Source organism: Ovis aries, chromosome 14 (assembly GCF_016772045.2).
Source record: "Ovis aries strain OAR_USU_Benz2616 breed Rambouillet chromosome 14, ARS-UI_Ramb_v3.0, whole genome shotgun sequence".
In the NCBI taxonomy this organism is placed as follows: Eukaryota; Metazoa; Chordata; class Mammalia; order Artiodactyla; family Bovidae; genus Ovis; species Ovis aries.
In genome coordinates this window covers 64,793,329-65,081,686 of record NC_056067.1, presented here as the reverse complement: position 1 = coordinate 65,081,686, position 288,358 = coordinate 64,793,329, and the positions used below count along the sequence as shown (strand labels likewise).

The 288,358-nt window shown below is 50.9% G+C and overlaps 3 protein-coding genes and 2 pseudogenes across 7 annotated transcripts; 2 read left to right on the top strand and 3 right to left on the bottom strand.

Annotated features, from left to right (window-relative positions):
* Positions 1–20,341: 20,341 nt before the first annotated feature.
* Positions 20,342–23,917, bottom strand: LOC106990132 (ubiquitin carboxyl-terminal hydrolase 29-like; annotated as a pseudogene).
* Positions 20,342–38,064, bottom strand: LOC105602023 (ubiquitin carboxyl-terminal hydrolase 29-like). Its single transcript, XM_060399159.1, is given in 7 exon segments — positions 20,342–22,753; positions 22,756–22,840; positions 22,842–23,947; positions 24,078–25,099; positions 33,479–33,768; positions 34,553–34,645; positions 35,089–38,064. Coding segments are annotated over 3 exon segments (1,368 nt in total). The 5' UTR covers positions 23,280–23,947; positions 24,078–25,099; positions 33,479–33,768; positions 34,553–34,645; positions 35,089–38,064; the 3' UTR covers positions 20,342–21,908.
* Positions 38,065–59,425: 21,361 nt separating this feature from the next.
* Positions 59,426–228,528, bottom strand: LOC132657795 (uncharacterized). 5 transcript variants are annotated; one of them, XM_060399183.1, is made up of 7 exons: positions 228,244–228,524; positions 186,714–186,857; positions 185,552–185,770; positions 184,474–184,572; positions 72,869–72,950; positions 72,276–72,329; positions 70,342–71,977 (listed from the first exon to the last, which is right to left on the bottom strand). In XM_060399183.1, the coding sequence occupies exons 1-6, from the start codon at positions 228,322–228,324 to the stop codon at positions 72,322–72,324; spliced, it is 633 nt and encodes a 210-aa protein (XP_060255166.1). In that variant the 5' UTR covers positions 228,325–228,524; the 3' UTR covers positions 70,342–71,977; positions 72,276–72,321. The 5 variants fall into 5 exon arrangements, 3 of the variants coding, with proteins under 3 accessions (XP_060255165.1, XP_060255166.1, XP_060255167.1); XR_009596461.1 differs by lacking the exons at positions 70,342–71,977; positions 72,276–72,329; positions 228,244–228,524 and adding exons at positions 59,426–67,372; positions 67,970–68,074; positions 201,468–207,440 and having other exon boundaries at positions 185,552–186,857; XM_060399182.1 differs by lacking the exons at positions 70,342–71,977; positions 72,276–72,329 and adding an exon at positions 67,394–68,074 and having other exon boundaries at positions 228,244–228,528.
* Positions 71,763–71,860, top strand: LOC114118172 (U6 spliceosomal RNA; annotated as a pseudogene).
* A 36,501-nt stretch (positions 228,529–265,029) lies between the features above and the next one.
* Positions 265,030–287,944, top strand: PEG3 (paternally expressed 3). The gene is made up of 10 exons (XM_042231236.1): positions 265,030–265,204; positions 269,034–269,107; positions 271,062–271,135; positions 272,868–273,343; positions 273,620–273,709; positions 274,401–274,547; positions 274,626–274,726; positions 276,933–277,035; positions 277,518–277,610; positions 277,998–287,944. Exons 4-10 carry the CDS (start codon positions 272,953–272,955, stop codon positions 284,468–284,470), a joined length of 7,398 nt encoding a protein of 2,465 aa, XP_042087170.1. The 5' UTR covers positions 265,030–265,204; positions 269,034–269,107; positions 271,062–271,135; positions 272,868–272,952; the 3' UTR covers positions 284,471–287,944.
* The last annotated feature ends 414 nt before the right edge of the window (positions 287,945–288,358 follow it).

The following is a 288,358-nucleotide window of genomic DNA, read 5'->3' as shown; positions in this document are numbered from 1 at the left end:
AGTATTCTTGCCTGCGGAATCCCGTGGACAGAGGAGCCTGGCGGGCTACACTCATGGGATGGCAAAAGATGAGAGCGAGCACGCAGGAAACGGAGCGCAGCCCCTTGAGGCAGAGGGGCTTCTTCCTCTGTGAGAACAATTCCCTATCGGTGTAGTCAGCTGATTAAAGCAAGCCGTTTTCAGTTTGCTAGCTGTTTGCAACCAGAAACAAATTTATGAAGATAAAAAAGCATTTTTAACTTTTATTTTTACATCGAAGTTTCTGATAGTTTAATCCAAAAACATTCAACTTTCTTTTTTTTAAAACATTGAAAACCATTGTCGGGGAGCTCAAAGAATAAGCTAATAAGTAAAACGTTCTTGTTTAATTTATTTCATGGGGCTTTCATTCATTTGGATAAACATTCGTGTTTTTCTTTGTCTTTTCAATTTAGGACGAAAGATTTCACTTGAATGGGATTTTTAAACTTTCCATTGGAAATATACTGGCCTGTTTTAATAGAAAAGTTTTGTTGTTTAGTTGCTAAGTCATGTTCGACCCTTTGTGACCCCACGGACTGCAGCACACCAGCCTTCCCTGTCCTTCACTGTCTCCTGGAGCTTGCTCAGACCCAAGTCCACTGAGTCAGTGACGCCATCCAACCACCTCATCCTCTGTCATCCCCTTCTTCTCCTGCCTTTCACAACATTTATGCATGAGGTTTTATGGAAGTTGTAGCTGAAGATGTTTGATAGGATTAGAATAGGTGGGGCTTCCTGTTTCTGACCAGATAGTCTTTGTTTCCTGACTAGATTAGGATCTTAAGATGAGAGGGGTGGGGCTGATTACATTTATTTGCTGGTTCGTTTAGCTTTTAAATACACACATTTTTTCATTTCCAGTCCACCCAAGGAGAAGAAACAACCACAGGCGCTGGGAATCAACCTAGAGAGCTCATACCAGACTTTGCTGGAGGTAGGCTGTCCTTTCCCCTTCCTTGAAAGTCAAACATTGTACGTTTGTACGTAGGAGATCTGAATTTCCGTGTTAGAAAGTGGTGCTCCCAGGATGTCCGCAGTACTTTCAGTGGCCTTGAATCCTCAGCACCACGGCCCATGGTTCGGTTCTGACCTCACTGTTTTCTCTGCTCAGCTTGCTTGTCTGTTCTCTAGCAGAGCCCGTTTGGGCCCCACGGTCCTGGCACGGGCTCATTGCAAAAGTGCAGCTGAATTTCTGCTCCTTTTTCCCTCCGTTTAGCTCTGTGTTATATCCCAGTGTCATACCTGTACCCATTACCTTCATCTTGTTCCGTCGCTCAGTCGTGTCTGACTCTTTGCGACCCCGTGGACTGGGGCCCGCCAGGCTCCTCTGTCCCTGGGATTCTGTAGGCAAGAATACTGCAGTGGGTTGTCATTTCCTCCTCCTCCAGGGGATTCTCCCACCCCAGGGATCGAACCTGTGTCTCCTGCATTGGCAGGCAGATTCTTCACCGCTCAGCCACCAGAGAAGCCCCCAAGATTGTTTTTGATAATTTTGTTTTTAAATTTCTGGGGGGTAGAGGGTCTTTTGTTTCCTTTTTTTTTTTGGTCTGCACCATGAACACCACGTGGAATCTTAGCTCCCTGACCAGACTGAATCCTCACCCCCTCCACTGGGAGTATGGAGTCTTAACCCCTGAACTGTCAGAGGCGTCCTTGATGTTTTTTTAAGATTTTTTTTTTTTTTGGCTAGGGGGCATGCGGGATCTTAGTCCCCCAAAGTGAAAGAAGGTGAAGTCGCTCAGTCGTGTCCAACTCTTTGTGACCCCATGGACTGTAGCCCACCAAGCTCCTCCATCCAAGGAGTTTTCTAGGCAAGAGTACTGGAGTGGGCTGCCATTTCCTTCTCCAGGGGATCTTACCGACCCAAGGATCGCATCTGGGTCTCCCACACTGCAGGCAGACGCTTTACTGTCTGAGCCACCAGGGAAACAGTCCTCCAACCAGGCATCAAACCTGCACTCCTGCAGTGGAAGCATGGAGCTCTAACCACTGAACCAACAGGGAATTCCCAATGATTTAGTTTTTTTAGAGCAGTTTTAGTTTTATAATACTATGGAGAGGAAAGTACAGAAATTTCCCATATGCTTCCTACCTTATCCACGTATAGTCCCTCCCCATCAACATATATTAACCAATCATTACCAACGAAGTCCATGGTTTTCCTAAGGTCCACTCTTTTCTTGTGCGTTTGGGTTTTTTTCTCCCTTGTTACTTATTTTTAAGGGTTCACTCTTGTTATTGAACATTCTTCGGGTTTGAATACACGTGTAATGACATAAAACCATTAACATAGTATCATACAGAGTATTTTTCACTGCCATAAAGACCCTTTGTGCTCTCCTGCTCTGCCTGTTTATCTCTCCCTTCCCCCACCCCCTGGCAACTAATCTTTATTTATTCGGCTGAGCCAGGTCTGAGTTGCCGCTGAATCTTTAATTAAGGCACAGGAGACTTCTTGGTTGCAGCATAGGGGGTCTTAGTTCTCTGACCAGGGACTGAACCCAGGTCCCCAACATTGGGAGTGCGAATCACTGGATCACCGGGGAGTCCTGAAACTAGTCTCATTATTGTCCTCATAATTCCCCCTGTTCCAGAATGTCATGCAGTTGGAATCATGCAGTATGCAGCTTTTTCAGACTGGTCTCTTTCCTTAGTAATATGCATTTAATTTTCCTCCACAAGTCTTTCTATGATGATAGCTTACTTCTTTTTTGCTCTGAATAATATGCCATTGTCTGGATATATCAGTTTATTTACCCACTTACCTATTGAAGGACATCTTGGTTGCTTCCAAGTTTTTCAATTATGAATAAAGCTGCTATAAACGTCTGGTCCAAATGACAATGGTGCTGAGGTTGAGAAATCCTTGTTTATATGAAAAGGTAACATCTACTCTCCGTATCCCCAAATTATGAATTTGTCTCCTTTTTTGTTTCTGTTTAAAAAATGAATGAATGAGAATGTAGGGTTTTACTTCTTTATTCAGTTTAGAACAGATTTTTAGCAAAAAAATTTTTTTTAATTTTCTTGCATGACTTTTGCCCACTAGTAAAGAATATTCTAAAACACATACAATAGGGATTTTATACATTTTTGTTTTAAAAAGAGGAACATGTCAATGTTTAATTTTGAAACTACAAATTGTATAGAAACTGTATTCTTAAAAAATGTTTTCCCTCTTGTTTCTCTAATCCTTATAACCGATATATTATTTCTAATTGTCCTTCAAGAGAGCAAAGTTACCTAAAAAGGGAGCAATAAGGAAACACAAGCGTTAGAAAAACTGAAAAAGAGGTCAAAAGGCAATTATTACTTGTGATAAAAAAAATATCCATTGAGCAGAAGTTGTACAAATGACTCCAAAATCTGTGAAAGTAGGAAAATGTTCACTGGTAGCAACTCAGAAAAGATGGATAAATCAGTAACTTGGAAGAAAAAGTGAAGTTACAAAAAAGCCTTTGAACCATACTTTTGAGATATTAATTTTTTTTTTAAAAGATAAATAAACTGGGAGGGAATTCTTTGGTGGTCCAGTGGTTAGGATGCCGCATTTTCACTGCCATGGACCCAAGTTCAATCCCTAGTTGGGAAATCCCCTGCCATGTAATACGTTCTTTTTAAAAGTCAGAGAAGAATGAAAGATGAAACTAAGATGTCTTCACAAAGAAAGACAAATACTGTACAGTCTCGCTTACATGTGGAACCTAAAAATACAGCAAATTAGTGAATGTAGTGAAAAGAAGCAGACCCGCAGATACAGAGAGCACACTAGGGATTAACAGTGGGGGGAGGGAGGCAAGGGGGGCGAGATGAAGAGGGGCAAACGAGTAGGTGCGAGATAAGCTACAAAGACATACCGTGCCACGTGGAGAATGCGGCCGGTGCTTTCTAATGGCTATGATGGGGTGCAGCCTGTAAAACTCGCGGCTCACTATGCGGCACACCGGGACGGCTTCCCAGGCAGCGCTAGCGCCAGTGCAGGAGACATAAGAGGCCGGGGTTCCATCTCCGGACGGGGAAGACCCCGTGGAGGAGGGCGCAGCTACCCACTCCGGAATTCTTGCCTGGAGAATCCCATGCACAGAGGAGCCTGGCGGGCTACAGTCCCTGGGGCTGCGAAGAGTCGTTCACCACTGAAGCGCCTTAGCATGTACATATTATACACCTGTAACTGATGTAGTACTGTACAACTTTACTTCAATCTAAAAAATTGAAAATACGGGACTTCCCTGGTGGTTCTGTGGTTAGGACTCCATGTTTCCACTGCAGGGGGCTCAGGTTGGGTCCTGGGTTGGGGAACTAAGATCTTCAGGCATATACACACACGTATATTATTTTGTTATTATAAGATAATGACTATCGTTCCCTGTGGTATACAGTAAACCTCTGTTGCTTGTTGTGTATCTATGTTTTTAAAATTAGAAATCTAGCTTTCTATTCATACTAAGTCAAACAAGTGGAATCAAAATGTCTTAAATTTTTTAGCTAGGCAAATATGCCTACATTTTCTAAAATATATATATATTTTACTTACTATTTATATATATGTATATGAAAGCCTTTCCACTATACTTGACAGAAGCTTGAGAAAGAACATCAAATAAAAGAGATGCAGAAAAAGTGGCTATTATTAGAAAGAGAAAAGATGTCCTCAGAATTGAAACTACTAAGGCCAACCAGTCCATCCTAAAGGAAACCAGTCCTGAATGTTCATTGGAAGGACTGATGCTGAAGCTGAAACTCCAATACTTTGGCCACCTGATGCGAAGAGCTAACTCTTGAGAAGACCCTGATGCTGGGAAAGACTGAAGGTGGGAGAAGGGGACGACAGAGGATGAGATGGTTGGATGGCATCACCGACTCGATGGACATGAGTCTGAGTAAGCTCTGGGAGTTGGTGATGGACAGGGAGGCCTGGCGTGCTGCAGTCAACGGGGTCACAGAGAGTCGGACACGACTGAGCGACTGAACTGCGCTGAACTGAACTGAGGGCAAAGGGCGTGTACTGCTCCGCCCAGGCTGCTCCTGCCTGGATTCCGCCCTCCTGGGAAAGGGACCTGCTTGGGTCATGGGGCCTGTTTCCTGCCTTGCTTCCCCGTGAGAGGGAAGACTGCGGTTTGGAAGACTTCAGAGCAGTTCAAGGAAATAGAGGGACCCTGCCTTCTCTGATGAGGCAGAAAATCCAGAAAGACGCCTCTCAGGACCTTTTCCTGGTTTGCTCTGGGTCTCAGGCTGGGTTCTGAGAAAGGTGGCTGTCCTTTCCGCACCCGTTTGGCAAGTTTATGCCTGTGCACACCCGCTTAGTTGTGTCCTGTAGCCCGCCAGGCTCCCCTGTCCGTGGGATTTCCCAGGCAAGAAGACTGGAATGGGTTGCCATTTCCTCCTCCATGGGATCTTCCCCACCCAGGGATCGAACCCGTTTCCTGCATTGGAGGGGTGGGTTCTTTACCCCTGAGCCATCTGGCACGTTTATGGACCACTGCAAATCAGGCTGAACTGACTCAGAGACAACCGTGCCTTTGAAAACTCTCACGGGTGAGAGGCATGAAGGCGGGTTCCTGGAGGGGTGTGCAGGTGGCTGACCTGACGACTCTGCTAGTACACAATAGAGCCTGCACCGTTGGGTCCTTAAGAAACCTTTGACTGTAGCACCTGGGCTTGCTTGCCTGATGCCTTAGTGGTCAAGAATCCGTCCGCCAAAGCGGGAGACATGGGTTCGATCCCTGGTGCAGGAAGATCCCCCATGCCGAGGAGCAGCTAAGCTCCACACCTCCCTCCCTCCAACTAAGCACAACTACTGAGTCTGTGCTCGAGGGCCGGAAAACGCAGCTGCTGAAGTCCTCGAGCCCTCGAGCCCCAGCTCTACGAAACGAGAAGCCTCCACAATGAGAAGCTTGCTCACAACTAGAGAGCAGCCCCCGCTCCCCGCAAGCAGAGAAGAAGCCTATGCAGCTAGGAAGACCCGGCACAGCCAAAAATAAAGAAGTCAATAAAAGTATAATTTTTTAATTCTTAAAAAAAGAAAGAAAACTTTGCTTTCTGTACCTGCAAGTTGCTTCCACTCGTCCGATGAGGAAAATAAGCCGATGGTGAGATGTCTTGTCCTCGATCCTGTTTTTGCACTTTCGTAGTTATTTGCGCCATCCTAAGTCTCCTCTGTGGTATCTGACTCTCCGTGCACGTGAGGCTCCTTTGTTCAGGGGGTTATTCAGGCAAGAATATTGGAGTGGGTTGCCATGCCCTCCTCCAGGGGATCTTCTGACCCAGAGGTCAAAAATGCATCTCCTGCGAGACCTGCATTGTAGGCAGATTCTTTACCGCTGAGGGACCGGAAAAGGCCCCGTAGTTATCTACTTGAAGGCAGAGGATTACTAGTAGAATCACAGGATCCCGGAGATGTAAGTTGTGAGAGGTCAAGGGAATTCTATGGGTTGATGCCACCCGGCGGGGTCGCCCGACAGGGACCGTCGAGGACAGGCGAGGGCTTTTCTGAAGGGTCCGGGCAGTGCTGCCTGTACTGGAGGACTGGGCAGCTCCGGACATTCTGTTTTTCATGGCTTTTTTCTGTTTTCCCTCAGCTCTTCCTTCCCGAGACCGGCATGGCTCAAAAGGATCAGGAAATGAAAAATATCCAGGTGAGTGGTTTTTTTTAAAATCCAAATCATCTCAGACTAGCAAACATGCCATCTATATTCCCATTCCTCAGAATTAACCTCTGCTAGCCTCTTTGGCAGTTTTCCTCCGCTCCTCCATCCCCTCCCCCTCCCTCCTTCTTTGAAAGGCTCCACACTTCTCTGGGGCAGTGTCCTGTGTTTTCACACCCTGAATTCCCCTGGGTCTCACCAACTTCCCTTAATCGCTGATGCCTGTGACATCCTTTGCTCACTGATCTGGGAGACAGTATCTTATTTCTCGCATGTCTAAAGGAGGGGTGCCCTTTCCCCTTAGTAGCTCAGCTGGTAAAGAATCCGCCTGCAGTGCAGGAGACCTGGGTTCGATCCTTGCGTTGGGAAGATGCCCTGAAGAACGGAAAGGCTACCCATTCCAGTATTCTGGCCTGGAGAATTCCATGGACTGTATAGCCCATGGGGTCACAAAGAAACAGGCACGACTGAGCAACTGTCGCTTTTCACCATTTCCCCAAACCAAGGAAAGCCGCTAAACGGGGGTGTGTCACAATCCAATTTCCACGCCCTGTGAAAAACAGATTGGAAGGCGTCAGTTTAGGAGCAGTGAAGGAGTAAGGGTGTTGCTGTTTAGTCGTCAAGTCATGTCCAATCATTGGGACCCCATGGGCTACAGCACGCCAGGCTTCCCTGTTCTTCACTGTCTCCCGAAATTTGCTCAAACTCATATCCACTGACCCCGTTATGTCATCCAACCATCTCATCCTCCGTCGTCCCCTTTTCCTCCTAGAGTTAGGATGCTAATGCCTTGTTCTAAATAAAGGAACAGACTTATTTGAGTCAGTTCTAGTGAGGTGGGTGAGCCTAGAACCTGTTATACAGAGTGAAGTGAGTCAGAAGGAGAAGAAGAAATTTTGTATATAAATGCACATAAAAAGAAAATAAACGCACATACATGGAATCTAGAAAGACGGTACTGATGAACCTGTTTGCAGAGCAGAAATAGAGACGCAAACATAGAGGAGAGACTTGTGGACACAGCAGGGAGAAGCGAGGGTGGGATGAACTGAGAGGGTAGCATTGAAATATATACCCATTTTACCATATGAAAAACAGATAGTTGGTGGGAATTTGCTCTGTGCTCTGTGAAAACCTGGAGGGGTGGAAAGGGGGGCTTCTAGACGGAGGGGACACCTGTGGCTGTATACCCATCGCTGGTATATGTTGACGTTTGGCAGAAACTGACAAGATTGTAAAGCAATTGCCCTCTAATTTAAAAAAATTAAGAATGGTTAAAAAAAAAAAAAAGATCATAGGTACTTCTCTGGCGGCCCAGGGGTTAAGACTCCGAGCCTCCACTGCAGAGGGCACAGGTTCGATCTCTTATTGGTGAACTAAGACCCTATATGCCTTGTGGCACAGCCAAGAAAACTGCAAAGAGTTTAGCATGTAATAAATCATAATTATCTTTAAAAAAAAGATATTGTGGATCAGTGGGGGAAATGGAGACCACCAAATAGAGCTGAGAGAGGTTTAGAAAGTAAAATCGATGGAACTGGATAGGGTTTGTAGAAATGTAACCCTGAGGCTACGGCTCATTGGCAAGATATCTCAGGTACAATTAATTTTCTCCCAGACACAGCAGTCATAGAGAGGCTTCCCAGGTGGCTCTGTGGTGAAGAACCCATCTATTAATATAGGAGCTGTGGGTTCAACCTCTGGGTTCGGAAGATCCTGTGGAAAAAGAAATGGCAAGCCACTCCAGCATTTTCTCTTTTAGTCTGTTTTTTTATTGAGGGATAATTGCTTTACAACACTCTCAGCATCCTTGCCTCGGAAGCCCTCTGGACAGAGGAGCCTGGCAGGCTACAGTCCATGGGGCCGCGGAGAGGTGGACACAACTTAGTAAGTGGGCACACGTAACACTCGGTGAATAAGATGCGCAATTCCATCTTGGCTCAGTGGGAATAAATCCCTGTTCACCAGGCTTCTGGGGCTGGGAGTATTTTTCTGCAGGTCAGGAACTTGCTACAGGGAGGCGTGACGTTTGAGGATGTCGCCGTGGACTTCACACAGGAGGAGTGGCAGCAGCTGAGTCCTGAGCAGAGGGGCCTGTACAGGGATGTGACCTTGGAGAATTACAGGAACCTGGCCTCCATGGGTAAGCATGGCTCCTGGGGGAGTGTCACTCAAGACCTGAAGCCTGAACCTCGTGGCACTCACCCTGAGTAGTTTACCAATTTTGGCTGTTAGATGCTATTTGCTTTGGATATGTTCATGGCAGGACAGAGATTAGGGCATGTGAGGTGCACATGGGCTAAATTTAAGGAACCCTCCATCTCAGGTTGTGTGAGTACCCTGAGGATGAGGGCCTCTTTCAGTTTTGTGGGTGGGGGCCTCTCTCTCCACCCCAGTTCTGGACCTGATTTATGGGGAAACATCATCCTCCAAAAAAACCAGCATTTTAAAATTGTATTTGGATTGACAGCCCCCAGGCACTCCTAGCTGTATCTCCCCATCTGTTCCCTCCACCAAAGGTTGACACACAACACTCACACCAACACATACACACACAGACACGCACATTCCAACACGTTTGAACACCCTCAGACACATAGCACTCACACAAACACAGAAACGCACACCCAAGCACACAAACATTCCAACACAGATGAACGCCCTCAGGCATGGTACTCACACAAACACATATACAAGCACACAAACACTCCAACACATAGGAACACCCTCAGACACACGGAACTCACACAAACACACTCATGGAAAGACACACAAACACACACCACGTTCCCACAAAAACTCAGACACTCAACTTCAAACTCTGTATTTTCCATGGACAGGAGGAGAGGACTTCGCCAAACCGGAAGTGATCTTGCGGTTGGAAAATGGTGAGGAGCCGTGGATGGTAGAAACGCAGGTGCTGAGGAGTTGCGGTCCAGCAGGTACATAACCAGGAAAGGGAGGGCTAAAGTCACGTGGATGGAAGTCATCCTTTTTATTTTGGCCGCACCGCGCCCCTTGTGGGATCTTAGTTCCCTGATCAGGAATTGAACCCGTTCTCTCTGCACCGATTCCTAACCATAGGAAGGCCAGGGAATTCCCCCCACCCCACCTGACCTTTTAGAAAAATCACTAAGTCCTTTAGCCTGAGTGGACCAAAGTCACATGGAAGCTACTGACTTTTTTTTTGTAACGAGAGAATCTCCAGGTATTTTTCTCCACACAGCCATGTTCCTTAATTTTAACCTGAATTTTCCTTTCAGAGTAAATTCTGTTTCTCCTCTCTTTGGGCTCTTCTCTGCTCCCTGCGCTCAAATGTTTTCTTTAACACAAGGGCCTTCTCTTATAAGGGCATGATCACAGTACAGGGGTTGACATTGGGTACGCAGCACCGAAAGTAATGCTAGTATTTGTCTATAAACATCATTCAAATTTTATGACTTTTCCCAATAATTTGCTTCATAGCAAAAGAACTGAAAAAGTCAGATCCAAAATTCAGCTGCTTAACTTATATGGGAAAAGAATCTAGGTAAGAAATCTGTGTGTATACATATATACAGATGGACCTCCCTGGTGGCTCGGATGGTAAAGAATCTGCCTGCAATACAGAAGGCCCAGGTTTGATCTCTGGGTTGGGAAGACCTGCTTGAGAAGGAAATGGCTACCCACTCCAGTATTCTTGCCTGGAGAAGAAGAGCCTGGCGGGCTATAGTCCATGGGGTTGCAAAGAGTTGGACACAACTGAACAACTAACACTTTAACTTTCATATGTACAGATTGTGTACATATATACACATAGCGTATCTTCTTTTGTATATATATTCTGATATATTTTGAATATGTTCAGAATATTCAGACATATTCAGAATCTGAAAAAGAGTCACTTTGGTGTACCCCTGAAACTAACGCAACACTGAAAGCCAACTGTACTTCAACTTAAAAATTAATTAATCAAAGCAAACCACAAAGAGAACAAGATCCAGGACTTGCCTGGGGGTCCAGTGGCTGAGACTCTGACTTCCAGTATAGGGCGCGCGGCTTTATACCTGGTCAGGGAACTAAGATCCCACATGTTGCGGGGCAGTGGAGCCCACATGCCTCCACTGGGAAAGCCCAGGCCCTGCAGCGAAGGCCAAATGCAGCTCAAAATGGGAGAGAGCATGACGCAGTTACATGCACACAGCAATTCATAAGCATGGGGTTACCTAAGTCTATCGTAAAGCTTCCTGGTAGCTCAGCTGGTAAAGAATCTGCCAGCAATGCAGGAGACCCTGGTTTGATCCCTGGTGGGGAAGATCCTCTGGAGAAGGGAATGGGAACCCACTCCAGCATTCTTGCCTGGAGAATCCCTGTGGACAGAGGAGCCTGGCGGGCTGCAGTCCATGGGGTCGCAAAGAGTGAGACACGACTGAGCGACTAAGCACACACGTGTTTATTTAGGAAAAAATGAACCAGAACGCACACATTGCAGGCAACTTTGAGTATAAGTCTGTCCTGGATCTTAAGCTCTATTTATCTGAAACTGAAGACACAGTTGCTACACAACACGTGACCTTCAGTAAGCGGTCAGCAGGTATTCGGCTGTGGTCAGCTGTCACAGGAAGTCCTGTTTTTGATCATTCTTGATCAATTTCACCTGAGGTTATATCCACTCCTTTAGTGTTCCTCCATCAAGCTTCAATTAAGTTAGTTTCCCACAGACTTTACACCTGAAACCAGAGTGATCTCTTCAACAGAGAATTTACAGTATCTCATTTCAATCATGTGAGTGGGGAAATTCACACAGAGCATTTCTTTGTCTTCTTAAATCTATATATTTATTTGTTTGTTTGTTTTTGGCTGTGCTGGGTCTTCAGAGCTGCACAGGCTTTTCTGTAGTTGCAACCAGTGGGGGTTGCCCCTCGTTGCCGTGGCTTCTCTTGTGGGGCTCGGGCTCTAGAGCAGGCGGGTTTCGGCAGCTGAGCACCCACGGGCTTAGTTGCCCTGCTGCGTGTGCTATCTTCCCAGCCCAGGAGTCACACACGAGTCCCTGCATTGACAGGAGGGTTCTTATCCACTGTACCCCCAGGGAAGTCCGTTTCTTTCTATTCTGTTTTAGAAAAAGACTGGGCCATTGAAGAGCAGAGTTGGAGGTTCCAGGACATAGAGCAGAACCTCAAGACAGAAGTTGCATCCGGCAACCAGGAGACACTGACTGAGCACAAAGACCTTGAATATGACAAACCTAAAGACATCTTCCTACCACGCACAGACAGTGTTCCTTCGAGGCTCAGACTCCTTGACGGTGACTCATGCGGAAAACATTCGAAACATAGTTTAGATAAGAAAAGCTATGTAAAAAATAATATGTATAATATATACAAAAGAAGAATTGGCAATGATTCATCTAAACTTAAAGAAAACCAAGTTTTGTGGAATGCCCATCGAAAGTCACTCAGTTCAAAGTCATACCTTCAGAGTCCCCTAAGGACACAAGCCACTGAGGAATCCTTTGGACATAATAAACATAGACGGGCATTCAGCAAGAAGAGTAGGGTTGCTGAACATCAGAACGCTGATACAGGAGAAAAATGCTATGAATGTGACGAATGTGGGAAAGTCTACAAGCAAAAGCCCAACCTTGTCCAACACCAGAATACTCATGCGGAAAAGAAACCCTTTGAATGTCAAACATGCGGGAAAAGCTTTTCCTGGAAATCCTCCTGCATTAATCACGAGAAAATTCACAATGAAGAGAAAGCCTATGAATGTGATAAATGTGGGAAGTCATTTAAACAGGGCTCAACCCTCCTTCAACATAAAAAAATTCACACTGGACAAAAACCCTACAGCTGTAACCACTGTGCCAAAGCATTCATCTACAAGGCAGATCTTGTCAAACACCAGAGAACACACACAGGAGAGAGGCCTTATAAATGCAATGTATGTGGAAAGGCTTTTGCCCAGAAATGCAATGCCACTGACCATGAGAAAATCCACTCTAACGAGAGAGCCTACACCTGTGAGCTATGTGGCAATACCTTCATCCAGCAGAAAAATCTCATTCAACACAGAAAAATCCATACTGGAGAAAAATGCTACGAATGTGATAGGTGTGGGAAAGCTTTCTTTCAGAAGTCAAATCTTCACAGCCATCAGAGAATTCATAGCGGAGAGAAGACCTACCAATGTCAGGAATGCGGAAAATTCTTTACCTGGAAGTTAGGCCTCCGCCTGCATCAGAAAATCCACACTGGATAAAAACCTCATGCGTGTTCTGAATGTGGAAAAGTCTTCCTTGTCATGTCGTATCTTATCAAACACCAGAGAAGAATTCACAACAGATACACACCTCCTGCACATTAAAATAGGGGAATGCTCCCCTTAGAGGCTAGCCTAGAATAGTCCTTCAGGAGTTCCCACTGAATGATCGGTAAGAACACTTCATCGGAGGGCAGCCTGGGAGTGCTGTGTACCCTTTGAAGATTGATTTTGTTTATTGTTCAGCAAATATTAAGTACCTTTTGTATACCAGGGATACTTTTAAACACTGACAATGTGGCAATAAACCAAATTGACAAAAATGCTCATGGAGTTTTGTTCTAGTGACTACAATCTGTGGTTTCCATTTTTAAATTTTCCTTATTTATTATTATTATTTTTATACATCTCTTTATTATTTTTTTAAAAGATTTTTTAAAAGATGTACTTATTTATGTTTGGCTGTGGGGGGTCTTTGCTGCTGCACTTGGGCTTTCTCCAGTCGCAGTAAGCAGGGGCTACTGATTGCAGCTACTTCTCTGGTCTCGGACCACAGGTTCTAGGTGTGCCGGCTCAGTACTGTGGTGCTCAGGCTTAGTTGCCCTGAGGCATGCAGGATCTTCCCAGACCTGGGATCAAACTGGTGTCCCTTGCATTGCAAGGTGGATTCTTAACCACCAGACCACCAGGGAAGCCCTAAAGATTTTTCAGCCTGGACCATTTTTTTAAATCTTTATTGAATTTGTAATTAAATTTTTAATTTTATTTATTTTGGCTGCCCTGTGGGGCACACGGGATCTTAGTTCCCCAACCAGGGATCGAACTCATGCCCCCTATATTGGGAGTATAAAGTCTTAATCACTGGACTTCCAGGGATGTCCCATGTATTTTTTTTTAATATAAATACTATCACTAATTGGGGACAATAAACATAAAATGGAACAATACAGCTGCATCACTAAAATGCCCTGGATGGATTATATTAGTAGTAGTATTTATTTGTATTAGTATATACTGCTGCTGCTACTGCTAAGTCACCTCAGTCGTGTCCGACTCTGTGCAACCCCATAGACGGCAGCCCACCAGGCTCCTCCATCCCTGGGATTCTCCAGACAAGAACGCTGGAGTGGGTTGCCATTTCCTTCTCCAGTGCATGAAAGTAAAAAGTGAAAGTGAAGTCCGTTCAGTCATATCTGACTCTTAGAGACCCCATGGACTGTAGCCTACCAGGCTCCTCCGTCCATAGGATTTTCCAGGCAAGAGTACTGGAGTGAGGTGCCATTGCCTTCTCCGTTAGTATAGACTAGTATTTATTTATTTGGGAACACGATCTGTTAAGTCAATGAATTTAGCAACCCAGGAGAAATATACTGAAAGTACCTGGTAAGTCTTCAAAGTTGGGAAAGAAAGAGGGACAAATAGATGTTTCACACCACAAAAACCTCTGCCCTCCTCCCCACTTCACTTTGTTTTCCAAGAGAAAGGGGAGATAATTCATCTCTCTTGGTGAGCAGGAGGAAAAACCCCAGAATGGTTGACTCACCCATTGTGAGCACCTAGTTTCCTGTGTCGACCACAGATTGGTTCTCGCTGAGGGCATCTGCCATCTGCCTCTGCAGAGACTGAATTCTAGGCCTGAACGGAGTTCAGGGTAGAGAGAGGCACTTTGTGTGCCAGAGAAATTGATCGCACTGGTCTTTAGACAGCTGGATATTTTCAGGAACTGATTTCATGATCCCAGTCCTTGCATCTCCTGTATCTAGAAAAATCACTAAATCCCTTCATGGTGACATCAGCTCCTCATGAGTAGCAGAAAATGTTTTGTAAAGTAAGTGCTTGATTGCGTTGAACTCCCCCTTCGCCAAAATCTCACATATTGGCCTTTGGAGCAGTCTCTCAGAGCTATCTGAGACCCTGTCTCCCAGGCCATAGTCCTCATTTTGCCTCCAATAAAACAACTCATAGCTCTTACCTTGTACATCTTTTTCAGTTGATACCTGGAACCAGTCTGTCCATGAATTGCATGTATTTTTTTTCAGCATTTATTTGTTTGGGGCTTAGTTGTGGCATCTGGGGTCTAGTTCCCTGTCCAGGGGTCAACCCCGGGCCGCCTGCATTGGGAGTGTGGAGTCTTTGCCTCCAAACCATCGGGGAAGTCTGCACGCATTTTTGCTGCTCACTGCCAGGCAGTATGTTACTCCAAGTCTCACACATGTCTGCTTAGCAAAAGCAAGGGAGCCTGGAAAATAACATTTGTAGCTAATCAGACTTTGCAACGCAGGAAGGTAAGCTATAAGAGGATTAAAATGGGTGTTAGTTAGATTCACCCTCTGCCATGGACAGTCCACCCATGGAGATGGAGGTCTTCAGAAAGTTGAATTCCTCACGACAGCAGAAACATCTTCCTGCTTCACATAATACAACCATCCCTCATTTGAATGGGAACACACTCACCCTCTCTCCCTTGGGGAAGTAAGTCTTCCGAGTCATTCCTTTCCTCCCTAAATGACTCCAGGTTCAACCACTACATTGTCTTTATAGCTTGTAACCTGGAAAGTAAAGGAAAAATGAAAGTGAAGCCACTCAGTCGTGTCCGACTCTTTGCGACCCCGTGGACTGTAGCCTGCACCAGGCTCCTCCACGCATGGGATTGTCCAGGCAAGAGTACTGGAGTGGGTTGCCATTTCCTCCTCCAGGGGATCTTTCTGACCCAGGGATCGAACCCAGGTCTGCACTGCAGACAGACGCTTTATCCTCTGAGTCACCAGGGAAGCTCTTGTAACCTGGAAATTAATTTAAACGCTGACAGAACACAATAGATGTCACAGCAGGGGGAAGAGATAAGAATAAGGTGAAATCTTTTCACTTTTGGATTAGACAATAAATTGAGAAAATATTATATTACGGATGGTGACTGGAGTGCTCTTGGGGCAGGAGATGGCCCCAGGCTACGCATTAACAACTGACCTCCTGCTCACGCCTCCTGGGACCTTGCATTCATCCCCAGCCCCCATTTACATTTCCTGAAGCAAGAGACCAGGGGGCTCCGGGACTATACATTCATGACTGGACCCCCGTCTGTGTTTCAAGATCTACACCTTGGCATAAAAACCAGCAATGGGAATAGGGTAAATCACCAGACATTGGGCATTTTTACGGCAGGAACAGACTTGGACTAAACACTCTAAAAAGATCACGAGATCACTCACCTCCCATCCGTGGGGCAAGGGAGACAATGTTGTTCAGTTGCTGAGTTGTATCTGACTCTTTGCAACCCCGTGGGCTGCAGCATACCGGGCTCCTCTGTCCTCCTGAGTCTGCTCAAATTCATGTCCATTGAGTCGGTGATGCTATCTAACCGTCTCATCCTCTGCAACCCTTCTCCTTGTGCCCTCGATCTTTCCCAGCATGAGGGTTTTTCCGAATGAGTTGGCTCATCAGGTGGCCAACGTATTGGAGCTTCAGCTTCAGCATCAGCCCTTCTAATGATTTTCTTTAGGACTGAGTGGTTTGATCTCCATGTTGCCCAAGGGACTCTCAAGAGTCTTCTCCAGCACCACACACGCGCAAAAGCCTTCATGGGGTCAAAAAATCAGGATAATTCCAGGCCATAATGAGCTTTTGGCCACCTGGGATGAAGCACCAACTCTGGAAAAGACCCTGATGCTGGGAAAGATTGAGGGCAGGAGGAGAAGGGGACGGCAGAGGATGAAGTAGTTGGATGGCATCACCAACTCAATGGACATGGGTTTGAGCAAACTCTGGGAGATGGGGATGGAGAGGGAGGCCTGGCGTGCTGCAGCCCATGGGGTTGCAAAGACTTAGGACGTAGTGACTGAACACACACCATGTTGAATCATGGGTCTTGCTTCTCCCAGAAGCCTTCACTTGGAGATCCATCTCAGCTGAAGGGTGCGTGTGCACCCTGGGGGAGGGTCCTGGGGTAGGTCAAGTGTGGAAAGAGTCAGGTCATCGGGTAAAGGTACGCAAAGGCCCAGAAGACCTGTCCTACCTAAACGACTTGACTGCCTCTTGCTGCACTCCTCCTCTCGAGAACCCCGCATCCTTTCTCTGAGGGTGTGCATCTCTGCCTTGGTTCTGCCTTAACGACACGAGATGCTTCTCTGTGTCCTCTCCCACTGGTTGCTGCGCTAGGTCTCTAATAATAAACTGTGTACCTGCATTTACAGTTCTTGCCTTGGGGACTTCCCTGGTGGTCCAGCTTCCGCAGCAGGGGCCACAAGTTCGATCCCTGGTTGGGGAACTAATATCCCACCTGCCATGAGGGGTCTCCTAAAAAAAAAAAAGAAAAAAAACCTACAAATGACAAGCACTGAAAAGAGTGTGGAGAAGAGGAAACCCTCCTACACTGTGGGAATGTAAATTGGTACGGCCACCATACAAAACAGTATGGAGATTCCTCAAAAGATTAAACATAGAGCTGCCGTATGACCCAGCAATCCCGCTCCTGGGCATAGAGCCAGACAAAACCATAATTTGAAAAGATCCATGCACCGCTATGTTCACAACAGCACTGTTTACAACAGCCAGGACCTGGAAGCAAACTAGATGTCCATCACCAGGGACATGGAGAAAGACGGGGTACATAAATACTATGGAATATCCAGTTCAGTCGCTCTGTCGCGTCCGACTCTCTGTGACCCCAGCAAAGGGTGGACTGCAGCACGCCAGGCTTCCCTGTCCCTCGCCAACTCCCGGAGTTTACTCAGCCACACAAGAGAGTGAAATAATGCCATTTGCAGAGACCCAGACAGACCTAGAGATCATCACACAAAGTGAAGTGAGTCAGAGAAAGAAATGACCATGTGCCACTTGTGAAATCTGAAACACGACACGAGCGAACGTGTCTGTGAAACAAGAGCAGACTCACAGACAGAGGACAGACTTGCGGTTGCCACGGGGGATGAGGGGTGGGAGAGGGCAGACTGGGAGTTTCAGGTTAGCAGGTGCAAACGACTGGATATAGCATGGATAAACGACGACGTCCTACTGCAGAGCGCAGGGAACTATGTTCAGTACCCGGGATAAACCATCACGGAGAAGAACAGGAAAAAGGCTGCATGTACGTGTAACAATCCCTTCGCTCTAAAGCAGAAACGAACCCAACATGGTAAAGCAACGAATTAAATCAATAAAAGACGATTGCTCACCACGACTTTCTTTTTTGGATATTGAGCTTTCTTTACACTTGGCAGTGCCCTGGGGGAGGAGAAAAGAAATGCACAAGAAGGCGAAGGTAACTGGAGGCCAAGGAACAGAGGACGTGGATGCGGAGGGAAGATCCGGGAGGGAAGCTAGGAGACCTTGTGAAGTCACGGGTGAGGACAGGAGAGGGGAAATCGCGTTACACATGAAGGGGTTAAATGAAAGCCAAGCGTCCAGGGGATCGTCGGATGCTGCAGGTCTGTGGTACCCACGCAGCCTGGCAGTTTTCTCTAAACTCACTGCGCCAAGGCTGGCTCGTAAATCAGCCTGTGTGACTCCACGCTGGGTTCACCGGTCAGTGGTGCCATCATGGCGTGAAGGAGACTTTGACCTTGGAATTGATGGCCTTCCTTCTCGTGGCATCTGTAAACGCAATGGGTTTTAGAGTTACTGCTTTTATGTTTTCATTTTAATTCATCTGACCTTGTTATGACTTTGAAAGCAGAATGTGACTTGAGCCCTACATTTCCCTTCACAAAACTTGGCTGTTACTTTTTAAAGGGCTTTACACCACGCTGAAAGATTGTTGCTGAACGAAAAGGCACTGCACCGGGATTCTTGGCCTCCGGAGGAGAAGAATTCAATCCGGCGCTAGGGACAAGGCTTGATCGCTCAGAGCTTTTGTGTAATGAAGTTTTATTAAAGCATAAAGGAGATAGAGAAAGCTTTGGACATAGGCATCAGAAGGGGGCAGAATGAGTACCCCCCTGCCAGTCTTCAGCTGGATGTTATATAGTCACTAGCAGTCTGTTAATGAAAGAAAGCAATGTCTTAAAACTCAGGATGGCACCAGGCCCCCCATCCATAAAATGCATTTTGGGATAATCTTGGCACCAGATGATTCATCCCGGGCCGTAAATGATTGACTTGAATCTTGTAGGAGGGCAGACCACCATACAAATAGTTCCGCTTACATAGGTTAGGGGAACAATATCTGAGTATAACATACTGGTTTGTCAAGTAGGTTCTGAGCCACTAGGTGGAACCCACTTGAAGACAGAGTCAGGGGAAAATGCATAGTACATTAACATAGCTTAAGACAAACATTTCCATAAGAAAAATGCATTGGTTACTCAAGGTTTGAGAATAGTTAACTTCAGGTGAAACCAGGTGTCATTATGGCGACACAGTATTTCAAGAGAAACCTCCTTTTAAATTTATATATAGAAAAAAATATACCGCTAGTTGTTTCCTCCTGCCGCTTAAGTGAGAGGAAAATGTCTGACACTTGCAGCCTGTGTCCTCTGTTTGGAGACCCCTCGACTTCCTGCCTGTTACCCTCCCAATGCCTGGGTAGACTTATAGAGTTATTGCTCTGATTGCTTTCCCTGCCCTCCAGTGACGCCCAAGAAGGTCAAGCACACATGTGAGAAGTCGAGAGAGCAAAGCAGGTGAGGTAACACATGGACAAGCACATTATTGTGGACATTAAACTATGTGTAAACAAATTTGTATTTCATAGTTGTGTATGTAGGATTGGAAGAGAACACAAAAATACTAACAGTGGAATTACTGACATGTTTGTTTCTTTTTTTTAATTCCTTTATTTATTTTTAATTCTTTTTTTAAATTTAAAAAAAAGTTTCTTTTTTATACAGTACCGTCTTTCCCCCTTAAATGCTAAAAATAATACTTAAAAAAACTTGTGCATAGCTCTGTTTACTTCCTCCCACCTCCTCTTTCCTGCATCTAACTGTGTAAACATGTCCTGTATTTTATACATCACCAGGATTTTTTTTTCCTTTTTTTTGGTCTTAGTTCCCCAGCTAGGGACTGAACCTGGGCCCCTGGCAGTTAAAGCCCCAGGTCCTAACCACTGGAACCCCAGGGAATTTCCCACCAGGATTAGTTATTTTTTCCCTCACCAGGACTTTATCTCTCTGTACTCACAAAATCCTCTCATCTTTCATACCCTTACTCCTATGGCCTGCTGACACTCAGTACTGAAAGACTGTTAAAGCCTTGGCTACTAAGTTATGTTATACATGTATGAATATTTATAGTCTTATTCATGTTAATAACTTCAGCAACATTTTAAGATGCTTTTGAATTTTCAAAATCAACCTCATATAATTTTTTAATATACTCAATTTCCCATGTATTCTTTCCCTGCAATTCCTGGAAGAATGTAAAAATACAGTTGATTGTATTGTAAAATAGCAAATTTTACCAGTAATCAGTCACAAAACTTTGTGAAGCCCAGTCAATGGTACATGTATTGGTTGGGGTTTTATTTTAACAGATTTACATTGGAAAGGTATGCATGCCTGTGAGGAACTTGAAAACACACAATTAAAATCCTTTACATAAAACAAAAAAAAAATCCTTTACATAAAACAAACAACTCATATATACACTAGTGAAATGTACGAAGATACCCTTCACAAGAAAGCAGCGGCTCTTATATTTTCTGGAACACAAGATCTCCGTCAATTACTGAGTCGCGCCCGGTTTCTGATTCAGTTGGTCTGAAACAGGTTCCAGGCCGGTTCATTTCTAACCAGCCTCCGGCTACTGCTGCCACAGTGGGACCAACATTTTGAAAACCACCCCATTAATGCGAAAAGTGATTTTCCAATCTTACAGGCTAGGACGACCCATCTCAGTTTGAGCTTCGGGGTCTGCTGCAGAGTTAGCATGGTTATTTCCCATAAGAAGAGTTTCTGTTTGAACTCCACTCTCAAGCTCCTTGTCTTCTCATCTCTGGGTAGAGCTCAGAACCTTCCTTCCACGGAGGAAGAGGGACTGGGTGCAGCAGGCAAGCAGATTTGTGCAAAAGTCATCTCTTTCTTTCCTTTTCCTTTCTTTCCTTTTTTTTAAAAAGGATTTCTTTTTGAAATCTTTGTTTATTTTTACTTTTTGCTCGCCCTGGGTCTTCGGCGCGGTGAGCAGGCTTTCTCTCGTTGCGGTAAGCAGGGGCTCCTCTCTGGCTGCAGTGAGCGGGCTTCTCCCTGCGGTGCCGTCTCTAGCTGCGGAGCGTGGCCACTGGATGCTGGAGCGTCAGCAGCTGCGGCTCCCAGGCTCTAGAACATGGGCTCAGTCGTTGTGGCCCACGGGCGTAGTCGCTTCGCAGCATGTGGGATCTTCCGGACTAGGAATCAAACTTGGGTCCCCTGCATTGGCAGGCAGATTCTTATCCACTGAGCCTCCAGGGGAGTCCCGAGCCACCTTTTTCTTACGCCTCTTGAGGGAGCTCCCCTATCTGCACCCTAAGTGAGAATTCCTTGCCTTTCTCAACAGCGCCTGAGAGATCTCACCGTGCACATTAAAGAAGACACACCCGCTGTGAAGCCCAGCCTCCTGCATCACGGGCTCGGATTTCTGATTCCAGTAGGCCGTGGTATGTGAACCTGCTTCCGAAAGTCCTAAACATCGCTGATGTGATGGCCTGAATCTGGGGGCTCCCGAGATGGCTGGCGACACAGAGGGGCCGGCAGGCATTTCCTTTTACCCTTAGGCTTCAGCTCCTGCGTCCCCCCGTCTAAAATTCCAGGCTTCGCATCAGGACCCAAAGCACCGAGGGAGTCCCCGAGGTCTTTCTGATGATCCTGGAAGTCCCTTCCCGCGCATTCCTGGGCACCCAGCTCCTGACGCCTGGAGGCGATTCCCTTCAGGGCAGTTCCTGGATGATTCTTTTCCTATTGCACTTAGGCAGTTTTTCAGCCACGCCTTGAGATCTTTCTGGAATCCTGTTTTCATGAGCCTGGTAAAAGGCCTCAGTGGACTCCATGACACCGCCCGCATCTGCTCTACGAATGCCTTGCCTTCTCAGATCTCTTAAGGCCTGATCTTCAGGCGCCTCCTGGAGCTGAGCCTCTCTGAGACTTGGTGTGGGCTGCTGGTAAGTTCACGTGCATCTTCACAGATCGTAAGATATGTGTGTTCTTGACCCATCCCTGAGTCAGCTGCTGGGAGCTCCTTTCCTGCCATTCCTGAAGCTGCTTTATTCCATTCGGGACCATTTTCCAGGTCTCTCTGCTGCTGTTCTTGGCTTGACCCTCCAACGATCTTCTGGAACATTGGTTCAGCATTCTTTGCCAAGGAATCACTGGATTCTGAGATCAACTTCTTTGAAGGTGACGATGGGGCGAGGATCTCAGAAAACACCTCTGGAGAGACTTCTAGCATTTTGGAGTCCCCGGGAGGTGTGTTAGGGGCAGTAGGAAAAGCTAACTTGGTGCTCTCACTGCAATGAGAAGATGAGTTTAAAAATTTAGGAATAGCAACTGGCTGGTTATCCTTCACTAGCAACCAAGCATCATTAAAGCTATAGCATTTCAGATGGACGATGAGCACCCTGGGAAGCTTACTGACTTTGTGCATTGCAACAGATATCTCGTGGGTGCATTCATGACAGCTATACTCAAGGTCTTCTGCCCTAAAGAAAAGATCAAAAGAATTCTGAATGGAGGACGGTTGTAGTTTCATTTCTTGGGGAAGGTTGATACAAGGTAGGTAATGACTTGGCTCTGTCTTGAGAACGACCTGTCCACAGGCTTTCCAGATGATGGAGCACTGCAATTCAAACTCAAAGTTAGCCACAATGGGACAAACAAAGGTCTGGCAGGCAGCGCCATCCACTTACATCTGCAGCGATGAATTTCCACCCCCGTTTTCCTCTCAGTCTTCAAAGTGGTGGTTAACTTTTCCATGTCTTCTTTCAGCTGCTCCGAACAGCACCCTAAAAACTCATACGCATCACACTGCGTGCACACTGCCGGAGGAAGTCTCTGCGACGGCTGAAATAGCATTTTTAATATTGACAAGTAGCTCTTTCTTGCCCTCCGGGTTACAAATATCTTTTAAAGCAAGTAGCTGGGTCAGGCACGTAATAAAAGCAACAAAGGGCATCATGAGTAAGTCGTCAGCAAATGAGGGAATCACAGACAGTGACTGTAAAACTGCATTCATGTAACAGGTGTTCCCTAGGTCGGGGAACCCTTGCCAGAATTCTGGGTGAGTGTCAAGGTCATCCCATCTTAGGTCGTCATGGCTATATATTTGTTCTGATGGAAACTCCGAACCTGTTTTGCAAGAGAGAGCCTGGATTAAAACAACGGTCTGAGCTAGACTGCCATTTTCAGTAGAGATGGTCTTCACACGTTGAATTTCTAAGTTTTTCTTGACCTTCTGAGTGCAACAGTTCATCCCTGTTACTTTCTGTGTACTCAAAGGAATTGGTCTTCAATTTCTGTTTACTTCAGGGTTACTTTCTCTCAGGGACCCTTCATTCATCTCTCGACCAGGTGATAGCATTTTTTCCCTCTTTGTTCCTTGATTTTCTAAGAGTCCTGTTCTGGCAAGAGTTGGTGACTTGAACAACGTCATCTTTGGAGGGGAGAGAGTTTCATTTGCTTTTTCTGTATTAGAGGGTGCACCACAGGGCTTGTCACGGACTTGGTGAGATGGAGTTTTGTCCGTTTCCTTCTGTGTGTTCCTCCCACCAAAAACACCCCAATCACGGTTGTGTTTCATGGGTGGCTGGGATTTGTTTTGACAGACTGCGTCCAGGAAGGCCTTCAACTGTTCAGCATCCCTGTGGGATAATTTGTCAATGAACAAGCAGCTATTGTTTTGCAGAGTTAAATGCAGACAGCCTTGTCTCTTTCCACAGCGTGTAAGGACCACACTTGTAATATTGTTGCTGAGCTGAAAAACCCGGATAAATCCTTCAGCGTTGAAGACGCCTGCCAGGCTAATTTCCTTCTCTCCTTCCACTGTTTCCACAAGAGCTTCTCTCTCTTGCTCCAAATGTGAACAAAGCCGTGTATCTTTAGAGGATTCATCCTCTTCTTTGCAAGGAAAATTTATGTGACCTGAAGAAAAACAGTACACACATACACTTTAAGCTAGAAGGCATCATCAGTAGTGGAAAACCCTATGTAATAATATTCACTCCGTGTTCTCCTTAGGCTTAGCTAAAAGACACTTTGGGGGACTACTTACATGCTAAAGCTATGCAGTTCTTCCCTGACGGCTCAGTGGTAGAGAACCTGCCTGCGATGCAGAAGCTGAAGGAGACGTGGGTTCGATCCCTGGGTCGGGAATATCCCCTGGAGGGCATGGCAACCCACTCCAGTATTCTTGCCTGGGAAATCCCAAGGACAGAGGCGCCACAACAAGTTGGACGTGACTGAGCGAGTTGGCATGGAAGCGTGGCAGTTCTCCAGAAGACACAGATTCAGAATACAGTTTTGGATTTTCCTGGTGGTGCAGCGGACAAGAAGGCGCTTATCGGATACAGGTTTGATTCCCCATCTTGGAAGGTCTCACGTGCTGTGGAGCAGTTGAGTCTGTGCTCTAGAAGCCACCACGATGAGAAGCCCATACACTGCAATGAAGACCCAGCGTGGGCGAAAATAAACAAGCAAAAAATTTTAAAAGAAAACAGAACATTAAAAAAAATATAAGCTCTGTCGGGGGGCTGTTAGGAGGGGCGGGTGATGAAGGATGGCTTAAAAGGTGGATAACTAATGTTACCCAGTCATGCTGCTGAAGTTAGGTAAGCCAAGGGGGATTTCTATATCTGCTTCTGAGTTTTCTTTCCTGTGGCATTTAATTTTACTTATCAAGTCATGATCATGCAGAATGAAGTCAACTAACCAATTAAACCTGAGTTTTATAGCCAGGGAGAAGAGGAGGCCTAGGATCGGGTCTCTAAACATGTCCTTAGAGCAGTTATTTGCAGATCTAGACAACTTACCATTTGTAAGAGGCAGTTCTGAACGTTTACTGGAACAAAAATCTAGCCTCTTCGTTCAATGACTTCACAGTCTTGTCCCTGACTTTTCTCTTTTACATGCCAACGTTTTCTTCTTACCTTAATGATCTCTTTGTTCCAAGCACCACGGATTATTGGGCAAATCGGCTTACCAGCATTCTCCCATCTGGGCTTTTTCCTATCCTTCATATGAAGTGGAGGAGAACCCTATGGTTCTTGCCTCCCATGTCCTCAGCCTGCCTTTAGGCTGTGGAAAGATTTTAGCCAAAGAATAAGTTTAATCAGAGAAGTGAGAAAATGCAGAAGCAAAGGAAAACAGTCAAAGGAGATCAAATAGTAATAGTTTAGTCAATAAGCAGAGTCAAAGACCTTTAGTTCCGTCTCAGGGGCTATAGATAATATTCTGAGCCATATCCTGTGAGCTGTCTTGTAGGTACTGAAACCCCACCAGACGATGACCAAACTGTGGCCACGACATAAGCTGCCACAGTTCTGAGAACTGGCCTCAAAGAGATGGGAGCAAACCACGGAACCGAAGATGAACTGTACCTAAAGCAATGGAGACAACACGGGTCAGACCACTGATGACCAATTTCAAGGCGACCGTCAGAGCTGACTGTGCTGTTTCTGCATGGTCTGACTGTTTCTGCTCTTTCTCCCTCTGTCTATAAATGCCCTTGGCCTCTGATTGTCAGTGGGGGTAGGGTTGGGGTGGGCAGAGGGAGTTCAGCGCCCCCACCAGTTGCCAGCATCTAAAATAAAGCAAACTTTCCTTTCCATCAACCTGGCCTCTCTAGTGGCCTTTGAGTTTTGAGCAGCCGGAACCTACTTTCAGTTACAGATACAGTGATATGATATTTAATCAGTTCAGTTCAGTTCAGTCGCTCAATCGTGTCCAACTCTTTGCGACCCCATGAACTGCAGCACACCAGGCCTCCCTGTTCATCACCAACTCCCGGAGTTCACCTAAACTCATGTCCATCGAGTCAGTGATGCCATCCAGCCATCTCATCCTCTGTTGTCCCCTTCTCCTCCTGCCCCTAATCCCTCCCAGCATCAGAATCTTTTCCAATGAGTCAACTCTTTGCATGAGGTGGCCAAAGTATTAGAGTTTCAGCTTTAGCATCAGTCCTTCCGGTGAATATCCAGGACTGATCTACTTTAGGGTGGACTGGTTGGACATCCTTACAGTCCAAGGGACTCTCAAGAGTCTTCTCCAACACCACAGTTCAAAAGCATCAGTTCTTTGGTGCTCAGCTTTCTTCACAGTCCAACTCTCACGTCCATACATGACCACTGGAAAAACCATAGCCTTGACTAGGCGGGCTTTTGTTGGCAAAGTAATGTCTCTGCTTTTGAGTATGCTATCTAGATTGGTCACAACTTTCCTTCCAAGGAGTAAGCGTCTTTTAATTTCATGGCTGCAGTCACCATCTGCAGTGATTTTGGAGCCCCCAAAATAAAGTCAGCCACTGTTTCCACTGTTTCCCCATCTATTTCCCATGAAGTACTACCTGAAATTTCACTGTGTCAAGGGCTGGTCAATCCTAAAACAATTATCATTACCCTGCAACTGGGGATAAATCAGCATTCATTGTAATAGGAGGGCCGGATGGCAGAAGGGTTGTTACAAGGAAAATTGGGACAATTTTATTAGGAAGAATGGCTTCCCTGATAGCTCAGTTGGTAAAGAATCCACGTACAATGCAGGAGACCCCGGTTCAGTTCCTGGGTGGGGAAGATCCCTTGGAGAAGGGGTAGGCTACCCACTCCAGTGTTCTTGGGGTTCCCTTGTGGCTCAGCTGGTACAGGATCCGCCTGCAACGTGGGAGACTTGGGTTCAATCCCTGGGTTGGGAAGATGCCCTGGAGAAGGGAAAGGCTACCCACTCCAGTATTCTGGCCTGGAGAATCCCATGGACTGTATGGTCCATGGGGTCGCAAAGAGTCGACGTGGCTCAGTGATAAACGCCACATTAGGAAGAATTGGTTGGGAGAAAAATAAACGCTGGGTATACAACCGCCCATGTCAAATATACACAGAGGAGGGGAATGGGGAAGGTGATGAGCTGGTGTACCAGATAATTAGCGAAATTCAGAGAGAGAGATAGAGGGACAAGAGGGAGAGAGCCATACATCTCAAAACAGAAACACAGAAGGCTTCCCTGGTGGTTCAGTGCTAAAGAATCCACCTGGCAATACAGGGGACCCCAGTTCAATTCCCGGTCGGGGAAGAGGCCGTGTACTGTGGTGCAGCGGCGTCCGCGTGTCACGACTACCGAGCCCGAGCTCTAGGGCCTGCATGTTGCAACTTCTGAGCCCACGTGCCCAGAGCTGGGCTCCGCACCAAGAGAAGCAGCTCAGTGAGAAGCCTCTGCACTGCAGTGGAGAGCAGCCCCGCTCGCTGCAACTAGAGAAGCCCAGGCAGTGACTAAGACCCCGCACAGGCCAAATAAATACATTAAAGTGTATATACAGAGGAAGGGAATGGAGTGAGATGGTCAACTCTCATAGCAGATAATTATCAAAATTCAGAGAGAGAGAGACAGACATGAAGAGACATACATCTCAAAACAGAGATAGAGAGCTTTCAGAAACTTAAAAAAAACCCTCCTAATTTCCCTTCTTTTCCCCACTCATTTGCTCATCTCTTTTCAGGCCGTCAGGAATGGCAACTCCCCTCTGATATTTCAATTTTAGAAAAGAAGCATCAGAACCCCAATGAAACCAACATAAAAATTGCCCTTTGCCCAGCCACAGTTCATCCCCAAAAGACATGAGTCAGTCTGGAGAGCTGTCCTCGGTCACATCCGGGCAATGATTACTTATGAGGAAAAGATAACACGTTTTAAACTCATCTCTGTCCACAATCCTATAAATTAATCCACTCTCAAAAGCATTCCAAGCGCACCGCTCCCTAATCACCCGGATTATGTTAGTACTTCCACAAGCCTAACACTGACTAGCTGACTTGGAACTCTTTGCCACAACCAAGCCTAACAACTCATCTTGTTTCAGAAACCCTGTGCTTCATGCCTCTAGTCTAACTTAAAGGGTTGTTCTGACGTCTCACAGCCTAGAACTCTTAAGTGTCTGGGTTTTTGTTTGTTTGCTATGATGAGAAGGTTAGATAGCATCACCAATTCAATAGTTATGAGTTTGAGCAAACTCTGGGAGACAGAGGAGGACAGGAGCCTGGCGTGCTGTAGTCCATGGGGCCATGAAGAGTCGGACACGACTTAGCTATAGCAAAACAGCAGCATAGACTATATTAAACTACCAGGGCGCCTCATCTGGGGAGATCTGGGGTTCTGTTCCTGCAGGAAGCAGAATTCTGTGACTGGTATTCAGGTTTCTTGCAGATCAGTCTATTTGGTTCAAATTCCTCAATACAGTTTAATTTTGCAAGTGAGCATGCAATATTCAGCTTTATCGATATTTAACCAGTAGGGGACTTCCCTGGTGAACCTGGTAATTAAGAATCCTCCTGGCGATGCAGGGGACACGGGATAGATCCCTGATCCAGGAAGTTCCCACAAGTCGCAGAGCAGCTAAGCCCACACACCGCAACTACTGAGTCTGTGCTCTGGGGCCCGCGCTCCACGCCGGAGAAGCCCCCACGGTGAGCGGCCTTTGGACCACGATTAGAGAGCAGCCTCCATGCACCACAGGAGAGGGAGAAACGCCTGCACAGCAAGGAAGACCCAGCACAGCCCAAAAATGGAAAAAATGACCGGTAGGGAGACTGAGCTCCCAAAACATTAGATTAAGGGGCTTTTCTGAGTCACCCAACTAAGGCAACAGGGATGCATCATTGGAAATGACCGCAGGCAGTGAGTGACCCCCTTCCTTCACGGTCCGCCACTAACAGTGCTGAGCCCAGCACGCCGCAGGGGAAAGGAAAGATCTTCCATCATGATAATGAACGCGTCTTCAATTCCCTGAGCGGTCCTAACACAAGGCCTGGAGGGTGAAGAGAGGGCACGGGCGGGTGCCCCTGCCGCCCTCCCGCCACATTCCATGCCCTTGGTCACTTTGCTGGCAGGCCATGACTTCAGTGCCCCCTTCAGAGGAACCTGCCTTCACTGGACCTTAAAGTCCCCGAAAGGAGGAGTCATCGGGATTCGAGTTCACCAGTTGTTCCCCGAGGAGACATCAAGGGGCAGGCAGCTGTCATCATTCCAGCTTTGGATGAGCACTCCCTTCTGAAAATGCCAATATCCAAGGTCACAGAGAATGGAAAAAGCCCTCCCGAATCAACACGTTGAATCAGGCTTTCTTCATCTCCAACTCCGCTTCCCTCCTGGCTCAGTGGCAGAGTCTGCCTGCCAGTTCAGGAGACGCAGGAGATGTGGGTTCAATCCCTGGGTCGGGAAGGTTCTCTTGGAGAAGGAAATGGCAATCCTCCCCAGTATTCTTGCCTGGAGAATTCTGTGAACAGAGGAGCCTGGTGGGCTACAGTCCACGGGGCCGCAAAGAGTTGGACACGACTGAGCAACTTCACTTTCACCAATTTACATCACCCTGACAGTATCTGAGTATGTCTCTAGGCCTCCTTCATAGCTCAGTTGGAAAATAACCCGCCTGCAATGCAGGAGACTCCTGTTCGATTCTTGGGTTGGGAAGATCCCCTGGAGAAGGGATGGGCTACCCACTCCAGTATTCTTGGGCTTCCCTTGTGGCTCAGCTGGTAAAGAATCTGCCTGCAATGTGGGAGACCTGGGTTGGGAAGATCCTGGATTGGGAGAAGGGAAAGGCTACCTACTCCCGTATTCTGGCCTGGAGAAGGTCCATGGGGTTGCAAAGAGTCGGACACAACTGAGCAACTTTCACTTTTTCCATCACTGATGTATTACAATCATTTAATTTTTGTCAGTAGCTTAGCAGAAATGTATCTTCTTTGTAGTACAAAGTGTTTGTACATCTTTATCTATTTTTTGATTATGTATGTTTTCTCTTTGGCTGCTTACTAATGCTTTTGCTTATGTATCTCTTAAGTTAAAGGTGAGTTAACTTTTCCCCCATTAATTTATAAAAATCCTTTACAAATGAAGGCTATCAGTTATTCTTACCGACACAATGCAGTTTTCACCATTTGTGATTTAAGCTTACAATTTATAGACAGTTGATAGAGTTTTCATTGATACTGTGAAGTAGTTTTACAAGATATTTTAAACTTGCTTCTGTCAGTTTACAAGAAAGGTACTGATATACAAGATATATTTTTGAGTGAAAAACAAAATAAGACATGCAAAGTCTACTTTCCATAAATTTCACACATACATATATATATATATATATATATTTTTAAATTTTTATTTTTACTTTATTTTACTTTACAATACTGTACTGGTAGAAAATAAGATGTAAGAATAGATGTCAATCTAATGCTAATGCCAACAATCACCGAATAGTGTGGTTGACATTTTTCTTCCGGCTTTAATGTAGTTCCACCTTTTTCTCTAATTTGCATTCTTTGCGGAAACTCTGCAATGATTTTCACTTTTAGATTGCGGCAGGTTCAGGCTTTGAGTTTTTATTTTAAAATAATCGTATCTGTCACCCTGTGAAAAAGTGGCTTTACACACCCTCTCCCAGCGCCTCTCACACACACAGACACACCACACGCGCCCTTCCTGAGGCCCTTTCTGTGCTTCTTGTCTGCTCCCTTCTGCCTGTCTGCGTGCTCTGTTAAAGAGGCCGTCTTGCTCACAACAGTAGACAGTCAATAAGGATTCGATGAACCGGTGAATGCGGTCATGCTCACACACACACACAGATGCACACTCCAGGTTTTAATACAGTTTGTGCATTTACACACACATGCACACACAGATAGAGCTCCTAGTTCTTCAGTGTAACTCGTATAATAAGTGTGAATACGTCCCCAAAGCCCATTTTACAGATCCTGTGTTCCAAGGTGTACTATTTCTGACCAATTTAATTAAATGTTTTTATATATCAATTTCCCACAATCACCAGCCCATTATATGCTATCATAAGTAACACGATTTTTAAAAAATAATTAATTTTTTCTAAAACCAAAAATTATTTTAAGTGAGAACAGTTGCATTGTTTTACCGGTTTGCAGTCTATTTGTTGTCTGAGTTAACAGAAGACGGCTGAAACCTCCTACCTGCTTTTGCCCTCAATCTGCTGTGATATCACTTACTACGTAGCTGCTGGAAAATGCCATTGGACAATTATGAGAGAATGAGTGTTGAAAAGGCATAAAATATCATAGTGACACTATTTAAATAATTTTGGCCTTACAGATGTGAATTCTGTCAGAGAAGGTAGTGGAGAGCAACTCTGGTTTAAATGCTTATTCTCTATTTTTTTTAATGCTTATTCTGACTAGAGATTTTTAAGTTGTATATGATAAATGGTATTTATAAAAATTAAACTTAAGGGACTTCCCTGGTGGTCCCTTCCCAGCTGCCAATGCAGGGGGTGCAAGTTCAATCCCTGGTCAGGGACAAAGATCCCAAATGCCCTAACCCTATAAAAATTAAAAAAAAATACAATTAAGATGAATAGACATGTATATAAAAACATTGCATATAACTCCATCACCTTTATAGTTTTAAAGTATAGCTGTACATCCTCCAAGTAAGTTTCCTATGAACTCTGACTTTCACCCAACCTGTCTTCACAAGAAACTTTCATTCGTCCACTGGACAACAGCTGTTGGGTGCTCGCCACATACCAGGCACTGTTCCAGGTGCCGAAGATGCCTCAGTGAAGAGACAGCAAATGCTTCTCCCTCAGCGAAAGTCGCTCAGTCATGTCTGACTCTGTGACCCCATGGACTCTGGTCCATGGAATTCTCCAGGCCAGAATACTGGCCTGCGTACCCTTTCCCTTCTCCAGGGGATCTTCCCAACCCAGAGACTGAACCCAGGTCTCCACATTTCGGGAGGATTCTTTATCAGCTGAGCCACAGGGAAGCCCAAGAATGCTGGAGTGGGTAGACCATCCTTTCTCCAGAGGATCTTCCTGACCCAAGAAGCGAACCGGGGAGGTCACATTTTGTGGAAGAGGCGCATCACAGCCTAGTAATCAGGAAACTAAGCATTTCTCACAATTTCACATTCAGTAAGAAGTGTGTACAAGCTTTCGAAGGGCACTAGAGAAGATTCCTGAGTCCCTTGAACAGCAAGGAGATCAAACCAGTCCATCCTAAAGAAAATCAGCTCTGAATATTCACTGGAAGGGCTGATGCTGACGCTGAAGCTCCAATATTCTGGCCACCTGATGCCAAGAGCTGAGTCACTGGCTGACTCCCTGATGCTGGGAAAGACTGAAGGCAAGAAGAGAAGGGGACGACAGAGGATGAGAGGGTTGGATGGCATCACTGATTTGATGGGCATGAGTTTGGGCAATCTCTGGGAGTTAGTGATGGACAGGAAGCCTGGAGTGTCATAGTCCATAGGGTTGCAAAGAGTCCTGACTTAGCAACTGAACAACAGCAGAAACTCACACGACGCCGTAAAGCAGCCATACACCAATAAAACTGATTTTAAAAGAGTTATTCTCCTTAGATACCTCCTTTTCTTCTCCTTCCCTTCATCATCATATCTTGCAAATTCATTAGTTCCTTTTCCCTCCTCAACCACTGACTTCAGTCTCATAGCTCCCTGCATCTACCAAAAAGTCCATTTGAAAGTCACGGTTTTCTTTCTCCTGGCTAAGTTCTTCTTGACTTTATCAAACCCAGGGCTCACTTTTTATAACAGGTATTTTACTTTATACGTCCCCATGAACGATACTGAGATGAGACTCCTAGCTAATGCTGCCTTTCTGGGGACTCCCCCTCAGGTCTGGTGGTGAGGACTTGGCACTTTCCCTGCTGGGGCCCAAGCGCAATTCCTGGTCAGGAAACTAGTGTCATGGCCAAAAAACCCCCCAAAACCAACCCCTCCCAACCCTGCCTTTCTAGAGGCATCATATTAAAACATCAACATAATGTTTTAACAATAATATGATGGAAAAACAAAAGGAAAGTCATTTATAATAAAAAATAATAACATGTATTTCTAAGTGTTCTGGCATGATTTTGCTTGAAGTCAAACACAAGCTCCAATACTTTGGCCACCTGATACAAAGAGCCAATTCATTGGGAAAGACCCTGATGCCGGGAAGGATTGAGGGCAGGAGGAAAAGGGGACGACAGAGGATGAGCTGGTTGGACGGCATCACCGATTCAGTGGACGTGAATCTGAACAAACTAGGGAGACAGTGGAGAACAGAAGCCTGCCGTGCTGCAGCGCATGGGGTCGCAAAGGGTGGGACAGGACTTGGCGACTGAGCAACAACAAAACACAAGCAGTCAGATTATCTGCGCACCGGCTGAGTCGCCTTCACACAACCACCGACTCGGTGTATACTGACAGCTCAGATGGCCGGAAGGGCATTGCTCGGGGCACTGTGATTTTTGAAATGATGTTCCCCACCTGGCAAAATCTCAACTAAAACAATATTCCCTTCCGTTCTGGCCGTCACATTGCTTAGGAGTTTCAGCGTGAATTAAAACAGGCAACAAGGAAGAGTGGCTAGTGTTCGTATGCAAAACTGATGCTCAGGCTCAGTTAGTTATCAGCAAGACTTTCACCCGTCACGTTTACCTGCATGAATGTCCAGCAGAACTTCCAGAGTTGAAGCGCTCTTCCTTTTCTCTCCACCCGCACCTTTATCCCATCACTCCGCTCTCTCCACAGCTTCTTTTTCCTCTCGTTTCCCTGTCTGGGTCGCGCTTTGCACTTTGTGGGACCTTAGTCCCTCAACCTTGTGCTGGGGGTCAGAGTCTTGACCACTGAACCGCTGGAGAATTCCCGCCTCTCCCTTTCGTAGTTCTTTTGAGGACTCTGTTTATACTCACTGCCAAGTCTTCCATTGGAGTATTTAGGGTTCTTTTCTGGGAAAAAAGAGAGAGAGGTCTTTAAGAAGTAATGACAAAAATCAATAGTCACATGAATCGAGAGCAAGATAGTTACTCAGAGACTGTTGCCCGCCAGGCTTCCCGGTCCAGGGGATTCTCCAGGCAGGAATACTGGAGTGGTTGTCCTTCCCTTCTCCAGGGGATCTATCCTGACCCAGGGATCAGACCTTGGTCTCCCGCATTGCAGGCAGATTCTCTACCGTCTGAGGCAGCAGGGAAGAGTTGGGAGAGTAGCAGGAGACATACACGTTATCATGTGAGGGGCGGACACGAGCGGGAAGTCGTTGCGCAGCGCGGGGAGCTCACCCTGGTGCTCCCTGAGGACCGAGAGGGGCGGGATAAGAGCAAGGGGGCGTGCGTGCAGGTAAGTGATTCCCCTCGCGGTACCGCAGAGACTAACAACACTGTAAAGCAGTTATCCTCCAGTTAAAAATAAATGCTGTGGGCTCAGCTGCCATTGCCCACTCCTCCCAAAGGCTGAAACTCCAGGGGCCAGAGCGCCTGTGTTTGGAGCTGAGGCCTTGATGGAGGGAATTAAGCCTAAAGGAGATGACAAGGCTGGGGCTCTGATAGGATTAGTGTCCTGATTAGAGACTCCTCCTCTCCACTTTTCCCGCCCTCCGTTTTCCTCTCTCTTGCTATCATCTTGTATTTGTCGCAGCTGCTGCAGTTTTCTGTTGAAATTGATGTACTTTTTAAAATTTGTTTTTAAGGCAACTAGGCATGGTCATAGCAAGTAAGTCAGAAAGAGATCACTTACATGTGGAATCTGAAATATGACACAAAGGAGCCTTTCTGCCAAGCGGAGTCACGGACATAGAAAGCAGACTTGCGGTTGCGAAGGGGGAAGGGGCTGCGGGAGAAATGAGAGCGAATTTGGGGTTAGCAGGTGTAAGCTTTTACATCTAGAATGGAGTAACAAGACCCTGCTGTAAAGCACAGATTTTGTTCAAAATCCTGTGATAAACCATAGTGGAAAATAATGTTTTTAAAAAATAAAAAAAAAGAATGTATAAAAAAAAAGAAAAAAAAAAAAAAGAAAAAAAATAAAAAAGAATGTATATATCTGTTTATCTCAATTACTTTGCTATACAGCAGAAATTAACACAACGTTGTAATAAATCAACTATAATTAAAATAAAATAAGAAAATGAATAAAGTGTGCCTATTTCAAGAAAAACTGTTAAGAGTCGGATAATACGGAAAGCTGTGTTGGTGACGCTGAAGTGTCTCACTTGTGGGGCTTCTCAATTTAACCAGCTAACAACAGACACCTGTAAGGAGAGAGGAACGTACTTGTTTCAGACGGACAGAAAGGCTTTATCTCTTATCCTCTGGCTCCACCTCGTGGTAAAATAGAGAGTAGCAGTCTCGCTGGAGATGCCGCAAAAGGCTTTATTTCTTGTCTTCGGGCACCATCTAGTGGTAATATATAGCAACTGCCACCGAAATTCGCGGACATAATCACACGTACAAAGACAAAATAAAATAATAAAATAAAACAAATAATCCAAGGATCCATTTGTGTGCTCAGAAATACAGTCCGTTTTCTCTCAGAAACTGCACGTCTATTCAAGGCTCGGCAATACGCAGACGTCCCATTCGTTTTTCCCCCCAATCGTCCCACTCTTGACTAGCTACATGTTTTCATGATTTAAATACTTGGGTGGACAATGAAGCTTCCCTGGTGGCTCGGCTGGTAAAGAATCCGCCTGCGATGCAAGGGACTCCTGGTTCGATTCCTGGGTCAGGAAGTTCCCCTGGAGACGGGCTAGGCTACCCACCCCAGTATTCTTGAGCTTCCCTGGTGGCTTGGATGGTTAAAATATATATATATACATTGCAGGCGATATATATATATATATATCGCCTGCAATGTGGGAGACCTGGGTTCGATCCCTGGGCTTGGGAAGCTCCTTTGGAGGCATGCATGGCAATCCATTCCAGTATTCTTGTCTGGAAAATCTCACGGACAGAGGAGGCGTGGGGTCAGAAAGAGTGGCACAGGACGGGGTGACTAAGCACGGTCACTGGACAATCAATGAAAGGGAATTTGGATGGTTTCGAGCACGAACTTCTCAAGGTAACGCTCCTAGACCTCCGAAACCAAGATCTGCTTCGGGGGCTCAGCCCTGTTTACAGCGGGCTCTGCTGAGAGCACTGTTCCTCAACCAGGGGCGGTCTGCCTCCTGGCGGACACTTGGGGGATGTCTGGAGACGTTTCGGGTTTTCACAAGGGGCAGGAGATGGGGGGTGGGGGAGGCCAGGCCCCAGTTCTCCCGGGACTAAGAATGAGTCCCAGATTAGCATTAGACGCCAAAGGCCAGTAGTGCCAGGGTGAGAAGCAGCACCCAGGTACAGCGTTTCCTCCACGCGCCACCCGCCGCCTCAGCCTCCTCTCTGCCAACATCACACATCCGCCTGAGAGCCCTCGTGCTGACCCTGATGGGCAAGGAAGCCATTGCAAACGCCTGGCGCCTGGTCGAGCATTAACCCGCCCTCGTGGGCCCTGGCTAGCTGCTCGAGCCCCAGCTGCCCTGTGCTTTGCAGCCGCTCAGGAGTCCTGCCTGCGGGCATTTTCCTTTTCCACCTTTGCTTAATGGTAGGCATGTCTCAGATTTATAATTTAAGAGAACCAGGGTCACACCGCAACCGCAGCTGAGGCAACACAGGTAAATGATGGGGAGGAAGCCAAGACGAAGACAGGAGAAACGTTCACATACTGAGGGGTGGGGGAGCCGTTCTGGCTTATCCGGGATTCCATTTACCACCAGCCGGTGCGCAAAACGTTAGCTACGAACCACTGCCAGCTGCAACCTCACGGGCTCAAGGTCTCCCCTCGTAACTAAGCAACCATTTCAGACCCCAGCCAATCCTCGCTCTTCAAGCACATGTTCTGAACAGATTCAATGATAATTCTGGACAAACAATTTGTTACCTGTGGTTTTTGCCTTTATGACACTCTTCCATTTTGTAATCCAGCGGAAATAAAACTCTTTTCTATTCCTACCATAGATTTTTTTTTTTTTTTTTTTGGTCCACAGCATGCGGGCATGTGGGATCTTAGTTCCCTAATTAGGGATTGAACCCGTGTGCCTCTACAGTGGAAGCTTAGAGTCTTACCACTGGACCAGCAGGAAAGTGGTTTTTTTTTTTCTTTTTTTTTTATAGATTGTTTACTGATGGTTTCCACTGACAATGGTAACATCTACACCTGTGCACACTCAGCATCCACCCTTACATTGACTCTGCATTGGGTGTTCATGGAGGGCTTCTTGGAGGAGGTGACATTTGAACTGTGGCTTGAGTGATGAAAGGGAGTTAGGGTACGCCCCCCTCCCCCAGCAGGGACTGGAGAAGATGCCTGTTTCCCTTACCTGTCGAATGCCAATAATGGTGGTATCTACCTGCTAGAAATCAAAAATGGGCAAGATAATTTACAATTGCGATAAATATCCTGACTTGTGGTCCCCAAGCTTTTGGCGCCAGGGACCGGTTTTGCGGAAGACGATTTTTCCATGGATGGGGAGGTGGGGAGATGGCTTCAGGATGACTCAAGCCCACTGCATCTATTGTGCGCTTTATCTCCAATCCAAATGCTGCCACTGATCTGACAGGAGGTACCGATCTGAGGCCGGGAGGTTGGAGACTCCTGGGACAGACAAGTTGGTGAGGGAAAGTGCACGCCTAGCAAGGCTACTCTGCATGGGGCGTTCAAGGAGGGCTTCTCGGAGGAGGTGACTTTTGAGCTGCAGCTTGAATGATGAAAGGGAGCAAGGGGAATTCCCTGGCAGTTCAGTGGTTAAGACTCGAGCTTCCCCAGCAGGGGGCACGGGTTTGATCCCCGGTCTGGAAACTAAGATCTCACATGCCAGGTGGCATGGCCAATTAAAAAGGGAAATGAAGAAAAAGGGGGAGGTGGGGGAGTCAGGTTTGTGAGAACCTGCGGCAAGAATCTGCGTCATGAAAGAGCGACCCCAGCCGTCGCGAAGGGAGCAAATCCTGATGGGTCTCGCTCTCCCTGGGAGGCCCCGATCTCCTCGCTAATGGTTGCGCTGGGGGGCAACCCAGATCTGGCCGACGCGCCGGGAGGCTGTGTCTGCCGGGACGTTTTGCGAGCGATCCTTACCCCTGAGACGGCTTCCTTCACCTTCGGGGTTCCTGCAGCGGGGAGCGTTCCGAGCCCGCAGCTGCCGCCGCGCCGCCGGCCCGAGCCCGGGGTCTCAGGTCCCCGGGCGCCCGCGGTTCCCGGAAAGGCCCGCGCTGGCCTCTGGCCTCTGGCCTCTGACCTCGGCTGCCTCCCGGGCGAGAAGCCGGGCGGAGAGGGAGGGGGAGACAGACGGCGGGGAGGCCGCGGAACGCGAAGGGGAAAGCTCTGCCCTCTCGTTGGTTCTGGTCCTGTTTCCCCTCAAAACTGGGGGAGTGTGGACAGAAGCGGATGAATTAGGGCAAGAGGGGATCATTCGAAGAAAAGGAGAGGGCAGAGCAGGGCAGGTGACAAGGAGGCGCTATGAAGTATTGAGTGCCCTCCCCACCGCACACACACACACACTCACATACACACTCAGTCACATACACACACACGCACGCACACACACACACTCACACTCACACACACACTCAGTCACACACACGCACGCACTCTCACACACACTCACACACGCATACACACACTGACACACACATACACACACTGACACACACGCATACACACACTGTCACACACTCACTCACACTCACATACACACTCAGTCACACACACGCACGCACTCTCACACACACACGCATACACACACTGACACGCATACACACACTGTCACACACTCACTCACACTCATACACACTCAGTCACACACGCACACACTCACACACACGCATACACACACTGTCACACACACATACACACTCACAGTCACACACACACGCATACACACACGCACGCACACACACATTCTCACACATTGTCACACACACGCATATACACACACACTGACACACACTGTCACAGTGTCACACACATTCACACAGACACACTGTCACACAGTCACACACACATTCTCACAGTCACATACACTCACACGCATACACACACACGGTCACACATACACGCATAAATTCTCACACACTCACACACACATACACACTCACAGTCACACACACGCGCATACACACCCACACAGTCACACATACATGCATACACTCTCACACAGTCTCACAGTCACACACACACACACTCACACCCTGCACACGCGTTGAGGCATCTCGCCCCATTTGTGTCTCCTATAACATGAGCGCGCGTCTATCACAGCGCAGGGTTCACTTGTGCACGTGCGGGCCCACCGCCAGCAATCCCACTGGAGAAACGCAAGGGCCCTTCCGCAGCCCAGCCCCTCAGGAATGCAGGGCCTCGGGCGCTTGCATGCACTTACCCGTTTACTCCATATTTACCTTAAAAGTCGGTGTCCAGTTGCTTTTATCTGAGTGATTTCATGTGCCTCCGCTGCGAATGAAGGCTGAAGACCGGCTCTCTCAGCGAATGTCCCGCATATGACAGTGTCAGCGTCTGCAGCTGCCACGCTGTACACCGGAGCTCGGAATTTGTCTTAAAACTGAAAGCCTGTACACTTGGACCAGCATCTCCTATTCGCCCACCCTCACCCCAGCCCCTGGAAGCCACTGTTCTGCTCTGTGAATCTGATTTTTTCTTTTTTGCGAAGTTTCCACATATTTATAAGCGAGATCACAGTGTATTTGTCTCTTCTGCCTGGCTAATTTCACTTAGCATAATGCTCTGAGATCTAATCCATGTTGTCACAAATCACAGCTTTACTTTTAATTATTTAAATAACTATGCTTTAAGCTACTGGCACTTGCAGCCACTGCTGCCTAGAATCTGGGATTTCTTCAGCGTCCGCAAAAGACGACAAAACCTTTTAGTTTTTACCTGTATGGCTGTATGGCCCGCAGGATCCTAATTCCCTGAACATGGATTGAACGCGGGCCCTGGGCAGTGAAAGTACAGAACCCTAACCATTGCACCACCAGGGAATTTTCATTTTCTTTTTCATCCTTTTGTAAAGAATGCAAATGTTCATTTTAATAGGGACAAAAGCAGCTGTGACACACGTCCTGGGCAGCAGGAGGTCTCAGGCTTTCTCAGCCCTTCCTTTTCCAGCCACGCGGGCCTGGGGTCCCCCCGGCTGTGGACGGAATGCTTGCGTCGCACAAATGCGTCTGTCGGATCCTCACCACGCCGGTGTTGGTATCTGAAGGTGGGCCCTCCGGTGATTGATTAGGTCTCGAGGCTGGGGATTAATATCCCCAGAAAAGGGGCCCCAAGAGCTCCCTCTGGTGGACATAGCTAGAAGTGGCCCTCCACAGGGCTTCCCGGGTGGTCCGATGGTTAAGATTCCGCCTTCCAGGGCCGGGGTTGCAGGTTCCATCCTGCGGGAGGTAGATAAGAGTCCACGTGCCACGTGCCTAGAAAAAAAAAAAAAAAGAAGAAGCAGCAGCAAATGTAGCCATTTGCGAACCAGTAAGGGCTTCCCTGGTGGCTCAGATGGTAAAAAAAAAAAAAAAAAAAAAAAAAAAATCCGCCTGCCAGTGCAGGAGACCTGGGTTCGTTCCCTGGTTGGGAAGGTCCACTTGGAGAAGGGAAAGGCTACCGCTCCAGTGTTCCTGCCTAGAGAATCCCACGGACAGAGGAGCCTGGCAGGCTACAGTCCATGGGACCTCAAAGAGGCCGACGCGCCTGAGCCGCTGATACTTGCACTTTCCACAAGTGGGGTCCTCACCAGGCGCTTCATCTGCTGGAGCCTGGGTCTTGGACTTCCCGCCCAGACGTGTAAGAGAGAAACGTCTGTCGTTCACAGCCCACCGGACCTGTGGGGGTTCTGCTATAACAGCCCCAAGGACGAAGACAACCCCTCTACCCTCTTCAGGTCATAGAAATTCCCTCCCACCTGGTGTGAAGATAGAGGCTGTTGGCTACTGCCGTGGAAACCGAGGTGGGATGGGGGCCCAGAAGGAGGAGCTGGGGAAAGGACAGCAGGAGCCTCAGAGACCGAGAGGTCGTGGGCTTTGCAGACCACGTGGGACTCAAGTCCCTCCTGTCCACACAGGGGACGCACCCAAGGTATGAAGGCGCAGTGGAGGCCCTCAGGAACTGGGGCTTCCTTGCTGACCCAGTGGCTGAGAATCCGCCCAACAGTGAAGACGACATGGGTTCGAGCCCTGATCTGGGAAGATCCCACGTGCCACGGAGCAACTAAGCCCGGGAGCCACAACTCCTGAACCCACGTGCCCTAGGGCCGCTGCTCCGCAACAGAGAGCAACCCACGCTCCCCGCAGCTAGAAGCAACCGAGACCCGGCAGAGCCCAAAAGAAAGAAGGAAACTCAGCAGGTGGGTTTGCCTCTCGAAGCCCCAGTTTCCTCTTCTAGAACACAAACTACAAGCATTCCATGATCAAGAGGTCGCCGTGAGCGTAAAGCAGATGCATCTTACAAAGTCCTCAGCAGCAGATCTGACGCCATTCGCTGCAGAAACCAGTACTCGGGACACCAAGCACCGCACTCGCAGAGCTGGGGAACTCAGGGTTATCATGCCGGCGGGGTTAACCCTGCAAGCTCTGCGCTCCAAACAAAGGGGTTACTGAGGTTTTATACACGGACAGGCATGATTTGCGGGTTTGCAGCGGCTGGGTGGTTGCAAAGAGCAGGACAAGGGTGAGTGAGATAAACTCCGGTTCCTAGTTATTGTGAGTCCCCACTTTCTGAGACTGTGTGACCTAGACTTTGCAAGGAGCAAGCTGAGTTATAGAGGCGGAAAGAGCAGGAGGTTATGTGAAAATATTAACTTTTCCTTTTCACCTTTAGCCCAAGTTTCTCAAAGTGGAGCCAGAGACCACGTGCCTCGGGGCACTCGGGCAGAGGGGGGCTGCTGTTGCAAATGGAGAATCCTGGGGTCCCTAAAACTAACAAAGGAGGCAAAAGCTCTCCTCGTCAGAGTCTTGCTCTGAAATCGCACCCTGCTGGACTTCCTTGGCGGTCCAGTGGTTAGGACTCAGTGCTTCCAATGTAGGGGGGCTCGGGTTCGATCCCTGGTCAGGAACTAAGTCCTTGCTGTGTGGTGCTGCAAAAAGTGAAGCAAATAGATGAGGGGGGCTTTGAGGAATAAGCAGAAGTTCAGTGGATGGAAAACTTGGGAGAAGGCAACAAAATTGCTGAGACACGCGCACGCTGTACAGACTATTCACGTTGACCCGACGGGCAGGCCAGTCGAAGCTGGGAAGGTAGACGGTGTCTTGTGGTCGCCTGGCTAGGAACTGGCAAAAAACGGCACTGAAGCCCACAGCTCTCCACTTCTAGTCAGATTTTCTCCAGTATTGTCTTTCTCTCTGGCATTAAAAATTGAGCTCCCTTTGTGGCCCCTGGGGAAATAAATGAATGGGGGATTTCCTTGGTGCTCCAGTGGTGAAGAATCCTCCTGCCAATGGAGAGGACACGGGTTTGATCCCTGGTCTGGGAAGATCCCCCACGCCACTGGGCAACTAAGTCTGTGCACCGCAACTACTGAGCCCGAGCTTCATAACAAGAGAGTAGCCCTCCCCTCGCCGCAACTAGAGAAAGCCTGCACACAGCGAGGAAGACCCAGCGCAGCCATAATGAATCAGTAAACACAATTTAAAAATAAGTGAACAAATATATTAACTATCACCCTGCTCCCTTTCCTTCTGAGCACAAGTCCATATCCAAAGTGGGTTTTGAAAATCGGTTCATCTGCCAAGGGTCTGTCTTTCGGTGTGAACTCTGTGCAGCGCACAGCCTGTCTCGTTCTCGAGGGCACTCCACCCCGCAAGCCTCCCACCTCGAGTGGGTCTTACAGCTTAACTAACCTTGAATGTATTCTTATCTTTTTCCAGTGTCCATAAATAAAGTTTTACTGGAACATGGCCACACTAATTAATTTCCATATTGCCTGTGGCTGCTTTCCTATTACAACAGGGAGAGAACTCTGTGCTACAAAGCCTGAAAGATTTACAAGCTGGGGCATTCCCTGGCAGTCCAAAGGTTAGGCCTTGGCGCTCTTACTGCCAAGGGCTCAGGTTGGATCCCTGGTACAGAAACTACGATCCCACGAGCTGCACCATGAGGCCCCAAAACAAAACCAACAACCTGGCATTTTACAGAAAGTGTTTGCCGACTTGTAGCTCAGACGGTAAAGCGTCTGCCTGCAGTGCAGGAGACCTGGGTTCGATCCCTGGGTGGGGAAGATCCCCTGGAGAAGGAAATGGCAACCGACTCCAGGATTCTGGCCTGGAGAATCCCATGGACAGGGGAGCCTGGCGGGCTACAGTCCATGGGGTCACAGAGTCGGACACAACTGAGCAACTAAACACACCCAAAATAGAGGCTAAGTGAGGCAGACGTGATTTACAGGGGGCAACCTGGGAGGCCTTCTCGGTGGAGGTGATACTGCAGAACTGAGGAAGCCTGAGGCGTTTGGGAAAGTTTGAATACGGTTGAATCGATCAAACCAATGTTCACTGTCCTGAGTGTGAGTTTGAGTTCCCTGGAAACCGCATATAAGTGAAGTCATACAGTACTTGTCCTTTTGTGACTGGTTTATTCCACTTAACATAATGACCTCAAGGCTCCGGCACATTGAACAGACACCAAAAATCTTCCTTTTTGAGACTGGGTGGTATCCTATTATACGGACCCATCGCATTTTGTTTGCCCATCTATTCTTCAGTGGACCCTTGGACCACTTCCACAGTTCAGCGTTTGCGACTAACGGTATTATGAACACAGGTGTACGAATTTTCAACGTAATCTTGGTGAAAGGAGGGAAATGCCAGAGACGTATTCTGAAAGACATCAAGTCGACAGGAACCTAAAGTCACAGGGAAGAGTCCCTGCCCAAGGTAGAGAGGCAGACAGCCTGCGGAGCGGCTGGGAGGGCTCAGGTGAGAGAAGGCCTCCAGCCAAACCTGGACCAAGCACAGGAGGTGGGGAGGGGGCGGGAGGAGGGGCCCCCTGGTGGAATCACGGAGGTGTTCCCCGCTGCTTCTGAGCTGAGAGGCAGGGCCAGGACCCCAGGCGGGAAGGCAGGAACCAAACCTCTCGCTCCCGCTGGGGCCCACTTGCTTGGTGCCCACTTGCTTGGCGCCAGACCTTCTCCAAGGACTGAGGTCAGTTGTCAAAAAAGAGGGTGCTGCCCCCTACAACTCCCTCCGCTGGGTTTCAGCTTCCTCCTGGATGATTTCTTTACACAGATTCCTGAAGGACTTCCCTGGAAGTCCACCGGTTAAGAGTCAGCCTGCCAATGCAGGGGACCCGGGTTCAGCCCCTGGTCACGGAAGGAGATCCCACATACCCCTGCTAAGGGTTCTCACGCTGCAACTAAGACCTCCTTCAGCCTCCTTTATTTTTTAAATAAATAAATTAAATTAAAGGTGTTTTTTAAAAATTCGTGGAGCCCTAACTCTGCCAGTCATTGTCTTCAAAGAACTTATGTTCTAACGAAGAGACGGTGGATATGATAAAATGAGATCCATAGGCTGTTAGTGCTGGGTGTTAAGGGGAATTGACGCCCCAACGCAAAGACCTCCTGGAAGACATCTATGGTGAATTCCTTGGTTATGGTTCAAATGAGGGAGCAAAAGTGCAACAGGAAGCTGTGAGATGATATTGAAAATACCTATTATATTGAACAGGTGTTCGATGCACTATATGTATCCCTATTACAGGGCTCGGATTTGAGTCGGGGATTTTGAGGACAGCTTATGGAAGCTGGGTTATGTTCTGTAGATGAGCTGTGTCAGAAAGTGAGCTTCATTCTGTGACTGAGTTTCTTAGGAAATCTTATGGAGAAGGAGGGTCTTGACCAGAGAGCAAGGCTATAGTTGTAACTGGTTAGGAAGCAGCGTTAGCCAGGAGTGAGGACAGTTTGGTGAGATGTTTCATGAGATGGACGGTGTCCCCGTCTTGTCTGTGTTCAGACACCATTGCTGCTGCTGCTGCTGCTGCTGCTAAGTCGCTTCGGTCGTGTCCGACTCCGTGTGACCCCCATAGACGGGCAGCCCACCAGGCTCCCCCATCCCTGGGATTCTCCAGGCAAGAACACTGGAGTGGTCAGACACCATTACCGAGTGGCTGTTTTGCTTCGATCCATCACGGTTGCTGAGTGGCCTTTTCTGAGGCTGATGTGCTGTGAGAACACACTCTTTGTTGTTGTTTGGTTTAAATCTCAGTGTAGTTGACTTAAAATATCATGCTGGTTTCAGATGTACGGGCAGTTCTCTCCATATATTAGACACACACACACACACGCAAAGTGTTGAATACAGTCCCCTGTGCCAGACGGGCTTTCCAGGTGGCCCAGTGATAGAAACCCCTCCCGCCAATGCCAAAGGCCAGGGTTCCATCTCTGGGTCGAGAAGACCCCGTGGAGAAGGAAATGGCTACCCTCTCCAGTGCTCTTGCCTGGGAAGCCCGCGGACGGAGGAGCCGGCGGGATGCGGTCCACGGGGTCACCGAGAGTCCGACAGGCCTGAGCGGCTGAGCACGCACGCACCTCGTGCCTACAGTGAGTCACTGCTGTTTACTTTACATATGGTAGACGGCACCGGTTAATGCTCTACCCCTAATTTATGCCTCCACTCTCCCCCAGGGTAACCATAAGTCTGTTTTCTATGTCTGTCTCTGTTTTGGAAAGAAGCCCATTTGTATGTGCGAACACTGCTGATGGTTGATGTTTAACGGAGCCCGAGCCCCCAGACCGGGGGCCGCCCTCCTGCTCCTGGAGAGAAAGGAGCACGAGGCGGGGAGGGGGCCGGGCTGCCAGTCCGGGGGGCACCCCGGGCGCGGTGTCCTTGAGAGGGCGAGAGGGAGCCGGCTGTGCTGCCTCCCGAGTGGAGGCCGGGGCGGTGGAGGGCGGCCTGCGGGGGTCAGCGCGGCCGCAGCGGGGCGGGGGTCGGGGAGAGGCAGGAGGGCTGGAGAACAGACACACAGGGCTCTGCCCGCCACCTCTCTCTACCCCAGCAAGACGGGAGCCGGGGGAGGATTTCCAGGAGTCGAGGGCAGTTCCCTGGTGGCTCAGTGGTTAGGACCCCACCCTTTCACTGCTGAGGGCCTGGGTTTGATCCCAGCGGGCGGACTGTGACCCCACAAGCTGTCTTCTGCACACACGTGTACTTGGTCATGTCTGACTCCTTGTGACCCCATGGACTGTAGCCCACCAGGCTGCTCCATCCATGGAATTCTCCAGGCAAGAATACTGGAATGGGTTGCCATTTCCTCCTCCAGGAGATCTTCCCGAGCCAGAGATGGAACCCAGGTCTCCTGCAAGCCCCCCACAAGCTATGCAGCAGCCAAAAACAAAGTGAAAAAACAAAAAACAGAACAATTTTAAAATAAAGAGGATTTTAGGATAATGACAGTTATGCTGGGTTGAGAGTAGACCCAGGGGGAGGGTACGGATTTTGGGAAAACAGATCGTGGGTGCTGTGTTCTTGAAATCATTCAGCCAGGAGCTGAGGGTGTCATGGACCAGGGCAGTGATGACGGGGAAAGTGAGCTGTGGATGAATTTTTAGATATATTTTTGGATGAGTATTGGACCTGATTTTCTGATGGACTGGCCACAGGATGTGAGAAAAGGAATTGAAGATGAATCCGAGCTTCCCAGGTGGCTCAGTGGTAAAGCATCTGCCTGCAAATGCCAGAGACACGGGAGATGGAGGTTGGGTCCCTGGGTGGGAAGGTCCCCCAGAGGAGGAAATGGCACCCCACTCCAGAGTTCTTGCCTGGAGAATCCCATGGACAGAGGAGCCTGGCGGGCCACAGTCCACCAGGCTGCAAAGAGCTGGCCAGGACTTAGCGGCTACACAATTTAGTGGCAAAACGCCAGCAACAGTTACCCGGGAGTGAGGACTGTGTTCATTTCTGTGACGTGGACGATGTTCGTGTCTTGTCTGTGTTCAGACACGATTTCGGAGAACTGCGTTTTGTTTCAATCCATTACGGTTGCTGAGTGGCCTTTTCTGAGGCTGATGTGCTGTGAGAACACGCTGTTTTGTTTTGTTTTAAATTTAAGAGGAGTTGAATTTCAGGTGTACGGCGAGGTGGTTCGGTTGTGTATAGATAAAAAAGGTAGTGAATATAGTCCCCTGTGCCCCACGGCTTTCCAGATGGCTCAGGGGCAAACAGTCAGTACAGGAGGGCACAGTTTCCATCTCTGGGTCCAGAAGACCCCCTGGAGAAGGAAATGGCTACCCTCCCCAGTGCTCTTGCCTGGGAAGCCCGCAGACAGAGGAGCCGGCGGGATGCGGTCCACGGGGTCACCGAGAGTCCGACAGGCCTGAGCGGCTGAGCACGCACGCACCTCGTGCCTACAGTGAGTCACTGCTGTTTACTTTACATATGGTAGACGGCACCGGTTAATGCTCTACCCCTAATTTATGCCTCCACTCTCCCCCAGGGTAACCATAAGTCTGTTTTCTATGTCTGTCTCTGTTTTGGAAAGAAGCCCATTTGTATGTGCGAACACTGCTGATGGTTGATGTTTAACGGAGCCCGAGCCCCCAGACCGGGGGCCGCCCTCCTGCTCCTGGAGAGAAAGGAGCACGAGGCGGGGAGGGGGCCGGGCTGCCAGTCCGGGGGGCACCCCGGGCGCGGTGTCCTTGAGAGGGCGAGAGGGAGCCTGCTGTGCTGCCTCCCGAGTGGAGGCCGGGGCGGTGGAGGGCGGCCTGCGGGGGTCAGCGCGGCCGCAGCGGGGCGGGGGTCGGGGAGAGGCAGGAGGGCTGGAGAACAGACACACAGGGCTCTGCCCGCCACCTCTCTCTACCCCAGCAAGACGGGAGCCGGGGGAGGATTTCCAGGAGTCGAGGGCAGTTCCCTGGTGGCTCAGTGGTTAGGACCCCACCCTTTCACTGCTGAGGGCCTGGGTTCGATCCCTGGTCGGGGAACTAAGATCCCACAGGCTGTGATGGCCTAGATCAATATATAAAACTTTGAAAAATATATAGAGAATTTTAGGATAATTACAATCAGGCTGTGCTGAGAGGAGACTCGGGGGGCCAGACTGGAAGTCGGGAAAACAGGCTGGCGGTGGTGTGTTCCTGAAATCATTCAGCCAAGAGCTGTCGGCGTCAGGGGCCGGGGCAGTGGCGATGGGCAGGGCAAGGAGTTGTTGAGGTTTTGGGTGTATCTCTGGACGAGTACCGGAGCTGGTTTTCTTTTTGAAAACATTTGTGTGCATTCGTGTATTTGGTTTTGGTCTCTGCGGGTCTCGTTGCCCTGACGGGATTTGCTCTGCTCGCGGGGGGGCAGGCTTCTCGCGGCGGCGGCGGCTTTTCTGGTTGCAGAGCGTGGGCTGTTGTCGCAGGGCTTCAGCGGATGCATCTCCCGGCCTCTACCGCACAGGCTTACTGGTTGCTCCAAGGCACGTGGGCTCCTCCTCCGCCAGGGATCGAACCCGAGTCTCCTGCACCGGCAAGCAGATTCTTATCCGCTGCACCACCAGGGAAGTCCCGGGACCTGATTCTTCTGATGGACTGGCTATGGGCTGTGAGAGAAAGAACTGAAAAGGAACCGGTGGTTCTAGGTCCTGTGACGTCTGTGAGACCCCGCTGTGGGAACCATGCAGGTTAAGTGGGTGGCAGCAGACACCAGCGGCTTCCGTTTGCATTTGTTTTGCTGAGAGGCCTTTGAGATGCCCGAGTGGAGATGTCAGAAAGGAAAAGCGTGGGAACTTCCCCGGCAGCCTGGTGGTTAAGAGCCCATGTTTCCACTGCCGGGGGCCCAGGTTCGATTCCTGGGCAGGGAACTTCCGCACTCGGTGCACTGAGGCCAAGGAAACCTTAGGTTAATACGAAAGGGATGTTGATATTTTCAAGGAGAGGGTGCAAATTAGGCAGCACGGAATGTCTCACTGCTTTTGACTACATTAGGGAAATTGATCCCAGAAGCGTTTCGCTGCGCATTTTCTTGTGTGCCAGGATACCGTGATTAACACGTCCAAATAAATAAAGCCCCGCAGATGATAAAATTCAGTGCCGTCAGTTCCCAAGATTTGGATGGAAACTGGGTGGAGGGTTGAAAGCAGGGAAAATTTGCTGAAACAGGTGGGTACTGAGACAAAATGAATGATGGTAAACAGATGTCGCCGGGAGACTGTCCACAGCATTTGGCGTCTTAGAGAAAACTTCCCCACTCTTAATTACACGGGGATGTATATCATTCATGGAGCCCGGCCTGGCCTTTAGCTCGGTGGAAAATTCCACTGACAATCTGCAAGCTGTCTCTCCTGGCCGTGCGAGGACGGTACACACCCTTGCTGCTTTTCCTGCCAGAGCACACGGTCTCTGAGCTGTTCTCTTCACATTGTCCCCAGTCATGTCCCTCCAGTTCTGGCTCCCTTTTCCCCTGCCCCCAGCCTGGCCGCGCCGCCTACGTATATTTCCTGGGTAATTATCGCAGCTGCCTCGCAGGCTCGCTCCGTGTCCCGGGGCTGGCCCTGTGTCAGTGAACGCTGCGGGGAGGTGCCACTTTGCCCGAGCTGACATCCCAGAAGTCGCGCCTTCTTTACCCTCTGCTCTCGAAGCCCGGTGCTCAGTCCTTCTACTGGTGCCATGAAGTCAACTTCAGCTTCTCCCGTTGTCTATGGACATCTCAAAAATACGGAGTCCGGAAAAAGAAAATGAACCAGGAGAAAGCACTGTGCGCATGTTTCTCTCCCCCGGGCAGATCGCCACCAGCGAGGCCTGCCTAGGCGTTAGTCTGGGTTCTCTAGAGGAACGGGCCATTAGGGAAGATACGTTTATACTGTGCTGTGCTAAGTCGCTGCAGGCGTGTCCGACTCTTTGTCCCCCTTGGACTGTAGCTCGCCAGGCAGCTCTGAGCTTTCACTGCCACGGCTTCGGTTCAATCCCTGCCCGGGGAACTCAGATCCCACAGGCCACGTGGCAAAAACAAACGAACAAAAAAAGCTAGACGCACGACATTAAATAATGTTTGAATCAAAAGAAGAAACAAATTTCCTTTTCAGTACCTTCAGGCCCATCTCAGCGCATAAAGGGTTTGGTTCGAATGTCTTTGCTGTTCAGTCGCTCAGTCGTGTCTGACTCTTTGCGACCCCATGGACTGCAGCACGCCAGGCCTCCCTGTCCTTCACTATCTCCCAGAGCTTGCTCAAACTCATGCCCATCGAGTCGGTGATGCCATCCAATCATCTCATCCTCTGTCGTCTCCTTCTCCTCCTGCCCTCAATCTTGCCCACCATCAGGGTCTTTTTCAAACGAGTCCACACTTCCCATCAGGTGGCTAAAGTATTGGAGCTTCAGCTTCAGCATCAGTCCTTCCAATGAATACTCAGGGTTTATTTCTTTAGGATGGACTGGTTTGATCTCCTTGCAGTCCAAGGGACTCTCAAGAGTCCTCACACACCACCAGAATTTGAAAGTATCAACACTGAATGTCTTTAGTGAATATTATTCACCAACATCTCCTTTGAGAAAAAAAAAACAAACAAACAAACAAAAACCCAAATAAACAAAAGCAAGTCTTTGGCTCAAAACCTTGGCTGGCAATTGCAAGGAGATCCAACCAGTCCATTCTGAAGGAGATCAGCCCTGGGGTTCTTTGGAAGGAATGATGCTAAAGCTGAAACTCCAGTCCTTTGGCCACCTCATGCGAAGAGCTGACTCATTGGAAAAGACTCTGATGCTGGGAGGGACTGGGGGCAGGCGGAGAAGGGGATGACAGAGGATGAGATGGCTGGATGGCATCACTGACTCGATGGACGTGAGTCTGAGTGAACTCCGGGAGATGGTGATGGACAGGGAGGCCTGGCGTGCTGCGATTCATGGGGTCGCAAAGAGTCGGACACGACTGAGCGACTGAACTGAACTGAACTGAATGCTAAGCAACATTATTTGTGTGTGTTTTCCCTGTATGTTTATTTTTATCTTTCACGATGAGAGAAAATGGTGCTTCCATTCAGGGTCATGATTTAAAATTTCCTTTAAAGGGAGTTTATAGTTCAGGTATAACAGAGAGCAATTTAAAAGGGAAAAAAAAAGTATCGTGTCCAGTGTCACCACAAAGACTCCGATGTGGCAAAATTCGTCGCTGTGGTCCATAAAGGCCGGTATTTTGCTGTTTAAAATGTCTTAGTATCAGCTGGCTTTGGCTGCCCTGGGCCCCCACTGCCGTGCGCGCGTTTCTCTCTGCAGCGGCTTCCCTTGTGGGGCAGTCTGGAGGGGCACAGGCTTCGGGAGTCGCCGGAGGCGTGCTCAGGAGCTGTGGCACGCAGGCTCTAGAACATGCGGGCTTCCGCAGTCGGGGCTCGAGGACTTAGCGGCTTCACGGCATGTGGAATCTTCCCAGCCCAGGAACTGGCCCCTGCCTTAGCAGGTGGATTCTTAACCACCAGACCACCAGGGCCGTCCTAAAGGACTGTATTTTTGGAAGCTCTGTGCTCACCAGTCTGTTTTCCACACTCATATCTGAAGAGGCCTTTCTAGAACGCAAATCTAGCCACGTCACTTCTCAGGATAAAGCCTAATTTCCCCAGGGAACCCTCCTCCACTTGTGAGAATATAAGTCGATGCAGCTACTATGGAAACAGCATGGCGGTTCCTCAAAAAACTGAAAATAGAGTTGCCATGGAATCCTATGCTCCCACTCCTGGGCATATATCCAGATGAAACTCTAACTCAGAAATTTACACGCACCCGTGTGTTCACAGCGGCACTGCTCACAGCAACCAAGACACGGAAGCAAGCTAGATGTCCACCAACACAGGAGCGGGTGAAGAAGATGGGAATTCGCTCACCATGGAATAGTCCTCGGCCATAAAAAAGAGTGAAAGAATGCCGCGCGCCACACAGATGCAGCGAGGCGTCATCCTGAAAGTGAAAGTGAAGTCGCTCGGTCATGTCCGACTCTTCGCGACCCCGTGGACTGTAGCCCACCAGGCTCCTCCCTCCATGGGATTCTCCAGGCAAGAGTGCTGGAGTGGGTTGCCATTTCCCCACAGTAAGTGAAGTAAGTCAGATAGAGAAAGACAGATATCATTTGATATCACTTATATGAAGAACCTAAAAAAAATGATACAAAAGAATTTACCTAGGAGACAGAAACAGAATCACAGACATAGCAGCCTGTGGTTGCCAAGGTGAGGGGGAGGCAGGGAGGGTGGAGCAGGGGCTGAGATTAGCAGGTATAAACTAGTACTACAGGATGGATAAGCAAGAAGGGCTCACTGTGGAGCATAGGGAACGCTAGTCAATATCCTGGGATAAACCACAATGGTGAGGACCAGGAAAAAGAATGTGTATACATAGGAATGGCTACCCACTCCAGTATTCTTGCCTGGAGAATTCCATGGACAGAAGAGCCTGGGGGCTGCAGTCCATGGGGTGGCAAAGAGCTGGACATGGCTGAGCATGAGACAAATGAGCATAACACACACGCGCGCTAGTCACTCCGTCTGTCCGTGGGCTCCTCCGTCCGTGGGATTCTCCAGGCAAGAGTACTGGAGTGGGTTGCCATTTCCTTCTCCAGGGAATCTTCCCAACCCAGGGATCGAACCCGGGTCTCCTGCGTTGCAGGCAGACGCTTTATCCTCTGAGCCACCAGGGAAGCCGCATATGTATATGGGAGACATATATACATATAGGGACTTTCCTAGTGGCTCAGATGGTAAAGAATCTGCCTGCAACGCAGGAGACCTGGGTTCAATTCCTGGGTTGGGAAGATTCCCTGGAGAAGGAAATGGCAACCCACTCCAGTACTCTTGCCTGGAGAATCCCATGGACAGAGGAGCCTGGTGGGCTACAGTCCATGGGGTCGCAAAGGGTCGGACATGACTGAGAGACTTCACACACATATATATACACTTTGCTATACAGCAGAAATTAATACAACATTGAAAATGAACTATACTTCAATAAAACAAAATGTTAAAAAACCCTCTTGACCTAAACATGACTTATAAAAGAGCAAACCAACCAATCACTCAGATTCTGGTTTCCAAATGCCATTCTCCACTCAAGGGACCCAGCACAGCCTGGAGAAATGGCTGACTCTGGAGCTGGGCAAGAAAAACAGAAGATAAGCCCAGAATATCTTGTGCCTAAAAGTTATGGGAGGACTGAAAAAAAAAAAATGTCAAAAGGACACAGATGCAAACTTGAAGGGAGTTTCTCTATCAAAGCTGGAGCAGTTCCAGGAAAACAATAAACTCTGATGGTAACAAATGATATCCCACAAACTAAAGACAGAATTCATAAATCAACACTGAGTCAATAAACATGGAAGAAAGGAACGCTCAGAGCTGGTGGGCGGTGAGGCCACTTCCTGGTTCCCTGATGTCCGGCCTCCTGCTATAAACCCCTGCGGTGGGAGGGGTGGGCGAGCTCCTGGGGCCTCTTTTATGAGGACCCTAAACCCATCACGAAGTCTCTACTCCCAAGACCTATGCATTTCCAAGAGGCCCAACTCCTAATACTGTCCCACTGAGGATTAGGTCTCTCTTTTTCTTTTTTTCATTTTCACCAAGAGCTTTACTGACCGGCATATTCACCGTTTTGTCCCTCTGCTTTCTGCCATTTTTCATTTGCTGTCGTTTACTCACTGAGTTGCGTCCGACTCTTTTGTGACCCCACATCCTGCAGCCCACCAGGCTCCTCTGTCCATGTGATTTCCCCGGCAGGAATGCTGGGGTGGGTTGCCACTTCTTCCTCCAGGGGGATTAGGGCTTAATATAGGAATTCTGGGGAGACACAAATGTTCAGTCTACAGCATAGACCTAAGACATCAGCTCACCCAGTGATGTGAGAGAGGTAGCCCGTGTGCGTAGATGTTATTTATATCCTTTACATATTGCCTATTTTATAATTGCTATCTAATGTACTATTGAGTTGGCCAAAAAGTTTGAGATTTTCCCTAAGATCGTATGGAAAAATCCGAAGGAACTTTTTAGCCAAGTCAATATATTGTATCAAACTATATATATTTATATATATGCTGCTTTTCCCCCTTTTTACATAAATTGTAGCAGCCCTTCATACCATTACACACCTAGCTTTCATTTCACTGTATATTTTGCTTTTTCAATTTCTAAAGGATGTCTTTATGGTTTTGCCCAGCATCATTGAATTCCATCGAATGCAGTCCTCAGAATTTATGTAGCCAGCCCCTCTCTTGAAGAATACTGAGCTTGCCTCGGGTTATGGTACAATAAGAGCTGGAGTTTGTAAAAATGTACATTTTCTATGACCAAGCCGAGGGATGAAGCAGGAATAATTCATATAGTTCGATTTCCCCGGCTGATTAGACTCACCCACACTCTGGGTATTTCAGGTTATCTACCTGTGTGGGTGTTTGTCGTCATCTCTGAATTCTTTGTTATCTGTTCTGTTTAGGATTCTGACATGAATTCCGGCTGAGAATAAACAGTTCAAGTTTATTCCCCACCAAAACCTCGGCTTGGCTCCAAAATCATTGCGGACAGTGACTGGAGCCATGAAATTAACAGACGCTTGCTCCTTGGAAAAAACCTACACACAAGAAACCTAGACAGCATATTGAGAAGCAGAGACGTCACTTTGCCGACAAAGGTCCATACAGTCAGAGCTACGGTTTTCTGAGTAGTCACGTACGGGTGTGAGAATTGGACCACAGGGAAGGCTGAGCGCAGCATAACTGATGCTGCTGAACTGTGTTGCTGGAGACTCCTGAGAGTCCCCCGGACTGCAAGGAGATCAAGCCAGTCCTTCCTAAAGGGCATCAACTCTGAACAGTCACTGGAAGGACTGGTGCTGAAGCTGAAGCTCCAATACTTTGACCACCTGATGCGAAGAACTGACTCACTGGAAAAGACCCTGATGCTGGGAAAGACTGAGGGCAGGAGAAGGGGACGACAGAGGATGAGGTGGTTGGATGGCATCACCGACTCGATGGACGTGAGTTTGAGGAAGCTCCAGGAGTTGGTGAGGGACAGGGAAGCCTGGTGTGCTGCAGTCCATGGGTGGCAAACAGTCGGACACGACTGAGCGACTGGACAACAAAATCTCTGCACAAACTCTTCCCTCTAAACTGCGTCATCTTCTTAGGAGCAAACTTTAGAGCCACCATGACCAGGCTTTTTTTTTTTTTTTTCTTTAAACCCATTCTGTGAAAAGGCCCATAATCATTAGAGGACAACACTGACAGTTTATAGTTTCACGGGGAAGAAGAAAAACACAGGCAAACATTTGCTCCAGCAGATGTTCAGCCCTTTGTCCCTCACACCATCTGCTTCTCCTCCTGAAGCACCGAGTTTCTGAGTTTCCCCAGCCCTCCGGAGTCCCACGGGGAGGCACCTGTCCCCAGATCCTGAACTCTGATGAACCACGGCCACCTCTCAAAATCCACAAAAGTCCATTTCTGAATGCGCGGACAAAGCCCACCTCCCCCGCCACCCCACCCTCCCCCGCGGGCCCTAGAAGCCCAGTCGTTTGGCTCCTGAGTCGCGGTCGAGTCTTTGGCGTCTTTCAAACCCTTGCAGCTTCGCGGGGGTACTTGGGTGCTAATGGGAACCAGAAAGCAGGTGCGGGGCATCTCCTGAAAGAAGGCCGAGTGGAACCCTCGTGCTGAGGTTCGTCAGGGGGAGACAGACACTTGAAGCTTTTGAAGCCCAGGCTGCGTTCGGCATAGCCAGGCCTTGTCTCACAATTATTACATTCAAGTGCGCACAATGTCCCGGGCACTCAATCACCGTGTGTCCGAGGAAGAATGGGACACGGCTGAATGGTCGGCAGAGATAAGACGTCTGTCGCCGGCACCTCCAGCAGCTGCTTAACGGAGGAAGCTGTTATTCCTTTAAGTCAGCAGAAGCTTGCACGGCCCATTTCATCTCTGCCCTTCTGCACAAACCCCACTCGAGGAGACACTGCTAACGAGCGCTAAACGTAACGTGGGCGGGGGAGGGATCCCGGGACCGAGCCCTCCCCACACCCCCATCACACCATCCCCGAGTCCAGGCTGTTCCGAGGCCGACTAGACGACTACTCCAGCCCCTCAAGGGTACTCGACCGACGGGAGCGGCGGAGACGGTTGCCATGGAGACCACCTCCGGAGTGGGAGATGCGCTGGGGTGAGGAGCGGCGGGAGGCCGGGAGACTGGAATTTTCCAGTCCCTCACATCACGTGACGAGCGGATGCTGAGCCGAGTGTAGACAGAGGGCGGCCTGTCAATAAATATCTCTATTGATTATCTGCGAATGAGTCAATAAATATCTGTATCGATTATTTGAGAATGTGTATGAAACGCAGAGAAATATCGGTGGCTTTATAGTGGTAAAGAATCCGCCTGCCGGTGCGGGAGCCACAGGAGACAGGGGCTGAATCCCTGGGCAGGAAGATCCCCTGGAGGAGGGACTGGCAACCCACTCCGGGATTTTTGCCCGAAAAATCCCATGGACAGAGGAGCCTGGAGGGCTGCAGTCCAGGGGGTCGAAAAGAGTAGGACATGACTGAGCCACAAGGAGAGAAAAGACAGCAGGTATAGAAAAATATTGGTGTCTGTAATTTGGGGAAACACAGGGTCTTTAGCGCTTGGCTTGGCCTCTCTGAAACCTCCCGTTACTTTGCTCAAAAGGGAACAGTCATCACTCCACGCTACTGGAGGATTCAATCAGTCTGGTTTTCCTAGGCCTTACTAGTCGGGTGTCCCTGGAGGATCGCCTGTGCAGGTGAAAGGCAAACCCAGGGCTACTCCCAAGACTTTCTGAAGCAAAACACCTTGTCCAAGCACTCACCCACCTTCCCACCTGTCTTTCATTTCCTCTCACCCTGATAATTTTCTTCCCAGCAGTTTTTACAGATTGTTTTCCAACATGGCAGCTGCAAGCCACTGCGGCTATTTCGGTGCCTGGAATGTGTCTAGTCTCCCCCGAGACAGGCTGTAATTGTGAACTACACATCGGATTTTTAAAAACCTAGAAACAAAAAAAATTGAAACATTTCATCGATCTTTTTTATTTTTTACATCGGTGTTATTGGTTCGAATGGCAATATTTTGTATTGGGTTTAATAAAACCTACTGTTAAGATTACTTCCGCCTATGTCTCTTTATCTTCTTTTTAAATGTGACTATTGGAAAATTGGACACTTGTGGCTTCTTTTGTGTTTCCACTGTGCCGTTTTATTGTCTGAAATAACGTGCTGATTTATTTCTTATTCATTTGCTTTCTGCATCCTTGCCTGACGGTGAACATTCAGTGAAAGATCTTGTCTGTTTTGTTGGTCCTGTATTAAATACACACATATGGCCCTTAGGAGATATATTTTTAGTGACTTGAAATCTCAAGGAGATATTTCAGAAGAGAAGAGATCCTTGAATGTCAGAAGGCCGCAGAGGAAAATTCTGTCATTAATCTTTTCGGCTAAACCTGGACCTCATCTGATGTGTTAGCTTTGGGTGCTGGAGAAACTAGGAATTTTTAATATTAGGAGGGCTGTGGGGGGGGCGGATGTCCAAAATTGTCCCAAGAGAATAGTCTAGACTTGGAGTTTAGAGGAAAATGCATGCAAAGTCTATCCACTCATCAACAGAGATAACTGGCCTAGCCTCTTGTAAATTCCCTGATCACTCCCCTGACCAAAGTCACTCCTGACCTGTCGCTTGTGCCTTACCCCAATATTTTATTCTTCAGAGAACGTAATGCTATCATAGATTTTAACATATTGTGAAACGAAAGTGCTTCTGCCACTTTAATAAACAAGAATGTCACAGCCATCAGCGACTTCTGGCCTCCACACGGGAATGAGCGCCCCCCAAACTGTGACCCAGCGGATCCTGCCGCCCCCACAGTGATTGCTGAGGAGCTGGGGAAATGCAAGAAGCCAGGTGAACAAGGACACAGAAGCGGCCCCAGACAGCTGAGGTGTGTAACAAAGGAGCTAACGCAGCAAGCCCAGAGCCTTGCGTCTCCTCGTCCATCGAACGCTGAATTCCTTGACACCTGATCTCTGATTTTCAGCTGCCTGCTCCCTTTGTTGCAAACTTGCATATATCCTGACTTACCCTCCTGATTCCTTGGAGCAGTTTTCTCAGAGCTACTGAGATTCTGTCTCCCGGGCTTGGAGTCCTAAACACTCCTACCCAATAAAATGACTCTCTGCTTTCAGCTTGTGACTATTCTTTTTAAGTTGACAATATATACGCACATGTGTGTGTCATATATGTGCATGTGCTTACATATTACTTACATGTGTGTTTCACATGTTAGCATGTATGCTCATGCTCAGTTGTGCCCAACTCTGCGACCGCATGGGCTGTGACCTGCCAGGCTCTTCTGTCCATGGAATTTTCCAGGCAATAATACTGCAGTGGGTTGCCATTTCCTATTCCAGGAGATTTCCCAACTCAGGGATTGAACCCACATCTCTTGTGTCTCTTGCCATGGCGGCGAATTCTTTACCACTGCACCACGTGGGAATCCCTATATTGTTTATATGTGCATATATTATTTACACAGAAATATTGTGTATACCAAGTAAACAAATATTATTTATGATAATATATGTAATAATCATATATTGCACACATCGCTGTTATGTATTATTTGTATATTACATATATTTGTATATAAATAAAAGCATGCTTGTATTTACATATATATATTTGTATTTACTGCATCTTCCAATAGGAAACCAACCTGCTTGAAAACGAAAGCTCTGGTTTAGGCGACCACCACCCAGAAGAGTCTGGCAGACAGCAGTGACTCTATAAACCTTTGTTGAAAGAATGAATCAGTCAAATAACTGATTACTGGCGAGAGCAAAGGTTGTTTACGTCACTGGTGCCAGAGGCTGCAACGGACACCTGTGACTTCCACTCTGGTCTTCAGGTTCCCCGCCCCTCCTGCAAAGACGCCATTGTGACCTTCTCAAAAGACAGAATCCCCAATCCCAGAAGCCCGTGTGCCCTTCCCCCAGACCGCGCCCTTCTGCTCGACAGCTCTGGTATCCATTACTCGGCCCTGGTCCTTAAGAGCATTGGCGGGGTCTCAGGGAGGCAGGCAGGCTCTGTTGCCATGGAAACTGCAGCCGAGGGATGGGGACGAGGCTGAGAGCCACTTAGCGGGTGGAACTTTCCAGACTGCGTGGGGGTTAGAGTTCCAGCCTGCCATACGAACCGATTCCCAATAAATAGTTGGCCGGGGTGGGGGGAGGGGAGTTTGAACAAAAATACGGGATCATGGGAAAGTGACGTCACCTTTCTGAGGCAGCGTTCTCATCTAAAAGTGGGGAGATACGTATATTTTTCTGTATCCTTGGAGTGTGGTGCAGATGATAATAGATGCTGTTTGTAAATCACTCGGCACCGTGCCTGTCCTAGTGTAGCCAGGATTAAAAAAAAAACAAAACTACGTTCCAGGATTCACCTGCGTCAGAATGGGAAACGAGGGAGAGAGAAGTAATTGAACACCCAAAGCCCTGGGCTGCCCTTAGACCCTTAGTGAAAGAAGAGCTCAGCCCCTGCTCCCTCCTCTCCCCGACTCAGAGTCCTGCTTTATTTTATACATAGCATCTGAGGTTACCTTCACCTGAGAGTACCTTCTTCTTTTCTTTCCCCGAGTTTTATTGAGGCATAATTATGAGATATTTTGATATATGTATATGTTGGGAAATGACTGCAATCAAGTTACGGACACACCCCTTACCCCACAGTTACAACTTTGTGTGTGTCTATGGTGGGTGCATTTGGGATCAACTCTCTTAGCACAGGTCAGGTACACAATTTGTATACTTTTATAATGACTCAGACGGTCAAGAATCTGCCTGCGATGCACGAGACCTGGGTTCAATTCCTGGGTTGGGAAGATGGCAGATGGAGAAGGGACTGTCTGCAGAAGGGAACGGTTATCCAAGCCAGTATTCTTTCTGGGAGGACCCCATGGACAGAGGAGCCTGGCAGGCCACAGTCCATGGGGTCACGAAGACTTGGACATGGCTGAGTGGCTAACACATGCATAGTCGTATTAACCACAGTCACCAGGTTGTACATTAAATCTGCAGAACTTATTCCCTTGCATAACTGAAACTTCCAACCCTTTGACCCCCATCTCTGTATTTCCCCTAGTCAGTTCAGTCACTCAGTCGTGTCCGACTCTTTGTGACCCCATGGACCACAGCACGCCAGGCCTCCCCGTCCATCACCAACTCCCAGAGCTTGCTCAAACTCATGTCCATCGAGTCGGTGATGCCATCCAACCATCTCATCCTCTGTCACCCCCTTCTCCTCCCACCTTCACTCTTTCCCAGCATCAGAGCCTTTTTTTTCTTCCCTAACCCTTTTTTTAATTTGCCCTAATTAACCCTTCTCCTGGCATGCTGCAGTCCCTGGGATCGCAAAGAGTCGGCCATGACTGAGTGACTGAACTGAACTGAACCCCTTTCCTGCTTTATTATCTCCCCCACCCCCTCAATCTTTCCCAGCATCAGGGTCTTTTGTTCGCCCTAACGCTTGTCCTGCTTTATCACCCCCCCACTCCCCACTGCAGAGTGAGCCCCCTTCCGTGGGATGGAGCCGTCTGTCTCGGTCTCCCCCTGCACCCCTGGCCCAGCCTAGTGCCTGCACACAGCAGGTGCCTCACCTACCATGCACGCAGATGTGTGGAGGCATCCACGCACTGTCTGGTGGGAGGAGAGGCGTCTGAAAGGCAGAATGACTTAGGAAATGGAGGGTGAGACAGAGGACACGTTTGTGGGGGGATAAACAGTTAAGGGAGGCGGGCTGAGGGGACCTTGATATTCAGACGGGAGGAGACCTCGCTGTCTGACCCTGGGGCTGAGCGCAGGAGAGGTGAAGGGGGAGAGGAGCCTCAGGGGCATCTCTTCCCAGGGAGAGGCGCCCACTCCCAAAGCCCCAGACACCCCTGAAACCCAAAGGTCCCAGCTCAGAGTCTCACAAGGGTGACACAGGGAGGCAAGAAGGTGGGCTGGGGCTTGTGCCCAATGTACAGTTCAGAGTAGTTTTCATTTCCATAAGGATACTAATATATCCTCTCGCTCTCCTTTGTTTTAAACTAAGTATCTGAAGTGATGCCATTTGCTGCAACTGGACGGCCCTGGAGATGATCATACTGAGTGAAGTACAGTCAGAGAAAAGCAAATATCCTGTGATATTACTCATACGTGGGCTCTAAACAAACGATACAAAAGAACTTATTTACAAAACAGAGACACCCACAGACCTGGAGAACGAACTTATGGTCGTTTGGGGGGTGGCGAGGGTGGGAGGGAAGGGGTGGTTTGGGAGTTTGGGATGGACAAGCACGCACTGCCGTGTATTTGAAATGGAGAGCCAGCAAGGACCTACTCCTGCGGAGCACAGGGACCTCTGCCGCGCGCTGTGTAACGGTCTAAATGGGAAGGGAATCCGAATAAGAACAGAAGCACGTATTAGTAGGCGCACAACCGAATCACTCTGCTGTGCTCCCGAAACTAATGCAGCACTGTAAACCAACTATACTCCAGGATAAAATAAAAAATAAAATAAGTGATCACCATTACAGACTCACTAGAAGGGTGAAAAATGAAGAGAATGACGCCCTGAGCACTGGGGAGATGTGTGCAGCCCCAGAAACGTTGTCCCCAATGGCACAGCCATTTGGGACAAAGCCCTGGCATTTCCCTAAAGTGAGCGCTTCTCTTCAGTCTGGCCTCAGTGTTCTCAAGGGTGCGGAGTGACACCTCCTATGAAAGGCAACCACCGCCTCGAGCACACGAAGCGAACGCTGATAAGCGTCTGAACGTACAGGGGGTGGTGGGCAGTGTGGCCACGCGGAGAAGGTGGGACTCGGTAACTTGAGCAGCTGCTTTCCGGACTCCAGCCAGTGGCTTGTGCGCATGACATCGAACCAGTGCCGCTAGGTGCTCTGAAGTTTCGAGAAAAATCAGAAAGCTGTATTTTTATGTTGAAATGAGCTCTCCCATGATTTCGCTGCTGCTTCAAGGTGTATCCATCGGTGGCGGGTTTGTAAAGGGGCTCCATCTTTTTTGTTTTTCTCACTTCTCTTTAAAGAACTTCTTTTTAATATATATATGTTTTTTGCAAGGCAGGTCTGGGAATGAATTCCTTCCATTTTTATTTGAGAAAGTGTTTTGTTTTTTCTTCATTTAAAAAATTACTTTTTTATTTCTGTGACTGCATCAGGGCTTTGCTGTGGCTTGAGGGTTCTCCAGCTGTGGTGTGCAGACTTGGTTGCTTGCAGCATGGGGGATCTTAGTTCCCTGACCAGGGATCGAACCTGTGTCCTCTGCATCGCAAGGTGAATTCTTAACACTGGGACACCAAGGGAGTCCCTCTCTTTCATTTTTGAAGGATAGTTTTTTCTGGAGATACAGTTATGCACTGGTGGGCTTTTTGTTTGCACACTTAAATAGCTAACAATTAAAAAAAATTTTTTTTTTTCCATTGGCTGCACTGAACGGCACGTGGGATCCTGGTTTCCTGACTAGGGTTTGAACCTGTGCCCCTTGCCTTGGAAGCACTGGAAGTGAAGAGTCTTAACCACTGGGCCACCAGGGAATCCCCCAGGCACAATTTTTACGGTGGGCAATTTGCATTAAAGATGCAAAATCAGACGGCTTTTTCCCCTTTGACCTGGCAGTTTTAGTTCCAAGGATAAATCGCACAGCTGCACTTGTATTGAGACGTGCAACAGCAGGGGCGTCGCGGAGTTGACTGCAGCCATGTCAGTTGCCAGAGGAGGGGCCCAGCCTCAGTGTCAAGGTGAGATATCGCGTGACAACCATACCGTGGGGTGTCCTCAATCTGTAAGAGGAATGGGTCATCTGCTGAAGTCCCAGTGTAGACTGGCCACCAAGGACTCATTTATTTAACGTGCATACAGACCCCACAGGCAACCGCCTCCCAGCTGCTCTTCTTTCAGCTCTCACCCCAACCCCTGTTTTGCTGGTGTTCAGTTGCTCAGTCATGTCTGACTCTTTGCGACCCATGGACTGCAGCATGCCAGGTTCCCCCATCCTTCACGATCTCCCGGAGTTTGCTCAGACTCACGTTCACCGAGTCGGTGATATTTTAGAGCTGGGGGAATGGAGGCACCAAGAGAGGAAGCCCAGGGTCCCAGGGTAACAGGTGGACAAGCTGGGAGTCAAATTTAGACAGTGCGTTCAGTCCAGGCGTTGAACCACCAAACTATGCTGTCTTCACATTAGGAAATAGCAAGCTGCAGAAAACATGGATGCAAAAGTCACTATTCTGTTTTTAAAAGGAGGGAGCTGCCAATGTGATGTGCTTATAATGCCTCGTCAAGGATGATGTTCCACATTCCTCAGAGGGAACGGGGTGACTTGGGACTGGCAGGAAAGTTGAGTTTTCACTAGACAATACTTCCCATAAGATTATTATGTCCACAGAGTTGAGACGTAATCACCATTTAAAATGTACTCTCACTGAAGCGACCTAAGTTTCCATCGACAGGTGAATGGATGAAGAGGATGGGGTATATATACACACTGGAGTATCACTCAGCCATAAAAAAGAATAAGACAATGCCTTGTGCAGCCACATGGATGGACGTAGAAATTATCACACTGCGTGAAGTAAGTCAGAGAAAGACAAACATCATATGATATTGCTTATGTTGTTTAGACACTCAGCCGTGTCCAGCTCTTTTTTCACTTGATGGACTGCAGCCCTCCAGGCTCCTCTGTCCATCAGATTTTCCAGGCAAGGATACTGGAGTGAGTGGCTATTCCTTTCACCAGGGGATATTCCCCACCCAGGGATGAAACCTGTGTCTCCTATGTCTCCTGCCTTGGCAGGCGGACTCTTTACCACCAAGCCACCAGGAAAGCTCATGATATCGCTTTATATGTGGAGTCTAAAAACATGATAAAACAAACTTACTTATAAAACGCAAACAGAGTCACATACATAGAAAATAAATTTATGGTGACCAAGGGGGTGAGTGGGGGCGGGGGGAGGAGGGATACATTAGGAGTTTGGAATTATCAGATATATGCTTTTAATAACCAATACAGATCAGGGAACTATATTCAATATCTTGTAATAACCTGGAATGTGAAAGAATCTGAAAAATATATATATGTATCTTTATATCTATGTCTGAATCACTGTGCTGGACCCCAGCAACTAACACAGCATGGTAAACCAAGCATGCTTCAATGAAGATTTTTTTTTAATTTATTTTTTTGTTGAAGGATAATTGGTTTACAGAATTTTGGTTTTTTTTCTGCCAGACCTCAATATGAATCAGCCACAGGTATACAAAAAAAATAAAATAAAATGTACTACTGTTAAAAAGGGAAAACACGAAATTGAATCTGATGCTGCGGGGTCTGTCTTCCCAGAACTGCGCGCCTGCCGTCATAACAATACAGTCTCCGCGTCCGCGCCCCGGCAGCTGAACCGCAGTCCCAGAGCCTCCTCGAAGGAGGCTCTGCGGCTTTTTCTTCGTCCTCCTAGGTCTCTCCAGACAGAAGCCTGGAGCTTAAAATAGGCACAGAATTAATGTAGCAATTGAATTATCTGTGTTCATCATCTATTTAATCCAGTCAATATGTTTGGAATAAATAAGTGGTTTAAGGAATGAAGGAGCACGCTTGCGAACAGGTGGGGTGGATGGTGTCTGCGGCTCTTCGGGGCCACTTGGGATGTCTGCAGAAAACCCGCCTGGACTTCGCCCCGCCTGCCCCCGCGCAGACCCCAGTCTAAAGATGCACTTTAATTGGATCAAAGTCGTGAGTGGCCTACTAATGGGGAGCCCTTGCTCCGGCCTCCCCCTCCTCCCCCTCATCAGGCCGCGCGGTCGTTTATCAGCCTGGAGAGCTGTCGGCGGGCGACATCCATTGCTATGGAAACCGCAGCCGGCGGGGAGGCGGTGGGGCTGCGGCAGGAGCAGGAGAGGGGCGGTGGGGGGACCCTGGAGCCTGGAATTTTCCAGGCGCAGGACTTAGACTGTATGTGCGTGCGTGTTCGAACCCTTGCCTGGACTCTGGGGAGGGGGTGCTTCTTGGGGGGAGATGCTGAGAAGGGGGCTCTGGCCTCTCGCCCACCCCCATTCTGAACCTCCCTTTCCCGATGCAGAAGAGACTTCATGGGGTTCTCTGCCCTGGAGAAAGGTAGAGATTTTTAGATAAAGGTAAAGATTCTAGAATCTTCCAGAATCCCATGCCCATCATTTTCCTGTAGTGCGCGCTGAGTCGCATCCGACTCTTTAGTACCCCGTGGATTTTATGTGGCCCACCAGGCTCCTCTGTCCATGGGATTCTCCAGGCGAGAATACTGGAGTGGGGGGCCGGGCCCTCCTCCGGGGGATCTTCCCCACCCAGGGGAACCCGAGTCTCCCCCATCGGCAGGCAGACTCTTCACTGTCTGAGCCACCAGGCAGGTTCCTGCCCGCTTGACTTCCTCCGAACGAGCTGCATGTGCCTGCTGCGGGGTCCTGTCTTCTGCTGGGGTCAGGGGTCTCTGAGAGTTGTGCTGCCCTAGTTACCTGGGGGCCCTCAGAGCGTTGGGCCGTGCCCGGCACGTAGTAGGGCCGGAGGACGGACAGCCTGACTCGGGTGAGCGAATGGGTGAGCGGATCAGTGTTTCCTGTTCTCCCACAGTCTCACAGGAGCAGACTGGGAGGGACCGAGTGCCTGGATTCTTCCGGCCTCCAGGGGAGGCAGAAGTTGTGACCCTGACCCCCCTCCTCCACACCCCCTCCCCCGGGAGGGCGCCTGTTCCAGGAAGGGCACACGGACCCCCACGGATGGAGGGCCTGGGCTTCACTGTCTCAGCTTTATTGACGTATAACCGACGCGTTAAAACTGAATACGTTTACGTTGGACAGAGGGGCGATTTGATGCAAGTGTGCACTGTGAAATAACCGTCACAGCCACGTTAATGCATCCGGCATCCCCAAGTCACCAGTCTTTCCTCCTCTCCTGGCTTCCTCCTTCCTTCCTCCCCTCCCGCCACCTCCTCTCCCTCCTCCCCTTCCTCTTCAGGTCTGTGCTGAACACTCAACGACCCTCTTAGCAAACTGCATGTTCACACTACACGGCCCTAACTACAGTCACACTGCTCTACGGCACACAGACATCCCGGGGGCTTACAGGTCTGCCCTTGGCTGCGGGGCAGGCGCTCCTCAGTGGTGTGTCTGGATTTGAATCCGGGTCAATGAGCTGTGCACCCGGGGGCCAGTGGCTTAACCTCCCTGTGCCTCCAGAGCTTGCACATGACTGGGGCTCAGGAGGGGTTACGTTTAGCTGTCTTTTGTATATAGTTTTTCACTTCATAAATATGTGTATACCTTGCAGTACATGGCTCTAGGCACACAGCTCAGAGGTTAAAGCATCCGACTCCAATGCAGGAGACCCGGGTTCGATCCCTGGGTCGGGAAGATCCCCTGGAGAAGGAAATGGCAACCCACTCCAGTATTCTTGCCTGGAGAATCCCATGGACAGAGGAGCCTGGTAGGCTATAGTCCACGGGGTCGCACAGAGTCGGACACGACTGAGTGACTTCACTTCACTTTGCAGTACATATGGTAGATAATTAGTAACCGATACACAGTCGGCCCCTAAACAGCGTGGGGGTGTTAGAGGTGCTGACTCCGTGCAGTTAAAAATCTGCACATGGCTTGCTGTCAGTCCCCGGTGCGCTTGGTTTCTTGGTATCCGTAGGTCTAATCATGTGGCACTGCGGGAAGTACTATTGAGAAAAAACTGCACATAAATGGATCTGTGAAGTTCAAACCTGTATTGTTCAGGGGCCAGCTGTATTTTACCCATTGTGTGTTCAGTTGTTCAGTCGTGTCCAGCTCTTTGGGACCCCATGGACTGCAGCACGCCAGGCCTCCCTGTCCAGCACCAACTCCTGGAGTCCACCCAAACCCATGTCCATCGAGTCAGTGATGCCATCCAGCCATCTCATCCTCTGTCGTCCCCTTCTCCTCCTGCCCTCAATCCTTCCCAGCATCAGGGTCTTTTCCAGTGAGTCAGTGCTTCACATCAGGTGGCCAAAGGATTGGAGCTTCAGCTTCAGCAGCAGTCCTTCCAGTGAACACCCAGATGGACTGGTTGGATCTCCCTGAAGTCCAACGGACTCTCAGGAGTCTTCTCCAGCACCACAGTTCAAAAGCATCAATTCTTCTGCGCTCAGCTTTCTTTATGGTCCAACTCTCACATCCATCCGTGACTACTGGAAAAACCATGGCTTAGGGAGTTCCTTCGGAGAAGGCGATGGCAACTCACTCCAATACTCTTGCCTGGAAAATCCTATGGACAGAGGAGCCTGGTAGGCTGCAGTCCATGGGGTCGCTAAGAGTCGGATACGACTGAGCATCTTCATTTTCACTTTTTACTTTCATGCACTGGAGAAGGAAATGGCAACCCAGTCCAGTGTTCTTGCCTGGAGAATCCCAGGGACGGGGGCGCCTGGTGGGCTGCTGTCTATGGGGTCGCACAGAGTCCGACATGACTGAAGCAACTTAGCAGCAGCAGCAACTTTCTTTATAGTCCAACTCTCACATCCGTATATATGTACCTAAAATCAATAAATAGATTTATATATAAAATACATAATATATTTTATAAATTAAAAATTCATAGGCTGAGCGCACACACATATAAATCAGTGGCTCTTAACTGAGAGTGATTTTGCCCCTCAGGGGACAATTTGTCAGCGTCTGGAGGTATTTTTGTTGTCACAACTGAGGGCTGATGCTGCTGCTATCCAAAGACCCCCATCAGTATCCCACAGCACACTGGACGGCCCCCACAGGAAAGAGGGACCTGACCCCCAAGCCTGGTCCACACACATACATTTATAATAGTCCAGACCAAAGGCATGTAAAGAAATATAACTCAAGCCACATAGGTAACACCATTTCCTAATGTCCTCGTTAAAAAAATAGAAAAAGCACCGGTGACATCGATTTTAAGACCAGCTCTCATTTAACCCAATGCAGCCAACTTGTACGCCGGTCATTTTTCGCGAGGGAACAGGAGAGCAGACACGCCCTGAGTACACAGCCCCGGACAGAGAGGAACCCTGGGCACGAGGGCTGACTGTAAGCTACACTCAAATCTTCAGCTGCTCGGAGGTCGGCGCCCCAGCCCGTGCTGCTCAAGGGTCACCTACGTGTTCAAGATCTCCTCGCGCGTCCTCAGTATCACGGCTGGGAACCCCCTGGGCTCCGGTGGTTAGGGTCCTGCCCTCTCATGCCAAGGGCCCCGGCTTCCATCCCTGGTTGGGAAGTAAGATCCCCAAAGTCAGGCGAGGTGCTTAAGAACAAACAAAACCAAACCAGCACTGCCAACGAGCTGCCTCATCTCCTTTTCTCCTGCAGCCTCTGAAACCCGGTGTGGGTCACACTTTACAGCACACGTCGGTTCCCGCCAGCCACATTTCGAGGGCTCGGGACCTGCGAGCAGGGGGGCCTTTCTGGTGGGGCGCGTGGCTGGGGGAAGAACGCTGGTCACAATGAACAGAATCGCCAGCAGAGGGCGACAGAGAATAGCATGGATTTACTGAAATGCGAAGGACAAGACTGCATGATATCACTCATATGCGGGATCCGAAATGCAAAACAAGTGAACATAACGAAAAGAAAAGAGAGAAAAGGCTCACAGATGTGAGAGCAAGCCTGTGGTTACCAGTGGGGAGCGGGAAGTGGGGAGACGCCGTGCAGGGGAGGTGCTGAGTTGCTCAGTCGTGCCCGACTCTTGGTGACCTGTAGCCCGCCAGGCTCCTCTGCCATCAGATCCTGCAGGCAAGAATCCTGGAGTGGGTTGCCATGTCCTTCTCCAGGGGGTCTTCCTGACACAGGGATTGAACCCAAGTCTCCTGCATCGGCAGGCTGGTTCTTTACCACTGAGGATTAAAAGATATAAACTTCTACGCATAAAATAGATAAGCTATGTGGATATACTGTAACTATACGGCATAGGGAAGGTAGTCAATAATTTACAGTGACTACAAATGGTGTCTAGCCTTTGAAAATTGTGAGTCAGTATGCTGTACACCTGAAACTCATACAGTGTTGTAAATCCACTATCTCTGAATTCAGAGAGGAGGTGGTGGTGACAGGGAGGGCATGTTCTTTACGGTCTGATCCACCCGGGGAAGCCCGAAAGTCTTAGTCACGTCCAGCTCTGTGACCCCATGGACTGTAGTCCACTAAGCTCCTCTGTCCATGGAGTTCTCCAGGCAGGGATACTGGAGTGGGTTGCTATTTCCTTCTCCTGGGGTTCTTCCTGACTCAGGGATCAAACCCAGGTCTTCTGCGTTGGCAGGAAGATTTTCTTTTTCTTTTTTTAAAATACCACTGAGCCACCTAGGAAGCCAAAACCAGACAAAAACAAAGAGGGGGAAAAAAAAAAGCCTGAAAACAGATTTGGTGCCGGCGGGGACTGTAAACAGTTTTTCTTTCTTTATTTTAATCTGCATTTTCTCAAGTTTCTACAACAAAGATGATTTTTTTCTTACGTTAAAAAAAGAGAAAAACATCACAGAGTTACTCTAAAACCTATCCAGCTGGAAAGAAATGCACCCAGCAGGCAGAGTCTGAGAAAGGAACAGGCTTGTGGCCACAGAGGGCCCCTTCTCCGTGGAGGAGACAGCAGGGCTGGGGGCTGACGGGCTGGGTGTCATCTAGTTCCGTGCTGTGTCCTCCCCAGACAACACGTCAGAGTGTCCGTCTCCGTCTTCCCAGTGGGGTCAGGACCCCCTCCACCCCGTGGAGGGTGACCCACAGGTCCTCCCCTAGTAGGGTGCACGGCCACCCGTGGCCCACCAGGTGAGACATGGCAAGATCCCCCCCATCCTCAACCCAGCTCGTGTTAATCGCTCCATCGTGTCTGACTCTGTAGCCCGCCAAGCTCCTCTGTCCACGGGATTCTCCAGGCAAGGATACTGGAGTGGGTGGCCATGTCCCTCTCCAGGGGATCTTCCCTAACTTGGGTCTCCGGCACTGCAGGCAGATTCTTTACCAACTGAGCCATCCCAGCCATCCTCAGAACCCAGCTGGTAGCGCAGATGTCCTGAGCAGACCAGTACTGAGAAAAGCAGTGGTGATGATGGCCACCGCATGTTCAACGCCCTCTCTTGGGACAGGCCCTGTCCACAGGCCCTTTCCAAATGAACCACGCTCCCCAACAACCCTGTGAGGGGCTCCTTTGATGATCCCCGATTTCAAGACGACTGGGGCTCAGAGAGGTTAAGCAACCGGCCCGAGGGCACACAGCTGGTGGGTGGGGCTGGGAAGAGCTGAGACCCACACAAGCTTGTCAGGTCATGTGTATACGGGCAGCGTCGTTGCACACACACGGAGGCACGCCTGCGCGTGCACGGGTCTCAGATGAAGGGAAAGCAGGTGGAACCTGGGGCGGGGGCGGGCCATGACGCAGCCGGGGCGCTCCTGCCGTTCTGCAGGCGATGGTTCTCTGCTGTGCGCCGTCTCTGGTCTCCGCCCACCGACCCCAGCTTCCACCCCCACCCCCGCCGCCCCCGCCTCCGGCCCCTCGGGACAACCCGCAGTGTCCCAGGTATTGCCCAACGTTTCCCGGGGGCACAGTCGCCCGGTTGAGGGCCGCGGCGTGGCTTCCTGGGACCCCTTTCTTCGGAGGCTTTGGTTCACACCCGCCTCTTCCTCCGGGACCGCGGGGGGCGCAGGAGGCCCAGCCCGCGACCTCTGGCTTCTGCCCACCGCGTCCTCGGCGCCGCACGGCCGGGGGGCTCCTGTGTAGACACGGATCTGACGTCAGCCCCTGCAGAGACCCGCCGGCCTTGGCGCACAGGCCCCCCCACCGCCCGCCGCGCTCCCGCCCGGGGGCCTTCCTGCTGCTCCCGGAACCGCCGCCCGCGGCCCTGCCGCAGGGCCTTTGCTCAGCCTGGTGCGTGCGCGCCAAGCCACTCAGTCCTGTCCGGCCCTGTCCAGGCAATGACCCGGGAGTGGGCTGCCGCGCCCTCCTCCAGGGGGTCTTCCCGACCCAGGGGTCGAGCCTGCATCTGCCTCCTGCGTTGGCAGGTGGGCTCTTTACCGCTAGCGCCGCCTGCGAAGCCCTCCCAGTCTAGAGGGCACAGGGGATCCGCTTAGAACAGTCTCGCTCGGGGCATTCCCAAGGGTGAAGGAAAACTGCCTCCATTTGTACGGCTTTCATCGCAGTGCGGTTGATTCGGTGCTGCGTTGGTCTCAGGTATCCAGCAGTGATTCGGTTACACACACACACACATCCACATTCTTTTTCGGATTCTTTTCCATGATGGTTTATCACAGGATATTGAACCGAGTTTCCTGTGCCCCACAGTAGGGCCTTGCTGTTTATCCATCCTGTATATAATAGCCGACATCTGCTGACCCCAAAACTCCCAATCCTTCCCACCCCCACCCCTTGGCCATCATGAGTCTGTTCTCTACGTCTGAGTCTGTTTATGCTTCACAGATAAGTTCATTTCTGTCATATTTTAGATTCCTCCTATCACTGATATCCCAGGGTACTTGTTTTTCTCTTTACGACGCACTTCACTTCCTATGATCATCTCTAGGTCCGTCCACGCTGGTGCAAATGGCATTTTTTCATTTCTTAAATGGCTGAACAGTAAACCTATCTCTATTTTTTTTATTACTGTTTTAAATTATTTTTCCAGGTGTCCTGAGAAATGATGGGCACATATCATTGTATAAAAATTATGAGGGGAGAGAGAGATTAGGAGTTTGGGATTAATATACACACGCACCATGTGTATAAAATAAACAACAAAGATTTCCTGTACAGCACAGGAAACTACATTCAGTATCTTGCAATAAACCATAATGGGAAAAGTGTAGAAAGAATACAGATATATACAAACGACGGTATAGCTGCACCACTTTGCTATATACCAGAAGCTACCACAATGCTGTAAATCGACTAGGCTTCCATTTAAAATTACCGTGCTCACTTCAGCTGCACATATACTAAAACTGGACCGATCCAGATAAGATTAACATGGCCCAGGCTCAAGCAAATGCATGAAGCGCTCCATATTTTGAGTCTTTCAAAGGAGAAGTTCTTGGGACTGTCTTGGTGGTCTGGTGGTTAGCACTCAGCGCTTTCACTGCAGGGGGCCCAGGTTCAATTCCTCACTGGGGAACCAAGATCCCGCAAGCTTCGAGGTGTGACCCAGAAGAAAAATTAAAAAAAAAAAAAAGAAAAGCAGAAATTCTTAATTTTTATGAAGTCCAAATGATCATTCTTTATTAATTTTTGAATTGTGGCTTTGGAGTAATATCAAAGAGATATTTGTATTAACTCACAATCAGAAGGACTTTCTGCTAAGCTTCCTTCTAGTAATTTTATATTTTCGATTCCTTGGATGGCTAATTAAAATTTTGAGCTAATGTTGGTTTACTCTGTAAGTTACGAATCAAAGTTTTCTTTTAACATGGCAAGAAAAATAAAATTACCTTTAATGAGATTTTTTTCAGTTAGGCAGGGAGTCCAGTGAAACTTTTAAAAAACTGTTATGGAGGGAACCACACAGACAACAACATTAATGACGGGGACTACAGAAGCAGTTTTGAGAGGCCTGGAATTTGGTGACTATCATTCTAGCAGCACAGATAATCTTCCTAAAAGGCAGATCTGAGATGGAGCCGCTCCTGTTTAGAATCCTGCCCTCCGGGAGAAGGAACAGGTTGTACACAGTGCTGACATTCGAGGCAAGTCTGACCCCAGGTCCCCTCTGGAACCTTCTTCTATAAAAGTGTTTATTTATATGTATTTATTTGGCTGCGCCGGGTCTTTGTTGCGCCGTGTGGGCTCTAGCTCCCTGACCGGGAATCGAACCTGGGCCCCCTGCCTTGGAAGCGCAGAGTCTTAGCCACTGGACTACCAGGGAAGCCTCGCCCCCAAGCCTTCTTGCCGGATCCCCACCCGCTCTCACTGTGACTGCACCAGATGCGGTGCCCAGCCTCACTGGTCCCCACCGGCCTCCCCACAACCTGCGGGGCCTAGGAGGGCTGGGAGGTGATGCGTGGGGTGGTTCTTGCGCTCTTACCTTCGCTCCTACCCGGGGGAACTCGCCCCTGGACCCTCTTGGTCTCAGGCTGAAGGCCTCTTCCTTGGGGCTGACGACACACCTGGGAAGGGAAGACGGAACACTCGTTAAGGGAGGGCGATTCTCGCTCCGCAGACGCGGTCAGAGTGCGGCTAAGCGGAAGCTGGGTTAAGCGGAAGTTCGGTTAAGTGCCACTGGGCTCCTGTGGTGAGCTCCATCAGCACGATGGAGAAGGTTGGGGCTGCTAGGGAAACAGGGCTGAAATCTCCTGTTTTAGTTTATCTTCAAGGTTATTTATTTTCACTTAAAATCTACCTTCATTCATTTTTTGGAACAGGCAACACATTCAAAGATTCAAATAGACAAGCAGTGGAAAGACACCCCTCTGGAAGACGTGGAGAAAAAGGAACCCTCCTGCACTGTGGGTGGGGATGTAAATGGGTTGGGGTAATCACTGCGGAAACAGGCCGGAGGTTCCTTGAAACGCTAAGTTTAGAGTTCCCACATGATCCAGCAAGCCCACTTCTTGGCAACGATGCGGGAAAGACGAAGACCATAATTCGAGAAGATCCGGGCACCCCCGTGTTCACAGCAGCGCGATTCGCAATAGCCAAGACGGCGAGGCCACGTGAACGCCCGCTGACAAATGGCCGGATGAAGGCACTGTGGGGCGTATAGACAACGGAGTATTACTCGGCCATAAGAAAGGATGAAATAATGCCGCCTGCAGCAACATGGATGGACCCAGAGACTGTGGGCAGTCTAGATGAAGTCAGACGAAGACGGATGTCATATGACATTGCTTATATGTGGGCAAAAAATATGCAGGTGAACTTATTTGCAGACGGAAACAGACCCACAGACCTAGAGAACCGAAGGGATGGTGGGGAGGGGGACAGACTGTGAGTCTGGATTAACAGCTAGACACTACTCTCTATATTAATAAAACAGATATAACAACAAGGTCCTACTGAATAGCACAGGGAAGGATCCTGATATCTTGAAACGACATAACAGAAAAGAATCTGGAAAAGAACAGATGTGTGTGGATAACTGAATAACTTTGCTGTCCATTTGAAACTAACACAACATTGTAAATTAACCTACACTTCAACTTTAAAATTTATACACATTTTTAAAATGTGAAATAAAAAGGATCTCTCCCCATCCTATGGTACCCAGTTTCCTTCTTATGAAGCAACCGTGATACAGGCAATACTTTGTTTATTCATAGAGTTATGGACACACAAGTAGATACGTGTATAAATTTCCCATTTTTCCTGCAAAATGTAGTGTACTAAACCCCCCGTTCTGTATCTTCTTTTTTCCCACCAAAATATATTTTGGAGATCATCCCATATTGGAATTTAGAACACTTCTGTGTTCCTTTTTTCCCCCCATGTCCTTCAATTATTGTTCTTTTTTATCTTTAGTTTGATGAAAGCTAATTTTTTTTTTTTGGTAGATCTTCATTTATAACAACCTTAGAATGATAGTTATCCTCAGATATGAATGTAGCCCCTTTACATAAACTACACAGCATTTGGCCTGTGCTGCTTCTTAACAGCTGTATAGTATTCCACTTTATGAATTAAACCAAAAATAATGAAACAATAATGCTATTATGAATTATTATTATTCATTATTATTCTGCGTTGTATCTAGTCTTTGATGAGTAAAAATCTTTTTTTTTTTTTGTCTTGCTGTAAGGCTTGCAGAATCTTAGTTCCCTGACCAGGGAATGAGCCTGGGCTGCAGCAGTGAACACGCCAAGTCCTAACCACTAAACAGGGAATTCCTAACAAGTTAAAAAAAAACTTTCTTTTTTAAAAAAAGAAATAAAAGGAATAATTTTATTTTCTTTAACATTACTTTTGTTGACATATAACAATAAAATAAATTTTTATTGGCTTTATAACATCGTGTTAGTTTCTGCTGTAGAGAAAAGTACTGAAATGATGAGTGCAATGGGATGAATGTTGCGATTTTGTCTACTTTTGTCTATTTTTAAACTTTCCAAGGACACTATCCTCCACGCATCACTTCATGCACTGAAGGCCAAAGCCATCTTTCTACACTGTGCGTCTGACCACATCCTTCTTTCTCTCTTTCTAAAAAATACTTCTAAAATTCATTTTTATTTTCGGCTGTGCTGGGTGCGGACTCTCCCTAGCTGTGGGGAGCAGTGGCTTCTCTTGTTTGGACCGTGGGCTTTAGAGCGAGGTTCCAGGAGTGGCGGCGCACGGGCTTAACTGCCCGCAGCATGCGGGGTCTTTCCAGAGCAGGGATGGGACCCGTGTCCCTTACACTAGCGTGTGGATTCTTATCCACTGTACCGCCAGGGACGTCCCTTCCTTTTATTTCAAACTCCACCGCTCCCTGGGAAGGTGAGGGGGAGACTCAGAAAGAGGCGATCTTTAATTTTAAACAGTAATCTTTCGTCCTAGTCTCGTCCAGTCCCTACCACGTCCGGGGTGGCAGGCGCCTCTCAGCTGCAGGAGAAGCAAGCAAAGCGTGGGTAGACCTGTGGTCACGACTCTGGCCACCATGGGTACAGGCTCTCTTTCGGGGGAAGCACAATGCTTCTGCTGCCAAGCACCCCTCCTTGGGATCACGAGTAGGAAACAGAACATCTCAGGAACCATGGGTGACGCACTCGGAGCAAAGTGCCCGAGGGGCTCCCCAACCAAAGCCCCACCGCCGGCGGGCGGCCTGTGCGGGGCCTCCTGCTTCTCTTGCCACTGTTACTCCTTCAGTCGTGTCTGACTCCGTCACCCCCTGGCCTGTAGCCCGCGAGGCCCCTCTGTCCACGGAACTCTCCAGGCCAGAATACTGGAGTGGGCAGCCTTTCCCTCCTCCAGCGGATCTCCCCGACCCAGCGATCAAAGCCACGTCTGCATTGCAGGCGGGTTCTTTACCATCTGAGTCCCCCCCCCCCCCCCCCCCCCACCGGAAGCCCGTTCTGTTTCTCCGGCCACGTTCAAGGCAGCCCACAGCACGGCTTCCCGACAAGGACGCAGAAGACAAACGAGTTTTCTGTTGTTGCAAAGCCGACCGGTTTCCTATCAGGCAGATCTTGGAGCTTCGGCTTCCCAGGGGCGGACATACCTGACCCATTCGTCACGGGATCGCCTTTCCTTACAGCTAATCCCCCGACAGCTGCATGGCCCCGGTACTCGCAGGCTGATTCTGAGCCGCACGTGAAGGCCACAGAGGCCCGCGTCCCCGCCTCGATCGCCCGGCAGCTGCCGCCAGACTGTCGATAAGGGGGCTGCTGCTCATCAGCGCGAGCTCCGAGGAACCCGTCAGAGTGGCAGGCTCTCCGGAGGAAAGGCAGGAGGGTCTGCGACATCCCGGCTCGCCCTGCAGCCTGCCCCCTGTAGAAGCAAACCCTTCCACCCACCACGATGCTTTTACAACACACACTCAGGGTTTTCAGAAATCCAGGCCGTGTTCGTCTGGCTTTTTGGAAATGGAGAAACCTAGGACTCCGCAACACTCCAGTCCTCTTGCCTGGAAAATCCCATAGGTGGAGGAGCCTGGAAGCCTGCAGTCCATGAGGTTGCTAAGAGTCGGACACAACTGAGCGAGTTCACTTTCACTCTTCACTTTCATGCATTGGAGAAGGACATGGCGACCCACTCCAGTGTTCTTGCCTGGAGAATCCCAGGGACGGCGGAGCCTGGTGGGCTGCCGTCTATGGGGTCGCACAGAGTCGGACATGACTGAAGCGACTTAGCAGCAGCAGCAGCAGCAGGACTCCGCAAGAGGCGTCTAGCAGTAGTGGTTGGTCACTCAGTTCCGCCTGACTCTGTGCGACCCCATGGACTGTAGCCCACCAGGCTCCTCTGTCCCTGGGATTCTCCAGGCAAGAACACTGGAGTGGGCTGCCACGTCCTTCAGTATTATTGCCTGGAGAACCCTATGGACAGGGAGCCTGGCAGGCCACGGTCCACAGGTGTTCTTTTCTGTGGGACAGACAGGGCAGAGCACAAGGACAGAGTGAGTTTTAACAAAACACAACAAAAAAACCCCAAAACTGAAAGTCCACAAGACTCTGGTATTAAAGCATCTGCCTACAATGCAGGAGACCCAGGTTCGATCCCTGGGTCGGGACGATCCCCTGGAAAAAGAAATGGCACCCCACTCCAGTATTCTTCCTGGAGAATCCCATGGACAGAGGAGCCTGGTAGGCTACAGTCCGTGGGGGTCACAAAGAGTCAGACACAACTGAGCAACTTCACTTTCACTTTCCATGGGGCTTTACAAACAGAGGTGAAGGGACAGGTGAGCGTCTGGGATTAGTATTAACATTCATGTTAACAGTCTACAGGGCTTCCCTGTAAAGAACCCACCTGCCAGTGTAGGAGACGGAGGCTCCATCCCTGGGTGGGGAAGATCCTCTGGAGAAGGAAATGGCAGCCCACTCCAGTCTTCTTGCCTGGAGAATCCTATGGACAGAAGAGTCTGGCCAGCTACAGTTCGTGGGGTTGCACAGAGTCGGACACGCCTGAGCGACTCAAGAACAATATATATAGTATATAGGGGACGCGAGCCGGTCTGTGTGAGACGGATAAGCACCAAGGGCCTACTGCATACTACACGGCACACAGAACCGCATTCAATATCCCAGGATAAACCGTAGCGGAGAAGAGTATTTAGACGCATACACACACACACATATAAACAATGGCTTCGCAGGTGCACCAGTGGTAAAGAACCTGCCTGCCAGTGCAGGAGATATAAGAGGTGTGGGCTCCATCCCTGGGTCGGGAAGATCCCCTGGAGGAGGGCGTGGCACCCCACGCCAGCTCTCTTGCCTGGGGAATCCCATGGACAGAGGAGCCTGGCGGGCTCCAGTCCACGGGCTCGCAGAGTCAGACACGGCTGAAGGGACTTAGCATGCACAACAGCAACAAATACATATATATGTATATAACTGAATCACTCTGCTGTATATCAGAAATTAACTGTCAATTAATTTCAATAGAAAATTAGAAAAAAAAAAACCCAGCAGACTTCTGCCTCTTGCATGTTTTCCGGACCCTCCCCGATCCTTCTCCACAGCCATCGTTCACCTCCACACCTGGCCCACATCCAGACTGCTCTGCGCCACCTCGGAGACACGTGTGAGGGATCCGCGTGCACAGACGCACACTCGCTGGGCCTCGGGATCCGCATGTCCTCACCCTGGGTGGGATGAGATGGTCCCAGGCTCCCAGCGGTCAAGGGGGAACTCGGGATATGGGGGTTAGCAGAGAGCTGGGGGCATTCCAGTGTGTGTGTGGGGAGAGAGAGTGTGTGTGTGTGTGTGAGGCTGCCTAGGGCTGGGAGGAGGGATGGGCAGATGGACCATGGAGGACGTTTAGGGCACCGAGACGCTCCGTCTGAGGCCATCCGGTGTGTCCATGTCCTCACACGGCTGTGCAAATCCCCACGATGTACAATGATAGCGGTATCACTGACACACAGTGAATGGGGACACACGGCGATGACGAGGTGTCAGTGCCTGAAGTGAGATTCGCCTGCTGTGACGGCTTTATCTGTTGTGACCGGACGTCCCTCGTTGGTGGGGGGTGTTGACAACAGGGACTGGGCGTGTATGGGACAGCAGGTGTAGGGAGCCCTCTGTACCATTTTTTTTTTCAAATCCATCCGATTTCCTCAGTCTTCCCCCCATCTGCTTTGTCTTTGTCAGGATCCCAGCCAGGATACGATGTTACGTTTAGTTGTCCTGACTTCTTAGGTACCTCTTGGCCCTGCCGGTTTCTCAGGCTTTTTTTTTTTTTTTAATTTTTTGGCCTCCGAGTGCTGGGATCTTAGCTCCATGACCGAGGAGCAGACTCGTGCCCTCTGCATTGGAAGCGACGAGTCTTATATACTGGACCCCCCCCCCACCGCCAGGAAGTCCCCCTTTGCTCAGTTTTGCTGTGAACCCGATTCCTCTAAAAAATTTATTTTCCATTTGCAATTTGAAAAAGTTTTATTGCACTTGAAAATATGTGGCTTATTTTCAAATTGTTTTTGATACTGACTTTTAACATAATTCCACAGGGGTAAGAGAATAGACTCTGTGTGATTTCAAAACTTCTAGATCATGAAATTTTTGCACGTTGGTTTACGTCCCTGGATATGTCCCAGGGTCTCCTAACTTATAGACTCTGCAAACGTGGATAGCATTTGTGTCCTGCTGTTGCGGGACAACTGTATGAATCTTAATTACGCTGACTTGGTTCATAGACCTCTTCAGGCCTACCATACCCTTCTACTTCTGTCTGTTCATTCTATTAATTTTTGAGAATTTGATATTGAAATTCCAAATAGAATCTTACTTTCTCTACGTAAAAATAACTGCAACATATGTGAAACTATATGTAACTCTGGGGCTTCCCTGGTAGCCCGGCTAGTAAAGAAACCGCCTGCCATGCAGGAGACCCCGGTTTGATTCCTGGGTCAGCAAGGTCCCCTGGAGAAGGGATAGGCCACCCATTACAGTATTCGTGGGCCCCTCTGGTGGCTGAGATGGCACAGAATCTGCCTACAATGCTGGAGACATGGGTTCAAATCCTGGGTCAGGAAGATCCCCCTGGAGAAGGGAATGGCAACCCCTCCAGTGTTCTTGCCTGGAGAATCCCATGGACAGAGGAGCCTGGCGGGCTGCACCATGGGGGCCACAAAGAGTCAGCCATGGCTAAGCACAGCACATATGACGTATGTAACTTTGTTCTGTGGTTTTCAAGTTTCCTGTAAATGTGTTACCATATTTTCATAATGTAAAAATAAAACATAAATAAAATGTATTATTTTTTTAAAAAAGGAAATATACTGAAAACAAAACAGTGTGGAAAGTGTGACTGAACCAACGGTTCTCAGTCAGGGGTGCCGGTGCCCACTAGGGAACACCGGGAAATGCTGGAGATGCCTGTGGCTGTCACAGTGCGAGGGGGACACGGGAGGGGCATCCGGTGGGTGGAGACCTGGGATGCTGTGCATGCCACCGCGCACAGAGGCGGCCCTGCAACAGGTACCCGCCAGCCCGAGAGGCCTGTGGTGCCGGCCCCAGAGGCCTGCAGTGCCAAGGACCTCGGCGAAGCTGCCCTTAATTTTCATTTTTTTTAAAATTTGTTTTCTCCAGTTAATCTGGTTTTGTTTTTGTTTTCCTTTTTACATATTTATTGATTTGGCTGTGCCGGGTCCTAGTTGTGGCGCGTGGGATCTAGTCCCCTGACTGGGGATTGAACCCCGGGCCCCTGCATTGGGAGCACAGAGTCTGAGCCACTGGGCCACCAGGGAAGGCCCTCGCTTTTATTTTTTAAATTTCACTGATGTACAGTTGATTCACAGTGCTCAGCTTCTGCTGCACAGCAAAGTGGCTCAGTTATACAGCATCTAGGTGTTATTTTTCATATTCTTTTCCATTATGCTTTATCCTAAGGTGCTGAATATGGTTCCCTCTGCTACACACGGTAGGATCAAGGTGCTATTTTTTCGAGGTAAAATTTTGCTGGGATACACTTTTTAACGCCCGTTACTGAACTTGTTACACTGCTGCCTCTGGTTCGTGTTCCGGTTTTTCGGCCCCGAGGCACTTGGGATTTTAGCTCCTCAACCAGGGACTGAACCCGCACCCCCTGCATTGGAAGGCGGAAGTCTTAACCGCTGGACCGCCCTGACGTGATATTTGGAAAAATAAAAAATAATGCCAGAAATCCAGGATGCAGGCAACACCAGCATTTATAATCCGGAGAGGATCGGACTCTGAACACTGCAGGATTTACCCATTCATTATCCAGCCCAACACACCCGACTCTGTGAGATCCTGTCTCTGGTTAAAATGCAGATATTTTCTTCATCCTGCATTTTTTCCCCATGAATCTGGAAATGTTAAGGAGACGTTGCATTCAAATATCATCTTGCTTGATGTCTGCAGCCCCGTCACCACCGCCCCCCTGCCCACTTAAATTTTACACCCAAGCAGAGCAGCTCTCTTGCTTCATGGGGCTGCAGAGGGATGGGAAGGGGCAGTTAGAATTCCCTCATGTGGCCACGTGGCCGGGACGGACCCTCGGCTCTCCAGAATCCCACGGAGCCTGCACTGAGCTCAAGGCCAGGCAGGACGTATTCCTGCGGAACAGAGGATGGGAACCGCTCTCTGGGACCCAGCCCGGTGCAGCCGGCGTGCTGGAGACAGTCCTTTCCAAAACTCGGAGGAAACCTTTAACACTAACCATCTGTTTGGCAAGTCGTTATCACCACATTCTGTTCCTGAGCAGTTTTCCCCCTGCAGTTGGAGAATTGGTCATTTCGCAACTCTGTTTTGCAAAGGAAGTTGTTTTCTGCCCCACAGACCCTTCTTGCCGGGGTCTTGGAGCCAGTGGCTGTCCATGAAATGCTTACTGGACAAATTCCACGGAGATGTGAGTTAAAGCAAGGGGGGTTCCCTTTGTCTGGGAGTCTTGCTGTGGCCGTGTGTGTGTCTGTGACATTTACCAACACGTTGCATATGCCCTTATACACTCGTGTAGCCTTCGAATCGCGGTCCTGGAGAAGACTCCTGAGAGTCCCTTGGACTGCAAGGAGATCAAACCAGCCCATCCTGCAGGGAATCAACCCTGAATATTCATTGGAAGGACGGACGCTGAAGCTCCAATACTTTGGTCACCTGATGCGCAGTGTGGACTCACTGGAAAAGACCCTGATGCTGGGAAAGACTGAAGGCAAGAGGAGAAGGGGATAGCAGAGGATGAGATGGCTGGATGGCATCAGCGACTCGACAGACAGGAGCTGGAGCAACCTCTGGGAGCTGGTGAAGCACAGAGAAGCCTGGCGTGCTGCAGTCCACGGGGTCGCAGAGTCGGACAGGACTGAGCGGCTGAGCAGCAACAGCAAAAGCAATGTGAAACAGAGTCTGGGTCTGACGACTGCAGGCGGCCTGTGGGCACGGGTCAAGTCACTCAACTCCAAGAACTCACGGGGAAGGCGCTGCATTTGCCCCTCGCTTTACGGAGGGACAGCTTGAGGCCAGGGAGTTCTGACGCTGGCTGACGGGGCAGAGCTAGGCCATGGACCAGGTCTGTGTGGCCCCAGGCGGGTCCCCGGGACTAACTACTCTGCTCAGTGGCCCCCAAGTGCTCATCCTAACGCGCGAGCCAGAGCCTCTGTCCTGGGGTCTGGGCGTGGGGCACTGCGGTCTCCCTGCCGGTGCGTCGTCCTCGGGAGCACTCGCGGGATGCCCCGCGGGGCGTGCGATGGTCTCCCGTGCTGTGTCACAGTCCACGTGAGCACGTCCTCTGGCCAGGGATCCGGGTGACTCGGAGGGCCTCGCCAGGGTGGAAGCAAGGTGTCACTCGGGCTGCGGTCTGCTCTGGGCCCTCTTCCAAGCACGCACATGCAGACAGGTATACACAGACACGGACAGACACACAGACACACACAGACACATACAGGCACACACTGACACACACAGACACACATACTGACACACACAGACACATACAGGCACACAGACACACACTGACACACACAGACACACATACTGACACACGCAGACACATACAGGCACACACACTGACACGCAGACACACACACACACACACACTGATACAGAGACACACACAGACACACATACTGACACACGCAGACACATACAGGCACACAGAAACACACACAGCCACACACATTGACACACGCAGACACATACAGGCACACAGACACACACAGACACACACACAGACACACAGAGACACACAGAGACACACACACACAGATACAGGCACACACACTGACACACAGACACACATACAGAGATACACAGAGACACATACAGGCACACACACTGACATGCAGACACACACAGACACAGGCACACAGAAACACACGCAGACACACACAGGCACACACACAGAGACACACACAGACACACACAGAGACACACAGATACAGAAAGACACACACACAGACACCTATACACACACTGCCTGACACACACACACCCAGACACAAGGAGACACATATAGACACACACACAAACGCTCAGAAACACGCAGACGCCTGCACACGAGCACACACACACAGGCGTGCAGGCACAGCGAGACGGGCCGTAGGCAGAATCAGTCTCGCAGTCCCACGGCCGGGACCCCTGCCTCTCCTCTGCTGTCGGTGGGGGTGGCTCCAGCTCCCCATCCGGGGCTTCCTGCAGGGAATCCCACCGCGGCAGGCGCTTCCCCTCTTCCCAGGAGCGTGTCTCTCTGGCTCCTCTGTGACAAGCTTGGAAAGGGCTCACCCCGTCAGGCCAGGCCCACCAAGGTCCTCTCCTCTCTGTAGGACAGAACCCCATCGGGGTGCTGGAGCCCGCCACCTCCACGCAGGGGACTCCGCGGAAGACGGGGGCGGCTGCAGCACCGTCAGGTTCACCTCCCAAGGGGCCTCCCTGGTGGCCCGGCGGTTAGGACGCCGTGCTTCCACTGCAGGCGGCACAGGTTCGATCCTTGGTTCAGGCAGCTAAGATCCCATTTGCAGTGAGGCAAAAAAAAAAAAAAAGTCATTTCATGAGACCGTCAACAGCAGCTGGCCAGGGAGGTGGGACCGGCCTGGGGGCTGGCTCCTGCCCCTTGTCTTGTTGCAGGGGTCTGCAGGGACCCTCCTCACTAACCTAACGGTGCACAGGGAATTTCTCCTGGAACCAGAGACGCGTCAGAACTCGAGCAAAAACAGCATGTGTTTTCTCGGGAGAAGACAATTTCCATGATTCTAATCTGGTGGCTGCCAACTTGTTAAAAACAGTGCATTCCCAGATTTCACGTTTGCTATTTTTGTTTCTTCATTCAACAAGTATGTGTCGTGCGTCGCTTCTGCTGGGTTGTATCTGCAGAGAACGTGGCACTATATTTTTGTTGTTTTTGAAAAGTTCTGGCCACACCGCGCAGCGTGTGAGATCTTAGTTCCCCGAGCAAGGATTGAGCCAGTGCCCCTGTGGTGGCAGTTTGGAGTCTCAACGGCTGGGCCGCCAGGGAAGTCTCAAGAATGTGGGACGTTTGAGGAAGTAAAAATGTTTGGGGGCACAGAAAGCATTTGGTGAGAGATGGGGTGGAAATGTGACCCAGCGCAGACAAACCACCCCACCTCGTGGAGCTCAAACTCTCCTGGAAGGAGGAGACAGTCAGAGTAACTCTGGAAATGGCCCTCCAAGGTGACGATGTGGCAGCTGAGACCTGAAGGGTGAGACGCAGGATGTCTGGGTAAGGACTTCCCCGGCCAAGGGCAGGGCAGCAGGTGTAAAGGCCCTCAGGTGGGTACGAGTCAGTCCCTCAGAGGTCCTTGGACAGTCCCATTCCGGGACACCCTCTGGAGCTGCTTCTCAGAACACAGAACGACCGTGTGTCTGTAAAGGTCAGTCCAGAGGGCTGAGGGCTTCCTGCTTCTTCTCCGCCAATGAGGAGGCCTGGCTTCCTGCTTTCCGGCTCTTGCAGGGGTCAGCTGTGCATTCTCGGGCCAGTCACTTAACCTTTCTGTGCTTCCATTTCCTTCCTCATAAAAATCAGTTAAGGGATAGGAACTAAAAAACATCTCCAGGTAAGGACAGATGAGCCCATCGGAAAACAGGTGAAAGACGGGTCTTCCCAGACAGAGGAATGGATGAAGAAATCGAGGGATAGAGGTGTGATGCGGTATGACCCAGCCTTGAAGAAGGAAAGAGATCCTTCCATCTGGAACAGCACGGGTGAAGCCGGGGGACGCTATGCTAGGGGACCCAAGTCAGGCAAAGGGAAAAAGTGCGCATTTTCACGCGGGGGGAATCTGGAAAAGTCAGCTCGCAGAAGCCGAGAGTGGAATGATGGTTGCCAGAGGGGGGGTATGGGGAAACTGGTGACAGGCGGAGGGGACAACGTCAAGCTGTGAGGGATGAAGACGTCTGGAGGCCTAGTGTGCAGCACCGAGGCGTCCATCGACAGAAAGGAGGTGTGGTAAACATAGACAATGGAATATTACCCAGCTGTCGAAAAGAATGAAATCGTGCCACTCACAACAACGTGGATGGGCCTAGAGGCGGTCATACTACGGGAAGTGAGTCAGACAGAGAAAGACAATGTCATAAGACACTGCTTGCAGGTGGAATCTAGAAAAATGATCCAAATGAACTTATTTATAAAACAGACCCACAGACAGAAAATAAACTATGATCACCAAAGAGGAAATATGCGGGGGGGGGGGGATAAATTAGGAGTCTAGGATTAGCAGGTATAAACTACTACATAGAAAACAGACAACAAGGACCTACTGTATAGCGTAGGGAACTGCAATCAACATTTTGCAATTAACCATATGGGAAAAGAATCTGGAAAAAAAAAAAAGGCTTCCCTGGTGGTTCAATGGTAAGGAATCCACCTTCCGAAGCAGGAGAACGCAGGAGACGCGGGTTCGATCCCTGGTTGGGGAATATACCCGTGAGGAAGATGAGGCAACCCACTCCAGTGTTCTCGCCTGGAGAATCCCATGGACAGAGAAGCCTGGTGGGCTACAGCCCATGGGGCCGCACAAGAGTTGGACATGACTTAGTAACTAAACAATGACATATATATATATATATATATATACACACACACACATATATATACATACTATAATATACATAGAATGTATGTATAATTATATATACTCAGTTATATATATAGCTGAGTCACTTTGCTGTATACCTGCAAGTAACACGCCATTGTAAATCCACTATATTTCAGTAAAAATAAATGAAGCAAATAGGCAACCAAAAAACACTATGCTGAATACTGGACATTTACCGAGAGCGTAGATTTTAGGGGCTCTCATCATACAAATACTGGCAACTGTGTGAGAAGCTATGTTATTTAGCTTGCAGTAATCATTTCCCTATGTATGTGTGTAGCAAATCCTGTTGTTTGCCTTAAATATATATAATTTTTATTTAAAAAATAGCATTTTACAAAGGAGACTTGTCAGACCCCAGAAAGCCTGCTCCTCTTCATGGAAAAAGGAATCTTTACAAGGTTTTCTAGACCACTCTTCATGAACCAGTGACTATTCAAAGGAGGTCTAAATCTGAAGCCTGTTCCAAAGCCTGTCTCTGTAACACCGGCCGCACAATACAAACTTCCACTTCTGCCAGTCCTTAACATTACCTCTGAATTTTCGTGAATTTCTATTTCACAAGCGTAAGTGTTTTACGTCCACTGGCAGAGGCATACAATAAAGCTCTCAGTATTTTTTAAAAAAAACGAGAGCGAGAAAGACAGACTTGAACAGGTGGTTCACCAAGGCGAGGCAGGCAAAGTCTTGAATGGGCTCCAATCACAGCCCCCAGGAGGACTGAACTCAGATGCGCTGAAACACCCCACAGCCGCCGGAAGCCACAGGGGCATCACCTGCTGGCCGCACCAAGGCCTCAGCGACTCTCTCCACCGCGGGGGCGGCGCACAGAACAGCACGCCCCCCAGGAAAACGACTGGTCCCTCCTTTCACAGGTGAACACACACTCACCCTCCCATCCAGCTTTCTCCGTCTGAGTTATCTGACCTGCAAAAAGAGGAAAACCTGAATGCAAAGGTTTAGAGCAGCCCGACCCTCAGGGTCGCCAAAAGCTGGGTGCGACTCCAGGCTCTCTCACGCACAGCAAGTGACCCATCCCACCGGGACCCGGTCCGTCCACACCACGAGATGCAGCTCGGTAACCCACAGGGTGGGGGTTTTGCATTCGGTTCATTTTAACGAGCGTAACTTCAGTTCTGAAAACCAAGACTCGGTTCCGTTGTGGGAACGTTTCAAGGTGTGTTTGGACAACACAGTTGCTAGAAGCCTCTCTTGCGACCACAGATGGTGTGAATTCTCGATACACATCAAGTGTATCTGATCAGATTTATCTTTCAAACGGAGAAGGGCTGTATCCATGAAACACGCATGAGATAAATGCAGGACAGATCGTAGAGCATACTCTTTATCGTTGTGATGAGGGTTACGTTTTGAAGGGGTCATGTTTGGATGCCTTGGGTTAAATGCAGAGGTTGGAAGACTTTTTTACAAGAGAGAAAATAGTTTGCGGTTGTCACGGAGGCTGAGTGATGAAGCTATGCTCATCAGATGGAGAGGTGGTGTCCCCACCACCGAGAGAGGTGGATCCGAGGTGCACGTAGTCTCGGGGGCCTTTCTATAACTCTGGGATGGTGCTGAAGGGGTGGGGTCCAGCCCATTGGTGGAAGGGCTCAGGAGGGGAGGGTCAGGGATGCCAGGAGATCAGGAGACACTCGGGCACCTGAGGCTATCAGTAGACCTTGTCCGCTGACAGAAGCGGGTTTCGCGAGAACTGAGTGTGGGTCCTGACGGGCTGTGTGTCCGGCGGAGGCTTATTCAGTCTCTCTGTGCTTTGGTTCCTTCCTGCGTCAATGATGGGAGAAACACAGTTCCTCTGTCACGGTAACATGCGTGCGCTTGCTCGTGTCAGACTCTGCGAGCCCATGGACTGCGGCCCGCCAGGCACCTCTGTGCACGGGACTCTCCAGGCGAGAGTACTGCAGCGGGTTGCCATTTCCTCCTCCAGGGGACCTTCCCGACCCAGGGACTGAACCTCCGGCTCCTACACTGCAGATGGATTCTTTACCACTGTGTTGCCTGCGAAGCCAAGGTAAGGGGGGGTAGCACGTAAAACACTGACCAGCTCCGGCCGCTTTTGTTCCCTTAAAACACGCTAGCGATTGGGGCTTCCCTGGGGGTCCAGATGATAAAGCATTGGCCTTCAGTGCAGGAGACCTGGGTTCGATCCCTGGGTTGGGGAGATCTCCTGGAGGAGGGAATGGCTCCCCACGCCAGTGTTCTTGCCTGGAGAATCCCACGGACGGAGCAGCCTGGTGGGCTACAGTCCATGGGGTTGTAAAGGGTCAGACATGACTGAACAGCTAACACTTTCACTCTGGTGGCGCAGTGGCTAAGACCCTGCACTTCCAGTGTAGCGGGCCCAGGCTGGATCCCTGGTTGGGGAACTATATGTTACTATATATCTTAAGATAGTAAGATAAGTAAGAACTATATCTTAGCTGCAACTAAGAGTTTGCATACCCCAACTAAAAAACACCCGACCCTCATGCCTCAACAAAGACCGGCACTCCCAGTGCCACAGCTGAGACCCGGGGCAGCCAAGTCAAACGCACGACAAAAGAAAAAACCAACAAACAAAAACCGAAACGCAGGCAGTGATGGATGAAACCGGGAGTGAATGTATAAACAGCCTGGGAACCCGTGTCCTCAGGAGGACCGAAAATCTGCAATCTAGGGAACTTGAAATGCTGCCATCAGAGCCTTTTGTGGAGCAAGGAGTCCCTCAGTGAGGAAAACCCGACTTCCAGCAACTCGAGCGGCTTATATGGACTGACTTGAGACCAAACCCAAGTTTAAAATTCCCCAGGCCCCTTGCACTTCAGCCCCGAAACCTGGATCGGGGAGATGGAAGGGAGCCCCGACTCCCCTCTCCTTGCCAGCCGGTCTTTTCCCTCCTTCCAGGCTGGAGCCAGAAGGCTGGTTGCTCGCGGGGGAGCGCCGGGTAGCGACACGTGGCCACCATCAGACTGTGGAGTCACTCGGCGTGGGTGTGTGTTGGCTCCCCCACTTCCCAGCTGCGTTCTTGTGCAATTTTCTAAAGAGAGGTTTCCAACCCTGTGTGTTGAGGATAAAAACAGTTCCTCTCCCGTAGGCGTCGTTGGAGGATTCGAAGAGCTGCGTGGAAGGGAACCAGGAGGGTGTGTTTCTCTTTCTGGCCCGACGCTCCTGCCCTAGTTTTCACGCTCCAGCCCAGGGATCAGAAAACCCAGCCCCCAGAAACGTCCTGTATATGTACCTTGGTGCAGCCACCACGGAGAACAGTGCCTTGAAAACTGAAAGCAGAGTTACCATATGATCCAGTAATCCCACCCCAGGGCACATATCCAGACAAAACTCTAATTCGATGAGACAGATGTCCCTCAGGTGTTCACTGCAGCCAAGACAAGGGAGTAACTCTGCGTCCACCGACGGAGGAACAGGTCGGGAAGGCGTGCATAGACAATGGAACGTTAGTCAACGGTGAGAAAGAATCCCACAGTGGCTTTTGCGGCACCACGGATGGGCCTAGACATCACCATGCCGGGGGAAGTCAGTTAGAAAAACAAAGTCGTCAGATGATACCCACTTACACGTGGAATCTAAGCTATGATACAATCACACTTGTTTACAAAACACAAAGAGACTCACAGACACAGAGAACACACTAGTGGTCTCCACGGGGCAGGGGAGGATCGGGAGTTTGGGGTTAGCTAGCCAAAGCAGGCTATTATTTATGTGTGTAACTGAATCACTGTGCTGTGCCCCCGAAACTAACACCACATTGTACCTCAACTAAAGTTCAATAAAGTAAATAAAAAGGGGAAATCGCCCTCCATCTGCTCACACCTGGCTCCACCTACGCTTGTAAATAAAGCTTTATTGGGACACAGTCATTTCCATTCCTTAACAACTATCTGTGGCCGCTTTTGCCACCCCAGGGGCAGAGCTGAGTACCTGCCCTTTAGAGAAAAAGCTTACCAACACTTGCTCTTGAGACAAACCCGGCTGCCAGTTCCTAGGTCTCCCTGCAGAGTGTTCTGTACGTGAATCGGCGGCAACACATACCTTGATGCTCACACCCTTCTGTCTCTTTTCACAGACGCACAGCGTGGCTGGCGTTGCGCTGTTCGACACTTCGCCCTCATCACTTCACACCACGTCTTGATCCCGCGTTGAGGCACAAAGCTGTTTCTGTTCAGTCGCTCAGTCGTGTCCGACTCTACGCGGCCCCATGGGCTGCAAGCACGCCAGGCCCCCTCGTCCATCACCATCTCCCGCAGTTTACTCACACTCATGTCCGTTGAGTCGGTGATGCCATCCAACCATCTCATCCTCTGTCACCCCCTTCCCCTCCTGCCTTCAATCTTTCCCAGCGTCAGGGTCTTTTCCAATGAGTTGACTCTTCCCATCAGGTGACCAAAGTTTTGGAGCCTCAGCTTCAGCATCCGTCCTCCCAGTGAATCTTCAGGGTGGATTCTCTTTAGGATGGATGGGTTTGATGTCCTTGCAGCCACAAAGATGTTCTGCATTCTTAACGGCTATGGACCGTTCCACGCGCGGCTCTGCTGCAATCTCACAGGCTGACTTCCTGACGCATTTCTGGTGTGTTTCTGCTACAGAAATGACGACGACAATGCCCCGGGGCAGTGAGCGATCCATGACTGCACAGATGTCCTTCCACCCGAATTCTGTTCTGACTCTTGGATGAACTCAGGGAGCCACTGCAGATTCAAGGTTGCGTGCACTTGTGGTTTAAATTAAGTATTGATCAGTGGCCTGCGGGCCAGAGGGAAAGTGCGCCTGCGAATTTTGTAGATGCTTGCAGATTCCTCCTCCAGGATGTTGTCCCGGTGAGGACATGGGGTTTCATTCTGTAGCCCCTGGAAAGTCCACTGCAAAGACGCATGTTTGGGTGGCAGAGGGGAAGCCGCCGGCTCTGTGTGAGGGCTTCAAGCTCTCACTCTGGCTCCTTTGGGGAGTGTGGGATGCCCACGGGCTGCAGGGGAGGGGCAGTGAAGAGGGAACGATGCTGCCATTTCCCACCACTCACCCCAAGGCCACGTGTTTCCTCCTGACCACTGCCCACACTCTCGCGGGGGACAGCCGGATGGGATTCCCACTAGATACTAGGAAGCACAGACCCAGTCTGTGGATCGGCATTTCTGCCGGAATTCACTCATGGGTCTCCAAAGTTCAGGTTGTTTGAGTCCTGCAGGGTTTTGTTTAAAGAGTTTCTAATATAAGCTTTTTCCCCATTTATTTATTTTTATTGAAGTGTGGTTGGTTCACAACGTTTTAGGATGGCAAATTGATTCAGTTATACGTATGTGTCTACGTGGTGGTTGTTTACTCGCTAAGTTGAGTCTGACTTCAATTCCATGGACTGTAGCCCGCCAGGCTCCTCTGTCCATGGGACTTTCCAGGCAAGAGTACTGGAGTGGGTTGCTATTTCCTTCTCCAGGGGATCTTCCCAGTCCAGGAAGGGGACCCTCATCTCCTGCATTGCTGGTGGATTCTTTACCACTGCACTACCTGGGAAGAATTTTTATGTATCTTATATATTTTATAATTTCCTATAATACAATATTTTTTCCATTATTGATTATTATAAGATATTGAGTTCCCTGTGCTATACAGTGGGACCTTGTTGATTATCTATTTATATATAACAGGGTGTACCTGTTAATCTCAAACTTCTAATTTATCCCTCCCCTTTTTACCCTTTGGTACCCATAAGTTTGTTTTCTATGCCTGTGAGTCATATTTCTGTTCTGTAAGTTCATTCGTATCCTTCACGCTTCCACATAGAAATGGTCCCATACGACGCTGGTCTTCCTCCGAGTCGCTTCACTTGCGCTAGTGTGGAAATCTGCAGCCCTTCCGAGCTGCGGCGAATGGCGGAACCTCATTCTCCTTCGTGGCTGACCGATATTCCAGTGTGCATAGGCACATCTTCTTTATCCGCCCCTCCGTGGATGGACGTTGGGCTGGCTCCTGGAGGCAGCGTTGCAGACAACTCTGGGCTGCACGTATCCTTCCGAACCATGTTTTTCCGCAGACTTACGCCCAGGAGCGGGACTGCGGGACCATAGGCTACCTCTGTCTTCAAGTTTTTCGGGAACCTCTGTACTGTGCGCCATGGTGGCTGCTCCAACTTACAGTCCCACCAAAAGTGTAGGAGGGTCCCCTGCTCCCCGCACACTCTCCAGCATCTATTATCAATATTTGTACACTTTATGGTGGTTCTAAGATGCTGAGTAATTGCTTTCCCATCAATTCTACGCACATGTTTTCAGACTGTTTCTTGCTTTTTAACCACAAACTTAAAAAAAAAAAAAAGGGTGACTGTGTTAGGTTGCTAGGGCTGTTATAACAAAGTACCACAGACTGGGGGCGGGGGGGTGGGCCTTCCGACAGAAATTGAGTTTCTCCTCATTCTGGCAGCTCAAGATCAAGGTGTCAGCAGCCTTGGTTTCTTCTGAAGACTCTACTTGTAAATGGCCACGGTCTTCTCTCAGCGTGTCTATGTTCTAATCACCTCTTAAAAATATTTATTTTTAATTGAAGGATAATTATAATATTGTGTTGGTTTCTGCTGTACATCAACAGGGATCAGCCATAGGTATAGCTACGTCCCCTCCCTCTTGATAATCTCCTCTTTTTATAGGAACACCAGAGAACGCTGAAGAATTGATGCTTAGAACTGTGGTGTTGGAGAAGATTCTTGAGAGTCCCTTGGACTGCAAGGAGATCTAATCAATCCATCCTAAAGGAAATCAGTCCTGAATATTCATTGGCAGGACTGATGCTGAAGCTGAAACTCCAATCCTTTGGCCACCTGATGAGAAGAACTGACTCCTTGGAAAAGACCCTGATGCTGGGAAAGATTGAGGGCAGGAGAAGAAGGGGACAACAGAGGATGAGATGGTTGGATGGCATCACCGACTCGATGGACATGAATGTGAGCAAGCTCCGGCAGCTGGTGATGGACAGGGAGGCCTGGCGTGCTGCAGTCCATGGGGTCGCTAAGAGTGGGGCACGACCGAGCAACTGAACAACCACAGGAGGGATTAAAAGCCATCCTAATGACCCTGTTCTAACTTAATCACCTCTTTAAAAACCCTGTCTCCAGACACAGTCACATTCTGGGGGACTAGGGGCTAGGACTTCAAAATCTTAGTCTTGGGAGACCCCATTCAAGCCAGAACTGTGATTTTCCACGCATTGAAGGAAGCAGATGGAAAGACCTCTGCTTTCATGGGACACACTGTAGTGGGTGGGAGATGACAGTCAACGGAGAATAATTTTAATTCAGCCAGTATTGAACAGCAAACAAATCACGTATATTCATACAGATAGATGGATAGAGAGACGGACAGACAGAAGGCTAAGAGAGATTCCTGCTACACCTCGAGAAGAGGTACAGTTCTCTAACCAAGAGAGTTACTTCCTTGGGCTAAGGTAAGCCTCAAGAGTCTCCGTTTTTATCAGGTCCATTCCACCATCAGAACAGGTGATTCTCTGGCAGTGTGTCTGCCTGTCACCATGGAAACGCCAGAAATGCACCATATGCTTTATAAACATCATCTGATATTTGCAAGGACACAATGAGCTAGAAAAGATTATTCCCCGAGCTGAACTGCTCAACGCAGACCCTGCATTTCATTCTTCACTCTGTAAACACCCCTGGGGCCACCCAGTTCCAGCTGTGACCCCTCCCCTCCCCTCTCCTCCCCCACTTCCAAGAGTCTCGCTTGGAGTCCAGAGTCCTAGCCGCTGGGGCTCTCTCCGCCCCCTTCCCAGCCCCTCCTTCCCCCTCCAGCTGCGGTTCCCATGGCAACTACTGAGCCTGCCCGGTCCAGCCCACCCCTAGCAGTTAATGAGGCTTAAAAAAAAATAGTTACTAGACCTGCATATATATTACCTACTTATCTCATTAACAGGTCTCTTAATTATACTGCCTGGATTGGCCTGTTACCTGCAGGTTGCCATATTTAGTAAACATACACCTAAAGCACAAAAAAGTAACTTAAAAATTGAATTTATTTATTTTATATGCAGGAGCTTGGATCGGTTAATCCCAGACTCCTGCTTTATCCCTCACCCTTCCCCACGTTTACGCTATGGTCACCGTAAATTTGTTCTCTATATCTGTGGGTATATCTCCATTTTGTTTTTTGTATTTTTATTTATATTTCTGTTTTGTAAATAAGTTCGTTTATATAATATTTTAGGTTCTGAATATAAACGACACCATGTAATACTTGTCTCTGACCCATTTAATTCAGTATGATCATCTCTAGGTCCATCTATGGTGCTGCAAACGGCATTATTTCACTCTTTTTTATGGCTGAGTAATATTCCTTTTTTTCTTTTTGCATTTCCCGTGATGATTCACTTGTTAATTATTGCAGTTTATTATTCCCTTGAGATACTTACTTTTTTCTTTATTGACAATTTAATTCTTTTTGCTTATTTATCTCTTAATTGGAGGAAAACTGCTTTACCACACCGTGTTGGTTTCTTCCATACAACAGCGGGAGCGGCGTAACTGCATGCATATCGCCTGCCTCGGGGGCTGGCCGCCCTTCCCTCAGTGCTTTATGTATTAAGACAGTTCACTGATTGTTCCAACAGGGCTCATAGGAACACGGATGGTTCTATTAGGGTTATTAAAGTTGCTCCTGGGTCTACTTTTCCTGCGGAGAAGCACGTTGCTGTTGTGTGCCACTTTACTTTGGTAATCATATCGTCCACCTTTCACTGAAGCAATTTGGGTGCAAGCTGGGCTTTGTATCAGCGGCTCTGACTTTCTAGATGCTCTTGCTTATTTTAATTTTTGGACAGGTGATTGTTTGCATGAGAGCAGGAGAGAAACGATAAAGCAGAAATCAAATATGCCTCCCCCGCCGCTCACTTTATCCTCTTTCTCTCTCGTCCACGCTTCCCAGTGACAATTTTCTTGTGTGTTTCTATATTCTCTGAGAATGTGCATTTATTTCTAACCTCAATTCTGTTTTGTTTTTTTTTTTTTTTTAACAACAAATAATAGCGCTTTCACTCTGAGTCCTTCAGACCTGGCTTTTACACTTAATTTCAGAAATCATTCACCAGCTCAGGAGAGCACTGGTTTCCATGGCAACTACCTGAACCTGTTTCCATCACCAGGGGCTTGAGGAGAGAATGTGGATACTGGAATAGGGGACCCCGAAACTGGCCCGACTTGGGGGTCCAGAGAGGAAGCATGGGCTTGAGACTTCAGTCAGTAGGGCTGAGGCCTGTGTATCATGCATGTTAAATAAATTGTGTCTTTGGGGACCTCCCTGGCCCTGATGTTGGGAAAGACTGAAAGCAGGAAGAGAAGGGGACGACAGAGGATGAGATGGTTGGACGGCATCACTGACTCGATGGACATGAAAGTTAAAAAGTGAAAGTGAAGTTTGCTCAGTCGTGTCTGATTCTTTGCAACCCAGGCCAGAACACTGGAGTGGTTAGCCTTTCCCTTCTCCAGGGGATCTTCCCGATCCAGGGATCGAAGCCAGGTCTCCTGCATCTTCCCGACCTAGGGATCGAAGCCGGGTCTCCCGCATTGCGGGCGGATTCTTTACCGGCTGAGCCACGAGGGGAGCCTGAGAACACTGGAGCGCGCAGCCTCTCGCTCCTCCAGCGGATCTTCCCGGCCCAGGACGTGAGTTTGGACTGCAGGAGACACGGAAGCACAGGCAAGCCTGGCGCGCTGCAACCCAAGGAGTCGCAAAGCGTCAGACACGACCAGGCAACTCAACAACTGGCAGCCGAGTGGTTAGGACTCTGGGCTTCCAGCGCAGGGGGTGAGCGTTCAATTCCTGGTTGGGGAACTAAGGCCTCATATACCATGCAGTGCAGCCAAAAAAAAAGAGAAATAAATTTAAAAATCGTGTCTTTGGAGAACAGCTTTATAGAAGGAGAAAACTGAGGCAAGAGACGGACAAGCCCCAGGCTGAGCAGCTGGAGTCTGTCGCCTGTGGACAGACTGCAGGATGAAGAGGAGGCGGAGAGGAGCCTGCCCAGGAAAGAGACTGCATACTTCTCCTTCTCGAGGTCAAGGAGAGCTTCCTGACTACAGAGCTCCCTGGAGGTCAGAAAAGGAATGTTAACCTACCCATAGGCCTCGTAACTGGAATCCATCTTGGCTGAGAGATGACCACACACACGGGGAGGGAACCTAAGATTAAACCAAATACAGACTCAGAACCAGGCAAAGCAAGATGACTGGCCAGAGGAAACCCAGAAGAAACGCCCCATAAAAGTGATTCTGTTGCAGGGAAAAGGAAAAGAGGAATGAGGCTTTCTTTCCCCAGAACAAAGAAGGCTGAGCGCTGAACAATTGATGCTTTCTAATTGTGGTGCTGGAGAAGACTCCTGAGAGTCCCTTGGGCTGCGAGGAGATCCAACCAGTCCATCCTAAAGGAGATCAGTCCTGAATATGCACTGGAAGGACTGATGCTGAAGCTGAAGGTTCAATATTTAGCCACGTGATGCGAAGAGCTGACTCATTTGAAAAGACCCTGATGCTGGGAAAGATTGAGGGCAGGAGGAGAAGGGGCAACAGAGGATGAGATGGTTGGATGCCATCGCTGGCTCGATGGACATGAGTTTGAGCAAACCCCGGGAGATAGCAAAGGACAGGGAAGCCTGGTGTGCTCCAGTCCATGGGGTCCCAAAGAGTCCAACACGGCTGAGCGGCTGAACAACAGTGAGCAGGCCTGACTGCTCCTGGCTTTCACACGAGCTGTTCTTGGTTGTCTGTAACTAACTTTGCCTTTTTGCCCCCTAACCCTGTGGGAGCCCCGATTTGCACCTACTGTCCTCTGACTCTATGCTCATGACCTCCTGCATGCCGTGCTCACCTTTACAGTCCTGTCTTGGCAGGCCACCTCTTGGAGTTTTTCCCTTTCTACTTCACAGAAAGAAGGGCCACGGGTAACCAGACTCAATTACTGGGTCACCAAAGCCAGGCTACGACCGGTTCTGAAATAGCGCAGCAAGGAAGAGGCCAAGACCCCGACGCCTTTGTTCTCCGCCCCTGGGTCCTGCCCGGGAGCCCTGGTCTCACATGAGCCCCTAGACTCTACACGGAGTCGGGGCCACAGCTCTCGCAGCATGAGCTTGCTGTGTTCCCCACTTCCACGGCCGGGAATTAAAGTCACCTGTCTGTTTCCTCCAAACTCTGTCTTTGTTTTTCTTTCTTTCTTTTTTTTTTTTTAATTCGGCTTCAGTGGCAGAGAAGGCCAAGATTCTGGCCACAAGGATTCTAACCACCAGGAGGGTTCGAGTGCTTCTCTGAGCCCATCCGCGAGTCTGTCCATGCATACTGAGGTCTTTTTCCTCCTAATAAACACCTGAGTTGTTTCACTACTTTCCGTCTGTTTGCGGGAATTTTCATTTTCTGCAAAGCCGTAGGGGCCAGGGCCTTGTCACTGACCACCGGTCGACTGGTTAGGATTCAGCTCTCACTGCCCGGGCCTGACTTCAGTTTCTGGCTGGGAATCAAAACGCGGCTTCAAAACCGGTGTGTTTGGCCTCTGCGAGGCAGAAAGCACAGCTTTCTAACAGCTGGACAAGTGTCTGGGGCGTGACACTCAGCGCTTCTCACCGTTTACTAATTTACTCCTTCCTTCTCTCGCTCGTTATACAAATATCAATTAGTATCTTTAAAGAACAGGAGAAAAAGCTGGCTTAAAACTCAACATCAGAAAAACTAAGATTATGGCATCTGGTCTCATCACTTCATAGCAAATAGAAGGGGAAAAAGTGGAAGCAGTGTCAGACTTTATTTTCTTGGGCTCCAAAATCACTGCAGATGGTGACTGCAGACATGAAATCAAAAGACACCTGCTCCTTGGAAGGAAAGCTATGACCAGCCTAGACATCGAATTAAAAAGCAGAGACATCACTTTGCTGACAAAGGTCCATTTAGTCAAAGCTATGGTTTTTCCAGTAGTCGTGCACAGTTGGGAGAGCTGGACCATAAAGGCTGAGCGCTGAAGAACTGATGCTTTTGAATCGTGGTGTTGGAGAAGACTCTTGAGGGTCCCTTGGACTGCAAGGAGATCCAACCACTCCATCCTAAAGGACATCAGTCCTGAATGTTCATTGGAAGGACTGATGTTGAAGCTGAAACTCCAATCCTTTGGCCACCTGATGCGAAGAACTGTCTCATTTGAAAAGACCCTGATGCTGGGAAAGATTTTAGGCGGGAGGGGAAGGGGACGACAGAGGATGAGATGGTTGGATGGCATCACCGACTCAATGGACAAGGGTTTGAACAAACTCAGGAGATAGTGATGGACAGGGAAGCCTGGCGTGCTGCAGTCCATGGGGTCGCAAGGAGTCGGACACGACCGGGCGACTGAACAACAGAAGAGTCAGATTTATAAAAACAGACATAGGATGACGATTCCCAAGGGCTGGCAGGGGGGAAACGGGGACGTTTCAGTTGGGGAAGAGGAGGCGCTAAGGAGGTGGAAGGCGGAGAAACGGCGCTCTGCAACGTGAGTGTACTGAGCGGACGCTGAAAACAGTGGGGGGCAGACTTTGCGTCCTGTGTATTGGACCACAGTGAAGGTTTTCAGAAAGAGGGAGCAACTTGAATCCCAGCAATGATGGAGAAAAAGCAAAACAGTTTCCTGTGCTTTAAATGGGAGAGAAGAGGGGGGGCGTGGAGGAGCTGGGGAGAAAAGAAAGAAAGAAACAGAACAAAACAAGGATTACCACCATTTTAACAAATGAAAAGGTGGTTGTTTTACAAACAAAAGTCAACAGTGGTTTACCCCGGGCGGGTGAAACGAAGAGGAACAGCCAGGGAGTGATTATCCTCAAAGCTGGCATGGTGTTTTATCTCTGGAGGAGGGGTGGTGGTGGTGGTTTTTTCCTGGGGAGCCCTGGTTCCTTTATTACCTGGGAACTAGTGTGTTAAGCTGTACAAATGAGCTCGAGGCACCTTTTTTTTCCCCCCTTGTGTTTTATATCTCCCAGTGAGAAGCATTATGGAAACTTTTAAAAATGTGTGAGCAATCCTTTGCTGTAAGAAAATATAATCCCATGACACCGAAGAGGGGGGGAAAAAAAAAGGTGAATATTTGTCTTGTTTAAAAGCTGGAAAGAGCTGCTTCGTGGCACCTTTCAAGGCTTGTGCCCTGCAGACAATCACGACTCAGGAATGGTGAGTCATTTTCCAAATTATATGAATAATGCAAGCCCGCGGAGATGGGCTCAGGTTGGAAATTTGCAAGTGAAAAGGGCTCTTAACAGTTCTGTAGAAATGTCTTTTTGTGCTGGGTTTCGAGACGTGACATTTATCGGTTAAATGTCAACCTCTTAGCCCGGAATGGAGCAGTTAAAACAGCCATTAGCAGGATGGAAAATTCGTGCCTCCTCCGCCACCCAGGAAAGAGGCTGATGGAAGAGCGCACAGGGTTCTCAACATCTGCTTTGTCAAATATTATATTTTTCTTCTCAGTACACCGAATAAGCTCTCATTTATTTTTTAATTTGATTTTTATCTTATATTGGATTGTAGTTAATTTACAAAGTCGCCTTAGCCTCAGGTGTACAGCAGAGTGATCCAGTTATACATGCGTTCTGTGCTGAGGCCCTTCAGTCGTGTCCAACTCTTGGCGACCCCATGGACTGTAGCCCACCGGGCTCCTCTGTCCACAGAGATTCTCTAGGCAAGCATACTGGGGTGGGTTGCCATGCCCTTCTGCAGGGGATCTTCCCAACCCAGGGATCGAACCCTCGACTCTTATGTCTCCTCACTGGCAGGCGGGTTCTTCACCACTGGCACCACCTGGGAAGCCCATATATATGTTCTTTTTCAGACTCTTCGCCCACATAGGTCATTACAGAGGACTGAATACAGTTCCGTGGGCTACACAGCAGGTCCTTGTTGGTTATCTATTTTATGTATAATAGTGTGTGTGTGTTAACTGGAAACTCCTAATCCATCCCTCCTCACCCTTCTGCCTCTGGTAACCATAAGTTTGTTTTCAAAGTCTGTGAGCCTGTTTCTCTTTTGTAAATAAATTCATTTGTATCATTTTTTTAGATTCCACATACAAGTGATACCATATGGTATTTGTCTTTGTCTGACTTCACTTAGGACGATCGTCTCCAAGTCCATCCACGTTGCTGCAAACGGCATTATTTGGTTCCTTTTCATGGCTGAGTAATATTCCACTATATATATATATATATATATATATATCTAGGGTTAGGGTTACGGTTAGATATATATATGCACCATATCTTCTTTATCCACTCATAAATGGATATTTAGGTTGCTTCTATCTCATTTTTTTAAGTTTTTAACATTTAGTTTTGAAAACAGTTCAGAATCAAGGTGATATGGGTCATATTAATGTTATTATTAAGTGTATGGAGATGAGCTCTAAGCAGGAAGCAATGACCCAGACACATTCAGGACTTGCTGAGATGACCCAGGCGGAGGCTGTCAAATGCGCAGACAGTGGGGGGTGGGGTCTGCACTGTCCAGGTACATGGAGGCCTGGATGCCTCACGCTAGCATCTCTCTTCACAGCCCTAGACCGTCCCCAACAAGCTATTCACGTCCGCAGAATTTGTAGTAAGAAATGGACACACTCTAAACGTCCACTCACACTTCAGCATATAAGCTGTGGAATACTACACAGCCACGGAAAGGGACGAAGTGCCTCTCTGTGCAACTGCTATGGACCAATCATTAAGACACGTAACTGTACCAAAGAAAAAGTAAAACACAAAACTTGACAGAGCATCACGCCTTGTGTTAATGTAGGAAAAAGAGAGAGCATACTTGTTCTGCATAGGCAGTATGTTTGTGCAAGTGGAAGTGTTAGTTGCTCAATCATGCCCAGCTCTTCTCGACCCCATGGACTGTAGCCCGCCAGGCTCCTCTGTCCATGGGGTCCTCCAGGCTAGAACACTGGAGTGGGCTGCCATTTCCTTCTCCAGAGGATCTTCCTGACCCAGGGATCAAACCCAAGTCTCCTGCACTGCAGGCAGACTCTTTACCCGCTGAGCCACTACAGGACGGCCCAGAACCTGTGAGCATACAGCAAAAACCTGATAACCTTGGTTGCCTCACAAGAGGAGGAGTCAGTAGTTGGAGGATGGAGGATGGGAGGGAATTTTGCAATAGGTACCCTTCTGCCTCATCTGTTCTATCTATTTTGCGAATGCATTTAACAAAGACTGGAAGTCAGATCACTTAAATCCCCTGACTTTGTTGTTTTCCTTAAGTATTTTTTTTTTTCCAATTCTAGATCCTTTCTGATTCCATATAAAATTTATTGATCTATTTTTAGCTGAAGTATAGGAGACTCGGGTTCGAGCCGTGGGTGGGGAAGATCTCCTGGAGAAGGAAACGGCAGCCCACTCCAGTATTCTTGCCTGGGAAATCCCAAGGGCAGAGGAGCCTGGTGAGCTGCAGTCCACGGGGTCCAAAGAGTCAGACGCAACTTAGTGACTAAGCAACAGCAATCAACAGTTGACCTACAATGTTGTGTTAATTTCGGGAGCATAGCAAAGTGATTCAGGTTTGCATGGAAATGCACTTGTGTGCATATTGATATTTATATATGTGTATATTTTTTCAGGTCTTTTCCCACTACAGCTATTGAGGTATATAGAATATGTCAACAGCTCCCTGTGCTATACGGTAGGTACTTGGTGTTTTTTTTTAAATCTAGTTTCTATATAGTAGTGTATATCTATTCATCTCAGGCTCTTACTTTATTCCCCCCTCCCATAATTCCAGATAAACTTTAGAATCAGTGTGTTGATTCTAAAAAAAAAAAAAAAAAAAAAAGGCACTGGGAATATGAGACCAGCCTGGAGGAAACAGTCCTGCTGACATTGCCGAGAGTTCTGGATCTTTCGCCGAGCTCGTTTCACGGCTGCTTTTCTTTCTTTTTTTTCGTTTCACTTTTTCTGGAGCATGCTCAGTGCTCTCATTTCATTTACTTTGTTTTCCAATTTCTTCATCTTTCTTTCTGCTGTTCTTTCTCAAGCCTTTATCAAGCATAGAAAAGCCTTTGTATACATATTACATAAATAACATGTATAATATCTATATCTTAGAAAACTTATAAATTTTTGCCTAGCTAAAAAAATTTATGACATTTTGACGCCACTTGTTTGACTATGAATAATAGATTTCAAATTAAAAAAAAAAAAACCAGATATGCAGCAAGCAACAAAGATTTACTGTGTAGCACCGGGAACTAGAGTCAATATCTTGTAATAACCTACAATGGAAAATGATCTGAAAAATGATACATGTGTATATATGTAGCTGAATCACCGTGCTGTGCACCTGGAACGTTGTAAGTCAACTGTGCTTCAGTAAAATATATATATTCTGAAATTTTAAAAAAGTTCAAACATCTGAGCCTCATGTGTCTCTTCATTTATTTGGGTCTTATTTAACCTCTCAGCAATGTTTTGTGATCTCTTAGACCACCTCCTGTATCTTCTGTGCAATTTACATTAGCCACCCCATATTTTTGCATCTTAACATGCTCCTTTAAAATTTTCACCTTCCAGCTGTTCCTTGATCGCCTTCTAAATGCCGTTTACCTTTTCCTCATGACTTAAAACTTTAATTTTTATCCTGTGCGTTCATCTTTTTCTTTCTCTCTGCCCTCTGCGGCAGCAGTTTGGGAAGTCTCAGCACACACATCACAGAAACCCTAGCCTCTCGCCCACCTCGCAAGATGGAGCTTTCAGCTAACGTCATGCAAATCGCTGTCTCCCGTTAGGCTCGCTCCTTGAATGATTCATTTTGAAGAGAGCACAAAAGCCCTCATCAGACAGAACAGAAAGAAATCTGTCTCCCGCCCTCACTGCTGCTTCTTCCCCCTCTCCCTTCCCTGGGTGGTGGCAGCTTCCAGAACACCAGCTTCTGCCGTGTTACCCAGCGCGGAGCTTCACATCCACAGTTCTTAAGGCATTATGCACACGTAACTGTGCACAATTACACCCTCACGTGCGGTTACGAGTACGTTTGTCTGCACATCATACAACATGACAGTACAGACTCTCTGACACCTGTGCTGCGTCTGACAGCCCGTGGTGGGCATGGCTCCCTGTCAGGACTCAGCGCTTCTCCGCTCGCTTTGGCGGAATCCTTCACGGCGCGCAGACACCGGCATTGATTTCAGCGTTCCTCCACCCACGGGCCGGCGGGCTGTTTCAGTTCTTTTCCCCGGCTCCCGAAAAGCCACGGAAAAAGCAACGTGTCTGTATTGTATTTGGCGGAGGTTCAGCTTCGCCTGCAGGATATAGTCTACAAGTCAGTTTGCTGGGCCAAAGGACACGTGCATATTTGAGATAACCTTTGACACATCCTATATTCACTCAAAACATGTATGCCGAGCACAGCAAAAATCTGGCGTCTTTAGGGTCCTGGGAACGCAGAGGTGAATCAGATAGGCAAGCGTTTCGGGACTCGGGGGGTGGGTGGGGGGGCCCGATTCTCTCCCCAGGTCACTGACAATAAACCAGCGAGCAGAGGCACAAACCAGATGACTTCAGTCACTGGTGACTGTGACAGAAAAACACCGGAATACGGCGAAAGGAACCGGAGCGGGGCGGCGCGGAAGGCTGCTTGAGGCGGAGACCTTGCTTCCCAGGGTGTCCTGCGTTTTCAGCCAGCCCTGGATGCGGGTGGTCTCCAGGAACATGACTGAAAACAATCTTTTTTTCCCCCCCTTCAAATTTTTATGGGAGTATAGTTGATTTACAGTGCTGTGTTCGTGTCTTCTGTACAGCAAAAGGAATCAGTTATACATAGACATAAATCCACTCTTTTTAAGATTCTTTCCCCATAAAGGTCATTACCGAGGAGAGTTTCCTGCGCTATACAGTAGCTCCTTATTAGTTATCTGCTCTGTTTATAGCAGTGTGTATATGTCAGTGCCAAGCTCCCAGTTTATTCTGCCCCCTCAATAACCACAACTTTCCCCTTTGTTAATCATAAGTTTGTTGTCTACGTCCGTGACTGTTTATGTTCTTTAAGTAGATTCGTTTGCACCATTAAAAAATTTCACATATGAGCAATATCACGTATTTGTCTTTCTCTGTTTGACTAACTTCACTCGGTGTGACAATCTCTAGGTCCATCTGTGTTTGAAAACAGTCTTCCAAATATTTGGTTGCTCCTTTGCCACGATGAAAGATTTTTCCGTTTCCCCTTGTTTGTTTCACAGACGCACAGATCAATGTTATTTGATTCCAAAAACAAACAGCGTGTGTGAGTTCATTTTGCAATGAAAATTAAGGGGAAGAATTAAATGGGGGATGAGATGGCTATCTACAGGTACGGATCATTAGGGTAAAGAGGGAAAGAAAGCCCCGATTTCAGGACAGGGACGGACTCGAGAGACAAAATACTCCATAGAACAATCAAGAAGTAAGATCAATTCAGCAAGCTGGGGAAGAAGATCAATAGCTCTCTGAACCCAGAAACAGCAAGAACCTGACAGGTTGTACACTGATTGATTTAAAGCTCAAACTTGCGCAAATGCTGTGGAAAGTTCGGGGCAGGGGGTCAGGGTGGAGGGAAGTTATTTTTAATAGAAAAACATCACGCTGAGGTTACGACACAGCTGAAGCAAGATACCCACTGTCCCTCAAAGGTGTTTATCTCCTAAGGGGATCGATCCCATCAGAGGCAAACTGCGGGTAGAGAAAATCGTGTGTTTCTGAGTCATCCAGTGACGCCGCTGTCCTTAGCTGAACACGCCAGGCGAGGGCAGAGTTTCCAGGAGGGCGAGCAGGCAGGGAGGGCGTAAAGGCTGCCCGGTTCGCGGGAGAGGGCGGGCCGCGCCAGGGGTCCGCGGAGGGAGATGCTGCGGGTACCTGGGAGCCGAGGGCAGACGGGCACCTGAGGCTAATGGGGGTTGCCATGGAGACAGAGAGCCTCTGCTGCTGAAATGCTGTCAACAAGTTAGGGATGCTCTGAGCTGATAAAACGCCCCAAATAAGATCCGACTTTGGGGGGAGTGGGGTTGAAATTCCTCCCCTGAGAAGAGGGCACACCAGGTGTGTATACAAGGGACCTGGGCCCAAGCTGTGACATTAAAAACTCCCCAAATTCATGATGAAGTCCCGGTCGGGCGCCCAGTCCCTGTGTATGGATGCAGCTTGCCATTTAATGAATAGCAAAAGGAGATGGGTCTCTCAGAAACAACACAATATGCTCATTATTCAAGAGATGCCCTTTTCAAAATGGTGCTGGAAAAAAAAGGTGTTCGAGTCCATTAAGATTGTTTTGCTGATCGTTTCCATGGAGACCACCGGCTGTAATTATTCCCGGATTTTTCAAAGGCTGAGAATCTGTTCTTTCATTTTCTAATGTAATGGCTTTGAGTCCCTGATGGAGATGGCAATGCCTGGCACATAATTAGTGATCCATAAATGCCCTCCACTCTGATTTCCGGAAAAACATCCCCGAGTTAAATGAAAGGTATAAAACAATGGGGGAGGGGGGAGTCTACTTTTTCTTCCATTGAAACTTCATGTAGAAATATATATACACACAGTAATATTAGGTTTTCTTTCCTTTTTCTTTTTTGGCCATGCAGCAGGGCTTCTGGGACCAGGGATTGAACCTGGGCCTCAGCAGTGAAAGTGCTGAGTCTTAACTACTAGGCCACCAGGGATGTCTTTCTGTTTTCACTTCCTTTTTAAATATTTTATTTAAAGTATCTTTAAATATTTGAATAAAATATATTTTATTCAAAATATCTGTATTAAAAATTTTTTTTTCTTGATGTGGCCCATTCTTAAAGTCTACTGAATTTGTTACAACACGGCTTCTGTTTTATGTTTTGGGTTTTTTTGGCCATGAGGCATGTGTGATCTTAGGTCCCCAACCAGGGACCCAACCCACACCCGGTGCATTGGAAGGTGAGGCCTTGGCCATCGGGCCACCAGGGAAGTCTCTGCTTCCCTCTCTCACAAGAACTAGGCGTGGAGAGTCAAGAAGATAAACAAATAACGTTTCAAGATATATTCCTAACCTCCCACCTCTCGCAAAACATTGCCTCCTCCAAGCTCCCCTGAAGAGGAAATTCTGTGGCCCTCACTGCCCACAAGACAGCATGTCCCCCTTTGCCCTGCAAACTTCAGATCACCTAGGGCTGTGGGCTGGATCCTGTCACCAGCGGGTGGCCCTCGAGAGACTCGCCACCCACCTTGTTTACGGCGGGCTCTTCTCTGCCCTGGCCCCGCCAGGTACTTACATCTTCAAACTGTCTGTGGCATATTCATGAATTTACATCTTTATGCTGATGGTTTGGGGTCATGTTTAACCAGGTCTCTTGCACTCTGATTATAAAGACACCCTGTGTTCCTGGGGGGAAAACATGGGAGGAATCTCATTTTTCTTACTTTGCAACTTCATGTAGAAACAGACATGCATAGGCATAGCAGTCCGTGGGGCCTCGAAGAGCTGGACACTCCTTGGTGACTGAACAACAGCATATAGTAATCATCCTATTTGCTTTCTTTGGGGGGTGGTGGTGGTGAGCGCCTTAGTTTTCCATTGTTGTGTTTCAATAACCACAAGCTTAGAGGCTGAAAAATGACCATTTCTGTGGGTCAGGAATGCAGGCGTGGCTGAGCTGGGCCCTCTGCTCAGTCTCAACAGGGCGTGATCCGGGTGACAGCAGGGCTGTTTCCCACTGAGGCTCTGACGGGGGAGGACGTGATTCCAAGCTCACTCAGGGGGTCGGCAGAACCTGTCTCCTTGGGACTACAGGACTGAGGAGGGTTTCCCTGGTGGCTCAGACAGCAAAGCATCTGCCCATAATGTGGGAGACCTGGGTTTGATCCCTGGGTGGGGAAAATCCCCTGGAGAAGGGAATGGCAATCCAGTATTTTTGCCTGGAGAATCCCATGGACAGAGGAGCCTGGCGGGCTACGGTCCGTGGGGTTGCAGAGAGTTGGACACGACTGAATGACTAACACTCTCACTTCCATAGGACGGAGGGCCAGCTTCTCGCTGGCTGTCGACTAGGGGCCACCCGTGGCTCCTTCGCCATTTGAGTTCTGCCGACACGGCCAGTTTATGAGAAGCGGAGAGAAACCAGAGCCAGTCTGCCGGCAGGACAGAGCTTAGGGGATGAGACACAATCATGGAAGCGGCATCGAAGGGTCTTGGCCGTGGTCCACAGGCCAGAGCCAAGTCCTGAGTCCCAGTGATACTCACTGGGGAGGGTGTGCACACCAGGAGGCAGGGACCCTGGGGGTCCCTCGAAACAATTTAGGAAAGGAAGCCAGCGCCCCCTCTCTCACTAAACACTGTTATCCACACACACAGCACCTAGGTCTGGGGACCAGGGGCTTCATCCAGTGCCACACAGGAAAGAAGACTCAGAGGGAAGAAACATTCTGACCCCAGCCCTCAGGGCCCAAGGGGATGAAGCTCGAATGTCACGTCGCCCAACAGTCCATGCATGCCGAATACTGAAACAGACAACTGAAAAATAAGCTGCAAACAGACATCTCTCCAAAGAAGACATGCAGATGACCAACAGGCACGTGAAAAATGCTCAGTGCCAGTAATTACTCTGTGTGCACGTGTGTGCAAAGTTGATTCAGTCATGTCCGACTCTCTGCCACCCCACGGACTGTGGCCCACCGGGCTCTTCTGTCCACGGGATTCTCTAGGCCAGAACACTGCAGTGGGTTGCCATGCCCCCCTCCAGGGGGTCTTCCCGACCCAGGGATCGACCCTTCATCGCTTACGTCTCCTGCCTTGGCAAGCGGGTTCTTCACCACTAGCGTCTCCTGGGAAGCCCTGCTAGTTACTAGGGAAATGCAGATCAAAACTACAGTGAGGTATCACCTCACACCAGTCATCAAAAAGTCTACAAACTAAAAATGCTGGGGAGGGTGTACAGAAAAGGGATCCCTCTTACACTGTTGGTGGGCATGGAAATTGGTGCAGGCAGTATGGAGAACAGTGTGGATGCTCCCTAAAAAACTAAAACTGGAGCTGCCGTATGATCCTGCAATCCCACTCCTGGATGTACATCCGGGCAAAACTGTAAATTGAGAGTACACACACAGCCCTGTGTCCACAGCGGCGGTACTCACGCTAGTCAAGACAAGGAGGGACCTAAGCGTCCCCTGGCAGAGAGAAGGATACGGAAGACGTGGTGCATACACACAATGGAATATTAGTCAGCCACGAAGAAGAGTGAAATAATGCCATTTGCAGCAACAGGATGGACACTGAGTGCCGTTAAGTCAGACAGAGGAAGACAAACACCAGACGATGTCACTCACAGAAGAATCTAAACAGTGACACGGATACAGTTATCTACAAACAGAAGCAGACTCAGACACGGAAAACACACCTATGGCTACCAAAGGGGAGAGGGATTCGGGGGAGAGGGATAAACCAGGAGCTTGGGATTAATACACACACACTGCTAGACTAGGGCAGGAGGAGAAGGGGGCATCAGAGGGTGAGACGGTTGGATGGCATCACTGACTCCATGGACATGAGTCTGAGCAAGCTCTGGGAGATAGGGAAGAACAGGGAAGCCTGGCATTCCACAGTCCGTGGGGTCGAAAAGAGTCGGACACAACTGAACAACAGTATGTAAAATAGATAACCAACAAGGACCTACTGTGCAGAAGAGGAAACTGCATTCTATTCAACGTATTGGCATAACCTATAATGGGAAACAATGTGAAGAAACGATATATATGCGTGTGTGTGTCTCTAACTGAACCACTCTGCTATGCACCCGAAATTAATACAACATTGAGAATCAACTATACTTCAGTTGAAACGGGGGGAAGGAAAAAAAGTCCCATCACCAGGCAAAAGCTGAACCTGACCACTCAGTATGGACTTTCCCCCAGGCTGAGGGGCAAGGCCCTGGGAAGAAGAGGCTGCTTGGGACCCACACGATGCTGCTGGGTCCGTCTGTCGTCAGGCCATGCAGACACTGAGGCCGCAGCTGTCTGCGGAGTGTGTCCCTAGATGCGGGAGGAGACGGGGCGACAGAGGGTGAGATGGTTGGACGGCATCACCGACTCAACGGACAGGAGTTTGAGTAAGCTCCAAGAGTCGGTGATGGACAGGGAGGCCTGGCATGCTGTGGTCCATGGGGTCGCAAAGAGTCGGACACGACTGAGCGACTGAACTGGACTGTCCCTAGATGCTCTCGATGGCTGGTGTGCCCTGACTTCCTGGGGCAGCCGTGTCTCTGCTCCCTTCACGGTGGTCGACACAGTGGATGCAGGCTCGCAGATGGGTCTCCAAGGGCTCCCCGCACCCCCAGGCACAGCCGGCTCCCCTGCAGTCACACCTTACGAGGCCAGGATGCAAAGCTGTGTTCAGACATGCCTGTGGAAGGACAGTCCTCGCCAGAGTGTGGGTTTGCTCAAGTGGGGCGCACGGATGCCGGGAAGTGTCTGGGGCGCTCAGGATGTGGTCCAGTCTCCCTCAACGCCTCGGACACTTGGAGGCGACAGCACGCCGTCCCCCTGCTGAAGTCTCCAGACTCTGCCCGGCGTCCCCTGGGGAAAAACATCCCCCCGCCCCACCCCGGGGCTGGGAACCGGGTGACCACATGTAAGGAGCCGGTGACGCACATTTCACTTTTACTGGCTTCTAATCTCATCCCGATAAGACAGGAGGGTCCCTGCCCCCAGGGGGTCGGGCGCCAAGGGCTAAGCTCCGCGGGGGCCCGCAGGGAGACAGTCGGCGGGGACACGGGGTGGGGAGGGCTGGTCCAGGAGGGAACACTCTGAAGAGAATGCTCAGAAGAATGTACGGGAACGTTCCGCTGAATCACTGCGCTGTACATCCGAAACTAAGGCAGCACCGTAAACCAGCTCTGCTCCGGTCAAACAAGACAACGGACTTGGTCTGGTGTTGGGCACTATGAGTTTTAACCCAGCCGCGGGCTCGTGCGCCCCCCAGCAGAGATGGGACACGGAACTAAGGTCCTTTCCCGTCCCTGAAGCCCCTTGTGTGCTGAGTTGCTTCGGTCGTGCCCGACTCTCTGCAACCCCGTGCACTGTAGCCCGCGGGCCCCTCTGTCCATGAGCTTCTCCAGGCAAGAGTCTTGGAGCGGGTTGCCGCGCCCTCCTCCAGGGGCTCTGCCCGGCCCGGGGCGGAACCTGCGCCTCCCTGTCTCCTGCGCTGGCAGGCCGGCGCTTGACCACTAGCCGCCTGGGAGGCCCAGTTGGACCCCCTGGAGCTCCCTTTTGAGTTTCAGGTCTCCTGCACCCCTCGGGTCTGCTCCCCAACCCTGCGCATTTGCTTTCTCAAGAATGTTGTATAAATAGAATCAGACAGCGGGTAGCCCCCTGAGTCTGGCTCCTTCCACTCACCGTAGCGCCCTGGAAATGGTTCCGATTGTTGGCTTATCCCAACAGTCTGCTCCTTTCTACCGCCAAGTAGTATTCCCCCGTGTCAAAGCCCTGGAGTTTCCTGACTCATCGGACTGTTGAAAGGGCATCTGTATTGCTTCCAGTTTGGGGCTATTATGAGTAGGGCTGCTGTGAATATTCACGTAGAGGTCTAAACAGTTTTATAAAGTCAATAACTGATGAGAACCTGCTGTACAGCACAGGGAACTCTACTCAGTTCTCTGTGGTGAGCTGGATGGGAAGGAAACTAAAAAGGAGTTGTTTGTATATGGAGAGCTAATTCGTGGGCTTCCTTGGCGGCTCAAATGGAAAAGAATCCGCCTGCAGTGCAGGAGACCAAGATTCAGTCCCTGGGTCAGGAAGATCTCCTGGAGAAGGGCCTGGCAGCCCACGCCAGTATCCTTGCCTGGAGCATCCCACGGACAGAGGAGGCTGGTCGGCTGCAGAGTCGGACACGACTGAGCGACTAAGCGCGCACGTGTAGCTGACTCACAGTGCTGCAGAGCAGAGACTGACGCAGCGTTGCAAATCTGCGTCACTAAAAATTAAATGCAAAAAAGTTGTTAAAAGTAAATATTAATCTTAAATAACTTATTTAGTAATATAAATATTTAAAATGCCGTTGTTTCCATATCTATTCAATATCTGTCTAAGACTGCGAATGGCGTGGTCTATGCTGTTTTCTAACATTACACATTTTCCTACTGTGGTGAAATACACACACAGCAGACCATCTGAACCACTTCTGAGCGCACAGGCAGACCATCAGCACGCTCAGCGTGCTGCGCGGCCTGCACTGTGACCCGGTTTCCAGTTCTCCTTCGCCCCGCCCGGAAGCAGAGCCTCCCGCTCCCCCACCCCTCCTCCCGGCAGCCGCCATTCCGCGCTTCGTCCCTACAAGTCCACCAGTTCCGGAGGCCCTACGAGAGCAGAGTCCTGTGTGCCCGGCTCCGGCCAGCCAGCCAGTGCTGGGCGCTCAGTCGCGTCTGACCCTCTGTGACCCCGTGGACTGCAGCCCCCAGGCTCCTCCGTCCGTGGGCCTCTCCAGGCAGGCACACTGGGGCGGGCTGCTGTGCCCTCCTCCAGGAGGTCTTCCCGACCCCGGGGCGGAGCTGCCTCTGCAGCCCACTGCACGGACGGGCCCTGTTTTGTTTATGCCTGCCCGTGCTGGTGGGCTGTTGGGTTTTCCCTTCAGCTACTGTGGAAAATGCCGCTCTGAACGTGGATGAACACACACGCAGGAGCGCGACTGCTGGGTACACGTGGTGGACCTATGTGTAACGCTCTGAGGAATCACCGAAGCACCTTCCACGGAGCCCGAACCATGGAGCTCTTCCCAGCAGGAAGTGAGGGTTCCAGCTCCTTTCATTCTTATCAACACTTGACATTTTTCTTTCAGAAATAAAAAAAACAAAACATGCCCTCCCCAGTGGGCACGAACTGGTATCTCAGAGTTGTTTTGATTTTCACGCCCCGTGTTTCAGGTTAATGCCTGTTTCCAGTTTTTCGTTAGGGTCAACACCTAGTCACATACGAACGTGAGCTGGACTCTAAAGAAGGCTGAGCGCAGAAGAATTGATGCTTTTGAACTGTGGTGTTGAAGAAGACTCTTGAGAGTCCCTTGGACTGCAAGGAGATCCAACCAGTCCATCCTACAGGACATCAGTCCTGAATGTTCATTGGAAGGACTGAGGCTGAAGCTAAAGCTCCAATACTTTGGCCACCTGATACAAACAGCTGGCTCACTGGAAAAGACCTTTATGCTGGGAAAGACTGAAGGCAGGAGGAGAAGGGGATGACAGAGGATGAGATGGTTGGATGGCATCACCGACTCGATGCACACGACTGTGCAAACTCGGGGACATGGTGAGGGACAGAGGAGCCTGGCGTGCTGCAGTCCACAGAGTCTCAAGGAGTTGGACACAACTTATCGACTAAATAACAACTCAAACAAGAGAAATAAGAGGGGTTGAGGGAGGAAGGGAGATAAGGGGGCAGCAAGACGGGCATTTCCAACAGGGATGGCCGGGTTCCTGACGAGAAGTCACTGAGGAGTTAACACAAGGCTCGGGGTCCAGAGGAAAACAGGTCAACAGCCCAGCTTGGAATGTCCCCGGGAGTCATGCAGTAAATGCCAGACCTGATGCAAAGCTCTCTGTTGTGTGCATTTCCATCTAATTAAAGCAGCAGACATTTTTCTCAGAATCCACATGAAACATCCAGAGGTCAGGAGACTCCCACCGCTAAGTCACACACATGTCTCATGCGCACGTCAACATCTTGGAAGTCCATATCTTGTTCTGGATCTTGTTTTCCCCCACTTTTTCTTATTTTCTAGACGGAAAGTAACTCAAGTATGTCTTCTTATGTATGGGGGTCTTGACTGGGGTAACTGCCAGGGCATGGCACAGAGTCAGTGTTAAAAAGCTGCACACTCCACGTATGTTTGCTGAGGGGAAGGATGGGGAGAAGGGATGGTTAGGGAGTGCGGGGCGGACTTGTGCACACTGCTGTGTTTAAGATGGAGAACCAACAAGGCCTCCCTGTAGAGACAGGGAACTCTGCTCAGCGTTATGTGGCTGCCTGGGTGGGAGGGGGTTTGGGGGAGAACAGATACGCGTATATCCATGGCTGAGTCCCTTTGCTGTCCCCTTGAAACTGTCACATTATTAATCAGCTATCTCCCCATGCAAGATGAAAAACTGAAAAAAAAGCTTTATGTTCAATTTATCGGCAGCTCCTCATGAGAGGTGATACCTAGGAGGTTACATTGTCTTACATGGTTTCCTAACTCCTTACATTAAAATCAGAGCAGCAAGAGGAGATAAAGGGGTTATGTGTTCATACATATTTAAGATGTCACAATATGTAATCCTCTAAAGACAACTTATAGCTGTTTTACTCTTGATTTTTATTTGCTGGAAGAAAGTATTATTAAAACAAAAAGGAAAAACATCCTCCTGAAAATGATATTACCCTTGTGGTGCTTGCTCTCGTGCAAATATTTTACTTAGCCATCATATCTTTATACAACTTTTTTTTTTTTAACTAAAAAGATTTTTTAAATAAAAATTTTGGATTGGGGTATAGCTGATTAACAATGGTGTTAATAGTTTGAGGTGGACAATGAAGGGAGACAGTCATACATATACAAGCAAGCCCCCCTCCATCCAGGCTGCCACGTAACGCTGAGCAGAGTTCCCTGCGCTCACAGCAGGTCCTTGCTGGTTGCTATTTTAAATACAGCCGTGTCTGCGTGTCCATCCCAGACCTCCTGACGATCCCTTCCCCCCTAGCAACCATAAGTTCGTTCTCTTAAGTCTGTGAGTCTCTTTCTGCTTTGTAAATTCCTTTGTGTCATTTCTTTTTAGATTCTGTAAATGAGAGATGTCAAAACTATCTCTCCTTCTCTTTCTGACCTAACTTCTCTCAGTATGACGATCTCTAGGTCCATCCATGTTGCTGCAAATTGCATGATTCCACTCTTTTTACTGCCTGATAGTCCACTGCACTGTGTACAGCTTTTATTGTAGGGGATATTTCGCACTTTATGTGATTTACTATGTTGTCTCTTTAGAATTAGTATCCCTAAGATCTAATAAATACCCAAATCCATAGAAAAGCTGAATGTTCAAGTGAATTTTATAACATATCCCACTCAGCCTAGTTCAGGGCTCCTTAACCTCAGAGCGTTGCTCGCTGGCGCCTGGATGACTGGGGGCCATCCTGTGCATCACAGGCCGTTGGAAGCAGCATCTTCTGCCTCTACCCACTAATCCCCTGTCCTCAAACTGTGATAAAATGCTGCCAGGCGCCCTCTGGGGACAGACAACCACTCCCAGCTGAGAAACAGTGGTCAGAGCGATGTGAAGAATGTGTTTTTGTACAGTGTGATCTATCTCCTGCATATCTTTGAACATTTATGAGCCCGAGCACAGACGCAAACACCCACCACATCTGAAGGGCCGTGAGCTGAGTGATGGAGAATGTTGAGCAGCCGATAAACATCACCCTGACCTCTGGGGAGGAGATGGAGGCACCGGAGATGGAATTCATCATGTGGCAAATGATGAAATCAACCCAGCCCGCATGATGGAACACGATGGAACAAAGACCCGGGACCCCCATGATGGGACACTAACAAAGACCCGGGACCCCCATGATGGGACACTATCTAAGACCCGGGACCCCCATGATGGGACACTAACAATGACCCGGGACCCCCATGATGGGACACTATCAAAGACCCAGGACCCCCATGATGGGACACTATCTAAGACCCGGGACCCCCATGATGGGACACTAACAAAGACCTGGGACCCTCAATGCTTGCATGAGGCTCCCTGGGGACACTCCTGGATGTGCAGGAAGGGGAGGCACCCCGAGGACCCCAAAGCCCAGTGCCTCTCTGCATTTGAGCATCGCAGCGACTTCCCTGGTGGTCCCAGGGCTGGGCCTCCCCGCTCCCAGTGCAGGGGGCCCGGGCTCCATCCCCGGTCAGGGAACTAGCTCCCACATGCTGCCACTTGGACTGGGCGCAACCAAATGAATGAAAGCAGCTGTTACCGTATACATCCACACATATAGCATCACACTGGGGGCACGGCGCGTCCCTGAATTCTGCGAGCCCCTCTAGTGAATAACAGAACTCAAGGGGCTGAGGACAGGGATTGAGGGGTCCCGAATTTGCAGCCACCGGGTCAGCCTGGGGTTCCCAGTTGGTCAGCCTGGGAACCCCCAGAATACTTGGCCGGTATGTAAAGAGAGGGCAGCCATGCCCCCCACCTCTGCGGTGTGTGCAGACTCCTGGTGCTCAGCACAGCCCTGCACGGCCGCCCCCGGCTCCCCAGCCCGCAGGGGAACTGAGGGGCCCCGGCCACCCTACCCCTCCCCAGTCTCACAGAGGCCGAGACCCACAAGGCCGGGCTCAGCCACAACCAAAACGAACCCCCTCCTCTCAGAAACACCCTCCCCAACACCCCGTCTAAAGCAGGACCCCAGGCCTCCCTCTCTCCGTCTCTGCGTTCATCCCTCAGTCCATGGCTCACCCGTGCCTATATCACTTTGTGGACTCCCGCCCAGGGGGGCATGTCTCACTGCAGGTGGGGAGGGGGTGCTGGATAAACACATTTTCCATCTTGAAACAGATGCTCGTGTGAGCTCCTGAGGAACGCCCGCCTGTCTGTTCCAACAACCCAGGGGCCCCGGAGGCAGAGACCCTGTTCCTGGAGTAACTCAGCGCCCAGCACCGTGCCTGGCGCACGGAAGGTGCTCAGTCACATGCTTGTTGATGGGGGCCAGGAAATGCCTCCACAAAGACGGCACTTTGGCACGTGAACTGTCCCAAGCTGAGGGCATCTGAGTTCTCGGAATCCCTTATCTGCCCCAAAGCAGAGTCTCCAGTGTCATTAATCCCCTCCCGGGAGCAACTCCCTGTTCTGGGAGACATGGAGTTGAAACCAACCCAGAGAGACGCCCAGACACTCCACTCACACCCTGCCTCCCACCCATTCCCCAAAGTGGGGGTCCATGTATCTTCCCAGAGTCATCAGCTTTCCTACCAGAAAGCTAATGCCCCGTCTCTCACGCCCTCCTGCACTAAGTTAGGTACACGCACGGATGCCCCCTTGCTTCAACCGTGTCCGATTCTTTGCGGCCCCATGGACTGTAGCCTGCCAGGCTCCCCTGTCCATGGGATTCTCCAGGCAGTAATACTGGAGTGGGTTGCCATTTCCTTCTCCAGGAGATCTTCCCCACCCAGGGATCGACCCCACGTCTCCGGCATCTCTTGCACTGGCAGGCGAGTGCTTTACCCCTGAGCAGTCTGGGAAGCACGGATACTCATATGCAGGTCTCTGTTCTCATTCGAATCCTTTCCCCATTTAGGCTGCTACACACTACTGGTGAGGAACTCTGCTCCTCTCTTTTTGGTGGCAAGAACATTTACCACCCAGTCTCTTCTGGTCTCAGAAAGGCCGTTTTGATACCTGGCAAAAAGGTGGCGAACATGAGTTCATTCTTCCCTTACGGGGACACAGCAAACACAGGTTCCCAGGGGGCTGGTGAAAGGAGTCACTTCCCGGCCTCCGGGGGGGAGAGGAGCCGGGCAGGCCCGGCAGGATGGAGACCTTCGAGCACGTGACCCCCAGGCGCTCATCTCCCCTTCTCGCCTCATTACCCCCGAAAGCAGAGCGACATCATTTCCAAACGCCCTCGAGGATTTCCCCAGTCGTGACTTTACATTCATCTCAGGAGGCTGTGCCTCTAGGTGACTTTAAACCCTGGCCTGAGTACCACGTGAAGCGGATGGCATTTCTGAAACCAGAAGTCCACGTTTATTATTTTTAAAATACACACTTGGCGGCTGCGGCTGATGTAGGCTTAGCACCCCTTCCCCTCCCCCACCCTGCTCTCTGCCTCTCAGGGGGTTCAGCTCAAGGATTCAGGGTCTCGCTTTGGGTGACTGCAACTGGAAAATCTCCAGCAGGAGTTAGAAACCAGCCTCAGTTCCTTCCCCTTCAATCCCTTTCCTGCCCCCTCCCGGCTTGGGAACAGAAACAGCGGGGAGCTGCACCCCATCACCACCCCGGGAGGTGTCAGCCGCTCGTTCTTTGATAAATGTTTTCAAAAATGAAAAATTCTGACGACTTGTAACTTGGTTATAATATTAAACATTTTATATTAAGAGCCTTTAATAAGGCATTTAAAATTTTGGGGAAAAAAAGATGTAATATTTTCCAAGGTCAGAGGAGGAGATGGTTGGACGGCGTCACGGACTCAATGGAGACGAGTTTGAGCAAACTCCGGGAGAGTGGAGGACGCGGAGGCCTGGCGTGCTGCAGCCCGTGGGGCCACAGAGAGTCGGATGTGACAAAGTGACTGGACGACACAACCACAATCTCTTTCAAGTATACAAGACGATACTGTTACCTCCAGCCACCATGCTGTACCTTAGGCCCCAGAACTGGCTCATCTTCTAGCTGGAGGGTTGTGCGCTCTGATGGGAGTCTCCCAGTTCCCACTGAAGCCAGGAGTGACTGTCCATCACCAGGGATGCATGTGGGGAGGAGGGCGAGAAACCTGAGCAGAAATCAAAGGTGGCCACACACTCAGGGTGAGAGTTTCTGACTCTGTGCTGAGTTGCTCAGGCATGTCCGACTCTTTGCAACCCCATGGACTATACCCACCAGGCTCCTCTGTCCATGGGATTCTCCAGGCAAGAACACTGGAGGGGGTTACCATAACCTCCTTCAGCGAATTTTCTAGAGCCAGGGATTTAACCTAAGTCTCCTGTCTTGCAGGCGGATTCTTTACCAACTAAGCTACCTGGGAAGCCCATAGGATGGACACACGTCATTGTATTAATCCATTTGTCCAAACCCACAGACGGCACACTCTCAAGAGTGAACCCACAGCCTCACAGACTGCGGGTGCTTCAAACATAACCACAGTTAGGAGGTGGGCCTCTCCAGCTCTCTGACCGCAGCGGTGGTTGCAGCAAGAGCCCCCCACTTCCCTAGTCAGAGGAGTTCACCCCAGGGTTGGGGGTTGCTTGCTGCCTGGGGGCAGGGCCTCAGGAGGTCACGGGGTCAAGGTCAGGCTCCACATCTGCTTTCCTTCAGGCAGCGGGAGATGCAGCCAGGCCACCCCGCCTCTGTCCCTGCTGGACCGTTTCCTCCCTGACTCTTCTCAGAGTCCACGGCTCGCCCTCCTCTCCGACCCCGTCCCCTCCCCCAGCCTCCACCTCCTCCTATCCGTCTATTCCTCCCCCACCCCGATGCCTCCTGTCCCCTTGACAGCAAATAGATATTTTAAACAGCAGCAGCCCCCTGTGACAGGGAGGATTCCCGCAATTAAGCACTCTCCCCACACACGGCCCCCATGGGTCCCGGCCATCTGGCCTCAGGGCTGACCCATCCAGCCAGGACTGGCTGCACAATTTGCAGGGTGAAGTACAAAAGGAAAATGCAAGCCTCTTGGTTCAAAAAAGCCGGAAGAGGCTCTCTGCTTTCTTCCGCAGTCTCACCCTCGACCACTCACAGGTCGAGCCCAACTATTCAGTGCTTGTGGGGAGGGTCACTGGTGGGTGAGTGTGGACCTTCAGAGGTGCTGGGGCCCCATCGGACCTTACTCCTCCCCAGGCCTGTACCCATCGCCCCCTCTCTGAGGGGCAGCGGGCAGCACGGCTCCTGGGGGGGAGGGAGGTTCTGAACTGCCCCAAACCTGCCCCGAGGCTTCTGCAGAGTCTCCCTGCAGAGTTGGAGACCTGGGGTTGATCCTTGGGTTGGTAAGGTCCCCTGGAGAAGGAACTGGCAACCCACTCCAGTATGCTTGCCTGAGAAATCTCATGCACAGAGGAGCCTGGCGGGCTACAGTCCACAGGGTCACGAAGAGTCAGACACGACTTAGCATCTGCACCACCCCAGGGAGGCAAGACTAAGTGGGGGTGCACGGCTCCCCGCCCTGTTGGACCTCACTTCCAAAACAGCACTTCAGAGCTAATATTAAGGCCTGCACGACGGTTGCGATGTCTGCCCCTTGCTTAACGCCCCTGGATACGTTCCAGTGTCTCCTGGTTTACAGTCTGTGGGAACCTGAACAGGATGTGGGCCCTGCTGTTGTGTGAAGCCTGTGCAAAGCTTAATCAAGTTGAGTTGGTTCATAGCGCTTTCCAGGTCTCCATATCCTTCTACTGCCGTGCATATTCATTCTGTTAGTTTTTGAGAATTTGATATTGAAACTCCAACTGAAAATCTTCATCTACAGAGAAAGATAATTGTAATATATAGCGGCACTCCATGTAACTTTGTGCTGTACTTTTCCAAGTCTCCTCTAAATGTGTTATCATACTTTCATAATTAAAAAAGAAAAAATTTCAGAACGGTGTCCTCAGCGCATTAACCCTCCAGCACAGGGACCCCTGAGGCAGGCCGGTTGTGAGGTCTTCAGCCCCCTGCCCCCCCGTCCCCGACACCCCGGCCTCTCTCTGATCTTACAGAGGCGGGGGGTCGGAGGGTGGGGGTGGGGGGCTCTGCTCTGGCTGTTCCCTCTGCCTGGAACAGCCTCAGCTGGGGGTCCTCGCTCACTGGGTCCCCCACTGTCGTAGAGCCCAGCTGCCTGGGCCCGACTCCCTGGGCGGAGGTCTGTCCTCAGCCGCCCCGAGAGGTGGGTAAGAGCCCTTTGCCCCCGCCGCGAGGCGGAGGGCCTGCGGGGAGGTGACGCGTCCACAGCGCGGGGTGGCCGGGGGCGGTTGGTACTCTTCCCCGGTGTCCAGGGCTGGACCCCGTCTCAATTCCTGGAGGAGAACTCATGAGGGAAAGGGCCGGACGATCCCCACCACCCTCACATCCACACACTTGGGACAGAAACTTGTCAGAAACTGAGCCAGCGCGGCGGCTGGAATCCTCGGGTTTCTGGGGGCTAAGCCGTCGGCCTTCGAGACCTGCCTTGAGGGCCTACTGTGTGCCCGGCGGGGGTCTGGATCCCATGCACACAGACTGCCTGCAGAGGTTGAGGCATCCGGGGTCCCTGCGCCCTCTTACCCCCTCCTCACTGCAGCTCCGGTTTCCATGGCAATAGCCTGAGCCCACCTGCGTCACTGCCGACGTGGGGCCCCCGCGCTGCGAGTGGAAGGAGGGGCGAGCGTCAGCCTCGCCCCCCCGGGCGGCGGGGGGAGCGGGCAGCTGCCCGTGCGCACGTCTGCACACTTGGCACACGTTGGAATGCGTCAGTGGTACCATCTTTGCAGAGAGAGAGGGAAAAAAAAAAAAGCGGCTGCCGGAGCCTCCACCACCTCTGAGAGAAATTACGGATCTTGAAGAAATTACACCGCAGTTGATGAGTTTGCGCTTTCACCCTGCATTTATTTAGCACGTAGTCATACTGCATGTGAACCGAGATAACGAGATACACGCACCCGTGTGTATTCACGGAGCTGCTGCCTGTTTCCTATGCTTCATTCTAGATCTAGGAAATGAGAGGGCGAGACAGAAGGCCCAGTGTGTGACCACCGGACGCCCACTCGTTGCTTTCTTCACCTCCCCCAAACTGCGTGTTTACTCTGAAAACATTTCCTGAGATCGGTCAGCACCGAGTCAAATGTGGTGTATAAAGCAGAAATGTAGACAGATTCCCCTCTCCTGAATCTTTCATTTTATGGGACAGCATCAGCCCATAAATCTAACCTAAATACCAGACGGTGGTAAGTTCTGTAAAATGCAAGGGTGAGGAGATGGAGAGTGAAGGAGGGGGATCTTTGAGCTGATCAAGGAGGTCTTCCTGGAGGTGGAGGTATTTGAGCAGACGTGAATGAAGGGAGGGTACAAGCCTTCAAGTTGTTAGGGAAACAACCACTCTGTGCATAGAGAAGGGCACCTGGAAACATCCGGGGCTGGGCTAAGTTTGTCGTGCTTGAAGAAGAGCAGGGAGGCCAAGGCGTGTGATGGGGTGAGTGAGAAAGAAAGTGGAAGGAGGTGGATTCAGATGGGGAGCTGTGAAGAATCACACAGTGCAATCTGGCTCACATTTAATGAATAAACACATAGGCTAATGTATCATTAAGGTGTTCACATTTTTGTTTCTTTGAGATGTATTTCCATTGTTGGGTGGATGGATGATGGTTGGGTGGATGGATGTATGATGGCTAGGTGGATGGATGGATGGATGATGGTTAGATGAATGGATGGAAGATGGTTAGGTGGATGGATGGATGGATGGATGGATGGTATGATGGTTAGGTGGATGGATGGATGGATGACGGTTAGATGGATGGATGGATGGATGGATGATGGATGGATGGATGGATGGATGGGTGGATGATGGTTAGGTGGATGGATGACGGTTAGATGGACGGATGGATGGTATGATGGTTAGGTGGATGGATGGATGGATGGATGACGGTTAGATGGATGGATGGATGGATAATGGATGGATCGATGGATGGATGGATGGATGATGGTTAGGTGGATGGATGGATGGATGGATGACGGTTAGATGGACGGATGGATGGTATGATGGTTAGGTGGATGGATGCATGATGGCTGGGTGGATGGATGGATGGATGATGGTTAGGTGGATGGATGGATGGATGGATGATGGTTAGGTGCACCAAACACAAACGTATTTACGGCACTTACCCCTTCAACATATGTCGGGAGCCAAGTTAGGCGTCACTGACAGTTAGGAGGATGGATGGATGGATGATGGTTAGGTGGATGGATGGATGGATGAGTGGATATTTACATGAATGAACTGTTGAAAAGATGGATGGTTAGACTAATGGATGGATGGATGAGCACTAGAATGCATAAATGAATCACTGTATAGAATGATGGATGGATGGGTGGATGGGTAGACGGGCGGGTAGATGCTGGATGGACGGGTGGATGTGTAGATGGGCGGGTAGATGTTGGATGGATGGGTGGATGGGTAGATGGGCGGGTAGATGCTGGATGGACGGGTGGATGTGTAGATGGGCGGGTAGATGCTGGATGGACGGGTGGACGGGTAGACGGGCGGGTAGATGCTGGATGGACGGGTGGATGGGTAGACGGGCGGGTAGGTATTTAGATGAATGAACGGTTGACTGGGTGGATGCCACAGCGAAACAGACAGCCTTTCCCTTCTCCAAGGGTCGGCTCTGAGCTCTGTCAGTTTCCCTTACTCGCCGTCTACACCACCCCCCTATGAAGGCCATGGGCTTCTGCAGAGGCTCAGACAGTAAAGATCCAGAAAGAAGGCCAAGAGGACTTCCTGCTGGCTCAGTGGTTAAGAGTCTGCCTGCCAGTGCAGGGGACGTGGTTTTGGTCCCTGGTCCACGAAGACTCCACATGCCACGGGCCAACTGAGCCCCTGTGCCACTGCCCACCACACCCAGAGCCTGTGCTCCACAACGAGAGAGGCCGCCGCAGTGAGGAGCCCGCACCCCAACCGGAGAGGAGCCCCTGATCCCCACAGCTGGAGAGCGTCCACACGCAGCTCAAAGACCCAGAGCAGCCAAAATCAAATAAAGTTTTTTAAAAAAGAATTCCGAGGACTGAATGGCATAGCATGAGTGCTACTGTGTTGCTTATTAAACCAAACATAACACATTATTTTTACGATTATTGAGTGGTTTTAACACTGGGCAATGTTGGGAACAGCACCAGGCTGGCAGGAAAGCTTCCCTCAAGAGTCACCAAAAGCATTAATACTCCTACAATAAATGGCTGAGCTGGAAACTCATCTTAGTCAAGTTGGTTCTTGTGGTTAAAACTGAGGAGCTGGGGAGGACAGACACCAGGGAAAACAGTACGGTCATGCCTCAAAAGGTTAGAAACAGACTCACCCTTTGATCTAGCAACTCCACTTCTGGGTATATCTGTTGTTCAGTCGCTCAGTCGTGTCCAGCTCTTTGCGACCCCGTGGACTGCAGCACGCCAGGCCTCCCTGTCCATCACTAACTCCTAGAGCTTGCTCAAACTCACGTCCATTGAGTCGGTGATGCCATCCAACCATCTCATCCTCTGCCGACCCCTTCTCCTCCTGCCCTCAGTCTTTCCCAGCATCAGGGTCTTTCCCAATGAGTCGGCTCTTCACAGCAGGTGGCCAAAGCACTGGAGCTTCAAAATATATACCCAGAGGAATTAAAAGGAGGGTCTCCAAACAATACCCGTACACCCACGTTCATAGTAGCTGTAATCACAACAGCTGAAAGGCAGAAGCAGCTCTAGTGTCTGCTGGTGAATGAGTGGATACACACAGCGTGGTGCGTCCACATGATGGAATATGACTCAGTCTTAGAAACAAAGGCAACTCTGACACCTGCGACCACACGGCTGGACCTCGAGGGCATTAGGCTAAGTGAGATGACTTCGCTGAGAGACTGCTGAGTACCATCTGATGCCTCTTCCATGAAGTCCTTAAGATGTCGAACTCAGAGAGGCAGAAAGCAGGGCGGTGCTCCTGGCGCGGAGTGGGTGTTCAAGCGGCAGAGTTTCGGGTTTAGGAGATGAAGAGCTCTGAACACGGACAGCACGCTCGCACAGCCGTGTCAATGTGCTCACCACCACTCGGCTGGGCCCCTAAAAATGTCCTTAATTAGGCCTCATTCATTTTTGTCTTTTTTTTTTTTTTCATTAGTCTAGGAGGCGGGTCCAAAAAGATACTGCTGTGATTTATGTCAAAGAGCAAAAGGAACGAAGCTGGGACGTTTGCAGAGTCGTGGATGGACCTAGCGTCTGTGATACAGAGTGAAGGGAAGTCAGAAAGGGGAAAATAAACATGGCACATTAACGCGCGGACGCGGGATCCAGAAAAGCGGTGCGGATGAAACTGTGTGCAGGGCAGGAACAGAGATCAGAGGTACAGAACCGGCGAGCGAATCACGCAGCTAAGGCGCAAACAGCAGGATTAAATAAGAGTAAGATCTCTTTGAGGTATATGACAGCTGCGATTTAAACTAGCTAAGGGGACTTCCCTGAGTTGGTAACTCTAATGCTATGGGTCCAGTTTTATAACATTTATCTTCAAAAATATATTTAAGGGATTGTCCATAAGTATAGGGGGCTTCTGTTGGCGCTGCTGATAAAGAACCCACTTGCCAGTGCAGAGCCTAAGAGACGCGGGTTCGATCCCTGGGTTGGGAAGATCCCCTGGAGAAGAGCGTGGCAACCCACTCCAGTGTTCTCGCCTGAAGAATCCCATGGACAGACGAGCCTGGCGGGCTACAGTCCTGGGGGTCGCAGAGTCAGACACGACCGAGCAACTAATTACACACACACTAAATCCATAAAACATTAAACATAAAAGCGCAGACGGGTGGACACGGCAGCCGGGGAAGAGGGAGACTCGAGAGAGTGGTACTGAGCATGTTCGCCAGCGTGCGTAAAACAGACAGGCCGCGGGACGCCCGCTGTGTCGCCCAGGGCGCTGCGCTCGGCTCTGTAGGAGGAGGGTGGGATGCGGGGGGCAGGGCAGAAACACCGACGCGCTGCACCGCAATTCACCCCAATCACGGGCGTGTCCCTAGGAGGGCGCGCGCACTCTGCAGACAGGCGAAGACCCAAGCGGGCCGGGAGGCTGGGAGGCGGAGTGGTCCAGCTCGGAGTTTTGCCTACGGGGTAGGAAAGAGGTGTGATGGGAGGTGGGTGGGGAGACGAGCGCAGGTGAATCCAGCGCGCCAGACAGCCGAAGGGAAAGGGAAGGCTGCGACGGGCCCAGGGCGAGGCTTCGGGTCGGACGAGGCCGCAGGACTGAAGCCACACTCGCCGCAGAGCCTGGAAAATTCCGTTCTAGGGCTCCCGGGGTGCAGTCCCCAGGCCCCCGCCTCCCTGACGCCCAGCTGCGGTTTCCATAGCAACAGCCGGAGCTTTGCATCCTTCAGGGGCAGGTGGGCGCCCCAGCGAGGAGGGGGCTGACGCCAGATGAGCCGGGCGTAGAGGGCTGTGGGAGGGGGCCCGGCCGTCCAACGACGGGGCCTTCGCCTCCAGGGGTCAATGCTCATTTTGCGGGCACAGCTGTGAGTCACCCTCCGCAGCGCATCTGCCGAGGGGAGGACCAACGTCAGGAGCCTCTGCGGACGTGGCTGGAAACCCTGAGTGTCTTCTCCGCAGTGCGCCAGCAGTTCACGCTTTCTGAATATCGATCGGTCAGAAACATCAACCGAACCCCACCCCGCCCCAGGACTGGCCTGTCCTCGGGTGTGGGGAACAAAATCGTGACCCACAGAAAAAAGAGCCTCCCTTCGCCCCCAGGGGCTGGGAGACTGTCCGCAGAGTCAGCTTTGCACATATCTTCCTCACCCATCCTCTCCTTCAGACACTGTTCAGTGACACTGGCTTCGTGGCAGAGCTTGAACCAAGGCCGCTGAGGTCATCAAAGAGCCTCGGACAGACCCCTGCTCCCCTGATCCTCTGAGAGCAGGCCCAGCGCTAGGCTGACACTCCACAGAGCACCTCCCGGCGGAGTCCTGCGGATAAGCCCAGTGTGGGAAGCTGGCCATCCAGACCCCATCCTGGGATCTCGGGTCTTAGAGAAAGCTGTTTGGTCACAAGAAGCTCAGTCTTCACAGGGTGGAATTCACCGCCCTTCTGCTCTGGGCCCCCCGGTGGGGCCTTGGATCGGCCTCTCTGCTCTGGGCCAGATGGCCGCAGCTGACGAGGCCGCCTCTGGAGGAAGTGGGGGTCTTTGTGCCTTGGAATGTCTGGCCTGAATCACTCTCAGTGCGGGAGGGCTGGGCAGTTCGCAGGAAGGGCCAGGAGGGACAGAGCAGAGAGGGGTGGTCTCCAGGTTTGGGCGGCTCTTGTGAAAAAGCACATGGGAATGTGGGTGAAAACGGGCCACAGTAAGACGGAGGTGTCCGCACGATCCTAAGTGTCTTCGCCAACGTGTGTGAATTCGTTGCCTCTTTCCCAAAACTGGGTGAGCCGGGCCGTTCGGCATCGTTGTCTGCACCCGAGGTGGCGATGCCTGGAGAGGTGAGGGTGCCGGGGAGGCGGCGGCAGGTGGGGCCCTGACCTAGGAGACGGGCCTGCCTCTGCCACCTGTGTTCTCTTTCTTCCAGCATGTGATGAACAGGACTTATTTAACGTCCATGACTCAGTGAGTTCGGGACTGCGGTTCATAAGGCCATGAGGGGCTTCCCTGGTGGTTCAGGTGGTAAAGAATCTGCCTGCAATTCAGGGGACCAGGGTTCCATCCCTGGGTGGGGAAGAGCCCCTGGAGGAAGGCATGCCTACCCACTCCAGTATTCCTGCCTGGAGAATCCCGTGGTCAGAAGTGTCACAGAAAGTCAGACACAGCTGAGTGACTACCACTTTCACTTCCTTTCATAAGGCCATGCAGGGACCTCCCAGGCGCCTCAGTGGGAAATAATCCTCCTGTCAAGGCAACAGACCTGGGTTCAGTCCCTGGGCTGGGAAGACCCCCTGGAGGGCGGCATGGCAACCCACCGCAGTATTCCTGCCTGGAGCATCCCACAGACAGAGGAGCCTGGCGGGCTGCTGTCCCTGGGGTGGCAGAGAGTCGGACAGGACCGAGCACTTGGCGGCGGCGGCAGAAGGCCGGCCGGAACCCAGCGCCGCCACGAAACCCAGGTCAGCAGCGCGGCCACTCCAGCGCCTGTCTTCCTCCTGCCTGCCATCAGTCTGTGTGTGGAGGGCACTTGGCGGGAACGCTGCCGCCTGGGCAGGTGTGAAGGAGCCCAGCAGGGCTGTGGGCGGCGCGCAGGGCGCGGGCTCGGCGTGGGCAGGGCGCGGGCTCGGTGCGGGACGGCGCACCTCTGGGCCTGCTCGCCTGTGTGTCCGGGCGTGTCTGGAAGCTTCGACCGCAGCTGTGCAGGACATAGCCCGGCTGCTGTGGGAACGGGCGAGACGCAGGCACGGGGGCTTCAACAGCTGCCTGGCACCCGGTCAAGCGCTCCACTCTGAGATTTTCAGGTCCTAGTTGAGCCAACACATTCCAGCAGAGAAGCCATGAGAACAGTGTCGGCTCCTCGGCCAGGCCCGGCATCTGGGCGCGGCTAATCCCCGCTGCGCGCTGCCTGGCGTGACACGAGGAGCCCGCTTCTCCTCCCAGCGAGCGCGCCTCAGGGACCCTGTGTGTGCCGGGGACGCCGACAGTGGGAACCTCAGATTTCCGAAAATTCCAGGCCCGGGCTCCCCGGGACCCGCCTCCCCCTTCTGCGGGCTCTATGGCAACAGCCCAGAGCGTCTCTGCGGTCCCCGCTGGGTGGGAGGCGCAGCACAGGGCAGACACCGCGCCCAGGGGGCGGCACGTGGGGGCGCTCCCGAGAACCACACCTTCAGGGGGCATCGGTGGGCCTGCGCGGGCGCCCGCTCGGGCTCAGAACTCGCAACCCGCCGGCGCCCCCACACCAGCGCTGCCTGTTCTCACCACGCACCCGCTCGCTCCGCGGGCCCCTCGACTCCTGGGCAGTTGTGCCAGGAAGAGGCGGAGGTGTGAACAGCAGAGATCACGGAAGGCAAGGCCGCTCTGTACTGGCTAGGGGCGCCCCATGCACACGTCACAATCCTACACCCCTTTCGGCGCTTCAGAAGGAAGCGGTACTTGTCCAGCAGCTCAGTTGTGTCCGACTCTTCGCCACCCCAGGGGCCGCAGCACGCCAGGCCTCCCTGTCCATCACCATCTCCCGGAGTTTCCTCAAACTCCTGTCCATCAAGGTGGTGATGCCATCCTCTGCCACCCTCTTCTCCTGCCTTCAGTCTTCCCCAGCATCAGGGTGTTTTCCAGTGTGTCGGCCCAGGGACAGGGTTTTAAAGAGGTGACTCACTTAGAACAAGGTCCGATGGCTGGGCCCTGATTCAGTGGCTGCACCTCCTTTTAAGAATAAGAGGAGGAGGCTTCCGTGGAGGCTCAGTGTGAGGCCAACACAGGGGGCGTGCGTTCGATCCCTGCTCCGGGAGAAAGTCGCATGCTGAGGAGCAGCTGGACTCGTGCGCCACAGCTACTGAGCCGGAGCTCTGGAGCAGAGCCGGGACCGCTGCAGTCCGAGCCCCCGGAGCCCGGCTCCCGGCAGAAGCCACAGCGACTGGAAGCCACGGCGACCGGAGAGGAGCGCCCGCCCGCTCGGCAGAGCTGAAGAAACGCCCTCCCAGCAACGAAAACCCAGCACAGCCCCAAACCAGTAAACTTCAGAAAAAGGCTGAGAGGCCGTCAGGGCACAGACAAGCGCAGAGGGCAGCCCAGCAGAGAGGCCTTGGGGGAACCAAGCCTGCTGACTCGGGACGGAGGAAGGCCCGCCTGCAGAACTGAGAGACGGCGGATTTCTGCGATTTAAACCATGCCATCGGTGCGATTTCTTACGGAAGGCCTGGAGACTAACGCAGCGCTCCTGTCTGTCTCATGGGAGAGAGCGTTCTTTAAGATCAGTTTCTTTTTTTTTGAAGATTTTCTCTTTAAAACCGTATTTATTTTCAGTTGGAGGATAGCTGCTTCAGCGTGCTGTGCTGGTTTCCGCCGTCCACCCGCACCCAGCAGCCGCAGGCATCCACGTGCCCCCCACCCCCTCCCACCCCCTCCCACCCCTCTGGGTCCCTGTGTTGTACAGCGGCTTCCCACCCGCTACTTTACGCGTGGCGGTGTATTTTTGCAAGGCTCCTCTCTCGGTTCTTCCCACCCTCTCCTTGCCCCGCTGTGTCCACAAGCCTGTTCTCTATGTCTGCGACTCGACTCCTGCCCTGCAGATGGGTTCATCGGTACCATCTTTCTAGACTCCATATATATGCGTTACTGTATATTTGTTTTTCTCTTTCTGACTCATTTCAGTCTGTATAACAGGCTCTAGGTTCACCCACCTCACTAGAACTGACTTAGATGTGTTCTTCTTTATGGCTCACTATTATTCCAGACCACCTGACCTGCCTCTTGAGAAATCTGTGTGCAGGTCAGGAAGCAACAGTCAGAACTGGACATGGAACAACAGACTGGTTCCAAATAGGAAAAGGAGTACGTCAAGGCTGTATATTGTCATCCTGCTTATTTAACTTACGTGCAGAGTACATCATGAGAAACGCTGGACTGGAAGAAACACAAGCTGGAATCCAGATTGCCAGGAGAAATATCAATAACCTCAGATATGCAGATGATACCACCCTTATGGCAGAAAGTGAAGAAGAACTAAAGAGCCTCTTGATGAAAGTGAAAGAGGAGAGTGAAAAAGTTGGCTTAAAGCTCAACATTCAGAAAACGAAGATCATGGCATCTGGTCCCATCAGTTCATGGCAAATAGATGAGGAAACAGTGGAAACAGTGTCAGACTTTATTTTTCTGGCTCCAAAATTACTGCAGATGGTGACTGCAGCCATGAAATTAAAAAGATGCTTACTCCTTGGAAGGAAAGTTATGACCAACCTAGATAGCATATTGAAAAGTAGAGACATTACTTTGCCAACTAAGGTCCGTCTAGTCAAGGCTATGGTTTTTCCAGTAGTCATGTATGGATGTGAGAGTTGGACTGTGAAGAAGGCTGAGTGCCAAAGAATTGATGCTTTTGAACTGTGGTGTTGGAGAAGACTCTTGAGAGTCCCTTGGACTGCAAGGAGATCCAACCAGTCCATCCTAAGGGAGATCAGTCCTGGGTGTTCACTGAAAGGACCGAAGTTGAAGCTGAAAGTCCAATACTTAAGCCACCTGATGCAAACAGCTGACTCATTTGAAAAGACCCTGATGCTGGGAAAGATTGAGGGCAGGAGGAAAAGGGGATGACAGAGGATGAGATGGCTGGATGGCATCACCGACTCAATGGACATGGGTTTGGATGGACTCTGGGAGTTGGTGATGGACAGGGAGGCCTGGCGTGCTGTGGTTCATGGGGTTGCAAAGAGTCAGACACGACTGAGCAACTGAACTGAACTGAACTGAATATTCCATATATATATATATATACATACACCATCTTCTCTGTCCATTCATCTGTCAGTGGCATCTAGCTTACCTCCATGTCCTAGCTGTTATTAATAAAGCTGCAGTGCACACTGGGGTACCTGTGTCTTTCTCAGTTATGGTCTCCTCAGGGTATATGCCCAGCAGTGGGATTGCTGGGTCATGTGGGCGTTCCAGGTGGCGCTAGTGGTAAAGAATCCCCCTGCCAATGCAAGAGACCTGGGTTCAGTTCCTGGGTCGGGAAGATTCCCCAGGGGAGGAAATGGCCAACCCATCCGAGTGTTCTGGCCTGGGAGAGCCCAGGGACAGGGGAGCCTGGTGGGCTACAGCGCACAGGGTTGCAAAGAGCTGGACAGGACTGAGCATGTGCGCACACATGGCAGCTTTCTTCCTACACACTCAGTGTGTCTCTGTTCTCGCTCGTGCACCCACTAAGCGCGCAGCACGTCTGCGGCCCAGCTGAGCTCTCCAGCCCCTCCGAGGCCCTGTCCGTGTGCAGCGGTCATCTGGCTGGCTACAGACCAGCAGAGCCCCTCCTGCCTCTCTGGGCCTTTGCTCTCCCTGCTTCGACCCCTCCCTTGCCCGCTCTGGAGTCTCCCGCAGCTGGAGTCTCCCTGAGTCCAGTCTGTGCCACACCACCTTGGGATGGACACGGACACACTGTTGACACTACGTGTGAGGCAGCTGCGTGATGAGAACCTGCTGTGCCACACACTCAGGGCTCTGCGGTGACGTGAACGGGGAGGAAACCCGAAACAGAGGGGGTATCTGTCCACGCGGGGCTTTCCGGGTGGGACGGACGGTAAAGCACGCACCTGCCAACGTGGGAGATGTGGTTCGATCCCCGGGTCAGGGAGATCCCCTGGAGAAGGAAATGGCGACCCACTCCAGTGTTCTTGCCTGGAGGATCCTATGGACAGAGGAGCCTGGCGGGCTACAGTCCGTGGGGTCGCAAAGAGTTGGGCACGACTTAATGACTAAAGAACAACAACATATAGACACACAGACAACGGGCTCGCTTTGCTGTCCGGCAGAGACTAACGGCATTATCCATCGACTCCGCTCCGGAACAGTTAGAAGCCCCGCGTCGGCTTGCTGTGTGCTCTCTGTGTCACGGGCAGCTATTAGGAATTCCTCTTTCGTGTACTTGCTCCTGTGTTGATAGCCTTCTTGTCTGACAGGATATAAAACCCATGAAAACAGGGATTTTTTTTTTTTTCTTTTTGGCAAACATATTATTAAAACATTCTTTCTTTAATGGAGGTCAAAGTCACATCACATAAAGCCCACCATTTTAACCATATTTAACTGTGCAGTTCAGCGGTAATAAGGACACTCACATTGTCGTGAAACCCTCACCACCGTCCGTCTCCCGAGAGCTTCCCTTCCTAAACGGAAACTCTGTCCCGGTTAAACACCACGTCCCCATCGCCTCTCCCAGCCGGCACCCCTGGCCCCTGGGTCTACCAGTGTATTTTCGTTGTTGTTGTTTTTTTCCAAAGCGTGACTTTCTTTTATTTATTGCCTTGTAAAGCTTTGTATTTTGTGTTGCGGTATGCCGATTAACAAGCAATGCTGTGATGGTTCCATGTGGACAGCAAAGAGACCCCGTCCTACACAGACATGTACCCCTCGCCCCCCGCCTCCTCTCCCGTCCCACGTGATTGCTGAGCGGAGGTCCCTGTGCTGCAGTGAGGACCTCGTTTCTTAAAAAGAGAAGCAGCTGGTTTTCAGTCTTGAAGACGTGCTCCTAGAGACACATCTTGGGGGTGTCCTGGCCTGCAGACTGGCCCGACACACCCATCCCTGTTCACCTTCACGCTCCCAACTGAAAGCAAGCCAACAGCCTCCTTTCACTAAGTGTTTCCAGCTGCACAATGTCAATGTCCACAGTTCAGTTTCCAGATGGGCAATTAGAGTTAATAAACCTTAAGCCGGACAGTGTCAACCCCGAAACACTGTGTCGAGTTTACGAAGAAAAAAACTGTTGCCTCCTGCCGCTTTTCTGATGCTTTCTGAAACAGACCACTTCTGTCATCCTTCTGAGGCCGAAAGCTCTCCTTCAGATGGTCTGGGGTCTGGAAGAGGGTCTGTGCTGGCTTTGTTTGGGGGTGTTTCCTATTTGGGGTAACACAGAATATCAGTCTCTGATTTGGAAGTGTCCTGCGATGGGTATTTTGTGTTTATTCAAATGCAGAGAGAGTTTCTTGCATGAAGGTGGTAGATCCCAGCAACAGAACAGGAAGGTTTCCACTACCATTTAACATCATAGAAGTAATAAATATAGGGACTTCTCTGGCAGTCTACTGGTTAAAGACCTTGCCTTCCAAAGCAGGAGGTACGGGTTCCACCCCTGGTCGGGGAGCTTAGATTCCACACGCCTCATGGCCAAGACACTCAAACATCAAACAGAAGTGTTCTGGTGACAAATTCAATAAAGACTTTAAAAATGGTCCACACTCCAAAAAAAAAATCTTAAAAAAAAAGTTTAAAGTATACTACAAGTTTTCGGATTTTCTTTTTTTTTCCCTCCTGAATTACTCAGGTTTGATTCATACCATATAGTCTTAGGAAATTTTGGTTTCTCTTAATGGGCTCATTAAAGACTTCATTGTTCATTAAAGTATTCATTGTCATTGGTGGGATAATGTAAAGAAATTTCTTTATACTTAAAATCCATCGGTTTTCAGAGAATATTTATGAGTGATTTTACCACGGAATTACCTAATTATCATAATTAGATTGCCAGTTAGGCCAATCTTTTGGAAAATGACATATATTTTTAGTGCTATTACTCCATAAAAGGCAATTGCCTGATATGTCTCTTGCAGTAATGCTTTCATCCTTAAATTGTTGTATTTCTGTACTCTGAAGATACTTAAAATACGTTTTTGTGCCTGCTGCAGAGGCTATAGAAGCAGATTCATTTGCTGTCTGTTTGCTTCGAGGCTGTGGATTTTAAGAGGTAAATTATACAAGAAATGGACTGAACTGAGCTGATAAAAGAAAACTACCGTCTACTAGATTATGGCACTGATGTTGACATCTGAAACAGATATGTTTTGGAGGCAATGAAAGAACATCACTGTGATTTTGAGTGCTGATCTTTGGACAAAATTCTTGTGTAAGTTTTGTTACCACAAAGTTCTGCCTCGTGTGTGTGTGTGTGTGTGTGTGTGTGTGTGTGTGTGTGTGTGTTCATCATCACGATGTAATCAAGTATGCGATCTCAGGAAGTACTCGTTGTTTATCTGACACTCAAGTTTAATTAGGATCCTGTATTTTCATTTGTTAAATCTGGCAGCTGTAAATTTTGATAACAACCACAGTAATGATAAAAATAACCACAAATGTTTGTTCAGTGCTTACTGAGTTCCAGGTTACCTAATGATCTGGGACACATTTATGTTATAATTAAAGGTTTAGAAAGAAAGGAAGAGAGACAGGAAGCCGAACAATATAAAAACTGTGTAACTCCATTCAGAAGCAGGATGTGTTCCTTCACGTATCTGGTCATCTAGCCACTGTCTGTTGCGTCCTAGGAAGCGTCAGGCGGTGCAGCAAGCTTTGACCACCGAGCACCTAAAATCCCACAGTGATGCCTGCACAAGAAAGAAGCAAGGCAAAGTGGGCAGAAAGCAGATAGAAAGAAGGAAGAGGAGGAGAGGACGACAAGGAGGTTTCATTTATTCTAACCTTTTTTTTCAGATATCTTCCCCCACATTTTTGCCATAATTTAGCAGACAGCATCGTTCTTTTACAGGCTGCCTGTGATAATTTGCACCTTAAAACCTATAGCACAGTGTGAAAAATAAGATAAAATAAAATGTTCTGTGGCAGCCTGGATGGGAGTAGTGTTTGAGGAAGAATGGATGCCTGTATATGGATGGCGGAGTCCCTTTGCTGTTCACCTGAAACGATCACGACATTGTTAACTGGCTCTACCCCAGTACAACACAAAGTTTGAAAAATAAATAGTTAAAAACAACAAATGAATGGGATCTTTAAATGTTTGATTCACTCAACTGATACCTTACTGTTAGGAGGAGGAAAGCCAGGACATTTTAGACCGGATCTTTTCTTTCAAGGTAAAAGGCGGCAAAGATAAAAGACTACACAGAAAGACCCGCTCTTGCTGTGGGTAAGGAGAGGGAGTCCTCTCCAAGGAAATAAGGACACAGAAAGCAAGCTGGAGAGACACTGGTGAGAGGCGCAATCCAGGAAACACCCTGCAATCAGCCTGCGGTTGGCAAAGGGATGGGTCTCCTGGACACTGACCACCCCTGCTGTGTCCATGGCAACCGTTCTCTTCCGGGGTCACAGGGTAACTGTAGGGAATTCCACTTGGCTTTGGGGGCCTTGCGGAGGGGCTGGGGGGCGGGGGAACTGCCTGAGAAAGCGGCGCATTGACGGTCTGCAGAGCCAAGGGTGAGCTGTCCTCACAAGATGCCTCGGACAGCAGCTTCTCACAGTTCTGGACGCTGGGAAGGGTGGAGGGACGCACCAGCACCGCCGGGAAACCCGTTTTAGTACCCGCCAGCCGCCTGCCGTGTCCTCAAGTGACGGAGAGGAAAACCATCTCTCCGTGTCTCTTTGCTGTGTTGCCCAGTCACTCGGTTATGTCTGACTCTTTGTGACCCCCTGGACTGCAGCATGCCAGGCCTCCCTGTCCATCACCAACTCCCTGAGCTTGCTCAAACTCATGCCTACTGAGTCGGTGATGCCATCCAGCCACCTCATCCTTTGTCGCCCCCTTCTCCTCCGGCCCTCAGTCTTTCCCGGCATCGGGGGCTTTTCCAGTGAGTTGGCTCTTCGCATCAGGTGGCTTCAGCTTGAGCACCAGTCCTTGTTTCCCCACTTTCTGTCTTTGTGACAATTCCTTTCTCCAAACCCAAAGGGCCAGGGCCTTGTCCCTGACCACCGGTCCAGCAGCTAGGATTTGGTGCTTTTACCGTAGTGACCCAGCCCAACCTCTGGCTGGGAATCCAAGCCCTGCTTCAAGACACGCAAGCCCAGGCCACCCAGATGAGCTTTGAGTTTCACTGAGATGGAACCTGAACCAAGAAAAGACAACAAACACAAAATCTCCCGGTTTCCAACTTTCAGTTCACCAAGGACCTTACACTCTCTCCACAGGCAAAAATGGGCAGTGGCGCCGTGGGGGCTCCCCACTAGCCTGCCCTGAGGCTCAGGCCTCCATTATTTCAGTAAATATTTAAGGAAGGCACACGGTGTCCCAGATCAGGATTCGAAACAGGCTCCACAGACTGGAAAATCCTGGTTCGCAGGCTGGGCTCCCCGCGCCCCTTCCGCGGCCCCGCCCCTTCCCCACGGTGGCTGCAGTTTCCATGGCGATGGTCGGTTCCTATCTCTGTTGCTAAGGGCAGATGGCAATCTGGGGACAGGGAGCGGGCACTCAGGTTGATTAATCTCATCGAAAGACGGCAGTGGGTGTCGGGGGGGGGGGGCAGAAGGCGCTCCAGGCTGCAGCCACCTTGGGGTGCCTTGCAATGCGGGGTGCGGAAGAAGAGAAACACGCACGCGCCGGTCTCTGCAGACTCGGTTACAAGCCGGCGGCTCCCGCAGCCCCCAGCATAACAGCGCCCTCCGCCCTCAGAATGCATCAGGGCGCTCGGTAAATACCGACCGGGCTCTTCGGCATGCCAGGCCCCGGTCTCTGGCCAGAGAATCAATGTCAGTCACATAGGTTTCTACCCTGTGCTTTGTCCCAGCGGGAGAAATGTGCGTTCATCCCCAGCGTCAGGCTCTTTCCTGAACAAAGGGCACAGGGGACTAGTATCTTCCGGGGGGCAGGTAGGCGACTAGTCTTGGGGAAATGGCAGCCTGTGCCTCTGCCGTTGAGCCTGTGAGCCCAGCCCGTGAGCCTGCCCTGGTGCGGGGGAGCTGGAGGATGAGCAGAAGGGTGAGCGCAAGGCCAGCGATGGAGGAGAGCTACCCCGTGGCCCAGCAACCCCGCTCCTGGGCATGGCCCCGGAGGAAACCGTCGCTGGAAAAGATACGCAGACCCCCTGTGTTCGTAGCATCGCTGCTCACGATAGCCAGCGCACGGGAACAACCTAGATGTCCAGGCAGAGGAACATTCCAAGAAGAGGCGGTCCATACGCGATGGGCACTGTGCCGCCACAGAAGGGAATGCAGTCGTGCCCTCTGCAGCCACGTGGACGGACCTAGAGGCCGTCACACTGAGGGAAGCAAGGCAGACACAGAGAGACAAAGTACGTGATACTGTGTATATGTGGAACCTAAAAAAAAAAGTACAAATGAACTTCTTCACAGAGCAGAAGAAGAGTCACAGAGGCAGAAAAGAAACTCATGGTTACCAGGCGGGAAGGAGGTGAGGGGTAAACTGGGAGGCTGGGACTTAAGTGCACACACCGCTCTCTGCGCAGCAGATAACCAATAAGGACCTGCTGTACAGCTCAGGGAACTCCGTTCAACACTCTGAAGGTCCACAGGCGAAAACACTTTAAAAAGGGCGGACATCTGTATGAAAAGTGGCAGTGCTAGTCACTCAGGCGTGTCTGACACTTTGCAAGAATACTGGATCGAGTTGCCAGTCCCTTCTCCGGGGGATCTTCTTGACCCGCGGATTGAACTCAGGTCTCCTGAGCTGCAGGCAGACTCTTTACCATCTGAGCCACCAGGGAAGCCACCGGCTTACGTGGTTAACTGGTTCACTGTCATACACATGAAATTAACTCTACGTTGTAAATCAGCTCTACTCCAACACAAATTTCTAAAAAAGAAAAAGGTCGACAAGCTCTCTGACAGGAGGGACTGTTTTAGATACACGCTAAGGTGCTGGAGAAGACTCTCGAGAGGCCCGTGGACTGCAAGGAGATCAAACCAGTCAATCCAAAAGGAAGTCAACTCTGAATATTCACTGGAAGGACTGATGCTGAAGCTGAAGCTCCAATACTTTGGCCACTTGATGCAAAGAACTGACTCACTGGAAAAGCCCCTGATGCTGGGAAAGACTGAAGGTGGGAGGAGAAGCGGGTGACAGAGGATGAGACGGCTGGATGGCATCACTGACTCAATGGACGTGAGTTTGAGCAAGCTCCGGGAGCTGGAGAAGGACAGGGAAGCCTGGCGTGCTGCAGCCCATGGGGTCGCAAAGAGTCGGACACGACTGAGCGACTGAACAACAAGGAAGGGTAACATCTGAGCAGGAAGCTGAATGAGAGGGAGGAAACCCGGAGCTCTCTGAAAAAAGAGTAGCGAGATCTAGGCAGAGGGGACGGTAAGAGCAAAGGCCCTGAAGCAGGAACCGCGAGACACCTGCTGGAAACAGCAAGGCAGTCAGCGACAGACACAGAGGTTAGGGGGGGACGTCCACTCGGCAGCCAGCTCAGGCAAAGCCTCACGAGATCCTGGGCATCCTTCCTTTTCTTCCCTAAAAAACATGTATCTGGCTGTGCCAGGTCTCAGCAGTGGCGTGTGGGACCCAGTTCCCCGACCGGGGACTGAGCCTGGGCCCCCTGCACTGGGAGAGCGGAGTCTTAGCCACGGGACCACAGGGAAGTCCCACTGGGCTTTCTTAATAAATGACTAGCATGGATCCTGATGGAGCTTCTGCTATGAGCCAGGCCCCCAGACAGACAAGCTCCCTGCAGTCGTGGCGCTCATGGTTATTAGGAGATTAGGCACATTAATCCGATCATCAGAAGATGAACGCCTTTCACCACATCCTACATGCAGTCAGCACCTCTCGCCGCCTGTGGTCTCCGCCTCGGCTGGGTGTCCCTGGGCACATGAGACACGTGGATGACGATGGGGGCGGTGGGGGCAGGTGCAGTGGACACTTTTTGAGGCGGGGGCGGTGTGGCCGTCTCCCTGGCCGAAGGGGGCTCTGCGGCCCCAGAGCAGGGAGTGAATGGTGCTGCTGGTGGCTCAGCGGTCACTCGCGTCAGACTCTTTGCATCCCTGAGGACTGCAACTAAACCCTATGCAGCCAGGCAGACAATAACACGCGCGCGCACACACACACGCACACACGTGCACACGCACACAGCCACACACATGTGCACACATGTGCACACGCACACAGCCACACACACACGCACACACAGCCACACACACGTGTGCAGACACACGTGCACAGACACACGCACGCACACACACAGGCAGCCACACACATACACAAACACGTGTGCGCACATACAGCCACACATGCGCACACGCATGCACACGCACACACGCACGTGCACACACAGCAGCCACACACACAAACACACGTGCACATGCACAGCCACACACACGCATGCACATGCACACACAGCCACACACGTGCACACAAACACACATGTGCACGCACAGCCACACACGCATGCACACACACGCGGCCACACACATACACAAACACGTGTGCGCACAGCCACACACGCATGCACACACACGTGTGCGCAACACAGCCACACACGTGCACACGCATGCACACACACGCACACACACGTGTGCACGCACAGCCACACACGCATGCACACACACGTGTGCGCACATACAGCCACACACGCATGCACACGCACACACGCACACACACACACGCACACAGAGCCACATTAAGACAGGAAAATGCATATATCGTAAAGTTTACCATCCTAACCGTTTCATAGGCGCGCCTTTCTGCGGCGCTCAGTCCACTGACACTGTTGCAGCCGTCACCACATCCGTCCACAGAACTCTCTCCGTCCTCCCTGGCTGACACCCTGTCCCCTCCACGCAGTAAAGCCCCCTCCCTCCCAGTCCGGCCCCCGCCACCCCGCTTTCTGTCTCTACCGCAGTCTAGGGGCCTCACGTGAGAGCAGTCACGCAGTCTCCGTCCTTCTGTGACTGACTGATGTCACCGAGCTTGGCGTCCTCAAGCTCCCCTAGGCCGTAGCGTTTTGTCAGAATGTCCTTCCTTTGGGGGCGGGTAAATATTCCAGTGCGTGTACACAGCACATTCTGTGTCCATCCACTGCGGATGGACACTTGGCTTGCCCACGCCTTCTGGACACTGGGAATAACTCTTCTATGAACACGGGTGCACAAACGTCTGAGTCCCTGCTTTCAATCCTCTGGGGTCTACACGCTCAGAGACGGAATTCCCTGCTGCTCCAGGCCTTCTCCAGCGGCTCAGCGGGGAAAGAATTCGCCCGCCACGCAAGAGGCACAGCAGACCCGGGTTCGATCCCTGGGTCGGGAAGATCCCCTGGAGGAGGAAATGGCAACCCCCTCCAGGATCCTTGCCTGGAGAACCCCATGGACAGAGGAGCCTGGCGGGCCACAGTCCGTGGGGTCACACAGAGTGGGACACGGCTGAGCGCGCATCCACACGTGGGCGTTCTGGGCCTCGTTTTCTGACGCGCCTCCATACGGTTATCCGCAGCAGCTGCACCATGCGCTAGTCCCCTCGGAAGCGCCCCAGAGAACACGCGTTTCTAGTTACTCGCAGACAACCAACGTGAAACCAGAGGATTCTCGGCAGGGGCTTTAAACCCTCAGTCTGATACAAGATTCCAGAATATTCCACCCTCCGAGGCCCACTCTGCTGATTCTCAGCTACATCCCGCTGCTCCTCTTGGCAGCTGTTTCCGTGGCAACAGATTGAGCTTGCCCGGGTTGCTAAGGTACCCAAGAGCCCGGAGGAGGAAGCGGGCTGATGTGAGGGCCGAGCAGCCAGTCTGAGTGAGGGGTGGGGAGGCCCGGGAGGCTCTCGGTCTGGAGGCGCCCCCGCCATGGCTGTGCCGGCCTCCCCATTCTCTGACACTCTGAGCAAGGGCCAGAACGCGGCCCTGAGCCCCCCAGAGTCTACAAAGCCCCACTTCTCACGTGGACCCTGTGTCATACACACCGAGAGGCCTCCTTACATTTTCGTCTGTTCTTTCACTTATTCATTCAACAAATGTTTCCTGGGTGCCTGCTCGGGCAAGTCGACGCACAAGACACGGTCAGCAGAACGGGCCATCCCCCGGCCTGTGACCGTGAGGAGTTCGGGATAGGCTGCCCCCAACAGCGCGACTTCGTCACTTTGGTCACTGAGCTGCAGGCACTTGAAAACGGCAAGCGCAGGGACAGGCCTTCCCCGAACTTGGCCGAAAGGCAGATCTTCCTAAAGGGAACCCACGTGCCCCAAGTCCCCTCCAGGGAGTTTCCTCACCCAGGAAAGACTGCTTCCAACTCACAGAGGGGAGACCCGAAGCAGCCACCACAACCCGGCAAACTTCATCAGCGTCTCTCTGTTGTATTGCTTGCCTGTTCTAAGGGGGCTGCCTTTGTGGGTCGGCAGTAAAGACCCCGCCCGCCAGTGCAGGAGACACAAGAGCATCGCGTTCGATCCCTGGGTCGCGAAGATGCTCTGGAGGGGGAAATGGCCACCCACCCCAGCATTCTCGCCTGGAGAATCCCATGGACAGAGCAGCCTGGCGGGCTGCAGTCCATGGGGTCGCAGAAAGAGGCGGACACGACTGAGCGACTGAACAACATTCTTCTAAGGGACCATTCATCTCTCCTGAAGGTCACTCACAGCGTCCAGCCCCACGTCCCCTGTTGAGATGGTATTTAACCTAAACTCTAGGCCCCTCAGGGAGCTATTCATCTCCCCTGATTCTCTCCCATGGCAATAAACTTCTGTTTTCCCTGTCATTAATCTTTTATTACAGGGGTCTCAGCCAAGAACTCAGAGGGCAGAGAGAAAATTATTTTTTCCTCCTCTACTATATTTTTTCCTGTAGAGATTCGGGTCTGCCTGGCGACGCTTCCGTCTGATAATTTATCCTATAAATATCTATAAATAAATATGCGCTGTGGGTTCACCCTGCACAGAACTCTGTGAGAGGAGAAAGAGAGAGAGTCCTTCCCAGAGATGGCCGGGGGTGGGGCTGGGGGGGAGGCAGTCAACCCCCATCCAACAACCGTGTCTCACCGGTGACACGTGGACTGTCTACTCTACAGAAACGCACCCTTCTTCTCATTCTAATTTCTCATTTTAATGCTTTCTTCTCTGCAATCATCCTGTGTGTGTGTGTGTGTGTGTGTGTGTGTGTGTATGTGGTTTTTTTTCTTTCCAGTCTTCTAACGTTACCTAGAGCCAGACATTCTGGAATGTGAAGTCAAGTGGGCCTTAGAAAGCATCACTATGAACAAAGCTAATGGAGGTGATAGAATTCCAGTTGAGCTATTTCAAATCCTGAAAGATGATGCTGTGAAAGTGCTGCACTCAATATGCCAGCAAATTTGGAAAACTCAGCAATGGCCACAGCACTGGAAAAGCCCAGTTTTCATTCCAATGCCAAAGAATGCTCAAACTACCGCACAATTGCACTCATCTCACACACTAGTAAAGTAATGCTCAAAATTCTCCAAGCCAGGCTTCAGCAATACATGAACTGTGAACTTCCAGATGCTCAAGCTGGTTTTAGAAAAGGCAGAGGAACCAGAGATCAAATTGCCAACATCCGCTGGATCATCGAAAAGCAAGAGTTCCAGAAAAATATCTATTTCTGCTTTATTGACTATGCCAAAGCCTTTGACTGTGTGGATTACAATAAACTGTGGAAAATTCTGAGAGAGATGGGAATACCAGACCACCTGACCTGCCTCCTCAGAAAGCTGTATGCAGGTCAGGAAGCAACAGTTAGAATTGGACATGGAACAACAGACTGGTTCCAAATAGGAAAAGGAGTACATCAAGGCTGTATATTGTCACCCTGCTTATTTAACTTATATGCAGAGTACATCATGAGAAATGCTGGGCTGGAAGAAGCACAAGCTGGAATCAAGATTGCTGGGAGAAATATCAATCACCTCAGATATGCAGATGACACCACCCTTATGGCAGAAAGTGAAGAGGAACTAAAAAGCCTCTTGATGAAAGTGAAAGAGGAGAGTGAAAAAGTTGGCTTAAAGCTCAACATTCAGAAAACGAAGATCATGGCATCTGGTCCCATCACTTCATGGGAAATAGCTGGGGAAACAGTGGAAGCAGTGTCAGACTTTATTTTTTTGGGCTCCAAAATCACTGCAGATGGTGACTGCAGCCATGAAATTAAAAGACGCTTACTCCTGGGAAGGAAAGTTATGACCAACCTAGATAGCATATTCAAAAACAGACATTACTTTGCCAACAAAGGTCCGTCTAGTCAAGGCTATGGTTTTTCCAGTGGTCATGTATGGATGTGAGAGTTGGACTGTGAAGAAAGCTGAGCACCGAAGAATTGATGCTTTTGAACTGTGGTGTTGGAGAAGCCTCTTGAGAGTCCCTTGGACTGCAAGGAGCTCCAACCAGTCCATCCTAAAGGAGATCAGTCCTGGGTGTTCATTGGAAGGACTGATGCTGAAGCTGAAACTCCAGTACTTTGGCCACCTCATGCGAAGAGTTGACTCATTGGAAAAGACTCTGATGCTGGGAGGGATTGGGGGCAGGAGGAGAAGGGGACGACCGAGGATGAGATGGCTGGATGGCATCACGGACTCAATGGACTTGAGTTTGAGTGAACTCTGGGAGTTGGTGATGGACAGGGAGGCCTGGCGTGCTGCAATTCATGGTGTCTCAAAGAGTCAGACACGACTGAGCGACTGAACTGAACGTTACTGAGGCTTTCCATGGCTAAGTCAAAGACCTCTCTTGGTGAATGTCACACTGCACTTTAACATATGTGGGTTATTCTCAAATATCTTTTGATAGTGATTTCTAACACAATTCCACAGTGATAAGAAAACAGACTCTGTATTATTTCAATACCTTTAGACCATGAAATTTTGCACTGGGATATGACCCAGTGTCTCCTAGTTTACAGTCTATGGGAACTTGAATAGAATTTGTATCCTGCCCTTCTGTGAAAACTGTATGAATCTTTATTATGCTGAATTGGTTCAAAGTGCTTTCCTACTATCCTAGCTTTCTGTCTATTCACTCTCTTAATTTTTGAGCTCTTGATATCGAAACTTCAACTAAAGATCTTTATTTATTTACCTAAAAATTGTAATATATAGTGGAACTCTATGTAACTTTGTCCTGTATTTTCCAAGTCTCCTGTAAAGATGTTATCATACTTTCATAATTTAAAAAATAAAAAGAAAGAGAAAAAATACAAAAGTACAAGAAAATGAGTTCCTGGAATGTCCTACATCTGGACTGTGGGGTTGATCACATACTTACGTACATTTGCCAGAACCCATTAGTTGTATCCTGGCAACGGCTGCATTTTGTTGTATGTAAATAATATGTCAGTACGTTGTCTTTTTTTCACAATAAAGTTTTGGGGGACTTGCCTGGTGGTCCAGTGGTTAAGACTCTGTGCTTCCACTGAAGGGAAATGATCTCTGATTGGGGAACTGAGATCCCACATACCACTTGGCAAGGCCAAAAAAAAAAAAGTTAAAAAATAAATGCATTTTGGAGCAGTGTCAAAAATTTCACCACTTGGGTATCTGTGGACTCTGAAAGAAAGCCCACTTGTTGGAAAGAGCGGTGGGTGTAAGCATTGTCTTCTGGAGAGGAAGGCCCATGGGCCCCCAGCAGGAGCAGACAGCTGTCGCAGCAGAAAGCGGGTTTCCGGGTGAGACAGACAGTCCTAGTACGCCGCCAGGGGAGGCACGGCTTTGGGGTAGGAAAGAATGGAGAGCGGAAAGGAGGGGGCCGCTCTGGTTAGACCTGGTGGCCAGAGGCGGTGATGCTGGAGCACAGACCTGCGTGAAAGAGGACGGGTCATGGGAACCGCCCCGGGAGACTGGAGGGACGGTCCCACCAGGGGAGGGGGTGGGTCCTGGGGGGTGCTCATTGTTCCCCAAGGGGGTTAATTTATGTGGGTCACTGAGGGGCTCAGCGGAGAAGGCAACGGCACCCCACTCCAGTACTCTTGCCTGGAAACTCCCATGGACGGAGGAGCCTGGCGTGCTGCAGTCCACGGGGTCGCTGAGAGTTGGACACGACTCAGTGCCTTCCCTTTCACTTTTCACTTTCATGCATTGGAGAAGGCAATGGCAACCCACTCCAGTGTTCTTGCCTGGAGAATCCCAGGGACGGCGGAGCCTGGTGGGCTGCCATCTATGGGGTCGCACAGAGTCAGACACAACTGAAGCCACTTAGCAGTTAGCAGAGGGGCTCAGAGAGGCTAATGCCACTGAGAGATTTTTATCACCCGCCTTTCCACCAGGAAGGGGCAAGTCGTTCGGGGCCACGGGTCGGGGCGGGGGTTCCAGGGCTCGGGAGGGAGGGGCAAGTCTAGCCGGTCCTTCACTGGGGTCTCCATGGGAGAGGATGAACGGTTCAGCGCTGGCTAGTTTGAGTAACTCCCCAGGCTTTGGGCTCTAGCGCCTGGAACCTGGCCCTGGGATGACCCAGGGCAGCTGAAGAAGGGGCTTGGCATGGGAGGGCTGACCTGGGAGGCTCAGAGATGCTTGTAGGTGAGCGCTTCGCACTTCCCCAAGGGCTCAGCAGGGAAAGAACCTGCCTGCAATGCAGGAGGCTCAGGAGAAGAGGGCTCAATCCCTGGGTGGGGAAGACCCCCTGGAGAAGGAAATGCCAACCCACTCCAGAGTTCTTGCCTGGGGAATCCCAAGGACAGAGGAGCCTGGTGGGCTACAGTCCATGGGATAGCCAAGAGCTGGACAGGACCGAGCAACTGAGCACGCACACAGCTATCTCTAAGACGCAGGCAGCCCTCGGTGGGGCAGTCTGGGAGCAAGCTCTCCCCCAGGAAGACCAAAGCTCACAAGATGCAGAAAACAACAGATAACACAGACGGGCAGGAGGCGCCGTCCAGGGATGACGGATGGACTCAAACGCTGACTATATAGATGCCCACCTCCCAAGGAGAACGCTCTCCAAGTACAAGGGGAAACGAGGTGCGCGGCACCCCTCCGCCCCCCACCCAGAGGGTGACCCCTGAGACACGGTGATCCCTCCAGTCACAAATACTAAGTTCCTACTGTATGCTGGACCACCACGCTGATGAAACCACACCGCACCTGGAGCCGAATCACGGAACCTTCCAGTCTCCCCGGCTCCGGCTGCAGTTTCCATGGCAACAGCCTTGGCCCATTAGCGACGGAGGAGCCCAGGCTGCCTGATGGGACTTCCAGCCCGGTTTTGGGGCCAGGGGAATCATGGTAAACTCTCCATGCTGCTGGCTGGACAGCACTGGGTCCGTTAAGCCCTTTACGCGCGTTAAAACGGGCAAGAGTGTAGCAGAAGGGCGGTGGGGGAGACGGGAAGGGATGGCTGCGCTGGCTCTGCAGACCTTTTTAAAGGAGCTGCTGACCTACCGCAAGCCCTGGCGGTACAGACGTCCTCCTCACTCGCTCACAGACTCAGTGACTCCCACTGTGTGCCAGGCACTCTTCCTGGCATAGGGGCTAGAAAGGGAAATAGGAACAGGCACCTTATGGAACTGTTTTCAGGACAATTGCTTATTTACTTAGGGTTTCTTTGAATGCAGGAGCTTGTCATCTGTTATCACTGTATCTCCATCATGTTTTATGCCCACACCTAATACACATTGAGTAACATGTTGATAGAGACGTTAATAAATAAATGCAGTCTATACGTGGCTGAAATAAAATTAAAAGACGCTTGTTCCTTGGAAGGAAAGCTATGGCAAACCTAGACAGTGTATTACAAAGCAGAAACATCATATTTTCTACAAAAGTCCGAATAGTCAAAGCTATGGTTTTTCCAGTAGTCATACATGGATGTGAGAGTTGGACCATAAAGAAGGCTGAGCGCTGAAGAATTGATGCTTTTGAACTGTGGTGTTGGAGAAGACTGTCGCGAGTCCCCTGGACAGCAAGGAGATCAGACCAGTCAAACTTAAAGGAAATCAACCCTGAATATTCACTGGAAGGACTGATGCTGAAGCTGAAACTCCAGTACTTTGGCCACCTGATGCGAAGAGCCGACTCACTGGAAAAGACCCTGATGCTGGGAAAGATTGAGGGCAGGAGGAGAAGGGAGGCACAGAGGATGAGATAGTTGGATGGCGTCACCCACTCAATGGACATGAACTTGAGCAAACTCTGGCAGACAGTGGAGGAGAGAGAAGCCTGGTGGGCTACGGTCCATGGGGTCGCAGAGCCGGACACGACTAAGCATGCTCGTGTCCAGTGTTGCTTTGTCCTCCTTCACACCCCTCCAAACACAACAAAGTCCTGAACTTCCTTCCTGCGCTATGTCTCCTAAACGAGACCACACTGTCCATTTTTCCACCTTCTCTGTTGGCCTCCCGCCCTCCTTACATGTTCTCAAAGGAAAACTTGCCTGTTTTGCTCCCTGGGGGGGGTGGGGGTGGGGAAAGCCACCCATGGATTCACTCTGGTCACAGGGAAGGACCACGCCGCACCATATCCTTCAGGCAGAGGGGGCTCCACCGGTCAGTGTGGAAGGAATTCAGGGACGACACCAGAGAGACGGGACGTATGGACCACATCTTTTTAAAAGCTATTTGCGTTTGTTTATCTGGCTGCACCGGGTCTTGGTTGCATCACACAGGATCTCTGAGCTGCGACATGTGAGCTCTGGTACCCCAAGCAGAGACTGAAGGCGGGCCCCCTGCTCTGGGGACGTGGAGCTGCCAGGGGACCACACCCTTAGGGCGCAGCGGCAGTGCCTTCACGGTGATGATGCAACCCGGCTTTAAAAAACTGTCTTAAAATTATACGATAATTACTTTACGAGGCTGTGTGGGTTTCTGCCAGACGTCCCCAGGAATCGCCCACAGGTATACGTGTGTCCCCCCTCTCCTGAACCCGCTCCCCACCCCTCTAGGCTGTCCCAGAGCAGCGGCTTTGGGCTCCCTGCATCTTACAGCAAATTCCCCCTGGCTCTCTCTTTTACATACGGTCATGTGTATGTTTCAGTGCTCCTCTCTCAGACTGTCCCACCCTCTCCTTCCCCTGACAATCTAAGGAGGTTGTAGTGCATAAACACAGGGCAATATCACTCGGCTATAAAAGGAACACACTGAGTCGGTTCTAAGGAGGTGGATGAACCTAGAGCTATTATACAGAATGAAGTAAGCCGGAAAGAGAGAGACAAATACTGCATCTTAACACACACACATGGAATCTAGAAAGTTGGTGCTGACGATCCTTTGTGCAGGGCGGCAAAGAGCCACAGGCAGCCCTACCTTTACAGATGGTGAGTGATACCTACGAACGTGTCTGCACATGTGCAGAGTCAGCTGACGTGTAACCCCGCTGAAGTTGCTCCGGCTGCTAGACAGCGACATGTGGGACGCAGCTCAGGTGTTCTGCTCCACGGACACCAACTGAGCACGTCCTGCGCGCCAGGCACAACGACAGGTATTCAGCACCATGGGCCACTGCCCTAAACAATCAGAGGAATGAGACTGGGTGCCCTAAAACTGGAAGGACATTTGTTTAAGTCTATTCCAGAGGTTACTATCTGCCCAAAAGACTCTTAACTTGACGCCATTTTCTCTACCGGAAATGGGTGTCTCCAAGTCATTAGCTGTGTTGAGCTGCTTTCAAGAAAACCATTAAATCCTCTTGATTCATGGCAAAGTATGTGGAGCTCAGGCATTTAAGTCTCAAATCAGGAGAACCTCTGGAGGTGGAAGCTGACCAGCTGACCCCTCCGCTGCAGCGTGTGGGGCCCACTGAAATACGGTGAGGGAAGCAAGATGCTCACTCCCAGTTGTAACTGAGACAGTGAGCGCAGCTGCAAGTCTCTGAGTTTGTGATCGTTTGTTACACAGCAAAAGATAACCGATACGCCAACTGACTGAGCAGATGAACAGCTCCTTAATAAAGAGGCGTTTCTCTGGTCCACACTTAGGGTCACCGTTAGATAAGAGAGCTGAAACAATTCGAATCTGCACTTGACTCGAATACCAGTAGCAAAAAAACCTCGTTTCAGAAGCCAAGACGCTAAGGAGGGGCTTCCCTCGTGGCTCAGAAGGTAAAGCATCTGCCTGCAATGTGGGAGACCTGGGTTCGATCCCTGGGTCAGGAAGATCCCCTGGAGAAGGAAACAGCAACCCGCTCCAGTATTCTTTCCTGGAGAATCCCACGGACGGAGGAGCCCGGTGGGCTACAGTCTACGGGTCGCAAGGAGTCAGACACGGCTGAGTGAGCAAACAACAGTGCTAAGGAGAGCTGATGTGACTGCACTCCTCTTCCAGAGATTTCACTCAAAAGACTGAAGGAAAGCCAGCTCCAGAGAGACGCTGTCCTTTTTAAAGAGACAGATATGCCCTTGTGGCTTACTATGTATCTGGCTGCCTCTGCTTAGTTGCGGCATGAAGAATCTTTAGCTATAGCTTGTGGGCTCTTTAGTTGTGGCAGTTCAGCTTAGTCGCTCAGGGCATGTGGGACCTCAGTTTCCCGACCAGGGATCGAACCTGCATCCCCAGCCTTGCAGAGGGAAAGTGAAAGTTCCTCTGTCGGGTCTGACTCTTGGTGACCCCATGGACTATACAGTCCATGGGATTCTCCAGGCCAGAATACTGGAGTGGGTAGCCTCTTCCTTCTTCAGGGGATCTGCCCAGCCCAGGGATCTTCCCAACCCGGGGATCGAACCCAGGTCTCCCGCATCGCAGGTGGATTCTTCACCAGCTCAGCCACCAGGGAAGCCCGTCTGCCTTGCCAGGGGGATTCTTAGTCACTGGGCCACCTGGAAAGTCCCCAGAGACTCTGTCTTACGTGAGAATCTGTTTCATCCCAAGTTCTGGTGGCCCATACGGTGAAGAATCTGCCCACAGTGCAGAAGACACGGGTTCTGTTCCTGGGCTGGGAAGATCCCCTGGAGGAGGGCGCGGCCACCCACTCCCGTATTCCTGCCTGGAAAACCCCACGGACAGAGGAGCCTGCGGGCTACAGTCCCTGGGGTCGCGAAGAGTCAGACATGACTGAGGGGCCCTTTTCCGCAGGCAAGTGGCGCTCTGAGGAGGACCATGGAGAAGACCACATCCCCCACATCCAGCCCTGGGCGGGACACTGCGGGTGCACCGCTGTCCCGGAGCTTCCCTCTGGGGGAGGAAGGGCGACTGTTTTACTGGGGACAAAGGGCCACATTTTCACCCAGTCGGTTTACTACAAAGCAGACACACCGTGTGAGTCCAGAGCTCGGAGAGTCCCCGCCTCCACGGCTCTTTCTGCTCCTTTACAGCCCCTTTCCCTTCTCCATGCTGCTGCAGTTTCCATGGCAACAGAGCAAGTCCCCGCTTCTGATGCAAAAGCCCCGTAAACGCTCCACAGAGGAAACACAGCTGCTGATGCCAAGCCCGCCAGGATGGTGCGAGGAGAACACTCTTAAAGTTGCAGAAGTCACACCAGCCGTTCAGGCACATTTGAAAGAAAAAATATGTTACTGTGGTAACTATATATATCCCCGGTGGCTCAGATGACCAAGAATCTGCCTGCAGTGCAGGAGACCCGGGTTCAGTCCCTGGGTGGGGGAGATGCCCCGGAGCAGGGAATGAGAGCCCGCTCCAGCAGTCTTGCCTGGAGGGTCCCATGGACAGCGGAGCCTGTGGGCCACAGTCTATGGGGTCTCAGAGAGTCAGACACGACTGAGCGACTAACACTTTCAAACACATAAAACTTACCAGTGTGACCATTTTTCAGGTGCACGGCTGTGTATAACTGAGCACATTCAGACTGTTCTGAAAAGAACGCCACCATCCATCCCTAGGACTTTTCCGTCTTCCCAAACAGGAACTCTGGGCCCATCTGCCCGCCCCCGACACCCTCCACTGGGTCTCTGTGAACTGACTCATCTAGGTGCTTCGTATGATCGGGATTACGTGAGATTTGTCCTCCTGTGACTGCCTTATTTCACTTAGCTAAGTCCTCAGCGTTTGTAAGACACCTCAGATTCCCTTCCTTCCTAAGGCTGCATAGTATTCCATCTTTTGACTTCCTACTTTTGCATTCCAGGCCCCTATGATGAAAAGGACATCTTTGTGTGTGTGTGTGTTAGTTCTAGAAGGTCTTGTAGGTCTTCATAGAACCGTCTGACTTCATCTTCTCTGGCATTAGTAGCTGGAGCATAGACGTGGGTTACCGTGATGCTGAATGGTTCGCCTCGGAAACAAACTGAGATCATTCTGTCATTTTTGTGTTGCACAGAAGTACTGAATTTCGGACCCCTTTGTTGATCATGAAAGGCTACTCCATTTCTTCTGAGGGATTCTTGCCCGCAGCAGTAGATACAATGGACATCTGAATTAAATTCAGACGCAACTGACTGGCTGAACAACAGCAATATCTCATCATCTGTGGCCACTGTGATTTTTAAAACTTTAATTAAAAAATTTAAATTAAATGTTTTAAAAATGTTACGTTGGGGTACAGCGCATTAACGATGTTGTGACCGTTTCAGGTGAGCAGTTAAGGGACTCAGGCACACATACACACGTGTCCACTCTCCCCGAGCTCCCCTCCCATGCAGGCGGCCGCGTGGCGTGGGGCAGAGCTGCCTGGGCTCTACAGTCAGTCCTGGTGGTTCTCCATTTCATACACTGTGTTCTGCTCGTCCACTCAGCCGTCAGTGGGCGTGTGGGCTGCTCCCCCATCCCGGCTATTGGGGGTCATCCTGCTATGGACACGGGCGAGACCCTGCTTTCAGTTCTGACGCGGAATGGCTGGATCACACAGCGCTTCTGTGGTTGGTATCTTTTTTGAGGACCCTCCACACTGTTTTCCGCAACAGCCGCGCCGCTCTGCGTGCCGGTCACGAGTCATCTTGAGGCATCTCTGATGCCCTTCGAAGGCTTCCCGAGCCTTTGCAGATGGGCAGAAAGACGGGCCCGGGCCTTCTGCAGGCTCCCGGTTTTCAGCCCAGTAGTGGCTGCAGGGGCCGGCGGCATACATATCATCTGCCTCCCACCGTCTATAATTTCTTCATTTGCTCATCTGTTTACACACGCATCCCCTCCCAGTATTTACCGAGTGTCTACAGTCTGCTAGGCACGGGGAGTAAAATGATGAGAGGGAAAAAAAAGACCCAGTTTCCACTTTCATGGAGCTCAGAATACACTAATTCAGTCCCTCCCAAGGGGCCACTCTGCGTCTGGCGCTTTGCTGAGGTCAGAGGATTTGGTGGTGAGCAACCCAAACCATGTCTCAAGGTGATTCAAGTGTGCATTGTGGGTTAGACGTTAATTACGCAAACCACGCAAGGAGATGAAATCAGCCAACCCTAAAGGAAATCAGTTCTGAATATTCACTGGAAGGACTGATGCTGACGCTGAGGCGCCAGTACTCTGGCCACTGCGAAAAGACCCTGATGCTGGGAAAGACTGAGGGCAGGAGGAGAAGGGGACGACAGAGGATGAGATGGTTGGGTGGCATCACCGACTCAGTGGAGACAAACCTGAGTTTGAAAAAACTCAAGGAGGAAGTGAAGGACAGGGGAGCCTGGTGTGCTGCAGTCCATGGGGTCAAAAAGAGCCCAACAGGACTTAGTGACTAAACAGCCACCTTCAGCGGCTAAGGCTCTCACTCCTGATGCAGGGGGCGGGGCTGGATCCCTGGTCAGGGAACGAGATCTCCGATGCCACGGCTGAGAGTCCACGTGCCACGCCGCATGCCACAGCTAAGGCCTGGCCAGCCAAAAAAAACCAAACAATTTAAAAGACCACAGTGTTGTACATAATAACCCTATCTGATACTTCGGTCACCAGACGCTAATAGCCGACTCATTAGAAAACAGCCTGATGCTGGGAAAGATTGAGGGCAGGAGAAGGGGACGACAGAGGATGAGATGGTTGGATGGCATCACCCACTCGATGGACATGAGTTTGAGCAAGCTCCCGGAGATGGTGAAAGACAGGGAGGCCCGGCATGCTGCGGTCCGTGGGGTCGCAAAGACTGAGCAACTGAACACCACCGTAGCAGCAGCAAACACGGCAGCTCCTTAGCAGGATCAGACCCTGGGGAGACGGTGCCAAAGAATCACCGAACGGCAGGCCCTGGTTCCGTGGAGCTTAACTTCAGTAAGGCGGAGGCTTCAAAACAGAGAGACCAACCCGTCAGGATGCAGCTGGTTCCGAGAGATGAGAAGTGCAGTTCAACCTGGCTTAGACGGAGAGTGACATCTCTCAGACCTGCCGCCTGGAAACGCCAGCAAGAGAGCAGGCTTCCTGCGGTTCTGCACTGTTGGTCACCGTTTATTAGGATTTGTAGTAACTGTGTATCCTAATTTTCAGATGTAATGCTTTATGGCTGTTAACAATAACCAAGACATGGAAACAACCTAAGTGTCCATTCATGGCAGATGAACGGGTGAGGACGATGTGGCTGGCTCTTCTCGTTCAGTCCCTCAGTCATGTCCGGCTCGTTGCGACCCCAGGGACTGCAGCACGCCAGTGTCCTCTGTCCTCCACCATCTCCTGGAGTTTACTCAGATTCACAGCTGTTGGGTCGGGGATGCCATCCAGCCATCTCCTCTGCCGCCCCCTTGTCCTCCTGCCCTCTATCAGTCCCAGCATCAGGGTCTCTCCCAGCGGGTCAGCTCTTCGCCTCAGGTGGCCAAAGTCCTGGAGCTTCAGCTTCAGCTTCAGCTACAGTCCCTCCAGTGAATATTCATATACAGTGGAGTACTACTCAGCCACGAAAAAGAAATGAAATCATGCCATTTGTAGCAACCTGACTGGGCCCAGAGATTATCATCTTAAGTGAAGTCAGCCAGACAGAGAAAGACAAATACGTGATACCACTTAACGTGCGAAATCTAAAATACAACACAGACGAATGTGTTCACAAAACAGAAACAGACTCCCAGACTTGAAAGCAACTATGGCTCCCAAAGGGGGAAGTGAGGAGGGATAAATTAGGAGTCTGGGATTAGCAGATACAAACTACTCTGTGTAAAACAGGGAAACAACAGGGGCCTCCTGTACGGCACAGGGAACTACATTCAGTGTCCTGTAATAACCACAATGGGAAAGAATCTGGGAAAGGAATATCCAGACTGAACGTACGACTGAATTGCTCTGCTGCAGACCTAAAAGTCGCGTGACTTTGTAAGTCAACTAGGCTTCAACCGAAGAAACGGCCTTCAGGTCCCACATTTGAAAGAGGAATCTCAGTGAACAGACACAGCCTTTATGTTTCACTCCCTTAAAGCCACGTCATCTCTCTCCTCGCAGAGGGCTCCCCGAGGGCTGGCGTGCCAGGGTGCCGGGCTCACAGGGATGCCGAGACAGCGTGGGAAGGAAGAGCGTGATGCCTCTGACACCCAGCCTGGGAGACCGCACAGCCCTGCTGTGAACTGCGGGCTGCTCAGCTCAGCCCACTTGTCCTGCGGGCAGACCACACAGGGGCCTGAGGGCCAAGAGGCTGGGGCCAATTCGGGGCCGGCTTCCACTCCCGGCCACCCTCTTACCCAGAGCCCAGTTTACTAAAACCAAAAAGCACCTCCAAGCTAGCCTGTGTCTCCAGCCTGCATCTTCCACCTGAATCCTGGCCTCCTTGACACCTCCACCATGTGGGCAAACTGATGTACGTCCTAAGCTAACGTGTCCCCGGACAAGACCTCAGTCTCCTGAATCCGCTCCTCACCCCCAGCCCTCTTGCCCTCTAGTCACGGCTCCAGAAAAGGGAAGTGTCAGTCGCTCAGCCATGTCCAACTCTTTGCGGCCCCATGGACTGTAGCCCGCAGGCTCCTCTGTCCATGGGATTCTCCAGGCAAGAATACTGGAGTGGGCTGCCGTGCCCTTCTCCAGGAGATCTTCCCAGCCCAGGGATCGAACCCGAGTCTCCTTCATTGCAGGTGGATTCTTTACCGTCTGAGCCACCAGGGAAGCCCGTGCGTGGCACCAGCCTCCACACAAAAACCCAAACTCAAAACAGAAAGCCTCGAAATAGAAGCCATTCCTTCCCTTCTCTCTTAAACATTATTTTCCACCATGGTTTATCCCAGGAGAACAGATACAGCTCCCGGCGCCACAGTAGGCCCCACTGTTTGCCCCTCCTATGTGTAATGGTTCGCACCTGCTAACCCCAACCTCCGCCTGCATCCTTCCCAAACCTGCTCCTCGGAAACCACAAGTCTGGTCTCCGTGTTTGCGAGGCGGCTTCTGCCTTGTAGGTAAGTCCTCTGTGCCATGTTTTAGACTCCGCCGGTCAGGGGCAGCCCGTGGCGTTTGTCTCTCCTGTGGACCTACTTAGTCTGATCATCTCACAGTCCATCCCTGCTGCTGCAGAAGACACCACTTCCTCCTCCAGTGTCTGAGTAGTATTCCGCACGTGTGCACACACGCCATCCGTTTGCCCAGTCATCTGCGGATGGACCCGGGCTGCCTCCACGTCTCGGTTACTGTGAACAGCGCTGTGAACACTGGGATGTGTGGAGCTCACTGCATTATGTCCAGTCCACACAGACGCCCAGTGGCGGCACTGCTGGACCCTACGGTGACTGTCTCCAGTTTTCTGAGGAACCTCCATACTGTTCTCTGCAGGGGCTGCCTGGATTGACACTCCCAGCAACAGTGTAGGAGGGCTCCCTACGCTGCCCAGCAGAGACCGGAACAATGCCGTGGACCAACCACACTTCCGTGAAAACGGACGCCACCCTCCACTCTTCCATCCTGGCCACAGCACGCGCACCCGTCTCCGCCAACACAAACCCTTGAGCTCAGCTCAGCCTTCAAGCCACGACAGGGTTCTCACTGTTTGCCTCCGCCTTGGTCCGGGGGGCCTATGCCAGGGGGCCACTGTCTCCCCCTGGCATACCGTGACATCCTGAGGGCTGGGGTCTTTCCCGCTCCTCAGACAGTCTGTCCTCCCTGAAGCAAGCCCCAGGCCATCTGCAGACACGTCCCACCATGTCAGCCCGCTCCCCAACTCAGTCTCGTTCAGCAGCCCAGCGACACAGAGGCTGAGAGGTGCCCACGGGCTCGCTGGCATCCCAGCCCCGCCTGCCTCCCACCGCAGAGCCTGCGCTCCCCGGCCCCCGACCCTCCCCACTCTGCTCCTGGTCATCCCCTCAAAACTTCTTCTGCCATCAAACTGGATTTTTGTCTTTCCTCATCATCCCCGTGACTGGTTCTTTCTCAATCTTCACATCTCAGCTCAAAGATCACATTCTCAAAGGCACAGCTGGGAGCAGAATGAGGGTGACTTAAAGAGGCAGCGAAAACCTCATCACTGGGGACTTCCTTGGCGGTCCCGTGGTTAAGACCTGTGCTTCCAACACAGGGGACATAAGTGCAATCCCTTGTTGAGGAACTAAGATCCTGCAGGCCACGCAGCCAAAGAAAGAGTAAAAATTGAAAAACCCACCCGTGGTGGAGGGAAATAATTTTAAAAAGCTAAAGACCTCACCACCAAGATAAATGTTATTTTAACGCTGTATTTTATAAAACCAAAATGAATACCAAAAAAAGAGAACAAAATATCAAAACTGTAAAGTCCAGTGTGTGCTGAGCCATACTGACGCTTGAGGTCAAGGGAAAGCGAGAGGCCCTCTGAATGTGCTTTTATGCAATTCTTTTAATGACTAATATTTCCTGAATATTGAGAAGCAGGCAAGTTAAAACTGACAACAATCTCTTATGTTTAAATAGTTTAATTATACAGAAGAGGAAAAACCCAGCATTAGTATGATTCTGCTTTCCTGGCTTTAATGGCCAGTAAGGTTTTCTTTTCCTATTATTTTGGCACCGAGCGGCATGTGGCATCGTGGCTGCTGACTAGAGATTCATAATCCTTCGGTGTGTGTGTGAGCGTGCGTTGTTCTGTCCTGTACATCACAGGGTGTCTGTTTTAGCAGCACCTTCAGGCCTCTGTGCACTGGATGCTAACAGCACTCATCCTCCTTACGGGCGTCCTGATGGCTCAGCGGTGAGGAATCTGCCTGCCAATACAGGTAGACAGGAGCGCGATCCCTGGGTCGGGAAGATCCCCTGGAGAAGGAAACGGCTGCCCGCTCCACTCCTGCCTGGAGAATCCCTTGGACGGAGGAGCCTGGAGGGCTGCAGTCCACGGGGTCGCAACACAGCTTAGCGACTTAACAACATACCTTAAGTTGTGGTAACCAAAGTATTTCCAACGGCCTCTGGGAGAAGCACCATCTCCCCCACTCCTGGCTGAAATTCACTGCTGCAGCCTCACCTCCTGGAAGGGGGTCAGCCATGACTGTTGGGGAAATGCGTACTTTGTGAATGGCTGGATGGGTGGATGGGTGAGTGAATGAATGACCTAAGGGAACAATGCCTCGGGGGCTCACAGGAGACCCGCGATTTGTAAGTTTACAGACAGCCAAGGGTGCAGGTCAACTGCAGCAGAGGACAGGTCCAGCTTGGCTGCTGAAGGCCTACTGCGTAGCACAGGGGAAAACAAAGAAGGTGCCATCTGTCTGTTAGGACATGTACTGTCAGTGACTCAGCCGTGTCTGACTGTGACCTCGGGGAATGCAGCCCGCAGGCTCCCCTGTCCAAGGGATTCTCCGGGCAAGAATACGGGGGTGGGCTGCCATTTCCTCCTCCAGGCGATCCTTCCTGCCCAGGATTGAACCCACGGCTCTCGCACCGGCAGATGTATTCTTTCCCACTGAGCCACCTGGGAGACCCAGAGGACATATATTAATCTCAAAAGTGCCTTCCAATACACACGAGGTGCAGACAAGTAGTGTTTGACCGCACTCACAGGAGGTGCCTAGAACAGTCAAATTCACAGGGTCAGAAAGTACACCGGTAGGTGCCGGGGCTGGGGGTGCAGCTGGGAAGGGGGACTCGGTGCTTAACGCAGACAGAGATTCCCTTCAGGAAGCTGAAACATTCCGGAGACGACGGCGAGGGCTGCGCATCAAGGTGAAGTACTTGCTGTGCTGAACTGCACAGTTAAATACGGTTAAAATAGTAGGTTTTATGTGATGTGACTTTTCACCACCACCACACACACACACACACACACACACACACACACACACACACACGCCTGTGGGGACGTTCCTCGGGCCTGAGTCCTCCGCAGACCGGTTGGTTCTGTTGTCCACTGCTGCGGGCTGCTCTCCCTGCAGACCTCTGACACAGAGGCCGCCTGCTTGTTGCCATGGGAACGGCACGGGCAGGAGGGGCGGGAGCCGGGCGCAGAGCCGGGCGCGGAGCAGGGCGCGGGGCTCCAGGGAGGGGCGCGGGGCTCCAGGGAGGGGCGTGTGGGCTCGGGAACATCTCGGCACCTTCTGGAGGTGACAGGAGGGTGCGGAGAGAACGAACCGCGCTTGCCGCCCGCACCCACTCGCTCTGCGCCTTGAGGAACGTTTCCTCCTTACAAGGCAGCCTGTGTTGGATTCTGGGGGGAGACTTGCCCTGTTAGTAACTGCTCACAAATGCCAGTTTTTGGGGCAAGCGTTACCCAAAACACAGATATCAATGGGGAAAGGGACGAATGTCAGCTCCCCAGTAGGAGGATGAAAACAGGACAGGGTGTGACGGTTGAGGACCGGCTTGGGAGCACAGCTGAACGCTGAGTCCCTGCAGTGAACTGGGCAGTGTGGGGTGGTGCTGGGATGACCACACGCCGCGCGCTGAGGCTCTTCACAGACACAGGTGCCATGGGACTGGGCTCCTTCTGCGGCCCGCAGGCACCTGCAGCATGGATTTTATGTTTCACTGAAAGCTTTTATAACTTGCAGCTTCTTACAATGTGATGGTACAGATTCAGCTCAGTTCAGTTCAGTCGCTCAGTCGTGTCTGACTCTTTGCGACCCCATGAATCACAGCACGCCAGGCCTCCCTGTCCATCACCAACTCCCGGAGTTCACTCAGACTCACGTCCATCCAGTCGGCGATGCCATCCAGCCATCTCATCCTCTGTCGTCCCCTTCTCCTCCTGCCCCCAGTCCCTCCTAGCATCAGAGTCTTTTCCAATGAGTCATCACTTGGCATGAGGTGGCCAAAGTATTGGAGTTTCAGCTTTAGCATCATTCCTTCCAAAGAACACCCAGGACTGATCTTCTTTAGAATGGACTGGTTGGCTCTCCTTGCAGTCCAAGGGACTCTCAAGAGTCTTCTCCAACACCACAGTTCAAAAGCATCAATTCTTTGGCGCTCAGCTTTCTTCATAGTCCAACTCTTGCATCCATACATGACCACTGGAAAAACCATAGCCTTGACTAGACGGGCCTTTGTTGACAAAGTAATGTCTCTTCTTTTTACTATGCTGTCTAGGTTGGTCATAACTTTCCTTCCCAGGAGTAAGCGTCTTTAATTTCATGGCTGCAGTCACCATCTGCAGTGATTTTGGACCTCCCCCAAAAATAAAGTCAGCCACTGTATCCACTCTTTCCCCATCTATTTCCCATGAAGTGATGGGACCAGATGCCATGATCTTAGTTTTCTGAATGTTGAGTTTTAAGCCAACTTTTTCACTCTCCTCTTTCACTTTCATCAAGAGGCTCTTTAGTTCTTCTTCACTTTCTGCCATAAGGGTGGTGTCATCTGCATATCTGAGGTTACTGATATTTCTCCCACAATATTGATTCCAGCTTGTGCTTCCTCCAGCCCAGCATTTCTCGTGATGTACTCTGCATAGAAGTTAAATAAGCAGGGTGACAATATACAGCCTTGACGTCCCCCGTTTCCTATTTGGAACCAGTCTGTTACACATAATAAACGCTGGAGAGGGTGTGGCACAAAGGGAGCCCTCCTCCATTGCTGATGGGAAGGTAAGCTGGTACAGCCCCTAAGGGGAAGAACACGGAGGCTCCTCAGAAAACTAAAACCGGAACTGCCATGTGGTTCAGCGATCCCAGTCTTGGGCATGTATCTGGAGAAAGCTCTAATTTGAAAAGATACGTGCAGCCCAGTGTTCACCGCATCAGCCGTCACAATAGCCAAGACAGGCAAGCCGTCTAAATGTCCATCAGCAGAACGGATGAAGAAGATACGGCCCAGATACACGTGGAATACTCCCAGCTGTAGGAAGGAAGGCATGGAAGCATGCCATTCGCACCAACGCGGATGCACCGAGAGACTGTCATGCTGGGTGAAGCAAGTCAGACCGAGCAAAACAAATACCACGCGCTATCACTGATACGTGGAATGTAAAATATGGCAGAAATGAACTTATCTACAGAACAGAAACAGGCTCAGCGCCGTGAGAACGCAGTCGGGGGTGGGCACGTGGGAGGGATGGGCCGGAGTTGGGCATGAGCGGAGGCAAACTGGTACACAGAGAGGGGTGGACAACAAGGTCCGACGGTAGAGCGCAGGGAACTGTATTCAATATCCCACGATAAACCACGATGGAAAAGACCAGCAAAGAGAGAATGCCTGTACACACATGTGAACCTCTGCCGTGCAGCAGAGACTGGCACCACACTGTGAAAAACCATACTTCAGTTAAAAAAAAAAAAAACGAAAACAACGATGAGTCTATTGTAGACTTTAACACATCGCCAGAAAAGCTCACCAGGGTGGATGTGTCCACCACCGCAGGCAGAAAGGAGCTGGATCTCCTGGCAGTCCAAGGGACTCTCGAGAGGCTTCTCCAGCGCCACAGTTCGAAAGCATGTTCTTCGTCGTGATATCAAGTCCCTTGACTACCATGTCTGCAGGAGTGAATTTAACCTGCTGCGGTTTTTCCTTGCTAGCCACACACATTTTCCTTTACACAGCCACACACACTATTTAACTTCTTTTTTTAAGCTGTGACAAAGTACAGGCCACACAGACTTTACCATGTGAACCAGTTTTTAGCACACGGCTCAGTGGCATTAAGTCTGTTCACACTGTTGTGTGACCATCAGCCTGTCCGTCTCTAGAACACTCTTCGTCTTGCAGAACTGAACTCTGTCCCCATTAAGCACGAACGCCCCACTCTCCCTCCCCAGCCCCTAGAAATCACCACCCTGCTTTCTGTCTTTATGAATCTGTTCTAGGTGCCCCATACAAGCAGAATCATGCAGGATTTGTCTTTTTTCCACTGGCTTATTTCACAGCATAACGTCCTCAGAAGACTAGAGAAGACTCCTGAGAATCTCTTGGACTGCAAGGAGATTAAATGAGTCCATCTTAAAGGAAATCAGTCCTGAATATTCATTGGAAGGACTGATGCTGAAGCTGAAGCTCCAATAATTTGGTCACCTGATATGAAGAGCTGACTCATTGGAAAAGACCCTGATGCTGGGACAGATTGAAGGCAGGAGGAGAAGGGACAACAGATGGTTGAATGGCATCAGTGACTCAATGGACATGAGTTCGAGCAACTCTGGGAGTTGGTGATGGACAGGGATGCCTGGCGTGCTGCAGTCCATGGGGTCGCAAAGTCAGACACGACCTAGTGAGTGAACAGCAAGAACATCCTCAAGGTTGGTCCATGTTGTAGCCTGCGTCAGAGTTTCCTTGCTTTTCAATGCTGAGTCATATTCCGCTGAATGGGTGGACACGCTTCATTCATCTGTTCGCCCACTGAGGGACACGCGATGGTTTTTACTTTTTGGCCACATGAACAATGCTGCTGTGAACACGGGTGTGCAAACATCTCGTCAGGATGCTGCTCTCAACTCTTGTGGGTGTTTACCCAGGGATGGAATTCTAGGATCATATGGCAATTCTTTCTTTTTTGGCCCTGCAACATTAACTCCCCTACCAGGAACGGAACCCCTGTCTCCCGCAGTGGAAGCACGGAACTCTAACCACTGGACCACCAGGGAATTCCCCATACGGCAATTCTGGCAGTAGCGTTTTTGAAAGTCCAAGTGTTGGTTGCTCAGTTGTATCCGACTCTTTGCCACACCATGGACTGTAGCTCGCCAGGCTCCGCTGCCCATGGAATTCTCCAGGAAGGACACTGGAGTGGGTTACCATTCCCATTTCCAGGGGCTCTTCCTGACCCAGGGATGGAACCTGCTTCTCCTGCATTGCAGGCAGATTCCTTCCTGTTGGAGCCACACCTCCAGCCTGTTCTCCATACCGGCTGCACCATTTTACATTTCCACAACCGTGGGCAAGGGTTCCAATTTCTCTACATCCTTTCCAGGACTCGGCACGGTCCCCCATTGGTTCTGGGACCTCCGTGGGTCAGAACTCCGAGGCTGCCTGAGTCCCTCAGGCGTGGCTCTCCAGTAGGCACGGGTTCAGCCAAGCTGGGCCTGAATCCACGTGCCGTGGGTTAAATCTACAGCTGATGAACCTGCGGATATGGAGGGCCAGCCATATTTTCTGCTTTTGTTTTATTTAAAGGAATCATTACCATCCTAACGGGTGTGAGGTGGCATCTCACAGTTTCTACATGGTTATGTCCTCTTCTTTCACGCTTGCGTGCTTTCGCGACCTGCTGAAACAGCTCCTCGCCTGTCCATGACGATAAGAACGTTCGCACCGAGCCTCGCGTGGAGCTGCAGGCAGGAGACCGCTGCTGCCCACACAGAGGAAACTCTGTTCTTCACCGCCGTCCTGGCTGCGGTTGCTCACGGAGGAAGCCGAGCCAGCCTCCGACTGAAAAGACGGTTCATACGGGGGAGAAGTTTCTCCCGGAAACCCATGGCCCTTTGGACGGAGCTCTCAGAACGTCCCCATTGAGCCTGTGTGCCAGATACATCAATCTACCTCAGGATTTTCCCTGATTAATGAGCGAAAGGCCAGACCGGAGCCCCAGCTCTCCCTGTGTTTGCCTTCTCACTCAGAAAGTGAACGGCCTTCTCGGAAACAGTGAAACACAGCCAGCGTTCTGGGAGACACGCACCCCCCCCAAACCGTAAACATCTACAAGACTAGCTGTCTGTCCTGTAGGTTACGTGCCTGGAGCCGCTTACCAACCAGTTTCTCTCAACTTTTCTGGGCTAGAAACAAAATCTTGACTCTGATGTTCTGATGCTTTCACTCCCTGCGCCGAGTGACTTTATCGGGACCTTGAGGGCCTCAGGCATTTGCAGCCCACTTCCAGAGTCCGGCGTGATGTCGGATCACAGTAAAAGACCAACAATAACTGACAATACCTGAGACACAGAAGTGGGTCTCTTGACACTTACTACATGAGAAGGCTTTCTGATTTGTCACCGTGCCTTCTGGGCACGTTTGTCCACGCATCTACAGAAACACGGTGAGGCGGGTCCTGTTCTTTCTCTCTCTCCTTTTCTTTCTGCTTCTCTTTCCCCTTCTCCCTCTCCTTTCTTTCTTTCTCTCTGCTCCTGCCCTCCCTTCTTTCTCTCTTCCTCCTGATTCTCTCGCTGTGGGTAAGGATTCTCCTTTTTCCCCCCTCAATGCACGCCCATTAGTGGCCCAGCAGAGCATGCCTTCTGAAGCGTGAGCGCTCATGGCCAAAGATGGCAGAGGTGGAAGTGAGTTCCTGAGCCTGGGATCGGTGGCCCCCGTATTCTCCCCGGGCCTGTCCTGAGGCAAGTCTGTCTCTGACAAGTCTGGCTCCAGAACCTCACCTGGGAACCTAAAGCCTGCCTGTCTTCCCTCAGATCTGCCCGCTATCTCCCCCACATCTCTCTGAGCAGCCGGAGTCCTACCCCGTGGTTTCGGCGGCTCGCTGCCAAGAATGCTGCCTGTTAGACACAGGCCTCTCCTGGGCCTGGTGTCTCAAGTTCCCGAGGAGTCACGGCCTCCAGGACTGTGGCTCATCCAGGCCTTGGCCTCCGCGTGAAGAAGCCAAAGACGCCGTCTCTTTGGGAGGGCGCAGCCTCGCACTGCGAGGCACAGCGGGGTGGCTCAGGGTGGTCTGGATTCCAAGTCTCCCACTTGCACCCTTGTGCAGTGAACGGCCCGCCCAACCATACACTGCAGCCCTGTGACCACTCCAGCCTTTAGCAAGACAAGGGAGAGCTTCCCACTTCGGCTGCAAACGCCAAGCTAACGAGCGCTGAGCGCTTCCTGTGTGAGGCATAGACCCACGTGTGGAGTGTGTCGAGAGGGCCTGTCAGCGCCACTGATCGTACACGCCTGCTCACGCCGATAAAGGGTGTCATCTCTACCGGCACCTGTTCACTCCCTCAGCCAGTCGTGTCTGACCCTTTGCGACCCCTTGACTGACCCCAGAGCGGGCCAGGCTCCTCTGTCCACGGGATTCTGCAGGCAGGAATACTGGAGCAGGTTGCCGTGCCCTCCTCCAGGGGGCCGTCCCAGCCCAGGGTTGGAGGCCAGGTCTCCTGCACCGGCAGGCGGATTCCTCACCACTGAGGCACCAGGGAAGCCAACGGTAGCACTTGCAGTGGCTAATTAATGAGGTCCACAGGGCTGCCCATGCCCTCACGGGCCCTCCTGATCAGAGGAGGAAACGCAGGCTCTGGCAATGACAGAGGAAAGGCGTGATGGATGAGGATGAGGCCAGCCTGGGTCCACGTCCCCACATCCGACCAGATGCCAGAGGACCTCCCGTCTTCCTTCGTGAGCCTCGGGGGCCTCACCTGTGAACCGGCGGGGTGCGGGGGAGAGCTCCCCTCAGCTTTCAGGGTCGTCGTGAGGGCTGAAGGGCAGGCACACAGCAGGCGCCTAGCGGGGTGCAGTCAGCCAGTGGGGGTGGGCACCCCATCCTCTCGGGGCTTCCCTGGCAGCTCAGGCAGTAGAGAATCCGCCTGCAACGCAGGAGAGCCAGGTTCAGTCCCTGGGTGGGGAAGATGCTTTGGAGGAGGAAATGGCAACCCGCTCCAGTATTCTTGTCTGGAGAAGCCCGTGGATGGACGAGCCTGACAGGCTACAGTCCACAGGGTCATAAACAGTCGAACTCGACTGCACAACTCACCAACAACAGTTGATGGGCAGTGCTGGTTTAGTTTCGGACGTCCGGCAAAGGGACTCAGTTCTATACACAAGTGTCCGTTATTTAGATTCTGTTCCCGTGCGGGCCTACAGGGTACTGAGCAGAGTTCCCTGCGCTATGCAGCAGGTCCTTATTGCTTGTCTGTTTTACATACAGCCCTGCGCGTATATAAAGCCCAGGGAAGAGCTCTTCGTGTCTCTGTTTCATCCGCACACCTCGCCCATGTGCACCCGGCACCCAGCGCGCCCTCGGAGGCTGCTTGCGGAGTGAATCAATGCGCCCGTCGTGATAGAAACCTCAGACGTGAGGGTCTTGGGCACACACCCGTGTTTCCCTAACACTGCATCCCTGGCTGCAGGGAGAGCGGCGGCCCCAGCGGGCTTCGATCATATGCTGAATGAACCCGATCACTGGGCGTTGAAAGGCGGGGAACAATGACCCCGGCTCTGGCAGGAGGCCTGCGAGTTCTCCAAGGCCTGCGGGGACCCGGGCAGCCCGCTTCCCTTTTCTTCTGCAGTGACCCCTGTCTAATGCCGCGTCGGAATGTGCACAAAGGCCGGCCTGACCCGGTGACGGAGCCGGAGCGGAGGGGTGGCAGGTGTGGACCTGCCCGGCCCCGGCCCGCCGCCCCCTTGCCCGGACCCCGGCTTCGCGCTTTGTCATGGTGTTCCCGCAAGAGCCTGCGCCTGATGCGTGCGCGGCCGGCCGTTGCCATGGCAACCGCTGCCTGATCAGCCGGCGGAGACGAGGGCCAGGGGGGCCGCTGCGGGCTGGAGATTTCCAGTTCTGAAGTCAGACGACATCGGGGTCCACAAGCCTGGCTATCACGAAGCAGGTGCTTCTTCCTCTTTCCTAAACTTCTTACTTTGTATTGATCGTTACAACCGATTAACAATGCCGCAGGTGGACAGCGAAGGCACTCAGCCCTGCATACACGCGTGTCCATTCTCCCCCAAACTCCGCTCCCATTCAGGCTCCTACACAGCACCAGCAGAGTCCCCTGCGCTCACAGGAGGGCCTTGCTGGCACTCCATTTTGAATGCAGCAGTGGGTGCATGTCCGTCCACACCCCCCATCAACCCAAAGTTCATTCTAAGTCTGTGGGTCTCTGCTCTGTAAGTAAATAGTTGACAATGCTGTGTCACTTTTGAGGTATACAGCAAAGTGACTCAGTTATACACACACATGTGCAGTCACAGAATCAGTTTATAGACACATATATTTTTTGAAGACCACAATATCGTTATTACATCTTCAGAGTTGGAAAAGGTATATGTGGGGGCAAGCGAGCTTCTAAATACCAAGCTCCAGGGTTAGGTAAACTTACTACCCTCATTGCGCTTGCCAGGGGGCTCAGTGGGAAAGAATATATACGCCTGCCAGTGCAGGAGACCCGGGTTCAAGCCCTGGCTCGGGAAGATCCCCCTGGAGAAGGAACTGGCAACCCGTCCAGTGTTCTTGCCTGGAGAATCCCGTGGACAGAGGGGCCTGGTGGGCCGCAGTCCATGGGGTGCCAAAGAATTGGACATGGCTGAATGAGTGCACGCACACACACACATCACACATCACACACACATACACATCCATCACACACATGCACACACACATCACAATCACACACATGCACACACACATCACACACAGGCACGCACACATCACACATCACACACATGCACATCCATCACACACATGCACACACACATCACAATCACACACATGCACACACACATCACACACACATCACACATCACACACACACATCACACACATCACACACACATCACACATCACACACACATCACACATACATCACAATCACACACATACACACCACACACACATCACACACACATCACACACATCACACACCACACACACACACACACATCACACACACACATCACACACACCACACACATCACACACACGCATACACACACACCACACACACATACACACACACATCACACACATCACACACACGCACACACCACACACACATCACACGCACACACATCACACATCACACACACACACACACACACACACTCATCACAGGAGGAGCTGCACACAGCCACGCTTTCTTCGATCCTTTTCCCGCACAGGCCGTCACAGAGCACTGAGAAGAGCCCCGTGCCCTGCAGTGGCCCTCGCTAGCTGCCCGTTTCACGCCGCATGTGATACGCGGTGCCCACGAGTCTAAGATGGACAGTGCTTCGTGCAGTATGTGGAGCGGGCAGATAATGAGGGGTGCCACGCCTGTGTGTGCCACACTCCTTCAAGTGTCTTCCGGCCACGGGGGGCTCCGCCCTCCTCCCCAAGGCTGGAAGCAGGAAGATCCACCCCTCGCGGCCCTGTGTTTCGAGCACGATCACACACGAGCGGCCCACCTTCCGAGGGGAACCTGTCCCCAGATTCCAAACGATGCCAGAGAACAGAGAGGAGAGAAAACATTTCGGGAGGATGTGAGGGCAGCACCTTGGAGAACTCGGAGCAGAGAGGGAGAGACACGGGGCGGGAGGAGGTTTACTAATCATCCAGCCACTTGGGCACATTTCCTCATCCTTGCTTTTCTTTTTTTAAAAAAGTGTTTATTTTCAATTGTAAAGGAAGCCAGCCCTGAATATTCATTGGAAGGACTGATGCTGAAGCTGAAGCTCCAGTGAAACAGCTGGCTGCCTGGAAAAGCCCCCGACGCTGGGAAAGACTGAAGGCAGGAGGAGAAGGGGACGGCAGAGGACGAGATGGCTGGATGGCAGCACCGGCTCGATGGGCATGGGTTTGGGTAAACTCCAGGAGTTGCCGGTGGACGGGGAGGCCTGGCATGCTGAGGTCCATGGGGTCGCAAAGAGTCGGACACAGCTTAGTGACTGACCAGCAGCAGCTTTTAACTGGACGACCATCGCTCTATAATGTCGTGCTGGTCTCTAAGCAGCCCCAGGTGCGCACGGGGCCCCTGCCTCTGAGCCTCCCTGCGCCTCCCAGCCCGCCCCACCCCCAGGTCATCAGAGCGCCGTACAGCAGCTCCCGCAGCATCCACGTCACGCGTGCTGGTGTATGCGTGCCAGTGTTCCCTCTTGCTGCTTTCTCAGCGTGTCTTTATTCATTTGGCTGAGCCGGGTCTTCGCTGTGGCCCTTGAACTCCTACCTGCAGCGAGTGGGACCTAGGCCCCTGACCAGGGATGGACCCCAGGCGCCCTGCACTGGGAACACCGCAGCCTTAGCTACCGTACCGCCAGGGAGGCCCCTCACTCTTGCTTTTCAGCGGCTCATCACACTCCACGGACCAACAGACATCAGTTAATCCGCCTCTTCTCCCACGGGTGGACCTTTAAGGTGTGTGTGTGTGTGTGTGTGTGTGTGTGTGTGTGTGTGTTTTCCCCTTGCTACGACAAGCAACCCTGGATGTCTCCAGCGCCTGTGACAGTGTCCGGTACGTGGATTCTGCTCAACAAACATTTGTCGGATGGGTGAGGGTCACAGTGAACCAGTCTCCTTCCACACGGTGAGAGTCTGTGCTGGGCACAGACCTCAAGGTAGATTCTCTGAGTGGTCGAGGAATGCCCATCACCAGCTCCTCTAGACACTGTCCAGCTGTTCTGCGAGTTGGCCTTATGCGTGCTGAGCGGCTCAGTTGTGTCCGAGTCTTTGTGACCCCACGGACTGTAGGCCCCCAGGCTCCTCTGTCCATGGGATTCTCCAGGCAAGAATACTGCAGTGGGTTGCCATGCCCTCCTCCAGGGGATCTTCCCGGCCCAGGGATGAAACCCGGGTTTCTAAAGTCTCCCACTCTGCCAGGCAGGTTCTTTACCACCAGCGCCACCTGGGAAGCCCGAGCGACGTGTGTGCGGGAGTTCAATCCAGTTCTTGTCTATGTAACACGGAATCATACCATCGAACCGCCTTCAGAGCACAGTTTCCTCATCACGCAAGCATTTATGTCTTTGGGCTCTAAGACCCGGCCGCGACAGCACTTTCGAGGCCCCACACAGATGAGGACTGTGGCGCTGGTCCTTCCCCAGCACCTCTGACCGAGCACCCTGTGGTGCGTGCACCTCTGTGAGCGTCTGCAGGGGGCAGATTTCCAGGGGTGCGTTTGCCGGGTCAAAGAGCAGGCGCATATAAATCTGGATGCCTTCTGCCCAAAGAACCTGCCAGGAAGGCTGTAACAAATTGCATCCTCCCACTAGCCTATGAAGGCATCAGCTTTTTCTTTTTCACACAATCACCAACTCTCTTTGTCTATATTCCCATTTTTGTCCACTTGACAACTGGAAAAATGACTTGCCAGTTTGGTTTTCATGTCTTTTTTTTTTTTTTGGTGTACAAAGAGGTTGGAATGTTATTTTGTAATCTTTTTAACATTTCGACTTTTTCCTATAAAGACTTTCTGTCCATTCTGAAATACTATACTTTAAAATTTATTTTCACCCATATGTGTATATATATATATTAGCAATGCTTTATTTTTAAAAAAGTTTTTGGCTGTACTGTGCAGCTTGTGGGGTCTTAGTTCCCTGACCAGGGAAGGGACCCGGGCCCCTGGCTACGAGAGTGCGGTGTTCTAACCACTGGGCAACCAGGGAATTCCTTCTCCCATGTTCTTAATTCATTTCCTTGTAAACAAATGGACATATAAAGCGTATCGTTTCTTTGGTTCCCGTTGGGTTGCCAGTGGCCTTACGCACTGGGTGACTTTATTTTGTCTGACGTTGCTTTTGATCTCTTCTCGGCCTACAATCTCAGCTCTCTGGGGGCCAGGCTGGTTTACCTTTTCCTCTCTGTGGCTGTAAACTCGGCTGTAAACTCAGTGAGCGGTGCTCACCGAGCCCCTTCTCCACGCAAATTATACAAAGACTCGCCCAGGCTTTCTGATGGGGAGCAGAACATTGAAAACCTTCAGCTCTCTCTCCGCCCAAATGCTGCCCTCTCTCCTCCTACTCAGATTCTTTTTAATTTATTTTGTCTGATGAAAGCACTCGCTGTTAAAAACAGATGCGGTTTTTTCCCCTATTGGAGTCGAGTTGTGTTACAAGGCTGTTAGTTTCTACCGTGCAGCGAAGTGAATCAGCCCCGTGTGCAGATACACACCCCCTGCCTTGGGCTCGCTCCCCACTCGGGTCTTCGCAGGGCAGAGCTGCCCGAGCTGTTCAGTAGGCCCCGTTAGGTGCCTGTCGCGCGCACGCATCGGCACTGCGCATGCGCCAATCCCAGTCTCCCAGCGCGCCCCACCTCGTCTTCCCCTCTCGGTGTCCATACACTTGTTCTCTATGTCTGGGTCTCAGGCAAATTCCAGGGTATTCAGCGTCCCACTAACTGCCTGTCCCTTCCAGAAGATACACAGAATGCTTTCTGCACGCGTCCCTGAGTGCTCAGTCGTGTCTGACACCCCACGGACTGCACCCCAGCAGGCAGGAACACTGGAGTGGGCTGCCATGCCCTTCTCCAAGGGGCCTTCCCGACCCAGGGACCAAACCCTCACCTCCCAACCTCTTACGTCTCCTGCATTACAGGTGGATTCTCTACCGCCTGAACCACTGCGAGAGCCCCAGACTTCATGCCAGTCCGTGATGGCAAGTGAGTAAAGGCACAGAGCCCTAATTTTGAGCCAAACAGACTCCACTCCCTTGTCCACTCATTGTCTTTCTGAAAGTGTTCGAAGGTCCCACCGGGCATTCTGGGCAGGGATCTGACGTTCACTCTTTACGACAAACTCTCTGCGCCTCGTGTGACCCTTGGTACGCAGTGCGCAGTGGTCCTTCCATAACCTTTCGCTAAATGAATCTGAAACATTCCCGTTTGAAGGAGCAAATGTCCCCAACAGCTTGGCTCTCGGACTGAAGAGCGTGCCTTTTCCAGTGGTTGTTTTTCTCTCGTACCACCGGCTCTGGGCACAGTGGATCCGTGTTTGCCGAATAAATGAATAGACAAGTGAGCACAGAAGAGACCATAGTGGGTGTCACTGGTGCTCAAAAGACACGTGACTCCGTGCAGGTCCAGGCAGACGAATTCACGGCCTTCTGCCAAGCTCCTGTTCGAGTGTGTTTTAAGGGACAGGACAGTGGCTGTCGCAGGAGGCCTGGGGGCTGGGTTGTCACCTTTCCCCACACTCCCCCCCAAACCTCGCGCTGCCCCTGCCCTTGAGGAGTAATTACCTGGTGGAGAAGGAGGCAGGCTCCAGCTGTTGCCATGGAAACCGCAGCCAGGAGCAGGGGAGGGAGGGGGTCGGGGACTGCACCAGTGAGGCTGGAATTTTCCAGGCTCTGACGTCAGCTATGTGTGGTGATGGGGATGCTGGGGAGGTTCAGGATGCCAGGCAGCATACCTCAGGTGCATAATAAACATCCACCCACAGGAGCGAAAGTTTCTCTCCTCCCTGCAGGGCACAGACCTTCGCGTCTTCTTGTTCTCGGGGCTCTGACTCACGGGAGCCGCACGTGCTAACTGGGAGCTGCGACCCCCAGGGACGGAAGGGCCTGGGGCCTCTCTGGGTCCCACTCGGAGGCTGGAGGCCCAGCAGGCAGCCTGCTCTCACGTGTCTCTACAGAGGGGGCTTCCCAGGTGGCTAAGCGGGAAAGCATCCGCCTGCCACTGCAGCAGACGTGAGCTCAATCCCTGGGTCAGGAAGGTCCCGTGGAGGAGGAACCGGCAACCCACTCCAGTATTCTGGCTGGAGAGTCTCATGGGCAGAGAAGCCCGGCGGGCTGCAGTCCACGGGTCACGACGACGAGTCGGACACGGCTGAGCGCGCACACACACATCTATATGGATATGGATACACTCGTTTCTAAATTGGCTACACTGTATTCCTCCGAAGGAACGAAGCGCGATTGGTTCTGTTGGTAGACATAATTCCGCTACAAGGAGTATGCCCAGCCCCCATCGCAGGGCGAGGCCTGGCACACAGAGGGCCCTGAGCACACTCAGCAGTAGGCAGCCTTGCACCTCCTCCCATCCCTGGGGTGTTTACCCACAAGCAGAAGGGCTGGGCTATAGACCAGCTGCCTCACCCTCAACACAAATGACATTTTGGGCCAGTTACTCTTGGCTCAGTGGGTCAAGAATCTGCTTGCCCATGCAGGAGACACAGGAGACCCCAGTTTCATCCTTGGGTCAGGAAGATCCCCTGGAGGAGAGCATGGCAACCCACTCCGGTATCCTTGTCTAGAGAATCCCACGGACACAGGAGCCTGGTGGGCTACAGTCCCTGGGGTCACAGAGAGTCGGACACGACTGAGAGACTTTTTGGGGGTGGGGGTAGCTGTCCTGTGCATTGTGGGATATTCAGTAGCATCCCTGGTCTCTAGTCACTAGATATCACAGCATCCGTCCCCACACCCCAGCTGTGACGATTGAGAGCGTCTCTGAGCCTTGCAGAATGTCCCCACAGGTGGAAGAGGCAAGGCGCACCGCCCCCCCCAACCCTGCCCCGGTCAAGAGCCACTGGCTACAGAGAATCCGCCTCTCCAGCCTTTCCAGACAGATCCCTGTCAGCCTCCTGTACTTCCTCCTGTCTGCTCTCCCCCTTCACTGGAATTCTCTGGGACAAGGGGCCTGCCTGGGTTTGTTCTGCTGGAGTAGACCCTGCAGATGGATACTTTTTTGGTTCAGTGAAGACCCAGTTCCCAGAGCAGACAGCTCCTGGTTCTCCTGGTGGCCGAGGATGAATTTGGGGCTCAACGTGAGTCGAAAAGAGGGTTCAGGCGGTTAACGGTTAGCTGTTGTACAGGGTGTGGACAGGACGCAGGGCGAGGAGGAGCCTCTGGGGCAGCTGGAAAACAGCAAACGCGTCTACACCTTTATAGACGGGGAGGCCTGACCCCGAGACAGGTCACACTGAGATGGGTCTGCACGGATGAGCACTGTCAGGCAGGATGAAACCCGAGTTTGTCCACACTTCAGGAGGACGAGAGGCAGTGCCCACGGGGAGGAAGCCAGCCCAGAGAGAAGCAGACTGGGAGCCCAGTGGGCGACACGGCCTCCCCTCCGAGTCCGAGCAGCTGTCGGTGAAGCAGTGGGCCCAGCGAGGGCTCTGCCACTCAGACACGCGCCCGGCGCCTCTGGCATCACCAGCGCGCTGACTGGGCACCCTGCTCTGCCAGGGCTGGCGGGTTCCCTGGGATCGCTGCCAAGACCAAGAACCCTGCCAACTAGGCAGGCCAAGCGCTTTTCCTTTATTCTAGTGCTTGTTTATTTATTTACTTTGGCCGAGCTGCGTCACTTGTGGAATCCTGTTGACCGACCAGGGATGGAGCCCAAGTGGAACCTCAGGGTCCTAACCCCTGGGCCGCCGGGGAAGTCCCTCGTTATCTTTGCCACGGCAGTCATCTGCTGGTGTGCTGGCCCAGCTATTCTGGAATAAGAATAGCATCTGTGTGTTCAGACACTGGGTGACTGCTGAGCCGGGCAGGACGCAGGAGCGCCCAGGAGGCTCCTGGCTGGAACTGTACTTTACAAACATCGGCCTAAGCTCAGAAGCTCCCACCCTCTGGGCACCTGATGCAAAGAGCCGACTCACTGGAAAAGCCCCTGATGCTGGGAAAGACTGAGGGCAGGAGAAGCGGGCAGCAGTGGATGAGATGGCTGGATGGCGTCACCGACTCCATGGACATGAGTCTGAGTAAACTCCGGGAGATGCTGATGGACAGGGAGGCCTGGTGTGCTGCAGTCCAAGGGGACGCAAAGAGTCAGACGCAACTGAGCGACTGAGCAGCACCAAAGACAAAGCTAGACAGGGCTTCCCTGCGGGCTCGGTGGTCGAGAACCCGCCTGCCAGTGCAGGTGGCTGGGGCTCCACCCCTGGGTCGGGAAGATCCCCTGGAGAAGGGCCTGGCAACCCGCTCCAGTGTTCCTGCCTGGGAAACCCCAGGGCCGGCAGCCTGGTGGGCCACAGTGCGTGTGCTCGCAGTCGGGTCTGAGTGAGTGGCCAGGAGGAGGGGTGGGACGCGGAGAGCGGTGAGGGCGGGGCTCCCGTCCACTCGGGAGGGGCGGGCGCTGCTGAGGGTGGGCGGGAGCGGCCGTCTCGGGTGCAGGCTCGTCCTCTCCTGCTGACGGCCCCTGGCCCTCTGTTTACTGCGTCTACTCTCCTCTCCCAGGCGGGACGGTGGACCGCAGACACCTCCTCCACCCCCGTCTGTCTCTCACCCAAGCCTGGGGCCTCGGAGGCGGCCTTCCCTGACTCGGGGCCTGTCGATGGCGGTCTCGCCGCCTCTGCTCCAGAACGCTCCAGGCTTCCCTGACGACTGACCATCTCTCTCAGCTCCGGCAATGACCTCTCCGTGGCCCTGCCTCCTTCCCCAGCTAAAATTGGCCCTCACGCCCTTCGAGTCATACTCCTGGCTCTTTTAAGTGACTCCCTTCCCCACACCGAGGCCCACAGCACACGGGAGCGGCAGCATCTTCCTGGAGGAGGGGCCAGCGGGCTGGCGTTGGCAGGATCTCTCTGGCCGGCTAGTGAAAAGCGTTCTAGGGGCTTCCCTGGCCGTCCAGTGGCTAAGACGCTGCACTCCCAAAGCACGGGGCCAGGTTCACCCCTGGTCAGGGAAAGAAATCCCACAGGCTGCAACTAAGAGCTGGTGCCACCAAATAAATGCATTAAATAAATATATATATATGTTTTTAAAAAGCATTCTAAACCTCAGTCACTATGGAGAACAGTGTGGAGGTTCCTTAAAAAACTAAACAGAACTATCATATGGCCCAGCAATTCCCTTCCTGGGCCTGTTCCTGAGAGAAACCCATCATTCCAGAAGACACACGCACCCCAGGATTCACTGCAGCGCTATTTATTAGTGCAATCACCGGGACGTGGACGCAGCCTGAATGTCCATCAACAGAGGAATGGATAAAGGCGATGTGGCGTAGATACACAATGGGCTGCGCCTCAGCCGCAAAAAGGAAAGGAACTGGGTCATTTGCAGAGATGTGCATGCACCCAGAGTGTCAGACACAGTGAGGTCAGTCAGAAAGAAGAAAAATTACCACATATTAACACATAAATGTGGACTCTAGAAAAATATGGTACAGATGATCTTGTTTGCAAAGCAGAAACAGAGAGAGAGACCAAGAGAAGAAATGTACGGGCACCGAGACGGGAGGTGGGGAGAGGGAGGAAGCGGGGGGTTGGAACTGACGCTGCGGTACTGCGGACAATACAGGGGCTGATGAGAACGGACTGCGGAGGACAGGAAGCTCTGCTCAGTGCTCTGGGGCGGCCTGAACGGGAGGGAAGTCCAAGGCAGAGGGCAGGCGTGTGGAGACCCAGGCATACGTACGGCCGACTCACTGCTGCAGAGCAGCAGCAAGCGCAACCTTGCCAAGCAGCTGCACACCGATGAGATTCATTCAGAGAGACCCCCAAACTGCCAGGTGCGGCCGTGCCCACAGACATGCGTGAGTGTGGAGGCGTGCAGACGAGTGTGGCTGGCACGCTCGCGGTGTCAGGGCAGAGACCAGCAGAGGCACAGGCGTCACGTTGCCTGGGCGTGCTCGGGACGCCTTGCACAACCCAGGTGGCGAGTGCTCATTGAACATTAACTGTGCGCCGGATCTGTGACAGCCCTTCAGGATAAGATACTCAAACACCCAGACGTGCACTGCGGGGTCATCAGCCTGCCCTACAAATTGAGAACAACTTGGTAAACACGGGGCTTCAGCCTCTTATCTCCAGAAGCGCTGGTTGATGTGTAACCGCTGTTTGCACACAGGGGCGCTGCTCATTTCGCTCAGTGCAGCTAATGGCGTTGTGTTTATGCAACAGACCGCCCCTGCTAACGGAGGGCGATGGCGACCCGTCCGGGGGTAAAGGGCCCGGAGGTCTGAAATCTACTTGCAAATGGGTCAGCCTCTCCACCCACAAAGGAGAGATAAACAGACAGGTCGATGGACATCACAAGGGAAGCGGTTACTGAACCCATGGCAGATGTGTGACTCTTCAGGGCAGGGGTCTCTCCTTTTCTCCATGGTTAAAACCTTGGCATGGTTACAAGGGAAGTGATCATAAAAGAAAACTATAAGCATGCTTTAGAAGTATCACCTAAAATGTGCTTCTTCTGGGAACGAAATTCTGTCCCTCTTTATACAGAGGAGAAAAAAATGTAATGCCACATGTATGTTTCTCCATTTGTTATGTGTAAGGTCTGTGTGTTTATACAGAAATATATGTGTATAAGATATGTATGTTTGGGTCTCCCTGCTGGCTCAGTTGGTAAGGAATCCACCCGCAGTGCAGGAGACCCAGGTTTGATCCCTGGGTCGGGAAGGTCCCCTGGAGAAGGAAATGGCAACCCACTCCAGTATTCTTGCCTGGAGAATTCCAGGCACAGAGGAGCCTGGTGGGCTGCAGTCCACGGGGTTGCAAAGAGTGGGACATGACTGAGCTACTAAATTACCAAGATATCTATGTTTACAGAGATAGAAGTCTAGGAATTCCCTGGTAGCCCACTGCTATAGAGCCTGCACTTCCGATGCAGAGGCCCTGGTCGCCAGTCCCCACGCCTCACGACACAGTCAGAACAGAAGAACAAAACGCCCCAAACGCACCAGCAGAGAGGGAGATGCACGCGTGTACGTGCATAAGTGGAAGCAGTGACAGCTGCTGCTTTCTTGGGCTCCAAAATCACTGTGGACTGTGACTGCAGTCATGAAATGAAAAGATGTTTCCTCACTGGAAGGAAAGTTATGACAAACCTAGACTGTGTACTGAAAAGCAGAGACATCATCACTTTGCTGACAAAGGTCTGTCTAGTCAAAGCTATGGTTTTTCCAGGAGTCATGCATGGATGTCAGAGTTGGACTGTACAGGAGGCTGAACACTGAAGAATTGATGCTTTTGAACTGTGGTGTTGGAGAAGACTCTTGAGAGTCCCTTGGACTGCAAGGAGATTCATCCTAAAGGAAATCAGTCCTGAATGTTCACTGGAGGGACTGATGTTGAAGCTGAAGTGCCAATACTTTGGCCCCTGATGTGAAGAGCTGACTCTTTTGAAAAGACCCTGATGCTGGGAAAGATTGAGGGCAGGAGGAGGAAGGGGCGACAGAGGATGAGACGGCTGGATGGCATCACTGATTCGATGGACGTGAGTTTGAGCAAGCTCGGGGAGATGCTGAAGGACAGGGAGGCCTGGTGTGCTGCAGTCCGTGGGGTCACAAAGAGTCAGATACGACCGAGTGACTGGACAGCAACATCTATACATATGCGTGTACATATAGCGCTGCGGCCAGGAGTCAACCTCATAAACCACACAGATCAGGAGCCGTGCCTAGGCTGCTGTGTGAGGTTCTGGCCCCTGGATGCTCTCAAAGCTCCCCCCAGCCATGATTCTCACTTTCAGTGCCGGCCCCCTCTGCTCTCCTGACAGCGGCCCGGGCTGGTCCGAGAGGCCAAGGCCAGACCCCGGGGGCGGCCACAGCCCCTCCTCTCCTCCTCTGCTCCCCGGGCGAATGGTGTAGCTTCGTCCCTGTCTCCCCACCGCCCCACCCCTCCTCCGTCCATCAGGCAGACAGCGACCTTTCTGACGGACACTTCGTCAATACTGTACGCACCAAGGTCGTGACACCTCTGCTTTGGTCTTCCCGCTAATCCGATTGGAAGGATTGATCCCTCGTTACTGCAATCCAAGTACACAAAGATGTGGACAGAGGGGACGGTCACACCATGCTGGTGAGATAATTGGAAACAAACCATAACACACAAGGGTGGCGTGTCAGGGACTGCCCTGGCGGTTAGCACTCTGTGCTGCCCCCAAAGAGGGGACTGGGTTTGGGCCCTGCTTGGAGAACTCACATCCTCCATGCCACTCAGCACGCCAAAGTAATAACAGCTAGATTTTTTAAAAAAGAGTGGCCTATCAGATGAGAACTTAGCACTGTAATGAGCAAGAGAAAAGACCCAATTCCCCTCCTGTTAAACATGTACATTCTCACGCGTAAAATAGACAGCCAGTGGGAACTGGCTGTATGAGGCAGGGAGCTCAGCTTGGTGCTCTGTGGCGACCTAGAGGGGTGGGACAGGGTGGGAGGTCGGAGGGAAGTTCAGGAGGGAGGGGACACCTGTATGCCGGTGGCTGATTCATGCTGAGGTATGGCAGAGACCAACACAGTATTCTAAAGCAGTCATCCTCCAATTAAAAATTGCTGCAGTTCAGTCGCTGAGTCATGTCCAACTCTTTGCCACCCTGTGGACGTGTAGTCTGCCAGGCTCCTCTGTCCGTGGGACTGCTGCCGTGGGTTGCCAGGCCCTCCTCCGGGGACCTTCCCAGGGATGGAACCCGAGTCTCTTGCGACTGCTACACTGGCAGGTGGGCCCTTCACCACCAGCGGCCCCTGGGAAGCCCCTGAGCTCCCTAACCAGAGACCAACGTCATGCCCCCTGAGGGGGAAGTGCGGAGTCTCGGCCAGTGGACCACCGAGGAAGTCCCTTAAATGCTGCAGAAGACTCTGGAGAGTGCCTTGGACAGTAAGGAGATGAAACCAGCCCATCCTAAAGGAATCAGTCCTGAATGTTCATCGGAAGGACTGATCCTGAAACCGAAGCTCCAATACTTTGGCCACCTGATGGGAAGAGCTGACTCCTTAGAAAAAACCCTGATGCTGGGAGAGACTGAAGGCAGGAGGAGAAGGGGGTGACACAGGATGAGATGGTTGGACGGCATCACCCATTCAATGGGCGTGAGTTTGAGCAAACTCCGGGAGTTGGAGACGGACAGGGAAGCCTGGTGTGTGGCAGTCCATGGGGTCGCAAAGAGTTGGACACAACTTAGCAGCTGAACAGCAGCAACATCTTGACTGCACTGGCTGTTGTGTGACTGACCACCACGACGCAGACAGCTAGCTGTGCATAAACAAGGACAGACTGCAGCATATATAGTTTATACCTCAAAGACCTGAAGGGTTTCTTAAAATTTCAGCCTCACAAATATTTGCTTCGTGATGAGAAGATGGTTCTCAGTGAACAGAATGCTGGGGGTGTCACGGGGGTGGGGCAGGGAGAAACCCCCTCTGCAAACACTGATTAGCCGCCTGCTGTATGCGAGGCTGGACCCTTGAGCCCACAGACAGCTGCCTCCAGAGTGCTCACAAGTGTCGTCTCTGCAGCCTTGGCTTCCGTGAATGGCTGGCGTGTGATGTGCTGATCTGAGCAGATCTGAGCTCATAAAACAGATGGGGAGGGGACCCAAGCCTTCAGTGCTCACGGCCTGGTTTTCTCCTACCTTAAAATACGTTCTCGGTGAGTTCTTTAGGGAGGAGTAGGCTGTGGGCACGTGGGAGCCACTGCCTCTTGTCTGAGTAAGAATTCCCTTCTCAACAGGAAGAGCTGTGTCCAGCTTCCACAGCAAAGGGAGTTGCTGAGAGGACCTTGGGCAGATCCCAGACTCTCCAAGGAGGCTACAGGCCCAGAAGTGTGTCTCCAGGCGGGGTTTCCAGGACCTGGTGTGGCTCCTGGGTTGGTTCTTCCTCCCTGCTACCATCTCCTCCTCTCCCCTGGTTACACATACCAGCTCGTTTCTCCACAGTTCCCAGCCCAGTGACCCCACAGCCCAGAAGCCCCTTTGGAGTTGCAGATAAACTCCAAACCAGAAGAGGCCTGACATTCCCACCTAGAGACGTTCACAATGGGCATCATGAGAAATGAGAGACCAAGTCCACTGGTACATCAGATCCAGCCACACGTCCCCCCTACAATGTAGTAATACCTTCAGCCATTCCACGTGCCCTGAGTAACTCCCCAATCCTCCCATCCTCTCTTAAAACTCTGCCTTCACCCTGGCCTCCCTCCACAGTGGTATTTTAGACCCGTGGTCTCAAACGTGGTCAGCCAGTGCAGGAGGTGCAAGAGATGCGGGTTCGATCTCTGGGTTGGGAAGATCCCTTGGATAAGGAAATGGCAACCCACTCCTGCATTCTTGCCTGGAGAACCCAGTGGAGAGAGGAGCCTGGTGGGCTACAGTCCAGTTCGAAAAGAGTTGAACCTGACTAAGCACACACACACACACACACACACACTGGACGTTTCCTAACTTTTACTTTGCATGTAACATTTTTATGTGAATACCATTTATAAATAAATTCATAAAAGTCCATGAGAAGAATTAACTCTATCCTTTATTTCCAGCCAGCTCCCCTGGTATCTCTCTGTCCCCTTCTTTTCCTCCTGCCCCTCCTTCCCTGAAGCCAGATTATCTTTCAACCTTGTAGCTTTAACCAGGAGCCTTTCTGAGTTGGGGGCGTTTGGGCACTTGAACCTCCACAAAGTTCAGAATTGATCTCATCCTGTTCAACAAAGCTTATCCATCAGCAGATCCAGCCAAGGTTGTCTCTCAACGATCTCTCTGGTTACTGTCTAAATCGCTCTTGTAACCTTTCTGCTTTTTCTGATTACACTGTACACAAAAATTCAAATTTTAACCTGTCACGGGTAGACCAGCTGCTCCAAAACTGGATGCCTGTAAGGGGGTCAGTGAACAAAGGTTCTCAATGGACGTTTGGCCAAGAAGATGGACAAATGGCCAATTAGCTCATGAAAAGATGTTTGCTATCATTAGCCATCAAGGAAATTCGAATCAAAACCACAGTGAGATACCTGCCTCATACCTACCGGGGAGGCTATAATCAAAAAGACAGATTTAAGGAACTCCCTGGGAGGGGGGTTCATGTTTGGGAATGCATGTAAGAATTAAAGATTTTAAAATTTAAAAAATAAAAAACTAAAAAAAAAAAATTCAACATTCAAAAAAAAAAAGGAACTCCCTGCTGCTGCCAAGTCGCTTCAGTCGTGTCTGACTCTGTGCAACCCCATAGAAGGCAGCCCATCAGGCTCCCCCGTCCCTGGGATTCTCCAGGCAAGAACACTGGACTGGGTTGCCATTTCCTTCTCCAATGCATGAAAGTGAAAAGTGAAAGTGAAGACACTCAGTTGTATCCGACTCTTAGCGACCCCATGGACTGCAGCCTACCAGGCTCCTCTGTCCATAGGATTTTCCAGGCAAGAGTATTGGAGTGGGTTGCCATTGCCTTCTCCGAAGGAACCCCCTAAGCCATGGTTTTTCCAGTAGTCATGTATGGATGTGAGAGTTGGACCATAAAGAAAGTTGAGCGCAGAAGAATGCTTTTGAACTGTGGTGCTGGAGAAGACTCTTGAGAGTCCCTTGGACTGCAAGGAGATCCAACCAGTCCATCCTAAAGGACATCAATCCTGAATATTCACTGGAAGGACTGATGCTGAAGCTGAAGCTCCAAGACTTTAGCCACCTGATGCGAAGAGCTGACTCCCTTGAAAAGACCCTGATGCTGGGAAAGATTGGAGGAGGTGGAGGAGGCGACAGAGGAGGAGATGGTTGGATGGCATCATCGACTCAATGGACATGGGTTTGGGTGGACTCCAGGAGTTGGTGATGGACAGGGAGGCCTGGTGTGCTGTGGTTCATGGGGTCACAGAGAGTGGGACACGACTGAGCGACTGCACTGACTGAGGGAGCTCCTTGGTGGTCCGGGGGTTAGGAAACCGTGCTCCCACGGCAGGGGCACAGGTCCCACCCCTGGGGGAACTAAGGTCCTGCAAGCTGTGGTTTGTGGCAAAAAAAAAAGACGGCTTTAAACAGGTACTGGTAAGGATGTGGAGAAACTGGAACCCTGGTAAAATGCTGGTGGGCATGTAAGATAATGCAGGCGTTTTGGATGACAGAGGCAGCCCCTTGAAAGGTTATGGGTGGGATTCCTGTTTGATCCAGGTTTTCCACTCCTAGAGAAATGAAACCTAACTTTTTACAAAAACTTGTACTTAAATGTTCACAGCAGCATTGTCCGTAATAGCCAAAAAAGTGAAAAAGCTGAAATACCCATCAACTCATGAGCAGATAAGTAAAGCATGGCCTATCCACACAGTGAAACACATTTATCCCTAAAGAGAAACTCAGTGCTGAGACATATTAGAATAGGGGCTTCCCTGGGGGCTCAGTGGAGAAGAGTCCACCGGCAGTGTGGGAGACGCAGGTTTGATCCCTGGGTCGGAAAGATCCCCTGGAGAAAGAAATGGCAACCCACCGCAGTGTTCCCGCCTGGAAAATCCCACGTTACATGTAATAACATGTCACAACATACACGAACTTGAAAAATTAAGATAAGTAAGTAAAAGAAGCTGACCACCCAAGGCTGTATGTGACTCAGGACAGGACATCTACAGAGACAGAAGGTGGGTCAGCGTGCTGCCCAGGGCCCAGGGCAGCTGAAGGACAGGACATCTACAGAGACAGAAGGTGGGTCAGAGGCTAGCTAGGTGGCTGCCCAGCGCCCAGGGGAGCTGAAAGAAAGGGACAGTGGCCACGAAGGAGCCCAGGACTTCTTTCTGGAGGGAACGTCCTAAAATTCACTGCGATGGGACTTCTCTGGTGGCCACGTGGCTACGACTCCGAGCTCGCAGTGCGGGAGGCCCGGTTTGATCCCTGGTTGGGTAACGAGATCCCAATGCAGCAACCAAAGGTCCCACGTGCCGCAGCTAAGCCCCTGCTCAGCCAGGTCAACAAATTAAAAGCAATTAAACACAGTAACGTTCACTGTGGTGGTGCCTATATGGCTCTGTGAGTATTCTGGATGAACTATAGAGTCTGTGAAGGACATCTCAGCAAAGCTGTTATGGAAACAAACACAGGTGAATTCCCACGTGTCCAGCTTTGCTCTGAACGCACGACAGCGTTCCCTTCAGCTGGGCGTAGGCTGGCATTAGGCGCCACAAGGTGAGATATCCACACGCAGCTGCTATCTGCACACTGGGACCCCCAAGAGACCCTCGAGATGGGAAGTGGGACCCGAGAGGGCAGGACACTCTCCCCCACAAAATGAAGAGAGTGGGGGGAAAGAAGTCAGTGAAGGGTAAAAATCAGGGACGCACTCCACCAAACAGATGGCTGGCATTTGGTCTTTTTGTGGTCTGGAAAGAGGTTTCCAGAACACTGACTGGGCTGTGTTCTTTCTGAGAAAGTCGGCCCCTCCCTGGGTTGGATGGCAATGTGTATATTGCTCGGATTCCAGCCCAGCATCCAGCTCGTTAATCAGGGGAAAAATTCCGTGGTGGGTCGTTGAACTGGGGTTTTATCTGGCAACGGGGCCTGATGTTGACATTCAGACAACTTCTGGTGGACTGAGAGTCTCCAGTCAGAACGGCTTCTGCCATCTGAACCTCTTCGATTTGTTTCAGTTGGGCCCAGATCCTTCCTGTGGCTACAGATACTGTCTTTTTTTTTTTTTTTAATGTATTTTATTTATTTTAATGGGAGGCTAATTACAATATTGTGGCAGTTTTTGCCACACGTCAACATGCATCGGCTGTGGGTACACATCTGCCCCCCATCCTCAACGGCCCCCCCCACCCGCTCCCTGCCCACCCCATCCCTCTCAGATGTCCCAGAGCACCCGCTCTGAGTTCCCTGCTTCACGCGTCGGACTTGCGCTGCTCACCTATTTCACATTCGGTAATACACATCTTTCAGTGCCGTTCTCTGAAAACATCCCGCCCTCGCCGTCTCCCACAGAGTCCAAAAGTCTGCCGTGCACACCGGCATCTCCTCTGCCGTCTCACACATGGGGCTGATGCGGGCGTGAGGGCCCTAGACGATGCTGCCAGGTCGCGGCGGGCGCCACCTCGAACCTGAGTGTTCTACTAGCCGAGGCGGTGCACCGCCGTTATTTCCTATTTCCTGTCTTAAAAGAGGTGGGGTCCCTCAGTCATAAAAGGGAGCGTGACGCTGCCATCGGAAGAGACACGGATGGACGGAGCAGCTGTCACACAGGGTGGAGGAGGTCAGACCGAGGGCAAACAAGCATCGCGGCGTCGAGGAAAGTGGCACAGACGACCTCCTCTGTAGGGCAGAAGTAAGAGTCCCAGACGCAGAGAGCAAATGCACAGACACCAAGGTGGGCAGGCGGGCGTGGGGCGAGCTGGGAGGCTGGAGGGACGCGTGCCCCCTCCTGACACTGCGTGTAAATGAGAACCGACTGCAGAGCTCAGGGAGCGCTACTCAGTGCAGCGTGGAGACCCCAACGGGAAGCAGGCCCGAAAAGGAGGGGACGCCTGCACACGTGCGGCTGATGCGCCCTGCGGCGCAGCAGAGACTCGCCCCACACTGCAAAGCAACTAGAGCTCAATAAAAACTAACTGTTAAAAAGGACTAAGGACTTAGCTCAACGTCTGGCACAGCCTTCAGAAATATGAAAGAGGTCTCAGCTGATATAAAACATGGTCTAAATCTGCCTTTCCAATTCCTATCTGACAGCTTCAGCAAGATCCTCTCTCTGCGGAGCACAGCATGCGGAGGCCTTTTATCACAAGCCAGACTTTATTATTTTGGGTTCTGGAAGGACTGATGCAGAAGCTGAAGCTCCAATACTTTGGCCACCTGAGCTGAAGAGAAGAGTCATTGGAAAAGCACCTGATGCTGGGAAAGGTTTCAGGGCACGAGAAGAGGACGACAGCGGAAGAGATGGCTGGATGGCATCACTGACTCAACGGACACGAGTTTGAGCAAACTCTGGGAGATGGTGAGGGACAGGGAAGCCTGGTGCGCTGTGGTCCCTGAGGCCACGGAGAGTCAGAGACGAGTGAGTAATTGAAAAGCAACACTGAGCTAAAGTCAGACCTGTTTCTCCCAATCCACATAAATAAAACCTGATTCACCTACAATTACAAAACATGCGGTGGGACTGATTTCACTAATACATTGCGTGCCGCCCAGTACATCAGAAATTCTCCTCTTTCAGCACGTTGTTGATGTAAAAGCTGTTGACAGATATCTTACATCCTTTCACTCATACTAAGTGGAGAAGGCAGTGGCAGCCCACTCCAGGATTCTTGTCTGGAGAATTCCACGGACAGAGGAGCCTGGTGTGCTGCAGCCTATGGGGTGCTACAGAGTCAGACACGACTGAACACGCACATTCACACCAAGCGGAGCCCACCATGTGGCCCACCTCAAGCCAGCCCAGCCATGTCTGGAATGCTCAGCAGCCACAAGTGCCCAGTGGCTGGTCTCCTGAGCAGTCCGGCCCAAAAGCACTGTCTGAGCAGGGAAAGCAGTGTTTGGAGCGGAGGACAGGACTCCTGGCTTTCGATTCAAGGTCACGGCCAGAAAACTGAAGAGAACAGTTTCGAAGCAACAGGATGAAGGCGGGTTTACTAAACATGGCAAACAGTCAATGAGCACAAAATAAGTAACAAACCTGTGAAGCTGGCGCCACAAGGATGGGAAAACGCACGTACGAGGGGAGCTTTCACGGGACCTAAGACGGAAATGGCCAACCCAAGGCAACTATGTAGAAAAAGGGGCAACAGCGCAGGGCTTTATTTCATCAGTGCGCGGAGAGTCACGTCACAGAGAGAGCTGAACACCGCAAGTGGAGAGGCGGGCGAAGGACGGGGATCGACCATTTACAGGAGGATGTGCACACGTGCGGTAAACACAGCACAGACCCAGCATCATAGTTCTGATACCGAAACAGACGCCCGGCGCAGAGCGGCTCGGGGAAGGTGACCTGTCCAAGGGGCCAAGTGGAGGAAAAAGGTCAGAAAGGTTCCAGGGAAATGGACATTCTCAAATGCTGGTGGTCGAGCACGTATGCGGTCATAGGTACCACAGCCTAAAACGTGTGTGCGCCTTGTATTTATGGCAGCTAGGACATGGGAGCAGCCTAGATGTCCAATGGCAAGACGAGCGGGTAAAGAAGCCGTGGTGCACACGCACAAAGGAGCATTACTCAGCCACGGAGACGCAAGCTTCTGACTCGGTTCTGACGAGGCGGACGAGCCTAGAGCCTGTTCTACAGAGTCAAGCAAGTCAGAACGAGAGAGAAAGACAAACATCACATATTCGCGCTATATATGGAGTCCAGAGGGATGGGACCGGTGGACCTATCTGCAGGGCAGCAGTGGAGATACGGACGTAGAGAGCAGCCTGTGGACACAGCAGGCGGGGAAGCAGCTGGTGGGATGCGCTCAGAGCAGCCCTGAGACACCGCCACTACCCTGTGTTAAATTAGACAGCCAGTGGACACCTGCTGCGCGACACACGGAGCTCCAACCCTGCGCTCTGGGGCGGCCCGGAGGGGCGGGATGGGGTGGGAGGCGGGAGGGAGGTTACGTGTGCAAACCTATGGCTGACTCATGTTGACGCATGGCACAGACCAACACAACACTGCAAAGCTATTATCCTTCAATTGAAAATGCATTTATAAACACACAAGTGTGTGTGCTTTGACCTAGCACGTCCATTTCTGGGAATCTAAAGTCTATGAACATTCACAGTATCCAGAAATCTACAGAGCTCTTTGGGATGGCAAGAAGTTGGCGACAAATGTATACACTCATGCACGTGATCACTGCGTGAAATGAACTCTTTCTGCCTAAAAGATCTTGTCTCTTGAGGAACATCAGATGTCATAATACGTTCAATGAAAAGGCAGGATAAATATGTGAGCAGACACCTCAATGCCAATTTTGAGGAAAAAAACCCATCCATTCATGTACTCACCCATATCGGAGACGGGCAAACCAAGGCTCTGTGACACTTTGCACCAGATGCTGGGGACGTTTTGAAGGATGAACACAAGGCAGGTCCTTGCATATGGAGCTGCCAAGAGAAAACACAGCCTCAGAGCGAAATCCAGCACCATCTAAACACAATGTTTCCCTCTGTGCCTGTCTGAGCTGGAGAAATTCTCCGGCACATGGAGACCGCAGCCCCAGACTGCTGCCTGCAACCTCTGTTCATTCACTCCAGTGCCCACCACGAGGGGAGGCGACGAATGAATGATGATGTCGTCACATGGCGATTACCACACACAGCCAATGCCACCCTACACGATGGGGACAAGTCTCAGGAGTAGGATGCCAGCCAAAGGCAGCAAGCTGTGGGCTGAGGAGAGGTCACAGAGGTCCCCCCCAGGACCCCACGGGCGTGACGCCCGCAGGCGGCCACTGTTACGTCTCGGCTTGGTTTAACTTTCTTCACTGCTCTCCCGTCATCCGGGGCTTTCCAGGGGCCGCAGTGATAAAGAACCCGCTTGCCAAAGCAGCAGACGTAAGAGACGGGGTTCGATCCCTGGGCTGGGAAGATCCCCCGGAGGAGGAAATGGCAATCCACCCCAGTGTTCCTGCCTGGAGAATCCCACGGACAGAGCAGCCTGGGGGCTACAGTCCCTGGGGTCGCAGAGAGTCGGACACGCCTGGAGGGCCTGAGCAGGCACCGTCATCTGAGCGGGCCACCCTTCCTTCCCCCTCCCCGTTTCTCCGTCACCCACGAGTGAGCTGTAATGTCAGGGAGAACTAAGCAAGCCGTTCCCGAGACTCCAGTGCTTGTCTTCCCCGTAGGGAGAATTCTCTGTGACATGTAGACAGAAAGGACAGGCCATCGTGGGGGATGGGCTGGGCGGCTTGTTCTTCAGAAACGTGTAGATGATGCCCCACAGTGTGCCCATATGTTGCTTGAACCTGCAGGTATTCGTTTCTGTGGGGCTTGGAAAACTCCAGTCCCGGAAGCTTCTTCCTCAGCCGCCCCCCCCGACCCGGGAGCTGTTCCCACAGCGACAGCCTGAGCCTGAGCCCCTCACCTGCCGCGGGCAGACCGTGAAACACCCCAGCGGGGAGAGCCGAGGCCTTCTGGGAGGGGCCGCAGCCCACTGCACCCCCACTGGAGCGCGTGCCACCATCCCATGCTCGGAACCGACTTCACAGGAAACCAGGTCTCCATCAGGCCTCCGCATCCCCGTTTCCAGCTTCTCAAGGGCTGCAGGCGCCATCCACGCGGAGACTACGGTGACCTGGGGAATCTGACGTCGCTGAGGTTAAGGCGGGAAGTGAACGGTGGGGATGAGACACGTGGCTGAACCGTGCATGAATGCTCTGGAGTCTCCACGCCATTAAATCTGGGTGGGCCTACAAACCTGCATTCCTAACCTGCTCCCACGGGATGCTTCAAATGGGCCACAGCTGATGTTTCCAGAGTGACCGGCCTAACCCCATGGCTCAACGGTAAAGATTCTGCCTGCAACACGAGAGACCTGAGTTCGATCCCTGGGTCAGGAAGATCCCCCTGGAGAAGGGAATGGCAACCCACTCTAGCATTCTTGCCTGAAGAACTCCATGGACAGAAGAATCTGTTGAGCTACAGCCCATGGGGTCACAAAACATTTGGAGAGAAAGTAACTTCTCCCTGGAGGAGGAAATAGCAACCCACTCCAGTGTTCTTGCTTGGGAAATCCCATGGACAGAGGAGCCTGGTGGGCACTGTCCACAGGGTCGCCAGGAGTCGGACTCGACTGAGTGACTGAGCGATCCCGCCTAGCTCACCTCTATGAGCCTCACTGCTTGCTGTGGTCCACAGACCCAGCACGGGCATCCCCTGGGGGCCTCTGCAGAAGCACAGGATCTCAGGCCCCCACCCCAGACCTTCCGTTATAGATGGAGTTGCATCCCCCAAAATTCACGTGTTAAAGGAGGTGATTACTAATAAGTTTTTTTTTTTTTCATTTAAAACATTTTAATGAATGTTTATTTTATTCCCCCTCTCTCTCCTCTCCCCACACCATATCATCCTCTCCCCGGCTCTGCTCAGCCCCCACGTCTCCATCCCAGCCCAGACCTCGCTCTTGAATTCCCCTGTGTTCCACACCATACGTGTGACTGGACAGAATTCCACCTCCACAGATGTCAAAACCCACGTCTTTGTGGACAACGAAAGGAGTCTTCTCTCTAGGCCGTGTCCCCACTTACGCCACGGAGGACTCTTATTTTTTTTCTTCCAGTTTCACGGAGATATCTCTGACATCCAGCATGTAGGTGTAAGGCATACAGTGTCACGGTTTGACTCACAGACATCATGAAGTGATTATCACAGAATTTCCATCGTCTCATTAGCTGCAGAATAGAAAAAAGGGAAAAAACCACGTTTTTTTCTTGTGATGAGAACACTTAGGATTTACGTTTCTTTTTTAAAGCGAATTCTGTCTATTTATCTGTTTGGTCATGCCGCCTGGCCTGTGGGATCTTAGTTCCCCGACCAGGGATTGAACCCATGTCCTTGGCAGTGAAGGCCCAGCATCGCAGCCACCAGGTCGTCAGGGAGTTCCCAGGATTCACTCCTGTTACCATTCACATGGACCACGCAGCAGCGTTAGCGATACTGATCACGCTGTACCTCACACCCCTAGTACTCATTGAAGCGCTTCCCTGGTGGCTCAGAGGGTAAAGCGTCCGCCTGCAATGTGGGAGACCGGGGTCCGATCCCTGGGTCGGGAAGATCCCCTGGAGAAGGAAATGGCCACCCACTCCAGTCTTCTTGCCTGGAGGACCCCATGGACAGAGGAGCCTGGTGGGCTGCAGTCCACGGGCCGCTAAGAGTCGGACACGACTGAGCGACTTCACTCACTCATTGATCTCACGATCAGAAGTTTGTTTGTACTTTTTGAGCCCCTTCATCCAATCGTCCCTCTCCACTCCCCACCTCAGGTAACCACAAATCTGATCTCTTTTTCTTTAAAAAAAATTTTTTTTTATTTTTTATTGAAGGATAATTGCTTTACAGAATTTTTTTAAAATAAAGTTTTTCAAAGGCATCGTTCGTTTATGTATCTGGCTGTCCGGGGTCTTAGCTGGGGCATGTGAACTCTCAGCAGTGACACACGAGATCTGCTTCTCTGACCAGGCTTTGAACCCAGGCCTCCTAGAGAGGGAGCGGGGAATCTTAACCACTGGACCACCAGGGAAAAGTCCCTGATCTCTTTTTGCAGGAAGCTACCCTTCACTTTCTTCACGTCTCTGATTTTCTTTCTTTCTTTAAAAAATTTATTTATTCAATGGAAGGATAATTGCTCTACAATACTGCGTTGGGTTCCGCAACACATCAACACAAGCCTCTGATCGTCTAATCGCGGGATGAGGTCAATGATGGGCTTCTCTCCTCTGCGCCTAGAATGGTTTTAGGCAAACAGCATCCTTGGGAGAGTTGAGAAATAGAGGTTGTAACACCATTGTCAAAGTTGTATGGTTCACACGAGGAACCCGGTAAAGAGAGGCTATGTCTGGGCCAGCGTTTCTCAAACCCGAGGGTCATGAGAACCCCTAGAAGGGCCAGTCTGTGCTCACAGTGGTGGCTCCCACCCCCATAATTTCTGAACCAATAGGTCTGGGATAAGGTCAAAGGACGTGCATTTCTAACAAGTCCTTGGCTGGCCTCGGGAGCACACTTTGAGAGTGTTACTTAGTGTGTGTCGCTCTAAACACTCTAAACTTTAGAGTAGCAGATGATAGAAAGAGTCTGAAAGAAGACAGGTCACTGAGGAGTAGCTGTGAGTCAGACCTGGGGCAGACACTCACACTCACAGCCTTGAGGGGATATGCACAAGGGCAAAGCTGGGTTAGAAAGCTGTGCCACACACAAACATACCCAGTTGGTTTTTTGTTGTTTTTTTTTTTTTCTAGTACACTTCATTTTTTATAGCAGCTCAGGTTCACAGAAAAGTTGAGCAGAAGCATGAAGAGTTCCCACACCCCTGGCCCCAGGTACACAAGAGCCCACTCCTGACGTCCCCTCCCCCCACCCAAGGGCAGGACGTTTGTTTCAGTCACTGAACAGTGACGAGTCATTGTCAGCTAAGGTCCTTGGGCTGCACTGTGGTGCATTCCTGGTGCGGTACTGATATATCATAAGTTGTTGTTGTTTAGTAGCTGAGTCACGTCCAGCGCACTGTGACCCCATGGACTGCAGAATGCCTGGCTCCCCTGTCCTTCACCATCTCCCAGAGCTTGCTCAAACTCGTGTCCACTGAGTCGGTGATGCCATCCAACCATCTCATCCTCTGTCGTCCCCTTCTCCTCCTGCCCTCAATCTTTCCCAGCATCAGGGTCTTTTCCAATGAGTCAGCTTTTCGAGTCAGGTGGCCAAAGTATTGGAGTTTCAGCTTTAGCATCAGTCCTTCCAATGAATCTTCAGGACTGATCTCCTTCAGAATGGACTGGTTGGATCTCCTTGCAGTCCAAGGGTCTCACAAGAGTCTTCAACACCACAGTTCAGAAGCATCAATTCTTTGGCTCTCAGCTCTTTTTAATGGTCCAACTCTCACATCCATACATGACTACTGGAAAAACCATAGCTTTGACTAGACGGACCTTTGTTGCTAAAGTAATGTCTCTGCTTTTGAATATGCCGTCTGGGTTGGTCACAGCTTTTCTTCCCAGGAGCAAGCGTCTTTTAATTTCATGGCTGCAGTCACCATCACTGACTCAATGGACATGAAATTTGAGGAGGAGATAGTGAAAGACAGAGGAGCCTGGCAAGGTGCAGCCATGGAGTCCCAAAGAGCCGGACATGTTGGTTAGTGACTGAATCAACAAACATCAAATTTTCTGTAAAACTCCATGTGGAGATGTGCATAGAGAAAAATACTGGAGAAAACTGCACCTAGATATAACCGACATTTTTCACTGGACGGTCTGATTATGGAGGAAAATGTGCTCACTGACATCCAGAGCCCTGAATATATTCATTCTCTGTGATCAATTTTTGGAGAGACACACACACACACGTACATAGATAGAACTATTTAACGCCCCTTTCCCACCCGGAGATATAACAGGTCCCTGAGGAAAGCAGCACTGTATCTCAGCTTAGTTCACTTCGGTGGATTCCCTTTGCTCTGGAAGCATTGCCAGCGGTTGGTGGGCGCTCCTCCAGAAATTCTACCCAGGCGGGGCTGAGAGGACGGCAGGGCTTCCCGCGGCCGAGATTCATTTGCATGAGGGTTTGAGTCTCACCGGCTGCCTTTAGAAACGAGGCAGACGCTTCCTTTGAACATATGTGCATACGCTGATCCGTGTGTGAACACAAAGGAACAGAAGTGAAATTCTTCTCGCTGACCCAGCCACGATGGCCTTGCATTGTGTGATTCGGTTTAACCAAGCATATCCGGAACCAGATGGCTTTTGTGTATAAAAACCTGCCCTGTGTGCACACAAGCAGTTTTGTTGCCCCCTGGACCCAAGCAGGCCCCCATTCCATCAGGAAGAAAAAGAGGAGGCCGGGATTTCGCTCCAGAAAGCTAAGAGGACAGCTGAGGAAGAAGAACGTGAAAGAGTGGGGTCTGGAAGGGAGATGGCTGGCGTGAAATATTTTCATGATTTGAACACTCATGTCTTCGGAACAGAGGTCAACGTTGAGTCATTTCCAAGAAGTTCAATTGCTTCCTGCGAGGGAGGCAGAGTATGTGTTGCTTGGCTGAGCTGATGAGCCACGGTGCATCCCTGAACTAAAATAACGATGACTGGGCCAGGAAGCGACATCCACGCGCCTTCCTTTCCAGGACAGCCAGTCACCAATCAGACGTCTGTCTCCTGACTGAGGGGGTTCCCTGGTGGCTCGGACGGTAAAGAATGTGCCTGCCAACGCAGGAGACGTGGGTTCCCCTGGAGAAGGGAAAGGCAACCCCCTCCAGTACTCCTGCCTGGGGAATCCCATGGTCAGAGGACCTAGTGGGCTACAGTCCATGGGGTTGCAAAGAGTCGGACACGACTGAGGGACTAAACAACGGCAACTCCCAACTGAGTGCAGATGTGGCCAGTGCCTTCTGTAACACTGAGATCTGGGAGCCCTGGTGAGGACTCGAGCTTCCGGGTGTAGGAAGGAGGAACAGGGACTGAACAGGGGGAAAGCTCTTTTCTCAGCCCAACTCAATACAGCGCAGGAGAGGGACTTCCCCGTGGCCCAGTGGTCAAGGCTCTGCACCTCAACTGCAGGAGCGCGGGTCCCATCCCCGACTGGGGAAGGTGCGGCCAAACACACCCACACAGAGACCACAGGAGAATATGTTTCTGATCGCGGGGCCGGGGGAGAAACGCTTTGTTGAAGACAATCCAGGGCTTCCCTGGAGGTGTAGCGGTTAAGAATCCGCCTGCTAACGCAGGGGACACAGATTCAACCCCTGAGCCAGGAAGACGCCCCTCACGGTGGCTGCTGAGCCTGGGAGCCTGCGCTCTGCAACAGGAGAGGCCACTGCTGGGAAGAGCCCAGGCGCAGCAACAGAGACTCAGCACAGGCAGACAGGGACGGGAAGTGGGGGAAAGTCACTCAGTCGTGTCTGACTCTTCGCGACCCCATGGACCATACAGTCCCTGGGATTCTCCAGGCCAGAACACTGGAGTCAGCAGCTGCTCCCTTTTCCAGGGGATCTTCCCAACCCAGGGTTCAGCACTGCAGGCAGATTCTTTACCAGCTGAGCCACAAGGGAAGCCCAAGAATACTGGAGCGGGTAGTCTATCCCTTCAAAAATGAATAAAAAAATCTGAAAAAAAGCACAAGCTGGAATCAAGATTCCCGGAAGAAATAACAATAACCTCAGATGTGCAGATGACACCACCATTATGGCAGAAAGTGAAGAGGAACTAAAAACCCTCTTGATGAAAGTGAAAGAGGAGAGTGAAAAAGTTGGCCTAAAGCTCAACATTCAGAAAACGAAGATCATGGCATCCGGTCCCATCACTTCATGGGAAATAGATGGAGAAACAGTGGAAAACAGTGTCAGACTTTTATTTTGGGGGCTCCAAAATCACTGCAGATGATGACTGCAGCCATGAAATTAAAAGACACTTACTCCTTGGAAGAAAAGTTATGACCAACCTAGATAGCATATTCAAAAGCAGAGACATTACTTTGCTGACTAAGGTCCGTCTAGTCAAGGCTATGGTTTTTCCTGTAGTCATGTATGGATGTGAGAGTTGGACTATAAAGAAAGCTGAGCGCCGAAGAATTGATGCTTGTGAACTGTGGTGTTGGAGAAGACTCTTGAGAGTCCCTTGGACTGCAAGGAGATCCAACCAGTCCATTCTAAAGGAGATCAGTCCTGACTGATGTTGAAGCTGAAACTCCAATACTTTGGCCACCTGATGTGAAGAGCTGATTCATTTGAAAAGACCCTGATGCTAGGAAAGATTGAGGGCAGGAGGAGAAGGGGACGACCGAGGATGAGATGGCTGGATGGCATCACCAACTTGATGGGTGTGAGTCTGAGTGAACTCCATGTGTTGGTGATGGACAGGGAGGCCTGGCGTGCTGCAGTCTACGGGGTTGCAAACAGCCGGACACGACTGAGCAACTTCAGCGAACTGGAAAAAAACCCCAGGCAATCCAAACATCAATAAGCAGAGAGAGAGTGCTTCACCTGATCCCATCCATGAACACTAAGGCAAGAGCATGAACGTCCCCGTCACAAGGAAGCTTTGATGACTGGTGAAATGGGCACTCACACTTTAAGGAGGGCGAGACGAGAGGGATCCAGACAGAGAGCCTGTCCTCTGCCCTTTGGCCTCCTCCCTCCCCACTGACGTGTTGGGCCTTGGCACTTTGTGCTGACCTCCTCTCCCCAAAGGCAGAAATACCTGCTCCACCATCAAGATCAACCTTCTTCCTTCTGGAGCCAGCCGTGCGGCTCCTCAGAAGATAACATTCCTTCCTCAGTCCTGGAAGGGGTCAAGATGAGTCTGCGCTTGCCGTGTATGTGCAGACATCTCTGGGGAAATATATTGTTGTTCAGCCACTCAGGCATGTCCAACTCTTTGTGACCCCATGGACCACAGCACGCCAGGCTCCTCTGTCCTTCACCATCTCCCAGAGTTTGCTCAAACTCACGTCCATTGAGTCAGTGATGCCATCCAATCATCTCACCCTCTGCCATCCCCTACTCCTGCCCTCAGTCTTTCCCAGCATCAGGGTCTTTTCCAGTGGGTCGGCTCTTCATACCAGGTGGCCAAAGTATTGGAGCTTCAGCTTCAGCATCAGTTCTTCCAGTGAATATTCAGGGTTGATTTCCATTAGGTTTGATCTCCTTGCTGTCCAAGCGACTCTCAAGACTTCTCTAGCACCACAGATGGAAAGTATCCATTGTTTGGCCCTCAGTTTTACGGGCAAGAACAATAAATCTTTTCCGCTTAAAGACTGGTACAGAACTGACTGGCCCGATGACCTGGAGAGAAACTGAGCTGCAGCTAATGGAAGCCCTTAACACACACTTGCTCATGACCCTGATAGTGTTACGACGCGTTACTTGTATTCTGCCTGCTTTATGAGGCGACTACTCCTTCAGTGACCGATGTATGACTGAGGCCCCCATAAAGTGACTGGGGGACTTGAGCAAAGCACCAGAAATACAGTTCTGTAAGGTCAAGGACCCTAACTCCCCATACGGGAAGGAGCAGCAAGAGGGAGCCTGCACCTCAATACGCTAGCAAGACGGCGGGGCCATAAAGAAGGCCGAGGGCCAAACAAGTGACGCTTTCGGACTGTGGTGCTGGAGAAGACGCCTGGGAGCCCCTTGGACTGCAAGGAGGTCCAACCAGTCCATCCTAAGGGAGATCAACTCTGAAGATTCGCTGGAAGGACTGATGCTGAAACTGAATCTCCAATACTTTGCCACCTGATATGAAGAGCCGACTCACTGGAAAAGACCCTGATGCAGGGAAACGTTGAAGGCAAAAGGAGAAGGGGACGACAGAGGATGAGATGGTTGGATGGCATGCTTAAATAGTCAAGAATTTGAGCAAAGTCCAGGAGATAGTGAGGACAGGGGAAGCCTGCTGTGCTGATGTTCCTGGGGCTGCAAAGAGTCAGACACGACTTAGCAACTGAACAACAGCAGGCTGTATATGAAATCGCTAAGAGAGTAAATACTGAGAGTTCTAATCACAAGGGAAAAATATATATTTTTGCATTAATTTTGCATTTATATTAGATGATGGATGCTCACTACACTTATTATGATCATCATTTAATCATGCATTAGTCAAATCACTATGCTCCACCCATACCTGCTATATCTCAGTAAAGCTGGAAGACGTAAAAAGTGGGGCGGAAAGGAGACTTAGAGGCCAAAACCCAAGTGAAACACCATTGCTCTGACAGAGGTGTCGGCAGGAGTAGGGAGGGTAAATGGGCCCTTTCAGAGCAGCCAGTGGGACCAGGTACAGACATAGGCGATTGCGGCCTGACGGGAGCATTTCAGCAACAAGCCTCAAAGCGTCAGGTGTCCAGACGAGCCCTTGGGCTCGGCACCCCTGCTTCTGGGAATCTGCTCAACCTGAAAATCGGGAAGGTCTGCCTGTCTACACAGCGGCCACGCTGACGCTGTAAGTGACCGTGAGGCTGCAGAAGCGGGAGCGAGGAGAGAACCCACGAGGTGTCGACTGCCGTGGCAGTACAGCGACTCACCGTCAGGAGCAGGAGCCTCCTTCCTTAAACATTATAAATGGCATTTTAATGCCGGGGTTGGAAAATTGTAATTAACTCCCACTCTAATTCACTACTGAAAACTGTTATCTCTCAACTCTTCAGCTAAGATATTTAATTACCTACTGAAGCGATAAATTGCTTGAGAAAGAAAGCGGGACAGAACAGAGGACACGGCGATTCCAGTTCTGACCAGTTATCTCTCCTTCGTTCATTCACTTGCATGTACTCTTGAAGGGCTCTGTGCAACAGAGATACAACAGCCACAAATTCGAGCCACACAGGAAACTCTGCGCCTTCTAGGGACTGCTTTCATACCAAAAAAAAAAAGAGATGTCAAATTAAGAACACAAAATATTGAACAAGGAATTAAAAATATTTTGCACTAACTTTTTGAAATCTACTGAGTGTTTTGCAATGAGAGTCCATCTCAAATTGAACCAAATCCTCTTTTTTCAAAACCTTTCCTTGGATTGGAGTTGATTCCGACACTGCCTTGGTTGTAGGTGTACATCAAAGTGAATCAGCTATGTGCGCGCATACAGCCACTCTTTCTTAGACTCCTCTCCCACTCGGGTCACTGTGGGGTGCTGAGTAGCCGCCCCTGTGTTCCCCAGCAGGTCCCCATCAGCGACCTGTTTTACACCTAGCGGTGTGTGCCTGTCAGTCCCACAGTCCCGATTTATCCTTCCCCACCCTTGTCCCCTGGAACCCGGAAGTTTGTTTTCTACACCTGTGACTCTATTTCTGTTTTGTAAATAAATTCACCTGTAGCATATTATTTTACAGTCCACATATAACGAATATCATATATTTGAGACCAGATATATTTCAAGCTCTCCGTGAGCTGAGGGTGGCCAGTGGCTACCATATTTGATGCCCCACGCTTACGGTGTGCTGAGACACCTTTGAAGCCACGTGTGTTCACCTTTAGAGGCTGAAAAATTCCAGATTCTGCAGGTCTTTCTCCATCTCCACAGCCCCGTGCCTCTGCCACGGCCCTGGCTCCAGTTTCCATGGCAACAGCTGCAGCGAGAAAGCTCTGGAGGGATGAACAGAGCAGAGCAGCTAAACCAATGCAGCCCGGCCAGGGGAAGGGTCCAGTGGGCACCTCCCCGCCCCCCAGGCACGTCTCAGGCACCGCCTCTGTGCCTGGGACACAGCGTGAAAAAACAGCAGCAGCAGCAGGCAGGGTCTCTGCAGAAGGTGACAAAACCGGTTTCTCCGGGGTCTCAGCACACAGCCCCCTAGCGAGCCCCAGGGGTAACCAACACTGTTTGCTTCACCGTTCACACACCCTTGCGTTAGTCCTCGTGGTGATGTCGGGCTGGGTCCTTCCTGACTGCCACACCTAGGGCTAGGAGTCTCGGCCATGGGAGACGCCACCTCCCTCAGACAGAGTCCTTTCGCTCACTCTTTCTAACTCAAGCTCTCACTTGCCAGAGACCAGGGACTCTCTGAAAGCAGCAGGAAAAGCCTGGGGGGAAAAGCCTCCTATTCTAGCCCAGGAAGTGGGCTGCGGGCACGCACGTGACGTGACGGTGGGGTGAGGAGTCCTAAGATGAGGACTAGCTCAGGGTCCTGGTGCAGACGGTGAAACACGGGGGCACGGCTTCGACAAGGAGGTCTGGAGGCCCTCCCCAGGGGCCCAGAGCTGGGGCAGGTGAGCGGAGGAGCCGCCCGCGGAGGGCACAGCACACTGTGCCGCGTAGGCCCTGAGGCTGGAGCAGAGGGTGCCGGCCGGCAGGGCCCTGAACTCAGGGCGCCTGCTCTGGCGTCCGTGAATAAGTGGGAAATCGTGGAGCGGCCGCGCTTGCTCTCTGGTTTCTGTGGCCCCCAGCTGGGGCCGACTCTCTGCGACCCCCCGGACTGTAGCCCAGCAGGCTCCTCTGTCCAGGGGAGTCTCCAGGCAAGAACACTGGCGTGGGCTGCCATCTCCTCCTCCAGGCGATCCTCCCGACCCAGGGATCAAGCCACATCTCCTGTGCCTCTTTACCGCTGAGCCACCTGGGAAGCTCTGAGTGTCCATAGGATCCATCTTTTTTAAAATCTGCTCTCTGATTTCATCGTTGGTTATTTTTTGTGGAATGTTGTTCAGCTGCCATGTAACCATTTTTAAAATTTTTTAACTGGAGGATAATTGCTTCACTACATGGCGTTGGTTTCTGCCGGGCCGCGACGCGCATCACCATGACACAGACGCCCCCTCCCTCTGGAGCTCCTCGCCGCGCCCCATCCGCCCCTCTCGGCCACCACAGAGCACCAGGCTGAGCTCCCTGTGTGGCACCGCAGCTCCCCGCCAGCTGTCTGCCTCACACACAGCAGTGCGTACACGCCAATGCCACTTTCCCGCATTTTTTTTCTCATTTGTTTTTCCGTTGTCGATCTGTTTCATGGCACTGTGGCCACAAAAGATGCTTGAGACGCAACGTCTACCCTCTTACACTTGCTGAGGCTTGTCTCATGCCCTGGGAGGCGGCCAGTCCTCGAGGCCGCCCATGTGTGCTTGAAAAGAATGCATACTGCTCTGTCTGGGGCTGCTTCTGGCCATACGGTTCAGATCGATTGTGCGCCCACTAGACGCTGGCTCTGGGTTGGTGACTCACGTGTTACACCTCTCTTCTCGAGCACCTCGGCTGTTAGGGTGACGCTGAGGCTCAACTGGAGTAACTTAGACACGCAGAATGATTAGCACATGGTAAACCCTCTGAAGCGCCAGTACTTCGGCCGCCTGATACGAAGAGCTGACTCACTGGAAAGGACCCTGATGCTGGGAAAGACTGAGGGCAGGAGGAGGAGGGCAGGGGATAAGATGACTGCATGGCATCACTGACTCAGTGGACATGAGCTTGAGCAAACTCTGGGAGATAGTGAAGGACAGGGGAGCCTGCTGTGCTACAGTCCACTGGGTCCCAAAGAGTCAGACGTGACTGAGTGACTGAACCACAGAAAACAACCCTCACAACTGCTAGTCTCTCCTGCCTGCCTTTTGGAGAAGACAGGAGGGATCCATCTGCTTTCCCATACATGAAGAGTGATAAAACCTACATTTGAAAATGAGGCAGCAGGGAGGTTCCGTCGCTGTACAAGCGACCATCAAACTATCCTGGGGTGGGCACAGCTGTCAGCACCATCAGCCACTGCCGGCCCTGAGAATCAGGCCCTGAGAATCAACCCGCTCAGACGGGGCCCCTGCCAGCAGGGTGCCGTCTGCCACTGCGGAGCCCCTTCAGCAAAGCAGGGAGACCCCTGCCCAGCCAAGGGCAAAAAGAGAAATCTGAATACATTAAATATGTGTCTATATATTTTTTTAAAGTATAACAAAATTAGGAGATAGGGAATAGCATACTCACATCACTATATATATTAATTTATATATAGATATATATATAAACAGGGGGTCTTCCTCAGTGGTCCGGTGGCCGAGAATCTGCCTTCCAATGTAGGGGGCATGGGTTCCATCTTTGGTGGGGAACTGAGTCCCCACAGGCCACAGGGCAGCCAAGCCCACGTGCCACAACTACTGAGCCCGCAGGTCACACCTAGAGACACCCACGTGTGCAACAGAAAGCCTGCGAGCTGCAAGGAAGACTGCGTGCAGCCGGAAGTTAAAACAAATAAAAGCATGTAAACAACAAGGGCCTACTGCGTCGCACAGAGAACTCTCTGCAGTATCTTATAACCTACAAGGGGAAAAATCAGGAAATACGTGTGTGTGTGTGTGCTCAGGTGCGTCCGACTCTTTGAGACCCCATGGGCTGCAGCCCGCCAGGCTCCTCTGTCCATGGGATTCTCCAGGCCGGAACTCTGGGGTGGGCTGCCTTCTCCAGGGGCTCTTCCCCACCCAGGGATGGAACCCGAGTCCCCTGTGTCTCCTGCTTGGGCAAGTGGATTCTTTGCCACTGGGACCATATGCCAATCTAGTTATTCACCTGCAGGACCTCCAAATGTGACCCTATTTGGAGAGGGGGGTGTTTGCAGAGGTAATCCAGTTAAAATGAGGCCATAGGGTGGACCCCAGTCCAGTACGACTGGAGTGCTTTTAAGAAGAGATTTGGGGACAGATGGGGACGGCAGAGGGCTTCCCAAGTGGCACCAGTGGTAAAGAACCCGCCTGCCAATGTAGGTAGCCACAGGAGACGTGGGTTCAGTCTCTGGGCTGGGAAGATCCCCTGGAGAAGGAAATGGCAACCCTGTCCAGTATTCTTGCCTGAGAAATCCCATGGACAGAGGAGCCTGGTGGGCTACAGTCCATGGGGTCACGAAGAGTCTGAGGTGACTCAGCACATACACAGAACCCTTGCCCCGCAGAGGGCAAAAGCCCCGAGGAGCCTGCAGCGGATATCTGCAGATAGACAGGTACAGAGAGGGCCACAGGCGCAGACCCGGAGATGAGAGCTGCCGGTCAGCGGGAGGGGAGAGCCCGCGGCCACCTTTCCACACGGCTTCAGAGGGAGCCCGCCCTGCCGACACCCCCATCCTGACCTCGCAGCCTCTGGAGCCAGGAGATAAAATGCTTCTGATGCTTACGAGGCCTGGTCTGTAGCACTTTGTACAGCAACCCGAGGGAACCCCCACGTCACCATGAGAAGAATTTCAACGGCGCGCGGGGTAAACCTGCCCCCGGCACGTCTGACCATCGGACCCCCTGCCCCGCTCATTAGCTGGATGAGTAAGGAGGGGTCACCCTGCCTTGGTTTCCGAGGCTGCCATGACACACGACTGCTGACTGCTCAGTCTCTCTGTCATGTCTGGCTCTCTGCCACCCCGTGGACTGGAGCACGGCAGGCTTCCCTGTCCTTGACTGTCTGCCCAAATTCACGTCCATCCAGTCAGTGATGCCACCCAACCATCTCACCCTCTGTCGTCCCCTTCTCCTCCTGCCTTCAGTCTTTGCCAGCAACAGGGTCTTTTCCAATGAGTCAGCTCCTCGCATTAGGCGGGCCAAGTATTGGAGCTCCAGCTTCAGCTTCAGCCCTCCTGCTATGAACCTGTCACCTGGTTCAGGGCACCAGAAATGTGAGAAGAAATAAGGTTTGAGAGGCACAGATTGGAAGCCAGTTCATGGAAACCTCTTCTAAACATGAGAAACGTGAAGCCTGAAAGCGAAGATTCGATTGCCACCGGTGCCTGGCTCCACGCCAGTCACTCCCTGCCAGCCGTTTACCCCTCCGCAGGGCAGTGTCTGTGATGATACCGTTTTGGTAAACTGTGGCGTAGATTTTTAGCAGAATCTCTGCTTTGCTCGGGTCAGACTTGATGGACAGACAGAAAGTAAGACCGTTTGTGAGGATGTGCAGACAAATGTCTGACGCGTGTGGGGCCGACGAGGTCTGGCGGTTCCAGTCAGAGTGGCACATACAGTTTCCTCCGACACAGAGACGACTGAGGAAGGAAGTGCTTCAGGGACCTAGTTCTTGTATGTGTTCGTTCATCAGAAAGAGAAAGTCAGAGTGTTAGCCCCTCAGTCATGTCCGAGGGGCATGTCTTTGAGACCCCGTGCAGTGTAGCCCACCAGGCTCCTCCACCCATGGGATTCTCCAGGCCAGAATACTGGAGTGAGTTGCCATTCCCTTCTCCAGGGGAATCTTCTCAGCCCAGGGATCAAACCAGGGTCTCCCTCACTGCAGGCAGATTCTTTACTGTCTGAGCCACAGGGAAGCCCTCCTTCATCGGTCCGTCCATCAATTACGCTAGTGAAACAGTGATCTGATCGCACCGTTTTTCAGCACCATCCTGTACAGCATGACAGCAATTTGAAAAAGCATTTCAACTGCCCTTGGGTATGATTTAGTTTCAGATCAGATTTACATTTTTTTTTTTTTTTTCAGAATTATCAATCACATCAGAATCCAAATATGCCAGAGACTGAAACATGCCCGTGGAAGCCAAGTTTCAATCTGAAAGAAAGAAAGTCTGGCAGGGCCTTCCGAATTCGAAGACAACTGAAAACACTGTTAGACAAAAGTCATAATGAAAAGAAACAGAGCTATCACAGCCAAAAAGATAGAAGTCATGAAAACAACTGCAAAAGATGTTGGGGTTTTTTTTTCCCCTCATTACAAGAACCCAGAGCTCTTCCAAACAGGAAATTAAAAGCAGAAGGCAACAGGGCCAGGAGAGCAGACACAAGCCAGTTTCTGGGCCACCAAAAAGTGGGCCAGGAGGCCAGCAAGAGCTTCGTCTCCATAAACTCACGCTGAGTTTACAGGAGACAAGATTATGGTAACTAACACCACAGACACCCGGAGGACCGCAAGAGGCTGCGTGGACAACTGTACGCCAACAAACCGCTCAACCTAGAAGGGATGGGAGGGTTCTCAGAAACACACAATTTACCAAGACTGACCCAGGAAGAAACAGACTTGTGACTACCACCAGCAGAGTGAGGAGGAGGAGCAGTTAGAAGCAGGGGGTCAAAAGGGACGGACCTCCAGCCACAGCCATGTGGAAGGGACATGATTCAATGGACAGGAAGCAGAGCAAGCTCCAGGGAGCAGTGGAACACAGAGGGGCTGGTGTGCTGCAGTCCAGAGGGTCGCAGAGTCAGACACGACTTGGCGACGGAACAACAGTATGCGGAAGGGACGTAATAGGCAAGCTGACTACTGGAGCGGGCTGCCATGCCCTCCTCCAGGGGATCTTCCTGACCCAGGAGTCGAGCCGGGGTCTCCTGCATTGCAGGCAGAATTTTTACTGGCTGAGCCACCGGGGACACCCATAGCTGACAGTATTGTATGATAGGTAGGAACGTTCTTAAGAGAGAAATCCTAAGAATTCTAAACATAAGGTGAATGTTTCCCCTTTACTCTTTTCTCCTTTTCCCTTTCTCATATCCCTGTAAGAAGGCAGCTGTCAGCTGACCTCCTGTGATAATCATTTCACAACAGACGTAAAGCAAGCCATCACGCTGTGCCCCTTAGACAGTGATGTATGTCAGTCATTTCTCAACGAAACCTAAAACAATTAAGCTAGGGAAAAAACTGCTGATTTTAGGAAGGACTTTGAGCTTTCATCACGAACTGGTGCGACGAGCCATCTTCCATTGAACATGGTTTTCTTCCCCTCAAAGTGTGATCTCAGTAATATTTACAAAGAGTCCACTGACTAGGCCATGGCAATACATAGCTTATCTTGAGATCGAGCCTCATTATTTCGAACACTAACGTTTGCACATCACCGTTTTGTTTGTAAACAGTTTTCAACCAGAACAGCATTCCTTGCATCAAACAGGTTTTCAAAGGAGGAAAACATACCTTGAGCTATGCAACGCGGCAGAGGCTCGGCGCAGAGCACAGAAGGCCGTGTTGACTCAGATGATACATTATTCAAATACAGATGCACTAGGCCAGACAAGAAGGAATATTTACTCTCTGAATAACTCTTTAAGTAAATTCCATGGGAGCTGTCATCATCCTCGTCTTGGGCACTTAGGAGGAGGTAAAAAAAGAAATCAAAGTGAGGAAACAAATGTGCCTTATTTAAACAGAACTGTATATAAAGAATTAATTTAAATAACAGGGGAAGTGTTTACTAAACCAAGTGGCAAATCACACTCTCCACGCCAGGCGCCAACTGGGACGCCGAGTCTACGATTCTGCCCTGGATGCTGCGGGGACTGTCCAGACTCGGCCCCCCTTGGGCTTGTCGCCCTGGGGCGCTGTGTGAGACAATGTGCCTGGGAGCTGCTGCCTGCCGCGCTCTCTCTCGGGGAGGTTACTCAAGAGAGGAAAACAAGTTCTGAGCGGCTGTCATCCACTGCAGAAAACATTCTTGCAGCTGTTCGGGAATTTGAAAGCGAAAAAGCAGCCCCTCTGTTTCAAAAACACTGATAAATCCGTGGATCTATAGGAATGCGTCTTACGCCACTCACTCCCTTGATCTTGACAGAGAAAGAGGCGCCTTTGCGGGGTCTGAGGTTGCTCACTGTCTCCGTGTGTTGCAAGAACAGTCACCATCTTTCCTATCTGGGGCGCCCATCTCATTTCTACCATTTCTGAAGTGGTGGAAAAATGTACATGCCACGACCGTCACCTTTGAAGCCAGCTTTTATGGACAGCTGTGCACTGCTAGGTATGTCCCTGTTGCCAAACTGAGACCCTGTGCCCAGCAACCTCCTCACCATCCACCCCCGGGCACCACCGTTCTCCCTCTGACTCTGACTCTGGGGGCCTCATGTAAGTGGGAACATACAGCTGCTGTCTAATCACTCTGGAGCAAAATTATTTTCAGAAGAAGGGGCGATGCAGCCAAAACCAACAGGCAAATGTGCCCAACACACAGGAGGTGCGTTCCAGAGGTGCGCCAGGCCGCCGACTCATAAAATACTGCATGTCACTTGGGTGACACTTTTTGTTATTCGAGTCATTCTGTGGCATTTGGGGGGTGATTCCATGCCGCCTGTACACTCATCCTGAGCACATTTTCACGTGTGTGTCACGTCCTCCTGTTTGCTGTTTTGCGTTCTCTTCCTCAGAGGGGCCCCCCACCCGCCCCCCACCCCAATTGCCCAACTTCAAAGCCTACTAAGCCCGGATCTCCTCTGGGTCAAGTGCTCGATAACTTCTCTCTTATGTTTCAAAACCCAGACTTTGAAACCAAACTGAGACGTCATTTCCCGCCTTATCAGGCAGATAAAGATGAAAGAATTGATACCACCCAAGGTTGACAGGGGACTGGAGGAAGGGGTGTTGGAGAGGGACGGCCGGTTCATCCTTCCTAGCAAACATTCTGGCGGGGATTATAGAGTTTAGAAAGCACATTACCCTTTGATCCAATAATTCCACTTCTGGGACTCTGTCCCTGCCCGTCTGTGTTCACACAAGAGCACCCACCCACGCGGGGCTGAGGTGAGGCCTTGACTCTGACGGTCAGGAAACCAAGAACAAGGACCTGTAACACAGCCCCCAGCGTGTCAGAGAAAGCGCCTCAACAACAACTTTTAACCTCTGTGCAAGACCAGACTCATGGGCGCGGTGGGGATGAGCTGAGCGAGGAACAGCGACACACACACACCACCGTGTGCGGAGCAGACCGTCACGGGAGCGGGTGCCCAGCGCAGGGAGCTCAGCTCAGCGCTGAGGAGCCGCTGAGCGGACCCGGGCCTAGCAGGCTTGGAAGTCTGGCAGTCTGGGTCGGGGGCGGGTGCAGAGCCTCTCTGAGGAAGAGAATGCTGCTGCTGCTAAGCGGCTTCAGTCGTGTCCAACTCTGTGTGACCCCATGGACGGCAGCCCACCAGGAGCGGGCTTCAAAGGTGACGGTCGTGGCATGTACATTTTTCCACCACTTCAGAAATGGTAGAAATGAGATGGGCGCCCCAGATAGGAAAGATGGTGACTGTTCTTGCAACACACGGAGACAGTGAGCAACCTCAGACCCCGCAAAGGCGCCTCTTTCTCTGTCAAGATCAAGGGAGTGAGTGGCGTAAGACGCATTCCTACAGATCCACGGGTTCATCGGTGTTTTTGAAACAGAGGGGCTGCTTTCTTGCTTTCAAATTCAAATTGAGAGAGCAGCATTGACATGTACACACCACCATGTATAAATCAGATCACTGATACGAAGCTGACGCACAACACAGGGAGCCCAGCCCGGGGCGCCCCATCAGCCTGGAGCCCTGGGGTGGGGTGGGAGCTGGGAGGGAGCTTCCAGAGGGAGGGGACATATGTATGCCTATGGCTGATTCCTGTTGATGTATGGCAGACACCAGCATAACACTGTAAAGGAATTATCCTCCAGCTGAAAAGAAGCTTTTAAAAGATGAAAACAACTTTTAACAAAATACTTAATATCATAAGAGAATGTTATATGAAAAAAATTAAAATTCACATATGTGCCATGATCCCAATTTTGGGCAAAAGAAAATAATTCGCACTTTCCTGATTCATCTACAAGTTGTTCTGGGTATTGACAGTGTGCCTGGTGTTCTGACATGATGGAGAGGGAAGACGGAAAACGTCTCTGCCCTCCGGGGGGGCTTCCTTTTAGTGGGAGAAACAGAAAACAAGCCAGCCATCGGGACAGCCATGCCACAGTGCATAGAGAGGCTGAAGCGATGAACTCCAACAAGCAGCCCTAATTCCCTTCCTGGACAAACACCCCGGAGAGACTCTCCACATAGGGCAAGGAGAAAAACACCAGAATGAACACTGCAGCCTCTCATTTATCTGCCGAAGGCTCATGCCAGCTTCTCTAGTGTGGTGTACACTAGCAAAAACCTGGCGGGGGTGTGGGAGCCTGAGGTCACCAAGGAGAGAATGGACATGTTAAACAAAACAGAGCGTCTTCACACACTGCACAGGCCTTCGAATGGACGAACCGAAGCTCCAAGCTTCCACACGCACACATCTGGGCAACATGACTCCTGCACCAGGAGCCGAAGTCCCAACACGCCGCCATCACGGACGGACGCTGGCAATCGCCTCCCCAACAGCACTCTCCCACCGCACTTGTTTAAAACCATCTTTTTCTTTCTTTCCCTTCCTTCCTTCCTTTTTCTTTTTAAAGTGGACTAGAATTGAATGAGCATAGTATAGTTGAATTGGAGTATACTTGAACCCATCTCCTGCATTACAGGTGGATTCTTTACCAACTGAGTCACCGGAGAGCCCAGTCCATCTACGAAGCTGCGTTAGTTTCAGATGGACAGCAAAGTGATTCGGCTCTATATACGTTCATATATATTCAGTTATATATATATTCTCTTGAATACACTCGTTTCTATTATGGTTTATCATAGGATACCAAACATAGCTCTCTGTGCTATGCAGAAGAAACTTGTTGCTTATCCATTCCAGGTAAAAAGCTTGGGGGCTTCCCTGGCAGCTCTGTGGTAAAGAACCTGCCTGTCAAGGCAGCAAACACAGGAGGCTCGGGTTCCATCCCCTTAGGAAAGATCCCTTGGAGGAGGAAATAGCAACCCACTCTGATATTCTTGCCTGGAGAATCCCGTGGACAGAAGAGCCTGGTGGGCTACAGCCTGTGGGGTCGCAAAGGAGTCAGACACCACTGAGCAACTGAACACCTATGTAAAAGCTTTACATCTTCTCTTCTTTTTAAAAAACATACAGAAAGGCTATATCCTATTTCAGATGACTTTTCCTTCTGGTTATGACTTGCTGTTATCTATTTTGTGTGTTTATGTTAATCCCAGGCTCCTGATTTTGCCTTCCGGCCCCCTCTCCCCTTTGGTAACCCAGTAAGCTTGCTTTCTGTGTCTATTTCTCTTTTGTAAACAAGCTCATCCCTATCGCTTTTCAAAGCCCCCCGCCCCCAGGCCATGCCCCGGGGCATTTGTCTTGCTCCGCCTGGCTGGCTTCCTCAGTGCGATCCTCTCCAGTCGCACCCATCCATCTTCTTTCTCCGCGTGTTTACAGCTCTCCTTACTGTTTTGCCTCCTACCATCCATAATTCAATTAAAAAGGGCGGTTCAGGGAGTCGACTGTCTGACGCCCACTCGCGGGATTGCCGACCCTCCCAGGAGGAATCTAATACTCGAGCAATTAGACGGGCCGTCCGCCTCCTCTGTCAAGAGGCACAGAGACGTGACAGCGACGTGCTGGCCCGTGTTTCTCAAACCCGAGCATGTTTACCTCCGGAGCCTGGAAAATTCCAGCCTCGGAGGCTCCCTCTCCGCCGCTTCCACCGGCTCCCGCCCCTCCCACGCCAGGCGGCAGTTTCCATGGCGACCGATAAGCCTGCCCGCGGCCGCCGCTGGTACCGCAGAGAACAAAGCGGAGCCGCGATAATGACATTGCCTGGCGGGGGATGGGGCCAGCCTGGCCGAGGCCGCCATCCGCGCCCCCCACCCATCCGCTGCACCGACGAGTGCATTCGGGACCACATTTCTGCATTCCAGAAAACCTTCTGTTTTTTATCTTTGGACTTGAAAACTTCTTTCCATTGAGATAGAACTGAGCTATCCTTGTATAGGTTTAAGGCGGGCAGCGTCTTGAGCTGATACATTGAGGAGTCACAACAGGCTCACCACTGTCCCCTCCGCTAACACCTCTATCACAGCACATAATTCTCATTTCTTTTTCTTTAAGAGCAGTTTCTCTTCCACTGAAAACTCCTAGAGCAGCGTAATTTGGAGAATGGAGTTCTCCAGGGCGATGGGAGGATGGGGAGGCTAGAGGGGTCCATGGAGAGGATGAGGGACATGTGGCCGACTGGCCGATGTCTGCACAGTTGAGGGGCGCCCCCGGGACCCGCGGCAGCAGCCCCTGAGAACTTTGGGGGCGCCTCCTCAGATGCTAATGGGCACGCCAGGGTGTCTGAGACTCCAAGGAACTCGAGAGCCGCTGGGCTGCACTGCTGCTGAACACCGACTGGGATGGCTGATATTTCCGCGTTCTTCTGCAGTATTAGGGAAAGACCTGAGTGGAGTTCTCTGCACTGTGTCCGCACTGAGCCCGGGGGTGTCCTCCAGCTCGGGCCCACATCCGCCTACCAACCCTCCAGGTGCTCGCCCACCCAGATGGCCAGGGGCTGGGCGGAAGCGGAGGGGGGGGGGCGGGGAAGGGCTGCTTAGTGGGGTCCTTTGGGGGCAAGTATTTTGCTTCTAGATACAGGTGGTAGTGGTACACTGCTGTGGATGCACCAGACGCTACTGAATGGCTCTCTTTGGAGGGGACACGTGGCTGGCTTTATTTTGGGGGGCTCCAAAATCACTGCAGGTGGTGACTGCACCCATGAAATTAACAGACGCTTACTCTTTGGAAGGGAAGTTATGACCAACCTAGACAGCATATTAAAAAGCAGAGACATTACTTTGCCAACAAAGGTCCGTCTAGTCAAGGCTATGGTTTTCCAGTAGTCATGTATGGATGTGAGAGCTGGACTATAAAGAAAGCTGAGCGCAGAAATATTGATCTTTTTGAACTGTGGTGTTGGAGAAGACTCTTGAGAGTCCCTTGGACTGCAAGGAGATCCAACCAGTCCATCCTAAAGGACATTAGTCCTGAATATTCATTGGAAGGACTGATGCTGAAGCTGAAACCCCAATACTTTGGCCACCTAATGCAAAGAGCTGAGTCATTTGAAAAGACCCTGATGTTGGGAAAGATGGAGGGCAGGAGGAGAAGGGGACGACAGAGGATGAGATGGCTGGATGGCATCACTGACTCAATGGACATGAGTTTGAGTGAACTCCGGGAGTTGGTGATGGACAGGGAGGCCTGGTGTGCTGCGATTCATGGGGTCGCAAAGAGTCGGACACGACTGAGCGACTGAACTGAGTGACTGTGGCCGATTCAGGGGATGTATGGAGAAATCAACACGATATTGTAAAGCAATTATCCTTCAATTAAAAATTAATAAAATTTTTAAAATCCTCATTTTTTTCATATAGATATCCGCTGTGAAGTTGCTCCATGATGTGGGGGCTCAACCCTGTGCTCTGTGAGGACCCACAGGGGTGGGAGGGGGTGAGAGGTGGGAGGGGGCTCTGGAGGGAGGGCACACGCTGCACTCATTGCGATTCACACTGCAGTATGGCAGAGACCAACACGACACTGGAAGCAGCTACCCTTCAGTTAAAAAGAAATTAAGGAGAAGTATCAAAAGACATCCTTATATGTGGAATCTAAAAAGAAATCATACAGATGAAACTTACAAAACAGAAAGAGACTCACAGACCGAAAGTGAGCTTATGTTCGCAGGGTAGAAGGGACAGTTCGGGAGGATGGGAAGGCCACGGACACGCTGGTGTATTTAAAATGGAGAACCAGCAAGGACCTACTGTGGGGCACAGGGAACTCTGCGCAGTGCTCTCTGGCAGCCTGGATGGGAGGGGGGTTTGGGGAGAATGGATACACGTGGATGTGCGGCTGAGTACCTGTTGTCCACCTGAAACTGTCACAACATTGCTAACGTCACGCCCCAAAACAAAACAGAAAGTTTAAAGTTCGAAAATTTTTTTTAAATTTAAAATTAAAATAAAAATTCTTAATTTTTCGATTAAAACTTTTACTGCTAACTTTTCCTGGAGTCTAGTTAATTTACAGTGCTGCATTCGTCTCTGCTGTACGGCACAGTGAGTCAGCCACACGTTTCATATATCTCCTCTTTTTTGGGGTTCCTTTTCATCTAGGTCAGCACACAGCACTGAGTAGAGTTCCCTGTGCTATACAATAAGTGCTCATTAGTTATCTATTTTATATGGTTCTCTTGAAAATAGTTCATTTTATGGCATGGGAATTCCACCTCCATAAACCTATAAAGCAAAACTTCAAATTCCACGCATTTCAAACCTGGGGGCATTGTTTACAAGAAACCTCGATGATTGGAAAGTAAGAGCACAGCTCTCCCTAGACCGCTGCCGTCCAACAGAGATAGAAGCCAAGCCATGTGAGCGAGTAAGCGACTTTTCTAGTAGCCATGACTTCAAAAGGGAAAGCAAAGAAAGCTAGAGTGAACGCTAGTCATGATCCCGTCTCACTCACCACACCTGGAAACAAGGAAGCGAGACCAGCAAAGCCAGCGCCGTTTCCATAGCCCTGCAGCCAACCGCTCCCCAGGCCTTGCGGGTTCCGCCTGGTCTGGCGGCTCAGGCTCCTCGTGCAGGGGGCACAGACATGATCCCTGGTCCGGGAACTAGACCCCACGTGCTGCAGCTAAAACCTGGCACAGCCAAATAAATAAAGTTTTAAAAAAGAAACAGGGTTTTCACCAGCCCATCCTATTCACCTGTTGTTCAACTGACTGCAAAACCCACCCTCACTATTGTGCCCTCTCTAAGGAAAATCTGGCCAAACCACCATCTGCTGGGCCTTTCAGCCAATTCTTGCTCTTAGGATAAATTCCACCCTCTGCAAAACAGTCCACGGGGGTTTCCCAGGTGGCTTAGTAGTAAAGGACCCACCTGCCAAGGCAGGAGATCCAGGTTCAATCCGTGGGTCGGGAAGATCCCGTGGAGCAAGCCGCTCCAGTGTTCTCGCCTGGGAAATCCCATGGACACGGAAGCTGCAGTCCCCGGGGTCCCTCGGACGTGAGTGAGCCTCTGAACAGCAGCAGCAGGCCACAAGCTCGAGGGGCCCCAGACCTTCTCTTCAGAGGAAGGTGGGTGCACCAGCTGCGCTGTAAGGGGCTCTGTTTGAATTTTCCTCAAAGCTGGGTCCACGTGAAGTTCTGAAGCACTAGACACACGGGCTGAGCTGAGGTGTCCCAAGGTGTCCCAGAGTAAATACTTTAGGCTTCGGAGGTGATGTGGTCTGTGACTCAAGTACCACTCAGTTCTGCCTCTGGGGCACGAAAGCAGCCATTAGAAAAGTGAAAAGTAAAAGTGTTAGTCACTCAGCTGTGTCCGATTTTGCCCACCAGGCGCCCCTGTCCTTCACGGACTCCCAGGGTTTGCTCAAAGTCATGGCCATTGAGTCAGTGATGCCATCTACCCATCTTGTCCTCCGTCGCCCCCTTCGCCTTTGGCCTTCAACGAGATGAAGTTGTATCCTTAAATAATAGTAATAATAAAATTGGAGAGTCAGATGTCAAGAAAAGCAAGAGGAGATGTACCAAGGGAAGACAGGGTCACGGCTGAGCCGAGAACACATCAGGAGCTGGCAATCGCTCTTTGAATGCACACCCAGCTCTTTGTGAGGAGCTACGAGCAGAGGGAACTCTGGGATTCCCACGCGGAAGGGCGTCGAGGTGGGCAAGCTTGGAGGCTGGGGGGCTCAGGGATGTGCCTGGCAGAAGTGTTTGCACCACAGTGCTTGCTGTTACATGAGACAGCCCACTGGAGAGAAAGCAAACAACCCCTTGAATGCATGTATTTAGGGATTTATAAAGTCAGGTATGGAGGAACAGGAGTGGAAAGGGACCCACTGTCGAGGTGTTATCCCCATGTTTATATGACTTAGCTCGACAAACACACCTGGAAGTAGACGGCCGTTGTGCGTCAACACTGAAAACCTTCGTATATGAGGCAAACAGTGGACTGCGCACACGTGGAACAGACCTTCAGCTCGTCTCCAGACAAGGACACGAGATCTCTCACCCCAGAAAACCAGAGAAAACCCAGCTATGTGCACGGCTCAGGGATCTAATCTGTAAAGAGGTAGCTAATGTTAAACCTCTTTATGGTTTAGAAGTGGACGTGGCCAGAATACTGGGCGTTTGTGCCTTTTCTGGGAAAACCGTTCCCTTCCTGAGCTGGGTGTCGATGTATACGGAGCTTGGACCTGAGCCTGGCCTCCGTAGGTCATTAATCAGGGGGAAATTCCACGGTGGGTGTCTGCCCTGGCGTTTTATTTGGCAGCTGGGTCCGAGCTGACATCCTAATGGTTAGTTTTCAGAGACGGTTCGTCTCTTCTGAGAAACCACCACCTTCAGTGGGACCCTGGCTGGTGTCCGTGTTTGGTCCAGGTCTTGCGTTGGCGCCTGACTGCTAAAGGACACTGCGTGTGTGTCTGCGCGGGGGTGGGGGGAAGTGTTTGGAGCAGGCAGGACGCTCCTTTGCTCACCTCACCAGGAGACAATGTAGGTGAAGATGCGCTTTCATAGTCGTGGGATGGGGCAAGGGCCCGGGAAACGAAGCAAAGAAGCCGGTGAATATAAAGGAAAACGTTGACAAGTCTGTCCCCGCACACTGGAAAAACGAGAGACAGGGAAACCCCGTTACGAATAAGCCTTAATGAACATCTGCGTGAAAACGTCACGAAACGTATATTCAAAGCATGTCTACACAGACACAGGAGTCCAGACTGTGACGAGGTGAAAGAGAGGGGAAAACCTCAAGATAAAAATGTAGGCAAAGGATATCGGCAGGGGGGTCAAATATTGAAAAACACCACCTTACTTGGGACCCAGAAACTGGACATCGAGACCAGAATGAGAGGCTGCTGACTCCCGTGAGACTGACAAATTATATCTGAGACGTGTTGTCTTCTCAAGACACTGAAAGCCATCTGTAATAATTTTTAAACACATTTTACTTGGCTGTGCCAGGCGGGGGGCGCAGCACTCGAGATCCTCAGTCGCGGCACGTGAGCTCTCGGTTTCACCGTGTGGGGTCCAGTTCCCTGGTGAGGGACTGAACCTGGGCCCCTGCACTGGGAACACGGAGTCTCAGCTACAGGACCACCAGGAAAGTCCCTGTCATGATTCTAACGTCACTGATGCACGCTGCACGCTCATTAAACATTCTCCTCCTTGCTTCCTAAGTTGTATAAATATACTACTAACAACAACAACAAAAAAAACTGGGAAAGATGAAAAAAGCAATAAAACCCAGGGCTGTCAAAGATGTGGAGAAAGGGGCAAAGCCCTAAGGTGACTGCGTGTAGTTGGCACAGTCTTTGTGGAGAACACGGAAGACAGGTCTCGGAGTGAAGGACAGACAGAACTCAACACGGGCAAGCCCACCTCCGGACTGTGAGGCTATTCACAGCATGACGTGCCCACAGGGCCGCACGGCAGCAGGAGGCCAAGGGAACGGGGGCAGGGCCGAGAAAATCCCACGCCTGCCCAAGAGCATCCAGTGTGGAGATGAGGCAGTGCTTCGCGGTCAGAGAAAGCAAGCGCCTTCCTTTAAAAGTCAGGCAGGAAGAGGAAAACGAGTGTCATATGTTAACACATATGCATGGGATCTAAAAAGATGGTAGAGATGGACCCACATGCGCGGCAGCAGTCAAGATGCAGACCTGCGGAACAGACTTGTGGACGCAGCGGGGAAGGAGAGGCTGGGGCGAGCGAGCGCGTAGCCCAGAAACAGACAGCTGCTGGGAACCTGCTGTCTGCTGCGGGGAGCTCAGCCTGGTGCTCCGTGCTGACCTAGAGGGGTGGCGTGGCCGGGGCGGGAGGGAGGGGACATGTGTATCCCTACGGCTGGTTCCTCCTGATGGGGAGCAGAAACTAACACAGCACTGGACAGCAGTTAACCTCCAATTAAAACGAAAGAATTTATAAACATTTGTTTTTGAAGGACGTTTAGTATCCTGCTATATCTGAAGCGAGGTGAAAGTGAAGTGGAAGTCGCTCAGTCGGCTCTTTGCGACCGCATGGCATTCCGCAGGCCAGAATACTGGAGTGGGTGGCCGTTCCCGTCCCCAGGGGACCTCCCAACCCAGGGATCGAACCCAGGTCTCCCGCACTGCGGGCAGATGCTTTCCTGTGGAGCCACTGGGAAGCCCAAGAATACTGGAGTGGGTAGCCTATCCCTTCTCCAGCGGATCTTCCTGACCCAGGAGTCAAACAGGGATCTCCTGCATCTCAGGCAGATTCTTTACCAGCTGAGCTACCAGGGAAATCCCTCATAAAATATTTAATGGGAGAAAAAGCAGGACATAAGCCTTTGCGTAGGGGCTCCCCATGTGGCTCAGTGGTTAAGAATCTAGGAGACCCGGGTTCCATTCCTGGGTGGGGAAGATCTCCTGCAGAAGGAAATGGCAACCCACTTCAGTATTCTTGCCACCCATGAACATAGGAGCCTGGCGGGCTACAGTCCACGGGCTCACAGAGAGTCAGACACGACTAACAACTCAGGTAAGGGAGATAAAAAGAGATAAGGGGACAGACTGATACACAAAAAAAGTTACAAGGAAACAGGATCTGTGAGTTTGATCCCTGACTTGGGAAGATCCCCTGGAGGAGGACATGTCAAGCCACTCCAGTATTCTTGCTGGAGAATCCTGTGGACAGAGGAGCCTGGCGGGCTACAGTCCACAGGATCGCAAAGAGTCAGGCACAACTAAAGAGACTTAGTATGCAGGTGCTAAGTGCTGGGAAGGCAGACCCAGCAGATAACCAGAGCAGGGATCTTTTTTCACTTGGATTATTACGGGACAACGGAGAGGCACTGATTCCAGTGAAACCGAAGCCGGAAGGATGACAGAGGGCCAGTTCGGTTAGACATGAGCGTAGTGGGGCTGGGCACAGGCGGAGGGCAGGTTCAGGGGCGAGCAGAGGGCGGAGGTGAGACTGCAGGGAACATCAGAAGCCACAGCGTCGAGAGGCCCTGGGCGCCTGCGGAGGTTGTTTTTTTATCTCCAGCGTGATGGAAAGCCACTGAGAGCTTTCAGTCAGAGGAACAGCTTGGTCAAAGACGCAGATAAGGGACTTCCCTGGGGGCCCAGTAGTTAGGAGTCCACCTGCCAATGCAGGGGACACAGGTTCAACCCCTGGTCCGGGAAGACTCCACACACCGCGGGGCAACTAAGCTGAGCGCCACAACTGCTGAGCCCGCGCTCGAGAGCCCGAGCTGCGCCCTCAGAGAAGACCCCGGGCCACAGTCCAGAGAGCAGCTCCGCATCGCCAGCGCCAGGGGAAGCCCGCAGAGAGCCGCGAAGGCAGCCAAAACAGATGGCTGGCTGGAGGGAGAGTGATGCAGCGGAGTGAAGGGCGGGTGCTAAATAAACCCATCAGGAGAGAGGGACAGACACCCTAGTGCGAGCTATTCAGAGGGGCACAGGGGAGCCACGGCCCTGATTTTAGAGCTTCACCTGTGTCTTAAAGGTCTCCGCGGTTCAAGACTCAGAACAGTCCACATGCCAAGAAAGCATGTTTGTGGGGAGCATGTTCTGGCCCCTCGAGAGCCACACAGGCGTCGTGTTGGTTAGATGACACACCTAGCAGACAGCAGTCCTGGAATCAATGCTCGGTTTTCTTCTCTTTTGGCCAATCACATCGCTCGTGCGCTCTTAATTCCCTGACCAGGGACTGAACCCTCGGCAGTGAAAGCAGGCAGTCCTAACCACTGGAGGTCCAGGAAGCTCCCAATCCATACTTTTTAAGTGAAGAAATTAACCGAGTGTTTAGAGCAGAAACAAGCTCATGAGGTATTCATAAGAAAAATAAAAATCAAACTGAAACAACACAGCGAGACACTCAGCTGTGTGTCCGTTCAGGCAAACCAGGGTTTGAGTCCCCGCTCCACTGTGTATTAGCTGTGTGACTGGGTGGGTCATTAGAACGTCTCAGAATCTCAGCTTCCTCATCTATGGCAGGAGAGCCAATCTAGCCCCAGGATGCCATTTTTTCTGAAGAATAAATTTTAAAATGCCTGTTAGCGCTCCGCACCGTGCCTGGTTTCCAACAGTCACTTGGTAAACCTCAGCAGTCACTCCAGCTGTGAGAGGGCACAAGCGAAACACGGGAAAGGAGCACTGAACCCGGGCAGCTCTTGCGCTGGACCGACAGCGATGATTCACTGAAAAAGCAAACTCTTCCTAGTTTTGATCCACATACGATGAGCTTCCCTGCTGGCTCAGATGGTAAAGAATCCACCCGCACGCAGGAGACCCAGGGTTCGATCCCTGGGTCGGGAAGATCCTTTGGAGAATGGAATGACTACCCACTCCAGTACTCTTGCCTGGAGAATTCCATGGACAGACCGTGGGGTTGCAAAGAGTCAGACACAGCTGAGTGACTAACACACTTATGTAAGATTAGGTGTCAGCGATGAAAGCAACGGATTAGAGTAAAGGTGATTGTAAAATCGGGCTGGTGCACTAATCTATGGGAAAAAGAAGCAGATGCGAACCATTTTTCATATTGTTACACCGTGGGGTGGCAGTGGAGCAGTCAGGGGCACTCTGTTGGTTTTCAGAGATCTCTACCTCGCTGTTCTGTTACAAGCTCGAGTTTATTCTGAATGAAAAGAGGAAGCATGAAAGTCTAGAATGAATGTATTTGCACACAGAGACTCTTGAAAGTTGATTGGACTGCAAGGAGAGCAAACCAGTCAATCCTAAAGAAAATCAAACCCTGAATATTCACTGGAAGGACTGATGCTGAAGCTGAAGTTCCAATACTTTGTCCACCTGATGTGAAGAGTCAACCTGTTGGAAAAGACCCTGATGCCGGGAAAGATTGAAAGCAGGAGAAGGGGACGACAGAGGATGAGATGGTTGGATGGCATCGCCGACTCAATGGACACAAATCTGAGCAAACTTTGTGGAGATACTGAAGGACAGAGGAGCCTGCCGTGCTGCAGTCCGTGGGGCTGCAAAGAGCTGGACACGACTTAGTGACTGAACAACAACACACAGAGCCAACTGCCTTTCAACAGAAAAGGCTGAGCTACTTTCTTCCGATGTTTCCCCATAACTTCATTTGGGATTTGCTAGTGCAATTCATGGGGGCCCCATGGCACAAACAAGGGAGTCTTGAAAATTCTTCCTATTTTCAGACAAAAAGAATAAGTCCCCAAATAGCTGAGAGCCAAAAATCAACAAGACACAGACACACACACACACACATTTAAAATTTTAAAGAATATTTTCTCGGCCACGTTGCATGACATGAGAGATCTTAGTTCCTTGACCGAGCCCACAGTACTTGCATTGGAAGAGCCGAGTCTTAACCACTGGGCCACTGGGAAAGTCCCAAGGAAATATGTATGTAAGACTGAGCATCCGATGATTTTCTATTTACCAGATTTTAAGAATCAATAATCACATTCTACCAGCTCTTGTGTATAAGCTGCCTTTTTTTTTTCCCCCAGGTGTCCAGACAAAACACCTCCCTGTGAAAGAATAAAGTGGAATTCTGTCTAGAAAGCTCTTAACCTCTGTGACCGAGACCGGAAGAAACAAAGCACAATACTTTCCTTTTAGGAACACATAAGCGTCTATGAGTTAACTTAAGGCCCCTGAAGCTTGCTCGGGAGTCAACAAAAACAAATAAAAGTTTCTCATTTTTTTTTTTTTTAAAAGAAAAGGTATTCTGAATATGAAGAAGTAAAAAGGAAAAAGTTGAAAGGGAAAATAGGAGGTGGCACAGCCGGTGTGGGCAGAGGTTTAAGTCTGTTCTGCAGGCCCGGGGTGCAGGAACCTCAGCCCTGGGCCCAGCTCCCACCGCACTGTGTGCGTTGCTGGAATGGAAGCGCGCTTGTGGGCTGGGGCAGGATTCCACAGCTGCAGACGGCGTCTGGTGGTGAGACCATTTTAAAAAATTATTATTTAATTCTCGATGGCTTTGTTTCGATGGCCACCAGTTTCATCCCAAACAAGTTGAATCGAATCCTGTTTCTGTTCCTTCTGGCCCGTGGGAATGTCTCCCCTTATCTCTCTGTGAAATATGTCACATGTAGAGAAGAATGCATGAGGAGATGCGAGGGGAACTTTCATAAAGACACTTGTGAAACCCAAGCCCAGACACGGGCCGGGCCGAGTTTTCTGACTGCCAGATCTCAGCTTTCAGATTCACTGAGAATCAGTTGTTCCGATGACGGCTTTGGCTGCATGGCTAATTCCCCAACAGTGGACACATGTATCAGCTTTATCTACGCAGCAGCAGCAAGTAGAAGGGTGCTCCTCTGAGCTCTTTAGGATGGTCACAGCAGCTCCATCTGGAAGAGCTTTGGAGTGATTTGAGGGTTTAGTTTTGTTTCTACGGGAGCGGAGTGCAAGCTCAGATTTATGGCGGCTAACAGCTGTCCTGTCACGACCACACTGGAATTTAGGGCACTCTGAGGAGTTTCAATCTCTTAAAATGAAGAACCTTTGGGTGGGTCTGGGATGTCAAGGGTGTTGTAAATGAGAGAAAAGGATTCCAGCACCCAACCTGTTTTTGTGACTGTCTTTGCTGTTTGAAATTCTCTGAGTGCACAGATGTTTGAACGGCACGATCACGTAACCTTCTGACGTGTTTTAAACATCAGAGAGGAGCTCCGTGCCTCAGGTGAGGATCATACCCGCATCGGATGGGTGATAGAGCTGGGTCTGCAAATCAAGATAAGCCTGCCCAAATGAAACAAAAACTAGGGCAAAACCTAAATGAGTTTCGGCCCAAGGGAAACCGAAACAGCAAAGGAAAAAAACCTCAACTCCCCTCGCGGTCCACGTGGTCTCTGCAGTCCAGGCACGTCCAGCGTTAAGCCTGTGCCCACGACTCTCTGCACTGGCTCAGTAGTGCCCCCTCATCCCAACCCAGGTCAAACTCCGACCTGAACCTCAGCATGTGACCTTATCTGCAAACAGGGTCTCTGCAGATGTGCGTGTCCTGGAGTCGGGGAGCCCCCAGTTCCAGTAGAAAAGGGGGGGACGCTGGGACACACAGAGATGAGGAGCGTGCGACGGCTGTGGCGGGGGCTCAGGTGGGTGGAAGGGCCAGCGGCAAGCGCCAGAGGCCAGGAGGCAGGCAGAGGCGGGTGTCCACAAGGGCCCCTGCCCACACCTCGCCTCGGGGCTCTGGCCTCAGAACCGCCAGAAAATGAACTCCTGTTGTTTCAAAGCCATCAGGTTTGTGGTAACCGCTTACAACAACCCCAGGAAATGAATACACTCATAAACTTGACTCCTTTCTTTCTTTAACGATTTAATTTAGGGATTCATTTCATTTCGGAGACTCTACAGGTCACGACAGACTCTCCTACTTGCCCAAAAGTATACGCAAAAAAATATTTTAAATGATCTATTTTAGAGCTTCCTACTGTACACTTAAAATATTTTAACAGTATCAAATACAATATTTTAAAAATTTTTTGAAAATAATTTCTATTGGATTGGAGTTGCTTTATACTGCTGTGTTAGTCTCTGCTGCACAGCAGAGTGAGCCCGCTCCGTGTATACACGCACTCCGTCTTTCTGGATTGCGTCCCCACTTAGGTCACCACAGAGCACGTAGTAGAGCTCCCTGAGCTACACAGTAGGTGCTCACTAGTTACCTATTCTGTGTGTGCTGAGCTCAGCACCTCAGTCGTGTCCGACTGTGACCCCATGGACTGTAGCCCGCCAGGCTCCTCTGTCCATGGGATTCTCTAGGCAAGAGTACAGAGTAGGTTGCAATTTCCTTCCCCAGGAGATCTTCCCGAGCCAGGGACTGAACCTTCATCTCTCGCATTCACAGGCGGCCACAGTTTGGTGACTGAACAACAGCAACGCACTGTGTCACGTAATGCTGTTACACTGCGCTGCGTCGCACACTGTATCATGCTGCACCACGCTGCTATGCTAGCTTATGCTATGTTTTGTTACGGCATGTCATAACTAAGTTAATTTTGGGAGGCACTGCTCTCCCCCAAAGGACCGTTTCAAGCAGAGTTTTGGCTGGGGTGCTGAGCTGTAATGGACATCAGATGCTGATGTGAGGCTCAATCCAGTCTGCCCTGTGGACACTTCCGAGTGGGTGAGTGAGGACGGAGTGGATTCAGCAAGTCAGGACTGACACTGGGTAGGGGGGAACGTCGTCACCCAGAAATGTGGGAAGCGCTGGCCTGCAGCACGGGACGCACGTACCAGGAAGGGTCCGGCCCGCCTCACTGGGGACGACCATGTCTAGGTCCATCCGCGTCACTGCAGATGGTGTTATTCCGTCCTCGGACAGCAGAAATTAACATCACACTGCAAATCAACTATGCTTCAATAAAATAGATTTCAGAAAATTAAACGGATTAAAAAGAAAAAAAACCAGATTGTCTGATAGTCTAAATGAAGAGGGTTGATGGAAACCTGCTTATGGCTGCCTGTGAAATGATGCAGGCTCCTAACACCAGGTAGGGACCTGCAAGGGGTGTGTGAAACACAGAGGATGTGGGGTAGTGTTAAGTAAATAATTAGGAAAACCACAATGGGCCAGGGGGCGGCTGCAGAGACAGAGAGAGACAGATGGAAAAAAACACACAGGAAGTCTCTTAATGTTGCCTCAGAACATGAAAAGGGAATTCCTTTTCTTTGCACAAAAAACATACAGTACTTTTTCTTGATGTATAGTTGATTTACGCTGCTGTGTTAATTTCCGCTGCACAGCAAAGTGACCCAGTTAAACACATGTATGTACTCTGTTTTATATTCTTTCCCATGATGGTTTTTCACAGGATACGGAATATAGTTCCCTGTGCTATACGGTAGGTCTTTGTTGTTTACCTAATACTTCTATAATCAAAAATAAAAACAAGAAAAGAGAGACTTGTAAAAACGTCCGCTTTCTGAGTTTTAGAAAGCTGCTGTGAACGGCATCCCAAGACCGAGCTAATTTATTCCATCCTCAGAGGGGATTTGTGAGCACACACCCGAGAGGTCACAGTGCCGACAAGGACAGGCTTCAGCACCCGAGACTCTCTGACCCAGAGCAGCAACAGCAGACACCACCATAAATGTCCCCCGCCCCCCCAAGAATTTGCCCAAAGGCACTTTCTGATGTCCTGAGAAGCAACGCAATTGCTTTCTTTCGGCCAAGCCAGGAAGCTATGGGATCTTAGTTCCCTGATCAGGGGTCAAATCCTTCTACCCTGCACGCTTAACCGCTGGACTGCCAGGGAAGTCCGAAAGTTAACAGACCTTTAAGACCACATGATCCCACTTTCACTCATCTCCTATCAATTTTATTTCCCATGCCTATCAAAAAAAAAATCACCCTAATTGGATACTTGCCCTTTAGTCTGTGAAACACACTATTGGGCTTCCTGTGGCACAGTGGTAAAGAAGTCACAGGCTAACGCAGGAGATGCAAGAGACACAGGTTCGATCCCCGAGTCGGGAAGATCTCCTGGAGGAGGAAATGGCAACCCACTCCAGTATTCTTGCCTGCGAAATCCCACGGACAGAGGAGCCTGGCAGGTTCCAGCTCACGAGGTCACAAGGAGTTGGGCACGACTGATCACGCATACACATATTAGTGGGAATGGTTAATTTTCAGTTTTCAAGAAAGCTTATTATTTTAATTTAAAAAGGTAATAAAGTGATATTAAATTGATATAATGTTTTTAAAAAAATTTTTTTTTAAACTACCTTCTCCCAGTTTGAGGACAAAGCTGAATACTAATTCAGTAAATTCTTAATCATTGTGAATGTTGACAAAACAGACCAGAAAGATGGCTTGCTTCTTACTTTTATGGAACATATGATGGTATGTAAATGAAAAGAATCTAACCTGGCACATGGGGGGAAAAAAAGCAAATACTGGTTTACATCAGTTTAAAAAAAAAAGAAAAAGGAGAGAAAAAGAAAACAAGGTTGTCAGAACCTGCAAAGGAGAGAAATTGACTAAAAGCAGGTCCAGGGGAATAACTGCGAAACAGATGGTGTACTTAAATCTGTTTACTGCCAGGAAGTCGATGTGGCCCAAAAGCCGATCACACGGCACCGGGCTCCAAGAACACGGTTTCCTTGCTTAATTACACTGCAATGTATATATTTCTTGGAATCCAACCTGGCGTTCCAGCCTGGAGGGAAATCCCATGGTAGGCTGATGAGCTGAACTTGCCTCTGGAAACCGGGCCATGTGTTAAAAATCAACCCGCGCTGCCTCAGTGTTTGCACCGCCTTTCGAATCCATCCATCCTCAGCTCAAGTCCCCTCTCCTCTGCTCAGGAGTCCTGTGACCCTGAGGTCAGCTCCCCTGGGTGTTCTCAGAGCCGTGGTCGTTGGGGAAGGGGGAAGGACTCAGGCAAACGCAGTAAGAGACCAACGGGAGGTTTGATATAAACCAGCGGGGACCCTGTGCCTGGCAGCGGGCTTGCAGCATCAAAGGCGGCCATGCCGGGGGTGGGGGGCCGTCAAGCAGCCTGAGCCCCACCCCCAGCCCCACAACGTGCCAGCTGTGAGCTCTTCCTGCGGCCACCAGCTCTAGGCCGGGGGCCACGGGCAGTCAGCACCAGCGTGGCCCTGCTGTCCTCGTGGGATCTAATCCCCAGTGTCGGGATGGATGGCAAGCAACCGCTCATTCAAGCAAACTAAGTGTCCAGTCCCTTGGACTGCAAGGAGACCCAACCAGACCATCCTGAAGGCAATCAACCCTGAATATTCACTGGAAGGACTGATGCTGAAGCTGAAGCTCCAATCCTTTGGCCACCTGACATGAAGAGTGGACTCATTGGAAAAGACACTGATGCTGGGAAAGATTGAAGGCTGGAGGAGAAGGGGACAGCAGAGGGTGAGATGGTTGGATGGCATCACCGACTCGGTGGGCATGAGTTTGAGCAAGCTCTGGGAGACAGTGAAGGACAGAGAAGCCTGGCGTGCTGCAGTCCATGGGTCGCGGGATTCAGCCACTACCCACAGAAAAGAAACACGAATATCCCTTCTATGTGTAAAAAGACTGTGGCTTCAGCCATGGTACAAGAGACTCAGAATAACACCTCCACATACCACCTATTGCTCACCAGTTTGGCAAAGAAAAAAACTTGATCCCATACTGTGTTGGCCAAAGTGTGGGGAAGTCAGCCGCTCTCCTCCATGCATAGATCCTCAGTTGTGTCCGATTCTTTGCGACCCCAGCTCGCCAGCCATGGGATTTTCCAGGCAAGAATACTGGAGTGGGTTGCCATTCCCTTCTCCAGGGGATCTTCCCCACCCAGGGACTGAACCTAAATCTCCTTCATTGGTAGGTGAATTCTTTACCACTGAGCCACCGGGAAAGCCCCAATCACTGTCACGAGTGAGTGAGTGGAAGTTGCTCAAGTCGTGTCCGACTCTTTGCGACCCCACGGGCTATACAGTCCATGGAATTCTCCAGGCCGAAATACTGGAGCAGGTAGCCATTTCCTTCTGCAGGGGAACTTCCCAACCCAGGGATTGAACCTAGGTCTCCCACATTGCAGGCGGATTCTTTACCAGCTGAGCCACAAGGGAAACAGTCCCCATCATAAGTGGCACTAAACAGCCTGCTCAAAAGGCACCCATTTACAGCACGAAACCTGAAAGAAGAAGGCAAAACTTCACGCAGGATGAAACTCTTTCACCACTCTGCACACATCTGGGAAAACTCAGCGAAGGTTGATTTGGGGGTTACTGCACATTTCAGGGAGTAGGTGAACCTGCAAACACAGAATCTGCCAATAACACAGAAGGACCGTAAGTGTTAACATGGGCTGTCTCCAGGAGAGGAGACTAGGTCAGTGAGACACAGGGATGGAAGGGAGAATTCACTCTTGAGCTAGTCTTTGCTACTTTGGGGATCTTTGTAACACGTATGTTTATTATGTCTCCAAAAAAATAAATGAAAAGTTTCAAGAAACTGCACCAGTGATGAGACTTGGCTCACCTGTGTAAGACCTAAGACATCCTTTTGCTATAGGTAAAAAGAGGGTGACAATGTCAACCTCAGCGGGTGGGGACTTCCCTGGTGGTCTGGGGGTTAAGACTCTGGGCTCCCGAGGCGGGGGGGGGGGGTCCCTGGTCACGGAACTGGACCCCACAAGCCACAACCAAGAGTTCATGGGCCGCAACTGAAGTTGCAGATCCCACGTGCTGCAGCTAAGACCCGCCCGACACAGCGAAATAAACCAAGATGTAAAAACTCATTGGGTGGTGGGAAGGCTCTAAGAAGAACTGTTAGGAAAAGGGTCTGGAGCAAGTGTCTGGCCTGTAACAAGCACTTGCTAAAGAGGAAAGGTGTGGTGATCGATTACCTTTCCCTCTCTCCTCCAGACCCTGACTCCTAAGGGGGATAAGTCTTCAGCTCTCCTCCTGGAGACACCTTTGGCTTCTGAGACCCCGTTCTTTTCTAATTCTCTCCCCACTGCATCAAGGACTACGCCAAGCACTCAGGTTGCTTGCTGTTCTTCAGTCACTAAGTCGTGCCTGACCTCTGCGACCCCACTGACTGCAGCACGCCAGGCTTCCCTATCCTTCACTAACTCCCAGAGTTTGCTCAGACTCATGTCCATTGACATGAATCATCTCATCCTCTGCTGTCCTCTTCTCCTCCTGTCCTCAATCTTTCCCAGCATCAGGGTCTTTCCCAACGAGTCACCTCTTCACTCTATGTCCATTCTGCTCTTTAATAAATAAATAAATAACTCTGATTTTGTTCCACATGGCAATGGGCTCAGTTACAAGTACTCTCCACCCCAGAACTCCCCTGCGGCTGCATGAATGGAGCAGGCAAGCCAGTTCTGGCCAACGAGACAAGGGCAAAAATCGTCTTGGCATCCCTTCTTGAATAAAGAGCAGAGCTTCATTAGGAGGAGGCACTTGGCCTTCCCTTCTACTTCCTGCCTGGAACATGGGTGTGATGTCTGGAAGTGCGACAGCCATCCTGGGACCATGAGGAAGACAGCCTTACACTATGAAAGGAGAAGAAGGAAGAAAAAAGGAACTTAGGGCTTTGGTGAAGTGACTGAGCCATAAGAGTCCATCCCGAGTTAGAGAAGAAAAAATTAAGCCCTTCCTCACTTAGGGCACCGTGGTAGGCTTTTCTCGTCTGTGCAATTGAGACATAACTAAATCGACATTGCTCCCAACAGAAAACTCAAGCACAGAGGATGTGGAGGGCCTTCATCCGCCTTCCTCACTCCTCAGAAAAGTCAGCTCAGGTCACACTCCAGCCACCACCAGTGCGTTCCAACTTCAGCCCCAATCTCAATCCCCAGACCCAGCTCCCAAATGCCGCTGCCTGAGGCTCCCAGACCTCTTGTGCTCAGGTCACCGCCTGTCTCCCTCTGCCCACAAACAGACTTCTGCTCCTGATCCCCATTCGGGTCCTGGTTACCATCCAGCCACCCCATAAAACAGGGTCGGCCCCACAGCCCACTTTGATCTGCCCTTCGCAGCTCTGAGCCTCAAATCCCGCATCTCTAAACTGAAATGATTACAAGACATGTTTCTCATGGGGTGTGGTGAGAGTTACATCACACCACTGGGCCTCCAGCCGCTTTCCCGGGAAGAGAATGTGCTGACCGAGTGAACGCACAGATCCAGGGGGGCTTAGCAGCTAATCATGACCTTGGACACAGCTGCCTGGATTACACGTGTGTGCACATGGCTTTTGGCAGATTTCGGTTGTTCTTAGTTTAAAATGACTGGCCGGCTCTGTGGGCCTTGGAGAAGCAGGAGGAAGCGGGGCTGAGATGGAGTTGACACAGTATCTGCATTCGGGTTACGTGCCAGATGCTGCTCTGAGGACGGGGGGTGAAACAGTGAACACGTGGTCAAAACCCCTGGCATGATTATTTTCTTCTGGTGGAGAGAAGAGTCCACTGTATTTCAGAGACTGGCAACTGGGGGAAAAGGCGGTTGTTACTGTTGCTGTTCAGTCGCTCATCCATGTTCGACCTTTGTGACCCCATGGACTGCGGCACAGCCCGCTCCCGTCCTTCACCATCTCCTGGCGTTTGCGCAAACGCATGTCCACTGAGTCGGTGATGCCGTCCAACCCTCTCATCCTCTGTGGCCCCTTCTCCTTCTGCCCTCAATCTTTCCCAGAATCAGGGTCTTTTCCAGTGAGCCGGCTCTTCGCATCAGCCCCAAAGTATTGGGGCTTCACCTTCAGCATCAGTCCTTCCAATGAATATTCAGGGTTGATTTCCTTTAGGGTTGATTGGTTTGAATCTCCTTGCTGTCCAAGGGACTCTCAAGAGTCCTCTCCAACACCATAGTTCAAAAGCATCAATTCTTCGGTGCTCAGCTTTCTTTATAGTCCAACTCTCACATCCATGTATGACTACCAGAAAAAGCACAGCTTTCGAGAAGGTGAATTCATGTCCAAATGCTGACTCCTCCACTGATGATCGCGGAGCACGGAAGGGGAGTTTCAGGGGTGCAGAAGTGGAGGGAGGGGCTACACGCACAGGCGGCTCTGACAGCAGTCTTTCTTTTTTGCCTTCTTACTTTCTGTTGGGGGAGAGCTGACGACCAATGTTGCCACAGTTTCAGGTGAGCCGCGAAGGGACTCAGCCTCACACACAGATCCCTTCTCCCCCAGGCCCCCTCCCCTCCAGGCTGCCGCGTAACCCTGAGCAGAGTCCCCTGCGCTCTACAGTGGGGCCTTGTTGGTTTCCCATGTCCCACACTCTCTGACTCTCCCGTTCCCCCATCCTTCCCTCTTGGCAACCGTAAGTTCATTCTCTGAGTTGTACAGAAAATCTTGAGGGGGAAGAAACAAGAAAATGTCAGAAGCTACTGACCCTATGGAAGTGGAAATGATTTTTACAGTTTTTCTTTCTACATTTCTGATATAGTTTGAGGTTTATCAGCAATTGCATATTATATTTTTTAATTTTAAAAAATCTTAAAAAACAACTTTAAGAAACTATTTATAATCATACCACCCTTACATAAGTAATTTAACCAATTTATACATCAATCTCTCTCTCTTTACACACACACCAATGAGATATATAAGAATTTATATATGATAAACACATAATAAGAAATTTATAATAAATCTATAGATTACACATTAAACTTTATGTATTGTATGTGTATATATATACATACATACCTCTGTGTGTGTATATATAATGTCTGATAGAGATACACGTGTATAATGTTGGATAGATGTGTGTAGATCTATAAAATATTAATATTGGACCTAGAGACTGTCATACTGAATGAAATAAGTCAGAAAGAGAACTATCATACGGCATCACATATAGGTGGAATGGAAAAAAAAACTGTACAGATAAACTTATTTATGAAACAAAAGCAGAGTCAGAGATGTAAAAATCAAAGCGATGGCTACCCGAGGGAAGGAGGGGCGGGGCCAACTGGGAGGCGAGGATACACTTTGTTGCTGTTCAGTAGCTCGGTCGTGTCTGACTCCTTGCGGCCCATGGGCTGTGGCCCAGCAGGCTCCTCTGTCCGTAGGATTCTCCAGGCAAGAATACTGGAGTGGGTTGCCATTCCCTTCTCCAGGGGATCTTCCCCACCCAGGGGCCAAACCCGCGGCTCCTGGGTCTCAGGCAGGTCGCTTACCACTGAGCCCCCTGGGAAGCCGCCGTCTGGTAGTGTGTGCCTTCTAGCCCAGACCCCTCACTGGGCCTCCCCGCCTCCAGACTATCCCCCGTAGTGTACACAGCAGAGTAACACACCAGTGTAAAGCAATTTTACTCCAATTAAAAAATAAAATAGCAGTTAAGGGCTGCCCTGGTGGCTCAGCGGTTTAAAAAAAAAAATCCGCTGGTCAATGCAAGAGACACGGGTTTGATCCCTGGTCCGGGAAGATCCCACAGGCCGCGGAGCAACTAAGCCCGTGCGTCACAACCACTAAGCCTGGGCACCAGAGCCCGGGAGCCGCAGCTACTGCAGCCTGAGCGCCCGGGGGGCCCGTGCTCAGCAGCAGGAGAAGCGCCCGCAAGGAGAAGGCCGCGCACCGCAGCGAGAGAGCAGCCCGGCTCACCGCAGCGAGCGGAAGCCCCGGTGCGGCAGCCAAGAGCCGGCACAGCCGAAATGAAACAGAGTTCACAAACTCAAACCACCCCAACGGCTCCCTCTCCTCCATCCGCCCAACCCAGAGCTGTCGCGTCTGGTACGCCTGACTGTGGCTCCGCCCTCTCCCACACTTGCCTTCACGCGCATTTTCCGTCTCTCCCGCTGATACACCGCCTGGTCACAGAACGCGGGCCCACCCCACCCTGAGTTCTCTCCATCCACCCCCACCCCCATCCAAGGACACCCTCCCGAAATGCACATCTGATCGGCCACGCTCGGGCTTAGAAACGTGTCTTCAGTGACGAGAGACAGAGATGCTAACTGCCAACGCTAAGACAGAAGAATGACCAAAAGCAAGGTTTCTCCTATACTAATGTGTAAATGTGGGGAATCTAGAGAAATGATACTGATGACCCTATCTGCAACGCAGAGATAGACACAGAGGAAGCCAAGAAACGTCCGGACACCAAGGGGAAGCGGGAGCGGGGCGAGCTGGGCGCCGGGACCGACACGGTCCGCTACTGACGCTGCGTATAACACGCAACTGGTGAGAACCGACTGCGGCGCTCAGGGACTGCTACTCAGGGCACTGTGGCGACCCAAGCGGGAAGGGAGCCCAGAAGAGGGACATCTGTACCCGTGCGGCTGATGCACTTTGCTGCGCAGCAGAGACTACCAGCATTGTAAAGCAGCTAGAATTCAGTAAAAACGGACTTCTCACACAGCTGACTGACTCAGGCACACGGGTCTCTGGCTCCAGGCACGGGCGCACCCAGGTCCCACGGATCTGTCTCCCCCATCTCTGGCCTCTGCCTTCCCCAGCAGGCGTCCTCGCCAATCCCTTCCACAAATAGGCCAGGGCTGGGCCTCCCTCCCCAGCTGTAGTCACGTGTCCATCCTGGAGACAGCTACAGTGGTTTCAACTGACCGGGTAGAAGCCAAAGGATTGGAGCTTCAGCTTCAGCATCATTCCTTCCAGTGAACACCCAGGACTGGTCTCCTTTAGGACGGACTGGTTGGATCTCGTTGCAGTCCAACGGACTCTCAAGAGTCTTCTCCAACACCACAGTTCAGAAGCATCAATTCTTTGCTCTGCTTACTGGAGCCAGGAAACTCCCCCTCTTGGCCTGAACAAGCCTGAGTTGTTTTTGTCTCCCAAGCCCTCCCAGACCAGCTGTGCCCTGCCTGTCTACAGAGCCCCTGTGGGTGCTAACTAAAAACCTCATCTGGGGGGAGGGCTCAAGGTGAACCGAACCGCGCGTCTTTCTCCTGCAACCAGGGGTGTCCTGCGGGGCCACCCAGAAGGAGCTGCCTTCAGAGCAACGCGCCTTCGTTGTTTGGTTGCTCAGCTGTGTCCACCTTTTTGCGACCCCATGGACTGCAACCAGCCAGGCTCCTCTGTCCATGGGATTCTCCAGGCAAGAATGCCGGAGTGGGTTGCTGTTTCCCTCTCCAGGGGCTCTTCCTGACCCAGGAATCAAACCCCAGTCTCCTGCACTGCAGACAGACTCTTTACTACTGAGCCACGAGGGAAACCCTTTCATTTATACTTAACAAACCCATCTTTACTTTTCACACACCATTGCTTCCACTTCACACAATCCTTTATTGTTTTATTGAAGCACAGCTGATATGCAAGATCACACTGGCTTCAGGAGTGCAGCACAGAAACTCAAAATTCTGTAGATTATAGGCTATTCAAAGTTACTACAAGATAATGGAGATCAATGTTACGCCAACTGATGTGAAGGACTGACTCAATGGAAACGGCCCTGATGCTGGGAAAGACAGGGCAAGAGGAGAAGGGGCTGACACGATGAGACGGCTGGACGGCATCATCAACTCAGTGGCGTGAGTCTGAGGAAACTCTAGGAGACAGTGGAGGACAGAAGGGCCTGGCGTGCCGCAGTCCATGGGGCGGCCAAGAGTCAGACACGAGTTAGCGACTGGAGAACAACGGGATAACATATAAGGAAATGCAGAATAGAATGCTGGGACTTACCTGGAGGTCCAGCGGCCAAGGCTTCCCAGGTGGCTCAGTGGTAAAGAACTCGCCTGCCGATGCAGAAGACTCGGGTTCCATCCCCTGGGTCAGAAAGATCCTGGAGAAGGGAACAGCAACCCAGGGAAACAGATGGGGAAGCAGTGGAAACAGTGTCAGACTTTATCTTTTGGGGCTCCAAAATCACTGCAGATGGTGACTGCAGCCATGAAATTAAAAGACACTTACTCCTTGGAAGGAAAGTTATGACCAACCTAGACAGCATATTCAAAAGCAGAGACATTACTTTGCCAACAAAGATCCGTCTAGTCAAGGCTATGGTTTTCCAGTGGTCATGTATGGATGTGAGAGTTGGGCTGTGAAGAAAGCTGAGCACCGAAGAATTGATGCTTTTGAACTGTGGTGTTGGAGAAGACTCTTGAGAGTCCCTTGGACTGCAAGGAGATCAGTCCTGGGTGTTCACTGGAAGGACTGATGCTAAAGCTGAAACTCCAACACTTTGGCCACCTCATGCGAAGAGTTGACTCATTGGAAAAGACTCTGATGCTGGGAGGGATTGGGGGCAGGAGGAGAAGGGGACGACAGAGGAGGAGATGGCTGGATGGCATCACCGACTCGATGGACGTGAGTCTGAGTGAACTCCGGGAGTTGGTGATGGACAGGGAGGCCTGGCGTGCTGCGATTCATGGGGTCGCAAAGAGTCGGACACGACTGAGCGACTCAACTGAACTGAGTATTCTTACCTGGAGAATCCCACGAACAGAGGAGCTAACAGGCTACAGTCCACGGGGTTGCAAAGGAGTCAGACGCAGCTTAGCAAGTGAGCAACAAACAGGGGCTAAGGCTCCGCGCTGCCAGTGCACGGGGTCAGGGTTCGACCCCTGATCGAGGAGCTACATCCCTCACACTGCAAGTGAGGGTTCATATGTCACGCCACGTGCTGCAACTGAGACCCAGTGCAGCCACAGACATGAGCAAACGCCAGAAGAGAACGCAGGGCCAAAGGGAGCAGCCAAGTGCATTATCATTCGCACACAGTGGCCTGAGCATACAGCTATGCAACCGTCCATGCTAAGAACACAGAATCATCTCACCTCTGACCGCCCATCATCCTTCCTGTAGGGTCTGCATTTCAGCTGGCCCCATGGAACAGCGCTTGGTGGGAAGAAGCTGGCGGGGAGACGATTATCGGACAACTGAAGATTTATTTGGAGTCTGGAATCTGCGGCTGCAGCATGTCAACATCTTCCAGCTAAAGCTCGCGGAAGCTCGTCTCCTGCATGCCAGGGTGACTGTCCGGGGGAGAGGAAGACCCTGCGATTCTTCCCAGTCATTCCTTTGTGTGCGTCTGTGCTAAACCGTATCTGACTCTCTGCGACCCCAAGGACTGCAGCCCGCCAGGCTCCTCTGTCCATGGAGTTCTCCAGGCAAGAACACTGGAGTGGGTTGCCATGCCCTTCTCCAGGGAATCTGCTCCACCCAGGGACGGAACCCACATCTCCTGCATTGCAGGCAGATTCTTTACCAATGAGGCACCAGGGAAGCCCAATACATTTATTTAACTTGACACCTTAGGCCTAATTCTGGCATTTTCTGCTTCCTGCTGCCTTAAACAGTATTTTGAATGGTCTCTCAGTGTGGGGACACCGGCAAAGGGCTTTCCTAACCCCAGGAGGATGTGCCTTGGTGAGAGTAGGGTGGGAATGGGGAGAGGTGTGCTGTTTAATTGCAAAATGGTCGGAGGGTCACAGTAAAATGGGAACCCCAGGCGCCTCTCTGGGAAACGGCCTGTCTCCAGCAGTTCACCTCTCTTCAGCCTTTCTCCCCCGCGTGGAGGGTGTGCACGCCTCCGGGGTCACAAGGAACCTAATTGGAAGGCCAGGGCTCTGCTGACCTTCGGGTCTCCGGTTCCTCTGGGAGCCTCCAGCCCTCTGGCCCCTCCGCTCTCCAGGGACACTCCCCGGCGGCGGCCGCAGACTGCGGGGCGCCAGGAGCCTGCTCTCCTTAATCCTCCAGCTGGGGCCGGAGGCCCGTGGAGGGGCCGGAGGAGGACCCATCCCGCCCTGCGCCGTGCTGTCCCCACCGAGGGGCACTGCCCCAGCACTGACATCCCAGGGCACGACTTCTCTGCTTTCTTCCGGGGTTTCAACTTTTTTTAAACAAGTCTTTATAGTTGCTTTCCTATGTCGTGTTAGTCCCTGCTGTGGAGCAAAGTGAATCAGTTATACGTATACATACATCCACTCTTTTTTGGATTTCCTTCCCATTTAGGTCACCGCAGAGACACCAACCACCTCACCTCAGATATGCAGATGATACCCCTCTAATGCCACGAAGTGAAGAGGAACTAAAGACTCCCTGGATGAGGGTGAAAGAACAGTGGAAAAGCTGGTTTAAAACTCAACATTCAGAAAACTAGGCTCATGGCAGTACTTCATGGCAAGCAGACGGGGGGAAAGTGGAAGCAGTGACAGGCCTGCTCTTCTTGGGCTCCAGAATCACTGCAGATGGGGACTGCAGCCATGACGTTAAAAAACGCTTGCTCCCTGGAAGAAACGCTTTGATAAACCTAGACACCACTTTGCCAACAAGGGTGCTTACGAAGTGTGGTGCTGAAGAAGACTCTTGAGAGTCCCTTGGACTGCAAGATCAAGCCAGTCAACCCTAAGGGGAATCAGTCCTGAATATTCATTGGAAGGACTGATGCTCAAGCTGAAGCTCCAATACTTTGGCCGCCTGATGTGAAGAGCTGACTCACTGGAAAAGACTGATGCTGGGAAAGACCGAGGGCAGGAGGAGGAAGGGGCGACAGAGGATGAGATGGTTGGATGCCATCACTGACTCGATGGACAAGAGTTTGAGCGAGCTCCGGGAGTTGGTGATGGACAGGGAGGCCTGGTGTGCTGCCGTCCATGGGGTCCATGGAGTCGGAGGTGATTTATCAACTGAACAAGCTGCTTTGCAATGTTGTTAGTTTCCGCTGTACAGCAGAGTGAAGCAGCCGTGTGTACACACATCTCCCCTCTCTTTCGGATTTCCTTCCCATCCAGGTCGCCGCAGAGCACTGTGAAGGCTTCCCTGGGCTCTGCAGTCGGTTCTCATCAGCTATTTTACGCACGTATCGATGGCGGACACGCGCCAATCCCAGTCTCACCCCAGCTCACCCCGCCCCCGCTCCCCCCTTGGTGTCAGAACATTTTTTTGCTTCCTCTGTGTCTCTATTTCTGCTTGGCAAACAGGCTCTTCTGTGCCATTTTTCTAGATTCAACATATATGTGTGATTTTTCTCTTTCTGACTTACTTCACTCTGTGTGACAGTCTCTAGGCCTACCCGCAGCTCTGCAAATGTGTACATACAATGGAATATTACTCAGCCGTAACCAAAGGGCAGACCGTCTATAGCAGTGAGGGTCTGGGAGGTATAGCCCGGCGAGGGAGGGAAAGACAGTGTCACTCTTTCCACGTCCAGGAGTGGAGGACCCTTGACCCCAGGCGTGCTTCCTCACTCAGGGAGGAGCAAGCACGAGCCCTGTGAAGCGCTTCCCCACCTAGGAAAGGTGGACAGAGCCCCCGCCTCTGCTCCCGTCCCCTCCTGGGGCCCAAGACCCAGGAGAGTGCGTCCCCCGGGCCACTGGGGCTTCCCTGGCGGCTCAGGCGTAAAGAATCCGCCTGCCAGTGCAGGAGACCCAGGTTCGATCCCTGGGTTGGGCAGATCCCCTGGAGGAGGGAATGGCCACCCGCTGCAGTATTTCTGCCTGGAGAATCCCACAGACAGAGGAGCCTGGTGGGCTACAGTCCGTGGGCTTGTAGAGTGGGACACGACTGAGCGACTCACACTTGTACTCTTTGCACTTGACCAGAGGCCATGAGAAGGATTGGGGGGGACGGGTGCTTCCCCAGCCTCCCTGCCTTCCTGCCACACGCAGCCTCAGCTTCCGTCGGCTTCCTGTGAACTGGGGAAGGGGAGCAGTGAGCCGGGTGGGTCAGGAGTGTCTCGCCTGGCTCACCCTGCGAAACAGAAGCCAAGAAGGCTTCCGGGTTCCAGCCCTGGCACAGAGCCCTCTGGGGCCCCCTTTAGATGCCACGTATTAGGACAGTGATGGGCGGGGGGCCCCGGAAGCCCTGCTCTCCCTCCGTGCTGTTCACCAGAGGGATTCAGAGATCCCGCCCGAGACAGCCAGGTGTGAACTATAAATGACTTTCTAACAGACATCAATAAGGGAGCACGCACGCCTCCAACAAAGACCCGGCCTGCTTCAGCCCTGGGCACTGAGCTGCATCCTGGGGAGCCTCGGGAGCTGAATCCTGCCTCGGCCCCTGGCACTGAGCTGAATCCTGCCTCGGCCCCGGGCACAGAGCTGCATCCCGGGGAGCCTCGGGAGCTGAATCCTGCCTCGGCCCGGGCACTGAGCTGAATCCTGCCTCGGCCCCGGGCACAGAGCTGCATCCCGGGGAGCCTCGGGAGCTGAATCCTGCCTCGGCCCGGGCACTGAGCTGAATCCTGCCTCGGCCCCGGGCACAGAGCTGAATCCTGCCTCGGCCCGGGCACAGAGCTGCATCCCGGGGAGCCTCGGGAGCTGAATCCTGGCGAGTCTCGGGAGCGCATGCAGATGTGTTCCTTTCCCCCTGGGGTGGGGGTGGAGGAAGGAGTAGGGACTCTGAGCAAGGCAAGATCATTCTTTAAGTGAATGGAGAGAGGCAACAATGCTGTGGTGTGAAAAGTGAGTGAGAGTGTGGGTCACTCCATCATGTCCGACTCTCTGTGACCCGAGGACTGCAGCCTGCCAGGGTCCCCTGGCCATGGAGTTCTCCGGGCAAGAATACTGGAGTGGACTGTCGTGCCCTCCTCCAGGGGACCTTCCCAAGCCGGGGACTGAACCTGGGTCTGCGGCCTTGCAGGCGGACTCTTTACCGTCTGAGAGGACGATTTCACGGACAGGATGCCAACCCACAGGCAACAAAGGCGACAGGGGACACAGTAGGACTACAGCTGGGTCAAGTCCTCTGCGGAGCAAGCAGACGCAGACCTGGACACCGCAGGGGACAGAGGGTGGGAGGAATCGGGAGCCTGGGGTAGACACGTGTCCTGTTGGTCCTGTGCGTAGCGGGTGGCTGACGAGAACCCGCTGCACAGCACGGGGAACTCTACTCAGCGCTGTGTGACCCAGACGGGAAGGATGCCCGCAAAGGAGGGGACACACGCGTGCGGATGGCTGGTTCATTCTGCCTTACGGCGGGAACTAACACAGCATCCTAAAGCAACTACACGCCCATAAAAATTAACTTAAAAACCTTCTGTGCGGCTTCCCCGGTGAAGAACTTGCCTTCCAATGCAGAGGACACGAGTTTGATCTCTGGTCCAGGAAGGCCCTTCGTCGCACAGCAACCATGCCGGGAGGGCACCACTCCCAAAGCCCATGTGGCTAGAGCGTGTGCTCTGCAACAGAGGCCGCTGCAGTAAGAGGTCCTGGCACCGCGACCAGGGAGCAGCCCCCGGTCACCACAACTAGAGAAAGCCCGTGCACAGTAGGAAGACCCAGTGCAGCCAAAACTTAGCAAAATAAACACACGGCGGCGGGGGGGGGGGGGGGGGGGCGTGGGAGAGAACGGATCCATGTATATGTACAGCTGAGTCCCTATGCTGTTCATCTGAAACTATCAAACACTGTTAATCAGCTATACCTCAACACAAAATAAAAAAAGAAAACATAAAGATCGAATGTGATTAATTTTAAAAATTACCCACCATCAGGCAATATAGAGATAATGACTCTGAAGGTGAGGGGATATTTACTCCATGATTGTTTTCTACGCATACTTATCTGTCTGTCTGTCTACCTACCTACTCCGACTTTGTCATCATCAGAAACTGCACCGTGCCTGAAATCACGTATCAGATCGTTGCTGCTCTCAACGCTGGCCCTGGTCTCCTTAGGTCTTCCCGCCCCCCGCCCCGCAGACAATTCCGTGGCTTATTGGCATACTCAGTTCACAGCACCTGACCACAGCGCCTCCTGATCTAATTTAAATTCCACGGTCCATTCTGACAATAACTGTTAGTGTTCATCGCTCTGGAACAAATTACTGCAAACGTGGAGTCTGGAAACGATGCCACAGGTCACCTGACCGTTGCTTCTGACAGGTCAGAAGTCCAGGCAGCCTCCACCGGCTCTCACGAGGCTGAAGCCAAGGTGGGGCTGGGCTGGGCTCCCCCGCGGAGGCTTCGGGGAAGGACCCACTGCCACATCTGCCTTCACTGTTACTGGCTTTTCCTGGCTGTGGTGGCCATTCTCCGCCCCAGAGGTGGACCTCCCCACTAGTCAAGCCTTCAGATGACTGGAAACAACCCGACATCTTTGTTTTTTCTTTAAAAAAAGAAACCGCTAAAATGCACATAACGTTAAATTAACCATCGTAACATTTTTGGCCACATGAGACGGCATGTGGGATCTTAGTTCCCTGAGCAGGGATCAAACCTGGGCCACCTGTAGTGGAAGGCGAACTCTCAGCCCTGGACGCCCGGGGAAGTCCCTGTCTTTACCATTTTTAAGTGCACAGGTCAGCAGTGTTTAATACGCTCACAACATGGCACAACCGTCACCACCGTCCATCTCCACAACTCTTTTCATCTTGCAAAACTGAGACTCTGTCCCCATTAAACACCGGCTCCCCACCCTCCCCCTCTGAGGCCCTGCAAACCACCACTGCACTTTCCGTCTCAAGGAGTTTACAACTCCAAAGACTGCAGATACGCAGACGGCACCACTCTAGGAGCAGCAAGTGAAGAGGGACCAAGAGCCTCTTGAGGAAACCGAGAGAGGAGCGTGAAAAAGCTTGCTTAACACTCAACAGTCGGAAAACTAGGACCATGGCATCCGGTCCCATCACTTCACGGCAAACAGACGGGAAGCAGTGGAGACAGTGACTGGTCCTCTCTTCTTGGGCTCCAAAATCACTGCAGGTGGTGACTGCAGCCATGAAAGCAGAAGACGCCTGCTCCTCCGAAGGAAAGCTATAACAAGTCTAGACAGAGTATTAAAAAGCAGAGACATCACTCTGCTGACAAAGGTCCACGTAGCCAAAGCTTACGGTTTTCCCAGTAGTCGTGTACGGATGTGAGAGCTAGACCATAAAGAAGGCTGAGCACCGAGGAACTGATGCTTTTGAACTGCGGTGCTAGAAAAGACTCCTGAGAGTCCCTTGGACTGCAAGGAGATCCAACCAGTCCATCCTAAAGGAAATCAGTCCTGAGTATTCCTTGTAAGGACTGATGCTGAAGCTGAAACTCCAATACTTCGGCCACCTGATGCAAAGAACTGCCTCCTTCGCAAAGAACCTGATGCTGGGAAAGATTGAGGGCAGGAGAAGAAGGGGACAACAGAGGATGAGATGGCTGGATGGCATCATCGACTCAATGGACATGAGTTTCCACAAACTCTGGGAGATGAAGGACAGGGAGGCCTGGCGTGCTGCAGTTCATGGGGTCGCAGAGTCAGACACAACTTAGGCACTGAACAGCAACATGCAATGAGTTATGTTGTAGCATATTCACAAATAGTGACCACTGTGTTTAGGAGACTGTACGAACGCAGCTGCAGCTTCAGGCAGAGTCAAACTGCCTCCTGTCACTCCACTCCAGGCAACTGAATTGTTCTCCTCAGCCCTCCATGGTGGAGATTCCGAAGCTTTCACTGTTTATACGCCTGCATTTGTTTATTTTTTAATAACTTTAATAAGTTTTAATAACTTTAAATATTTATTTAGCTTTGCCAGGTCTTGCTTGCAACATGTGGGCTCAGCAGCCCTGTGGCACGAGGGATCTCAGTTTACCGAACAGGGATTGAACCTGCATCCCCTGCACTGCAAGGCAGATTCTTAGCCGCTGGACCAACAGGGAAATCCTCCTAATTCCTTTTTTTTTAAAAGGGGCTTAAGAGTTTACATCTGTGATGTTACTTGTTAAAAAAACAAAGAGCATATACACATCTTTTGAAGTGTTGAAAGGAAAATAGTACTTTATATTCTTCATCATATTACATTTTATAAGTGCTGAATGTATTTGTTCATTTTTCTCTGTTCTGTTTCGTAGACTTAAGGAGTGTTGCAAACGTATCTGCGGGTACCTGAGTAAATACCCTACAGGGTGTGATGCTGCGTTATATATGAAATATATATGGACACCTATTAATTTTTGTCTCTTGAAAAAAATAAAATTAAAATAGGAGCCTAAATTTTTTTTTCCCCCTACCAGCAATGGGGAGGCACCGGTTGGTTTGATGTTAAGGCATGGCAATAACTTTTCTTTTTCTTTTACTGTGGACTATTTTTAAAACCTTTATTGAATTGTTACAAAATTGCTTCTGTTTCATGTTTTGGCTTTTTTGCCCAAGAGGCGTGTGGGATCTTACTCCCCGACCAGGGATGAGACCTGCACCCCTGCATCGGAAGGCAAAGTCCTGACCACTGGGCCAGCAGGGAAGCTCCGGCAATGGTCAAACCTCAATTACGTGGGGGACTGACCGGAGGGTGGGAGGGCAGGAATGGAAGTGGGGGTGCCCTCAGGAGACCAGGGGGGCAAGCCAGGGGGAAGATGGGGGTGGGGCGGCCGAGGAGGAGGCCCGCAGAAGGGGCGGGGTGACCCGCAGACCCTGCGGCCTGTGCTGTCTGGAGACTGTCCGCGGGAGAGGCTCGTGCTTCTGCCTCATGACCGCGAGAGGCACTTCCCACCCCCCAGGAGAAGGGTCTGGGCGGCCTGGGCTCCCAGATACTTCCCAGGTTAATGACCAGCCAAGGCCTTGCTCCCTGAGAATGAGAGGTCAACTCCTTCCAAGGAAGGGTCGCCAGCCCGGCTGGAACCAGCCTGGGAGCGGCTCAGAGGCGTTTCTGCTCCTCTCCTCCCCCAGCTCCCCTCCAGAGAAAGGACTGGGGGCCCTGGGGGCAGATTTGGCCGAAGATTGGAGATGGGCAAGAACAGATCCTTCCAGCAGGCCCCGTTCGCTGGGTCACCTGCGGCTATCCTAAAGCAGGCCTCAGACGCCGTGAATCCCAGCAGGAGTCCTTCGTCGCTGATTGCTTTGCATTCACTGTGATTTTTTAAAAAAGCACTGTTAAAATATTACACATTTGGGGGCTTCCCTGGTGGTCTAGCGGTTGAGAATCCACCTGCCAACGCAGGGGTCACAGGTTCGATCCCTGCTCCGGGAAGACCCCACGTGCCTCAGGGCAACCAAGTCTGTGCACCACAGCACTCGGCCCGCGCACCCTCAAGCCTGCTCTCCGCAGCAAGAGGAGCCCCTGCAGTGAGAAGGCCCCACTCGCTGCAGCCAGAGAAAGCCCACGCCGCTGCGGAGACCGCACGGCCACAAGTCAGTCTTTTAGACAATATTACACATTTAGGACTTCTGCGTGGTGCCAGTGGTAATGAACCTGCCTGCCAGTGCTGGAGACGTAAGAGAGGTGGGTTTGATGTCTGGGTCGGACAGATCCCCTGGAGGAGGCCATGCAATCCACTCCAGTATTCCTACCTGGAGGATCCCATGGATAGAGGAGCCTGGCGGGCTGCCATCCACGGGGCCACAAACAGTGGGACATGACTGAAGTGAGCTAGCAGGCATGCACTGGCAGTCCTGAGGTGAGGACCTCACCATCCACTGCAGGGGGCGAGGGTTCGATCCCTGGTCGAGGAGCTAAAGACCCTCACGTGCCTCACGGCCCCAAAACCCCAAAACATGAACAGACACAATATTGTAACAAATTCAAATTCAATGAAGATTTTAGGAATGGTCCACGTTTTAAAAAATATTTTTTAAAAAAAATAAAGGAAAAACATTACATGTCTTGATGACCGAGTTTTCTACTGCCTCTCTAGACTTTGGGAGAGTCCCTCACCCCAACCTGGGCCCCTAAATGCATGAGACGTGCTGGGCACTCGCTGATTCCAGTCCTGTGAGACTCGCCACGTGGGTCTTTCCTTTCCAACTGGGAGCATGGGATGTGTGGCGAGAAATGACCCCAGCTTCCCGGCGCTAATTAACACCCGGAGGCAGAGGCTGGAGTGCGGCCGAGTGTCTCCAGCGGAACTCTGGATTCCCTGGGCAAGGCGGCCCGGGTGGGCGGGGTGGGGGTGCGGGGAGGAGGCATTCCAGGAGGGAGAGAACTTGTGTGCACTCGGAGAACTCATGGCCTATGTCCAAAACCCAGGGCCAAGAAGGGCTTCGTGTGTCCCGGCGGAAGAGAGACACGCCCGGGAGAGCACAGAGAGCTTGGGAAGGCAGAAGCCACCTGTTCCCATGCATGTGGCTGCGCACTGCCTCTGTGAAAACACGGGGAGGCCTGGATGGGCGTGGGGCTCGGTGGGAGAGCGGATACGTGGACATGGGTGGCTGAGCCCCTTTGCTGCTCACCTGAGACTATCACAACACTGTCTGTTGACTGGCTCCACCCTTGTACAAAAGAAATATTTAAAGAAAGAAAGAAAGAAAAAAACACACACACACACAGGCGGGGGCTTCCTTGGCGGTCCAGTGGTTAAGCCCTCATCTTATGATGCAGGGAGTTAGAGATTGATCCCAGGGTGGGAAACAGATCCCACATGACTCACGGCCCCCAAAACCAAAACATAGAACAGAAGCAAGATTGTAACAAACTCAGGAGAGATTTTAACAGCGGAGGTTGAGCCTCTCCGTCGTTTCTGACTGTTGCAACCCCGTGGACTGTAGCCGGCTGGGCTCCTCTGCCCACGGCATTTTCCAGGCCAGAATACTGGAATGCATTGCCATTCCTCCCTTCAGGGGATCTTCCTGACCCAAGGGTTGAACTCAACGTCTCCGGCACTGCAGGCAGACTCTTTACCACTGAGCCACCAGGGAAGCCCAATGGTCCCCATCAAAAAATCTTTAACAAGAAACGATCCAAAACGAAAACAGCCAAGCTACTAAGCTGTTACGAGCCGAACTCTACGCCCTCTAACTTCAGTCACCGAAGTCCTGATCCCTCGCGGCACGCCCAGGCGCTCAGACTGTGCCCGAGCTTGGATACAGGCTTCTCAGTCTTCAGAGAGTTAGTCGAGCTTTAGTCTTCTCAGTCTGCAGATAGGCGAAGCAAGGTGCGGTCATTAGGGCGGGCCCTAAGCCAACCATCAGCACCCTCTTATGAGGGCACACGTGGTGAAGACCGGGCGAGGTGACCGGGAGAAGGCGGCCGACTGACGCCGCGGAGAGGGGCCGCGGGAGAGACCTGCACCCCCGACACCCTCATCCCAGAGTGCTGGTCTCCAGGGTCGTGAGATGACACACTGCTGTTGTTTCAGCCCCCTGGCCTCTGCTGCCCTGCTACGGCGGTGCTAGCAGACTAACACAACTTAGTACCCCAAATGAGAGCACAGTGCCTCCCCAACGCTCACTGCAGCACTGTTTACGACAGCTGAGACGCAGAGGCAACCTAAATGTCCATCGACAGAGGACAGATAAAGAAGACGTGGCCCATATGCCCAATGGAACATTACCCAGCCATTAAAGAGAGTGAAATAAAGCAACCGCGTGGACGGCCCTAGAGACGGCCACACTGAGTGAAGTCAGTCAGACAGAGGAGGAGAAATATCACACAACACCCCTTCTTGTGGAATGTAAAAAGAAACGATGCAAGGAGACTTACTACAAAACAGAAAGAGACTCACAGATTTTGAGAATGACCTTACAGTTGCAAGGGGAAGGGACAGTTAGGGAGTTTGGGATGGACACGTACACACGGCTATATTTAAAATAGATAAGCAACAAGGACCTCCTCTGCGGCACAGGGAACTCTGCTCAGGGTTATGTGGCAGCCTGCATGGCAGGGGAGTTTGGGGGAGAGTGGGTGCCTGTGTATGTATGGCTGAGCCCCTTTGCTATCCACTTGAAATTATCACGACATTGTTAAGCAGCTACACTCCAACACAAAACAAAAAGGTAAAAAGATAAATAAAAGGACAGTGCCAGATTTGCTTTTCCCCCTAAGGAGGGAGAGCTCTGCTAGTCAGGCAGTCTCTCTGTCCTGGATGGACCGATCTCATGCAGGGTTTGGCGCTGGGAGGGTGGTGGACCTTTGGAGGCCATCAACAGCCTCATGCCGTCTGTAGGACTGTGGTCTCTCAAGTGAGATCCCTGCCGACTGGCTGGCACCCGGAGGCGTGTTTACCAGAGTGAGTCCACCCCTGATGGGCTCTTTCACTGGCTGGGTTTGCAGGGAAGAGCGCTGACATGGATTGTTCGGCTTGCAGAAGCACGTCCGCTGAGGCGAGCCACCGTGGAGCGGCTGGACGGGTTTCTAACGGATGCTGGTTGGCAGCCTGCTTCTCTGGCTGTCTTTTCTGAAGCTTGTGGGAACTCTCCAACACCCCACTTGAAGGATGGTGGTGGTCCCCAAGGCTGTCGGCTCCATGAGAACAGGAAGATGATCTAAATTGCTCATAAAGGAGGCTGAGCACCAAAGAATTGATGCTTTTGAACTGTGGTGTTGGAGAAGACTCTTGAGAGTCCCTTGGACTGTTGGGAGATCAAATCAGTCCATCCTAAAGGAAACCAACCCTGAATATTCACTGGAAGCACTGATGCTGAAGTTGAAGCTCCAGTACTTTGACTATCTGATGCGAAGAACCGAGTCATTGGAAAAGGCTCTGATGCTGGGAAAGATTGAGAGCAAGAGGAGAAGGGAATGACAGAGGATGAGATGGTTGGATGGCATCCCCAACTCGAGGGACGTGAATTTGAGCAAGCTTCAAGAGACAGTGAAGGACAGGGAAGCCTGGCGTGCTGCAGTGTAGGGGGGCTTCCCTGCTCAGGGATCGAACTCCTGACCCCTGCATTGGAAGGCGTGTTCCCTACCACTGAGCCACTGGGGAAGCCCCATGTTCAGTGTTATTGTCTGTCACCTCCCTACGTCTGTACTCACACGCACACACTGGTGCACGCACACACCCTCAGAACCTACGGATGTATTGAGGAACACGGGCTTCTTGAATAGTAATATGACATAGTCATTCACAGTGATGCAAGGGGAGCGTCCAGACATATTCAGGCACGCCCTGCGTTCACCTATGTTTAAGCCAAATGCCACCCGCTGGACCTTCCAAAAAGAACCTGGAGACTCCACTCCATGCAAGCCTTGGTGAGGAGCTGGGTCTTCGGCTAAAAAGCTGTAGGACTCTTTTTGAGGATTTTAGGTAGAGGAAAACACAGTCAGATTTTCATTTTAATGGAAAACACAGGCAAAACAGTCATTCACATAAACTGTGGCAATATTTTCTTAGGTCAGTCTCCCAAGGTGAAAGAAAATAGAAGCAAAAATAAACAAATAGGCCCTAATCAAACTTAAAAAAGCTTTTGCACAGCAAAGGAAACCATAAACAGAACAAAGAGACAACCTACAGAATGGGAGAAGATATGGGCTTGCTCTTCAAAGTATAAAAACAGCTTACAACTCAGTTATCAAAAACGCAACAGCAACCACCAAATCAAAAAATGAGCAGAAGACCTAGACATCTCCCCCAAAGGAGATATAGATGGCCAACAGGCACGTGAAGAGACATTCAATAACACTAATTATTAGAGAAATGCAAATCAAAAGCACAGTGCAGTACCACCTCACACAGGTCAGAATGGCCATAATCAAGAAGTCCACAGACAATAAATGCTGGAGGGGTTGCGGAGAGAAAGGAACCCCCCTAAACTGTTGGTGGGAATGTAATTTGGTGCAGCCACAATTGAGAACAGTATGGCGACCCCTTAAAAAACTAAAAACAGCTACCATTTGATCCAGCAATCCTACCCCTGGGCGTATACCTGGAAAAGACAAAAACTCTGATTTGAAAAGATCCAGGCACCCCAGTGTTCACAGCAGCACTACTCATAACAGCCAAGACATGGAAGATCTCAGTGCCCACTGACAGATGGATGGGTAAAGGTGCAGTACATATATACGATGGAATATTACTCTGCCATTAAAAAGAAGAAATAATGCCACTTGTAGCAACATGGATGGACCTGGAGATGATCAGTCATATCGAGAAAAATAAGTCAGAGAAAGACAAGTATCACATGATAGCACTTACACATGGAGGGGAAAAATGGAAACAGTGGCAGATTTTATTTTCTTGGGCTCCAAAATCACTGCCAACAGTGACTGCAGCCATGAAATTAAGAGATGCTTCCTCCTTGGAAGAAAAGCTATGACAAACCTAGGCAGTGTATTAAAAAGCAGAGACATCACTTTGCCAGCAAAGGTACACATAGTCAGAGCTATGGTTTTTCCAGCAGTCATATATGAGCATGAAAATTGGACCATAAAGAAGGCTGAGCACCAAAGAATTCATGCTTTTGAACTGTGGTGCTGGAAAAGACGGTTGAGAGTCCCTTAGACAGCAAAGAGATCAAACCAGTCCATCCTAAAGGAAATCAATCATGAATATTCATTGGCAAGACTGATGCTAAAGCTCCAATACTTTGGCCACCTGATGTGAAGAGCTGACTCACTGGAAAAGACCCTGCTGCTGGGAATGATTGAGGGCAGGAAGAGAAGCAGGCGACAGAGGATGAGATGGTTAAATGGAATCACTGACTCAATGGACATGAGTCTGAGCAAACTCTGGGAGACAGTGAAGGCCAGGGAAGTCTGGGGTGCTGCAGTCCATGGGGTCACAGAGTCAGACAGGACTTAACGACTGAACAACAGCAGGCACTCCAAGAACCCTGATTTACTTTATCTTGAAGTGGTCTACAAACTCGCAAGCTTCCGCTCCCTTCAAAGACTTTCTTCTCACTGTCCCTTTGGAACTCCCCCTCAACGCTGGCTGACAGTTACTGAGAGCCCGCTTTGTGCCAAGTCCATTACATACCTTCCCCCCTCTACATGTCAGAAGAGGCAGTGGGAGGCTCTGACTCTTGCTTTTGTCCCTAACAGGCAGACAGGACCAGTTTAGCCTCCTAGCAAAGAGCTATCATTCCTTACAGGAGTATCTCCGAATGCCTCACCTGGAGTCGCATGCTCATTCCTGAACCAATCACGGTGGGCACAGCAACAGAACAGAGTGTCTGACAAGGCTTGGGTCAAACCCTCACCAGTTCTCCACAGAAAAGGCTTCTGTGGCAAGAAACAGTGGGGAGGGAATATTGGGCAGAAAAACCACCGAGATTTGCAAGAATAACAGAAATCATGTTTCTAAATAGAGGAGACCACCTATATCTCTGGCATCTTCAGTTAGTTAGGCCAATAAATTCTCCTTTTTATTTAAGTCAATTTGAGTTGAATATTTTGTGCATTGTGACTGTCGTTGCTGCTGTTTAGTCACTAAGTCACATCCAACTCTTTGCAACTCCATAGACTATAGCCTGCCAGGGTCCCCTGTCCCTGGAATTCTTCAGGCAAGGATACTGGGGTGGGCTGCCACTTTCCCTCTCTAATGCTGTAAATGAAAGGCACTAAATGATTCATCTGCATATATTTCTCTTTGCACCATCATGTAAGCTCCACAAGAACAGATACAAAGTCTATTTTGTTCATTGCTACAGTCCTTTTGTCTGAAACAGTACCTGGCGCCACAGCAGGTACTTAGCAAATGTTGGCCACGCTTGTGATTATCTGTTTAATACCTGACCTCAAACCTATCAGGCTCATTTCCTGGCAGCACAGCATTTCGTTTTACTTTTTAAACTCACTCTGTTTCTCTCAGACTCTAATACGTCTCACACATCATGAGCTCTCAGAATATAGTGATGCACAAAAAAATCATCACAAAATAACCAAAGGAACAAATAACAACACAAAGAAATGCTGGCGAGGATGTAGGACAAAGGGGACTCTGCACACTGTCGGCGGGAATGGAACCTGGTACAGGTGCTACCGAAAACAGCACAGAGGTTTCTCAAAAGAAACGAAAAACAGAACTGCCATCTGCCTAAGCAATTCCACTCCTGGGTACACGTCGGAAAGAAAAACATGAAAACACTAATTCGAAAAGGTACATGTACCTCAATGTTCATAGCAGCACTATTTAGAACAGCCAAGATATGGAAACAGCCTAAGTGTCCAGCAGCCGAGGAATGGACAAAGAAGATGTGTGACATAGACACAGCAGAATTCTACTGAGCCCTAAGAAAGAATGAAACGTCACCGTTTGCAACACCATGGATGGCCTTGGAAGGGACTATGCTAAGTGAGATGTCAGACAGAGGAAGACTAGTACTGTGTGATATTGCTTATACGGGGGATCTAAAAAATATAGCAAACTAGTGAACACCACGAATAACCAGACCTGTAGAGAAAGAGCTAGTGGTTACCAAAGGAGAGAAGGGAGCAGGGAAGGGAGAAATGGGGGTAGGGGACTAAGAGGTGCAGACTATTACGCATAAACCAACCTACAAGGATATGCTGTATAACACAGTGAATATAGTCAATAGTTTATAATAACTCTAAATGGAGTGTAACTTTTAAAAATTCTGAATAACTATATTGTATACTTGTAACATAATATTGTATATCAAAGATGCGTCAATTAAAAAATCAGAAAAAATAAACAGATGAATAAGTATCTCTCCTGATGGACTCTAAGCAACAGAGATGATAAGTGTATTAATAGCCGTAGTACCTTTAGCATTCCTCACACATAGGAAGCCAGCTCTCTTCAGATCACTACTGATTGAGTGACAGAATAAATGAACTAATAAGTATTAAGCATGCAAAATGTTGATGTCACTGGTGCTCACGGCAGCTTATGAACTGACAGTCTGTGACTCCATGGAGTCTACAGAGGTTCACGCGGTCACCTTTTTATTCTTTTGCAGACACCTCATCCAAAGACAGACTCTAACACATACAGGCATCTAGCACAAACCACTGAAAGAGGCAGCTTTAGGGCTCCAGGCGCTCCTCCCATTCCTTAGGCAGCTTACACTGACGTCACTGGTTCCTCTTGTTCCCCTTCAAGAGCTCTTAGCTCTAGTTAGCAACACAGGCAGAGTAGGGTCGGTTACCATGGAAACAACAGCTGGGGTGGGTAAGGAGAAGGCGCCTAAGCAGTGAGCAGAGACTGAAATTTTCAAGTTCAGGAGGCAGCCTGTGTGTGGAATAAAAATACCAGAACAGCACACAAAAATATTCTCAGTAACTATTTTTGGGGTGACTGAATGAAAATATGGCAACTTGGGCAAGCCACCTCCTATCTCTGGGCCTCTTTCTTCATTTGTAAAATAAAAATAATTATCCTACTACAGAGGACATTTCAATTATGATGTAAATACAATCCTTAGCACAGGGCTAGGTGGACTTTAAATCAAAGTTTCTCAAGCACAGTCTTAGGTCTGCTTCATAATTGGAGGCATTTATTTATAAATTCCAGGTGTCTTTTTTTTTTTTTTTTTCTTCTCCAGTTCTCTTTCTAGGAGGAATGAAATCATCTTCCCTCCCCACCTTAACATATTGCCTTCTCGCCTTCTCACTAGGGCGCCAGATAAAATATAGAAAATCCAGTATGGGACAATACTAATGCTAAAAAGCTGTCATTTATTTAAAATTCAAATTTAACTGAGTTATCCTTAATTTTACTTGCTATATCATGCAACCCTACTTCACACACTAGACTGCTTTTTAACAAATGAATATTTGGTTTTCTCAGCCAAGCTAGCGGATGGTTCACTTACCAGGAACTGCCAACTTTGGGGGCAGCATGCCCTTTTAAGAGCTTCCCAGGTGGCTCAGGCTGCCAACGCAGGAGTCGCGTGTTCAGTCCCTGGGTGGGGAAGATGCCCTGGAGAAGGAAATGGCAACCCACTCCAGTGTTCTTGCCTGGGAAATCTCATGGACAGAGGAGCCTGGCGGGCTACAGTCCACGGGGTCGCAAGAGTCAGACACGACTTAGAGACTAAAACAACAGAAACGCTCTTTCACAGACTTCAGCGATCTGAAAACTATTCACCGGGCATTCATTCTGTGCCAGGCACCCTTTAGGCGCAGCGGGTACTGGTATGACAAGTGCCTGCCCTCTCCGAGTTTTCATTCTGGTCACGGAATCTCTTCCCCAGAACATGGCGAATATTCAAAATATAACCTCATGGAATTCTAAAGTTGAAACTCGCTGACAAAAGATGAACTCACTGTCGAGATCACGATACAAAACCACTGTGTCTGAAAACACAGTTCCCCAACTCCCCCACGGACGGTTCGGGGAGAGCTGGCGGCTACCTACGCTCGCGCGTCGCTCTCTGCTCCCGGCTCCTGGGAGAGCTCCCTGAGGGCAGGGCCCGGCTCGCTTCCCGGGCGGTTTCCCAGGCGCCCTTGCGCTGAGCCCCGACGGCGCGCCTGCGCACTAAGTACCGACCCGTCGACCAGGCCAACGCCTGTGCCCGCGCCGCTTGCCGCTTCTCCTCAGGGACACGGCTCGGCTTAGAGGCCTGCGACTCGAAAGCTGCAGTCAATGGAGGGCGTGATTCTTCTGTCCGTTCTCTACCGAGAGATCGGGCGACTAGCCCAGAGCGGAGGGAGAGCAGCGGAAAGTGCGACGCCGCGGCGTGGGCCCAGGGGCAAAGCCGGCCAGGGCGCAGGCGCGCGGGCCCTCAGGCTCCCGGCGCCATCTTGCGCCGTCGCGGGAGGCGATCCGTCCCCATCCTGGCCGTTCGGGGCTGCGAGGTCGGTGGGCTCGGGTCGTGGAGCCCCTCGGGACGTCGGTTTTCCCTCCCTCGCGGAGACTCTCCGTGCGTCCTCGTCAGGCCCCGCGCTGCACTCCGGCCGTCGGGAATGAGGCATTCGGCGGTTCCCGCACAACCTCAGTCCCCTTTGCCTCTCGGCGCTGCGGGGCTGCTTCTTGGCCGGGCCCACCGAAGACCTCCAGCCTCGCCGCCAGGCTTCTTAGAACAGCGAGAAACCTTCCAGGAAGAGCTCCGCAAGTCCGGGGCCCGCTCCCTACCTCTGTGGCATCCCCGTGTTTTCCCTGAATGTGGGCTTTCCCGTGACTACCACTGACTTGAATAGAGGAAGCTTGGAGTCTAGGAAACTGCCTTCGATTAGGAATCGGTTGTCGGAAGAGCCAGCCTCTTGTCTTTTAAACAGCTTTTTTGAGACATAAATTTACGTACCTTAAAACGTACAATGGGTAACACTGTAAGTGTTCAACTCAACTTTTTTTTTTCTTTTATTTTAAAGCACAGTTGCTCAGCTGGTAAAGAATCCGCCTGCAAAGCGGGAGACCGGGTCGATCGCTATGTTGGAAAGATCCCCTGGAGAAGGGAAAGGCTACCCCCTCCAGTATTCTGGCCTGGAGAATTCCATGGACTGTATAGTCCATGGGGTCGCAAAGAGATGGACACGATTGAGCGACTTTGACTTCTCTAAGGAGTTGTGCAGGCCCTGCTGCAAGCTTTAGAACATTTCCATCACCCCTCAAAATTCGGTCCCGCCCATTTTGCAGTCAGTGGTGGCTCCTACCACTGAGGAACCATGAGTTTACTTTGTCTCTTTAGATTTCCCTCTTCTGGAAGTTTCATGAAAATGAAATGGTACAGTATGTGGTATTTTGCGGCTGGCTTCTTAAACTTACCATAAGGCTTTTGAAGTCTCTTTATCAAGAGTTGGGAAGTCAGATGGTTTTGGTTCAGAACTGCTCTGCTGGGAGTTTAGATAATTTGTGAGGTCAGCTGACTGGGCACTATAGGAATGCTGTTGCCCCCACAACCCCTGCCATAAGTTTGGCTCAGTTTTTCCAATTTCTCTTTGCCCTGGGTTGAACATGTTTGATTAAGATTTTGAGATTTATTACCATGGAATGGTAGGGAATCTGTTGAGGATGCTGACTTTGCTGCCTGACTTGGCTTTGGGGCAGCTTTTCTAACTTGTTAGTTGTGAGGCTTTGAACAGCCATTCAGTCTCTGTGGTTCTCAGTCTGCAGGAAATAATCTTTCCTAGGTTAGATGAATTACTGCATAGAAAGGCTTAGAACAGTGAGGGCCCTGACACAGTCCAGCTGAAAATGTTAACTCTCCTTATCTTACAGGGGTTCCTTTCGAGGGGAGAGAGGACGGTGAGTCAACAGATGGGTGCTATCGCAACCTGCTCAGCTAGGGTATAACACTGGTTGAGAAGCCTTTTTTTTTCAACTTTTTATTTTCTATTGGAGTATAGTTGATTAACAATGTTGTGTTAGTTTTAGGTGTACAGCAGAGTGATTCAGTTATACAGACACATGTACCTATTCTTTTTCAAAGTCTTTTCCCATTTAGGTTGTTCCATGATATTGAGCAGAGTTCCCCATGCTATGCAGTAGGTCCTTGTTGATTATCCGTTTTAAATATAGTAATGTGTAAATGTTAATCCCAAACTCCCTAACTATCCCTGACCCCGTGACTTCCCTACTGGTAATCGTAAGTTCCTTCTCTGTGTCTGTTTTGTAGATAAGCTTATTTGTAATTTTATTTTTTAGATTCCACATACAAGCGATAGATGATAGTTCTCCTTCTCTGAGTTCCTTCCCTCCGTATGACAATCTCTAGGTCCATTCATTTGTTGCAAATGACATTATTTTATTTTTTAATGGCTGAGTGATATTCCATTGCATATATGCACCACGTTTTCTTAATCTGTTCATTTCTGGGTGGACATTTAGATTGCTTCCATGTCTTAGCTGTTGTAAACAGTGCTGCAGTGAACGTTGTGGGTGCTGGGGGTGCGGGTATCCTTTTGGACCATGTGTTTTCTCCAGATATATGCCGATTGTAGGATCATATGGTAGCTCTGTTTTTAATTTTTAAAGAAATCTCTATGCTGTTCTCCTTAGTGGCTGCACCAATTTACATTCCTACCAACAGTGTAGGAGGGCTCCCTTCTCTCCACACCCTCAAATCAATTTGTGGCACATAATTATTTGTTCCCTGGGAGTCGGTAGTGGTAGTGAAAGTCACTCAGTTGTGGCTGACTCTGCAACCCCATAGATTGTAGCCTGCCAGGCTCTTCTGTCCATGGAATTCTCCAGGCAAGAATGCTGAAGTGGATTGCCATGCCCTTCTGCAGGGGATCTTCCCGACCCAGGGATCGAACCCTGGTCTCCTGCATTGCAGGTAGATTCTTTACCATACAGGTCACCAGGAAGCCCTGGGAGTCGGTAGGAAGCTTCTATATACTGTCCCCCACTCCCCCCAACCAAGTTTATTTTTGTAGTTTTGGTACTTTTTTTTTTTTCCTCAGGAAAGTGTGCATTTCCTCAATATTTGCAGACCAGGTTAAAATTAAATGGTGTCCTGTTAAGAGTGAGGTCTGAAGACTGAAGCAAGGGTTAGAGGCCTGAGCTCTTATCAACTTTAGCACCTTGGGCAATGTGCTTAACCTCCTGAGTCTCCAATTCATCCACAGAATTGGATAACAATGGTACCCTGCTTTCCCTAGTTGAGGATTAGATGGAAATCTTGTATTTAGCAAAGCACCTGGAATCAAAAGTTCTGTGACTGTCAGCTGTTGTTATTTTCATTATGCAAAGTTCTTTCCAATTAAAACAGCTTAGGGATTGTAAACTTTTATGAACCAGTCATTAAAAGGAACTGGGACGTCCTCCACTGTTTTTGAGGCCTTGGAATGCGTTATGGAAAATAGAAATTTGTTCCTTGAAAGTTTGGAAGGAAGTTTCCATTCCTACTCCAGTCACCCTTTAAAGGCATGCTTTTTCTTCCTTTGAGGGAGTACTTTTTATATACTCCCCCTCCATTTTTCACTAAGAGTTTTAATACCAAAAAGAATGAGGGTCCATAAATCCTTTCTGTTAAGGGCCAAACAGTAAATATGTCAGGCTTTGTGGGATATGTGGTATCTTTGAGAATTACTTAGCTGAGCCACTGTAGTGTGAAAGCTGCCATGGAAAGTATGTCAACATGGATGTGGCTGTGTCCAATAAAACTGTGTTTATGAACACTGAAATTTGGATTGCATACCATTTTCATGTGTCACAAAGTATTATTTTGATTTTTTTCCAATCAATTAACTACTTCATTCAACTATTTTGTGTCCAAATTTGGCCTGACGTAATGAATAGTGGTATGATACGGAGTGAAAAAGACTTGGTTCTGATCTGTATGAACTGGATGTATTTGGGCAAGCTAACCAGCACTCTAAGCCTCATGTTCCTCATCTTGCAAATAGGTACTCTGCTAACATATGTGCCTCCTCAAGTTGTTAGGCTGATACAATACATACTGTATTGTGCACACTGCTGGGCATCTAATGAATCACATACTGGCTCTATCAGCTCTATTTTCTGAGAATCCGTCAGATGGAATATGTGGTAGAGGCTGGAGCTAGATGACCTGGGTTTCAATCCCGGCCGTTTATTAGCTGTGTGACTCTGCACTGGTCGCCCAACCTCTGTGCCTCTCTTAACTAATCCCTAAGATAGGGACTGTAATAGTACCCACTTCGGGCAACTGTCTTGAGTACTAAGTGAGCTAACACTTAATGAAACACTTAGAGAATTTTCTGACACATATAAATTCTCAATTAATATTAGCTGTTACTATTTCACAATAAGATGTATTTGGGGTTAAAAACTCCTGTGCTGTGTTGTTAAAATGAAAGACTTTTGCCTCTTTCCTCTGAAATGGTACAATTGATAACGCATAGGATTTGTTCCTTGGAAGTGAGAAGAAAGTTGCTGGTAAGTGGCAAGGGCTTAGGGCACTTTCGGAAGAAAGCGCTCCCTTGATACTTGCCAAGTTTTTATTATCTGCCTTCCTCTCAAGAATGACCCACTTCATTATGGCTTTCAAATTTCATAGCACAGAAGTATATTTGGTGGTGAGAGCTTGGGCGTCTCGAAGGTCTGGATTTGATTCCTGACCACCATCCACTAGCATGTGACCTGAGACAATCTACCCACCTCCCACAGCTGATCTAGGAAACTTGGATAATAATAGTATCTATTTCACAGAGTTGCTGTAAAGATTAAACATACCAATGCATATAAAGTGCTTGGTGCCAGGCCTTGCCTGCTGTAAAAGTTTAATAAATGACAGCTATTACTTTTGTTGTCCTCCAGGGCACTCTTATTAAAGTCAGACCTATTTGAGATGGAAAACCACTTGCTAGCTTTTTAATGGGCAGCCTTCTCTCTCACTCTAGGTTTGGAATGTTTGATAATATTGTAGGAATTTTTTGTTCTTAGGAGATTGCCCTTGTGAACCTGTTAGCCACGAGTTTACGTTTCTCAACAGGGGGCTATTTCTTGAAGATTCTCACTTTATTTGCATAGAATTGTGTTGGGAAGTAGAGAGCACTGTAGACAGACAGACCGAGGTTTGAGTCTTGACTCTCTCAACCAGATTATGAACTTGAGTAAATGTCATTCTCTCTGAGCTACAGATTTCCCATCTATAAAACAAGTATATTAGTTCTAGTTTCATTAAGATTATTGGGAGCACTCACCCAGATGCATTTTTTTAAATAACAGTCTCATCTAGATGTAATTAATTCACTACCATAAAGTTCACCCACTTCACTGGTATTTAATACATTCAGAATTGTGTAACCATAATCAAAATCAATTTTAAAACATTTTCATTACCCTAAAAAGAAATCCTCAGTCTTCATTCCCCTCTGCCCTAGCCCTAGGCAACTGTTAATCTACTTTCTGTCTGTCTGTGCCTATTCTGGACATTTCATATAAATGGAATCATACGATATTGTGGGCCTTTATGACTGTTTCCTTTCAATTAGCATAATGTTTTCCAAGTTCATCAATGCTGTAGCATGTATCAGTACTTCATTTTTTATTGCCAAATACTCTGTTGTATGGATATACCACCTTTTATTTATCCATTTATCAAACAGTTCAGTCGATCAGTCATGTCTGACTCTTTGCGACACCATGAATCACAGCACACCAGGCCTCCCTGTCCATCACCATCTCCTGGAGTTCACTCAGACTCATGTCCATCGAGTCGGTGATGCCATCAGCCATCTCATCCTCGGTCATCCCCTTCTCCTCCTGCCCCCAATCCCTCCCAGCATCAGTCTTTTCCAGTGAGTCAACTCTTTGCATCAGGTGGCCAAAGTACTGGAGCTTCAGCTTTAGCATCATTCCTTCCAAAGAAATCCCAGGGCTGGTCTCCTTCAGAATGGACTGGTTGGATCTCCTTGCAGTGCAAGGGACCCTCAAGAGTCTTCTCCAACACCACAGTTCAAAAGCATCAGTTCTTCGGCACTCAGCCTTCTTCACAGTCCAACTCTCACATCCAGACATGACCACAGGAAAAACCATAGCCTTGACTAGACGGACCTTAGTCTGCAAAGTAATGTCTCTGCTTTTGAATATACTATCTAGGTTGGTCATAACTTTCCTTCCAAGGAGTAAGCGTCTTTTAATTTCATGGCTGCAGTCACCATCTGCAGTGATTTTGGAGCCCCAAAAAATAAAGTCTGACACTGTTTCCACTGTTTCCCATCTATTTCCCATGAAGTGATGGGACCATATGCCATGATCTTCGTTTTCTGAATATTGAGCTTTAAGCCAACTTTTTGGCTCTCTTTCACTTTCATCAAGAGGCTTTTTAGCTCCTCTTCACTTTCTGCCATAAGGGTGGTGTCATCTGCTTATCTGAGGTTATTGATATTTCTCCCGGCAATCTTGATTCCAGCCTGTGTTTCTTCCAGTCCAGCGTTTCTCATGATGTACTCTGCATAGAAGTTAAATAAGCAGGGTGACAATATACAGCTTTGATGTACTCCTTTTCCTATTTGGAACCAGTCTGTTGTTCCATGTCCAGTTCTAACTGTTGCTTCCTGACCTGCATACAGATTTCTCAAGAGGCAGGTTAGGTGGTCTGGTATTCCCATCTCAGAATTTTCCACAGTTTATTGTGATCCACACAGTCAAAGGCTTTGGCATAGTCAATAAAGCAGAAATAGATGATTTTCTGGAACTCACTTGCTTTTTCCAATATCCAGTGGATGTTGGCAATTTGATCTCTGGTTCCTCTGCCTTTTCTAAAACTAGCTTGAACATCAGGGAGTTCACGGTTCACGTATTGCTGAAGCCTGGCTTGGAGAATTTTGAGCATTACTTTACTAGCATGTGAGATGAGTGCAATTGTGCGGTAGTTTGAGCATTCTTTGGCAGTGCCTTTCTTTGGGATTGGAATGAAAACTGACCTTTTCCAGTGCTGTGGCCACTGCTGAGTTTTCCAAATTTGCTGGCATATTGAGTGCAGCACTTTCACAGCATCATCAAACAGTGGGTCCATCAAATGATGGGCAGTTATTTCCACTTTCTGAAGTGGAAACTTCAGTATCACTCTTGTGATACTGCTGCTGTGAACATTCATGTACAAGATTTTATGTGAATATATGTTTTTATTTCACCCAGAAAAGGAATTTCTGGATCTTTTGGTAACTGTTTAACCGCTTAAGGAACTGCCAGACTGTTTTCTAAGCAGCACCCAGATCATTTTTAAAGAACTTGACTCCTAAAACTTGACATAGAACAAATACCTCATACAAGATAGCCATTTTATTGTAAAAAACTTGTTCTTGGAGGCCACTCTTCTAATTTAGTTGAATAAACTGGCAAGCCTTCTGTCTTTTTAAATGCTCTGGAACAATGTGTACAAACTAAGAATAATGTGCTCCTTGAGCATTTGAAGGACAGGTCCAGTCAAACTGAGATTTCAAATAATTTCTGCTTCCCCTAGAAAGTGATGCATTCCTTTAAGCTTTTCCAATTTGTTAGCATAAAATTATATTAGCACAGTGGTTGAAGTCTGACTCTGCAGTCATTTGCTGGCTTTGGAAGTTGGAGTAAGACTCCATGACTTTCACTTTGCTCACATGTAAAACAGGTCATGAGGTCACCTATATCTCAATAAGGAGGAGCTGCAAATACATATAATGTTTTATGCTATATCCTGCATACAGGAAGTGCTAAATAAATATTAGTTTTTAATCTCATAAAGACTGTGAGATTGAAAGTCATTGTGCTAGGCTATTAAAATGTAGAGAGTCTTGTTCAGTCGCTCAGTCATGTCCGACTCTTTCCGACCCCATGGATTATACACCACGCCGGGCTTCCCTGTCCTTCACTATCTCCCGGAGCTTGCTCAAATTCATGTCCATTGAGTTGGTGATGCCATCCAACTATCTCATCCTCTGCCACCCCTTCTCATTTTGACTTCAGTCTTTCCCAGCATCAGGGTCTTTTCCAATGAGTTAGCTCTTTGCATAGAAATTATGAAGTAGAGAGTCTTAGCACATAGGAATTCTTTGTAAGAAGATTTCTCCTGATTTTTTTCCTATTCCTTTGGTAGTCAGTTTTAGTAATTCTTATTTTCCTTGACTGGAGAAGGAAATGGCAAACCACTCTAGTATTCTTGCCTAGAGAATCCCGTGGACAGAGGAGCCTGGTGGGCTGCTGTCTATAGGGTCGCACAGAGTTAGACACGACTGAAGTGACTTAGCAGCAGCAGCAGCATTTTCCTTGACAATGTTCATTTTCATTAAAATTTTCATACCATTTGTCTAAAACCTTGGTTAATATTAACATGTTTGCTTTAACTTTTAATACATAATTTATTTGTGTGGCTCAAAATTCAAAAAGGAGAAAGGGTATACGGTGAAAATTTCCTTCCCACATCCCTTCTCTCAGCACCGGTTTCCCTCCCTGTAGATAACCAGCGTCACTAGTTTTGTGTATTTTCTTTCCAAACTTATTTCATGTATATTGAAGCAAATATATATATAGTTTGCCTCTTTGTTTAACAAATGAAGCATATTGTATTCAGTGTTCAGCACCTTGACTTTCACTTAACAGTGTATCGGAGATCATTCCATAAGGTATTTCTCATCCTTTCTTTTTAATGGCTGTGGAAGTTTCTATTATGTGAAATATGTAGAATTTATAAAATGTTTCTCTAATTTCCAGCTGTTTTCCTGCTGTCTGATTCATGTTTTACTTTTATGTCAATGATGGTCTTTTTCCTGTTCTCTTCAGATTTATTTTGGTGGGCCTTTGGCAAAATGAACCAGATAAGAGTGTGTTCTCTCCTGGGCTGACAACCTGCATTGTAGAAGCCAGATCACCTCTGCATACCATTCTCATCACATCGTCAGGTGTTGACATGTGAGTGTGAAAGTCATGCCACTTTTTGGGAGACTTGAGTGAGATCTGAGTGCTGGCTGGTCCCCCTGGGGGGAATTTTTGTGGTAAGCTAGAGATTGTGATCGTCAGGGATCTCCAGTCCTTACGTGGCCTCCAAGGCCTTGCAAGGTCCGACTTCTCTCTCCCTCCTCTGTCCTAAGCCGTTCTGTATTCTAGCTGCACGGTCCTCTGTACTCCTCTCTGCCTCCTAACCTTTGTACCTGCTGTTTATTAGACATGCAGTGTTCTTCCTCAGCACCTGGCCAGGTCAGACTCCCTCAGACACATGCTTATAGCACAGCGTGTTGTCGTCACATTTACTGCTCACTTACGTGGCTGTTTATCATTGTCTGGTGTCATCTGTGAACCGTACACCCCAGTGAAAGCACAAACTGCATCTCCTTTATCATTTTATCCCCAGTGTCTGGATGTGTTTGATAATACCTGTTTATTGAATGGTTGAATAAATGAGTGTCTGCCATTTTGCCAGTTCAGGATTAGAGCTTTCTGCCTGGCAAACCAATATGAGAAAAAAGTATGTGAATAACCTTGTATTTTTTAAATAAGTATTTTGTTTGGCATGTGACAACTTGACTCTGAGTGCTTCTGCTTCCTGTGAGAGAAGGCGCCTGGTGCCCTCTTGGACAGGGGTGTGTGAGCAGGACTGTAGGTAGGCGATCCTTCCTGGCCTACAGAAACTCTCATAGTTCTGAATCTTAACACCATCAGCCAGATTTGACACTGAATTTTTCTCTGTTAACATCAGATTTGCGACAGGGTTCTCCTTTGCCTGTCTTTAATCTTATATATAGTTAACTGTTTAATAACTATACATAAGATAGTTGATTGAATTTAGAAGCAGTTTTTGTGATAGAGTTGGTTGCCTTTATGTGAATATTTGGTTTTCTGTTGTCTTGAAATTCCTAGAGGGGGTTAAAAAATTAAGTTCACTCTCAAAGAAAATTGGTTAGATTTGCATTACTGAGGAACTGTATACAAATTTATATACTAAGATAATTACCTGTCCAGCTCTGAATATGCAAGAATAGTAAACACTGAAGAACATATTCTTGAATTTATTTTTGTAGAGTACGGTGTTCACAGCTTCCAGAGTCAGAGCTCTAGCAGACCTCTCCAGAGTACCTAACTCAACATCTCCACTTGCTTGAGGGTAAGCATTTCAAACGTAACACATCAAAAGGAGAGCTCTGGATTTTCTGCTCTTCCCCTGCCCAAACCTGTGACTCAACGGCTCACTAAATAACACTTCCATCTACCCAGCCGCTCAAACCAAAAATATAGGACTCATTTGCGATGTTTTTCTCCTTTGCCACAAATACACAGATTATCAGCAGGGTTTGTGTATTTTGTCTCCGAAACGCCTGTTGTATTTGCCCACTTCTCCTTATCTCCTCTGCCATCCCGCTGGTTCAGAGTACTGTCATCCTGCCTCATAGCTGGTCTACAGGCCTCCCCTCTTCAATCTCTCGTCCCCTAGTTCTCCACACAGCGACATGACTCATCTTTCTATGGATTATGTCAGACCTTATTTGAACATCTTTAATGACTCCATATCACCTTTTGGATCAAATTCAAGATCCTCATCTTGGCCTCCAGTTCCTAAAGAACTGGCTTTTGCACACCTGTAGAACCTCATTACTCCCCTCTACTCCCTTCTTGCTGTCCTCCAGGCATTCTGATGTCTGTCCTATTTTTTTCCTTTTTAGTCTTTGTATATTGCTATTTTATCTGTCCAGAATATCCCCCCTTGCTCTTCCCAGGGCTAGCTCTTTCTCACAGTTTAGTTTTAGCTTCTCTTCCTCAGAGAAGCCTTCTGACTGCTCTATTTAACCACCATGCAAACACCTACCCTCCTCTCCACCTCATTGCAGCTGCCTGTTTTTTTCCTTCAGAGTCCTCACTGCAAGTTTTAAAGGTTTATTTTTTCAACTTTATGTATCTTGCCAGCTAGACTGAAGCTTAAAGACATACTTATCAAATAAATGACTTAGGGCAGGGGCTATTTTGAATTTAATTGCAGTGAGCCAGAACCTGGCCTACCACTGGTCCATATATATATATATGGCACTCAAATATTTGTTAAAGAATGGATGAGTAAGCATTCATTGAGAGACTTAACCATGCACTAAACTCTGTGCAAAGTCTTGGGATCATAATACCCAGATCACCCAATCTGTTAAAGATTTATTGTAGACCAGGGGTTGTCAAACGTTTTTTTTTTTTTTTTTCTCAAGACCCATTTACACTCTTGAAAATGATTAAGGACTCCACAAAGAATTTTTGCTTATGTGGATTACACCTATCAATATATATAATTGTAGAAATTAAAATTTTAAATGTATGTTAATTAAAATAGGTAGTAAGTTTATTACATGTTAATATAAGCAACCTTTTTTTAAATTTAATGTTGATAATTCCCGAAGCAAAAGACTACTGAGAAGAGTGGCATTGTTTTACGTCTTTACAAATCTCTTTAACAACTGGCTTGAATGAAAACAGCTAGAGTCTCAACTGCTTCAGCATTCACTCGGTCGAGATACCACACGCCATACAGCCTCAGGAAAACCCCACTGTACACTTGGGAAAGAAGTGAGAACTGCTGTAGATAATTTAGAAAACAGAATTTTGGAGCTTTCCCTGGCAGTTCAGTGGTTAAGACTTTGTGTTTCCAATGCAAAGGATGTGGGTTTGATCTCTGGTTGGGGAACTAAGATCCCACCTGCCAGGCAGTATACCCGCCTCCAACCAAAAAAAGGATAATAATTTTGATTGAGATGGTGCTGGGAGTGGTGCAGTCACACTTCAACCTCTTTTTAATATAACTTGCAGTGATCCAGAAGTGTATGACATTTGTATGGGTAAAAAACTGAACAGAAAAACAAGGATCTGTGGGGTTGAAGAGCTGAACCCGTTGGACTTCTGATCTTTAGATAGAGATGGTTAACAATTTGACTGCTGTGGAGTAACAAGGTCCAGAAGTGCTCCCAGGCTCATTGCGTCAAACGGGCTGGGGTGAGACTCTCCTGACATGAAATGAGACTGAAAAAAAGCCAGTAATAGTTACTCAGGGCTTCAACTTACATTAAGAGCAGTGGCAGGAGTGAAAACATGGCCATGTAGAGTGGACCCAGCCTGAGCTTAAATTTTGCTCAGTGACTAACATACCCCTTTATCACATGGCACAGAGCCCCCATTTAACTTGTCTCAGGACTAACTTTCTCACAACAAAGAAGACACAAACAAACAAAGGAAAAAAAGCTAGATATGGAGGGAAGAGACAGGTGGGGTCAGGGGTGATAGCTAAGTGTTCTAAGAAGCACTTAGAAATTAAAATTATAAAACACTGAGTTAAACATAGGAAAACTTACAATAAGCAAGACAACAAAATCAGCTGTCAGGATAAATTCATTCCTGATAAAATGCAATTCTAATAATTTCAGTGTAACTTTAAGATTCTTGAAAGATAAAGAATAGTATTCATACAATGTTCATCCACTTGAGAAAGGTGGATATAAAAAAAGTACTGATTAAAAATCTGAAACTTGAAAAAAAAAAAAAGGCCACTGTAAAACACATCAAGGTAAACACTATATTGGATGCAGTTCAAAAGAGGAGTTACTCAGAAAGCAACCCAGAACAGTATATGAAAACCAGAGAATGTGAACAAAGGACAGACTGAGAAAGGCAAATACACGCTAATAGCTTGAGAAGAGCATCAAGTTGAAATGGCAGAAAAGCTACTTTGGCCAAGATAGACTGGCCAAGAATTCTGCAGAATGGCAGAAAGACCTTCATTGGCCACACAGTTTCTGAGCAGGAGAAACGAAAATAGATCCATATATAACACCTTTTGAAAAGCCACAGAGGAAAACACCAGTGCTATTAGGAACATTTAGATCATAGCAAACACCATCGGCCATGTTAGATGTTGACGACAACAGAATAATATCTTCAAAACAAGAGAAGAGAAGGGTCACTTTACAATTCCATACCTAAGTAAACTGTCATTCAAAAAATATCTGAAAGCCATTTTTAGAAACATAAATAGACTGCCCCCTACACTAAAAGGCTTATTTAAGGATTTATTACAATGAGGGGGGGAAAAAACCTAGAGAGGAGTAAAATTCAGGAAACGAGAATAAATTATCAGTAAACATAATTAATCATTGACTGCAAAAATTGTGCTTTGGGTTTGTTTTAAAAATATGTAGCTAAAATTCTAGACAATAACCAGGAAAGTGGGAATAAGAAATTAAATGAATTGCTAAGGTATGCCAGGTTCCTTTATGATTTTACACTCTGTTTAAAAAAATAAGTACTTGTATATAATTAGGAATTTAAAGATAGACAATAAAATAACAAATTTAATTGAAAGCTTTCAAATTAGCAAAGAAAAAAAAAGTAAACTTGATCAACTCAGTAGAAGGCAGGAAAGGAAAAAATAAGGAACAAAGGAAAAGACACATTTAACAAGCAAGTATATCGGAAATATAAAATGTGAACAGATTAACTCCCCTATTAAAGGCAGACTTCAAGATTAATTTCTTTGATATCTGATTTACAGGAGATCATGAGCTTGTTCCTACCTAAAAACATGGCCTTGAAACACATAAAGCAAAAACTAAAAAGAATTACCAGGAGCAGTGAGTGAAGCCATAGGCTAATGGGAGATCTTTTTAAAAAATAATTATTTAGAGTTGATATATCAAGCAGACAGAAAATTAATAAGAATACTGAAAATGTAAACACAGAACTTGATCCTATGGACATAAATAGAAATTGGTACCTGATAATTAGAGAATGCTTATTCTTTTCTGATCCACTGAACAAGTAAAAATTGATTACATCCTAAGATCACAAAAGAAATTTTAACAAATATCAAATAATAACATATAGACCATATCATTTGGCTATAATATAGTTAAATTGGAAATCTATGGTCAAAAGACTTTTAAAGAACTTGAAAACCTAAATACATTCCTTAGTGTGACTAAGAGGGAATCTATTTGCAGCAATGGAATATAGTACCAAACAGCAGTGAAATGTATGGAATGCGGTTCAAGTGGTACGTGAAAGGAGTGTAACAGCCTTAAAGGGACCTGTTTAAAATTAAGAAAGATTAAAGGTAAATAAGTTAAATGTGCAACTCAAGATGCTAGGAAAAGAAACTCAAATAAAGAGAAAAAAGGAAATAATAGAGAACAGAAATTAAATGTAAAAGAATAAGTAAAGAGGACGATTTTGTTAGAAAATATAAATGACCTAAATTGACTAAAACAAAGTAGAAATACAGTACAAAACTAAGGAAACCAAGTAAATATTTCATGTTATAGTGAGTTATGTTAAACTTTCAAAAATGAGAAAGTCTATTTTTTATGATCTGTTATAGAGAATATAAGCAGGAAGAAAATCTAAATAATTTTATGAGGCTAGTATAACCTTGATACCAAAATGAAACAAGTATAGTAGAATAAGAACTTAGGTGCAAAAACGAAAAGTAAAATATAACTCAGTAGTATCCTGCTGCATGTGTATATAAATCAGACCCTCATTATCATGAGCAAGTAGGGGTTACAAATGCCACGTTTCAACATCAGAAAATCTGCCTTAATTCTCCACATTAACAGATTATATAACATAATCTTCCCAATAGATAACAGAAAAGTCATTACATAAAAATTAAATGTATTCATGAAAAAAGTTTTAGAAAACTAGAACCAAAGGGAATTTCCTTAATCCCCAATAAAGAGGCTTTGCAAACAAGCTTACTGTGGACATTTTTACTTGATAGTAAAAGATAAGTATCCCCTTTCAAATCTAGAACAAGATTTATTCCATATTTCCCCAGAGGTCCTAGAGGATGCATTATGATAGAAATGAGACATAATTGTCAATAAAAATCTAAAAATTGTCATAAGCAGGTTGACATTTTCAAAGCGTCCAGGAAAACCTGAGAGAAACTATTAGAACTAACAAGGACAGGTCAGCAAATTCACTGGATTTACCAAAAAAAAAAAAAAAACAACAACATATAAAAAGCAATAGCAGATAATTCTCAAAAACCATAATCCAAGACAAATCATGAGAAACTGTCAGACAAACTCAAATTGAGACTTTCTACAAAATAGTTGACCACTACTCCTCAAAATTGCTAAAGTCATGAAAAACAAGGAGATACCGAGGATCTGTCACAGCCTCGAGTTGTCTAAGGGCACATAACTAAATGTAATGCGGTGTTCTGGATGGGATCCTGGGACAGAAGGAAGACATTTATGGCAAATCTGTAGTATAATTACTAGCTTTGTACTAGTGATAATTTCTTCATTTGACCACGTACCAAAGCTAGGTAAGATGTTAACATCAGGGGAGACTGAGTAAGGAATGTTTACATTATCTTTACAACTTTTCTGTAAATATGAAATTATTTTTAAAAAGCTTTATCACTGTTTTAACTCAAAAATAACCTGTTAGGTAAGTAACAGGAAAAAAGACCTCCGAAAGTCAACCAAGATCTTTACGGGAAAAAATTACAACATACTGTTGTTGGCTGTAGAAGACATGAATAAACAGGTAGGAGAGATCAAAGAGAAAGATGAGATGTCGTGATAAAATGTTTTTAGTTCTCTTTAAATTTTTTTGTGGATTCAGTAAATTGTCGAGGGTTAAGAATAGCCAAAGACACTTTTGAAAAACAAGGTAGGGCAATTGTCCTTTAAGATATCAACATATTGTAAAGCTCCAATAATTAATGCACGCAGATAAACAGATGGACCTACGGGACAGACTAGGGTTTAGGTACAGTCCACTCATACAGAAACATATATGTCAGAAGAAAACAATAGATCCATACCACAGAACATATAAAACTAAACTGAAAAAACTAAAACTTAAGGGTATTGTATCTTTATGATTTCAGCGTGGAGAGGGGTTTCTTAAGGTATAAAAAAGCAGAAATACGAAGGAAAAGATTATTAAATTTTATAGCACAAATATTTAACATTCTTCTGTGACAAAAGATATTGATGCCTTTTCTTTTAACTTTGTTCATGGTATGGATTTTAGACATATTGAAGTGTGATTGGGGTCAAGAATAGGAGGTAATTCAAGCTGCGACCTGATGTCTTATTCACGGTTAAAGAAGATGCTATCTAGAAAATACTAGAGGGAAGGGTTTGAAGTCAAAGCAGGTGGTCAAGTGAGTAGGCTAATACCTAGGGGGTAATGATTAGGACTATCATGCCGAGCAAAAAGGGGACAAATCTGGAGTGTATCTTGGATGTAGAGCCAGCAGGACCTGCTGATAAACTGAATGTTGTTGGTAAGGGAACCAGGAATCCAGAACAATTGTAAGATTTTTGGCTACTGCAACTGGTGCTGTTTATACAAACAGGGAAAAGGGAAATTACTGTTTGTTTTCAGTGTTTTGAGTTGCCCATTAGACATCCTGGTAGAGCACTCAACTGTTAAGCAGCTAGTTGGGTATATGAGACTGGGCTTCTGTAGAGACTTCTGTGCCAGAGGGAGCTGTTGGCATGCAGGTGGCATTTAAACCATCCGGCTAAGTGAGACTGCTGCCTAGGGAGTAGATGTTGAGGGAGAAGGCTAGTGACTGAGTTCTGAGCACTGGGAGCTTGAACGGAGCAGAAGCCAGCTAAGAGAACAGAAGGGGAAAACCAGGGCAGTGTAGTGTCTCTGAAAATAAGATGGTGTGAGTTTTTATTACCATTGTTTTAATGAGGATGTTGAATGTTACTGAAAGATCAAGTGAGATTAAGGACAAGTTTCCTAGCCTCATAGCGAACTGCTGAAATTGCCAAGTGGTTTCAGGAGTGTGGAAAGGAGAAAGCCCCCAGTGTGGCATGGTAAGGGGAGACAATGTGCAGTAAAGCTGCTGAGTCGGTGACAGAGACCACTCCATCAAGAAGGCTTTATTCGCTGGTGCCAGAAGGGAGTGCTGAGAAAGGGGAGCCGCTCTGGAACATGTGCTATCTGATGGGAATGAATGATGTGGGACCCAGAGAAAAACCTGTGTTGCAGACAGAGGTTTTGAGGAGAGAGGAGATGGAGGGCCCTTGAATGTGTTAAATCACCTTCCAGACCCTAGCCAGACTTTAAATTCCCCTCCGGGGTCCGGGGAAAACACCTCTGTGGGACGCTGGGCACCTGCAGCGTCCAACAGCTCCCCCAGCGGCTGCTGACGAGTGTGGCCGGACTTGCAAGCCTCTGCCCTCAGCTTAGGACCGCATTCACTCTCAGTGGTCCCGCTAGAATTCCTGTGGATGCTCCTGGGGAGTGCGTTTCAAGGGTGCCGCGCAAAGGCGTTTTTATTCAGATTTTCTGTTTATGTGGCACTGTTGGCTGACCGGAGACTGTTGAAGGCTTGGAGGGTTTCAGACACTGCCCCCCCTCGCCCCTCCGCCCCAGGTCAGCAGCTTCCCAGTATCCCCAGGAACCACTGATTGATAAATATTTATACTTACGAAGTGTACATGTGAAATTTCATTTTGGATATCCTATTCTTTATGCTCTTGGGTAACGTACATTTTGTAATTAATTACATCTCATGAATCTTTTCCTTTAAAATTCGAGTCTTACGTTTTAACTGGCCACATAAAATCGCACGGTATGGCTTTGCCCCAGCACAGTCTGGGGCTTCCACAGAGTGCCTTTTTCTCATAGAAAGTGGCGCTCGCTAAGCACGCCGGCAAGGACTCGCTCGCGCCTCGCCGCTCCACTCCCGCGGCCCCTGCGGTGGCCGGCTGACAGTTTCTCGCATGCTTCCCCAGAGGTTCAACCGCGTGTGTGCTCACCCTTCGCAAGCGAACAAGTGGGACGACTTACCGGTCGGGTCTGCACGCTTCGGCCGGACCGCCGGTGTGACTGCCGCCCGAGTCCTCGGTGGTCGTCCGGCCGCGGCCCGCGCTGCCCGCCGCACCCAGGTCCTCAGGCGGCGGGGCGCCCCGCACGGCGGCGGCCGGGCTGCACGGCGGCGGCGCCGCGCGAGTCCGCGCGCTCGGGTTTTCGGTCTTTGGCAGTCGGGTCATGAGTTCTGTCCCGCAGGTCCGTCAGCCATTTGTGCTTTTCTGTGAGTTGCCCGTGTCCTCCCTTTCTGCCCATTTTTCAGGCGCGATTTGGTCTGTACGCTATCGGTTTCCAAGAGTTCTTCGTTTACTGGGGAAGTTAGCCCCGGGTCTTTCGTGTGTCCCAGGCAGGAAAGTCTCGTCTCCCACTTTCTCGTTTGTCTCTAACTTCAACATACATATTTTTGCCCACCAGCTTTTCACTTTCTTAGACAAATGTACGGGGTTGTTTGTTTGTTTGTTTGGTCTCTTCAGACGGTTTGCATTTGGGAGTCGTTGGTAAGGCTTTCTCCGTGTGCCCCCCCCTTCTTTGTGTGGGGGTCGAACACCACCCCCCCCCCTTTCCAGACCCTTCCTCAGGGCCCCTGGCGTTTGCTCCGTTGACGTCAACCTCCTGCCTTCGCGCCAAACAGTCGCCACGGCAACCGCGGCCCGATGGGCAGGGCTGAGGGTGTGGCGAGGGGCCCCGGGCGCAGAGCACAGCCGTTGATTGGCCGGTGCCCGGCCCCGCCTCTGCGGAGAAGCAGACAAGGAGCCGCGGGGCCGGGGCTCGGTGCAGACGCCGTGAGCTGCGGGAGAAAGAGGTTGGAGCAGAGGATCGGACATGTCCACCCTTGGCTGGTGGCGCCGCTGAGCGCCCGTGGTCGTGTGGGGGCACTAGAGCTTGCACAGGCTGTTCAGCGGTCGAGCTGTCAGCCCGGGGCAGGGCGGTGCCTGGAGGTCCGGTGAGGTGAGTCCGGCTGCTCCGGCCCGCACCGCCGCGTCTGGATGGTGCGCCGGGACGGGTGCCGCAGAGCCGGGACCCTGGTCCGTGGGCGAGAGCTGCCGCGCTTGCCGCAGCCGCACCGTGTTGCGCGGCCAGCTGGAGTCGGGTCGGGGCTCCCGTGCCACCTGTCCTGGGCGTAGCGGGTACAGGGACGGCTGATCATCCTGGGCAGGGGGTGGGACGGCCACGGGCTCCGGGCTCCGCAGTCCGCTGGGGTGGGTGCCGGAGCAGTGGCGGCGGTCCCTGACGAGCATAGGGAGTCACGGGGTGCCCCCCGTCCTCCTCAGCTCGGCCCGGGGGCTGCAAGGGCCACCCCCGTCCCCCGGGGTCCTAGACTAGCCAGGTCCCCTCCGGCCAGCCCTGCATCCTTGCCGGTGTCTGGGGCGGGGCTTGCTTGCCGCAGTGGCGGCGGGAGGAGCTATAGGCGGGGCGGAGGGTGGCAGTGCCTGCGGGGTGTGTTCTCAGGGCGGCCCACCCCGCCTGGCGCTGCCTTTGAAGCGGCGGCGGCGATGGGCTGCGAGGGCGCTGTTCTGATTGGCTGGGGAGGGGCCGAGGGCTGCCGTGACAGCGGGTCCCAGAAGAGACCGTCCAGTCAGACGCGCCGCCGCGGCGCCATCTTTGATGGGGGCGGCAGAGGCGCGGCCGGCGCGGCCGGGCTGGCCAGCCGCGGGGGCGGGGCCGCGGCCGTGCGGGAGTCTGTGCTGTGATGGAAGGCTGCGGGGGCCCTGTCTCAGCCGTTTTGCTGGTCTCGGGTCGGCCGCGGACACTTGCCGCGGGCGCTTGCCGCAGAGGCTTGCCGCGATGCGTCGCCCCTGACGGGCGTGCGGTCCGGTGACGGGAGGGGGGCTTCTTTTTGATCAGCAGGGGCCACAGTGTTGTCAGTAAGGAGCTGTTGGTCCTGAGCGACGGGGTCACGGGCTGTCACTGTGCCCGCTGCCTCTCCTTGGCTGCTCTGGGGCTGCGGGGCACGGCTCCTTTCTGGACTGCTTTCACCCCGGGATGTTTCTGGCTCCATGTTTTGGTTGGCGCCGTGGGGACTGGGCCGTGGGTGCAGCCTAGCCGCATTTCACAGTTGCCCTGGTGGCGGGGCCGAGGGCGTGGGACCGCGGGCCGTCTGTGGGGACTGAGCGCTGCAGAGTGCGCTGAAGCCCTGCCCGCTGTGACAGTGTGTGTGTTGGCCAACAGGTGGCGCCGAGGCTCCCTGCGCAGGGACCACTGTGAGTGACGGCGTCAGGTCGAGGGAGGGGCTGCGGAGCCCTGCCCTCCCCACTGCAGTTTGTTGACAGACAGGCTGAGGCTTATTGTGCAGGCGCTGCCTTAAATAACAGTGAGGCGGGTCCCGGGGCGGGCAGAGGGAGAGGCTGTAGCAGTCTGCCCACTCGAGCGCTGTTTGTTGACTGACAGGCGGCGCCGAGTCTTACTGCGCAGGCGCCATCTTGAATGACAGCGGGGCTGGCAGCAGGGGGCGGGCTGAGGGAGGGGCTGCAGAGCCCTGTCCTCTCCAGCGCTGTTTGTTGACTGACAGGTGGCGCCGAGGCTTACTGCGCAGGCGCCATCTTGAATGACAGCGGGGCTGGCAGCAGGGGGCGGGCTGAGGGAGGGGCTGCAGAGCCCTGTCCTCTCCAGCGCTGTTTGTTGACTGACAGGTGGCGCCGAGGCTTACTGCGCAGGCGCCATCTTGAATGACAGCGGGGCTGGCAGCAGGGGGCGGGCTGAGGGAGGGGCTGCAGAGCCCTGTCCTCTCCAGCGCCGTTTGTTGACTGACAGGTGGCGGTGAGGCTTACTGCGCAGGCGCCATCTTGAATGACAGCGGGGCTGGTCTCAGGGGGCGGGTCGGAGGCGGGGCTGCACAGCTCTGCCCTCTCTAGCACTGTTGACTGACAGGTGGCGCCGAGACTTATTGCGCAGGCGCCATCTTGAATAGCCGCAGGGCTGGGCGCAGGGGCGGGCCGAGGGCGGGGCTGCAGAGCCCTCCCCACTCCAGCGCTGTTTGTTGACTGACAGGTGGCGGCCGAGGCTTACTGCGCAGGCGCCATCTTGAATGACGGTGGTTCTGCAGGGGCAGCCCGGGGGAGGGGCTGCAAGCCCCTACCCACCTAGTGCTCGCGTGGCCGACAGGGGGCGCCGAGGCTTACTGCGCAGGCGCCATCTTGAATGCCCGTGTGGCTGGCTTCAGGGGGCGGGCCGGGGGAGGGGCTGCAGAGCTCTCTGCTCACCTAGAGCTCCGCCGACCGACAGGTGGCGGTGAGGCTTACTGCGCAGGCGCCATCTTGAATGGCAGGGGGTGGGCTTTGCTTGCTGCGCATGCACCGTCCGTGAGTGCCAGCGGGGCTGGATTAGCGGGCCACCGCCTCTGGTGTCCCGGGAGACCGAGCCCGCCCCGCGTCCTCCGCGGTGCAGGCACCAGGTGGCCCGCTGCTTGCCTCTGCACCACGTCTCAGTGGCCGCGCGATGGCGCCATGTTCCCTGGAGGGGATGGGGGCTGTGGGACAGGGTTCAGATGTGCACATCCAGGGGTCACGTGGGAAACAGAACCTTAATAGATTTGGGGGAGGGTGGGTTCCTAAGTGAGAGGGTGGAGGAGGCTGTGCATATGAGATTTGAGGGTGGGAGGCTCTGAGGGTGGTAGGAGGTGACTCGAAGGAAGAAAGCTCGTAGATGGCCTGGAGCATGTGCAGTGGCGGAAGGCTCTGAGGGAGGCGTGGCGTGGGGCCTGGCGGGACGGAGGCGGTGCTGGCAGGTGGGAGGGGCTGAGGGGCGGGGCGGGGCGGCCCCAGCAGGGAGGGTGGTGTGCGGGGGGCGTTGCCAAGTGTGTGGTGGGCGGAACCTAATTATAAATAAAACGCTGACAACTGCTAGCGTTCGTAAAAGCCAGAGGCACAGTCCTGACGGAGCTTCTACAGGCCGTGGATTGAACACATGCTCCGAGTCATGGTGGGACTTGAAACGTGTAGTGTCGTCCACAGGGATCTTGTTGATAACCTCAAACGTTGTGTAAGGTTAAGTAATGATGCCGTTAACTCATAGCAATGCTGATGACTATTATTAAGGTCCCGATATAAGCTAGTTTCTTCATGCTGCATAGGTGTGCAGCACTGTAAACCTTTTGGCATTGCGTCACTGGTCATCGCATGGCAAACTAGAATTTCAGCTCATCTTTCTAAGTGGTGTCTATATCATTGTTCCATAAGGTTTCCATAGAGAGTATCTATAGATGTACTGTTTTCCAAAATTACATTAGTTGATCTGTAATTGCCGTGAACTCTGAGGTTGAGTTCTCTGCTTCATTTTTGTAAAATATGTAGAAAATTAATAATGTGAGAATTAACAGAGATGCTGAAAGTAAGGTACTAAGCACTATAGGAGGCACATAATTAGCAATAAATAGTACTATTTTCTTAGCCATTACTATTTTCTTTCTCCCTCCAGTTTCTATCTGCAATGTGTATACCTTGACTTTAGAAGGGTGGCCAGTGCAACAGAGCTAATAAGTGGGAAACTGGGGTCTTGAATTTATCAGCCCCAAGTCCTGTGTTTTCACTATTTTGCTCTGCTTATTAGAGAAGGTTCTGAGACACACACTTAGAGTCGGTTGCACACCCACTGACATGACCTCACTAGGGGAAGGCTGTGATTACAGCCCACAGTACAGCGTACACCCCAGGGGGTGAGACTGATGAGCTGTCCACCCCGTGGGAGGTCAAGATGAAACTGTGTGGGGTCATTTCCAGCCTGGGGATTCCAGTATTTGGAAAGTAAATTTGAGGTCTCGTGTTTTCTTTTCCTTCCTCAGCTCTGTTCTGCTCTTCTCCGAGGTGATCGGCAGGAGGAAGCGGGACTAGGTCCAAACGCCAGGTGTCTGTCCAGGTGAGCTGAAGTCCCTTCTCACAGTGCCACACCATCCTTGGGGTGAGCATGTGCTTCCTACGCCTGACACTTCCCTGCTGCACACGTGTTCCAGCTGACCATGAGCACCGTTCGTGCCCGCTGAGAACGTGCAGACTCTTCCGGTGGACCGTGTGTTCGCCAGATTCTCCTGGTGTCACACCGTTCTTTGCAGTGTCCAGGCTCTTTTCCCAACTTTGAGCTACTCCTTCAGGCCTCCCCTTTCTTTCTTACTGGGTGATTAAGGAAGCAGGAGAAATTCATTGAGTCTTCTATCAGTCATGACCCTGAGTGGGAAAGGAAGTGATTCCTTGGAGCTCATAGTCTTTTGGGTAATGAAAGCCATTGAAAAAAGTAAGGCTGTGTGCAGAGACGGGCAGGAGAACAGAGCACATACGAGAAGAGAGCGTGCCGCCTGCTGCCCCTGAAACGAAGGCAGTAACTTCTCAATTCCAGCCCCTCTGATAAGGTAGGGAGCAGGAGAGAGGGAGGGAGCCACAGGAGGAGGGGCTCCTGATGGGCACTGGCCAACAGAAAGGAGAGGAAAGCCCCACAGCTGCTGAGCTTACTTCAAATTTAGATTCAGATTTTTTTCTGATTGTGAACTTCAAATAACATTATAAATTGGAATGTATAGTAAAGTGTGTTTTATTAATCATTTCTTTTTTCGGTTTACCTCTCTTTACTAACGGTCTTTATACAAGTTTTGTTTACGTATCGTTTGGCCCACCGTGCGGCAAGTAGGATCTGTTCCCCGACCAGGGGTCAAACCTGTGCCCCCTTCACTGGACGCACAGAACCTTAACGACGGGACCACCAGGGAAGGCCCCAGTTTGTATGGAAATTTGCTTCTACCTTGGTTTGTACGCACTTACACACATTTAAGTACCTATGTAGCTTTTTTGATTTTAGTAAGACTATGCCCAATTCATTAAGGCTTCAAACTCAGGCCACCAGAGTGAAGCATAAGTGGATGTTAGGCAACATTTGGCTGGGGGGGATGTGATGTGAAAGCTGGGACCTTGTATCCGTCACATTTATGTGGGTGTGTTTCTGTGTGTAGACATGACTTTGTGCAGCTCTTTAGCAATGGCCATAAGAATTTCAGTATAAACACGCCTCCACCTCTAGCTTTGCTTTCTAAAACTGCATTTCATTCCATGTGGGGACATCCTCATCGTCTTCTGTGTGCATATAAATGACTAGGTTTGCAGTAAGAATGCCACATATGCTATATACCGTTTCATACCCTAGCATTTTCATTTAATGCTTTAAACAGCTTTTACATTAGTCATTTCCATCAAGTGCGGATTGACTGGATCCATAGAAAGGAAGACTGTGTGGCCTTCAGGCACAATGACGTCAGTCTATGTATACTGATTGGAGAGATGTCTATCAAAAATTACTGCGTCTAACAATACACGCACAGAGAGCACCCCTGGTGTGACCTCATTTTGTTAGAAACGATGTAATATGTATAGAGATTATAAAAGATTTAGTGTAGGAACAAATGGGGTCGAGGAGTGTGGCTTGCAGTCTCAGGGGGTGTGGCTTGCAGTCTCAGGGGGTGTGGCTTGCAGTCTCAGGGGGTGTGGCTTGCAGTCTCAGGAGGGTGTGGCTTGCAGTCTCAAGGGGGTGTGGCTCAGCAGTCCTAGTAGTATGTGTCTGCTTCAGAAGGGAGTTTGGTCTGCCCGGAGCTCTCTGTCTTAGATTTCTTAAATCATTCAGGTTTCATAGCAGAAATTCAAAAGCTTTCTACCTCCTGTCTCTGGTTGGTTTATAAGATGTGGGAGTGGGCCTTTTCTTGAAGATGACACCTAAGGCCTTGCCCACAGCGCGGTCTCAGTCCACAGCCACATGGAGAATGAATTCTCTGACAGTCTTGACGCTTCTGTGTTGATTTGTCCATGTATTTCTTTCTTTAAAATGTCTGCAGGTCCCTGGCATTTTGACTGTTCCTGTGGATAGCTACTTGTTCAGAAGTTCCGGAAGGGACCCTGTTCCCACCAGGTGATTTACATACCCAGGGGTGTCCTCCTCTTGAGAGGCGGGGCCATGGCCGTCTAGGGGAGCATGTTCTCTGAATCGGAGGCCACGGAGGGATCAGGGCTTGCTGCGCTGTCCCCCGCGGGCTCTGAGGGCCCTGCTCTGGTCAGGCAGTCCCTCTTAGCCAGGCTCCGGATCAGCTCACAGCGGCTCTCCAGAGCTGAGGGGCTTGCCCAGCAGGCTGTCACCTGGTGCCCTGTCTGCTGTGGAGGAGAGGAGGGCAGGGTAGGCAGGATGGGAGTGGCGGAGGCAAGGGTCTGCCCGGCTGGCGGGCAGGACGCTGCAGAGAGAGTGGGGGTGTGTGCACGGGGCAGAGCGGAGCACACCGCAGAGAGGCGCTCTGGCCCTGGGCAGGAAGGCTGCTGTGAGACGAAATAATTGAAACCCCTTTTGTTTTCTCTTCAGACATTAAAAACAATTTTTTTTTAACTTACTGGTTTTCCTTTTAAAACAAAAAAGAATTTTTGCTGCATGTGGTTTTGTCCTTCTCTGGAAGTAAAGTCAGAAGTACAAAACTGTCAGGTAAGTTCCTGCACCCCGACCTGGACTTCTTTGCTGTGCCGCCTGCTTTCTGCTCCAGCGTGGCCCACCACTGAGGACAGGGCGGGCCGGAGGGCTCGTGGGCCGCTGAGCGGCTCAGGTGGAGGGGTGCGAGGAGCCTTAGCTGATGCCGCCAGAGCGAGAGGAGGACGGGGAGCCAGCTCTTACACACAGCCGAGAAGCTCTCTTAGCAGGGTGAGGGCAGACCCTAGACTAGAGACGCAGCGACAGGAGGGTGAAGGGAGTAGCGTGCTGGTTTCTCTGGAGGCCCCTGGATCTCGGGCGAGGCTGGCCAGAGCAGGAGGAGGTGCGGGGCGCACAGAAGCCTGCTGGTTGCTTGGGCATGTCGTCACCACGGATATGAGTGCTTGATGTGGGGTTCCCGCGGACTCAGCGACGCCCCGTCCCCCCTTCTGCCGGCTCGCTGAGCTGGGTGCCAGCATCCGAGCTCCACGAAACACCGTCAGGGCTGATGTCGACCCCTGACCTTCCCAGTGAGGGAAGCATCTGTCTCTGATCCCTTCACAGTGGGGCCCAGGCCAGTTAGCTCAGATATTTAAGACTAAATTCGAGAGGTGCCTGGAGCACCAGTAGACTGACCTCGGTTCAGGCACCAGAGGCAGGGGTGCAAGCAGGAGCCCAGGGCTGCCCTCAGGGTGCATGCTGGGGGGAAGGCATGCCTGCAGACGCAGACGCGGGGCAGCCCCCCGGCTGGTGCGGTGGGGGCGTGGCTAGTGTGCAGAGGCGCTGAGCTGCTGGTTTCAGGGGCCGTTAGCTTGGTCAGCACGTGTTGCACATGCGGAGCACAGGTGCAGATAAGTTGCCCAGAGCACCCGAAGCCCAGGACCCGCGCCGTCACGTGTGTATGCGGCTTTCCCGCACTGTACACTGAGGCCGTGAAGGCCCGGCCGCAGAAGGGACGCGGGCCCGTGGCCCCTGGTCTGCTGAAGAGGGGCGGACTGCAGGCCGCGGGCTCCGAGGCCTAGGGTCCCAGAGGCAGTCAGGAGCAGAGCGCGGTCCTTCCGTGGCCGGCGTGCTGCTTGCGGCTCCTCGCGTGTGTCTGTGTCGGGGGTGTGGTGCGGCGCCCCTCTGGGCCTGTCCTCCCGCCGGGCGGTCCTCAACCCCTGGGACATGTGTGTCTCCTTACGATCCGCAGGTCCCTGAGCACTGACTGCCCCCGCTGCCGCGTCTGCCCTGTTGGCGCATGTTGGGTTCCTCCAGTGAAACTTTTCCTTAGAGACATGCTGCCTCCCAAGTCCTTGTCCGCCACCAAACCCAAGAAGTCTTGGGCCCTAAACCTGTATGAGCTAGACAGTGACTTGTCTGAGCCGGACTCCGTCCCAGGAGAAGGCGCCACTGACTCTGAGTTCTTTCATCAGAGGTTTCGGAACTTCCTCTACGTGGATTTCATTGGGCCTCGGAAGACCCTTCTCAAACTCCGAAACCTCTGCCTCGATTGGTTGCAGCCGGAGACTCGCACCAAGGAGGAGATCATCGAGATCTTGGTCCTGGAGCAGTACCTGGCCATCCTTCCGGAAAGGATCAAGCCCTGGGTGTGCGCACAAAAGCCGGAGACCTGTGAGAAGCTCGTTACTCTGCTGGAGCAATACGAGGAGATGTACGAGCCGGAAGGTGAGCCGAGGGGGAGGCGGCGGGACCGTGCTGGGGGAAGGTGAGCCGAGGGGGAGGCGGCGGGACCGTGCTGGGGGCCGGGGCGGGCGGTGGGGGGGGCGGTGTAGGTGGCAGCCGCGGCCTTTCTGCCCGCAAGGAGCCGGAGCCCTCCCCGCCCCAGCTCTGATGGTCTAACCGGGCCGGGGGCGGTGGAGAGGGACGTAGCGGGTGCCCTCGGGGTCTAAGCTAACGGACAAGCGTGGCTGAGCCCCTGAGCCGTGTCTGGTGTCCCCTCAGACGACAACAGCAGCGACACTCACAGCGAAGGCGGCATGAGCCGGAGGGCCGCGGAGTCCCCACCGCCGCGCCCTGCCCTCCCCTGCTGCAGTGAGTAGCCACCCGCCGCCGCTGGGTCTGCGTGCAACCCTTCTCTGGGGCCCTGCTGCTGCTGCTGCTGCTCGGGAACCTGAGGCGGGGGATTCCGGGATGGCAGAATGAGACGTTTTCATCAAAGCAGACACATGCGTGGAGTGAAATACAACTTTTTACTGTTCAGTGATGAGGGAAAACATTTAAAATTTTGAAGCTATTTGGAATTTGCCACAGGTTGTTTCAGGCTGTGCCCAGGGCCTCCGGGGGGCAAAGTTCATCACCACTTTGCCTGCACAGCTGTCATTTGTTCAAGGTTCTCCAGAGAACTTTCTGGAGCAGCAGTGCTCCAGGGACGGTGCTTTGTCTATCTGTAGTCAGGTGGGGGCACATTAAGACGGGCTGGGGTTGGCCAGGCTGTGGGGGGTTGGCAGATGGCCCTTCTGAAGGCGGAGACCTCAGGAGCCGGGACACCAGGAGAGCCTGAAGCGGGAACAGGCCCCTCGAGGGCGGCGGCTTGACCAAGGCCAGGCCAGCCTGCGCGAGGCCGCGGAAGCGGGCCCAGGCCCCGGAAGCAGTTCCAGGCCGCAGTGTCCGGGGCATCTGCCCCTCAGTGTGGGACCCAGCTCCCAGGGGAGAGCAGACATAGCGTTCAGGTGTGGAGGGGCGTGCAGAGCACACGGTCAGCTCTGCGTGTCTGTGTCCGCAGGTGACCGGGACCGGGACCGGGACTGGGACCAGGACTGGGAGCGAGACCGGGAGCGAGGCCGGGCACGGGAGCGGGAGCGCCGCCGCGGCCGAAGCCGGGACATGGAGTCACGGGACCGCTGGCCGTCCGTCCGGAGCCCCAGGAGCAGTACGTGTCCCCGCAACCCCCCCACTCGCCTGCCTGCCAACCGCGCCACGTTTGTTCATGCTGCCTCTCCCTTCCCAGGGTTTCACCAGCGCGATCTTGCACTTCCTCTGGCGGAGAGAGCCAAGGAAAGAGAGCACAGACGCAGGGACTCCCTGCTGGATTTGGATGCCAGATCCGAGGTGCGCCCAGGTTTCCTCTCATTCTGGGAGGGCCGTCTTCACTCCGTGTTGGAGGTGCCTTTCTTTCTCGGGAGGCTGAGTTGTCTGCCACCTGGAAGCCCACCAGGGTTGGGGAGAGAGCCCAGGGGTGGCCAGTGGCCGCAGTGACTGCTGCCTGTTTTCTGGCTCGCCAACGAGGTCAGCACTCGTGTCCCCTGGGGGTCACCTGCCCCATGCACAGAGTGGAGGGAGAGGGCACTCAGGTCCTGGAGCCGAGAAGAGCTGAGTCTGCAGCCTGGCTCTGCCACCTGCCAGCCCGCTAGCTGCACCAAGCCTCAGTTTCCTCATCTGTGAAATGGGTGTGATAATAGCCTCACCAGGGCTGTTGTGAGGGATGCATGAGCCACACACAGATGCACAGTGTGCGGCCTGGCACGCGGTGGGCACGCTGTCACTTGGAGTCCCTGTGCACTAAGGACAGGGGCACAGGCAAGGAGGGGCTCCAGAAAGAGGGTCGCACGTGAGGTGGCAGCGTGGAGGAGGGCGCCTGTGCAGCCATGTGAGAAGGCAGCGTCTGAGAGACTCAGGCGCAGCTCAGGGCTGCCTACTCGTTGGGTCAGCTCAAGTCAGAGCGGCGTTCCCCGTCCTGGGAACAGTGTAGTCCAGAACGTAATGCACGTTTATGTCACTCAGATTCGACCAACAGGAAGGTGTCAAAAGTGCCCCTTTCCTTTTGCCATTGCCTGTTGAGGTCGGTTAGCACCAGGGGTGGTGCCCTGTGGCACCCTCGGCCCCCCGAATTCTTGACCTCGTCTGCTCTCTGCCAGCCCCAAGCTAGGAGCTCCGGTTTCCTCCTGTCCCACCACAGACACACCTGTGTTCCCCACCCCTGTGGCTTCTCCTGCACTGTGATACCCTGGGGAGGCCTTAGGAGGGGGTGCTGTCAGCCCTGAGTGCCGCGCAGCGCCTGCTCCGGGGAGCTGCCCACTGTGGAGGACGGGCTCCCCCCCAGAAAGGGGGCATCTAGCTCTCGGCGGTCAGCACCGGCAGTCCAGCGGTGCCTCCTGCTTCGGCAGCTTCCCGTCCTGGACTCCACAGCCCTGGCCTGGCAGGGGGTTCACTTCTGAAGCTCTGCTTCAGTTTGCCAGGGGTTTTGTTTCTAATTGCTGAACAGTGGCAGTTGTATAAAGGAGGTTTTCTTTCTCTTAAACCCCAATGCCTGTGCCTGTTTATTTTTCTCAGTAGGAGCTGCACCTAATTGTGCCCACTTCGTTTTTGTTTTCTCTGCTACGCTTCCACATGGCTGTCCTGTTGTATAGTTCCCAGAACTATAGCAAATTTAATATCAAAGTATCTTTACATAATAGTTCAGTAGTGACAACAACTTATGTTTTATTTACATAATTTTTTTTTTTTTACTCTTTGGCCGGGCCACATGCGTGTGGGGTCTCCGTTCCCTGACCAGGGACTGAACCCACGTGCGCTGCAGTGGAAGCCCAGGGTCTTAACTGCTGGCCCGCCGGGGGAGTCCCACCCAGTCTTCCTCCACACTTAGCCCCACGTGCCACAGACCACGTGGCGGGACATGCACACATAGTGTTAGCTCCTCGGTGCTTCGCCCCAGGCCAGCAGCCCAGGCGACAGGGCCCCCACAGCCTGGGCGGGGCAGGTGGACACCCTCCTCTCCATTTCACAGATGAGGACGCTGAGGTTTGGGAGGCCTTCCGTTCCCAGCTTGCTCGGTCGTGAAGGTGCTTGAGCGCCTCTGACCCTGGAGTTCCTCTGGCTGCGCCGCTGGGGGCCCCTCAGGCTCCGTGCCCTACCTGGGGCCTCAGCAGCGCTGCAGCCCCGCCCACACCTGCGGGTCTTGCTCACGCCCCCCCAGCCCACCCTGAGCCGTCCCCGCCACGCCCGCTTAGCGCCGACTCTCTGCACCCCGCTTTGTTGTTTACTGTTCTCTGATTGTTTCTCTCCAACCAAATGATAAGCTGCATGAGGGCAAGGAATATGTGCCCTCCGTCTTTGGGAGCTTCCTCAGAGTGTAGCGCCAAGGTAGGTACGACGTAGGTCCCTAGTAGAGCCTGACCAGATCACTCGGAACCCCCGGCGCTGTGAGCACTTGCCGCACACTGTGTGCGTGTGTGTGTGTGTGGCTCCCGCGCCGCTGGCGCGGCCCTGGCCGCGGTCGCCCGGGCAGACCCCACTGAGGGCACATCTGCGGTTGCAGGAGGCGGTGTTGTACCAGGACATGGTGGCCCTCACCGAGGATCGCAAGCCCCAGAACCCGATTCAGGACAACATGGAGAACTACCGGAAGCTGCTCTCACTGGGTGAGTGCTCGAAGCGGTCAGAACGGCTGCTGGCGGAGCGGGAGCGGGAGGGGAAGGGGAGCGGTCCTGTGACCTACTCTGGCGGGGCCACGCCCACATGGCTCTCACCCCAGAGTGCCGCCCTGCGACTCTAGTCTGCTCTGAGGCAGGTCCGGGGTCCTGGGTGGCTTCCCCGGTGGACACGTGGTCAGGTCTGAGGTGGCAGTGACCCCGCGAGGGGCCGCACGGGCAGTGACAGGTGGGGAAATGGGCGGAGCCTGAGAGCCAGCAAGGACGCCCTGGGTTTAGGGGCGCTCAAGGCCTCTGCACAAGCTTGTCAGCAGAGTCCGGAAAATTAACCAAGACAGGCTGGGCAAGGGGCCAAGGAATGGACAGTGAGGAGAGGAGAGTGAGACACAGGCCTCCAGGGCACGCTCAGCACCTGAGAGCGAGCCCGTCATCCACGGTGACACGGTCTCATGCTGTGTTCTTCCTGCGGACAGGAGTCCAGCTTGCTGAGGATGACGGCAACTCACACATGACCCAGGGCCACTCGGCAAGGTCAAAGAGAAGCGCCTACCCGAGCACCAGCAGAGGTGAGCTCGAGGCCCTGCTGCAGGAGCGGGCGCTGGGCGCGTGCACAGACATGCCATGGGGGGGTGTGCACAGACACGGTGGTGTACACACACTGCCATGCATTGGGGGTGTGCACAGACACGGCAGTGTACACACACTGCCATGCGTTGGGGGGTGTGCACAGACACGGCGGTGTACACACTGCCATGCGTCGGGGGGTGTGCACAGACATGGCAGCATGCACTGACGGGGTGGCATGTGCACACACGCAGCAGCACACAGTCACACAGGGCATGCACATGGATAGGTGGTGGCGTGCAGTGACACTCGGGGGCACGCGGTCGGCGCACAGGGTACAGGCGTTCATCCCAGGGCCCCAGGGAGTGCTCACACGGGGCTTCTTCCAGGTCTGAAGGCGCCCGAGACCAAGAAGTCAGCCCACCGGCGGGGCATCTGTGAGGCCGAATCCTCTCACGGAGTTATCATGGAGAAGTTCATCAAGGATGTGGCCCGCAGTTCCAGGTCCGGGCGGGTGCGGGAGCCAAGTGAGCGGCCGCACCGGCTCTCCCGGAGGGCAGGCGGCGACTGGAAGGAAGCATCGTTCAGCAGGAGGGAGGCGGGAGCCTCAGAGAGGGGCCCAGAGGGGGGCGCCTTTGGGGGAGGAGGCTTCAGCTGTAGCTCAGACCCGGTTTCCAAAAAGCGGGCTCTGGAGAGAAAAAGGCGCTACCACTTCGATGTGGAGGGGCAGGGCCCAGTGCACGATCCCAGGGGCGGAGCAAGGAAACGGCCCTTCGAGTCCGGAGGCGAGGCCCGCAGGGGCGCCAAGGCAGCGGGCGCCAGCAGCCTGAGCGCTCCGCCCGTGGCCCTGTCTCAGCCGCTGGACGTGGCGGCCATGCCCTACGTGTGCGACGAGTGCGGGAGGTCCTTCGCGGTCATCTCTGAGTTCGTGGAGCACCAGATCGTGCACACCCGGGAGAGCCTGTATGAGTACGGGGAGTCCTTCATCCACGGTGCCGCCGTCAGCGAGGCCCAGGGCAGGCCCGCGGGCGCCAGGCGCCCTGAGGGTGCGCAGGCCGCCGGCAACGGTGCCGGCCCGGCCGAGCATCAGCGGGGCCAGGCCCGAGAGCCCGTCGGAGGCAGTGGGGACGAGGAGCAGGACGAGCCCTTCCTGCCCAGCCCCACCTTCAGTGAGCTTCAGAAGATGTACGGCAAGGACAAGTTCTACGAGTGCAAGGTGTGCAAGGAGACCTTCCTGCACAGCTCGGCCCTGGTCGAGCACCAGAAGATCCACAACCATGAGGACCGGGAGAAGGAGCGCAGCACGGGCGCGGTGAGGCGCACCCCCATGCTGGGCGAGCTGCAGCGGGCCTGCGGGAAGGAGAAGCGCTACGAGTGCAAGGTCTGCGGCGAGACCTTCCACCACAGCGCAGCCCTGCGGGAGCACCAGAAGACCCACGGCCGGGGGAGCCCGGCCGACAGCCGGGCCCGCGCCTTCGAGGAGGCCTTCGCTCCTGGCCCGTCCCTGAAGAGGCGCCAGAAAACCTACTCCAGAGAGAAGCTCTACGACTTCAGAGAGGGCGGGGATGCCTTTGGGCGGAGCTCAGACTTCATGGAGCACCAGAAAATTCATTCTCGGAAGAGCTACTTCGACAGCCGGGGGTATGAGAAGCCGCTGCTCCACAGCATGCCTATGCCCAGCTCTCAGAAGAGTCACACAATCACCAGGCCGCCCGAGGACGAGGACGAAGAGAAGGCATTCACTGCCAGTAGCAACCCTGAAGACGGCCAGGAGGCCCGGGCCTACGAGAGGAGCACCTATGAGAGGGCCATCTTCCACAGCCTGGCCGCCTTCCGGCCTCCCCGCAGCCTCAGGGAGGATGGAGAGCCCTCCACATACTTCTCAGGCCTTCGTGACCCGCCGCAGAAGCCCCCAGCCTGGGAGAGCCCTTATGCCGGAGGCAGGCACAGCTTCTTCAGGAGCTCAGTCTTCTATCGCGCATCGCGCCCTGCCCCTCTGGACCACCTTGCTGGGGAAGGCCCCAGCGGGTGGAAGAGAGACGGCGAAGCCTCCAGCCCCAGCTCAGATGGCCACCAGCACCAGAAGGCGCGTGCCAAGAAGAAGAACATTGAGCGCAAGAATTATGACGCCTCCATGATCCCCACCCTGCGTTTTGGTGAGCCTCAAACGTTTCGCCCGAGAGAGAGATTTTACGAATGTCCAGAGTGTGGAGAGTTCTTTGTCCGTAGCTCCGAGCTGGCTGAGCACCAGAAGATCCACAACAGGAAGAAGCTCTCCGGAAGTAAGAGCTACCTGCGGTCTGCTCTTCGCAGCCTGTCCTCCACTGACCCTCAGACCAGCTACCAGAGCCAGTCAGTGCAGATAGGTTATGCCCAGGAAGCAGCTCAGACAAGCTATGCTGAACTAGCAGCTCAGACCAGCTATGCTGAACTAGCAGCTCAGACCAGTTATGCTGAAGAACCAGCTCAGACCAGTTACACTGAGGCACCAGCTGAGGGTAGTTATACTGAGGAACCAGCTCAGACCAGTTACACTGAGGCACCAGCTGAGGGTAGTTATACTGAGGAACCAGCTCAGACCAGTTGTATTGAGGAACCAGCTCAGACCAGTTGTATTGAACCAGCTCAGACCAGTTATACTGATCCAGCAGCTGAGACCAGTTTCTCCGAAGAACCAGCTCAGACCAATTATACTGAGGCACCAGCTGAGACTAGTTATACTGAGGAACCAGTTCAGACCAGTTGTATTGAGGAACCAGCTCAGACCAGTTATACTGACCCAGCAGCTGAGACCAGTTACACTGAAGAACCAGCTCAGACCAATTACACCGAGGGACCAGCTGAGGCCAGTTGTATTGAAGAACCATCTCAGACCAATTACACCGAGGGACCAGCTGAGGCCAGTTGTATTGAAGAACCGTCTCAGACCAACTACACTGAGGGACCAGCTGAGGCCAGTTGTATTGAAGAACCAGCTCAGACCAGTTGTATTCAAGAACCAGCTCAGACCAGTTGTATTCAAGAACCAGCTCAGACCAGTTGTACTCAAGAACCAGCTCAGACCAGTTGTACTCAAGAACCAGCTCAGACCAATTACACTGACCCAGCAGCTGATACCAGTCACACCGAAGAACCAGCTCAGACCAATTACACCGAGGAATCCGCTGAGGCCAGTTATACTGAGGAACCAGCTCAGACCAGCTGTATTGAAGAAGCAGCTCAGACCCGTTACAGTGACCCAGCAGCTGATACCAGTTACACCGAAGAACCAGCTCAGACCAGTTATACCAAGGAACCAGCTGAGGCCAGCTATACTGAGGCACCAGCTCAGACCAGTTGTATTGAGGAACCAGCTCAGACCAATTACACCGAGGAATCAGCTGAGGCCAGTTACACTGAGGAACCAGATCAGACCGGTTGTATTGAGAAACCGGCTCAGACCAGTTACACTGACCCAGCGGCTGAGACCAGTTACACCAAAGAACCGGCTCAGACCAATTACACCGAGGATTCAGCTGAAGCCAGTGATACTGAGGAACCAGCTCAGACCAGTTGTCTTGAGGAACCAGCTCAGACCAGTTACACTGACCCAGCAGCTGAGACCAGTTACACCGAAGAACCAGCTGAGACCAGTTACACCGAAGAACCAGCTGAGACCAGTTACACCGAAGAACCAGCTGAGACCAGTAACACCGAAGAACCAGCTGAGGCCAGTTACACCGAAGAACCAGCTGAGGCCAGTTACACCGAAGAACCAGCTCAGGCCAGTTACAGCGAAGAACCAGCTCAGGCCAGTTATACTGAGGAACCAGCTCAGACCAGTTGTAGTGAGGAACCAGCTCAGACCAGTTATGCTGAGGAACCAGCTCAGACCAGTTGTAGTGAGGAACCAGCTCAGACCAGTTATGCCGAGGAACCAGCTGAGGCCAGTTATGCCGAGAAACCAGCTCAGACCAGGTACGACGAGGAACCATCTCAGACCAGCTATTCTGAGGAACCAGCTCAGACCAGTTATGCCAAGGAACCAGCTCAGACCAGTTACGCCGAGAAACCAGCTCAGACCAGGTACGATGAGGAACCATCTCAGACCAGCTATTCTGAGGAACCAGCTCAGACCAGTTATGCCGAGGAACCAGCTCAGACCAGTTACGCCGAGGAACCAGCTCAGACCAGGTATGCCGAGAAACCAGCTCAGACCAGGTACGATGAGGAACCATCTCAGACCAGCTATTCTGAGGAACCAGCTCAGACCAGTTATGCCGAGGAACCAGCTCAGACCAGTTATGCCGAGGAATCAGCTCAGATCAGATATTTGGAGGAACCAGCTCAGACCAGATATGCCGAAGAACCAGATCAGACCAGTTATTCTGAGGAACCAGATCAGACCAGTTATGCCGAGGAACCAGATCAGACCAGTTATTCTGAGGAACCAGATCAGACCAGTTATGCCGAGGAACCAGATCAGACCAGTTATGCCGAGGAACCAGATCAGACCAGTTATGCCGAGGAACCAGCTCAGATCAGTTATTCTGAGGAACCAGCTCAGACCAGTTATGCCGAGGAACCAGCTCAGACCAGTTATTCTGAGGAACCAGCTCAGATCACTTATGCTGAGGAACCAGCTCAGACCAGTTATTCTGAGGAACCAGCTCAGACCACTTATGCCGAGGAACCAGCTCAGACCAGTTATTCTGAGGAACCAGCTCAGACCACTTATGCCGAGGAACCAGCTCAGACCAGTTATTCTGAGGAACCAGCTCAGACCACTTATGCCGAGGAACCGGCTCAGACCAGATATGCCGAGGAACCCCCAGCTGAGACTAGTTATGCAGAGCTAGTAGCTCAGATTAGTTATGCTGAACTAGCAGCTCCGACTAGTTATGCTGAACTAGCAGCTGAGACCGGTTACTTTGAACCACCAACTCAGACTAGTTATACTGAACCAGCTGAGACCAATTATGCTGAACCAGCAGCTCAGGTCAGTTTTGATGAACCACCAGCTGAGGCTAGTTACGCTGATCTAGCAGCTGAGATCAGTTATGCTGAACTAGCAGCTGAGACAAGCTATGCTGACCTAACAGCTCACATCAGCTATGATGAACCACCAGCTGAGACTAGTTATGCTGAGCTAGCAGCTCAGATTAGTTATTCTGAACCAGCAGTTCAGACTAGTTATGCTGAGCTAGCAGCTGAGACCAGTTACTCTGAACCACTAGCTCAGACCAGCTATGCTGAGCTAACAAGTGAGACCAGCTACTGTGAGCAGCCAGTCCTCAATGAATGTAAGGAGTGTGGGGAATGCTTTGCCACCGTTGAAGACCTTGGCAGACATCAGAAAATCTATGCCCGGGAGAAGTTCCATGATGGGAAGCTGTTTGGAGAGCCCGTGATGCAGGACCTGGGCCTGGATGGGTCTCCGGAGGAAGAGCTGGAGGAGCAGGAGGAGCCCGAGGAGCCCGAAGACTCCATCTATGGCTGCAAGGACTGTGGGCTGGGCTTCGCGGACCGCGCAGACCTCCGGGACCACCAGAAGGTGCACGGCCGCCGGTGCCTGGTGGACAGCCGCGAGTACACGCACCCCGCGGTGCACATGCCGCCTGTCAGCGAGTACCAGAAGGGCTGCCTCGGAGAGCAGCTCTATGAGTGCCCGGCCTGCGGGGAGTCCTTCGTGCACAGCTCGTTCCTCTTCGAGCACCAGAAGGTCCACGAGCAGGACCAGTTCTACGGCCACAGGCGGTACGAGCCCTTCACGCAGCCCCTGATTGCCAGCCCGCGGAGGCCGCAGGCCCCACCGAAGAGCGCCCCCGCCGGGATGGGCCCTCAGTGCCAGGTGTGCGGGCAGGAGTTCATCCATGCCTCGGGCCTCAGCGAGCACGCCCGAGGCCACGCCGGCGAGGGCCTGCCTGATCAGGGCCAGGGGGGCACGGGCGCGGCGGGGCCCGGCCCGGCGCCCACGGAGCCGCAGCAAGACCCGGGCGAGGAGCCGCGCTACGAGTGTGAGACCTGCGGCGAGTCCTTCCCCAGCCAGGCCGACCTCCAGGAGCACATGCGCGTGCACGAGAAGGGCGAGCCCTACGACTACGGGGCCGCCTTCGTGCACACGTCCTTCCTCGCGGAGCCGCCCAAGAGGGACTGGCCCTTCTACGAGTGCAAGGACTGCGGCAAGTCCTTCATCCACAGCACCATCCTCACCAAGCACCAGAAGCTGCACCTGCAGGAGGGGGGCGCGGCCGCCGCGGCCCAGGAGGCAGAGGCCCACGTCCTCGTCCCCCGGGAAGTCCTGCGCCTCCGCGGCTCCAACGTGGAGGCGGCCGAGCCCGAGGTGGAGGCGGCCGAGCCCGAGGTGGAGGCGGCCGAGCCCGAGGTGGAGGCGGCCGAGCCCCTCGGGGAGGCCGAGGGCCCGGAGTGGGAGGCCGCGGAGCCGAGCGGCGAGGCGGAGCAGCCCCACGCCGAGGCCGAGCAGCCCGACATGGATGCCGACGAGCCGGACGGCGCGGGCATCGAGGACCCGGAGGAGCGCGCCGAAGAACCCGAGGGCGACGACGACGACGACGACGAGCCGGACGGCGCGGGCATCGAGGACCCCGAGGAGGAGGGCGAGGAGCAGGAGATCCAGGTGGAGGAGCCGTACTACGACTGCGGCGAGTGCGGCGAGACCTTCCCCTCGGGCGCCGCCTACGCCGAGCACCTGACGGCGCACGCCAGCCTCGTCATCCTGGAGCCCGCCGGCCTCTACGGCGAGGGCGCCGGCAACCCCGAGGGCGGCCAGCCCGACGCCGAGCTCTTCAAGTGCGACGTGTGCGGGCAGCTCTTCAGCGACCTCCTGTCCCTGGCCAGGCACCAGAACAGCCACACCGGCTGAGGCCCAGGGCCCCCCCTGGGACCCAACCCTCCTCACCCACACTCACCGGACCCACCGCGACCGCCCGGACTGCACCCACCCGACCTGGACTTCAGACACCCGGACACAGCCCCACGCCAGCTGAGGCTCGGCGGGCCGGGGCCTCCACTGGGACCGGGGCCTCCACTGGGACCCGGCCCCCCTCACCCACGCACAACCTGACCCACCGGCCTGGATTCAGACGCTCGGCCCCAAGGTGCAGACGCCTGCAGCTCCCGTGTCCAGCACAGCAGGTACTGCGGGACAGCAGGGCACTCGGCCACTCTCCGCCGGGGCCTTCGCGGCTGCAGAGAGCGCCCGTCTGTGGCAGCCCGGGACCTCGGCGCACTGCCTCCCGAGGTGTACACAGCACAGCCCAGCGCAGTGAACTGGACCGAGTGTGACAGACACTGGTCGTTTACCTGCAGACACACCTCACCTGGTACTCTGGTTTTGCTTTTTTCTTTTTTTTGGAGGAGGAAGAGAGCAACAAATTACAATATATTTGTAAGCATCTTAGAGCTTTAGAAAGATTTATTGTGCGCTGTTTGAACCTTATCCATATCTTTTTGACTGACTGTGTGGTTCCTTACTCTACATAACCCCCTCACGGTGTAGGCGTGAAAGTCAGAGCGTCTTGCCCGCTTCGCTGTGTGAAGGGAAGTCCTCTCTGCTCCCTTTTCAGCGCCTCGTCTACACCGACACTTCTGAAACCTCGTGCTGTGTAAGCCTTTACTGTATGTGGATTGGCCTTTTGTAACCTCGTTGGTTGGTTGCCACCTTGTAACTTTGCAGTGGGTCTCATGCAAAAAACACTACAAGTTTTTATTATTTTTCTAACCCACCTTGATGTCTCTTCGATAGTGAATTTTACAAAAGCCGAAGCTTTTCCCTGTGAGTCTTACATCCTTGCCTTTAAAGAGTGGGTTGTAACCATCACTAGATCACGTGTGCCTAATGAAGGTTGAGAACCACAGGGGGAGAGGGGGCTCTCCTGTTGTAAATACGGTTGAGGGCCTACGGCTTCATTACTTCCCTTTGCGCGCTTCCTGCCTTAAGTGACAAGCAGCAACGTGGCTTGGCCCCTCCGTGCCGCCACATGGCAAGTTTGCACCCTGGGTGCCCAGGAGCTAGTATCCTTAGAGCTTTCCAGCCTGAGACTTAATCCTCCTCTCCACCTGTCTGACCCTCAACCAACCCCATGTCTAACTTGCATTTAAAAAAAAAATAGAAAAAAGCTTTCTTTACAGCCAACTCGAGCTCGACACGGACTCAGGTTCCCCGGCAGCCTTAATTTGCTTCGTTGCCATCTGTCCTTCTGTCCCCCTCTCAGGTCGCGCCTTCCTGACAAGCACCCCCGCCGCCCTCAGAGCAGCTCCCGTCCCCGCGCTGCCGGCCCGAGCTGACCTTGCCGCTCTAGGGTCTCCTGCGTCCTGCCCTGTGCCCTCCCTTAGCTTCCCCGCCCCCTCTTCACATAAGGACTATTAAGAAATTTCTTGGCTTTGAGTTGGCTGGCAAAAAAATTTTAAAATTTTTTTTAAAACTTAAAAAAAAAAGAGGATCTTGTAGATGCAGTGAGCAGAAGCTAAGAGCAGATTGTTTGGGAGAGCAGAGTGAGAAGACCTGCTCGAGAGCCGCGTCTGGACCCCCCCCCCCTCTCCTAGGTCCCTGCCACAAGGGCTGGGGAAAGTGTGTCAGAGCTGGAGGGAACGCCAAAGTCAGGGAGAGCCAAAGACGGGGGTCCTGACGCCTCACCAGACCTGCAAGGGCAGGGTCAGATGGAAGGAACATCGGAAGCAGTGACTGGAAGGCCCCGATGGGGGAGGGTGAATGAATGAGCAGGGTGTCCTGGCAGTTAGGAGAAGGGGCCGCTTGGTGGCCTGGTGTCAAGGAGGGCAGCTGCATCGCGAGACCCGGCGTTGGAACGGGCGCCCCGGAGCCCCAAGGGGCTGCGAGCTGGGAGACAGCCTGCAGGGCGTGGGGGTGAACCCGGCGTTCATCCTGTCAGTGGCACCAACTGGTAGAGAGTTTTCAGAGAGCCACCTGCCCGGTGTCCGTGCCAACCGTCCTCTGGTCAGTGAGCGATCAGGGACAGCTGATGAATGCCAAAAATAGGAGCAAGGTGGAGGGAATGAGTCCGTGGACTCTGAATGCAGCTGTCTAGAAATGATAATCATGGAGAGCTATGTAGTGACGTGGAGATATATTTACGGAATACCAAGTGGAGAAAGCAGGACACAGAATTATATTTATACTACAATTATAGCTGTTTAAAAATGTATGCTTATAGTCAAAAGCTGTGGTGGTGGTGCTGTTGTAGGCTTATAGTTGAGCATTATTTTCTTAAATTCCTTGAATGTTCTTTATGATAGTGTTAATCAAAAGTTTATAATCACATTTCCATTGTGAACATAATTTGAGCTCATTATTCAGGCATTCAGAGAATACAGAAAAGTGGAGGGGGAAGAAAAATCCATATACCCAGCATCCAAAGATGACAGACATACTCCCCGCTATATTGTGTGTTCTTTCTGTGCACCGGCTTAGAACTCTGCCCCAAACGTGTACTCAGATTAAGCGTTCCCTTTGTGGAATTAGGGTTAAACACTTCCATCTGAATGTTTTCAGATGGCTCTTAAAATAGTTTCCTGATAACCAAGTTTATTATGCTTGCTTCAATTAGCAAGCATAATACGCACCCAGAGGAATAATTGGAAAATACGAAATAAATTAGAAAAGAAGAAAAAAGTCACCCATATTCCCAACACCCAACAACTACTGTTAACACCTTGATCCGTTTCCCCCATCTCGTATCGGTGCACAAGCTTGTGATTTATGGTCGTGGTGAATATGTGTGCATAGAGTCCAAAATGAAAAAGAAATTACAGGAAATAATTAAAAGTAGTGTTGTCATTGTGGGATTATGGTTAATCATCTTGTCTCAAATTTCTTGAATGATCTTTGGTGTTTTGCGTATTAAATCTTATGTATGTTTTTCCATTAAAACTCTTTAATACATACTCATGGCATACTTTGGGGGAGATTTAGTAACGCAAAAGAAAATTCACGCGTATTCCCGACACCCAACAATCATTGCTGTTAAACCTTGATCTGTGCACAGTCAGGACCGGGGTGTCTGTGGTGAGAATGCAGAGGGTCGAAGAGAAGCAGCGTGGAAAGCAGGGAAGACACGGTGGTGTGGTCTTTGCCGGCGTGATGGCTGTGGGGCGCGCCTTCCTGGAAGGCCTGTCTGGTTGTGTTGCGGTCGCCGCAGTGTCCGGCGCTTGCGGAAGTGTGGGAGAGAGGCGTGCCCCCGCCGCCGCCACCCGAAGACCCGGGTAACATCTGGACGCGCTTTCTTCGTCCTGTCTCTGTGCACAGGTTTTTGGTTTGTTAGTATGGTTGTGGTCGTTCTATCTGTAATCGTGTCACCAATAAAAATAAAGTTGAAAATAAGATAGCTCTCAGCCTCTTCTTTTGTCCATTTGAAGTGTTTGGGGTGTTTAAAAAATCCGAGCACTTAGTGTCCCCTTGGGCCCTACAAATCTCATCCCTTTTAAAATTATTGTGAATTTCAACAGCTCGCTTCTAAGGGATCTCTCAGTACTACACAAAGCCACATTTGTAAGTGCACTAGTCAAATTAAAAGATCCATCTCAATAGTGTTTTTAAACTTGACATTAAGCGTTAGATAAGTTCCGCTTACTTTGAGTCTGCATTTAAAATTTTAATCTCATCTAAATACAATACTCCCTCAAACACAAAAAAGAATGATCCCCGTAACAGTAAAAAAAAAAAAAATGTTAATACTGAGATTTGGAACCTTTGTATTCAGTCGTGTCTGACTGTGACCCCAGGGTCTGTAGCCCA

Coding starts and splice junctions, on each gene's coding strand:
- LOC132657795 (XM_060399182.1), bottom strand. CDS start 228,324: ATGGAACCCGAGTCTTCTGCATCGGCAGGCGAGTTCTTTACCACTGAG. Junction 186,858..228,243: donor CTTGGCCGCTGGACCTCCAG/GTAAGTCCCAGC, acceptor TCTATTCTGCAG/CTAATGAGACGATGGAAATT. Junction 184,573..185,551: donor TCACGGTCTGCCCGCGGCAG/GTGAGGGGCTCA, acceptor TTCTCTTGGCAG/CTCCATATGCAAGGACCTGC.
- PEG3 (XM_042231236.1), top strand. CDS start 272,953: ATGCTGCCTCCCAAGTCCTTGTCCGCCACCAAACCCAAGAAGTCTTGG. Junction 273,344..273,619: donor GGAGATGTACGAGCCGGAAG/GTGAGCCGAGGG, acceptor GTGTCCCCTCAG/ACGACAACAGCAGCGACACT. Junction 273,710..274,400: donor CCCTGCCCTCCCCTGCTGCA/GTGAGTAGCCAC, acceptor CTGTGTCCGCAG/GTGACCGGGACCGGGACCGG.